The sequence below is a fragment of the Mustela nivalis genome (genome assembly GCF_964662115.1).
Source record: "Mustela nivalis genome assembly, chromosome: 1".
In the NCBI taxonomy this organism is placed as follows: Eukaryota; Metazoa; Chordata; class Mammalia; order Carnivora; family Mustelidae; genus Mustela; species Mustela nivalis.
The window spans coordinates 211,388,006-211,676,363 of record NC_139020.1 but is presented as its reverse complement, the minus strand read 5'-3'; the positions used below and the strand labels follow the sequence as shown (position 1 = coordinate 211,676,363).

Genomic DNA, 288,358 nt, shown 5'->3' with positions numbered 1-288,358 from the left:
CAGCTAAGTGCATTCATGTGCACCTTTACATATCGTCTATAATTACTTATCATCTATAATCGGTACATATAGGTTACCTATTTACATTTATAATATAATATATTCATAGTCACATCATCCATAATTGTATATTCTCTGTAATTAGCACATATTATTTATGTTATCTATCTATGTCTACAACATAAATGTATTTATATCCAGTGGCATTTGGTACATTCCCAGGGTTGTTTGGCCATCACCACTATAAGTCCAGAACATTCCATCCCCACAAAGGAAAGCCCAACCCCTCTAGTGGTCACCTCTAGCCCCCCCAGCCCCTCGCACCCACCTCTGACCCCTTCCCGTCCATGGAGGAGCCTGTTCTGGGCGTGTCACACACATGGAACTGCACCCCGTGTGGCCTTCTCTGTCTGGTTCCCTCTCTGAGCATCGTGGGCTCAGAGTCCATCCACGGGGCAACATGTGTGGGCACCTCACTCCCTTGATGGCCCCTTTGGATTTTTTTCAGAGGGAGAGTGTTGGCTCCCTCTTCACTGTTGTACCTAGGGCTCGTGTCTCACTCTCCTCACCCAGTTTCTGTCCTGGTGGCCACAGAGAGGGGTGAACAGTGGGCACTCAGAAAATGTCCATCCAAGCATTGCCAAATTCCAGATTAAAGGTAAAAAACCCCTGCTTTTCTACACTCACACTCTCAATCAAATGTGTGGGGTTTCCCCTACACCCAGACAATTTGGTTATTCTTCCCTCTCAGCTGGGTGTCCTACAGTTCAGTCCACTTCTGACACTACCCACTTGGAGATGGCATCAGACCCCACAGGTTAGGGGTTGGTTCAGACCAGACTGTCTGCACATCAGGTGCCAATCTCAAGTCCAGCCTTCCAGGACTTCTCACTGACCTGCTGCAAAGTGTAGGCTCCCACAACCCCCTCCCTGGCTGGCACAAACCCCTAGAACTCAGGAAATCCATTTACTTAGATAAACAGTTTATTATAAAAGGGCGTATCAGGGCACGAGAATTCCTGTCCCTTTCAAGGTCCTTCTAGCAGGACTAAGAGTCCAGTTGACACAAGACAGACCAATAAGGAGAAAAATCAAATTTAAGAATCAAATTGACACGAGACAGATGAATGGGAGAAAAATCAAATTTAATTTTGTAGGTACAGGGAATCCACACAGACATTGAAACCCAAAGACAGTCAGGCAAAAGGAGACATACATGTCATTCCGAACTAAGGAGAAGGGGGCAAGGGTCTGGGACGTAAAAGGGAGGGAATGGACGTCACAGGAAGATGAAGAAGATTAAATGTCTGGTACACAAATGTTTGCTGGGCCACTGGGGATCCGTGGGTCACAGAGGATTTGATTGAACGGGCCTCGCTAAGTTCCTCTCTGTCGGCCACACCTTCTTCGTAGCCTCTCGTAGGTATCTGGGGCGACAGTGGCTCTCCTCCCAGAGTGGGTCCTCTGTCTGAATTCTTTTTAGTTATTTGTTGGGGAGGTAGAGTTTTTCCTGAATCTGCTGGGTTTTGATTGCTTTTTAATTTTTTTAGATTATATATTTTTGTCAGAGATACGAAGAGAGAAAGAGAGAGAGAGAGAGAGAGAGCACCAGCAGGGGGGAGCAGCAGGCAGAGGGAGAAGCAGGCTTCCCGCTGAGCAAGGAGCCCAATATGGGACTCAATCCCAGGACCCCGGAATCATGACCTGAGCCGAAGGCAGACCCTTCACTGACGGGGCCACCTAGGCATCCGGGGTTTTTATTGCTTTTTAACTCAAAACGGTCTTCATGCTAAATTGGCCCATTTTGGAGCAGCCTGCTTTGGGACTGTCACCAACTTAAAAAATCACAGGCATGGGGGCAGTGTGGACCTCTCTCCTTGGTATATATGTCCACAGGTACGCCGGTCCCATGGAGCGCGCAGGGGCAGAAAGTATTCTCACCAACCGGTCGGATGGGACGTTCTTGGTGCGGCAGAGGGTGAAGGACACCGCAGAATTCGCCATCAGCATTAAGTAACTAACTCCTCCTTCCCTGACCCCCTATGACCCGGGTGCTGCAGGAGCCTGGCAGGAAGGAAATGTACAGTTTTGACAACCATCTGTTACTGAGCCCCACAGTGTCCTGGGTGATCGCATCCATCTTACTCCTTTTCCTTGACTGACAGCCCACGAGAAAGAGCTGTGCCTCCCAGACAGGCTCCAAAAGGCGTTTAGCACATTCGAGCAAGAGGCAGAATTGCCAGGTGGACCAGTGCTAGCCGACCCCTTTGCCCATGTCTGTCTGTGGTGTGCAGCGTCTCACTCATGGTGACTCGTTCCCTGGTTGGTTTTGTAATTTTGTCTTGTGATGTCCAGTGGGGATTTCCCAGTGGGAATCTTGTGCTGCTTGGGTCTCCAGAGATTTTGAATTTGTTTCTGTTGATCACCAACAGGTTATTTTTTTTTCCAGGTTAAACATTTTAGGCTAATTCCTTAGTTTCCCGGACTGTGCAGGTAGTTTAAGTTCAAACCCCAAACCTACACGAGGGCCGGCGTGAGGTTCTGAATTTCAAGGGCAACATTTCCATTTGGGGTCTGAGACAGACAAGCTTTCTTATGGTCCCCCAGGCATCGGGTGGTTTTTCTAGAAGATGTAGTATTCACTGGTCCAGGCTTATGGGGTGTGGGTGGGTCTCAGTGCTAACCTCCATCCCCCTGGACCCAGTACCTCATCCCATGTTTCTATGGGATCATCAAAACATAAGCTACTTAGTTAACAAGATCAGCAAACCCCATAGGGTAGCAGTTCACTCAGCAAGCTCAGTTTTAATTTCAACCTCATTTTTGGCCTCTGGCGATTTCCCTTTACTTTTTTGAGAGCTCAGTGCTTTTTTTCCCCCTCATCATTTCTAGTTTTCTGTGGTCAGATTTTTTTTTTGGGGGGGGGGTGGTTATCTAGTTTTCCGTTGACAGAAGTAAATATCGCTTCCATGTCTTCACTAGTCTGTGGCCCGGCATGTTGGTGGAAATGAGTCTCTGTTCCCATCCTGCAGATTCTAGGTCCTCCGACTTGGGGGAAGCACAGATCTCATCCTCTCTATTCTAGACCATGGCTTTCTTTGCAAGATCTTTGTGACTTCTCAACAACCCTGTGAGTCAGGGAAGGAGATAAATAGAGACAGGGGAAGAAGTGAAGACTCCTCCCAGGGAAGGGATCCTGCTGGGGAAGCAGGAGGCATTTTCTTCAGTCTTTGGGTTTCAGTGGTTGTTCCCTCCTTGAAGTTGTCAAGATTGTTTCTTCCATGGTTGGGGCTGTGTAGCCTGGGGGGGCGCTGAACCTGGGCATGGGATGAGCTTGAGTCCCCAGCCTCAGAGCCCTGTGACCCCCTGTTCCTCTCTCTCACTGCTTCCAGGTATAACGTTGAGGTCAAGCATATTAAAATCATGACAGCGGAAGGACTGTACAGGATTACAGAGAAGAAGGCTTTCCGGGGGCTTACGGTAAGGGCCAATCTACCCCAACCTCGGTGTCCTAGAATCTAGGAGGAGAATCTAGCCCTCCCTGAAGCTCCGTCTCGGGACCCCATTTATTGCACAATCTTTTTTGTCCTCCAAACTTGATTCTGAAAAATCTTCCCCTCATTTTTTTATGTCTGAAAAATTTCCAAAAAGTTATTAGAACAGTGAAATGAACATCTGTGAATCCTTCACTTAACTAATAGTTATTATTCTGCCTCTTTTGTGCCCTGTCAATCCCTACCCCTGCACATTTATTTAGCCCTATATAAGAATAAGTTGCAAGCATCTACACCCTTCACCCAAAAATACTCTAGCATGAATATCTGGAGAGCCAAGACATTCTTGTACCTCACTACAGTATCATTATTACACTCAGGAAGTTGAGCATTGAGGCAAAATTCTTATGTATTATACAGTCTATTTTCCAAACTCTTGATTGTCCCAAGTATCCCTTTTATAGCTCTTTTGTCATTCAGAAGATAATCAAGAATCACACATTGCATTTAGTTTTTATCTTCTTAGTTTCTTTTCATTTGTAGTACTTTGCCAGTCTTTTAAAATCTCTCTCTCTCTCTCTCTCTTGCTTTCTCTTTTTGTCTTTCATGATACTGGCATTTTTTGGAGTCAAAACTCTAAACCATGAGACATTTTGTTTTGTCTTAGCTGCGAGGCTCTACTGCACCCCCCCCCCCCCCAGGGCACTGAATTCCGGATCTGACCATTTCCAGATGTGAAACCCTGGCCAAGTAATTTGTCTTCTCTGGGACTTGGTTTCTCCATGTATAAAATGGGAGAATCATGAATGTATTCGTCTTTCATGATTATTAGGAGATTTTGATGATGTGTGATTGTACACTGACCAGCACATAGCAGGTACTCAGGAAACAGAATTTCTTAATATTAGAATAATTAATTGTAAAAATAAGTCTCTTGGCACCTACAGTAGGGGCTGATTTTGGTGAGCTGGTTATCAAGCAAGTTGATTATTTGGTAAGTTTATTATGAAGTGATCTGTTTATTAAGTGATCTCCTCCCCTGAGAATGGTCCTGATTACCCAGGAAGGGAATAAACTTCCTGTCATGGGGAGTAGTTAAGGAGTCACTTACCAGGGGTGCCAGAAGAGAAAGCATCGGTCCCTCTGTCCTTCCAGGAGCTGGTGGAGTTTTATCAGCAGAATTCCCTAAAGGACTGCTTCAAGTCACTGGATACCACCCTGCAGTTCCCCTTCAAGGAGCCTGAGAAGAGAGCCATCAGCAGACCACCAGGTAGAGGTCTCAGGCTGGGGGCCTGTGCGCCAGCTCCTTCTTACTGTAGAGGGCAAGTTTGGGGATGCCATGGATATTCCAGTGGGCATACAGAGGTCATATCTGGTAAACAGTGGGAGCTTCTTCTCATACTAGTCTGTCCCTTTGCTCTTGAGTGGTTTCCATGTTCATTTGCTTGGATGGGAGGTGGGACAGAGGTTACTTTTGTATTGGGGAAGATGAGGACACTAGGTACCAGAAGGGTCCTCATCTGCACCTTTTAAGCCTGTATTTTTATATCAATATCAAGGATTATTAGTATCTATAACATTATCTCACAAAAAGGCAAGACCTTTAGTGCACTCTTCTCTTCTCCATTGCATCTCTCCCCCATAGTTTCATGGACATTATCTGGGATATTGGATACAGTTTTCTATGAATTAAAATAAATATGACATGTTTTAAGAATTATTTCTTAACAACTGCATTTAACTTCTCAAATATAGTATCAAGGATTATTCAGACTCCATCTATATTTCTTGTTTTCCATATTTTCCTTTAATTTTTAAAATTCCTTTTCCTGATTCAAATGTCATTTTGCTAGGGTGCATCCTGAAGTATGTTTTTCAGAAAAGTCACATGGGTGGTATAGTTTCTGGATTCTCATATATCCAAAAAAATTTTTAAACAGAGATTTAAAAATTAATTATTATTAAAACATTAAATTTTTGAAAAAGCAACACCAGCATAACATTAGGACTCCAGCCCTCATCAGAGAATCCTCATCACCCAATGGGGTAAATGTTTGTGTCTGTCCGCACATTACTTATATGCTCTGGTGTATTTATGGACCTTAGCATACTTGGAGAAATACTATAAATTATTTTTCCATTCTACAATGTTGTTTAATATTTTACTATGAAAAGTTATCTGTGTCTTTCCCCCTTATATATCTTTCTTTTATTCCCTTTCTTTTTTGACCTTTGGTCCTCTTCAGGATAATTAACATTAATCACCTTGAATGAATTTCTTCATATCTTCCCTTTATTCCTTTCACTATAAATATATAGAAACCATTTATAAAAATTCACAAATGGCATTATTTTCTAAACCTGGATACTGGTTGGGCTAGAAGGATGATGCGGAAGTACAGTTGTGTTCCCTCAGATCACAGGGCACCCAATACTCTTCATGAAGAAGTATTGAGGGACCCTTTGTCCTGGTGTTACTCTCCTGAGAGCATTGCCTTCCTCCAGCTGTCCCCAGGTGGTGGGCAGATGTCTGCTCCAGGCCTTTTACCCACCTCTGCTCTCCCCTACACAGCAGGGAGCACCAAGTATTTTGGGACAGCCAAAGCACGCTATGACTTCTGTGCTCGGGACCGATCAGAGCTATCCCTCAAGGAGGGTGACATCATCAAGATCCTTAACAAGAAGGGACAACAAGGCTGGTGGCGAGGGGAGGTCTATGGCCGGGTAAGTTGGAGCAAAGCTTGGCAGCCTGAGGAAAGGGCATGGAATGACCTGTCTGTTTGTCCTATAGCCTGGAATTATGGAATAGAGCAGGTGGGGAGTGGCCCCATAGGTCTTCCCTGCTCAGAGGAGAGGAAAGGAGATAGAGATTTCATTCATTTCCATAACTTGTATTTATTTACTGAGCACCTACTATGTGCTGGGCATTTCCTGGGTGCAGAGGATTCAAAAATGAGTGTGGTACAGTCACTGTCCTCGTGAAACTCAGAATCTAATGAAGATGATAAACATGTAACAAAACAGGTATAATACTAAGTGGTCGGGATTGAGATGGGGAATCATGGGGAAGGGTAGGAGCAGGACAGGAGGACTTCTGAGAACCTAAGGTGATCACTGAGGGGTGAGTAGTTAACCAGGCAAGAAGGTCATAGAGAGGGTGGAAGAAAGTATTCTAGGCAGAGACACCAGCATGTGCAAAGGCCCTGGGGTGAGAGAGTGATTAGCATGTTGGGGGGATGCAAAGGGAGGGATTTTTGTCTGTCCTGTTCACAGCAGTGTTAACAGTGGTTGGAAGGCACATTAATAGGTGCTCAATAAATATTTAATGCATGAAGAGACATATAACTGGAAATGACCACTTTGCCTTTTGTGCTTTTTTGCCTGCCTGCATTTAGACTGTTAGGAGGGACCACATGGTTCCTCAAAAAATTTTTTACCTGGTTCTTATTTTTATCTCATGAAGACAGAGAGTCTTTATTTTATCAATGAATGAGTTCCTAGTCTCTAGAATACTGCCTCACTTGTAATGGTTTCTCAAAAATATTTGTTGAATGAAGGTAAGGACACTGGTTAGGAGCTTACATTCTACTGGGAGAAACATATGTGAAAAAACAGTCCAGATAATTGCTTAGGTGAAGAGTTTTGTTGAGACTTGTGAGGGTAAGTTCAGTGTGCTGTGGAAGACAGTTGGGTTTCTCAAGTGTTTCTCAACAGCTGAATTCTCAGCTATAATGAACTCGTCCATCCGTCCATCCATCCATCCATCCATCCATCCTCTTAAGAAGTATTTATTAAGCATCTCCCATGTGCCAGGAATTTTTCTAGACTCTTGGGTATCTAATGGATAAAACAGACATCAATCCTTGCCCCTGAGGAGCTCATGTTGTAATGGGGGTTACATAAGTTACATAAGTTACATAAGTAACATAATCAATAAGATACTGACAAGTGCTACAGAGAAAAATAAAGCAGGGATAAGAAGTGTTGGGGCGAGTGCAATTTTAAACAGGGTGGTCAGGAAGGTCTCACTAATAAGGTGACATGTGATAGAGAATTCTGGAAGGTATGGGCGGGTGTATCAGCCATGTGTACCTCTGGGAGATGTCCTTTCTGGGGTAGAAGTTGTGGCAGGTGCAAAGATGGCAGGTGCAAAGGCCCTGAGGTATGAGAGAACCTTTCTGTTGAGGAACAGTGGGGAATGTGCAGAGGCTGCCCTGACCACTTCCTCTTCTCTTTCCAGGTTGGCTGGTTCCCCTCCAACTACGTGGAGGAGGATTATTCTGAATACTGCTGAACTTTGGCACACTGGCGGAGAGATGAGAACGTCCAGGCTCTGAGCCCAGGATGAGCACGCAGCAGGGCCAGGGGGGCTGTGACAGGTCCCAGCGGCCCGAGAATCCAGGATGGACTGTGGAGGGCCCGTGTCCAGCTGGCAGGGCTGCTCCTGGGATGATGCCATGCCCTGGTTAATTTATAACACACTGGTTTTCTCTTGGGGCCCCTCAAGAAGGTGGAGCTCAAGGCAACAGCTTTTAATAAAATGATGAAAGGAATGACTGCTGTCATCCAGGAAGACCTGGATGGGAAAGGGTGGGAAAGGACATGGGGGCACGGATGAAAGCCCCCTTCCCAATCCTCACCTTCCAGCTTTATCATCTTGCTTTGCCATTTAAGATAAGACCCCAAGAAGGAAATGGGACCCCCACAAGACAGGAAAGAATTTTACACTCACAGATTCCAGATCACAAAAATGTAGCTTTCCTATATTTTTTCTTTGCTAGAACTTAGCTACCCTCCAATTCTACTAAGAGGTAGAGACTTCCCTTTAGTTTCCCCCAAGATCAGGTTTAAATCTCAAGGGCTTGGCATTGGGGTATTGGGGGGATAGCTGGTACTTGGTGGTACCACCTTATCACATTATCACACTGCCACCTGCAGAGACGTCATGGTTTCTACTTCACCTCTGGTTCCTCTGTGTCTCCCACATCCTTCTTGGCACATGCAAGACATCTGGCTGTTTGTCCTGAAATGCTGAGTGGAACAACTCTACCTTTTGGTTTACCTGCAACAGTCCTGGCTGTTCAACCCTGGTGTAGTTACTAATCATGATCCTTTTCATTCTCCAAAGTGTACTGGTGGGTGATAAATTATATGGTCACTGTCTTAGGTTGGGATTCTCCAGAAGCAGAGCCTGAGACAAGGATTTGAATGTGCAAAATTAATCTGGAAGGTGATTCCAAGAAGTAGCCAGAAGGGGAGGGAGAGGGGAGAAGGGGAAAGGAAGGAGCCAGTAAAGGGAGCACTGATGAGCAGGTGACAACTGCAGGCAACAGGGGCTCATTCTTGGGAACCCCTGGAAATCCACCTAGAACATTCCTTGCAGTTGAAGTCCAAGGGAGCTGCAGTACGTGTTCACCAACTTCCATCAGTCATTACTTGAGAATTGCTTGTATCTGGTGGCTGGAGAACCACAGGCATTTCTGAAACCGGGGACCTGTTGCATATTGTCAGTGGGTGCCTGGGGTTGCTGACAGGTTCTGCTGCATTATCTCTAAGTACAGAGGAACTGGATGCATACCCCTTTGCAGCCATCCCTACCCAATGGATATTGCCCTATGCAGGGCGTGGGGAGCCTTTGCAGAATTTGCTATATCCTAGGGTCCCTAGGGCTCCAGGAAACCTTTTTCTGATCAATTCTCTTCTACATACATGACTAGATTTTTTTCTTTTTACTTAATAGATTTATTTTTTTTTTTAAATGTGGCCCAATATACACAGCATAAGACGCACCATCCTCACCAGTTTCACGTGAATGGACCAGTAAGTAGTGTGACGTATATAGGTTGTGCAACATCTCCAGAATTTTTCATCTTGCAAAACAGACACCCTGTCCCCATTAAGCAACAGCTCCTCATCTCCTCCTCCCTTCAGCCCCTGGCACCCAGTATGGGCATATTTTTATTGGGAATTCTTTGGGGCTTAGATTTTTGCAGCTCAAAAGCCAATATGCAAAATCCCTGAAAGGTGTTTGAAGTTCAAAAGCCAAAAAGCTGTTCCTTCCTGTAACTCTCCTGCAGGTTGTAGAAATAACCCATTGGAGGCAGAAAGTTGATAGCCAGGTCTAGGGAAGGGCCATGGGCTATATGTTACTTTGGGGGAAAAGAGTTAGTATTTCTCAATATTACCCGCCCCCCCACAAACACTAATAGCTGAGGCAGCCCCATGTCAAGCATGTGCCATGGTAACACTGTCCAACACCATCTCACAACCAGCATCATGGGCGGAAGAGCATCATGGCCACAGCTCCGGGAAGATCCTAAGTTCAGCTTTGCTCCCGTAAGATTAGATGTAATGTTCTGGGAAAGTGACATCCCCTCTCTGAACTAGAGAAAGATGAGAAATTCCCCACCCCAGGGTGCAGAGTTGTCTGGGAATTAAGTGCAAAGTCACCCTCTTAACCATCGCTCTAGCGGCTGGCGGGAACCTGGTGGTTCTGCCCTCAGCCCAAGGACGCCAGGGCCCAGACAGCACCTGCACACACCAGGCCAGGCGCACACCCTGGACTCCCGTATTTCCCATCTTTGAAGCTGGAGGGGTGTGTTGGAGTCACAGAGGTCAGAGATTACAAGGAGGCCTCTGCCCTCCCCCAGAACTCCCCCGAGTCATGCCATGAATTTACCGAAGGCCTAAGGAGGCTACCCGGCTGTCTAATTCAATGGTGCTGCTGAGATGGAGGTCATGGACTTGTTCTTGAAGGTCCTGAGCATCACAGTCCTCCGGCCCCCGGCTGAACTTTGACCCCAGCCATGTCTTGGGCTCTCACCCCAGACTTGGGCGTCTTTAGGGTGCAAGCTGTCATCAGTCGCCTTAGGCTAAGTGTCGCTGCTGCCACTTGCTTCTCTCCAATCTCAGGTTCATACAAACTCCTTCCTGGATTAGCTTTAGCTGTGCCGAAGAAGTTTCTGGAAGGAGAAGACACTGCAGGAGTCGCACTGTTTGAGACATGCCAGGCTCATGGCAGAACCAAAGGAGAGACGACAGGACAGCTCTGTGACTCTCCAAGTTTCTTCCAGAGAATGGCACACCACTTCCTCTTGCGTTTCGGTGGCTAAAGCAGGACGAATGGCTAAGAGTAACATCAACAGGGCAGGAATGTTTAATTCTCAAACAGAGAGAGCTGTGACTACTTGGAACAAAGCCAGAGTCCACGGGAGAGAACATGGTATCGTTCAGCGCTGATTCATTCACTCGTGTTTGCGATAAGCACTTGATAATATCAGCTGTTACGGGCTGACCTGCCTCCCTTCCAAATTCATGGGTTGAAGTCCTAATCGGGACCACAGAATGTGACTGCATTTGGAGATCAAGTCTTTCTAGTGGTGATTATATTAAAATAAGGTTGGGGGGGGCCCTAATCTGATGTGACTGGTGTCCTTACAAGTATGGGGACATTCACCGATCATCTGTGAACCAAGGAGAGCAGCCTCAGGAAGAACCAACCCAACCGACATTTGGTCTTGGACCTCTGGCCTCCGTGAGATAGTAAGTGTTGTGTAAGCTGCCCGGTGTGTGGCAGCCTGCAAACTCGTCCACCGGCCTCGTGCCATGTGAACCAATCAACTAGGTGATCATGACCTGCAGCAATGAGCTTCAGGTTAAGGGAAGCAAGGGGCTATGGGGAAAGAGACATACCTAACCAGGGTTGGGTTGAGATGACCAGGGAGGGCTTCTTGGAGGAGGAAACATCAGGTGGTACCTACCTGATCAATGAGCTAGAGTATTTAAGAAACAAGCAGGGACTTTATTTTTTTAGGAGGAGGTGGAAGTGAGGGTGTACTTTGTGGGTTCTGGGGACTGCAAGGGGTTTCGTTTTCTTAGAAATGCATGCACACATGCGTGTGTGTATGTACGCGTACGTGCACGCGCGCGCACACACACACACACATACACACACACACACCCTGTATTAGCTTGCTTGTACTGCGGTAACAAAGGACCACAGATTGGTGGCTTCAACAACAGACATTTACTGTCTCCATTCTGGAGCAGAAGCCCAACATCGAGGGGCTGGCAAGGCTGTGCTCAGTCTGGAGAAGCCAGAGAAGGATCTGTTCCCGGTGCCTCCCCGAGCTTCCGGTGGTTCCTCAGCCCGTGCCACAGTCCAGCATTCACATGCTGTCCTCCCTGTGTGCGTGTCTGTACACACGTCTCTTTCTTGTCAGGACTTTCGTCCTGGATGAAGGGCCCACCCTACTTCCAGTGTGACCTCAGTTTAAGTCATTTTGTCCACCAAGACCCTATTTCCAAATAAGATCGCATTCCGAGGCACTGGAGACTTTCAACATGTGTATTTTGGGGGGACGCGATTCAACCCATAACACATACATCATGTGTATGCGACGGCGGTCACAAAGAAATGCCCCACAACAGGACAGACGTGCACACAGATGGTCAGGAAGAAGCACGGACCCCAAATACACACAAATGGCCCAAGGTGCCCCCGCAGAACCTGGCACGTGGACATGGCACACGAGGTATTTGCCCAAGTGCAGGCAGGCAGCGCTGGAGACACACAGACATAGGAACACTCCCCGTGTTGCCAAAGACCAACAGACCCGGGACCCAAACACTCCTCCTGCAAAGTCATCCAGAACAGACGGAGGAGTGAACAGAAACACACAGGTACAGAAACACCAACGCCGTCTTTCCACAGGCCACCCCACGCGTGTGGGCACCCGTGTGCGCAAACGAAGCTGGTCCGCACAGGCGCGGAGACCCGTACCGGCGACTCCGCCAGGCACAGGGACACACCCAGGACGCCTACAAGGCTCCCTCCCCGCACAGCAGGGAGTCCGGGAAGTGGACAGTCCCACACACACCCTCACACCCACCCGCTCACGAACGCCCCGTGCTGGGAACTCATCAGCTCGGATGAAGACATCCGCACGTGGGGAAGCTGGTGGAGGCCGGCTTCCAACCAGCAGACGGGCAGCCCCTGAACGAGACTGAAACCTTTCTGGAAGGCGAAGACCAAACCCGGGACATGGCCGCGGCAGATGGCCCCAAGTTTAAGCCAAGCTTGCCCTCTGGTGGACGGTAGCAGTAGTGCGCCAACCCCCTCTGGTCCCCCCTCGGGTCCTGGCTGGGGGAAGAGCAGGAGAGAGCAGAGAAAGGAGTGTGTGGGGGGGGGGAGCTTGTGCGTTTCCGTGCACATGTGCGTATGTCTGTGTGTGTATCTCTGTGTGTCTGTGTGTGTGCCTGTCTGTGTATCTCTGTATGCGTTTGTGTAGTGTGTGTATGTGCACGAGTGTGCGTATGTGTCTCTCTGTGTAGCATGTATGTCCATCTGTGTGCATGTGCATATGCGTATATGTATGTTTGTGTGTGCATGCGTGTGTCTGTGTATCTCTGTATGTGTTTGTGTGTGTATGTGCACAAGTGCACGTATGTGTGTCTCTGTGTGTGCACGTGTCTCTGTTTGCCTGCATGTATGTCCATGTGTGTTTCTGTGCATACGTTTGTGTGTGCATTCATGTTTCTGTGTGTGTATCACTGTGTGTGTGTGTGTGTGTGTGTATCTCTGTATGTGTTTGTGTGGAATGTGTGTATGTGCACGAGTGTGCGTATGTGTGTCTCTCTGTGTGTGCATGTATGTCCATGTGTGTGTGCATATGCATACATGTATGTTTATGCGTGCATGTGTGTGTCCCTGTGTATCTCTGTGTGTGCCTATGTATCTCTGTATGTTTGTGTGTATGTGCATGAGTGCACATATGTGTCTCTCCGTGTGTGCACGTGTCTCTGTGTGCCTGCATGTATGTCCAGGTGTGTGCATATGCACATGTATGTTTGCATGTGCATGTGTGTGTCTCTGTGTGTATCTCTGTGTGTCTGTGTGTGTGCCTGTCTGTGTATCAATGTATGTGTTTGTGAGTGTGTGTATGAGCATGAATGCTCATATGTGTGTCTCTGTGTGTGCTTGTGTCTCTGTATGTCTGCATGTATGCCCATGTGTGTGTCTGTGCATATGTGTATATGTATGTTTGCATGTGCACGTGTGTGTCTCTGTGTGTATCTCTGTGTGTGTCTGTGTGTTTGGGGTGTTTGTATGTGTGTGTGTGCTTGTTCACAAGCCTGACTTTATGAGCCCAGGTTTGGGCACCAGAAAGGGCTCCTGGTGCTTTTTTTTTTTTTTTTAAAGATTTTATTTATTTATTTATTTGACCGAGAGAAATCACAAGTAGATGGAGAGGCAGGCAGAGAGAGAGAGGGAAGCAGGCTCCCTGCCGAGCAGAGAGCCCGATGCGGGACTTGATCCCAGGACCCTGAGATCATAACCTGAGCTGAAGGCAGCAGCTTAACCCACTGAGCCACCCAGGCACCCCGGGCTCCTGGTGCTTTTGACTTTGCAGCCAACCAGCATCATCACACAACCCTATGACACCCTTAGTCATTCACCCGAAACCACAGGGAAGGACCCATGTAGAGGTCCCACGCAGGTCTTAGTCTCAGGGTCTTCCTGGATACAAGCACTCCCAGCTTCCAGGCTGGGACAGGGCAAGCAGGAGAAGCAGAGTTGGGTTCTGGGGTCTTGGAGAGAATAAGTTCATGTTTATACTGTTAGAAGGTGGTGAAACATATTGAGGGCAGAGCCTTTTACTGCGGTCAGAAGGCCCTTCCCATTTCTGTCACCCCTTCCAGAGGTTTGCACTTGAGCTGTTGAGTCAGTACCTTGTATCTTCTGGAGGAGAAATGTTTAATCTAAAGGAATAGCTCTCTAATGGTGGAAGTTCAGTGAAGTCAGGCACGGGGCAGATTTCCTTTTTTCTTTTTAAAACTAGTTGGTTGAGGGCGGCTGGGTGGGTCAGTGGGTTAAGCCTCTGCCTTCAGCTCAGGTCATGATCCCAGAGTCCTGGGATGGAGCTCAGGGGGGAGCCTGCTTCCCCCTCTCTCTCTGCCTGTCTCTCTGTCTCCTCCTGATCTGTCTCTGTCAAATAAATAAATAAAATCTTTAAAACTGATTTGTTGAGGTATGACCAATACCTAAAGAGCTGTACATGTTGAACATATATGTCACAATGACTTCGGGGACACTGTATTTACCTGTGACTTCATCACCCGTGTCAAGGACATTAACGTATCTCTCACTTCCCAGGGTTTCTTCCTGCAGCAGATTTTCATGGAGTGTCCCATATTACGTGGGGACTCTTTACTCGAAGTCGGCCTTTCCTCAGGGGCCCAGAAAGCCGAGTTTCCCTGGTGTTGGAGGTTGGGGTCCCAGGTCACCGAAGATCCACACCCCACTGTGTCCTCAGGTGCCCGTCGGAGGGTATGTGCTGCCCTCTAGTAGCTGACTTGGCTTCAGCACGCAGAGGTCCCCGAAGACCAGGCTGCAAGTCAGCCTGAAGGGTTTGAGCTTCAGGCTGCAGGAGATGGGGGTGGGGGAGGGGGCACGGAGTCAGGGGCTTTAATCAGTGGATGCTGGCAGAGCACGTGCCAATTTCCACGGTATGAATACACCTGGCGTGTCTGATCCCAAATCCTTGCATTATCACCCCCTCGCCCCCACAGTGGTCCCCATTCCTGATCCACTCGGGGAAAAGCCCCGGTAGACATCAGACAGGCCAGGCGTCAGGCTGGGTCTCTAGGACGGCCCACAGAGCCCTATGGGATCTGAATCTTCCCCCTTCCACCCGGGCCACAGTGGCCTCCGAAAGCAGGAAGGGGGGGTGGAGAAAAAAGCTGAGCCAAGATGTGGGCTCAGTTTAAGTTTGGAGGTCAGCTCTGTGGGGGGAAATAATGCTGAGTAGCGCCCCCCAGTGTCTTGATGGGGGCGGGGGTTGTTCTTGACTGGGTGGCCAGGGCAAGGCCTCCCTCCCGTCTGTGCTGAGGCCGGAATTCACGGAGAGAGCGCATCATGGAAAGTGGGAGGGAATATGTATTTTGGGCAGAGGAAGCAGGCAGGCGCAAAGACTCTCAGAAGCCCGTTGAGTCGGTCAGCCTTGCATTTTCTGGAAGAGAAATGCTTTTTTTTTTTTTTTTCATTCGTCTTCTTCTTCTTTTTTTTTAATGTTCAACTAGCCGATATGCGGTACATCGTCAGTTTTTGATGTAGTGTCTAACGATTCAGTAGTTGCGTATAACACCCAGTGCTCATCACACCACATGTCCTCCGTAACACCCATCACCGGGTTACCCCATGCCCCCAACCCCTTACCGGCTCTGGAAACCTTCAATTTGTTTCCCAGAGTCCAGGGTCTGTCATTCATGGTTTGTCTCCCGCTCTGACTTCTTCCCATTCAGTTTTCCCTCCCTTCCCCTGTGGTCCTCTGGGCTATTCTTTATGCTCCACATACGAATGAAAACATATGATAATTGTCTTTCTCCGCTTGACTCGTTTCACTTAGCATAATCCCCTCCAGTTTCATCCACGTCGATGCAAAAGATGGGTATTCATCCTTTCTGATGGCTGCGTAATATTCCTTTGTATATGAACCACATCTTCTTTATGCATTCATCTGTTGAAGGACACCCCAGCTCCTCCCACAGTTTGGCTATTGTGGACATGGCTGCTATGAACACTGGGGTGCATGTCCCCTTCCTTTAACTACATCTATATTTTGGGGGCAAATACCTAGAGAAGTGCTTTTATCCAAAGGAATGACTAATAGTGGAGTTTCAGGCAATGAAGTCAGGCATGGGACAGGTTTCTCTCTCTCTCTCTTTCAACATCACTCTATTGAGGTCTGAAGAATGAGCTTGGTGAGATCAAGAATTTTTTTTTAAATCATAAAAATTAGAATCCCTTCCAAGAGCTTCCTTTGGTAGCCCCCAGTGGCCTGCCAGAAGTCTTTCTGAAAATTAGAAAAAGGTGCCCCCACCTGGGAAGATGCAGACCCACTCCCAGGGTGTCCAACAGGCACCTTTGCACAGACGCAACTGTACAGAATCACTGGCGTCCGGCGAGGGAAAAACAACAACAACCCTTTCACCAGTTTTCTTCCGCCATCAATTCTGACATTCTTGGAGATTCACTTCCTTCAAATTCTGTCCCCTGTTTGCCTGGGCTCTGGGACCCTGCATTTGGGCAAGAAATATAATGGCTCATTATAACCCTCTCAAAACTTCTGCCCTTCCATATCCTCTTTTGGGCGAGGCCCAAACGGGGCAGGATCCGAATGAGGTCCAGGGTGGGTAACAGCACTTCCAGGTGTTGCTTCTGCCCCTTGGGGGATACCAGGCCCACAGGTGTCCGTGTGAGCAAGCAGGTCTGATATTTGCTTTTCCATCCTCGCATGTCAAGGGGGGTGGAAAAGCAAATCCTGCGTTGCCACCAGGGTTGCCAACAGAGCACCCAAGCTCTAGTTGTTGAGGAGGAGGGATTCCCAAGAAATGTTTCTGATCAGTTCAAAGAGAAACTTGCCCGTTTGGTGGTTTTATGGTTGATTTTTAAAAGGAAGTAAGATTTAGATTGTTTTCCAGCTGGATAGGCCAAATGTATTCATCGCTGTGACATGGGATCGGCTCTCTATGAAAACAAATGTAAGGGACCTCACTTCCCTGGAGAAACTCAAGACGCATGTCCTTCTGTTGCTTTATATAGCATAGAATAATAAAGTTCCTTTCTATGGATACACAACAAAATCATTTCGTGGAATGCTGGGTACCTTTTATACTGCAATCAGTCTTAACTCTATCAAGCGGTGATTTATGTAGAATAAAGTGCTTCCTTTCACAGTGTAAAATCTGATGAGTTTTAAAAGCCTCTGCTGCAAGCAAGATACAGAACATTTTCATCATCTCCCCAAATTTCCTTGAGCCCCCTGTTTCCCTCTCTCTCTCCACTCCTGGCTCTAGGCAACCACGGATTTGCCCCCCTCCCACCCACCAACTAGAATTTTCTAGAACTTTCTTTTCTGTGGTCTTAATTTTATCTTTTTTTTTTTTTTATAGTTTCAAGCTTTTTTTTTTAAGATTTATTTATTTATTTGAGAGAGAGAGAGAGAACATGAGAGGAGAGAGGTCAGTAGGGAGTCTGCTGAGCAGGGAGCCCGATGTGGGACTTGATCCCAGGACTCCAGGATCACAACCTGAGCTGAAGGCAGTCCCCTAACCAACTGAGCCACCCAGACGCCCCAGTAGTTTCAAGGTTTTTTAAAAAAAAATTAATTAAAATTTTTAAAAGACTTACTTATTTATTTATTTGACAGAAAGAGATCACAAGTAGGCAGAGAGGCAGGCATAGAGAGAGAGGGAAGCAGGCTCCTTGCTAAGCAGAGAGCCTGATGCGGGGCTCGATCCCAGGACCCCAAGATTCCATTTACTAGCACCAAGAACGATAAGATACCTGGGAATAAACCTAACCAAAGAGGTAAAGGATCTGTACTCAAGGAACTACAGAACACTCATGAAAGAAATTGAAAAAGACACTAAAAGATGGAAGGCCATTGCATGCTTTTGGATCGGAAGAATAAACATTGTTAAAATGTCTATACTGCCTAGAGCAATCTATACTTTTAATGCCATTCTGACCAAAATTCCACTGGTATTCTTCAAAGAGCTGGAGCAAACAATCCAAAAATTGGTATGGAATCAGAAGAGACCCCGAATCGCTAAGGAAATGTTGAAAAACAAAAATAAAACTGGGGGCATCACGTTACCTGATTTCAAGCTTTACTACAAAGCTGTGATCACCAAGACAGCATGGTACTGGCATAAAAACAGATATATAGACCAGTGGAACAGAGTAGAGAGCCCAGATATGGACCCTCAACTCTATGGTCAATTAATCTTCGAAAAAAACAGGAAAAAATGTACAGTGGAAAAAAGATAGTTTCTTCAATAAATGGTGCTGGGAAAACTGGGCAGCTATATGTAGAAGAATGAAACTCAACCATTCTCTTACACTGTACACAAAGATAAACTCAAAATGGATAAAAGACCTCAACGTGAGACAGGAATCCATCAGAATCCTAGAGGAGAACATAGGCAGTAATCTCTTCGATATCAGCCACAGCAACTTCTTTCAAGATATGTCTCCAAAGGCAAAGGAAACAAAAGCGAAAATAAACTTTTGGGACTTCATCAAAATCAAAAACTTCTGCACAGCAAAGGAAACAGTCAAGAAAACAAAGAGGCAACCTACAGAATGGGAGGAGATATTTGCAAATGACAGTACAGACAAAAGGTTGATATCCAGGATCTATAATGAACTCAAACTCAACACACACAAAACAGACAATCATATCAAAAAATGGGCAGAAGATATGAACAGACACTTCTCCAATGAAGACATACAAATGGCTATCAGACACATGAAAAAATGTTCATCATCACTAGCCCTCAGGGAGATTCAAATTAAAACCACATTGAGATATCACCTTACACCAGTTAGTATGGCCAAAATTAACAAGACAGGAAACAACATGTGTTGGAGGGGATGTGGAGAAAGGGGAACCCTCTTCCACTGTTGGTGGGAATGCAAGTTGGTGCAGCCTCTTTGGAGAACAGTGTGGAGATTCATCAATAAATTAAAAATAGATCTTCCTTATGACCCTGCCATTGCACTACTGTGTATTTACTCCAAAGATACAGATGTCGTGAAAAGAAGGGCCATCTGTACCCCAATGTTTACAGCAGCAATGGCCACGGTCGCCAAACTGTGGAAAGAACCAAGATGCCCTTCAACGGACGAATGGATAAGGAAAATGTGGTCCATATACACTATGGAGTATTATACCTTCATCAGAAAGGATGAATACCCAACTTTTGTAGCAACATGGACATGACTGGAAGAGATTGTGCTGAATGAAATAAGTCAAGCAGAGAGAGTCAATTATCATTTGATTTCACTTATTTGTGGAGCATAACAAATAGCATGGAGGACATGGGGAGTTAGAGAGGAGAAGGGAGCTGGGGGAAATTGGAAGGGGAGGTGAACCATGAGAGACTATGGACTCTGAAAAACAGTCTGAGGGGTTTGAAATGGTGGAGGGGTGGGAGGTTGGGTTACCAGGTGGTGGGTACTATAGAGGGCACGGATTGCATGGAGCACTGGGTGTGGTGAAAACATAATAAATACTGTTTGGGTTTTTTTTTTTTCCATTGGGCAGTCTTTCCTGCTTTGTGGAAGATTAGTTGACTATAGAGTTGAGGGTCCATTTCTGGGCTCTCTATTCTGTTACATTGATCTATGTGTCTGTTTTTGTGTCAGTACCACACTCTCTTGATGATGACAGCTTTGTAATAGAGCTTGAAGTCTGGAATTGTGATGCCACCAACTTTGGCTTTCTTTTTCAACATTCCTCTGGCTATTTGGGGTCTTTCTGGTTCCATACAAATTGTAAGATTATTTGTTCCATTTCTGTGAAAAAAAAGTTGATGGTATTTTGATAGGGATTGCATTAAATGTGTAGATCAGTCTAGGTAGCATAGACATTTTAACAATATTTGTTCTTCCAATCCATGAGCATGGAACGTTTTCCATTTCTTCGTGTCTTCCTCAATTTCTTTCATGAGTGTTCTATAGTTTTCTGAGTACAGATTCTTTGCCTTTTTGGTTAGGTTTATTCCTAGGTATCTTGTGGTTTTGAGTGCAATTGTAAATGGGATCGACTCCTTAATTTTTTTCTTCTGTCTTGCTGTTAGTGTATAGAAATGTAACTGACTTCTATGCATTGATTTTATATCCTGACACTTTACTGAATTCCTGTATGAGTTCTTGCAGTTTTGGAGTGGAGTCTTTTGGGTTTTCCACATAAAGTATCACATTATCTGTAAAGTGTGGGAGTTTGACTTCTTCTTTGACAATTTGAATGCCTTTTATTTCTTTTTGTTGTCTGATTGCTGAGCCTAGGACTTCTAGTTCTATGTTGAATAGCAGTGGTGATAATGGACATCCCTGCTGTGCTCCTGACCTTAGCAGAAAAGCTCTCAGTTTTTTCCCATTGAGAATGATATTCGCAGTGGGTTTTTCATAGATGGCTTCGATGATATTGAAGCAAGCACCCTCTATCCCTCCACTGCGAAGAGTTTTGATGAAGAAAGGATGCCGTACTTTGTCAAATGCTTTTTCAGCATCTATCAAGAGGATCATATGGTTCTTGTTTTTTCTTTTATTAATGTATTGTATCATATTGATTGATTTGCGAATGTTGAACCAACCTTGCAGCCCAGGGATAAATCTCACTTGGTCGTGGTGAATAATCCTTTTAATGTATTGTTGGATCTTATTGGCTAGTATTTTGGTGAGAATTTTCGTGTCTGTATTCATCAATAATATTGATCTGTAATTCTCCTTTATAATGGGGTCTTTGTCTGGTTTGGGGATAAAGGTGATGCTGGCCTCATAAAATGAGTTAAGAAGTTTTCCTTCCATTTCTTTTCTTTGGAACAGTTTCAGGAGAATAGGAATTAATTCTTTAAATGTTTGGTAGAATTCCCCTAGGAAGCCATCTGGCACTGGGCTCTTGCTTTTTGGGAGATTTTTGATGATTGCTTCAATTTCCTTGCTGGTTATTGGTCTGTTCAGATTGTCTATTTCTTCCTGTTTCCATTTATAAGTTTTCCGGAATGCACCCACAGTTTATAAGCTTCCTGGAATGTATCTATTTCTTCCAGATTGCATAATTTGTTGGTATATATTTGCTGATAAGAATTTTTAACAATTGTTTCTGTTTCCTTGGTATTAGTCCTGATCTATCCCTTTTCATTCATGATTTTATTAATTTGGATCCTTTCTCTTTTCTTTTGGGTAAGTCTGACCAGAGGTTTATTGATCTTATTAATTCTTTCAAAGAACCAGATTCTGGTTTCATTTATCTGTTCTACTGCTCTTATGGCTTCTATTTCATTGAGTTCTGCTCTAATCTTTATAACTTCTCTTCTCCTCCTTGTTTTAGGCCTTATTTGCTGTTATTTCTCCAACTCCTTTAGGTGTAGGTTTAGCTTGTGTATTTGAGACAGAGTTCTCTAAGTTTTGGGGATAGACTTGTATTACTATGTACATCCCTCTTAGGACCATCTTTGCTCTAACCCAAAGGTTTTGAACAGTTGTGTTTTCATTTTCATTAGTTTGCATGAATTTTTAAAATTCTTCTTTAATTTCCTGGTTGACCCATTCATTCTTTAGCAGGATGCTCCCCAGCCTCCAAGTGTTTGAGTTTCTTCCAAATTTCCTCTTGTGATTGAGTTCAAGTTTCCAAGAATTGAGGTCTGAAAATATGCAGGGAACATTCTCAGTCTTGTGGTACCAGTTGAGACTTGGTTTGTGACCCAGTATATGATCTATTCTGGAGAATGCTCCATATGCACTCGAGAATAATGTGTGTTCTTTTGCTTTAGGATGGAGTGTTCTGTATATAACTATGAAGTGCATCTGGTCCAGTGTGTCATTCAAAGCCCTTGTTTCTTTATTGGCCTTCTGCTTAGATGATCTGTCCATGCTGTGAGTGGAGTGTTGAAGTCCCCTACTATCATGGTATTATTGTCAATATATTTCTTTAATTTGGTTATTAATTGGTTGATGTAATTGGCTGCTTCCCAGTTAGGCACATAAATATTTATAATTGTTAGATCTTCTTGTTAGATACACCCTTTAAGTGTGATATAGTGTCCCTCTTCATCCCTTACTGCAGTCTTGGTTTTAAATCTGTCTGATATGAGGATTGCTACCCTAGCTTTCTTTTGAAGTCCATTAACATGATAAATGGTTTCCCACTCTCTCACTTTCAGTATGGAGGTGTCTTTAGGTCTAAAATGAGTGTCTTGTAGACAGCATATGGATGGGTCTTGCTTTTTTTTTTTTTTAAGATTTTATTTATTTATTTGACAGGCAGATCACAAGTAGGCAGAGAGGCAGGCAGAGAGAGAGAGAGGAAAGGAAGCAGGCTCCCTGCTGAGCAGAGAGCCTGATGTGGTGCTCCATCCCAGGACCCTGAGATCATGACCTGAGCTGAAGGCAGAGGCTTAACCCACTGAGCCACCTAGGCGCCCCCCTCCCCCCCCTTTTTTTTAATCCAAACTGATGCTCTGTGTCTTTTGATTGGGGCATTTACATTCAGAGTAACTATTGAAAAACATGAATTTAGTGCTATTGAATATTAGTGCTATTTAGTGCTTGTAAAATTCCTGTTTCTGCAGATTGTGTCTGTTTCTTTCTGGTCTATGTTACTCTTGGGTTCTGTCTTCCCTTACAGGATCCCCCTTAATATTTCTCACAGGGATGGCTTAGTGGTCACATATTCTTCCAGTTTCTGTCTGTCCTGGAAGCTCTTTGTCTCTCCTTCCATTCTGAATGACAGCCTTGTTGGTTCAAGTATTCTTGGCTGCATGTTCTTCTCATTTATTACCCTGAATATATCATGCCAACCCTTTCTGGACAGCCAGATCTCTGTGGATAGGTCTTCTCTAAGTCTAATGTTCCCACCCCTTTAGGTTAAGAACCTCTTGTGTCTGGCTGCTTTCAGGATTTTCTCTTTATCTCTGAAATTCACCAGCTTCACTATTAAATGTTGGGGTGTTGATCTATTTTTATTGACTTTGGGGGGTCCTCTCTATCCCCTGGACTTGAAGGCCTCTTTCCTTCCTCAGATGAGGAAAGTCCTCAGTTATTATTTCCTCAACTATACCTTCTCTCTCTCTCTTCTCCTTGGGGATTCCAATAATTCCAATACGATTTCATTTTATGGCAGCATTGATTTCTTGAAGCCTCCATACTTGTTTTTCTCTCTTTTCCTCAGCTTCCTTCCTTTCCATCCACTTGTCATTTTCTGCATCACGTTCTCTTTTTTCTCCCTCATTTACTCCAGCTGTTAGAGCATTGAATTTAAGAATGGGGGGCGTGCTGGGTGGCTCAGTCATTAAGTGTCTTCCTTCAGCTCAGATCATGATCTGGGAGTCAGAGTCCCAGGATGGAGCCCTACATCAGGCTCTCTGCTCAGTGGGGAGCCTGCTTCTCCTCTCCCACTCCCCCTGCTTGTGTTCCCTCTCACGCTGTGTCTCTCTCTGTCAAATAAATAAATGAAATCTTAAAAAAAAAAGAAAGGGAAAATTTTAAACGGAAATATAAACACATCATGAGAAAAAAACCCCTTGAATTCTATATATTCTTTTACCCGAGCCCTGGAGTTTGCAGTCCTGTGTGCTCTATAAACTTGGCGTTCCCCTCTTGTTTCAAGGGGTCTTCTGGGTGGGGTCTGCTGTGCCAATTCTCAGGGGTCTTCCCCCTGCAGGCCTTCCACCTCTCTAGAGGATGAAAACAAAAATGGCTGCACCACAATCTCGAGCCCCACAATCCCCTCTCTTCAGCAAAGCCTCAGGCACAAGCGTCTTCACTTTTGTGTACCAAACTCTCCACTCTCCTGCGGTGCACTGGCAGCAAGCCTCTTGGGGGAAGGCAGAGGGTCCCTGTCCTTTGTACTACACCCACACTGTGAGTGGTTGCCTGGTCACATGAGCTCCTGTGCTGTCCCTCCTAGGGAAAGGCAGAGGTCTGCTGCTCTCCTGTCCTTTTCAGGGCCCTGCAAGAGAGCGACCACGCATCATGCTGTGGTCTGTGGTTTATGGCAAACTGAGCTGAGAACCCCCTCCCAGGCTTACTGACCCTAACTGGTTTCGCACTGCAATGCTTGGGAGCTCAGCCCGCTGAGGCATCTCCATTCTTTCTGTGACCCCGGTAATCCTGGGACCACACTGTCCCACCAAGGATTTTGCTTGGTTTCACCCCCCGAACACTTTTCAGGTAGGGATGTCACTCACTGGAGCAGATTTCTAAAGGTTCTGGTTTTGTACTCTGGGGCTATATCACTTTCTGGTAGCTGCTTTATGGAGGCTCCCTCCCACCACCAATTATCTTCTGATATATACCCTCAGATTCATGTCTCCACACCTCCTCGCTTGCAAAAAGTGGTCACTTTTTTATTTGTAGAATTTTAGCAATTCTTTTCTTACATCTCAGGATGAATTCATAGGCGCTCAGAATGATTTGATAGTTCTCTATCTAAATTTAGGGAACCAGATGAAGAGAGGTCCCCTACTCTTCTGCCATCTTGCTTCAGTATTTTCCAGAATTTCCTGTTGTTGGACTGTGTGATGGTTAATTTTATATGTCTGCTTGGCTGGAGGCTGGTGATCAGTTGGTATAGCCAAACCCAAGTCCAGATGCTTCTGTGAAGGTATTTTAAAGATGTGATTAACATGGACATCAGTGACCTTTAAGAGAAGCTGATGACTCTCCATAATGTGGATGGGTATCATTTAATCAGTTGCAGACCTTATGAACAAAAAGTGAGGTTTCCGAAGGAAGAAAGAATTCTGCTTCCAGACTGGAACATAGAAATCTGGAGTTTCTTGAATTTCCAGCCTTTGGACTCAAGATGGCAGCATCAACTCTTACCTGGGTCCCCAGCCTGCTGGCTTAACTTATAGATCTTGGACTTGACAGCTCCCACAATCAGGAAAGCCAATTCCTTGGGATCCCTCTCCTGTTGCTTCTCTGGAGAATTCTCTCTGGAGAATTCTAAAACAGAATTCTTCTAGTATTTACTCTTGTGTGTCCTTTATGTCTGGCTTCTTTCCCTCAGCATAAAGTCTTTGAGATTCATCCATACCATGAGGCATGAAGGTCCTAGTAGGTCTTGCCTTTATCATGGAGACATAGCACCTGTCCCTGAATGTCTGAACTCTGCCCAGCATTCGGCAGCTGCGGACATTTGTGTGTGAGTCCTTTTATGGATGTACGCTTCTATTTCTCTTGGACAAACACTCTAGGGTCCAGTGATCCTGCTTCAGGGTATACAGCCATATGAAACCAAACCTGGATATCAAAAAGATAATCTGCACCTCCATGTCCATTTCAGGGTTGCTCACAACAGCCTGGACATGGAAACAATGTAAGTGTCCACCAATGGATGAATGGATAAAGAACATGTCACACACACACACACACACACACACACACACGCATACACTCACACACACATACACACTGGAATATTATTTAGCTACAAGAAAGAAGAAAATCCTGTCATTTGTAATAATATGGGTGGACCTTGAGGGCATTAAGTGACGGAAATCTGACAGAGAAAGACTAATGCTGCATGGTGTCATTTATATGTGAAATCTAAGAGAAGGGGAATGTGTAGAAACAGAATAGGATGGCCACTACCAGGAGTAAGGGTGTGGGGGAAATGGGGAGATATTGGCCAAAGAGTGCACACTTGCAGTTAGGAGAGGAGGGAGTTCTGGGGATCTAGTGCACAGTAGGGTGGTCATAGGTAACAGTACTGTATTATATACTTGGAAGTTGCAAAGATGCTAGATCTTAAATGTTCTCATCAGAAACAAAATTTGACAATTATGTGACATGATAGAGGTATTAGCTTATGCTCTGGTGACCATCAGATTGCAATAGATAAACGTATTAAATCAACACATCGTACACCTTAAACTTAAGAAGATAGGGAATTATTTCCATTCTAGTTGGCAAGGAGTCATGATTCCCAGCCAACTGCATATCTAGCCTTTCCCTAAGATATCCTACGATCCAGCTGCTGAAGGCTTAGTGGCTGCCATCAGAAATAGTCCCTGGATCTTGTCTGAGGTTTCCAGCCAGCATTGATTCTGTTGGTCAGTGCCCTACTTAGACCAGGAATCCTATCCTTCCAATATCACTTTGTGGGAGCACTGACAGCACAGACTCTGTCTCCGGTTCTCCATCTGGCTCCAGCCTGTGCGTTGACCTTCCTGGGGACTGTGTGTTCCAAGCGGCATGGTGGCTAATGTATGCTCTGACTGGGAAGTGGGAAGGCTTGTTTTGATCTTCCCTTAAGGGATGCACAGAAGCCCTCACTTTTGACAACCAGTAGAGATTCTTTGGCTCATAGACGGCCCCACTTTAGGCAACTACCCTGTGACCTCACCACCATGCCCTTCACTCCATAAAGCTGGGGATTATGTCTGGACTGGGTGGAGAGTCACTGTTGGGAATGGCTGTGGACTCCGTGGATAGTCTCTTCCCAATCTCCCCGTCCGAAAGTTACCCTGAACACAACTTTCGGTAAGAGCTACAGAGAGGCTTGCTTTGTTTTCCCATCCTTTTTTCTTTTTTAAAAAGGTTTTATTTATTTCTTTGACAAGCAGAGATCACAAGTAGGCAGAGAGGCCTGCAGAGAGAGAGAAGGGGAAGCAGGCTCCTCGCGGAGCAGAGAGCCTGATGCGGGGCTCGATCCCAGGACCCTGAGATCATGACCTGAGCCGAAAGCAGAGGCTTTAACCCGCTGAACCACCCAGGCGCTCCCATTTTTCCATCTTAAAGTGATTTCTTAATAGCACAGAGGACCACAGGGGAAGGGAGGGAAAACGGAGTGGGAAGAAATAAGAGAGGGAGACAAGCCATGAGAGGCTCTGGACTCTGGGAAACAATCCAAGGATTTGAGAAAAAGGATATACGTGGGGGAATGGAATAATTTGGTGATGGGCAAAAAGGAGAGCACATGACGTGATGAGCCCTGGGTGTTATACGCAACTAACGAGTAGGTCAACACTACGTCAAAACTAGTGATGTGCTCTATGTTGGCTAACAGAACACAATAAAAAAAGTAAATGGAAAAGCCCCTTGTTGGCCTGGAAGATACATTACTGTCTCTCCTCCACTTTCTGGCACACCTGTTTAGAAAAACTGTTAATATAATTAGCCCTTGGTCGGGGTCTGGGAGCTTGGGCCCTGCCTTGTGGATTCTTGTGTCCCGGGTTTGCTGGGCAGGTGTTTAGCAGAGGCAGGGTGAAGGAAGCCGGGTGGGACAGAGAAAAAGAACTCAACGAGGAGGTGATCTCAGATGCAATTAGCCTCAGCCTGATCCCATGGGGGAACTGAGCCTACTACCACCATGAGTTGATCTCACCACGGCGCTGGCCTCTTGCAGCTCTGGGTTAGTAACCTCTGGAGCTAGTAACCTCTTGGGTTACTAGCTGGGCTGGGTCTGAGGGTTTGTGCAGGCTCTGGGGAAGGGGAAGCTGTGAGCTCTTATCAGGCAATGCTCACAGCAGCTGGGTGATGGGTCCGCCACCTGCTAAAGGGTGACTGTAGGGTATCAACAGCATCCATTATGGGGCCCTCAGTTGGTAGAGGATGACTATGGTTCAGGGGGGAAGGGGAGAAGTGAGGCCAGCAGGGGAGACCAGTGTAAGACTAGGCAGGGTCTTGAGTGCCATATTAATGAGACTGAAGTTCATTTTGAGGAAAATGGGGAGCCATGGGAGGATTTAGAGTGCAGGAGGAACGTGGTCAAGTTGCGTGGGGCTGTCCAGAGTAGCCCTGCCAAATACCTCTTGGCCTCCTCCAGGCTGATTTCTTCAAACTTGAGTGTCCCTTATTTTCCCCTTTGCTGAGAAAGACACAAGGGGTCAGGCTTACCAAGCCACGTGGCTAGCAAACCCATTTCCTCTATTCCGTCCTTCCTCTTCTCCCTCTAGGCCTGCCCTCTGACCGGCAGGATCTCTGAAGTGCAGATTTTATAGCCTTGGCGAACTGTTTGGGGTTTAATAAAGGGTAACAGGCATCTCCTGATCCTCCACCCCTGACCAGGACCCCAGACCCATGTTTAGGTAGGATTATGAGGCTCCCCCAATACCTCCGTACCAAGGTGTCCACATCCACATCCCTGGAACCTGTGAATGTGTGACCTTACATGGTAAACGGGGCTTCGCAGATTGATTAAGTTAAGGATCTTAAGATGAAGAAATTCTGGATTATTTGAGTGAGTCTAATGTAATCATGGGTATTGTTTTTAAAAGGGAGGGAAGAGGGTCAGAGAGGAGGGAGACAGGGAGATTGAAGGAGAGAGGGAGGGAGACAGGAAGATGCTACACAACTGGCGATGAAGACAGACAAGGGGGCCCCCGGGAGCTGGAAAGGACAAGGAATGCGGGTCCCCTGGAGCCTCCAGAAGGCACACAGCTCTGTTGACGTCTGGACTTCAGTCCCCCAAGACTCACTTGGGACTCTGACTTCTGGATCTATAGTGTAATGGATTTGTGTTATTTTAAATGGCTGTTTGTGGTATTTTGTGGTGGGGGGGGGCAGGAAAGTCACATGTCCTCCTCCCATGGCCATCCCCATTCTGCATGCCGGCTATTCCTTCTGTCTCAGACTCCCCCCTCACCAAACTTTTCCCCATTTCTGCTTGCCCTGCTTCCTAAACTCCCTTCTATCTCCACAGCCCTTGCCCTAGATCAGACCACCATGCTTTTCTCTCCCTCAGGATGCAGCCCGACCCTTCTCCATGGCTCCCACTTGGGCCAGGGCACAGCTGTTGTAAAACCCAGGATGACCCTCACTCTCTTGCTGAAATCCCCTCTGGTGCCCTGAAGATCAAGTCCAAACTCACGCACATTAGACCGTTCTGCATGAAATGATCTTTGTTGGCTTTTCCAGTTTAGTCATTGCTGGTACCAGGCCTTCTGTGAGTAACCAGGACAACTTAGCATAGCAAAAGAATAACGTAATGACAATGAATATTATCAAGCATTTAATCTGTGTCAGGCAGGATTTTGTGTTTTTTATTACATTAAACCTCAATCCCTATGAAGCTGGTGTTGTCTTCATTTTGGTGATGGGGAAAATGGCTTCTAGGTAGACCAGTTGTCTCTTGCTACCTATTCTACCACTCCAAAACTGAGTAGTCAAAAACTCCAGTTTTAGAACCAGTTTTTATTTTCCTACAGTTTCTGAGGGTCAGGAATCTAGAGGTGGCTCAGTTGGGTGGTTCTGGATCAAGTCCCCCAACACACACACCCCATGAAGTCACAGTCAAGCCATCGACCATAGACCTCAGTTCCTCCTCATGTGGGCTTCTCCACAGTGCTTCAGAGTGTCCTTACAACATGGTTGTGGGTTCTCTCCGGTGAATGATCCCAGAAGGAGAGGGCAAGCAGGAAGTCACAGTGACCCTCCAAACCTTAGATGTCACAGATGGCCCAGTGTCATACTCTCCTTTTCCTGTTCCCCAAGTCTAGCACACCCTCAAGTAGAGGAGGATTAGGTCCCTCTTCCTGAAGGGAAGAGTACCAAGGAATTTGTGGATGAAGTTAAAACCACTACATTTATTTGTCTGCCTTTAGTGTCCACACCTTGGATGCACAAAACAAAGATTATGGAAGAAAGTGAAAATCCCAGAAGTTGCCCCAGTTGGCAACATTACCCCACATTATGGAATCCCCTCCACAGTGATGCTCTGGGACATGGCCTGTTGGTACCCTTATTCTCCAGATGAAGAAACTGAGGCCCAGAGAGGCAAATCACTTTCCAAGGTCACTTTGAGAATATCTTGCAAAATCAGGATCTGATCCTAGGTCTGATTCCATCTCCTGTGGCCATAAGAGCCAACCTCAGAGCTTTTCCTGCATCCCAGACTCTATACTAGGCACACCATATATGTCCCCTCCTCAGAGGTTCACATCAGCCCCATGAAGTAGACCTGTTATTATTGGACCCAATTTACAAATGGGAATGCGGAGACACAGAGAGATTAAGAACTTGCCAGGACCACACATGACTGGGAAGTGGAGGAGATGGGATAGAAACCTCTTGTGATCTGGTTCTAAAGTCTGTGTATCCTCCAGTGCTTCTCCTTAACACAAGACAGCTTTTGTTTATCCTCTTTCTTGGTGGAATTTGCTATGTTTTTGTGCTGACTCTTAACTGCAACCTCACCATGTAGGGTCCCTTGATGCACACAGTGGGGGACCACTGATGAATCTTCTTCAATGATCATAACTGCAAGGTGGGTATTTTGTTTTGCACAGAGCAAAAGGGAGGGTGTAGAAACACTTGGGGACTTTTCTTCCCAAGAAGTTGGGGCTAATCTTTGTGTCTCATTTTTAGCTTGTGGCAGATGCTTTTGGTGCCTATACACACCTGTGACCCTCAACCCCTTGGGACACACTAGACTGATATCTATCAGCTGCTGCATTTTGTTATCAACAGGTTTACACTCGGGTTATGCCCATTCTCCCTGCTTGGAGGCTAGGCCCAAGGTGCTGTGGGTTGATGTGAACCTCAATGCATGATGGGCAGTAGCTGGGGGATAGATACCCCAGCTCCCTTGCCCGTCTGCTGGGGTAACTGAAGATTTCTCTGAGCTGCCTTTCAGAGTTGCCCAGGGAGATTGAGCTCTAGTGCAACTTCCTAGATGGCATGGCCCCCTGGGACCCTTTACCATCCCCATCTCACTGCCTACCCCTCTGAGGTCACCTTCCTGATAAACGACTTTCACTAGAATCCTGTTCTCAGCATCTGCTCCTGGAAATGCTGGCCAAGGCATTACTAGACCTTCATGTGTGTGAGATTGTGCATGCAGGTGTGTTAGGCCTGGGAATGTGGTGGAGTGTTGCTGTGCTGTAGTCAGATGTAGGACAGCTGAAGGCAGATGGGATATTTCAAGTGCTAGACCTTGGAGCCAGAGGTTCCTGGATTCAAATCTTGACTCCAAGTAACCTTGGACAAGTCCTAGCCCCTCTCCATGCCTCAGTTTCCTTTTTAACTTTATTATTATTATTTTTTGTAAAATAGGTGGGGGTCAGAATCCTTACTTGATGATATTGGTGTGATGTGATGAAATTAAATTTTATTGGCAATGTGTCTAGCACAGCACCTGGTCCATGATGGCTGTGGTGGTTATTTGTGTGGGGTGTTCTGGAAGGAGACCTTTGAGTGGGATTTGCTTCATTATAGACAAATTATAGTAGTTTATTTATAGTTGGGGGCAATGAAAGATAGTCAAGAGGTGGGTGCTGCTGGGGAAAGAGAAGCAAGAATGGAGGGAAGGAGAGTGATTGGAGAGAGAGAGAACACAGTGACACATCAGCCAAACCAATTTTTCTTCACCATGGTGGAAAGAAAAAATTAGGGGTTTGCCATGCTGTCCTCATCCAGCAGCAATTCAGCAAAAAGTGCTGTCTTGCTCTGGTGGCATTGAGCAATTCTGACTCCACCTCTCCCTTCTTCCCACACGTTCTGTTTACTGAAAATCTCAAGACCATAGAAGAGGTTCCCTCTTCGAATGAGAGAAACACGGCACCATGGGGAGCTCCAGCTTGCTCCTCTTCTGGGGTAAGTGTGGGGCTGAATGGTGATGGGAGGGTTGAGGGAAGCCTGGACTGGATGTATACTCAAGGGAAGAGGGAAGGCCATGGGGTGTCCAGCCAGAGACCCCAATTCTAGGTTGGACACTGCCAACACCTTCACTGTGGGGCCCTTGACAAAAATCACAGAGCACAGGGAATTCCCTTTGTCAGGGCAGACTTTCTTTATAGTCATTGATTTGACATGTATTTCCTGAGCACCTACTATGTGCCAGGTCCCTTTGTAGGCATGGAGGGGAGAGCAGTGGTAAACAAGCAATTCTTGCTTGGCTGACATCCTCATGGGAGGGACAGGCAGAAAAGAAGCCACTGGCCATAACAGTAACCACCCACCTAGCAACATTTTAAGTTCCTCAAATAACTTCACAAAATGCCTCCAAATACTGGGTGACTAGTAGCCCCATTTTACAAAGGAGGAAACTGAGGCAAAAGAGATTAGATGACTTGCCCAAGACTACTTAGCTCACAAGGGGTAGAGCCAGAAATCTGGCTCCAGAGTCGTATGCTTCATTGTTCATTACTAGGCTATGCTGTCCCAAATAATAACTACACAAAAGCATTTCAGGCAGTGGGAGTGCCACAAAAGAAGAGAGTAACTGGGAGTTATGTTGAACGGGGAAGTCAGAGAAGACCTCTTGGAGGGGGTGATATTTGTGCTGAGGCCTGAGCCATGAGATGGAGCCTTCCTGTCTGTTGTGTTATTTCCCTTTCTTCAGGTGTCAGTTTGTACTGGTCTTATTTATGGCCTATGTTGTGGTTTTCATCATGTCTTTCAAGTTTTGGTCACTGTCCAAATCTATGAATGAGAGAGATGAGCACTGGGTGTTAAGCACAACTAATGAATCACTGATCACTACATCAAAAATTAATGATGTACTATATGTTGGCTAACTGAACATAATGATAAAAAAATCTATGAATGAGGGACAATGTTTTGAACAACAAATGTGGGCTTCCTTAGCTGTGGTCCAGTGCATCTTTTTCTGAAGGAGAAAACATGGGTGCAAAGAGATTAAATAAGTCTTCCAAGGCCATGCAGTCAATAATTAGCAAAGCCAGATTTTTAAATCCAAGCATTTGGGCTCCAGAGTTGGTATGCTTAAAAACAGTGCTCTATTCCCTCTACAATGATGAAGTAGGGATGCCTAGGTGGCTCATTTGGTGGTGCATCTGCCTTTGGCTCAAGTCATGATCCCAGAGTCTTGGGATCAAGTCCCGCATTGGGCTCCTGCTTGGCAGGGAGTCTGCTTCCCTCTGCCTGCCGTTCCCCCCACCTGTGCTCTTTTCCTTATTTGTTCTCTCTCTGATAAATAAGTACATAAAACTTTAAAAAAATCTAAAATGATGAAGGAGCAAAACAATTTTGGTGATAATGAATGGGGATGTCAGGAGTTTGGGTCTGTGGGACTTGTTGACTGGCAGGGATCCTTAGAAGGAGCAGGTAACTCGTGGACTGCAAATGCAGGAATGCCAAGTTGTTGCTTTGTGGTGTCAGCGCTTGTATTAGCTACTAGTGCCCCTTACTCTGCCCTGGACTTAATCATCAGAGTAGTGATGACGACACTGAGGGTAGGGATTGTGGGAGGGGGAGAAGATGGGGTGGTGGAGGTCAGATGGTGGGAATGGTGGAGGTGGGGGTGGTCATGGGGGTAGTGTGGGTGGTGATGGGCTTGAAGGTGGGGATGGTACTCAAGAGAAGGGTGGGGGTGGGGCAAAGATGGGTGTGTTGGGGGTAAGGGTCACAGAGGTGGTAATAGCAAAGAAGAACTAAATGCTGGTAGGCTACACTGCCTTTTGGACACTTTTTTCATCTCTCCCTAAGAATCAAGCTTTGCCCTCTTGAGGAAGATGTCATTTCTCTTGAGAATACATGTTTTAGTGTCTGTTTTTGAAAACCAGCTGGAACTTTTTTTGTAAAAGAAAGTTAAGATAATACAAACAAAATGAAAAACATAAAGTGCAGAAACGCAGGAATGGCTGCTGTATTATGTGACATACTGTATGTCTGTCACTCTGTTGGATCTCTCGTCTACATTCATTAAACCTACTTATATGAGGTCATTCCAGGAGCACTTTTTTCAGCTTGAGCATATTACTTCTTGATGGTTCACAGTGTTTTTCTTTTCTTTCCCCGTAGGGTATTGTGGTCTATTCTTCTGGGTCGTTTTCCCATTGGAATCAATGGCAGTTGGTAAGCTGGTCAAAGAAAATCCATATAGTCAATGTGCGGGAAGATGCTTTTGGGGGAGGAGACCCTTCTGTCCCAGGAGGCTGAGCTGCAGCTGAACACTTGCTGGGAGATACTTAGTGACAGAGCAAGGGATAAGTAACATCCAGGTCTCCTGGTTCCTTGTCCAAGCACTTACCTATGTGCCGTGGATTCACTGTGTGACCTCGGATGAGTCACACGAAACCTCTCTTGATGGTCACTCTCCTCAACCGTGAAATACAATTAACACAGGTTCCCATCCCAGGGACATTGTGAAGCTTCAGTCGAAAGAGGTAACTTTGTTAACTACTTGGTACATGTGATAAGAGCTTCGTAAATGGTACTAGGAATAGGGATGGAATTTACTCAAACTACAACTCAATGTGAAAAAAAAAACGCATTTAAAAAATGTTATTAATTGTTCTCATCTTCTACATAAGCTGCTGCTGGATGGAGAAGAAAAACACTGCCAGTTCTTCATGTTCTCAGTGTCTCTGTTTCCTGGCTCACCCTTATTTGGGAAATTCAGTCTGTGTTGTGCAAAGAGTTAATCTTTCGAATTTCTTACTCTACTCTTGGTCCTCCCAAGATGGTGGCTGTGTGTTGGTGTAGGGGCAACTTATGGGATCTTGTGGCTGTCAAGGGTGGACTGTGGATAGGATGTTTTGTCCATTGGTAGAGCATGACCCCACCTTGCTTGTCTGGTAGTCCTCTCAGAAGCTCTCTAACCTCCAGGGGTCCATGCAGGAGCTTCTACTTTCCATGTTCAGGCTATAGGAACCCAGAAGATTTTTTTTGACCACCTACTAGCTACCTCCTTCTGTAGATTCTAATCCTTGGCTCTCATACCGTGTTGGATGTGACAGCAGCAGAAAGCAAACTTCTCTTTTAGACTGGGAAACTCCACCTGATTTTTGCTGGGAGAAGTCAGCCCCTAGCCTTGATACCCCAATTCATCCATTCCTACCCAGAAGTTACTGAGGTGATGTGGCAGAGGAGTAGGGCTTCTGGTGGGTCCCTCTCATCTCTCTTTATTAGCTTCCCACAATTTTTCTCTTCCCCTGTGAAAGGTATTTATTTCTCTTACACCATGGCTTAATGAAAGCTCTACTTTCTAGTCCTTCAAGCCTGGCTACCCCAAAATCTTATTTATTGAGATATGACTGACATATAACATCGTGTAAGTTTAATGTGTGTACGTGTTGATATGATACACATGTTGGGGTCCGTTATCAAAGGATCGAGACTGATACAAAGCGAAGGTCAAGCAAAGCTTTATTTCATGCCAGTATCAAGAATCAAACCGACCAGCCGGGGCCGTCTCTTAGTCATGTTAGGTCACATGTGGGTGGCCAATTGAATTACAATTTACCTTATAGTAGCTGTTTGAACTAGCCTATCACTCTGGTCAGAATTTGCGCCCAAGTTTAACACCCAAAAGGCAGGTTTTACATTTTTTTGATGGTTAGGGAGATAGTATGTGTGCTTTACTGATTGGATGTCTCTACCTGGCCTGACTCGTCCTTGCATTCTGGGCTCTGTTATCTCCATCTGACCTGACCCATCCTTGTATTTGGGCTCTGTTATCAGGGACTGGTCAACCATATTTTACTGGTTTCCCAGATTTGTTTTTAAGTAAGTTCCTCTGGGGAGGGGGCAGGGTCAGTTTAAGTTTTACTGCACGAACAACAAAATGGCTGTGTAGCCGAGATGGAGTCGCTCTGGCTAAGTAGGTCCTTACACACACATATATTGAGAAAGATTATCACCATAGTGTTCACGAACATCTTCATTACCTTACATAACTACCATCTTTTTTTTTTTCTTTTCCTGGAATAAGGATATATAAGATCTACTTGTAGCAACTTCCAAGTACATGATGCGGTATTGTTCACCAGAGTAATTATGTTGTACATTAGATCCCTAAACTTGTTCATCTTATAAGGCTTTGCTTTCAAGGCTACTGTTTTGCTGGCAACCCAAATCCAGTTTGGTAATTAAAACTTGAATGTTACCGTTTCGCTTTCATGTGTGTCACTGCTAAGACATCCTAAAATCTCCTGAATGAGAGTAAACCTTTCAGCAGAATGTGTTGGGGAAGGGAGTTCACACCCATATAAGTGGAAAAGAAAATCCTATCACTCTATTTCCAAAAAGATCACCTTGATAAAAAAAAAAATCAGTCATTATCATTGATTCCAGAAAGCCCTTGGCCAGTGAGGAAGTCATCGTGTGACTCTCCACAGCTCTGGGACCAAGCTGAGGCCTGACACTATGCAGGCAAGTTAGGTAGATCAATCAATCAATCAATCAATCAATCAATAAATAAATAAATAAAAGACTCTATGCCTCACATAGAGAGTGTGAGAGATGTTATAGTCAAGGCACATACTTGAAATTTGTAAGTGGAAATTCCAAAGACTTAACATTTGAGAAAACTAAGCACTATTGGAATTAAAGATTGGAATTAAAAATGGAATTGGGATGTTAACTTTGTGATAGTTCACTAAAGTACATATAAAATATTTGTGCTTGTCTCTCTATACCATACTTTATAAAATACTATGAAAATGCATATACACTTTGATACAGCAATTCCTAATCCAGAAATTTATTCCAAAGAGATGTTTGTATAAAGTACAGACATACCTCACCATACACTCAAGGATGTGTTCCTTATACTATTCTGGTAACAACTTGGAATAAAATATGTTTGTTTACATGAGGGGAGTAGTTGGATAAAACGTTGTGTTTGTTAGAGTAACCCTAGCTACTATAACAAACCCAAAACTGTTCGTGGCTTACTAAAAATAAATTTAATTTTTGTTTGGTTTAGAGTCCAATGCAAATATTTCTGGCCAGTCAGAGCTTTTCCTCTGAATGGTAATTTGGAGACCCAGATGCCTTCTATCTGGGTAGAGATATCTGGGTGGCTCAGCCATGCTAGCGTCTCAGAGTCTTCTTCAGACTGTGGCAGGAGGGAAGAGAAACAGTGGAGAAGGCATACCCACTTTCTAAAAACAGAGGTCTGGCGGTGAGGCACGGGGTATTTGCTTGGGGTCATAGGACCATACCTGGACACAAGGTGAGCTGGGAAATGCAGTCCGTGGTGGGTAAGCTGCCTGCTACTGACAGTTGCATACCGTGGAACTTTGGCTTCCAAGCCAGTCCCTGGCACAGTTAATGCCCATGGGCATAGTGGAAACTACATAGCTGTTCAAAAGCATGAGCTGGGTCTGTATGCACTGACTCGGAAAGTTGCCCCAAACATATCCTCCCCTTAACTTTTTATTATAGAAATATTTAAACATTCAAAAGTAGGGGAAACAGGACAACAGACTCCCATGTACCCATCACCCAGCTTCCACGCTTGACAAATTTTGCTGCTCTTGGTTTGCAAGACCTATTCTGATGTGAAAAAACAAGAGGACAACAGAGTTGTCCTTTCCAGGATGATGGACCTGCTCTGAATCTACAATAGCCACTAGCCGCAAGCGGCTACTGAACGCTTGAAATAAAGCCAATAGGACCAAATAATGGGATGTTTTGTTTTATTTAATTTCATAGATTTATTTATTTTTTAAAGATTTTTTTTTGTCCTTCTAGGTTACTCTTGGAGGTTTTTTTTTTTTTTAATGATTATTATGTTATGTTAGTCACCATGCAGTACATCACTAGTTTTTGATGTAGTGTTCCAGGATTCATTATTTATGTTTAACACCCAGTACTCATTAGAACACGTGCCCTCCTTAATTTCAGAAAGTGAGAGAGAGCACGTGTGTGCACTCTTGAGCAGGCGGAGGGGCAGAGAGAGTGGGAGAAGCAGACTGCCTGGTCCCAGGACCCCAAGATCACGACCTGAGCTGAAGGTAGATGCTTCACCAACTGAGCCACCCAGGCACCCCAGTTTTCAGAGATTTAAAAGCAATCAGCTGTATATGATTAGTAGCTACTGTTTTGGAGAGCACAGTAGATTGTATATTGCGTGATCTCACTTGCGTTAAGAAAATTGTGTGAATTTATAAATTTATTCCTATTTAATAATACACTTGCATGACTGAGTCTATGAATAGGATTTAGCCTGGAGGGAATTCACTCTAAGCTTTTGACAGTGGTTGCCTCTGGGTGTAAAGATGGGGGACTAAGAGATCTTCACTTTGAATTTTATATACTTCTGCATTGTTTGTTTGAATTTTTTTTTATAAGCAATCATTACCTTTTTTTTAAAAAAGACACAAACCAAAAAAATTTTTTTTTCATCAAAATAAGAATGAACATCTGCTTTTGGTCATTTTCTGTAGACGCAGAGCTGATAGGATTGTTGTGTGAGTAATTCATCAAGGGAGGACTCGCAGGAGACTGAGGGGAGCAGGATAGGGAGGAGAGAGAGAAAGTACCTTCCTGGAAGGTGTTTTAGGAGAGTTTTAGCCACACAGCGTGGTCTCACAAGGAGCCTGGAGTGTGCAATGCATCCCAGAGGTTCACCTGCTCAGGGGGAAGGCAGAGACTATGCTGTAACTCACCTGTACCTGTTCCACCAGTGTTTGCCTGGGAGATCCGCATGCCATGCCAGTAAATCAGATGGGGGGTGGTGGGTGCCAAGAATGGCCGCTCTCCCACCCCTTCTTACCGGGCAAGGACTCATGAACTGGTGTAGGACGAGTCCCCAGGAGGAGACTGGGTTTTCCCCTTCGCATACCCGCTCCTGCTTTCGTAACTTGCTGCTGTAATCACTGGCACTCGGGGAAATACGGAGACTGGCTGGCTCACGGCCACGTTCAAAAGGATCTGATGGCTTCTCCTTGCTCTGCTGTGGGGCTGGTGGCAGCTGCGGAGCACGTGTTCTGGGAACAGGCCTCCCAGACTGAAGGCAATTAGACCTTGGGCGAGCACCTTCGGCTCTCGGTGTTGTCGTCTGATTAATGGGTATTGCAGTAACCCTCCCCCCGACCTAATGGGTTAGTTGTGAGGATTTGACTCCATGTGCTCTTGTTAAGAGATGGGCTCTGGAGTCATAGTTCCTGGGTTCAAATCTTGGTTCCAGTCCTCACATATTTCAGTAAATTCCCTAAAACTTCAGTTTCTACGAAAATGAGAGTCAGACAGGTTAATTAATCCAACTGGTAGTGCTTCAAGTGGTACCTGGAACATAGCAGGTGCACCACTGTGTCAGTGCTCCCTTTTCTCAGAGAAACCGAAATTATCTGGTTCATACTGGCTGGGCCAAAGGCGTAGTGAGTAGACACAGTCAGGACAGTGACCAGGCCCCCCGGACACCCTGCCAGCCTTCACCCATTCTGCTTTAAATTCTCTTGCATTCTGACTGATGGCGTGACCTCGGGAAATCTGTGGAAACACTCTTGGACCTCTGTTTTCATATCTGTAAAATGGAGTCCTTGTGTTTACCTTGAGGTAGGGTGACCAACCTCCTGGCTTGTCTTTTACCGGGAGGGGAATGCCCAGGACTCTGGCCTTCCAGTGCTAACACCAGGGAAGTCCTGGGAAAACTGGGGTTACTAGGTCCACCCATCTGGAAGCACTATTGTAGGGCCCTGCAGACAAAGCACGGAAGGAGCCTGGAGCTTGGGAGGCACCAGTGAAACGGAAGCTCTAGTTCTAACTTCAAAAGTCCTTTTGCCCTTTGGAGTCTGTTTATGCTTGGGTCAATTAGGTGATCATCCATTAAGTTGTTTGACTCATAACTGAGGAGCATGTGTCTGTCTCAGGGGGATTGTTGAAGGGGTTTCCTGGCTTCTTGCCCTTGCAGTGGCCACCAGAGGGCACCAGGGAGCACCCAAGTCAAGTTCCACCTCCTCTGCCCACAACCCTCCAGGACTCCCACCACCCTCAGCTCAAAGCCCAAATCCTCTTGGAGACCTCTAAGGCCCTACACGACCTGCTCCATCCCCTCCATGCCCTGCCCTCCTCCCTCTCTTCGCCTTGCTCTCTTTGTTCTGACCACACACCCCTCCTTGCTGTTCCTCTAATACCTCAGGTCCAGTCCTGCCCCAGGGCCTTTGCATGAGCTATGTCCTCTGCTTGGGATGCTCTTGCCCTACATATACACTTGGCTCTCTCCCTCATCTTCTTTATGTTTCAGCTCATGAGTCATCTCAGTGACTACCCTATTTTCGACATCGTATCCCTTACCCTCAACTCTCCAGGTTATTAGCTCTGTGAAGATGGGGAATTTTGTGTGTCTTGTTCCACTTCTGAATCCACAGTGCCTAGAATAGTGTCTAATGTATAGAAGGTGTTTGTATTTATCAGAGTTATCCAGAGAAGCAGAACCAACAGGAAGGATACATATAGATTAAAAAATTTGTCATAAGGAATTGGTTCGTGCAATTCGGGAGGCTGGCAAGTCCTAAGATCTTTGCAGTGACATGCAAAGTTCTTGAGACCAGAAAGAATGGGGGGAACTGAGCAAAGGTGAGCATGGCTGGTGGGACAAGGTAGGAGATGAGCTGAGAGGTTGGTCGGTGCCAAGTCACACAGACCTGGCTTGAGATTCTGGTTTGGGGTGGGTTTGAGTTGTGAGCGATTGAGCCAGAGGAAGAGGGTGATGGGAAACTTAGATGAAAGGCAGGAAGTTTGCAAAGAACAGCATTGCCTCTGCAGATGAAAGAGGAAACTGTTAGTGAGAAGAGATACAACTAAGATGTCCTGCAGGGAAAGGAAACAAGGCATGTTGTAAGAAGGTTTTGCAGCATTCTATGAAGTGCTTTCTTACTCTATCAGTCGACGCTGGCGCCTTACCGTTCACTCCTCTTTCTTTCACATCCCACACCCAGTCCATTGGCAAATACTGTTAGCGTCACCTTCGGAAGAAACCCCAAATCTTGTGTCTCCCACAGCTCCCAGCAGGATTGCAGCCTCCATCCCGGCTTACCTGGATGGGAGCAGGTGTCTCCTGCCTGGTCATCCTGCCCCTCTACAGTTCATCTCCCAGCCAGGGGCCACAGGACCCTGTTAAAAGCCCAGTCCAGCTCTGTCCTGTCTGGGCTCAGACACCTCATGGCTCCCACCACTCTCTGTAGAAAGCCGAGGCGTGCCAGCACTCTAGCAGATCTAACATGATTTGTCTGTGTCCAGGCCTCCCATTTCCCCCTTCCCACTGTGTTCTAGCCACATCGACCTCCTTGTCACGCCACCAAACTCTTGGCTTGGTCTTGCCCCTTCATGCTGTTTCCTCTGCTCTAGGTTCCTTCACAGCTCACTCACCTCCCTCTGATCTTTGTTCTAATAATAGCATCTCAGCAAGGTCTTCATTATTGAGCACCGGCTGTGTACTGGGCACTGTTGTATGCACTCAGCACACAGCAGTGAATGACAGACACAAATCCTTGACTTCTAGGAGCTCAAAGTCCATCAGGACAACAGACTTAATCAATCACAGAAGTTGTTTTTTTTCTTTTTTAAACAAAGAATTGTTTTAGAAATTGTCTGAAAATTAATTTCATTTCCAGCCAGATTTACCTCTTCCTGGAGAGCAGTAGTAAAAATCACTCACTCCAATGAGTGGAGATGCCACTCACAAGCTGTGTGTCCTTGGACAAGTTACTTAACCTCACGGAGCCTCAGTTGTCCACATCTGTGTAATGGGAATTGTATGAGTACACATACTAAGGCTGCTCTCGCCAATAAACAAACTTGGTAGCGTCACACAACAAAAACATTACCTTGCGGGTCTGGAGATCAGAAGTCCAAAGTGGGTCCCATTGGGCTAAAATCAAGGTCCCTGCAGGGCTGCGTTCTTTTCTAGAGGTTCTGCAGGATAATCTGTCTTTTTGCCTTTTCCAGCCTCTAGAGGCCTCCTGGATTCCTTGCCTTGTGTCCCTCCTCCTCCACTTTCAAAGCTGGCAATGACTGGCCAGGTCGTTCTCACGTTGTGTCCCTTTGCCTCTGCTGGCTTCGCCTTCTGTTTATAAGGACCTTTGTGATTACTTTGGCCCCACCTGGTTAATCCAGAATAATCTCTTCATCTTGGGATCAGCTGATCGCCAATCTTTTTTTAAAAAAATGTTTATTTTTAAAATTTCTTTTCAGTGTTCCAGAATTCATTGTTTATGCACCACACCCAGTGCTCCATGCAATACGTGCCCTCCTCAGTACCCACCACCTGGCTTACCCATTCCCCCACCCAATAAAACCCCTCAGCTTGTTTCTCAGAGTCCACAGTCTCTCATGGTTGGTCTCCCCCTCTGGTTTCCCCCAACTCCCTTCTCCTCTCCATCTCCCCATGTCCTCCATGTTATTTCCTTATGCTCCACAAGCAAGTGAAACCATATGATAACTGACTCTCTCTGCTTGACTTATTTCATTCAGCATAATCTCCTTCAGTCCCGTCCATGTTGCTACAAAAGTTGGGTATTCATCCTTTCTGATGGAGGCACAATACTCCATAGTGTATATGGACCACATCTTCCTTAACCATTTGTCCGTTCAAGGGCATGTTGGTTCTTTCCGCAGTTTGGCGACTGTGGCTGCTGCTGCTGTGAACATTGGGGTGCAAATGGCCAGCTCATTGCCAATCTTAATTCCATCTGAAACCTTAGTGCTCCTTTGCCACGTACCATACCATATTCGTAGGTTCCGGGGATTAGGATGTGGTCATCTACCAAGGGGCTATTATTCTGATGACCACAGGAATGATAATATCAAATAAGTCTCTTCCTAGGCACCTAGAAGCCTGCCTCCATGTCTGGCTTTGTCTTTCCAGAGCTCACAGTGTGGCGGGAGAAATGATCATTAAAAAGCTAATCATGGGGCACCTGCGAGGCTCAGTGGGTTGGGCCTCTGCCTTCAGCTCAGGTCATGATCTCAGGGTCCTGGGATCGAGCCCCGCGTTGGGCTCTCTGCTCTGTGGGGGAGCCTGCTTCCTCTTTTCTCTTTCTGCCTGCCTCTCTGCCTACTTGTGATCTGTCTGTCAAATAAACAAAACAATAACAAAAAAATCTAATCGTATAAATAATAGAGCAACTGTAATTATGGTAGGTGTCATAGAGGAAGAGCTCAGGAAACCTTGGGAGCGTCAAGGGAGGTGTTTTGGAGGAAATGACAGTTAAGCAAGACCTAAGGAGTGAATAGGAATGGGTCAGGCAAAGCAGAGGTCAAGGGAATAGCATATGCCAGGGCCCTGAGGTGGAAAATCTGGAAATGGAACTACCATGAGATGAGAGGCTTAAAGATGTGGTTGGGTCTTGTCACTGGGGCCTCATGAGTCCTGTTAAGTGGTTTGGGTTTTAATTCTGAGTGTGACACTGTAGGCAGTATAGTGTAGGAGCACTGTAGGCAGGGGTGGGGGTAGATGATCAAATTTGTATTCAGAGATGACTACTATGTGGAGAAAAGATTGGAGGGGATAATGGAGGATTTAAGGATGTAGAATCCAGAGGAAGGTCTTTGGGGATGGAGAAAAGCAGGTAGATGCCAAATGCTACTTGTTTATTGGCTAGAGCAGCCTTAGTATGTATACTCATACAATTCCCATTACACAGATGTGGACAACTGAGGCTTGGCGAGGTTAAGTAACTTGTCCAAGGACACATAGCCAGTGAGTGGCATCTCCACTCATTGGAGTGAGTGATTTTTACTACTGCTCTCCAGGAAGAGGTAAATCTGGCTGGAAATGAAATTAATTTTCAGACAATTTCTAAAACAATTCTTTGTTAAAAAAAAACACACACACACACACACAACTTCTGTGATTGATTAAGTCTGTTGTCCTGATGGACTTTGAGCTCCTGGAAGGCAAGGATTTGTGTCTGTCATTCACTGCTGTGTGCTGAGTGCATACAACAGTGCCCAGTACACAGCCGGTGCTCAATAATGAAGACCTTGCTGAGATGCTATTATTAGAACAAAGACCAGAGGGAGGTGAGTGAGCTGTGAAGGTACCTAGAGCAGAGGAAACAGCATGAAGGGGCAAGACCATGCCAAGAGGTTTGGTGGCATGACAAGGAGGTCGGTGTGGTTAGAACACAGTGGGAAGGGGGAAATGGGAGGCCTGGACACAGACAAATCATGTTAGATCTGCTAGAGTGCTGGCACGCCTTGGCTTTCTACAGAGAGGGGATGTCAGTCATATCAGATTAAGGAACATCCTACTCCAGAAGGATCTCATCCTTGCTGAGGTCTTAACTACATTTACAAAGACCCTACTTCCAAATAAAGTTGCATTCTCAGGGGCCAGGGTTTAGGGAGTCAGCATATTTGGGGGTGGGGCACAGTTCAGCCCAGAATAGTCCTCTTCATGCTCTCATGCTGCCTCCCCCTTGAAGCCCACCCTGGAGCTCTAATCTGACCTGTTCCTTCTGTACTGTCCAGATGTGAATGAGTGTCTGGATACCACCACGTGCCCAGCCTACGCAACCTGCACCAACACTTTGGATAGTTACTACTGCACTTGCAAACGAGGTTTTCTGTCCAGCAATGGACTGACGCAGTTCAGGGGCCCAGGAGTGACGTGCAAAGGTAAGTACACACCCCCTCAAAACCCGCCAGCATGTTATATGGGAATCAGGTGGAAGCTGGCTGGGTAGTGGATGTGGATGTAGGTACATTTTCCCCAAACATTTTTTTCTCCCCATCTCCCTCCCTTAACCTTCTTTTCTTTCTTAAATTTTTAAAATTTAAATTTAATTATCCAACACACAGTACATCATTGTTCTCTTTCTTTTTCTATGACAATGATTCCTGCTCACTCAACGTTCCAACAATTCAGAGCTAGCTTTAGGATGAAAATGAAAGTAAAAACCGTGTTGTTTGTCAATATCCAGAAATAACCACTGATTTCCTTTTGGGTAACCTCCTTTTGGTTGTCTTTCCATGCAGAAAACAAGACTCTCTAACATTCACTGAGTGCCGGGTCCCCTGTGAAGGGCTTTCTATGCATTTTTACATTAAACTGAGTTCAGGCATCTCTACCATGATGATCTCTACCATACAGAGGAGGAAACTGCTTGGGGTATTGGAATGACTCATTCACAGTCGTGCGGTTGAACTGACCTCCAGACCCATCTTTCCGACTCTAACAGCAATTTCTGAATCATATCACCTAGTTGTGAGGTGTTGGGGAAACATATTTACCCTCTGTAAGCCTCAATGTTTCCCTCTGTAAAATGGGTTTATAAGACTACCCACCTTGAAGGATAGTTGGGAAAATTAAATGCAGTCATGTGTATACAGTGTGCTAGGTACAGTACAGAGGTACTACCAATGTAAATAGCATAAATTGAAATAGTCCCCAGAATGAGCAAAGTTCTTTGTTTGCATTTTTATGTTTAGATCACAGTTCTTCCCTTGACAGTCAAGATCTGACTGTGTCTCTGAATAAGACCAGGGGTTGGCAAACTTTTTTGTGCAAGGGGCCAAAGAGTAAATGTTTTGGAGGTTGCAAGCCGAATGATCTCTCATGACTACTTAATGCTCCAGTTGTAGTGAGAAAGCAGCCATAGGCGATACACGAATGAATGGGTGTGGTTTTGTTCCAACAAAACTTTATTTATACAAACAGGTGGTGGTAGACTGATTTGACCCATGAGCTGTACTTCGCTGGGCTCTGAAAAAGAGAATTCATTTCTATTGTTGTAGTACCCAGAGAGTTCCCAAATCTTTCTTTACCTTTGGGTTACAGTTCGTGGGTTATTTGGTAAGCTTCAATAGTCCTGATGGGCCCTGGTTTCAAAATTTGGGTTGAAACCAACATTCTCCGTCTAGAAAATTATGACTACTACGGCAAGGATTTCATCTCCTTTATGTCTCTGACCCTCCTATAGGGCCTGATTTCTTGTGAATATCCAATAGATACTTGTTGAATGAAGGAACATGTTACCTCCTTCTTTATGTCAACTACAAATTTAGTCAGCCTTAATTGGTTGTTTCTAATGTTTTACTGCGTTAGATAAAGGCGTGATAAACATTCCTGTGGTCTGATCTTGATGTATAGGGGCAGCTCCAGATTTCTGTCTAGGAGAGGCACAGTTTTCTGGGAGGGGCTGTAAGAGACTTGCCTTGAAGTTGTATTTGCACGACAAGTATATAGCAAGGGTTTAGGATGACTTGGCAGATCTGGGCTGAAGAAAACTTGTGCTGGACTACATCATGATACCATAACTGGACAATTTTATGGGTCCTCAAATGAGTAAATTGTTCTATATGGCTTTGAAAATTATTCTTTTTTTAAAGAAAAGACTTTTTTATTTATTTGTCAAAAAAGTGTGTGTGTGTGAGAGAGAGAGAGAGAGAGAATACACATAAGCAGGAGGAGTGGCAACCAGACACAGAAATAGGCTCCCCACTGAGCAGAAAGTCTGATGTGGGACTGGATCCCAAGACTCTGAGATCCTGACCTGAGCCAAAGGCAGCCACGTAACTGACTGAGCCACCCAGGTGCCCTAAATTGTTATTTTACAATCTACTGCTGGGTAGCAGAACACCTGCAAATTTAGTACATGAAAATAAGGGCAACCATTTATTTTGTTCATGAATGTCTCTGTCATCTGGGTTGAGTTTGGTGAGTGTGGCTTGTCTCTGTTCCATGCAGTGTCAGTTGAGTTGGCTCCAGTGGGGGCTAGAGGATCCACTTTAAAGAGAGCACACTCCCACGGCTGGTAGCTGGTGCTGGCCTCCAGCTGGCTGCTTCACCAGGGCTGTGGGCTGGGGATCCTGGTTCTTCACCATGTGAGCTGCTTTTTTCATGGCTGCTTGGGCTTCCTCCCAGTATGGTGGTCAAGTTCCAAGAGAAGAAAGAGGGAATGCATGGTGTCTTTATGACTTAGAATCACTACCCTCACAATCACAGCATGCTTAGATCCAAGGGGAGGGAATAGAGACCCCATTGCTTTCTGGAAGGAATACAAATTCATATGGAATGAAGGGCATATGGCATGGAAGACATAATTTCTGCCATTTTTGAAAATACAATCTGCTACACAAGATGAGGCAAATTTGTAACTCTAACTCTTTCTGTGTCCAGATATAGATGAATGTTCTCAAAGCTCCTCAAAATGTGGTCCCCACTCAGTCTGCAGAAACCTTCTGGGGAGGTACAAGTGCAGCTGTTTCCCCGGTTTCTCTTCTCCCACTGGAAATGACTGGATCCCAGGATATCCAGGTCATTTCTCCTGCGCAGGTAATGCTCTTGGGCATGGGTCTTTGGTGAACAGTGATCACTTGAGTTGGAGACATGCATCTCTCACATTAGACACACCATCTTCATTCTGCCCACTCTCCTTTACTGCTCCTCAGACATCAATGAGTGCCTCTCCAGTGGCATCAGCCCGGAGCATGCAGAGTGTGTCAACTCCTTGGGAAGCTATGATTGCAGCTGCCAGAGTGGATTCCTCTCTCACAACTCCACCTGTGAATGTATAGAGAACCTGTTGTGCTCTAGATGCCCTCCTCCCCAAACCTCCATATTAAATCAGTCATCATATCTTGGGGAATTTACCTGTTAAATATGTCTTAAATCTCTCCATTCTTCCCTGTCCTCGTTCTGGGATTCCCTGATATTTTACCAGCCGCCTCACTGGGCTTTCTCTTCCTCCAGTCTTGTCCTTCAAATCCATCCTCCAACTGTAGCCAGAATGTTCTCACAAGATGCAAGGGCTCTGTCTTCCTGAATGTGGTGCAGTACTACTATTGTCCATGCTCATTTGGAGGGAGGGTGACCCCGTCAAGCAAGGCACGGAGTGATCAAGCCCTTATCACATCCCCTTGGCGTGGACTGATAGATGTTTGAAGTCCTCTCTGATTTTTCTGATCCACTTGTAGCAGTTAGCTATAGCTGAGTAACAAATCACCCTGAAATTCAGTGACTAGAGACTAACACCATGTATTTGACTTTCTATTCTGTGCATTGGAAGTTTAGGTTGGACTCTGCCCGTCAGTTCCTTGGGTCTCTGTTGGGCTTTTTATGTATCTGTGGTCAGCTGAGGGTCAGTTTGCTTATCTCAGCTAGGCTGCCTTGCATGCCAGGGGAATGATCTGGGATGTTCCATCTTTCTTCTACTTTGTCTCTCATTCTTGTTAGGTGAGTCTAGTGCTTGTTCATATGGAGGAAGCAAGGATCCCAAAGAATGAGCAGAAGCAAAGAACTTCTCTAGAAGTCTACATATAGAACTGGCACCAAATCACTTCTGCTGCATTCTTTTGGCCAGCGGAAGTCAAAGGCCAGCTAGATTCAAGGAGTGGGGACACAAGCTCCACATCTTAAAGAGGAGTGGCAATAAGTCACATTGCACGGCACCATCTGCGTCTCATGGTGTAGCCATGGGGAGAGTAAAGAAGGACGGCCATGTCTATGGTCATTACTCTTGGGAGCTATTTACCACTCTCCTCTTACATACATTGGGCCAGGATTTATTCTCACGGCCATGCCTAACTGCAAGGGAGAAGAGGGGGCAGGGGAGAACATGCACGGCAAGTGTGTTTTCAGACTCCTGTTCTCATTTCTTTATTCACTTTGACTTGGGTTTTCATTTCCACTGATCAGATGTGGATGAATGTGCTGATCCCGGAATTTGCCCAGAGCATGCAACTTGCCACAACAGTCCTGGAAGCTACTCTTGTGTCTGCAACCTGGGGTTTGAATCTAGCAGTGGCAACAGGAACATCCAGGGCCCAGGAGAGACATGTGAAGGTAGGTGGGAGAGATCTGTTGGGGAACAAGATCCAAGTCCATTGGCCAAGACAGGCCTGGTAGGGAAAAGGTCTGCAAGAGTCTGGGCTGAGCTCAAAGCTCTCCTCTGCTAAGCTGAAGCCAATAATCACTCCTTCCTTCCTTCCTTCATTCATTTACTCTTTCACTCATCAGCAAATACTTCAGGAGCACCTTCTGTATGCTGAGCACTATTCTAGGGATGGTGGATACAGCAGTGACCAGCAGAGGCAAAATTATTTGCTCTCCTGGAACTCATCATCCAGCGTTGGGAGAGATAAATAGCAATAGAAATCATGAACATAGAGTATGCCAGGAATAGTTTAAGGAGATAAAGAAGACAGGAAAGTGGACAGGGAGTGCTGAGGATGGGGGTCTACATCGAATAAGGTGGTAAGGAACGGCTATGCTGAGAAGTTGATATTTGAGGAAAAATGTGAGGGTGTGAGGGACTGAGATATTGGGTATCTGGGGAAAGGTGTTCCAGGAGGAGGAAACAGCAGGTACGGAAGCCAGGAGTCAGAATCCTAGCCAAGGTGTTGTGCTTTTCCACTCATGTGCTCGCTGTCTTCCCAACAACCTGATGGTATCAGTATATTTTATACCCATTTTACAGATGAGGAAACTGAACCTCCATTGTGCTGGAACAGCTTTCCCACAGTCAAATAGATAGGAAGCAGGGGAGTCCGGATCTGAATGCTGCCAAGTGTGACTGCACACCCTGTGCTCTAACCATGATGCTATTCTGCCTTCATGTGAGGCTGCCACCTCCAGCAACCCAGGGAGGGGGCTTGTCTAGGGCCGGCATCGACTTAACCCCCAAGTTCCCAGACTCTGACTCATGACAGCCTGGGAAGCGGTCCTCTAACAAGTCCAGAACCAGACAGAGCCTGATTTTAAATCCTGGGTGTGCCTTTCACAGGCTATGCAGTAACCGTGAAGCCTCAGTTTCCTTATCTGGAAAACGGAAATAATGTTGGTGTGCACCTCACGGGGGCTGCCGGAAGCATTTTCTGAGCAGGTGCATGTAGGATCTCCCTCGGCACCTGTCACAAAAATCTCAACATGTCACCAGTTAATTTTTTATTTTATTTAGCAAATATTTAGCTCAGACTTGTTATCCTCCGGGCTCTTTTCTGAGGCTTTCCCAGACATCACCTTATTTAATGCTCCAAACAACCCAGTGAAATGAGTACTGTCCCTGTCCCCATTTGACAGATGATGGTGCTGAGATGCACAGAGGTGAATTATCTTGTCCACGCATTAGTCAGCTCTGGGTCTGACTAAATGCCGCCGATGGGGGGCGCCTGGGTGGCTCAGTGGGTTGAGCTGCTGCCTTCGGCTCAGGTCATGATCTCGGGGTCCTGGGATCGAGTCCCGCATCGGGCTCTCTACTCAGCGGGGAGCCTGCTTCCTCCTCTCTCTGCCTGCCTCTCTGCCTGCTTGTGATCTCTCTCTGTCAAATAAATAAATAAAATCTTAAAAAGAAAAAAATGCCGCCGATGGGGCAGTTTCAACAACTGAGATTTCTTTTCTCTCTCTTCTGGAGGCTGGAAGTCTGAGATCATGGTCAGTCAGAGAGGGCTTTCTTCCTGGCTTCTGGATGACCGCCTTCATGCTGCGTCCTCAGTGAGCTCTGGTGTCTCTTCCTCTTCTTTGAAGGGCATCGATCCCATCTTAAGATCTCCTCTTAACCTCATCATCTTGCAAAGGCCCCATGTCCAAACACCACAGAGTGTTAGGGCATTAACATATGAATTTGATGTGCAGAGTGGTGAATAATTCAGTGCACAGCTCCCAGTAACACACAGACTGTAGGGACAGAGCCAGGCTTCGAGCCCAGGCTGTCTGCACCCTCCACCCCTCCACTCAGACACTTCTTAATCATTGTTATTGATAACATAGTGATTCCTTGAAAAGGAATTGAGATTTATGAAAGAAAGAGAGGCCAGTGAGTTCCAGGCTGAGGGAGCAGAGAATAAGCCTTCATGAACCTACAGGTAACCAGTGAATCTGAGTCAGGAATTACGAGGGGATTAGACAAGCAAGAGAAGCTTGGTGAGGTTCGGTGGGACCAGGCTCTTGGGGTCTCCTGTGTTCTGAGGGGGTGTTTGGATTTTTATCCCATGCCGCAGAGAGCTTCGTCAGGAGGCTGTGTGAGTCACAGACCTGCTTCTTTGCCCTTCCTTTCAGCAGAGTTTGGGAAGGCGTGAGCAGAGCCCAGGAGCTTCACTGGCTCGGGTCCGGGTGGGGTTGTGCTCTGCCAGGCCCTAGGCATCCTTCATCCTCTTGACGTAGACTGGTTTTCTGCCTAGATGTGGACGAATGCGCCAGGAACTCAACTCTTTGCGGCCTGGATTCCATCTGTATCAACACCCTGGGAAAATACAATTGCTCCTGCCTGCCTGGGTTCTTTTCACCTGCTGTTTGGACCCCTGAGAATGTGGAGGATTTCAGATGTGTAGGTAATGCTCCCAGGCATGCCGGGAAAACTTTCCACCGATAGCAAACCACCCTGAAAAGTATGGCTTACAAACAAGGGTCTGTGCTTGCTCGTGATCCTGTGGACTGAAAAATGGTCTTTCTGCATCCCTAGGATGGAGGCCAGGTCCAAAATGGACTCCCTTACGTGGCTAGTAGTTGGTGCTGGTGTCTGGCTGGGAGCTCAGCTGGGCCCCTGAGTTTCCCTCGTGGGCCCATCCTCGTGGATTCTTGGGCTTCCTCAGAGCATGGCAGCTGGTTTCCCAGAAGGGAAGCTGCAAGGGGAAGGAAGCAGAAACTGGGATCTTGTAAGACCTGGGCTTGGAAGTCCCAGAATGTTGCTTCTGCCACGTTCTCCTGGCCAACGTCCTGGGGCCAGGCTAGATGCCAAGGAAGGGGAAATTAACTCCCCATCTCTCTGGGGGAACAAGGCCTGCACACAGGAAACAGTGACACCGATGGTGGTCGTCTTTGGAGGATCTACTCTACTAAGGAACATGTCTTATGTTCTTTGAGCTTCCCCCCTTCCCAGGGCAATAATGTGCTTCTTTTCATTAAAAATGTTCTTGTTTTCATTCACTGATCTTCAGCAGCTGCAGACATTAATAGAGGGAGAGCAACAGAGAGGCAAATCTGAGAGGGACCGTAGAGAGAAACTGGTACAGCATTCCAGGCTGCTAGGCATCTTCTCAGGACCCCTTGACACTCAGACTATCACTGCTCCTAATTGTTTTACCTACTCAGTAGTTTTCACTGTGCATGAAGGAAGGGTTCCTCAGCCAAAACAGTTTTGAAAACCACACAGCTAGTCCAGCGCCATATGCAAAATGTAAATTTCACTTGTGCTATTTTTTAAGGGCTATTTCTGGTGATGAGGACAATGATGATGATGTTCAGTTAGCCAACATATAGCACATCATTAGTTTTTGACGTAGTGTTCAATGATTGATTAGTTGCATATGGAGTTGCTGCGGGCACTGTTTCCTTCTCTGGGATCATGACCTGAACCGAAGGCAGACACTTAACCAACTGAGCCACCCAGGGGCCCCCCATATGTGCTATTTCTGATGAGTGTTCACCTAGCAGACACTTACATGTGTCTGTCAGTGGGGAGATCCCTATTAAAAGAAGGGCACTCTTTGGTTAGAGATATTTTCTGTGACATCAAGAGGAAAACCATTTCCCTGGACTTTCTACCTCTGGGTCGTTCTCCTGTCCTTTGAGATCTCCAAATGAGTCTACTCATATCATAAGGACTTCTCCCAATGCTCCATGGTAATGCCCAGTATAACACACCATGTACTTGCACAGGTTGTTTTGTGAATTGACAGAGGAATATGAAAACTGTTGTCCTTACCTTCCTCCTGCTTATTTATTCCTGGGACATTCTATTGCATATATCTCTATGGCTCAGAAACTCCCAGAGGGAGAGGTAACCTCACAGTGCCACAGTGACCTGGCGAGACGCTATATGGTAGGCCAGGATTCCTCAATTCTGGTGCTACTAACGTTTTGGGCTAGATAGTTCTTTGTGGTGGGAGGCGGTCCTGGGAAGTGCAGGATGTTTGGAAGTATCTGTGGCTTCTACCTACCACATCACCCCCTACCCCCAGCCCAGTCACAACAACCAAAGATATCTCCAGACAATGCCCAATGTCCCCTAGCAGGGGTAGAGGGGACACACTGCCCTCAGCTGAGAATCACCAGCTTAACACTAACAGAAATTTCTTACTCTCATTACTACCCAATATAGACATACCTGGCCAGTGGTCAGCTTTTCTCCACACCATTTCCTTGCATCTGTTGGTTCTCATATCACTTTTGGCTTTGGAATCTCTGTTTCAGCCAGTGGTGGGAAAGAGAGGAAGCACACATGCTTTGCAACCACCTTGGCCCAGAAGTGACAAATGTCATATCTGCTCTTATTCTAAACATGAAAACTGGTCACATGGCCCCACCTAGACGCAGAGGGTTCTGGGAAATGTAGTGCCTGCTTGGGCTACCATTTTTTAGGGATAAATCTATGCATTGGAAGTATGGCTTTTGTAGGATCACTAGCCAACTCTGCCTCATGCCCATTCTCTATGCTATAGATGTTGATGAGTGCCTCCATATGTGCCCTTCCAATGCAACGTGCACCAACACGCCTGGGAGCTACTTTTGCACCTGCTCTCCTGGCTTTGCACCAAGTAATGGAAAGCTGAGCTTCACAGAACAAGGAGTCCATTGTAGAGGTGAGAAGAGGATTTGCTGAACATCCCTGGAAAGAAGTATCTCCTGGTTCTTCTGGGTTGTTTGATATTCTCAAGTTCTTTGCAGATATTGATGAATGCTCCCAAGGTCCATCACCATGTGGCCCCAATTCTGTCTGCACCAATGCCTTGGGCTCCTACAGCTGTAGCTGCATTGGAGGCTTTCAACCCAATCCTGAAGGCTCCTTGAACTTCAGCTGCAAAAGTAATCATCTCTTTGTATCTCTTGGCAATGGAATATGTCTTGGTTTGGCTGCGAAATCCTTAACCTACTCAAACTCTGGATCTTTCTCTTACCTTTACCTCATCTACAATTCTCTCTTTTCCAAGGTATTCATTCACTCATTGATTAATTTACTCATTCAATAAATTATTCTTGGAACATCTATTAGTCAAACAGCCCCTGCACTAGTCATTGATGATTCAGTCCTGGATGTGATGGACATGATATTTGCCTTCATGTAGTTTATAGTCTAGGGAAAGAAGTAGAGAGTTCACACATTATTATTTAATAAGAACAATGAGTGTGACTCCCTAAAAAAATCATAGTATGATTCATAATGAGTAATGAGATTTGATATACTCTGGGCAAGTAACATTTAAATTGAAGTTTGATGGAAGGGTATGAATTATCTAGATGAAGAGTGGAGAGCTCAGTGTGACGGTTATGGCATGTGCAAAGGCCCTGAGGCTAACATAGAGTCAGGACCAGGGGAAATGGCATTAGGTGCACCTGAGGACATGGGCAGAAGTCAGATCCTGCAGGAACTGGTGAGCCACGTGAGGAATTTCGGAGATTTTTTTTTCCTCCTGAAAACAATAGGGAAGTGAATGGTTTAAATTTTTTGAAATTGTGCATGACTTGGTACATTAAAAATAGAGGCATCTTACCTGGAGGCAATGAAGTATAATAGTAAAAGGAATACATTCAAGGTCCTCGCCAACATGAAAGCTAGAATATCATCAGTGCCATTGTGTTTTCCACATGCTCCTTCCCCCATTAGAGCTCCCTTAGTCCTCCCAGAAGGGACTACTTGGAAATTTGTGTTTATAATTCCCCTACTTGAAAAAAAATGCCTCCCATGTATGTACTTCTCAACAATATGTCCCTTAGTTTTGTTTGCTTTGCAGTATTATAAAAAATGGCCTCATGCACTGGGTGGTCTTTGCCAACCTGCTCTTTCCACTCAGTCTCCTGCTTTTCAGTGTCCCTGATGTTTCAATGTGTGGCTGTCATATAATCTGGTAATGGATGGATTTGAAGCAGAGGATCATTAAATCAGACTTGTATTTTAATCATAGCGTGCTGTGGTTGAGTTTTAACTTGTTTGCTTTTGTTTTCTTCCTAGGGATCCCCTTCAAGTGTAAAGAAGATGTGATACCCAACAATCAACAAGTCCAGCTCTGCCAAGTGGGAGCAGCAGTGGAGCCTGAACATGTAAGTATTTTTAAGGTTCCTAGCTCTTGAGTTTCCTAAAAGAACTTCTAGAAGTTCCTAGGAGGTACCTAGAAGCCACTCAGGTGGGATGTTGTTTCTCAGTTTTAACAAAGGCCAAAATAATGGTGACCTAAATTGTATAACAGTTTATTTCTTTCCTTGTAAACAATCTGAGTGTCAGCTGTGGAGAGTTGATGGGATGGCTCCTTAAATGCTCTGCCATCATCAATACAAGCCTCCCACTCTGTGGCCCAAGATGGCTGCCCCAGCCCCTGCCATCACATCTGCATTCCAGCTGGTGGGCAGGCATAGTTCTTCTCTTTAACAGTATAACCCAGTATCACTTCTGTTTATATCTGGCTTCAAGGAAAGCTGAGAAGGGAGGACATTGGCCTATCTAAAACTTGGGAGTTCCTTCACTAAAAGAAGAAAGGATGTTGGAGTCTCATTACCAGTGAGGGTACTGGTGCTGTGTGGTTAAGATGTCAGGGGGGTGATGCACAGCCCCTGGGCCAGGCAAAGAGGAATTTGGATGTCCTGATTCTCCAACAAAGTTGTTTCAGAAACTCGAGCCTCCACGAGCATTTTAAGGAATTGATGTCACAATTTTCAAGACGAGCTTGTAAATTAGCTTGGGAACTCCCATGCACTTGGGACCATTGCTGTTGTTTTTTGAAAAGAGTGTGGTGAGATGCACCTAAAACGTCACCATTCTAACACTTTATTTTTTATTTAAAAAAAATTTTATGTGTTCATCTAGCCAGCATAGAGTACATCATAAATTTTGTTGCAGTGCAATTAATATACTACAATGGTGTGCAATCATCACTTCTAGCCCTCAAACATTTTCATCCCCTCAAAGGAAACTGTATCCCTAACAACATTGTCCTCCAGTGCCCCCTGGAGGAACTGGCCCCTGGTAGACACGGATATGCTCTCTGTGTCCATCCATTGTTCTATTCTGCATATTTCATACAAATGTAATCATACAGTACATGGTTTTTGGTGTGTGCATGGCTTCTCTCACTGAGTATGATTTTTCCAAGGCTCATCCACATTGTAGCAGGTGTCAATGCTTTATTCCTCTTTGTGGCTGAATCATAATCGATTTGGACCACTGGATTTTTTTTTTTCCATACATTCTCCCATCTTTGACCCCCCCCCCAAGTAGTTTTGCTGTTTCTTTGCATTTGTTTCTTTTATTCTTATTCATTGAAGAGAAAGCTTCCGTGGCTCCAATTCTGCTCAAATGGTGAGTTTCTGTTTTCCTGAGAATTCTAGAGCCTCCTGACACCTTAGGAGTTTAGGACCACCCTTATGGTGGACTGGGTGGCCAGTGGGTGCTTCGCATGCTGGGGCATCGACGGGTCAGTGCTCACTCGTGCTCTTCCTCTGGGGCCCAGGGTTCCTTCTGCACATTAATGAATGCCGCCTTCAGTGTTCTGGACGATGCCTGCGAAAACAGGACAGCCGAGGTCTCTCTGAAGGTAACAAGAAAGTCTTCGTAATCAGGTTTGAGCTTCAGACATCTTAGGGGACACATGGGGTACAGAAAGTCCTCTTTATAATTAATGGGCCAAGTTATCCTGTAATTTATTACAGTTATAAGGTTTTAAAATGTAGCATGCAGTCAGGTTGCCCTTCTCTGTCCAGTTTTATTACGTAAATGGATCTGTGTAATCACCACCACCATCAGAATATGGAGCAGTTCCTTCAGTTCCTTTTCCTTCCCAAACTCTCCCTGGGGCTTCCCCTGCCCTTTCTTTTTTTTTTTTTTTTTTAGATTTTATTTTTATTTATTTATTTGACAGAGAGAGAGACACACACACAGCAAGAGAGGGAATGCACGCAGGCGGAGTGGGAGAGGGAGAAGCAGGTTTCCTGCTGAGCAGGAAGCCCAAAGCGGCTAGATCCTAGGACCCTGGGATCATGACCTGAGCAGGAGACAGCCACTGAGTCACCCAGGCACCCCAGGGGCTTCCCCTTTATTGTCAGATCCTTCCTCCACCACCAGCCCCAGTAAATCTCTGTCATGAGAGTCTTGTCTATATAAATGGAATTGTATATAAATGGAATCATACGGAGTGTGGCCCCTTCCTCCCTCTTTCTTTCTTACTTTCTTTCTTTCTGTCTCTCTCCCTCCCTCTTTCTTTCTTTCTTTTTTTCTTTATTTATTTGGGGAGGGAGAGAGAAAGAGAGAGAGAGAGCATGAGCAGGGGAGAGAACCAGAAGGAGAGGAAGAAGCGGAGGGAGAGGGAGAAGCGGAGGGAGAGGGAGAAGCGGAGGGAGAGGGAGAAGCAGGCTCCCCACTGAGCAGGGAGGCCCCGGTGAGGCTTGATTCCAGGCCCCTGGACCATGACCTGAGCTGAAGGCAGGCGTCTCATTTTCCGAACCACCCAGGTGCCCCAGGATGTGGCTTCTATCACTCAGCATAATGCCTTTGAGGTTCATCAAGGTTTTGATCAATAGTTCCAATTCTTTTTTTTTCCCAATTCTTATTTTTGTATAACTGTTTGTGACATCATCTATAGTCACAGCATTGTGTAACCACCACCTCCATCCTTCCAAAAGGAAGCTCGTACCCCCAAACTAGCTGGTCCTCATCCCTCCCTCCCCCAGCCCCTGGCAACCACCAGTCTGGTTCTGACTTGGTAGACGTACCTATTCTGGGTATGTTGTAAAAAAGGAGTCCTACAAGATGTGGTCTTTTGTGTCTGGCTTCTAACTCTAAGTGTACCATTTTCAAGGTTCATGCCCAGTGAAGCACACATGGGTGCTTCATTTCTTTTTATGGCCAACTACTAGCCTGCTTTTTGGAGGTACCATGGTTTATCCATTCATCTGGGAAGGACATCTGAGCTGTTTCCACGAGACCAACATCTCCTCTTTCCCCTGACCCCACCTCAGCTTTGGGCAATAATCAGGAGAGCAGCTGTAAACATTCACACACAGTTTGCATGTCTGTGTGTCTGTCCGGTGGAGGCAGTGTGTGTCCCTGATTTTTCATTTCTCCGGGGTAAATACCTAGAGATGGGATTACTTGGCCATTACAATGGTAGGTTTTAAAACCTAGTTTTTTTTTAAGACTTCAGGTTGGACTCAAAGCTGTTGTTAGTTTATCAATAAATTTGGTTGGTTTTGTACCAAAATCAGAATAATACTTGCATTTGTAATTTGATTTTAAATTTTAAATAATAATAAACTATTTAAATTAATTAATAATAAATTATTGATTTATTGGTAAAACATATTTATTCATCAAGTGTACATTCATTCATAGGGTTTTCAGATTAAATTTCCATAGATGAATCATTTTTTACAAATTTACTTAGGTTCCCTCCATTTTATTTATTTTTTAAAGATCTTATTTATTTATTTGACAGAGAGAGATCACAAGAAGGCAGAGAGGCAGGCAGAGGGAGAGGGGGAAGCAGGCTCCCCACTGAGCAGAGAGCCCAATGTGGGGCTCAATCCCAGGACCCTGGGATCATGACCTGAGCTGAAGACAGAGGCTTTAACCCACTGAGCCACCCAGGTGCCCCTGTTCCCTTCATTTTATACTATGCTTACGAATAGTCTTATTTCCCTCCAAATTTCAAATACCTAATGAGAAAGATTTACTAACCTAAAAGGCAAAGTTATATGCTTTCATATATCCAGTGTATCAAATACATAAATACATAAATCAAATGTATAAATGTACTAATTCAGATTTTTTAAATGTTCAAAACCATTTATCAACAGCTGTGTTCTCTTACAGTGTTCATATTGAATACACATTTATCACACATCTAATCGCTTTGGGCAGTGAAATCATGTGGTTAATCAGTTAGCTTCTCTAACGTGTTGAATTGTTCCAAACCCTTTCAAAACCGTTTTCCAGGGGCACCTGGGTGGCTCAGTGGATTAAGCCTCTGTCTTCAGCTCAGGTCATGATCTCAGGGTCCTGGGATTGAATCCCCCATTGGGCTCTCTGCTTGGCAGGGAGCCTGCTTCCTTCTCTGTCTCTCTGCCTGCCTCTCCATCTGCTTGTGATCTTTGTCTGTCAAATAAATAAATAAAACCTTAAAAAAAAAAAGTTTTCCAGAATGCCAAAGATCACAAAACTTTCTAAAGTGAACACAAGAGTGTTAACCCCGTGGAGTCTAAGTTTGCCTACCGATTTTTTTTTTTTTTTTTACCTCCCCAAGGAAATAAAACAGCGTTCCCAGCTAAGAATAGATCTCACATTTCAAAGGGAGTTTAATGAGGTTTCCTCAGCCACAGAATTGAGGACCGCATTTTTTTTTAAACGGATTCAACGCCCACAAGAACTTTTTATTTATAAGATTTTAAAAAATATTTTATTATCATATAATGTATTATTAGCCCCAGGAGTACAGGTCTGTGAATCTCCAGGTTTACACAATTCACAGCGCTCACGATAGCACATACCCTCCCCAAGGTCCATTGAGGACCACATTTTTGCAGGATGATTCTACCTGAGATTTTTCTCTGCGTTGGTGGGGAGGATCCTTACACTCATGCCTTGCAACTGGGATACGGTTACAGAACTCAGCGCGTCCTGTTTCTCCAGAAAGAACAACTCTCAAGTTGTACCATCATCCAGTTTTTACTGAAGTTCTTTTCATGTTTTTAAAAAAGATTTATTTATTAATTTTAGAGATTGTGTGAGAGAGAGAGAGAGAGAGGGAGAAAGAGAGGGGGATGGTCAAGGGAGACAGACAGAGAGAATCTCAAGCAGACTCCCTACTGAGTGTGGAGCCCAGTGCAGGGGTGGACCCCACGACCCTGAGATTGTGACCTGAGCCGATATCAAGAGTTGGATCCTTAACTGACAGAGCCACCCAGATGCCCCTCTTTTCATGTTTTTATTGTCCAGTTTGGATAGATAGAAATTGGTATTCCTACCAGGATTTCAGCTAATTTCCTTCCCATCTGTCTGGAGTCAATTAATTTCTTCTTTGTATATATTAAGTCATGAGTCCTTTTCATATTTTTGTTTTGTTGGGGCCAGAGTCACATTGTAGAAGTCCACTTACTGACAATCAGTAAACGGAATCGTATCAACATGAATATTAATATTGTTATTGCTATTCCTTCCTTTATTCCTCCCTAGACATAATCAATGGAGGAATATTGATCATAGACATAATCGATGGAGGACCATCCAGTGGTTAACATTTGGATGTGTATCTTTCCATATCCTTCCACTCTGTGAATGCCACACACACACACACACACACACACACACTGAAGCCATTCAGTGAACACCTACTAGAAGGATTCAGCCTCTGATACCAGCCTGCCAAGGTTCAAGTCTTAGTTCTGCCACCTCCTAGATGTGTGTCCTGTCTCCCCATCCAAAAATGGACACAATAGTCTCTACTTCACAGATATCTTCCTAATATTAACATGTGTAAGACACAATACCTGACTTATAGTATTGATTACTTTTTATGTCTATGTGCCAGAAACAATAATATCATACGTATAACCATTTTAATGAAAGTACTTTTTTCTCAGTGAAATGAGATTCTATATACATTATATATATAATTTTTATGTATATATGTATATATATACAATGTATTTCAGTGTATGTATATATATATACAATGTATTTCAGTATATATATACACACATACTATATATACAATGTGTATATGTGTATATATACAATGTGTATATATACAATGTGTGTGTATATGTGTGTATACACACACACACACAATTTTTAAGCATTTCTGGAATTTCCAGGAGGAGAAATCGCTGGGTCAGAGCTATGTGCACGTGATGTTATTCCAGGTGCTCATTTAAAGGCCACGCCAGGACACCCAGGTGGCTCAGTCGGTTGAGCATCTGCCTTCAGCTCAGGTCATGATCCCGGAGTCCTGGGATCAAGTCCCATGCTGGGCTCCCTGCTCAGTGGGGAGCCTTTTTCTCCCTCATTTCCTGCTGCTCCCCCTGCTGTGTTCCCTCTCTAGCTGTCTCTCTCCCTGTCAAATAAATAAATAAGATCTTAAAAAAAAAAAACAAACATAAAGGCTACACCACTTTGCATCCCAAGGAGGCCTTTGGGATCAGGAAAAAGAAGCTGAGTAGATGCCTTTTTAATTCTTCATTGGTCTAGACTGTCACACACTCTCTTGAGGAGAGAGAGAAGGGAAAGAGAGAGGCCAGAGAGAGGGAAAGAGGGAGAGGGAGGAAGAGAGAAAGGCAGGAGAGAGTGGAAGGGAGAGAGAGGACGGGGGAGGGAGAGGGAACAGCCGCTGTTCCAGGGGTCTGGGCAGAGGGAGAGCGCGCACAGCATGCAAACACCTTTCCTTGCAGAATACAGCTGAGAGCCTTTCCTCTGTGCTCAAGCAAACGTCCACATGGTCCAACTTCACCAAAGAAGAGACCTCTGCTCTGGCCACTGTGGTCCTGGAGAGTGTGAAAAGCAGCACGCTGGCAGCTTTCCTGAACCCCTCGGCCAATGTCAGTCAGACTGTTCGGGCTGAACACCTAGGTAACAGGGCAAGGTTCCCCCCTGGGCGCTGGCTTGGAGTGGGGGGCCCTGGGCGATGCAATTCTCCACCACTTTCCCATATCCCATTTCCCCAGTGGTTTCAAACCTCTGAAGTCACAGAAGAGCCAGTCCAAGGATATGAACAACATCTCCCATTTACGGAGTGGCTGACACTGAGTTGAGATTGTAGCCAGATAGGGTTTGGAGGGTGTTCTCTGTTCGACAACCGTCTGAGTCCCACAGTAAATGCAGCCAGTAGATGAGATGGGGAAAGTGCTATGGCCGGGCTAAGTTGGCTCAAGGGAGTCAGGCGTGGGAGGGACCTTGCTAGCTTGCAGGGGGAGGGAACCATGGAGAGGCCAGGAACAGTGGAGAGGCCAGCGTGGCCAAAGTGAAGTAGAGAATCACAGAGCCTGCAGAAGGGGTCAGAAACGGAGGGGAGAGGTGCATTTCGCAGACTAATGTAGGGACTCAGGATATCTTCTGAAGGAAGATTGGAGGCAGGGCACAGAATTGGAGAGTCTGAAAACAGGCATGGCATGATCTGGCTTATATTTTAAAAGGACACCTCCGGTTTCCTCACCTGTTTTGTTTTCATGAAGACCCCGTAGTTATGGTCGTGCCACAGGTGAGGGAGCTGTGGCTCAGAGGGGAATTTAAGTCACTGTTCCGTCTGGCGCAGCTGGCGAGTGGAAGAGCCCTGGTCCAGTCTGCTGGGTTTGCCCCAGCCCCTTCCTCTTCCCTTTGGTTTCAGAAAACTTGTCTACATGCAGAGTAGCTAGAAGGTCGTGACCGTTGCTTGCCATCACTGTTGACTTCAACCCCATCTTTCCCTGATGCACCCCTCCCTGGAGTGAGATCTCGCTCCCACAGCTCCCGCTGGGATTCTTAGTTGTCTGGGGCTCTCATCCTCCTGTCACTCCTCGGGGACGGGGACTCAAGACGTCCCAGTGATGAACCGGCCTTTTTATTCGTTATTTGCAATGAGGTATACATAACTTTTTTGGACAGAAATCAAATCCAGGACTCCCGTTCTGAGTGATCTCAGGCAAAGTCTCCCTATCTCCTTTTATCTACTTTTAAAGATTTTTACTTACTTATTTGTCAGAGAGAGAGGTTGGGGGGAGAGAGAGGGAGCACACGCGCAAGCAGAGGGAACAGCAGGCCGAGGGAGAAGCAGGCTCCCCACTGAGCAGGGAGCCCAATGCTGGGTTTGATCCCAGGATGCTGGGATCGTGACCTGAGCTGAAGGCAAATGCTTCACCGCAATTTCCTTTCACTTCACGTTCCTTTCACTTCAATTTCCTTTTAGAAATTGAAAGCAAAATTATCAAGGAAGGATGCACTGAAGAGAACATGACTTTTCACTTGAAAGCCAAAGGGGACGAGATGGAGATTGCATGTTCCATCATCGAAGAGACTGACTCCACAGGTACTGACTTGGACCGAGAATCAAGGCGGGTGGGTGTGGTGTAGTCCGTCGGCACACATCCGTCAGCCAACTGGCAGGTGCCCAGACTGGTGAAGGGCTCAGTGAGGTGAGGGCCCTGTCCTCAGGGAGTTTTCCATCAGCTGAGGAAGTCAGATGTTAAATAAATAGATCCCCTCACAATAATGGGGCGCCAAGACCTTCACTGTCCAGTTAAGCAGCCCCTTTTGTCAGCCAGCACTTGAAATGTGGCCAGGCTGTGAGCGTCAAACTACACACCAGATTCCAAAGGCTTGATACAAAACAAAACGAAGGATAGAAAAATCTCATTCGTATTTTTTATATTGCTTATATGTTGAAATGATCATTATTTGCATGTATTGAGTTACTATATCGTTAAAATTAATTTTTACTTCTTTCTGGCTTTTCTAAAAATTGTAGCTACTAGAAAACTTTAAATTACCTGGGCGATTCATGTTGTATAGCCGACGGACAGTGCCGGTCTGTATCAGGGATTGGCAAACTTGTCCTGTAGAGGGTGGGTTGGTAGATTTTTTTAGGTATTGAGGGTAATACAGTCCCTCAAGGTGCAAAGGTGTTCATGCATGGATGGGCGTGGCCATGTTGTAGCCACATTTTTACTTACACAAGAGAGGCAATGGCCAGATTAGCCTGTGGACTGCTGTTGGCCACTCCCTTACCCATCTGCAGTCTGGAGGGCTCAGGGAGCAGGCCTGGGACATCCCTGAAGACCACCAATGTTGAAAGGGGAAGCCTACCTAAGAGAGGAAGCCAGAATAACCATAAAAGTTGGAGGCAAACTTGTTTCCACAGCTCAGTTTGACTGTCTCTTAAAAATACAAATTTAAATTTATTTTTAAATGTAGCCAACATTTCTCCAGGTGAGAGCAGCTCGGGATTTTTTTTTTTAATGGTTCCCATGAGGGTCACCAATCTTGAAGTCCACTGGTTGTGCTGGGGTTGCCATCCTCAGAGAGGGCGAGTGGGGTACAGAGTGCGTGGGATATTAAAGTGTGTGTGTGTGTGTGTTGCATCATCTATAATCACTACTGAGCAAATGATTTTTTTTTTTTTTTTTTTTGCCTTTGTGGGAATCACAGGGCCCACTGGGGTGGCTTTTGTCTCCTTTTTGGGCATGGAGTCTTTTTTAGACGAGAGCTTCTTCCAAGACCCTCAGACCCCTTTGGCCAACTTCCAGAGCAAGTTGAAGATGAAGATGAATTCTCGCATTGTACAGGGCATCATGACTGGGGAGAAGAAAGATGGCTTCTCTGACCCAGTCATTTACATGCTGGAGAACATTGAGGTTTGTGAAGAGGTTCCTGCTGAACCCCCATCTACCTATGGAGAATGTCCCATCCCCCAGTGGGCTCAACTTTCTTTTCTGATAGGGACCCATGAAGGCGGCAAGCTCCTACAGTTTCTTGCAACTCAAGCCGACCCCCCAAATCTACCTCCCGAGGAGAGGGCTTCCCTATTTCTATGTGTTATTCTTCCATCCATCATTGTGCAAGATTGGGCTCAGATTAAGTGATGTTCACGCAGGAACATTTAGAGGAGCGTTATTCACATGAGCTATGACCCAGTCAGTGCTAGAAGCAGAGCTGATATCTGAGAACTTTCCCTCCCTCCTTGCACACAGAGATACTTTGTTTCCCTCCCAAACACACACCTGCATCTTCTTGCCCCAAATTACTCTTGAATCCTTTTGAAAGAGCATCTCAGGTGACCAGAGCCTTTCCATTTTCAGCCGAAGCAGGAATTTGAGAGACCTATCTGTGTTTCCTGGGACACCAACTTGGAGGGTGGTAGGTGGATGTCCTCTGGCTGTGTGGTCCTTGAAGCTTCCAAGACACATACTGTCTGCAGCTGTAATCGAATGATGAACCTGGCCATCATCATGGCTTCTGGGGAGCTCACGGTCAGTACTGATTCTCTGTCTTCTGGCTCCCCAAACCCAAGGGGAAAATATTGAGTAAATATCCATTGTGCATCTCTCATGGCTTTGGATGTTGTGGGAGTCAAGAGTGACAGATGGGGTGTGCAATAGCTCTGCCCTTGGGGAATTCAGGGCCTGGCTGGGAAGCTGTGACATGCACTTATAAAATGAGAAGTAATCCTAAGCAGATGCTGGGACAATTATAATCACAGATCCCATTTACAGAGCGCCTACTGTGTTGGACCCTTTATTTTAAGTTAAGTGTTTTCAAGTCCTTTTACAGGTTGGGGGTTGAGGCTCCATAGCCCCCCTGCTTAGGAAACTCGAGACAAGCCTCGAACCCGGCTAAGTCTAGCTCCAGATGTCTCTTTCCACAAAACCATGTATATGGTACGAGAAGTAGTGCTATGGGAATTCAGAAGTGTGTTGGTGAGAGCCAGCAAGTAGTCAGGGAGGGAATGGGATGTGAAGTGAGCCTTGGTGAGTGGGTAGATTCAGTGGAAAGACATAGAGAACATGCAGTGCATTTCCTGCACAGCTGTGAGCACTTCAAGTATTTTCATTGAATCCTCCTGCAACAACCCTAAAGGGTTACTGTTTGCATCCTCTTTTAACTGATGAGGAAACAGAGGCACGGAGCAGTTAAGTGTCTTGCCCAAGCTCATAAAACTAGGAACTGGCAGAACTGTAGTCTGTTCTCTTAGCCACCACATCGCAAAATCATAAGAGAGTAGCTGGTGAGATATTGACTTGTCACAGAAGGAACTCAAAAATTTAAGATTAATTGTGAATAGGGGAAGGACTCCGCTTGCCATTTCCACTCCCAGAAGTTGGGGCATCTCCGAACGCCTGTGTAGCATCTTGGATCAGGGCAGGAAACAGTAACCACTCTAGGTATTTCGAGCAGGGAATGGGATGCTCACAAAATCATGAGAAGGGATGGAGGAATTGAGGTCAGGGCCTGCCAGTTGGGGGTTGGCTTCAAGATCACCCTTCTGCAGCTGCAATCCAGAGGTCAGAAATTGCTCCTGTCAGATCACTCCATATCCGTGCAATCAAAGAAGGGACAGCTGGAATGTGGAGCCCAGCCATCACTTCTCCCTGCAGAAAGAAAGCTGGTATCTGCCTCCATTCTGCCTTCCAAAACTTCTGTGCATACCTCTCATTGGAGAACCTAAATGACATCCAGGACCCTAGCCCCAGAAGATTCTGAGAAATGTAGTTTATAGGCATCCTGCTCTCCTACGACATGAGGTGGGGCACAGGACAGGGGAGGGGGAGGCAAGGGGATGGGTGCTGATGGATTTCAAAGCATGATGATAGACAATATCTGGTTCACTCTGAGTGTCAAAGGGAGAAAAGTTCCCTGAGCTCTTTCTGCCCCAGTCAGGAGTCTGGATAATTCTTTTTTTTTCTGCCTGGAGGAATGTCAGTCCCTCTCTGAGTACTGTATCTCCTTCCTGACAGATGGAGTTCTCCTTGTACCTCATTAGCCACGTGGGGATAATCATCTCCCTGGTGTGTCTCGTCTTTGCCATCGCCACCTTCCTACTGTGCCGTGCCATTCGCAACCACAACACCTACCTCCACCTGCACCTCTGCATCTGCCTCTTCTTGGCCAAGACTCTCTTCATCACCGGTGTAGACAAGACTGACAACCAGGTCTCACATCCCTTAGACTGTGTCCTCACTCAGCCTCACCATGTCCACATCTGCCCCTGCTCATCCACCCAACAACCTCTATGCTAGTTCCCACCTCAGGACCTTTGTATGTGCTATGCCCTCCTTTGATGATACTTGTTCCCAGCTCTTCACCTGGTGGACTCCTTCCTGTGATAGGTTTCAGTTTAAAATCATTTCCATGGTCATCTTATATACTGTGGTGGTCCCCCCATTACCGTTTAAACCATCGGTTCTTATTTTTGAGGATTCCGCCCCCTAGAGGACACTCGGTGATATCTAGAAACAGTATTGGTAGGGGAGTTGCTGGCACCCAATGGAGACTAAGTATGCTGCCAAGCACCTTACAAGACACAGAACAGTTCCCAAGACAGAAAATAACCTGACAATAATGTTACAAATATCAACAATGTTACAGCTGAGAAACTCTATCCCTTATCAGTCTATTTTGCTTTCTTTCTGAGCATTTATTTGAAATCATTATGATTATTAGTTGTTTTACTTGTTGTGCATCTATACCCCTGAACTAGACAATGAGCAAGAACTTTGGCCAATCTACTCCCTATAACTATAACAGGAACATGGTAGCCTCTCAGGATTTTTACAGAAGGAGCACTAGTGACATTTTTCCTGAAGTGATCTTTCTTTATGTTTCTTTATGTGGAATCAACTCTCATTGTGGAATGTTTAGCTTCCCAGACCTCAATGCTAGTAGTACATGTCACTCCCACCATTTGACCAGGAGTGAGCAAACGCTTTCTGCAAAGAAGCAGATATAAATATTTTTGGCTTTGCAGATCCTAGGGTCTCTGTTGTAACCACTTAACTTTGCTGTTTTAGTGAAAACGGCCATAGAAAATATAGAAATAGATGTGACCATGTGCCCACGAGATATTAGACAGCCAGTCCAATGGCTATGCTTTCCTCACCCCCACACTCAATATCTTCATACATCCTCTGAGGTAGGGTGATCAACTATCCCTTCTCAAAACTCTCCCAGTTTTAACACTGAAAGTCGCATGTCCTGGGAAAAACTAGTCCCAGGCAAACCAGGACAATGGGTCCCCCAACCAAAGGGATGATAGCACCTGCAGGGAAGAATATCTCTATAAAGGTTTGTGGAAGAATGGGCTGTGATTGGGGAACTCCAATCAAAGTGTACCCCCACTGTTGTCTGGATCTGCTTCTTGGGTGGTGGGGGAGGGCGAAATGATCCTGAATGTGCATGCTTCTCCTCTCCAGATGGGCTGTGCCATCATTGCAGGCTTCCTGCACTACCTTTTTCTGGCCTGCTTCTTCTGGATGCTAGTGGAGGCTGTGATGCTCTTCCTTATGGTCAGGAACCTGAAAGTGGTGAATTACTTCAGCTCTCGTAACATCAAGATATGGTACCTCTGTGCCTTTGGCTATGGGCTCCCAGTGGTGGTGGTGGCTGTCTCTGCCAGTGTGCAACCACAAGGTTATGGGATGCATAATCGGTAAGTGATCTCCTTCTCTCTCCCTGAGGAGCCTACTGCTATGGTTCATGGTGATATTTACAGGAACACCAAGAAGAGCTATAACAGTCGTGGTAATTGAGTCTACCATTTATTGAGCTCTTTATGTTTTGTCAGTCTCAGGCCTGCCATGTACAGTAGCACAGGTTATACACTACACAAATCTAGGAGTCCTATTTGCATTATAACAAAGATAAATGGTGGTGGTATAAACAATGAACTTTAAAATCACGGTTTCTGGAGCCAGCCTGCTTGGGTTTGAATCCTTGCTCTACCACCTTTTAGCTGTGCTACCTTGGGCAAGTCATTTAACCTCTTTCATACCATTTCCATTTCCTCATCCATACAATAGGGGCTGACAGCAATGCCTACATCATAGTGTTGTGAAGGTTAAATGAGATATTATCTGCAAAACATTTAGAACAGTGTCTGGCACGGTGTAAAGCATTATACATGCCATCACCATCATCATCATCATCATCATCATCACAATGGTCCGTTTTAAAGCAGGGTTTGTTTATCACATGGTTCATATGAAAGGATTTTAGGTAGTGTGTTGGGGGTATCATTTATTTATTTTTATGATATTTGCTTATTTTTTATTATGTTTTGTTAGTCACCAAACAGTAACGCATTAGTTTTTGATGTCATGTTCCATGATTCATTGTTTGCATACATCCACCCAGTGCTCCGTGCAATACATACCCTCCTTAATACACATCACCCCCCAAGATCATCAAGCCCCAAGATGGCTTGCCCATCTCCCCCAACCCCTTTCCCTCTAAAACCCTGTTTGTTTCCCGTAGTCTATGGTCTTTCATGGTTCTTCTCCCCATCTGATTCCCCTCCCCCCTTTATTTTGGTGAGGGAACTGAATATCCAGGTTTCCCCCTTGCCTACTACTAATGGTTTATATTTCAGATGAGGTCATGAGATAAGATGGGATGGAAAGGAATCCATAGTTAGTGGGGACTCACCAAACCTAAATCCTGCAAGCTTTACAAATATGTATTACCTCTGGTACTTCTCAACCGAAATCTTATGTGCGAGGACTGAGTCTCCATTGTGTACAGTGTGAAGAGTGTCCCCTGGATTTTTGCAGTGTACAACCTGTGCACCTGGTAGTACCTAAAGTAACCGATTAATGAATGGTAGTAGCTTCAGAGGAAATGAGGCTCAGCACAGTTAGCTAGGAAGCTAGGAAGTGTCCAAACTGAATTCGGATTTGACTTATCAGGAGATGGAAGTGACAATGTAAGGCCACCATGATGAAGTGTCCGATGTTGGTGTTGGTAATAGAAGCACTGACAGACAAGGGAAGGATGATAATACATGGGAGTTGGAAAGTTCATGCAAGGCTTCCTGAAGGAGGTGGTATTTGGATGAGTCTTGAAAGCTCCACTGAAATGTACACAGGCAAAGAGGAAAGGGGGTGCAACAGAGATGAAGGCAATAGCTTCCCAAGGGAGAGCTCAAGGTGTGTTTGGAGAATGGATGGATTGGGCTGAGAGAAGGGGAAACTGGGGGAGGGGCATGGAATTTGGAAAATACCTTCCAGGTGGTAAGAACCACAGAAAGTTTTGGAAGAGAGGAGTACTGACAAGGATTTGAGGTGACCTTCAGAAGAAGCACTAGGCATGGGGAAGAGAAGGAGAAACACAGTGCATTTCTGAGCAGGTGTGGTTGCAGGTAATGGCTCCAGCCCAGTGGGCACCTCTGGGAAACTATGTAGGGCATGCACCTCTGATACCTCACCCAGGGGGCATACTTGTTGACCAGCTCCCTCCCAGCAGCCATTGGTTGAGGGCTGCTCCCAGATAGCTAATTCTCAGAGCTTTCAATCTGATGCCTCCAGCCAGAGATGCAGAAACTGATAAGGAAGTTGGCCGGTATTTACTGAAGTAAATTTACTGAAAGAACAGGGACAGCATCTTCTGTGCATTTTACACCTTTTTATTACTACTACTTGGAGACTCATGTTCCAGGGAGAGAATGCCTGGTTGGCCAAACTTGATTATTTTCCTTCTCTTGTGTAGAGAGGGGGGCACACTTTTGCTAAAGGAATATTGGGGTGCTGTTCCTGAACACGGTGGAATGGTTGTGAAATGGTGAAAACAACAAATTACCAGAGACATGCTGCAAAGAGGCACTGAATTCTCTCTTCCTTCTCTCTCTCCATTCCCCACCCCCCGACCTTCCCTCCATTACTTTTAAGAAATAATCATAGAATGTCTCATCCATGCCAGGACTTGCACTCAGGGCTGGGTATTCAGAGATGAACAAAAGTCCAAAGTCCAGGGGCTCCTGGGCGGCTCAGTGGGTTAAGACTCTGCTTTCGGCTTAGGGTCCTGGGATGGAGCCCTGCATTGGGTTCTCTGCTCAGCAGGGAGCCTGCTTCCCCACCCCTTTCTCTGCCTGCCTACTTGTGATCACTCTCTCTCTCTCTCTTCTCTCTCTCTGTGTCAAATAAATAAACAAAATCTTTAAAAAAGAAAAGAAAGAAACCAGCAAGCCCTGCCAGAGATGGACCAGGAATAGTGATGGTCAGAAGTGGCTTTTCAAAGGAGATGACATCTGAGCTGAGATTTGAAGGAGCAGGTGTACCAGTGAAGAGGTCTGAATAGGGCGGAAGAGGTTACACAAAGATTATGAATTGAAGATGAGCTCTACTCGTGGCACCTAGTGAATACTTCAGGGATATTTACCCAGGAGGAAAGTCTGAAAGAAGACTTGCTGTGTCCCAAAGAAAACTGAACTGTAACCTGCCACGTCATGAGAATTTTCATCTCAGGGCCATCTCTCTATACTCTCCTCCATTAGTGCATTTGCTGGGGTAGGAGTAACTGTAGGGTCAAGACTGAGACAAGCACTGACTGCTCTTTCTTTCCATAGCTGCTGGCTGAATACAGACCAAGGGTTCATCTGGAGTTTCCTGGGGCCAGTCTGTGCCATCATCATGGTAAGAAAATCGCTTGACACCGTATCTTTTGGTGCAGGAATAAGGAGACCCAGAGATCAGGGAGTGCTAGTGGAATTTGCATAACTGAGGTCACTTATTTTTCTCAAACATTCTCCCTTCTGATCCCTGGTTCTTGAGATTTCCAAATTAGAGTGTAATTTCTTTGACTTGCGATTTTTTTTTTCTCTGCCAACATGCAAATCCCCTGGAGGGGATAGATCCTTAGATAATCTTATCTGTCCTTTGTGTTTCGGTGAGAATGAGTCTGTTGATGCCTTCTGAGGTTAGACATTGAATGAGAAAAAAAAAAGGGAGAAAGAAATTAAGAGTATTTGATGATCAGGGAGGAGAAGAAAACTGAGGGTTGAAAGCAAAGGAAAGCCTAGAGCTGTTTTTTCCCCCCAGCTTTATTGTGGTGTAACTGACAAATAAAAATTGTATATATTTAAGATGTGAAACTTGATGTTTTGACTTATATATATATACATCATGAAATAATCACAATCAAGCTAATGAACATATCTATCACCTCACATAGTTACTGTTTTTCTTTCTTTTTTTTTTGTGGTAAGATCGCTTAAGATCTGTCCTTTTGTCATTTTTCTTTTTCTTTATTATTATTATTATTATTTTATTTTATTTTTATTATGTTATCTTAGTCATCATACAATATGTCATTAATTTTTGATATAGTATTCCAAGATTTATTGTTTATGTATAACACCCAGTGCTCCATGCAATGCGTGACCTCCTTAACACCCATCATGAAGCCAACCCACCCTCCACCCCCGCCCTTCTAAAACCTTCAGTTTGTTTTTCAGAGTCCACAGTCTCTCATGGCTCGTCTTCCCCTCTGATTTCCCCCACTTCATTTTTCCCTTCCTTCTCCTAATGCCCTTTATGTTATTCCTTACGTTCCATAAGTAAGTGAAACCATATGATAATTGACTTTCTCTGCTTGATTTATTTCACTCAGCATAATCTCCTCCAGTCCCATTCATGTTGATACAAAAGTTGGGTATTCATCCTTTATTATGGCTCAGTTATATTCCATTGTGTATATGGACCATATCTTTATACATTCATCTGTTGAAGGGCATCTCAGCTATTTCTATAGTTTGGCTATTGTGGACATTGTTGCTATGAACACTGGGATGCTAAGATCTGCCCTTTTAGTAAATTTCAAGTACACAATACACTATAGTTAACTGTAGTCACCACACTATATATAAGATTTCTAGAACTTATTCACCTTGTGTAACTGTGGACCAACATCTTCCCCTGTCCACTCCCCAGCCCTAGCACCCACTGTTCTACTCTCTGGGAACCTAGGGGTGTTATCCACCATCTTCTTGCCTTCTTACCTCCAACCCAGATACAGCAGTCCTACAAGTTGATGTTTCTTCTGACTCTCACTCATGGTGGCTTTTTTCCTTGTGTCACTTATAATTGTTCATTGTGAGCTCCTATCCCACTGATCTAAATCTTGGGAATTCTTGAGACTGTATTCCTCCAGATGGGTTTTGCTCTGACTTCTGTAAGACCTGGGGGGTGGGGTGGGGTGGGTACGTATTAGTTTCCTAGGTCTACCATAACAAAGCATCACAAACAAAGTGGCTTAGAACAACAGAATTGTATTGTCTCACAGCTCTGGAGGCCAGAAGTATAAAATCAAGAGGTCATCAGGGCCATGTCCTCTCTGAAGGCTCAAGGGAAGGATCCATTCCAGTTTTCTATGCAAGAAGACTGGTAACCTCAGGAGTTTCTTGGCTTGTAGAAGTTGGTCCTCTCTCTGTGCTTGACTGTATCTGTGTCCAAATTTCCCTGTGTTATAAGGTCATGTGGGACTAGGGCCCAACCTATGACTCATTTTAATTTGTTCACCTCTGGTAAAGACCCTAACCCCAAATAAGATCACGTTCTGAGGTCTTGGGGGTTAGGTCTTCAACAATTCAACTGAGGCAGGGCACCAATCTTGATTCTCACTTTCCATATGCATACAGTGAAACTTAGTGGTGATCACCCAGATGAGAACCAGCAAAGGCTATTTATTGCTATAGTGAGGGAGTCAGTCACCATCACTTGCACTTTGCAGAGATTCAAAAGCAGGCAGAGGAGTGGGAAAGTTTTATAGGGATAAAAAAGGGAAGGCTTCAGGTGTGCCCCGAGCAGAGGCTGTAGGCTTTGGGACCCTAAAGCCAAGCTAACTCAAAGCAGGGCATCTTCTGTGAATGCTTAGGGGAGCATTTTGGCTTTCTCCTTTTGGTTCTAAATTGGAAGTGAGGGCATAAATTAGGGAGGCTGTCAGTTACCAATTAAGAGCTGGTTGTTTAGGGTCAACTGCTTCCTGGAGTGTTTACTGCAGACTATGAGTCTTTCGCAGGGAGGTGGTCTGGCCATTGTCCATTTGTATACCCAATCTCTTAGTCCTTTCTGCTTGACTTTGTAGATCAATTCCATCCTCCTGACTTGGACGCTATGTGTCCTGAGGCAGAAGCTTTCCAGTGTCAATGCTGAAGTCTCAACACTCAAAGACACCAGGTACAGAACCTCCTTTCTTTTCTCTCCTTTTCCAATCTCCCTCATCTTCCCCCACAAACATTCACTGAGTACCTTTCATGTGCCTGGTCCTGTGCACAGGACAGAAGAGCACAGCATCTAGATTTGAGGTCTCAAATGCCAGGTCTGCCACTTGTAAGCGGTGTGACCTTAGGCAAGTTACATAACCTCTCTAAAACTGTCTCCTTATCTGTACACTAGGGATGCTAACATTGCCCACTTCATCTGGCTTATGAAACAGTAACACAATTACCAAGAAGAGGGTTTCCTATGTTGAAACTATTAATATATTTTCTAACTCATCTACTGTGCACAATGATATGTGCATATTTGCAAAAACAGAATCTTGCCATCTACTTTATATTTGTAATGATTTTTCTTTCTCTTAATTATGTCATGAATATTTTTCAATTTAACTAGACATTCTTTGACAGTATCTTTTTTTTGGTAAAACATTTCATTGTAAGAATGCAGCACAGCTTACTTAAATCTTGCCTTATTCATGGAACATTCATGTTGTTTCTGATTTCTTGGGGCGAGTTGGGGGTATTATAAACAATGCAGTTTTGAACACCCTTGTAGATAGATCCTTTTCCACGTCGGTGGTTGTTGGATCATAACAGTAGGCATAAAACTGCCTCAGTCAGATGGCGGGCTGGATCGTCACACTTTCAATATTGCAAATTGTTTTCCAGAAAATTTGTTTCCATTTGCAAGAGTGCTTGTTTACCTACAGCTTTGCCAACACCAGAATGTATCATTTTTGTTGAGACTTTTTGCTGATTTAATAGGTGAAAAAGTCTATCATATTATGTTAGTTTTGTATATGTTATTTTATCTTACAGATGTGGGACATTTTCATACTTTTATAGGCCATTTGTGTTTCTTAACTTCATCACTCAACTAATCTTTTTTTTAAAAGAAAGATTTTATTTATTTATTTGAGAGAGAGGGCACAAAGCAGTGGGGAGAGGGGCTGAGGGGGAGGGAGAAGCAGTTTCCCTGAGCAGGGAGTCTGATGAGAGAGGCTCCATCTCAGCACCCTAAGATCATGACCTGAGCCAAAGGCAGCCACTTAACTGATTGAGCCACCCAGGCGCCCCTCAACTAATCTTCATCTTAAGAACCTACCAAAGTCAGACATTGTCTAGGTTTTATTGTCAGGAACCATATGATGTCCTTTGCTTATTTTCCTATCAGTATCTAATCCCTCATCTATCTTAAATAATCTTTAAGAAAAACTTTTGGAAAAACATTTTTAGAAAAAAATTTTTAGAAAATAATTTTTTCAAAAAGTTGATGCAAAAATTATAAAACAAAGTTAATACATGCAATGCTAAGAAAAATCAAGCAGTGAAAAGGGGAACACATGGAAAGCAATTCCTTCTCTCTTCTCTGACCCCCAGTTCCCCAGATCTTTCCCACCTTAAGCAACCATTATCACATGAATTGGGCTTCCTTCCAGGATATTCTATACACACTCTCCTTCTATTACATAAATAATTAGATACTATACATATTCTGAGCTTCGGGATTTTTCCACATAATAGGTATCTGATTTCATATGAATACTTATGGCTAAAAACAACTAACAAAAATGTTTTTGTGTCAGACACTACTGTAAGCACTCTTAGCATTTTGTTATCTCATTTAATCTATAGAATAAGTAATATCACCCTGTAGGAATTGCATTATTGTCCCTATATCAATTTGAGGAAACTGAGGCAGTTTCCACAGGTACCCAGAGCCGGTACCTTTACCCCTATAGTATATGGTCATTCTCATCTCATTTTAAAAAATGATTTTAAGGGGCAACTTGGTCTGGCTCAATCAGTAGAGCAGGCAGCTCTTGATCTCAGGGCTGTGAATTAGACCCCCATGTGGGTGTAGAGATTACTTAAAAATAAAATCTTCAAAAAATGTTTTTATTGGAGCACCTGGGTGGCTCAGTGGGTTAAAGCCTTTGCCTTCAGCTCGGGTCATGATCCTAGGGTCCTGGGATCAAGACCTGCATCAGGCTCTCTGCTTGGTGGGGAGCCTGCCTCCCCTCTCCTTCTGCCTGCCTCTCTGCCTACTTGTGATCTCTCTCTCTGTGTCAAATAAATAAATAAAATTGTAAAAGTGTTTTTATTATTTGCTTTTATTTATTTTTTTTGAAAGCAAGAGTACTGAAAATCAGTTCTTAAGGCACATTTATCTCCACTTTGGCGTTCCACTGCATCTGTGAATTGGCTTAGGTTTCAGTCTCTATAGATGTGCCTAATTCTGAACATTTCCTATAAATGGAATCATATACTCCGTGTCCTTCTGTGACTGGCTTCTCTCACTGACATAATGTCTTCCGAGTTCATCCGCATTATAGCTGATATCAGAATTTCATTCCCTCTTAAGGCTGCGTAATATCCCAGGGTATGGATGGGCCGAATATTGTTTATCTCCTCTCAAGTAGATGGATCCTGGGGTTGTTTTAGTTGGGGAAGGGGATGGGGAAACGAATCCTTCATAGGTGTAGGGTTTCTTTTTGGGGTGATAAAAATGTCTTAGAAGTGGCTGGGGATGATGTTTGCCCAGCATCGGGAGCATGCTAAGTGCCACTGAATTGCGCACTTTGAGTGGATAAAATGGTGAGTTTTATATTATGCAAGTTTTTCTTCAATTAGAAAAAAGCGTCCTTGTATTTCATCCTACGACATCACCGTTCATTTAGCATGTGCTCAGTTCTTGATCTTTGAGCATTTTCATCACTATCAACACCATTACATTAAATATATGTGTCCACACGTCCTTGTGGCATGTGTATCTGTAGGCCAACTGCCTTTTAAGTGCCAGTGGGGCTCAATTTCCCTGATTCTAGGCTTGGAGACGCCACTGCACCTTTATTTCCACCCGGGTGGTGGGTGAGTGGTGGGGGCACAGTTCCTGAGGACAACAGCCACTGCCCAGAGCTTTACTGTCTCCAAATCTTCTCCCCTAGGTTACTGACACTCAAGGCCTTTGCCCAGCTCTTCATCTTGGGGTGCTCCTGGGTGTTAGGCCTCTTCCAGATTGGACCCATGGCGAGTATCATGGCCTACCTCTTCACTATCATCAACAGCCTGCAGGGGGCCTTCATCTTCATCATTCACTGTCTGCTCAACCGCCAGGTGCACAGCATTTGCCCTTCCCAGCCCCAGTCTTCGGGGGAACATGCCTGTGTCCGCTCACATCCCTGCATCTGGGAATAATTCATCTTCTTGTGATGTGTTTTTCCCTCCAGGTACGGGAAGAATACAGGAGATTGATTACCAAGAAGATCAAACCCAGCTCTGAGACCCAGAGCTCAGGGATATTACTGTCTTCTATTCCCTCCACTTCTAAAACGGTGAGAGACAGTGTGTTTTATGTGGGTTCTGTTCAGATGGAAACACTGCTTCTTAGCAACACCAGATGCCACTGCGCACTAAGATTCAGTGGTTTAATTAAATAAGAAATTCTTCTTCTTCTCCTTCTTTTTTTCCTGCAAGAATAGAAGCTCAGAGTTAGCTGTTGCTGCAATTGGTTCTGTGAGCTAAATGTGTCCATGTATATTAGCACATTTGCTAAAGTGTTGTGTTCAAGAGTTGGGGTTCGGGAGCCAGGCTTCCTGGGCTAAATCCCAGCTTTGCCCCTTAGTATGAGCTAAACAAGTGTGAGCTAAACAAGATAGAATCATGACTCACTCAGATAGAATGTGAGCATACATTAAATATTTTATTCTACTCATTAATCAGTGAGGGAGTGAGGTGAATGTTAACCTGGCTCAAAAGAGAATGTGCAGAACAGATACATATATTATGTAATATATACAATATATTGTGTAACATGTATCATAGATATCTTATATATTGCATACATTATATACAAATCATGTAATGTTCTATATATGATATATAGTATATATTATATATGTATTATGTAATATATACACATGTCTATACTTTGCATTCTTTTCTGAGCCAGTTAAAACATCTGCCAGGTTCTCTTGTTGATAATTTTATATATAGATAGATAGATAGATATAGATATATAGATATTAGAATTATATATATATAATTATAAAGTTATATAATTAGTACATAATTATATATAATACATAAAATTTCATATTATGTATTTAACATGAATTAAATATATATTAACATATGAATTACATGAATTATACTAAACATATTTAGTTTCACAGACATTGAAACAAATGTGCAAATGGAGGCAAAACATTTTTTTCCACCACATTCCACATAATTTTGCATTGCTATCATCTCTATTCAAAATTTACAGAGTTGTATTTAAATTCAGTTAGCCAAGCTATAGTACATAATTAGGTTTGATATAATGTTTAACAGATTCATTAGTTGAGAATAACACCCAGTACTCATCATACTTAAATTAAAAAAAAATAAATGAATGAACAAAAATTAAATAAATAAAATTTGCAGAGTTGTAAAACTTTGCTCTACACAATGGCTCCTCTATCCCTGATTAGGATTTTTTATACTTTCACTGATTTATTCCAAACACAAGTAACTAAGATTCAGTGGTTTAATTAAATAGGAAATTCTTCTCCTTCTTTTTTTCCTGCAAGAATAGAAGCTCAGAGTTAGCTGTTGCTGCTATTGGTTCTGTTGCTCAGGAATGTTGTAAAGGATGTAGGTTTTCCCTACTTTTCAGTTTTCATGGTTGCGAGATGGCTGCCATAGCTCCTGACATCACAACCATGTTGAAGGCAAGAGGGATGGTGCAGAAGTGGTGAAGCTTTCTCCCTTTCCCAGGAAACAAAAGCTTTCCCAGAAACCCCTCAGTGGATTTCCTATTCACTTAGTTTTTCAGAACTGTATCATGTGATGACACATTGTTACAAAGGAATTTGACAAACAAGTATTTGGCTTTTTTGCTTCTAGAGTGGATGCTATCCTCAGTGAAGAAGTTGAGAACAGCTTTCACGTTTGCCATTAGTGCCTGTGGCACTACAGACAAACACACTGCTCACTAGAGACCATCACTGTTAACATTTTAGTGTTTATCTTTCTGGTGTTTGTTGATGTATTTCTCTCTCTGTATTTATAAGATCCATGGAATCTCATTTGTAATAATCCTGTTGGTTCTAATTCTGATTTCTCTCTTACAGGGATAAAGTTCTTTCTTACTTTCAAATATGCCATGAAGCAACATTTGAGGAAAGCAGGTGCCTACAGGAGCCTACTCTGAAAGGCACAGCTTAAGGCACAGAAGCAGGATCTTCCAGCCCCAGAATGCTCTGGAAAACAAGAACTTTTGTCCCAGATGATCAGTTCATCTTCCGTGTTCTGCTCTTTGAGTTTCTAGAATTTTGTGGAAGTAACAGATCCCACTGCAATGGCAATACCAAGCTTACCTGGCTGCCATTTTGGTTTCTCCTAAGTTTGTTGGTGCATGGCCACAAGCATGCCTTTCCAGCACCTCTCGTGAGCCTGACACAGAGCAGCCCTCAATAAGTGATTTGTCGTATGACTGACTGACTTACTCTTTGACAAAGTCTCCTCTTGCTTTTAAAGAAATGGTCAGTAAAATAGTAATGATGGCCCTAGGGGATGAATAAAAATAAAAAATGGACTTTTTTTGTGCAAACACTTAAAAAAAAAAGTTATGTGGGGGACGCCTGGATGGCTCAGTTGGTTATGCGGCTGCCTCTGGCTCAGGTCATGATCCCGGGGTCCTGGGATCAAGTCACGCATTGGGCTCCTTGCTCAGCAGGGAGCCTTCTTCTCTCTCTGCCTCTGCCTGCCACTCTGCTTGCTTGTGCTCTCTCTCTCTCTCTGACAAATTAAAAATAATAATAATGAAAAAACAGTTATGTGGGTGAGTAGGAGTGCTGGATGGAGCAGAATCCCAGCATTTCATGGAGACTGGCAATGCTTGACGACTACACCCTTTGGAAAGTGTTTTGGTTTCCTGGGACCTTTCAGGGAAACAACATCTCTTCCTTCCAGAAACTCTCTTAGGACTTGGCTAAGGTTCACACTGCTCACAAAGTTATCACCATCCCACCTAGCCCTCCATCCTGCATGAAATCTTGATTGCCAGGGAGAGTAGAGGGAGATGAAACTTTAAAATAAAGATATCCTCTGTGCTTGCTTCGGCAGCACATACACTAAAATTGGAACAATAAAATGCATATATCTTCCCTTCTGTCTTTCTACTTAAAGTGTGGTCCATGGACCAGAAGTATCAGCATCACCTTGTTAGGAAAGTAGGATCTCAGGCCCCACCCTATAATGGCTGAACCAGAACTTGAATTTTTATGAGAGCCCCAGGAGATGTGTGCTGTACACAGGAATGAATGTTCTAGAATCCTCTGGAATATTCTTCTGTGTGTCATGCTGGTAGCAGAGCTTGTCTTTATTTTGGTGTTTTGTTTTGTTTTTGTGACATAATTTTTAATTTTTTTAAATTAATTTAATTTTTTAAATTTTAATTTAATTTAATTTTTTAAAAAATATTTTTTCTGGTCTGCTATGGTCACAAAGGATCTCTTATCATTCCTATGACTGTGACAGAATAAGAAGAATACAATTAATATAGTTTGTGGGAGCCTTCTGAGTTCTTGCTCAGTTCTTGCTGTATCCTGTAGAGATTATACTTTATCTCTGCCCAGTATATTGTCACATTAAACAAAATCTCTCTATGTGATTTTGCTCCAGAAGTTCATATTCTGGCAGAAGAGGTCTAACAGAGAGAAGTTCAATTCAGATTTCCCTTTGGCCAACTTCTTCCTCCTTCCTCCGTCAGGTCCAGTTACCCTCACCAAGGTAGGACAGACCCAGCCTATTCACTGTCCAACCACACAGCCCAAGGTGATCACAAGTATTACAACCAATCATGTCTTTCAAATAGAGGATTGGCCGATCATTGAAGTGCAATTTTAGAAGGATAGAATGGTGTCCAAAATATAAAGCACAGTCTTGCTAGGACAGCTCAACTTAGTGGAATACTTGCTCCACCTGTTATCACATTCTAGAGAGAATTAAAGTCTAAAATGTATCCTCCTGCTGGTTAAAATCCAAATACCTTGGCATGCAAAAGAATTAAAAGTCAATAAAGTCTCTCGCTTCCTTGTGTTAAAATTAAAAAAAGAAACTGAGGAACAAAATTTATCTTGCCTTTCTTATTTGAGTCAGAACTTGTCATTAACCCAGTGAGCCACCCAGGTGACCCCAGAGCTCATGTTTAAAACCAGAAAGGAAAATATCTTCTTGACTTTTGGACTTTGCATCTGCCATTCCCTCCTCCTAGGATACCTTTCCTCAAAATCCAACTGATTTTTACCTTTTCTTGATTATCAGTCATCACTTCCACCAGGGAGCATTCCTTGAATCTCCTGAAGTAGCATTAGATGTCCCTGTGTGTGTCCCTAGGGCTTCATGCTTTCTAACCCTGCATTATAACTTCTCTTTTTCTTAGGCATCTCCAGTGTAGACTGTGAGCTCTACAAGTACAGGGAATTGTATCTAGGGGATTCTCCATAAATACATTGAATGAATTAGTAAATGAAAGATTACTCTCCATTTTGAGGATGAGGAAACTGAGGCTCAGAGAGGTTAGGTAACTTTCCCAGCATCACACAGCCATCGGTGACTGAGCTAGGCTGTGGGTTCTTGACCACAGACCTCCTCTTCCAGACCCTGTGCCTCTCTTTCTCCGTTTCTTCCTTTCACCCCAGGAATTCTTAGTTTGGGGATACAGAAGAAAGAAAAAACATTTACTATGGGTCAGCTTACCACCTAAGATGGATTCAGTTAGCTCAGTAATGATCCTGGGTTAGACAGTTGGAGGACAGCATTACACTTGATTGATGGAGGCTCAGTCTGTTATTTGTGGCAGCCACAGCCTGAGAGGGAAGCTGACCCACGAGTTCACTTATGATAGCTTGGTTCTCAGTGTTTTGCTTGTGCAGAGAGTTCAATATGAAGCCACAGTTCTAAGGAATGGTGACAAAAGATGGCATGGCTCCTACCCATCACAAGTTGTGGTAGATTGATTGCATCGGTGGCCTCAAGAAGGGACTTCCAACTCTCTACACCCCTTCCCTGACACTTTGTGACCTCTTATTGCTCTTACTCAGGCTTGGCCTTGAGACATGCTTTGGTCAGTAGAATGACTCAAAGACAGAGGGTTTCACAATTGGGTGTGCATGTCTTCTTGCCCCTTACAAGGTTAGTTTTACTTGCCCTCGCATCCTTGCCTCCACCCTGAGACCCTACCCAGCTACCTTGCCGGAGTGGTGTGAGAAACATGGGGGACAGCCATGTCACCGCATTGTACCAGCTGAGGCTGTCCTCCATCAGCAACCTGTTGGACCTATAGCTGGCCGCAGTCAGGTGAGCAAGCCCAGCTAGTGTGGCCCCGCTGCCCAGCCCAGCCAACTCAGAGACCCAGGAGCAGCAATCAAGTATCCCTGTTTTAAGGCAGTGAGCTTCAAGAGTGATTTACTCAGAAGTATTCTTTGCGGTGGTTACTAACTGATAGAGTAACCAATGGATTATCAACATCTTGTATTTAATTGCAACAATTTGGTACATATGAAAAGAAGGACTGGGGTTTTCATTTTCTCTTAGCTATCAGGATCTATAAATTTGTAATGCTTAAACTTCTTCCTGATAGAAGACTTACACAAAGGCTTGTCTTTATGATGATGTTACCTGTGGGTCAAAAATACAGTGGCCTTAAGGAACCATATAATTATATCTATATCTCTTTCTATATATATTTAAGGGGACATGTGCTCTCATTTTTAATTTGTTTTTTATTTTTTTAGAGAGAGAGAAAGTAGGGGGATGGGCAGAGAAAGACAGAGAATCTTAAGCAAGCTCCACACTCACCACAGAGCCTGACTTGGGGCTCAATCTCACGACCCTGAGATCATGACTTGAACTGAAACCAAGAGTCAGATGATTTTTTTTTAAGATTTTATTTATTTATTTGACAGACAGAGATCACAAGTAGGTAGAAAGGTAGGCAGAGAGAGGGGGGGGAAGCAGGCTCCCCACTGAGCAGAGAGCCCAATGTGGGGCTTGATCTCAGGACCCCGAGATCATGACCTGAGCCGAAGGCAGAGGCTTAACCCACTGAGTCACCCAGATGCCCCAGGAACTCTATATTTCTAAGGTAAGTAAAGGCTGTAGCCTCCACAACAAGAATTTTTCTTACTCTAAACATCAAGCTACCTTCGGTATGGTCCTTTCCCCTGCCACCTCCAGTGCCTCTACTAGAGGGAGAAAAGGGACTCAAAATAAACACTCCATCATTCTCCAATCCTATAAATATAAAGATCCATTCAATCAAGGAATATTTCTTGACCACCTACAATGTGCTTTCCCCAGAACATTATAATAATTGAAAGAATGTTGAAAAATTGAAATTAAGGAGATTAGAACTGAAAACATTTCAAGTTTAAATATCTTATTTTTTCCCCAAACCAGAATTTATTAAAGTTTTACTTTCTTGGTTTTGATGGCAGTAAACTCAATAATATTTTCAAAATCGAGTTCTAGAAAAAAATTCAGTCTTAAAAAGTACATTAATGGATAATTTAGATAAATGGATAAATTAATGGATAAAATGGATAAATTGTCCATATACACTATGGAGTATTATGCCTCCATCAGAAAGGATGAATACCCAACTTTTGTAGCAACATGGATGGGACTGGAAGAGATTATGCTGAGTGAAATCAGTCAAGCAGAGAGAGTCAATTATCATATGGTTTCACTCATTTGTGGAGCATAAGGAATAACACAGAGAACATTGGGAGAAGGAAAGAAAAGTGAATTGGGGGAAATTGGAGGGGGAGAGAAGCATTAGAGACCAGACTCTGAGAAACAAACTGAGGGTTTGGAGGGGAGGGGTGGGGGGATGGGAGAGCCTGGTGGTGGGTATTAAGGAGGGCACGTATTGCTTGGAGCACTGGGAGTGATGCATAAACAATGAATCTTGGAACACTGAAAAAATAAAATTAAATTTAAAAAATAATTTAAAAACTGAACAGTACATTAAAAAAATATATGTAAGGGTACACATTTTTTTTTTTTTTTTTTGCCACGGGGACAAAATGATGACCTGGCATAGTACCAGGTATTTCGGATGTTTGGTTTATCATGCACCTTCTTGCATTGAATTGACATAGTATTTATCTTGATTACTCAAGGGATTGCCTCTTTTTCTATTGTGTCTGAAGTGGGCGCTTTCTTCTCCCTACCCTTGTGCTGGCCCTGATCATGACCTTTTGGGGGCAGATTTTACACTAGTTCTTCAGGAAGTAGGACAATCTCCTTGGCACCTTTGCCTAAAATTAGTAACACTGTGTTAGTTGCACCTGCTTTACATGTAAAGCGAAAACTAGAGTGTGACAATGACGGATGTCTCATGTCACCTGAGAATGACCTAGAGCAGGTATACCTATACTATTCTGAGATCTGTATTATTATAATTTTTTTTTTTTTTGCTCTTGTCAGATGAACATTTTTTTCAACTTCTCAAACCTTTTGAAACTTGTTCTGTTTTCATGGCTGCATGGTGGTCTGTGGTATACATGTGTTATAATGTATTTAATCTGAGTTATGTCATCTCCAACTTTTCAGTGTAAACAATGCTGTAAGGGACACTGTGAGCTAAATTTCAAACACTCTACAATTTAAATGCTTTTGAGACCAGTGATAGGTTGTGAATGGGGAGAAGCTTGTATGTCTTGTTTAATGTCTGGTTGCAGAAACACGTAACTCTACCAAAGCTGTCAAAACTTTCTAAACTTCAAATTACTCAAGAGTAATGTGTACTCAAGAGAAGCTTTCCATTATCGGTTCTGAGTCATCTGGTCACCTCCTTGTCTTAACTTTCCATTCCATTGTGTCTAAAGCTATCAACCTTTTATTTGTAATACTCAGCATGTTGAATTATAATCAGATGTTCTTGTGTTTTGTCTTCATTTGTCTCTGTATGCCTATGACCAGCAGAAGACTGGGCTCACACATGGAATCTATAACGTTTGTGGAATGAATGCATCAAGAAAGTGTTGTGCCAGTCTGCTGCACAGTAATAGGACAGGGTTCTGATATTCTTCCCTCTGAAGGACATGTTCTCCTGGTTTTCCAAATCATCTCCTGCTCTTGCCCAGCGACTGAAACAGGGTCCTTTTCCATTTCCAAGCACAACTCCATGATAATTCCATTACAAATACTACTATTTCCAAAATGATAATGGGTAGTTAGGGCAGTTTCCCTAAAGGCAGAGCCTGAGACAGGGATTTTGGTGCTCATGATTTATTGAGGGAATGTTCTGAGCAAAGAGAAGGTAAGGGAGGCAGGATGTGGTAGGAGAAGGATGTGGGTTCAGCCAGATCCCACGGTGAGCTCTGGATTGTACCTCAGTGTCTGCCCCCCTTTGAGGCGGGTTTCATACCCGTGTCAGTCAGTTACGACACGGTGCTGCCCTCGTAGTATGGGGGAGGTGTGTTGCAGCTCCTATTCAGCTGAGGCCAATCTGCTGAAGGGACAGCTGGACCGAAAAGAGCTTTAACAGCAGACATCAACAATATTGACTACTTCTCCCCATTCCCAGGACCATTAAATATGAAAAAGAATGTTGTGTTAATCACTTAGATACTGCTTACCTGCTCATTGTAATGAGATTTTGAACTGCATTTTAAAAAGTTTGTTTCAAATGATGCTTCTTAGACATTAGGATAAGAATTTCCTCTTGACGATCTTAGGGATTATTTACCATTATTATTTGGCTTTATTGAGTCTAGAATGTAATGGTGTTTGTATTTCCAAATATACTTTTAATCAACTACTTTCATCTTTTAAAAAGAAAATTAAAAGCTTCAGAAGGAGACATTTCTAATGCTTACCCTGGGAGGGGAACGTCTTTTTTTTTGAAATCCTATAATGTACAACGCACGAGAGGACTTACCACTTTTCTCCCTGAATGTTACATCCCTTTAAAATCGGTATTAATCTTTGTAATGTCTCATTTCTATGCCCTTACTTCATGAATAATTCCTAAGTTTGATGAAATTATCCACTGTGTGTGATTTGAAACCTTCAAGCTGCATCTGTCTTTGCTACAAGTGTGGGCTTACTCAATTTACAAATCTAGTTTTTGACCATAGGATCTCAGATGGTGTTTCTTCTTCTTTCTTACTTCTCAGGAAACCCCTTTCTCAGGAATTTGTGAGTGCTGATGAAGTAGACTCCGGTCTCTGCTCTGAATGTGTTTCTCCTATCTTGACTTTGATCTTTGTCCAAGTTCCTCATAGGCTTTCCCCAAGCATCTGTTCCACCCAGCACAGTGATCCTTACCCATGGCCAGGTCCAGTCCACAGAATGCCGAGGCTCCTCCTGACTTGTGCTGTAGGCAATAGGTTCTGTCTCCAGTGTGGAACTGCCATTGTGTCCTGGTCCCCAGAGCTGCTGTACTTGGGCACAGAGTCACTTCTGACTCCCAAATGTGGTACCATCTCTCATCTATCCCTTCACTTAAGGGACCTCCATGTAGCCACACAGGTCTGCTTGCTGGACACACAAACTCTCTCTACCTTTTTGTCTTCTCTCTTTTTTCCCCCCATGGTTTCTTCCCAAAACTTCCATGAATATCAACTCATGCAGGTAGGTGTTTTAGAAGCATTGTAAGGGTACATCCTGATTGTTTGCCAAAAGCATCTAAACTCTACCTCTTGCCCAGCCAAAACACCCAGCAACAAGTAGATAAGAAAACTCAGGAGTTTTGGAGATGTTAAAGAATTTGCACAAAGTCATTTATCTATCTTATGAATATTTATTAAGTCTCTACTGTCCAGAAACTGGGGCTGGGTTACAAAGAAAGACACACACACTGTCTTTCCTTTCATGGGACTTACATTCTAATGTTAGGGGGAGACTCAATAAACAAGAAAGTGAAATATTTGAAATCTTTATTTTTGCTTTTGTCACAGTGGACATCTTTTCAGTGCATCAAACTTTTGAGATTTATTTTTTTAACTTGTTGTTTTTCTGAGTGGGCTGGCTGCCTTCTGTTGACTCCTTCCAATGCATCAAGTTGTCTGTCTGGAATGCTGACATCTTTGGAGTATAACAGTAAACTTCCTTGGCCTCTGGCTTCCTGTTGGTTTTAGCCAATGGGAAACACCAACAGGATATCAGAAAAAAGGAGGAGAATGAGGTGAAAGTATTTGCTCTGTCAGCTCCTTTCCTGTAGGTCACCACAGGCTGTCTGCCCCTTGAATGAAGACCACAGCTCCATGAGCTAGTACACCAACCCTTAACAATTACAGTTTCTTACGCCTAGTCCATGATGAAATTTTCTCAAGAGCATCACATGTAATTCTGAGACCTCCTCAGCTTATCCTGTGATTTTATTTCTACATAAAATGCAAAAAAATTTAGAAAGCTTCAGTTATAAAATTTGGGGTATTGATATTTATATATTTTTTGCATGAATCACAACACCTCCTCCTCTCCCACACATTGTGATCACTACATGATCACCGTAAAGATAAAACAAAAGGCCAAAGTTGTCTGGATTTCACAGAAAATAAGTTCCGACAAAATCCACTGGGTAAGGAATATGAGTTTGCCGACATCCAAGCAGGTCAACCATGCACCTGTTTAAACTTGAATGAGACCAGTAGTTTCTTTATTTCTTTATATGTTATTGAGATTAAAATCATAGAACATAAAATTCACCATTTCAACCACTTTAAAAGTGTATAGTTCGAAGGATCTTAGAACAGTGAGAACAATGGGGCACGTGGGTAGTTCAGTTGGTTGAGCGTCTGGCTTTTGATTTTGGCTCCGGAGGTTAGAGGCACTGATGTGTCACACGGTCAAAAATCCAATCCTTTCTTTTGACTCCAAAAACTTAACTATTAACAACCTATTGTTGATTGGAGGCTATACCGATAAAATAAACAATTACTACATATTTTGTATATTATATACATCATAGACTGCATTCTTATTTGTAGTAAAGTGAGCTAGAGAAAAGAAAATGTTAAGAAAATCATAAGGAAAATACATTTACAGTACTGGACAGTATATCTATCTATCTAGATAGATAGATAGATATCCATGTGCAAGTCGACCTGTATGTTCCAAGGGCAAGGTTCAGTTGATTTCCAGAGAACCAGATGCTGACTTGTACTGTTTTAGTATTAAGTCTAGACTGCTGTTCTGATAGGGCATAAATACTGGGCTCTGCTTGGTTCTTGCATCCTGTTTCTACAGGGTAGAACGCTTTCACTATATTTTCCATTTCCAGTCGATGCTTCTATGGAACACCGCCATTTCAAAGTGTGGGAAGTTTGCTAAGAAACAACGGTTTCTTTGTCTTTTTAGAGAGAGGAAGAGCTGGGGGTGGTGGGGGAGGAGCAGAGGCAGAGAGAGAATCTCAAGAAACCTGTGCTCAGTGTGGAGCCAGTGGCGGGGCTCATCTCAGGACCCTGAGATCATGACATGGGCCAAAATCAAGAGTCAGCCACTCAGTCCACTGATCCACCCAGGTGCCCTATAGAAGCAACTGTCTTTAAATGAAAGCAAAAAGACGCACCTGGCTGGCTTAGTTGGCAGAGCAGGAGACTCTTAGCCTCAGGGACCTGAGTTTGAGTTCCATGTTGGGCCTGGAGCCTACTGTAAAAAAAAATAAATAACTTTTAAAAAATAGGGGTCTCTGGGTGGCTCAGTCACTTGAGCGTTGGACTCTTGGTATCTGCTCAGGTTATAATCTCAGGGTTATGAAATCGAGCCCTGCATTAGCTCTGCACTCAGTGTGGCATCTGCTGGAGATTCTCTTCTTCTTCTCCTGCCCCTCCCCCACTCATGCTCTCTCTCGCTCGCTCTCTCTCTCTCTCCAATAAATAAATAAAATCTTTAAAACTAAAAAAAAAAAAAAAAAAAAAGCAATGGTTAAATGACAAGCAAAAGAGGAAGTGGTGTTTGTGTTTTGTGTTTCCTTCTTTTCTTGAAACGTGGTTTCCTCTTGCATGACAGTTGATAAGAAAGGCTTGGCTTCTGGTTAGAATGGGTAGAGCCAGTGTAAGTGCCAGGGTGTGTTTTGCCTGGCAGCTTGGTGAAAAGCAGCTGGCTCAGCCAAAGGAGTTAAATGAAGAGGGTTTAACAAAGAGACTATTTATACAGGTGTGGGGAGGCAAAAAAAAAAAAAAAAATTGGGGTTCAAGGCAAATTGAACCCAATTCTAGTGTGTGAGTGAAGTTTTTACCTCACCCTAAATGAGACACCAACATCAGCTGGGTGCTCTCCAATTCAACTCCATCGTGATACCGTCTACCTGGAACTAGCATAGTGTCAGATTCCATAAGAAAAAGGCTCAGTCCCACAAAACTGCCCCTGCCCCACCTCTAAAGCCAGAAAAGCTGGGTGGTCACAATTTCCCCTTGGAGTTTTATTAATTTGCTAAGGTGGCTCACAGAACTCAGAGAAACCTCTTACTTACTAGATTACTGGTTTGTTATGAAAGGATATAACTCAGGAGCAGCCAGATAGAAGAGACGTACAGGCTCAAGTGTGGGGAAGGGGCTCAGGAAGTCGGGAGGGCACTGAAAGTTCCAACCCTCCATTTCTCGTTGGTTCCCCCTGGCAACCAATCCCCATCCTTAGGTGTTTTCCAAAAGTTAACATAAACCCAGCTGTGATGAAAAGGGGCTCGTTACCCATTTCATTGTCTTGTGATACTACTGTCCTCCAATGTCACAAGAGACCACATATTGTAACAAAAGATGCTCCCATTGCCCTTAGTGCTAGGAAATTCCAAGGGTTTTAGGAGCTCTGTGCCAGAAGCAGGATGAACGCCAAATATATATTTCTTATTATACATCACAATATCACAGCAGAGCTAAGGGAAACCAAGAAAGGATGGGGAAAGGGGAGGGAGGGAGTAGCAATAGGGATCACTCTTATCAGTCTTTGTCTTAAAGGGGCAAGAGGATGGAACAAGTATGGGAATCTGGGATGCCTTAACCCGTGACAGAAGAATCTAACCATTGCCCAAATGTGCAGGCACTGCAGGGAAGGAGGAGCTTGGGAAATGAATATCCCCATCTCTCTCTCCTCCAGCTTTACACCTTCCTTCCACAGCTACCACTGGTCAAAAAAGGGTGGAAGCGAGAGCGCAAGGGAAGCCTGATAATGCAGTCCATATAGGACAGCCTCCCAGTGCACAGAGCAGAGTGGAGAAGGATGGAAAACAGATTCTTTCACCATAACCCAAAATGAATTGTTACAAGCTAGGAAAGTTTGAAAAGCAACCATACCCTACTGAACTGTTCCTTAGATTGGGCATTTGCTTTCTTGGATTTTCAAACCCTAACCCTAACTGACCGGGCTTCTGTTATGGTGACAGTGACAGTCTCCTGCTCCATCAAGGAGAGATGAGCAAGTAGGAGTTAAAGAAGAAGATCACCAATGGATTGTTCCTTCTGATGGTTTCTGCTTTTGTTCTTTCTCAGCTTGTTCATTGTCTCAGGGACCACTCTACTGTTTATCTGTGTCTCTCTCTGAGGTTTTGCGTTCATATCTCCAAGAGAGAAACCAGCTGAATGGATTGGCCAGTCAGCATCCAATACGGAGAAGTACTCTAAGGTAGACTTCTCTGCCTGGGCCACCTCATTGTTGGTGCCGAATGGACCAACCCATGGTCCCATCAACTGTGGTTAGGAGGGGAAGTCCCATGGTACCATGCTTGACAACACATGTGTAAAAATTTTCTTTCAGTCCACTTTGTGATGGGTATCAGTTCACCTTAGTTGTGTAACAAACCACCCCCAAAATTCATTTCTTTAAAATAACAACTATATTATTTTGTTCATGATTTTGCAGGTCGGTTTTACTTTCCTTCTGGTCTAGTCTAGCCCTGCTGGTCTCTGATGAGCTCATCCATGCATTTGCGGTTAGTTGGTGGGTTAGCTGGTTGCCAGATGGTCTAGCATATTCTCACTGCTCATCTGGAAGGTTGACAACCAGAGTGGTGGATTGTTGATTAGGGAGATTTAGCTCTCTCCCACATGGTCTCTCATCCTCCAGTAGACCCACTTGGGTTCATCCACATTGTGATCTTGAGGTTTCAAGTGCAGCAAGAGAGGGCAAGCCCCGATGTGCAAGAACCTTTCAAATCTCTGTTTCCATCCTGTTAGCTGCTGATCCAGTGGCCAAAGCCAGCCACATAGTCAAGTCTACAGTCAGCACAGAAGGACAACACAACAAGATGGGGGAGTTCTCTCATCTGTTTGGGCAAATATTCTGTCATTTGTAGAAAATGGGCTGTGAGCGCATGAAATGCTTAAAATTTCAGGGATTTCCCATGGATTCAGGAATTTCAGTTTAACATTCAGACAGTTTTAACTTCAGCTCAGCTGACAGTGATAGGCTTACACCATCTTTCATTTATCATTCAAAGAAACATTTTGAGTACACCTGGAACGAATATTTTGAGTCTCACATGGAAGGACTAACTGCCTGCATACCATGTCTAAGTGATTATTTGAATATTTCATTGCACTGACTCTAATTCATTTATAAGATAAGTGGGACACCAAAAAAGGAAAATATTTGTGTTAGGGATAATAAAGCTATGCCTCATGAATGCAACAAAACTAAGATAAGGAGCAAATCACTAGGTGCGTGTTTGGACTTGCTAAACTAGGGTTTTGTTGGAGGGGGTTGCCGTGTTTGTGCTGGCTCTTACAAAGATTCTTCTAATATGAACAAGAAGAAAATTTCAGGACACCATGCTAATGGGACCAACCAAGAATTTCATCAGCCACGTAGATGAGTGTAATTATGTTGGGTGACCCTATCTCTAAGTCCAAGAATACGGATATGTTGTTTTCCCAAAACGGTAAGCTGAGAAGTGATACCTTAATAGGGAACCAGGTCTATCCATAGAGACAGTAGTGCAGTGGGATACACTCTCCCACAGTCTGGCCTTCAACTCTCTAAGAATTTCACCCACTAAAGGAACCTACTCAACGTCGGATCCATTTTCTTGATGTAGACAGAAGTTGGCGCCACTCTCCATTACATGATTTTCTGCACTGAACATTGTCAAGATTTCCAAATTCATTCTTTGAGGCACTTTAATATGATCCATTCTAATGTAACACACTATTTAAGTTGCCCAAGTGAAAAGAGAACTAAGGGGCTTTGCATTTTGCCAACTGCCCAGTCAACGCCCTCAGCCTTCTCAGGCACTCACGAAGCTCCTTAAGAAAGTGGAGCTCAAGATAAGAAGTGATGTACTTCCTTCTTCGTTAGCTTAAGAAGCTACTGGACTGGGTAAGAAACAAGACATTTTCATCTTGTGGGTAAGAGCTGGTTAGGTCTTTCAAGAGAAAACAGAAAATGTTTCATGTGTGTTCTTGGGTCTAGAAAAACATCTGGTACTGTAAAAGTGTTCAAGGGGATCCTGTTATATGCCTTTTTGCTTTGTTTCTGAGAGGGGCTGTATGGGCATCATTTTCCAGCTTCTGCTTGGGCAATGTGTGTATTATGTGGTGCAGAACATACTGAAATGCTTTGGGATTCTTGACAGAGATGATGAGTTGTGTATTAAGGAACTTAATGTGAATCAAAGTACGGGCAGACCTTGTTTTACTATATTTTGCTTTATTGTACTTCACAGAAATGGCATTTCTTTTTCTTTTTTCTTTTCTTTTTTTTTATAAATTGAAGATTGGCATCAAGCAAATCTACTGGCACTATTTGTCTGAAACCATTGGCTCACTTCCTGTCTCTGTGTCACCTTTGGGTTATTGTGATATTTCACATTTTTCATTATTATTATGTTGTTTGGTGATTTGTGATTAGGGATATGACTCTCTGAAAGCTCAGATAGTGGTTAGCATTTTTCACTCATGAAGCAACTTTTCATTAGAGGAAGTACCTTTTGTTGAAACTTGATGCTATTGCATACTTGATAGATCACAGTGTAATGTAAACATATTTTTTATACGCACTGAGAAACCAAAACATGTATCTGACTTGCCACCGTGAGGGAGTTTGGATCCAATCCTGCAATATCTCTGAGATATGTCTGTGATAAAGTTTCAAGAAACAGAGTCTGAAGCAAACATAGTATAGAACCAATTTGTGGTTAAAAATGAAGAAAATAAGACCTAGAAAGATGAATAGGTTTATCCAGGTTGCATGGTGAATTGACAAGCTTGTCACACATCACATGCCTCACCTCCATGAGAAACACATCAGCCCAACTAAATGCATTCATTGTATTATTATTGTATGTTTTATTTATGGCCAAAGTGACCTAATGTACATGTCAGTGTTCCTCCAGCTGCTGTGACCCACTAGTGGGGAGCAGAGTCATGAAACCAACTTGATGAGTAATAACCAGTATTTTAAAATAAATTTAAGATGCAATCATCATACAATGTCAAATGCAGCAGATTGATTTGTGAAACTTGGTTGAGTTCTGTCTCTGTCTGATGGAATACATGGATCTCAGTCAAAAATCTCTCCACGTCAGCATTGCTAGAAATGTAAAGAAAGCCAGACGCAGAAAGACAAATGCTGTATGATCTCACTTACATGTGGAGCTCCAGTACTCACGTTCATGGAAGCAGAAGGTAGAATGGTGGTTGCCAGGGGTTAGGGAGAATGGGAAGTGATGGTCAAAGGGTACAAAACTTTAATTACTCAAGATAAATAAGTTCTGGAGATGTACAATTCTACGTGGCGCCCATAGCTAATAATACTGTAATTGTCTACTTTAAATTCGCTGAGAGGATAGATCTTATGTTAAATATTCTTACTGCATGCACGCACACAACTAACCACAGAGGGGCAGGAGGAAACTTTGGGAGGTGATAGATATCTTTATGGCCGTGATGGTGGTGATGGTTTCATGAGTGTGTACTTATGTCCAAATTCATTGAGTTGTACACATTAAACATGGACAGCTTTTTACCTGCCAATCATACCTCAGTAAAGTTATTTTAAAAAGTGAAAAGACCAAATCAGCATTGCTAGAGGTCTTGGCAGTTCTGGAAAACATTATCACCTCTTCCATGTAAAACACTTATTTTAGTTAAACCAGTTTCCAAAGAGGCCTCCAAAAAGATTCATCCTCATCTACATCCAAAACTAATGTTGGGGGCGCCTGGGTGGCTCAGTGGGTTAAAGCCTCTGCCTTTAGCTCAGGTCATGATATCAGGGTCCTGGGATCGAGCCCCGCATCGGGCTCTCTGCTCAGCAGGGAGCACTCCTTCTCCTCTCTCTCTGCTGCTTCTCTGCCAACTTGTGACCTCTGTCTGTCAAATAAATAAAAATCTTAAAAAAAACCCCAAAAAACTAATGATGTACTGTACGGTGACTAATATAATAATAATAATAAAAAGAATCATCCTCATCTAGACACAATTTTGATTTTGGGTTTTTTATTTTTTAAAGATTTTATTTATTTATTTGACAGAGAGAGTTCACAAGCAGGCAGAGAGGCAGGCAGAGAGAAAGGAGGAAGCAGGCTCCCTGCTGAGCAGAGAGCCCAATTTGGAACTCGATCCCAGGACCCTGAGATCATGACCCGAGCCAAAGGCAGCGGCTTAACCCACTGAGCCACCCAGGTGCCCCTTGATTTTGCTTTTGTAAAAATTTTTAAAGTTATCTCTAAACCCAAAGTGGGGCTTTATCTCACTACCCTGAGATCATGACTCACATACTCTACCTACTGAGCCTGCCAGGAGCCCCAGACACAATTTCTTTACAGTGTATTCTGTAGTAGGTTTTTGGAAGGGAAGAGAACTAAGAATGAAACAGGGAAATGGATGTTGAGAGAAGGGAGTGGACCCAGGAAGTGATCAAGTATCAGTCCTCAAAGATGCTTACGTACAGAATTTGACTTACAATTAGGTGGTATTGTCCATTGCTGTAAGCAATGTGGCCCACTGGTTCTGCATTTGGGGAAAAAGTAGAATTGAGTATCTCTAGATAGAGCTCAGGGTTTTCAGTTCCCCACCGTCTTCCTTGCTTCCCCAAAATGGCCCCACTTATTCTTATTACATGTTTTGCACTTAAGAGGTATTAGGGCTTGGGATCTTGGTGCAAGGGTTATACGGAGGCTTTGGACTCAGCCTGAATTTTCTAAGTCTTAGCTTTCCTTTTTGCTAGCAGCATCGGCTGGAGCAAGTGACAGAATCTCTTTAGGTGTCGACTTTGTCATTTGTAAAGTGGGAAGATGTTATTCGATCTACATTATAAGGTGGTTGTGAGCTTTCAGTGAAACAATAGTGTCGGAGCACTTAGTAAGGGACTGGACCTACCATAGCAGTTCCATGAATGTTTTTAGGAAGTGAGAACAGAAGGCTTAGAGAAGGATCTGTAGCAAAATTTGATTTACATGCTAGACGCCAATACCTAATATGTGACTAGGCTGTTCAGGCCAACAGAGGTAAGAGTTTTTTTTATGGGATAGGCCTTCTCAGGCCACTACTTTGTTTTGGGGGGAGCTTCACAGGACCCTGTTAATTCTCATCACCACTTGATAGTGGGTCAGTCAGTCCTTAATACACAAAGTCATGGCTATAACCAGAGTCAGGAAAGAGGCATGGGAGACCTCCATCACTACCACCATGACCACCAACATCTTCACCACCACCATGACCACCATAAGCACTACCATCATCAACATTATGATGTTATTATCACAGGCACCACCATCACTACTATCACTGTCATCACCAAAACCACTCCCTCCACTGGCCCCACTACCCTTTATAGTACTTACACCATTACTGGCATCACCATCATTGCCATCACTTCCACCTTCACCAACACCATCACATCCATCACCACTACCATCATCATACCCTGTCCCCATGACAGTTAACTTTATTCAGCACTTGTCACATGCCAGGCAGGTGCCACGAGGTCGTCTTCACTGCACCAGCACCAACGTTATTAGAAGATATATGCTCTTTCTTTCTTCCTTTTTTTTTTTTAAGATTTTATTTATTTATTTTAAATTTTTTTTTAAATTTATTTGACAGACAGAGATCACAGGTAGGCAGAGAGGCAGGCAGAGAGAGAGGAAGGAAAGCAGGTTCCCTGCTGAGCAGAGAGCCCGATGCGGGGCTCGATCCCAGGACTCTGGGATCATGACCTGAGCTAAAGGCAGAGGCTTTAACCCACTGAGCCACCCAGGCGCCCCTATTTATTTATTTATTTGACAGAGAGAGAGAGAGAAGGAGAGAGAGAGAGAGAGACCACAAGTAGGCAGAGGGACAGGCAGACAGAGAGGGGGAAGCAGGCTCTCCACTGAGCAGAGAGCCCGATGCGGGGCTCGATCCCAGGACCTGGGATCATGACCTGAACCAAAGGCAGAGGCTTAAGCTATTGAGCCACCCAGGCGCCCTGGTATATGCTCTTTCTTAGCGCCATTTTGCAGAATGAGAAAACAGGCCCAGAGACAAAGTCCCCACCTTAGAGTGACTGAACTGGTAGCTGCCGATTTGCAATCCAAACTTGGGTTTTCCTGGGCACTGAGTCTCATATAACTGCTTATAGCCAATAGCTAACTGTGGGTGAAGGGTTGCAAGAATCGCCCCACAGGCGGACCCCTAAGGATTCCAAACTCAGAGATCAAAGCAGAACCTACACATCAAAGTGGGGGCATGGAGAAAGGAAGGACCTGCCAAGAGAATTCATTTTTCATCCATTTAGTTTCCTCTTCTCTGAAACTACCTTATTGCTGTTATTATTTTCTTATTGCTAAAGTCACATATAACATATAGAGCTAGTTAAATAAAAAGAAATTTGAGGGGCACCTGGGTGGCTCAGTTGGTTAAATGGCTGCCTTCAGCTCAGGTCATGATCCTGAGGTCCTGAGGTCCTGGGATCAAGCGAGCCCTGCATTGGGCTCTCTGCTCAGCGGGGAGCCTGCTTTTCCCTCTCCCTCTGCCCACCTCTCTGCCTGATTGTGACCTCTATCTCTGTGTCAAATAAATTTTTTTAAAAACCTTAAAAAACTAAATTTGAATCACTCACAATGCCATTCTTCTATTAACATTTACAGAATCTCCTCTAAACGTCAGATCACGTATTTTGCTCTATTACCTGCCTTTATCCTAACGCTAGATTACAGTTACCTCCCATGTTATGTTAGTAGCCTCCTACAGCATGTTTTTCATTTATAATATGTGATTACTGGCGTTACACATCTTTAAATGTGGCCTTTCTTACATTTTATTCAAGACAGCATTTTACCTTTACATGCTCCCACTTACATTTTATGAAACTATCCAGATGCTTCCGTTATATCTTCCCCATTGGTGCCTTCACTGGCACCACATTTGATGGTTTAACAGATTTGAGGGCATGTAGTCTTTGCTAATGTGCACTAGAGGTCTTTTTTTTTTTTTTTTTTAATTTTTATTTTTATTTTTATTTATTTTTTATTTTTTTTATTTTTTTTTATTTTTTTTTGCACTAGAGGTCTTATCCTAAATCTTAATTGCTCCTGGCATTACCTGAGGACAGTGCTTTTTGCATTTCAAAATGATAGCCACAGAGCAAACACTAACAACTTAAAGCCTTCTTTGAAAGGCTCTTTTTCAGTGATGGGCCTCACTGCCATTGTTTTCTCTGGGAGGGGACTTGGGTTTTGAACATGAACTACCTTCACTTCAAAATTCAAATGGCATCCAAATGTGAGATGTGAAGTCTCCTTGCTCCTGCTTCCCAGCAGCTCAGTTTTGAAAGGCAACAGGTGGCTTCCAGGAATATTTCATGCAAATGCAAAATCGTAATATGGATATATGTGCGTATGCCTTTATATGTTTGTGCTTAGGTGTGTATGACATACATAACATAACTGTATAGAGAACAGCCAAACCCACATAATTGTATAGAGAACAGCTCGCATTTGTGCATAGTTTCCCTGCTGTGTAAATGTATTATAAATATATGTATGCATATTTCTGATTGTGTATAATGTGCTAATGTCTTCTTTATTAACTCCCCGTCTTACACAAATGCTAGCACACATACTTCTGCCCCTTGGTATCTATCTATCTACTGAATGAACAATATATCTTAGGATAATCTCCTCTTTTTTATTATAGGACTTCTCAAACATACACAGATGTAGTGACAATGGCATCAGGAACCCCATAGACCCTCCACTCAGTTTTAGCAACCATCAACACCTGTCCAAACTTGGATCAAATGTGTTCCCACTTGCTCCCCAAACCATTCCCTCACTCCAATTATTTTGACATAAATTCTGCATAGTGTACGATTTTGCCTGCAAAATTTTAGTGTCTATCTCCAAAATACCAGGACTCTGTTTGTAGCCATTTTATCATACCTACAGCTTCCTCTGGAGCAACCATCTGAGTGGACAGATAAGGAAACGGAAGTTGAATTATCATGTTCACGAGAATAAACAACCATTTCTTTTTCTTTTTTTTAAGATTTTATTTATTTATTTGGCAGACAGAGATCCCAAGTAGGCAGAGAGGCAGGCAGAGAGAGAGAGAGAGAGGAAGGGAAGAAAGCTCCCTGCTGAGCAGAGAGCCCGATGTGGGGCTCAATCCCAGGACCCTGAGATCATGACCCGAGCCAAAGGCAGAGGCTTAACCCACTGAGCCACCCAGGCGCCCCTGGACAACCATTTCTTTAACGTTGTCATGATGCCAGGCTTCAAACGTTTAAAAAAATTATGTTTGATTTGGGATCCAGTAAGACACTGCAGTTGCAACCAACCAACTGTATTTCTGTGTCTTTTTAAATCTAGGTCTCCCCTATGTTTTTCACCCCTTACGTTTTTTGAGGAGGGTGAAGAAATTGGATAGTTTGTCCTGTGGAATTCTTCACAGTCCAAATCTTGGCGGTTGCGATCGACAGGAAGTTTAAATTCCAGCAGGATATTTGTTCTGTTAGGGTACGGAGTCGACCACCCCTCAGTTAGACAGAGAACACTCTCGATAAAGCAAGTCACACAGTGAGGTTTATTTCCAGCTAGCTGGGGTCCAAGTATCCGCCCGGTGCTGCGGGTTTCAACAAGGACCCTGAGCACTCAAAGCCAAGGGTTTATATAGCATTTTCAAGGCACTTCTCCATGGCTACATACATATCTTGTGCCCCACTTTGACAGTTTTTAACTTTTGCCACCCCAGCATCACCCTGGCGCCATCCTGGCGGTTAAGTGAGATTTAGGTTTAGAAGAAATTTAACTTTATTTACATTTCCTTCTGTAAGGTTATATGGTGGGGAGGGTGACCTTAGGCCTTGAGGAATTGAGCCACTTGTCTCTGGAAATTGGGCCATTGAAGAGATAGCCTTTTTGTTGTAAATCACCAGGACATTTGCAAACCAAGGGAGACTCCTGTCTTGCAGGATTGTGATCTCTGCAAGTTAATTATTTGTTTTTCTTTAACATCTGGTCCCTGTGGCCTAACGGCCCTGGTGGTATATGATTAAGTTGTTTCTTAGGTTTTAGCTACTTTCTCTTATCTCAAGTTACGTGTGCCATGTGGGCTGGTTAGGGATGCTCTGTAAAATGGCTTCCCAGCCTTCAGGATGGCCATTGTTTTGCTAACCCACTCTTACGGTGCAAGGTGCCAGCTTTTGCTTTGCCAAGATGGCTGTACTTATGTCAGGGCTAGACTCGAGGTGGGTACAGCCTTGTTTTTCTTGGCCTTCACACTTGGAGCTGGTTTCTGGGACTTGTTTTTAAGTCCCGTGGGGGAAGGGGAGCAGGGACAGTAAAATAGGTCCTTACAGTTCCTGTGGCTGGGTTGCAAGCTTCTTTCCTAGAATCTACTCTCCTTCGATCCTCCTCTCCTGGAGGTAACTCCCCAGAAGTGGGTCAAAAGATCGGCCGAATTAAAGGGTTTTGAGAAGCGTTAGCCACCTGGCCTCCAAAGTCTCTGTGACCCAACGAAATTGACTTTCATGGGGCTTCTTCATTCCAGACATCCTTGCCACGTCCTGCTTGAGAGAGCTTCTCAGATTGGTGCCCTGATATCTCAGTGCTATGGGAAGCAGGTGCCTGCCCCTGCTCTCAGGTAAGTGCCCATGAGCCCAGCATCCTAGTTTGGATTGCTCCCCCCCCCCCCCAGTTTGGGCACTCTGTGCTGAAGTGATTGTGTGCACCAGTCCTATTAGAAACTCTCACGCTGAGTCTCTTAATTGGTCTCCCCAAGCAGAGCTGAGACAAAGACTTGGGTGTATGTAGTTTATTTGGGAAGGGATCCCAGGAGGCCCAAGGAAGGGAGTGGAGGTTGCCAGACCAGGAGGAGACAAGAGCCGATGAGGGGTGTGTTAATGAAGAGTTACTCTGTGGGTAAGTGGCACTCAGGCCTGTTGGGGCACCTCTAAGAGAGAATGCCTTATGTGCTTTAGCAAGGCTGGGAGGCGGGGTTATTTACCCTGGGTCCTCATCCCTTGCTGCTGGATAGCTACTCTCGCATAACTCCCAAATATTTTGGGCTTGCCCTCCACAGTCTGCAGAAAATGCCCTCTGACAGAAAGATAGCTATTTGCATGCGTGGGAACCCCCTCTGGGGAAGTCGAAAGGGGATACTTGAAGGACCTGCTACACTGGTCAGACTACCTAGAGGGGCCATGTTTGGAGTATTACAGTTTAGTGGTTAAATAACCCGGATCCACCCACCGTTCTACTCTGGGATTTTGGTTCTTCAAAGCAATACACAAACACCACAAGAGGACTCAAATACAGTTTAAGGCAGGTTTGGGAAGGAGATCTTATTAGCAAGCATGTGATGTCCAGTACTCTGTGTCAGGGATGGGCAAACTTTTTCTATAAAAGGAGAGATAATTACTGTTGTCAGCACTGTGGGTATTTGGTCTCTCCCTAAACTCACCGACTCTGTCTGCACTGCCATGTAACAGCAGCCCCAGGCCTTCTCAGACTGATGGGCATCTCTGTGTTCCAGTAAAACTCGATTTATACACATAGGAATTTGAGTTTCATATCATTTTCACGTACCATGACATTTTGATTGTTTTTAGCCATGTAAAAACTGAAAACCATTCTTAACTCACAGGCCATATAAAAACTAGTCCTGGTCTGCGTTTGGCCTGAGGGCAATGGTTTCCTGACCCTTGCCCCATAGGAATCAAATATTTCTTTTTGCGAAGAGAGCATTCGCAGGGAAAGTACTGATATTTGAGCATTTTTTGACTTAAAGACATGGCCATGTCCTGTGATTCAGCCCAATACCATGAGTCCTTTAAGGTGATGAGTACCCATAATACGGAGCCTAGTAAATATTACAGAGGACGTAGGAAAAGCAGGTGTTGACCTGTTCAGGGGACTTGTCCTGTTCTGCGATAATCCAAACGAGCCATAGGCAGATTTCTTACTCCTCCTCGTTCCATGTGATTCGAATCCAAATTACCTCGATTTTACTTGTCATACTTAAGCCACTTGGGGGCTGGTGTTAGCTATGAAAGTAGATGCCTCCAGAGAGAGAGAGCGCGCGCAAGCATGCATGAGTCATGGCAGGTGGGTAGGGATAGAGGGGAAAGGAAAAGGAGAGAGAACCTGAAGCCCATCCCGTGGTGAGCGGGGAGCTCTAGTGGGGCTCCATCTCACAACCAGGAGATCATGATTGGAGCCCAAACCAAGAGCCCAATGTTCAACCGACAGTGCCACCTAAGCACCACCCTAGATGCCTCCCAAGCACCCCAGCACAACCTGCTTGCAATGAAAGGGATGCAGGAAAATCCGTCTTTCAAGTGCCTGGTTATTTGCCACCTATGGACCTTGAGGAAGTGATATTAGGAAGTGTGTAGGGAAGTTTTCCGTAGGTCTGATTTCATCCCAGACTTTAATATAAAGCTTTATCTAAAAACGTGGGAGACATTTTTAGATCATTCTACAAAATGGACCATGCCCCAAACAGGCTCATCCTTTCCAAATTCGCCGCGGTTTTGGACTCCAGGATTTTTATGGTCTGTGCTATTCAGATCCCCTCTTACTCCAGAAAAAACATGGGTTTTTAGCAGTCAGACCTGTCCTGTGCAGGACGACAGCCACCAACCACCTGTGGCTCCTGAGCACTCCAAATTAGGCCAGCCACCGTGGAGATCAGCGGCACATGCAAAATTCCTACTTGGTTTCAAAGACTATCTTACACACAGAAGGGATCGTAAAATATTTTATGAATAATTTGTCAGATATTTAATGCGGGTTGAAAGGATCCCCTCTTGGCTCTATCGGGTTAACCGTAGTGAACCTAATTCCCCCTGTTTTTCTTTGCCTTTAAAAAAAAATGTGGCTACCAGAAATTTTAAAAGGACCCATGTGGCTTGTACTTTGTCGCCATCGGACAGGGTGGGGTAGAGGTCTGGACAGGGCCAGAAAGACCACGGCATAGGAAGGAGGCTGGCACTTGACCTTTTGGTACTAGATTTGGAGAAAAGGAGCTTTCTGAGCCCCTGGTTTTTCAGAAATTGGGACACACAGCTTGTGATACTGTGATTTATAATAAGAAATACATATTTAGGCTTTGTCCCCACCCCCAACCCGCACACAGCTCTTAGAACCCTTGGATTTCCCGTTTCCCAAGGAGAGAGTGATAAAGGTGTCTTCTGTTATGGTCATGAGGCGATTTGAGAAACTCACCGCTGGTCAGGGGTTAGGGGCGGGGCTGGGAGAGGAGCCAATCCTGTATTTGAAGGCTGGACCTTTCCGGAGGAGCTGGAGACCGAATTCCGGGCCCAGGGCCAAAGATCTAATCAACCCTGGGGGTGCGCGAGGTAGCCTGCTGAGGCCGGGGAAGGCTGGTCTGCTGGGGTCGGTGAAGCTGGAGGCCTGGGGAGAGTGGCCACCTCTAGAGGGAGGGCATGGAGGTTCTGCGCCCTCCCCAGCGCCTGGCCCCGCCCCTCACCCGCCTCAGGTGTTCCCACATGATACCTTTTCCTAATAAACCAGCAATCTGGTAACCGAACTGTTTCCCTGGAGTCCTGAGTTGCTCTAGCAAAGTAATGCAACTCAAGGAGGTGGTGATAACCTAGGCTTTCCATGGCTTCTAAAGTTGGAAGTAGGCTCGTGGGAGGGAGCCCGTAACCTGTGCGACCTGATACTGTCTCCAGGTAGATGGGGTTGGAATGGAGTTAAATTGTAGGACACCCAGCTGGTGTCAGGGCACTGATTGTTGGTGTGAAGAACACCTCTCCTGGAGTCCCCCTCCCCCCATCCCAGCTTGAAATTGGGTGCAGACCCTCTTACAGCTGCAGCCAGATGGCCCCGGCATGCTTCAGCAGTAGATGCCCCCTGGGACTCGGGTGTTTGTAGCCTGCTTGGAAGGACCTGTGGTGAAGTTAGCTCACGTGTGCCCCGGCAGTGGGAGACGAAACCCCTAACCCCCTGGGCTTCGGCCAAGCTGAACTGTCCTCTTCTCGCTGTGCCAGGTCTCAGCATCCTGCTGGCTTTGTCAGGATCAGATACCAAGAATTCTGGAGGTGAGTTTACTTACAACCAAATGCCAGGGAAAGGAAATTAGGATCTGGCAACCTGCTGGGGAGGAGGGGTGGGGAAGAGGCCCTTTCCAAGGGAGATTACATGAATCTCTTCCGCCTTCTTCTACCTTTTCTTTGCAGCTCCCAAGCACTGCTTGCCCTTCTCCATCATCGCCGCCATTTATGTAGCCTTTGCACCAGGCTCCATGCCAAGCAAATTCTGCACGTATCCCATTCAGTCCTGGCATTCCTGCAGAGAAGGTCTGGACAGTATTCTCACTTGACCAGCAGTGCTCTAGGGAGGTAGCTGGCTCAAGGTTGCACAGCTGGTGGATGGTGGATTCTGTCCTTTCTTTCCCAGAGCCTGTGTTAAGTCATGGCAGGAGATACTTTTATTTTTACCCCACGTCTTGGGTTGGGTGTCCCCCAGAAGCACACCCTGAGAAAAGGACCTGAGAGCAACTCATTTATCTGGGAAGTGATCCTGGGAAGTTCCAGATGAGAGTAGGAAATACCTGGGAAGGTGAGGAGCCCTAAGGGTCCATTGTCAAGCAGTTGAGGGGGGGAGGGGACATAGTAAAGAGCATGCCCTCCAGCACCCCGGCAAGAGGGCAAGAGTCCCCACCTTGAGCAAGGAAGCTGTTATTTTCTTATTTATCTTTTTAAACTTCCGGTAAAATATACATAACCTAAAATTCACCATTGTAATCATTTCTCCGTGCACAGCCTCAAACATGTTCACACTGCTGTATAACCATCCCCACCATCCGGAACATGTTTCAAACTCTTGCCAGACTGACATTATTCCCCCCAAGAAGCAGCCGTCCCCCATTCCCCTCCCACCAGTACGTTCCTCTTTAGGAATCTGACTCCTCTAGCAGCTTCCTGTAAGTGGCATCAAACAGTAATTCTCCTTTTGCGACTGCTTTATTTGTACACCTTAATGTCTTCAGAGTTCACCCGTGTGGTGGCAGGTGTTGGAGTTTCCTTCTTTCTTAAAGCTGACTAATACTCCCGTGTATGGAGGGACCACATTGTGTTTATTCATCTGTCAATGGACACTGGGGGTGTTCCTACCTTTGGGCTACTGTGAATAATGCTACCATGAAGATGGGTGTGCAAATATCTCTTCAAAACCCTGCTTTCAGTTCTTCGGGCTATATACCCAAAAGTGGTATATGGTATTTCTAATAAAAAAAGAAAATTGTTAAGACGTGCCAGGCTGCTTTCCACAATATGTGCACCATTTTACATGCCTACCAGCCACGCACAGGGTTACAGTTCCTCCACGTCTTGCCAATACTTGTTTTCTTTTTTTTTTTTCCTGATAATAAAAAGCCCCACCTAATCCGTCATTGATTGAGGGAACTGCTCCACTGCTAGCACACCATGTGGTGAGCACAGAGAACTCTGGTGGCCAGAGAAAGCCCTCAGGGAAAGACACACAGGTGCTGACAGCTGGAAGTTCTACCGTTGAGCAGAAGTGGTGTCGGTGGCAGAGGCTCGATGTGGGTGGGGCAGGCACACAAGCATGTGTCTGGCAGTGGGAGGGGTGCATGGTAGAGGCCAACAGAGCCTGTACCTAAATGAGCTCTCTTCCTAAAAGAGCACTTTTCTGACTACAGCATCTGGGACATCGTATGTACTCAAGGAATGTTTCTTGAATGAATGAGTAAATTAATGAAAGAATCCTGTGTTCCCTGCAGCTTTCTGTCCCATGTGCCCTGAAAATTCCAGCTGTTTCAACAGCACCCACTGTGCTTGTAATGATGGATTTCAGTCTCTGTCTGGGAGGAGCCACATCAAGCCCCACGAGAAATGTGAAGGTAGAGACTCCTGAGATCTGGAATGGGGTCGGGGGCATGTGTGGGGTACTAGTGAGGCAAAGATGCAATTGTACTACGAGACAGAACATATCAGAGCTGTCTCAGTGCCCTTAGAGAAGTCCCTATTCCTTGTGTCCCCCTCGCTCTCCCTGAAGCTTGTTTGATGTCTTTAGAGGAAGGTAGAGCTCCCAGGACCCTTGAAGTTTCAAGCATTGATTTTGTTGGTCTATCTGAGAATCCCACAAGAGTGCGGACCATGTCTGTTTTGTTCATTACTGTAAGCCAAAGACAGAGAATATGTCACATAACAGAGGCCCAATAAAAAAGTGTTGTCCAAGAGAAGAAATTAGTAACTTACTATCTTGACAGACATCTTCCGTGATCTGACCCCAACTTAGATCTTGACACAATATCTTCTATGATTTGGTCTCAACTACTCGTCCAAGAGAACAAACGAATAACTTACTATTTTCACACTCAGTATCTTCCATGATCTGACCCCGACTCTATTGCAGTTTCCCTTAGCACTACTCCCCTCTACTCCAGCCAAAATCCTTTCTCATTTCCACAAATTCTAAAGGTCCATTTGACTGCCAAGGAGAAAAACCACTCCAGAATATTTGATTGGTGGAATTGTGTAAAATCAGAAGGCAAAGCAGACCATGGTAAATGACTTAGGATTTATTTTCTTTGATCGTGGCAAAATATAGATAACATAAAATTTACCAGTTTAACCATTTTTGTGTGCAGCCCAGTGGCATCAAGCACACTCACACTGCTGTGTAGTCATCCCCAACATCTGTCTCCAGAACTTTCCCCAAACTGAGACTTCTGTCCCCTTGAAGCACTGACTGCCTGTCCCCTACCCCACTTCTGGCTCCCACCATCTACTCTGTCTGTGGACGTGACTCCTCTAGGGACCTCCTATAAGTGGAATCATACAATATTGGATGTATCTATTTTTGAAACTTTTTAAAAGAGTTTAGGAAATTCTCTATTACCCCTTCACCAAATGCCCCAAAGGTTCATCAACAACATGGCCACACTACAATGATGAAAGCTAGGGAACTGATATTTATATAAGGATGTTAAACAAAAACAGACTTTTTTCCCAGTTTTATTTTTTTCCCCAATGCTCCCCCCTTTTTTTTCTGCTTCAAGAATTATTTCAGGGTCCCATTTAGTTGCCATGCTCCTGAGTCAGCAATCTGTCTTTTCTGGTCCTCTGTGAGACACCAGACATGCCCTTTTGCACTTTGCTTTTTTCACTTAACAGTACATCCCAGAAATTATTCCAAATCACCCAGAAACCTTCCCTTACTCTTCAATGTAGCTGTGTGGGTGAAGCATAGTTTATTCAACCTTCTCTTGCATGGGGACAATTTACTTGAATCCCTGGGCTTTTTCCAGTTTTGTGGGAGATGTGTCTTTAGAGTAGAGTCCTAGTGCTGTGAATCGTTTTAAGACTGATGATTCATGAACTTGTACTCCTGACGCAAATAATACATTATATGTTAATAAAAAAAAAGAAAAAACAAGCTGAAGTAGAGTCCTGAGGGTGAGGTGCGTTAGTTAAAAGGTAAATCCATATGTAGCTTGCTTAGCTATCCCAAATTTAATTCTAGAAAATTTGTACCAATTGGCATTCTCACCGGCAATGCATAAAAGCACCTGTCTCCCCACAGCCTTCCTGGCAAAACATGTTGTCAGAACTCCAGTCTACTTGGTGGGAAATGGTATGTCAGTAGATTTTTTGTGATTTACTCTAAATGATGAAAAAATTTTCTTATTAACATATAATGTATTATTTGCTCCAAGGGTAAAGTTCTGTGAATCATCAGGCTTTCACATTTTACAGCATTCACCATAGCACATATCCTCCCCAATGTCCATTAGCAAGCCACCTTATCCCTACCCCCCACCCCTCAACAACCCTTAGGTTGTTTCATGAGATTAAGAGTCTATTGGAGTGCCTGGGTGGCTTAGTGGGTTAAGCCTCTGCCTCTGCTCAGGTCATGATCTCAGGATCCTGGGATGGAGCCCTGCATCAGGCTCTCTGCTCGGCAGGGAGCCTGCTTCCCCCTCCCTCCCCCCTTCCCGCACATGCCTCTCTGCCTACTTGTGATCTCTCTCTCTCTCTCTCTCTGTCAAATAAACAAATAAAATCTTTTTAAAAAGGAGTCTTTTATGGTTTGTCTCCTTCCCAATCCCATCTTGTTTTGTTTTTTCCCTCCCTACCCACCAGGACTCCCCACCCTGCCTCTCAAATTCCTCATATCAGAGAAAGCATATGATAATTGTCTTTTACTGATTGATTTATTTTGCTTAGCATAATACCCTCTAGTTCCACCCACATCATTGCAAATGGCAAGATTTTGTTTCTTTTGATGGCGCATAGTATTCCATTGTGTGTGTGTGTGTGTGTGTGTGTGTGTGTGTGTGTGTGTAATATCTTCTTTATCCATTCATCTATTGATGGACATCTAGGCTCTTTCCATAGTTTGGCTATTGTGGACATTGCTGTATAAACATGCGGGTGCACGTGCCCCTTTGGTGATCCAAAAGGGATCTTTGGTGTATCTTTAGGGTGAATACCCAGTAGTGCAAGTACTAGTGTAGCTCTATTTTTGACTTTTTGAGGAACCTCCATACTGTTTTCCAGAGTGGCTGCACCAGCTTGCATTCCCACCAACAGTATAGAAGGGTTCCCTTTCTCTGCATCGTCACCAACATCTGTCATTTCTTGACTTGTTAATTTTAGCCATTCTGATTGGTATGAGGTGGTATCTCATTGTGGTTTTGATTTGTATTTCCCTGATGGTGAGTGATATGGAGCATTTTTTCATGTGTCTGTTGGCCATTTGGATGTCTTCTTTGCCAAAATGTCTGTTTATGTCTTCTGCCCATTTCTTTTTTGGATTATTTGTTCTTTGGGTGTTGAGTTTGATAAGTTCTTTATAGATTTTGGATACTAGCCCTTTATCTGATATGTCATTTGCAAATATCTTCTCCCATTCTGTCCATTGTCTTTTGGTTTTGTTGACTATTTCCTTTGCTGTGCAAGCTTTTGATCTTGATGAAGTCCCAGTAATTCATTTTTTTCCCCTTGCTTCCCTTGCCTTTGGCGATATTTCTAGGAGGAAGTGGCTGTGGCTGAAGTCAAAGAGGTTGCTGCCTGTGTTCTTTGATGGATTCCTATATCACATTGAAGTCTTTTGTCCATTTTGAGTCTATTTTTGTGTGTGGTATAAGGATATAGTCCAGTTCCATTCTTCTGCATGTGGCTGTCTAATTTTCCCAACACCATTTGTTGAAGAGACTGTCTTTTTTCCATTGGACAGTCTTTCCTGCTTTGTTGAAGATTAGTTGTCCATGGAGTTGAGGGTCTATTTCTGGGCTCTTTATTCTGTTCCATTGATCTATGTGTCTATTTTTATTCCAGTACCATTCCGTCTTGGTGATGACAGATTTGTAATAGAGCTTGAAGTCTGGGATTGTGATGCCAGCTTTGGCATCTTTTTCAACATTCCTCTGGCTATTTGGGGTCTTTTCTCATTCCATATAAATTTTAGGATTATTTGTTCCATTTCTTTGAGAAAAATCAATGGTATTTTGATAAGGGTTGCATTACATGTATAGATCACTCTAGGTAGCTTAGACATTTTCACAATATTTGTTCTTCCAATCTTCCAATCCAAGAGCATGGAATGTTTTTCCATTTCTTTGTTTCTTCCTCAATTTCTTTCATGAGTACTTTTCTGAGTACAGATTCTTTGCCTCTTTGGTTAGGTTTATTCCTAGGTATCTTATGGTTTTGGGTGCAATTGTAAATGGGATCAACTCCTTAATTTCTCTTTCTTCTGTCTTGCTGTTGGTGTACAGAAATGCAGCTAATTCCTGTGCATTGATTTTATATCCTGACACTTTACTGAATTCCTGTATGAGTTCTAGCAGTTTTGGAGTAGAGTCTTTTGGGTTTTCCACATAAAGCATCATATCATCTGCAAAGAGTGATAGTTTGACTTCTTGTTTGCTGATTCAGATACTTTTTTTTTCTTTTTGTTGCTGAGACTAGGACTTCTAATACTATGTTGAATAGCAGTGGTGATAGTCGACATCACTGCTGTGTTCCTGACCTTAGGGGAAAAGTTCTCAGTTTCAATAACTAAGAGGCATTAGGTGTCCAAGATACACAATATAAGCAAAATACACACAAGCACTTAATATGTAAGAGGTTTTCATTTGGTCATTCATTGGTGATTACCATTCTGGCACATATAACCCTCTACCCGAAACATACCCAGAGCTTGATATAACCCACAGACTAACAGGCAAATTGCAACTATTGGTTCAATGCACTTACTTGTCCTGAGTCCTCCCAACAGAGAGAATATGTGTGAGTCATTGGCTCAGGGCAACTTCTGTCTGTGGGTCCCTTTGCTTGAACCTCAACTCTGGTCCACCAGATAGATGTGGCAGATAGATGCAGAACACATGAATATTGCATGTGCCTTTGTTCCAAAGTCCCACTTACTTGGACAGTGGGATCCTCTTGCCTCTCTTGCTCTACCTCTTTTCCTTGCTACTTGCTGTGTGTGGTTTTTTTAAATTTGCTGTGTGTTTTAAATTGATTAAACAAATCTTGTGATCCGAGTATTGAAAGAACCACTTGTCCTTCATTCAGTGGTTTGACATATCACCATCATCATACTCTAAAGCTCCATATGTACTTGGGTCTGTTTCTGGACTTTGAGTCTATTTCCCTGGACTCTTTGTCAATTCATGTGCCAGCATTCATTTTATTGAGGCTTTAAAGTGTGTTTCAGTGTCTCATTAGACAGGTCCCCACTGCAGAGTTTTTCTGGCTATACTTACATGATTGTATCCACTGTCTTACTCCTTAAAGTCTAGCTAGATGTTTTTCAGTAGGATTGTATTGTATTTATACATCAACTGGAGGAGAACTATCACCTTTATGATATGGAGTCATCTTCTCCAAGAATGCTTATGAATGAGGGTGGGTACTGGAGACTCCATGTGCAAGGGAAGATAGTATAGTTTGATGAGAATGAAAAATGATGTTTTTCTCTTGATTTGCAGATATTGATGAGTGTACAGCTGGGCTGGCAAAGTGCAAGAAGGAATCATACTGCGGAAATGAAATTGGAAGTTACTACTGTAGCTGTTTCTCATATCATATCTTCAACTGGCTGGCTAGATTCTTCAAGTCAGATCAAGAAGCGTGTTATGGTAAGGATTTCCAAGTACTTTCCACCATGAAAAAGGAGTGGGGGAGGGTAGACATTGAGAACTCCATTGATTTCAGGCCAGAGTAAGACAACAGAGATTTGTCCTGGCCCTTGTTCTGTATCCTACTCTGGTCCCTGGTAATCATTTCCCAGAAGGCACCACCCAAGCCTCCAGCACCAATCAACGACCTTATGCAGCTGCCTTGCAAGAGTATGTCTCCTGTCTGGGTCTCTTTCTTGAGCTTCCAAAATGACATCTCAGATTTTCTGCTGGACTTCCCTACTTGTTTCTTCCTCTCTCACTTTAAATTCAATTTCTACATCTATTTATCTGTCTATATACTAAACCCTATGAGTTCACACTGATACCTCAGATTCCCATCCAACATCAGGGCTCCTTCTAGCCTTCCCTCTGTCCTTGTTTGTCGCTGCTTCTGCCATGCTGAAAACATGGCTCCCAATGACCACAGCATGTTTACCTATTTGCTCATTCCTAGTATAATTCCATGTTTTGAGTTCAATAGATTGGACTTAATTTCTGCCTCTAACACTTATCAACTAACTTTTGGATAATAACTTAACTTTTATATGCCTCACCTGTAATTGGGAATAATAACAGCATCAACTGTATGAGTTATGTATTACTACATAACAGTTACCCCAATGGTAGTGGCTTAAAACAACGATATTGTCTCACAGTCTCTGTAGGCCAGGAATCTAGGTATAACTTCCCTGTGTCCTCTGTTCCAGGATTTCTCACAGCTAAAGTCAAAATATTGGGTAGGGATGCATTCTCATCTGAAGGCTCATCTAGGGACAGATCTCCTTCCAAGTTCACTCACGTGGTTGATGGCAGGATTTAGTTCTTTCAAAGCCAGTGGACTGAAGGCCTCAGTTTCTTCCTGGTAGTTGGAGAGAGACCACCCTCAGTTTGTAGATATCAGCCTCTCCAGTTTGCTTTGTTGTAGCAAGCACATGAGAATAGCCAGAAAAAGAGTGTGAAAAAAGTAGAAGTTGTAGTCTTTTATAACCCAGTCTCAGCAGTGATGTCCTAACACTTTTGCTGTGTTCTGTTCATTAGCAGTGAGTCAGTGGGTCTAGTCGGGGGGAGGGGGGGTTCCAAGGAACAGTAATTGTTGAGTCACTTCAGAAACCTACTTACCTTACGTTCTGGGTGGAATAGAATCTCCCCAAATTCACATCCATCTGGAACCTGGGAATATGATCTTATTTGGAAAGAAAGTCTTTGCAGATCTAATAAAATCAATCCAACATGACTGGGGTCCTTATAAGAAGGAGGAAGTGGGTTGTGGGGACACACACACATACCGAGGGACATGCAAGGGCAGACACAGAGGCTGGGGTTCTGGTACCACCAGCCAAGGGACACCAAAGATTGCTTGCAGCCACCAGAAGCTAGGAGATGCAAAGAAGGATCTTCCTTAGAGGCTTCCCAAGGGAGTATGGCCCTGCCAATAATCTTGATTTTGGACTTTTAGCCTCCAGAACCATGAGGAAATACATTTCTATTGTTTTAAATTCTCCTCGTTTGTGGAACTTTTTAAAAGCAGACTTGGGAAACTAATACACCTCACCTATCCATTTTGACTTTTTAAAAAGATTTTTATTTATTTATTTGACAGAGAGAGAGAGAGATCACAAGTAGGCAGAGAGGCAGGCAGAGAGGGGGGGGGGAGCAGTCTCCTTGCTGAGCAGAGAGCCCAATGCAGGGCTTTATCCCAGGACCCTGAGATCATGACCTGAGCCAAAGGCAGAGTCTTAAACCACTGAGCCACCCAGGCACTTCCATTTTGATTATTAAGGTGTGTAAAACATTCAGTGCAGTGCTAGCTACTTAGGAAGGCTCAATAAATATTAGCTATCAAGCTACATAAGCCTGTTCTAGAACCTTCTGTGTTTCTTTGCATGAGATAGCGTGTATTAAGACACTTTATATGCCATGTGTGTAGACAACTACAGGTGTTATTACTGCTTCTGTATTATTAACCAAGTGAACACCCATTCCTTCAGGAAGCCTCCTCTGTACCCTCCACATTCTAAGGCTTCTCTGTGGGCTCCCAAGGTATCTTGTCATATATATTAAGAAGATGTTGGACCCTTGTAATCACTTAATCATTTATTTGTCATTATTTAACTAGTGACTCTCCCACCAGACTGCAAACTCCACAAGAGACACCCTTTGTTTCTTAGTCAACTTTCTTCCATAAGGTTTAGTATTGTTCCTGGCTTTTAGTAGGTATGCCGTAAATACTATTGACTTAGTCATTGAACTGGTGGCCCTGCCCTAATCACCTTTTAAATCTCTACTTTAGAAGACATTTGGGACTTCTTGGAGGGGACTTGGGCAATGATGGGAAGCATCAGGGAAAGACCCAACTCAAGAGTGATTGAAAAGGGATGTGGGCCAGGTGTGTTAACCTTCCACATACCACTCAATGGCTACTTTTTTTCCGCAGAGCGCTCCAGTGAGGAGACACCATTCTTAGAGAACAGTCAGGTGAGTGAAGTGAAGCTTGGGTCTGGGAGGCAGCTGGCCAGTCTTGCCATATTATTCTCCTGCTCAAATAACTACCATGGCTCCCTCTGCCTTTTAGGACACACTAGCTCCCATGCAGGAATGATTTGTCCTTTCTCCCAGGGGACATCTGGCAATGTCTGCAGATGTTTTTTGGTTGTCACAACTCAAGTGCTACTGGGCATCAAGTGGGTAGAGACCAAGGATGCTGCTAAATAGTTATGCCCGGAGACAGCCTCCTGCATTATCTGGTTTCAGATGTCAATAGGCATGAGAAACCATGGGGAAGGTTTTTAGTGCCTCAGCTATTGTTCAAAGACCGGCATCAGAAATACAGAGCTTCATTCCACCCCTGTCACCACTTCCCCTCCCCTGTCTTCTTCTGGAAGGTGCTCTTCATGGGTTCCAGACACCTCATCCTTCAGGCCTTCATGTTCCCATATACACAATGGAGTGAATGACACGCCCTTCACAGGGCTGTGTGTGGTCAATGAGAAGATATCTATCAGGCTGAGAGTGTAGAGCCTATACCTTAATCAATGTTACTGCCTTCTGGACTCACCCAACTACAGAAGATATTCCTGCTTTCTCAAGTTTCAGGAAGAGCCTACCTAATTAGCTTTATTTCCTTGAAAGGAAATTCCAAAGCACAAAAGAAACCCGGAGAACATTGCAAAAATAGTTACCCAAATATTTCAAAAAATGGAAGAGATCATATGGACTGAGGATTTAGCTTCTCCAGGGAAGCATGAGAATACTACTCTTGGTATAGGTAAGAAACATAGAACATTTTCCTTATGACCAAAACATTTTAGGAGGCTGACATTTTGTTAGACCTTGTGTTTATGTTTCTATGACATGGAGAATTCATTCAAGGGGTTCTTTCCAAATGCAGACCTGCTCCCAGGTGACTTTTCCTGGAAAACTTTTAAATGTTTAGCCTCTCTTGCTTAAAAACTTAAGTCACCCCATCACCAGGTACTCCAGTATACATTTTTTAAAGTTTTTTGATCTTTAAATATTATATGTCCACCTGGTTGCAGCTCTGGGTAGCATGGCCATCCCCTATCTTCCCCTGGGTTGCTGTGGCCAGTGGATGCTGTTTAGACCATTTTGACCATCTCATCCCATCAGCCAGAGATGTGGAAGGGAATGCCATCTAGTCTACCTTGCATGCAGAAAAGGAAATCATCAGTAGGGGGCCTTTCAAAGAAGAGAGTTCTTCAACAAATTTCTTTTGCATGAGAAGCGAGCAAAGCAGAACTAACTTCCTTAATGTTTCCAGTCTATGAAATCAAGAGGTGCAATGAGACAAGTGAGAAGACTTTTCTAGAAGCTGGAAATAACACTATGGATATCGACTGTACTGATGCTTTCAAAGGAACTATAGAAGGTACTGTGTTTAAGATGAATTCTCCTGACCTCCAAATCCTAGGCACTATTGTCTCATTTCTAGGTGATTAGGCCAACTTACAAAGCCTTCAAGGCAGGGGGGACTCTACATGGTGACCACTAACCAGGCAATTTGGGGAACACAGTTGTGGGTCTTTTGTGACAGGCTGAAGTTCAAACAGTGATCCCTTGGCATGCTTCCTTAAAAGGAGGAACAGGCTGTTGCATGCTCTGTTTCCATGTGATGGTCTGAAAAGGAAGCACTTGAAAGCAACAGATCCTTGTTGCCTTAAACACTCTTTCCCTTGAGAAATGTTTCATGATCACCCTATTTAAAATAGTCCCTAGCTTTCCTCTGTCCTGTGAGTTGGCAATCTTTTTCTGTGAAAGGACCAGATAGTAATTTTTTTCTCAAGTTCTTATTTAAATTCCAGTTAGTTAACATACAGTGTAATACTGGTTTCAGGTATAGAATTTAGTGATTCATCACTTACATACAACACCAAGTGCTCATTACAAGTGCCCTCCTTAATACCCATCACTCATTTAACCCATCCCTCTACCCACTACCCCTCCAGGAACCCTCAGTTTGTTCTCTACAGTTAAGCGTCTGTTTTATGGTTTGCCCCTCTTTTTTCTTTTTTCCCCCATGGTCATCTGTTTTGTTTCTTGAATTCCACATGTGAGTGAAATCATATGATTTTGCATAATACACTCTAGCTTCACCATGTCATTGCAAAATGCAAGATTTTATTCTTTTTTATGGCTAAGTAATATTCCATCATATGGATATAGATATAGATATATCTCCCACAGCTTCCATCTTTATCCACTCAACAGTTGATGAACACTGGGCTCTTCCCATAGTTTGGCTAATGTTGATAATGCTGCTATAAACTTCGGGGTGCATGTAGCCCTTGAAATCCATATTTTTATATCTTTTGGGTAAATACATAGTAGTACAATTACTGGGCCATAGGGTAGCTCTATTTTTAACTTTTTGAGGAATCTCCATACTGTTTTCCACAGTGGCTGCATGAGTTTTCATTCCCACCAACAGTATAAGGGGGTTCCTTTTCCTCCACATCCTTGTGAACATCTGTTGTTTCCTGTGTTGTTAATTTTGGCCATTCTGACAGGTGTCAGGTGGTATCTCATCATGGTTTTGATCTGTATTTCCCTGATGCTGAGTGATGTTGAACATCTTTTATGTGTCTGTTAGTCATCTGTGTATCTTCTTTGGAAAAAAGGTCTATTCATGTCTTCTGCCCATTTTTCAACTAGATTATTTGTTTTCTGGATAAGTTTCTTTCATAAGTTCTTTATAAAACTAATCCTTTATCAAATATGTCATTTGAAAATACCTTCTCCCATTCCAAAGGTTGCCTTTTAGTTTTGTTGATTGTTTTCTTCACTGTGCAGAAGCTTTTAATTTTGATGGGGTCCCAATAGTTCATTTTTGCTTTTGTTTTCCTTGCTTGCTTGGGCCAGATGATCGTTGTTGTGACTACTCAACTCTGACATTCCAGTGGGAAACAGCCATAGATGATATGTAAATGAAAGGGCATAGCTGTGTGCCTTATGTACAAAAACAGGTGGTAGGCTGGATTTGATTCTCAGGCCATAGCTTGCCATCCCTGCCTTATTCCACTATCTCATTTAAATTTCTGCACAGCACGTACACTATGCAATTTTTCTTAAGGTGTTTGTGGTCTATCTCTCCCACTATAATATCAGCTCTCTGATGGCAAGAACTCGGCCTATTTTCTTCACTGTTGTTTTGCAATGTCTGGAACACCGTCAGGCACATGCTAGATGCTCAATAAATATTTCTTGAAAGAGTGAATAAATATTGGGGCACCTGGGTGGCTCAGTGGTTTAAAACCTCTGCCTTCACTCAGGTCAGGATCCCAGGGTCCTGGGATCAAGCCGGGCATCGGACTTTCTGTTCAGCAGGGAGCCTTCTTCCCTCCTCTCTCTCTGCCTGCCTCTCTTCCTACTTGTGATCTCTGTCTGTCAAATAAATAAATAAAAATCTTTTAAAAAAGAGTGAATAAATACAATAATGAAAGAGTGCATGAAAAATATTTCAAAGAGAAAGACCTGGTTCTCTGGAGAGAGTGAAATACCTGCTCTATTTTCTCCAGAAAAGTCCCAGCTACGGAGTAATCTTCACTCCTGATGGTGAGCTGTCAGATGGACAAGGGGGAGGGAAAAGAGCTACAAATGAGTTGGTGTTTAAAATGGAGTAATAATAATAGAGGTGGAAAGTAGCTTTGACTAAAACTGGGGGTGGTGGTTCACAAGCAATTGCAGTTTAAGAAATATTACATTGTGCGACAGAGCATCATATGCGAATTTACCTTCTGTGAATTAAATTATTCTTGCATAAAAAGGGGAGGGAAGGAGGATGGGAGAGGGAGAAACAGAGAAAGATGGAGGGAAGGAGAATGAGAGAATGAATTAAAAGAATGTGTCATCCTGCATACCATCTGCCTTTGGCTCAGGTCATGATCCCAGGGTCTTGGGATCGAGTCCAGCACCCAGCTCTCTGCTCAACAGGAAACCTGCTTCTCCCTCTCCCTACTCCCTCTGCTTGTGTTCCCTCTCTCACTGTGTCTCTGTCTGTCAAATAAATAAATATAAATCTTTTAAAAAATAATAAATTAGATACCCTAGAGTGGGCTTGAAATAGAAGATGGGAATATGTGATCTCCTCACTCCCACCTAAGTTCTACCTGCTCTTTTGAGGACAAATATCTTGCCTCACGGCTCTGATTTTGATGTCTAAGGGCTTATATATATTTTTACAATACACTAATGGATATTTTGCACACATATCTCTTATAAGGTGTATTATAATATGTATTACATATACAAAATATCATACCCCAAACCATACACAAGGTATTGAAGGGACAACATAAAGGATTCCCAAGGGTGATTTTGACCATACCTAATGTTTACCTTATGACTCTTAACAAGACACTGATTTCCCATAATATGGATGCCCTCTAAAGTGATTTCTCTCCTGTTTTCTCAGATAGAAGTGCAGTTGCACTTGTCACTTATCAGTCTCTTCGGGATATGCCAAATGGGTCCTTTTTTAATGATGGAAGAGGGACACAGGAAGTGAAACTGAACTCTCGTGTTGTGAGTGGCACCATTAGTACGAAGAAAAAAGTATATCTGTCTGAACCTGTGTTCCTGACCTTCCAACACGTTCAGGTGAGCAAAATCCAGAGCTGGTTCTCCGTACATTACCTTAAAGAGGTGTGTTACGGTCCTGCCAAGAAACCGAATCCAACTCTGCTCGTTCGGAGTTAACAGAACCAACAAGAAATGTTGAGGCACCCAAAGATTGGCACAAGGGGAAGCTATTATCATGTTTTAAAGCCAAATAGGCAATGGAGGGATGAGCATTGTTGAGCCCAGTGAGAGCTGGAGAAATGCAGGAGGGTTGCTCTGCTGGAGATAGCGATATCCTGAAGCACAAGAAGCATCTAGAAGAAATGCCTGACTTCCCCCTCCTCTCATCTAAGGAATTCTCACCTGCTCCTCTCATTGGTTGTCCCAATGACAAGGAGCTTGGGTAAAGCAGTTCATATGGGTCAATCCCTGGGACTCTGAGATGACCAGAGAAGGACAGGATAAAGGAAGAATAAAGCCCACAGCAGGCATGGTCATATAAAACTCTTCCCCACAAGTGTTCTAGATAATGGGATTTTCCCATTCCAGTTTCCAATGCAATACATCCATAACTAACCGGTAAAATTGAGATAGTAAAACCAGAAAAAGCCCTACTTTCAGGCTATTCTCTTTCAGCCTGGTGGTACAAGAACAAAACATTTCTGTGTCTACTGGAATGGATCAGAAGAGGGGGGCATCTGGTCAACAAAGGGCTGCCATCATGTGAGGAGCAACAGTTCACATACCGAATGCAAGTGCTTCCACCTCTCCAGCTTTGCTGTCCTCATGGCTCTTGTTTCCGAGGTACCAAGATTCATGGTCCCCTCCTGGTATCTGACTGTATCCCAGAAACTGTGAGATTGTCCTCTCCCTGTCTTAGAAAAGAATTCTGATATAAGGAGGCAAGTGGGAGTAGTTTACTTGAGAGGTAATTCCAGGAAGCACAAATAAGGAGCTGGGAAATGAAACAAGAAAAAAACAGAAGCCAAGGCAGATAGCATTATCACGCCGCTCATCACTTTGGGCATCTGGAACCTCATTCCCTCTAGAGTACTCTGGGAGTTAGTGTAGGAGATGCAGTTGAGTCATCCTAACTGAACTGCAAGAGAGATAGGCTATCTATACACAACCTCCTCTCAGGCATTGGTTGAAAGCTGCATCTGGGGTGGGGCCATTAATTCTGGCAGAATTCTGTCCATGGGCATGGGCAGAGTAAGCTCAAGCTAGCAGAGAAAGCCCTCAAACACTAGGAAGTTGGGTTTTCAGCCCCTATAGTGGCTGGGTCTGGGGTCTAAGAGGATCAGAAATCAAGCATCCGTTACTCTGCAAGAGACAGTTACAATGGGTCAGACAGGAAAGAAGGCAACTGATTGTCACCAATGAAAAAGTATAGGTCCTTGAACTTCCCAGGTCCCAACCACATCTAGGATAAGCCAGATTGAAAGAAATTTACCTAACTTCTTATTCTACTTCTTTTAAGCTCTCAATTATTGAACATTCACTCTATGACAACCATTGTATTACACATTTAAATGCATGGCGTTTTCTTCATTCAACAAATTTGCATATGAATGCCTACTATATGCCAGATGTTGTTCTAGGCATTGAGGATACAGCAAAGAACAAAACAGTTAAAGAAATTCCAACCTTCATGGAAATGACTTTGGAGAGCTATGTTGTCCAATAGGATCACCAGCCACATATGGCTGTTGGGCACTTGAAATGTGGCTAGTGTGTCTTGAGAATGAAATTTTAAATTTTATTTAATTTTAATTTATTTAAATTAAGAAGCAGTATGAAATATATTTCCATCAACTACAAGTTCACTGGTAGGGCTTCATTTCACTTTTATCGTTGAAAATAAAAGTATCTGAATTCAGATGTGTTATAAGCCTAAAATATACCCTGGATATCAAAGGCTTAATTATGGAAAAAAGTATCAAATATCTCATTAATAATTATTTTACATTGATTGTAATTTGAACTGATTGCATTGTTGTTATATGACTCTATTCAATACATTGGACTGATAATATTTTAAATAAATACTATTAAATTAATTTGACCTGATTCTTTTCACATTTTTAAAGATATGGCTACTAGCAAATTTAAAATTCCACATATGACTCACATTTTCCTTTTGGGCAGCACCAGGCTAGTGGTTTTGGTTTTTCAATAGCTTTGTGTGGTGAATGTTATTAGTGTACCCATTTTGAAGATAAGAACATCAAATCTTGGAGAGGTTAAGTCAAGCTGTTTAAAGGACTGAACTGGGGAGCCCATCAGACTCCCCATCAGAAATATAACTGCAGAATTGGAAACTGTAATTGATTCTTAACTTGGTGGCTCATAGGTGGATCCTGTGCTGACTGTGATTACCTATGTGGGGCTGAGCTTCTCCATGCTGTGCCTCCTCCTGGCAGCCCTCACCTTCCTCCTGTGCCGACCCATCCAGAGCACCAGCACTTCCCTCCACCTGCAGCTCTCCATCTGCCTCTTCCTGGCCCACCTTCTCTTCCTTACAGGGATTGATCAAACTGAGCCTAAGGTAGGTGATTTAACCAAATCACTTTGTTGTCATCATCAAATCTAGCCATCTTGTCTTGAGGAAGGATGGGGGAAGGCAAGAGTCAGCAGCAATGGTAACAACATGGATGGAACTAGAGGGAATTATGCTGACATAATGAGTCCATCAGAGAAAGATAAATACCATATGATTTCACTCATATGCAGAATTTAAGATATAAAACAGATGAGTAGGGGAAGGGAAAGAAAAATAAGATAAAAACAGAGAGGGAGACAAACCATAAGTGACTTTCTAATATTTATTTTATTTTTTATTTTTTTAAGTCATCACATTTTTAGTATGTTCGGTTAGCTACCATATAGTACGTCATTAGTTTTTGATGTAGCATTCGATAATGTAGCTGTGTATAACACCCAGTGCCCATCACAACATGTGCCCTCCCCCCACTCTCTTCCCCTCTGAAACCCTCAAGTTTGTTTCCTGGAATCCATAGCCTTTCATGGTTTATCTCCCTCTCTGATTTGCCCCCTTCAGTTTTCCCTCCCTTCCCTTATGGTCTTCCATGCTATCCTTATGTTCCACATATGAGTGAAACCATATGATAATTGTCTTTCTCTGCTTGATTTATTTCACTTAACATAATCTCCAGTTTCATCCATGTTAGTATGAATGGTGGGTATTCATCCTTTCTGGTGGCTGAGTAATATTTCATTATATAGATGAGACTGACACGTTACGTACTGCGCTAACGAGGCAGCTAATTTCATTGTATATATGGACTACATCTTCTTTATCTATTCATCTGTTGAAGGGCAGTTTGGCTGTTGTCGACATTGCTGTTGTGGACATTGCTGCTATGAACATTGTGGTACATATGGCCCTTCTTTTCACTACATCTGTATCTTTGGGGTAAATACCTAGTAGTGCAATTGCCAGGTTGTAGGGTAGCTCTATTTTTAATTTTTTGAGGAACCCCTACACTGTTTTCCAAAGTGGCTGCACCAACTTGCATTCCCACCAACAGTGTAAGAGGGTTCCCCTTTCTCCACATCCTCTCCAACACTTGTTGTTTCCTGCCTTGTTAAACTTTGCCATTCTAACTGGTGTAAGATGGTATCTCAATATTTTTTAAATTATTTTTATTAACATATAATGTATTATTCTTGATGTGGTTTTGATTTGAATTTCCTTGATGGCTAATGATGATGAACATTTTTTCATGTGTCTGCTGGCCATTTGTATGTCTTCATTGGGGAAGTGTCTGTTCATGTCTCTTGCCCATTTTTTATTATATTATTATTTTTTAAATTTAAGATTTTTTCATAACTATATTCTTTTTTTAAATTTCTTTTCAGCATAACATTATTCATTGTTTTTGCACCACACCCAGTCCTCCATGCAATAAGTGCGCTCCTTAATACCCACCACCTGGCTCCCCTAACCTCCCACCCCCCGCCCCTTCAAAACCCTCAGGTTGTTTTTCAGAGTCCATAGTCTCTCATGGTTCACCTCCCCTTCCAACTTCCCTCAACTCCCTTCTCCTCTCCATCTCCCCATGTCCTCCATGTTATTTGTTATGCTCCACACATAAGTGAAACCATATGATAATTGACTCTCTCTGCTTGACTGATTTCACTCAGCATAATCTCTTCCAGTCCCGTCCATGTTGCTACAAAAGTTGGGTATTCATCCTTTCTGATGGAGGCATAATACTCCATAGTGTATATGGACCACATCTTCCTTATCCATTCTTCCATTGAAGGGCATCTTGGTTCTTTCCACAGTTTGGCAAGCGTGGCCATTGATGCTATAAATTTGGGTTACAGATGGCTCTTCTTTTCACGCCATCTGTATCTTTTAGGTGAATACCTAGGAGTGTAATTGCAAGGTTATAGGGAAGTTCTATTTTTAATTTCTTGAGGAATATCCACACTCTTCTCTAAAGAGTCTGCACCACCTTGCATTCCCACCAATAGTGTAATACTCATTCTTCTCAAGTGCACATGGAACCTTCTCCAGAATAGACCACATACTGGGTCACAAATCAGGACTGAACCGATACCAAAAGACTGAGATGTTTCCCTACATATTCTCAGATCACAATGCTTTGAAACTGGAGCTCAATCACAAGGAAGAGTTTGGAAGGAACTCAAACACCTGGAAGCTAAGGACCACCTTGCTTAAGAATGCTTGGATCAACCAGGAGATCAAAGAAGAACTGAAACAATTCATGGAAACCAATGAGAATGAAGACACTTCAGTACAAAACCTATGGGATACAGCAAAGGCGGTCCTAAGGGGGAAATACATAGCCATCTAAGCCTCCCTCAAAAAAGTTGAAAAGTCCAGAATACACCAGCTGTCTCTACACCTTAAAGAACTGGAGAATCAACAACAAATCAAACCAACTCCACACATAAGAAGGTAAATAATCAAGATTAGAGCAGAGATCAATGAGGCAGAAACTAGAGATACAGTAGAACGTATCAATGAAACTAGAAGCTGGTTTTTTGAAAAAATCAATAAGATCAATAGACCATTGGCCACACTAATCCAAAAGAAAAGAGAGAAAGCTCAAATTAATAAAATTATATATGAAAAGGGAGAGATCACAACTAACACCAAGGAAGTAGAAACAATCATCAGAAGTTATTATCAACAGTTATATGCCAATAAGTTAAGCAACCTAGATGAAATGGATGCATTCCTGAAAAACTATAAACTCCCAAAATTGAACCAGGAAGAAACTGACAACCTGAATAGACTAATGTCTAGTAATGAGATTGAAGCAGTGATCAAAAACCTCCCAAAAAACAAGAGCCCAGGACCTGACAGATTCCCTGGGGAATTCTACCAAACTTTCAAAGAAGAAATAACACCTATTCTCCTGAAGCTGTTTCAAAAAATTGAAGCAGAAGGAAAACTTCCAGACTCTTTTTATTATATTATTTTTTAAAACTTTGTTTTATTTTTTCAGTGTTCCAAGATTCATTGTTTATGCACCACACCCAGTGCTCCATGCCCTCCTTAATACCCATAACCAGGCTCACCTAACCCCCAGTTCCCCTCCCCTCCAAAACCATCTGTTTCTCAGAGTCCACCATCTCTCATGGTTCATCTCCCCCTCCAATTTCCCCCAATTCACTTTTCCTTCCCTTCTCCTAATGTCCTCCATGTTATTCCTTATGTTCCACAAGTAAGTGAAACCACTTGATAATTGACTCTCTGCTTGACTGATTTCACTCAGCATAATCTCTTCCAGTCCTGTCCATGTTGCTACAAAAGTTGGGTATTCATCCTTTCTGATGGAGGCATAATATTCCATTGTATATATAGACCATATCTTCTTTATCCATTCGTCCATTGAAGGGCATCTTGGTTCTTTCCACAATTTGGCAACCGTGGCCATTGCTGCTATGAACATTAGGGTACAGATGGCCCTTCTTTTCACTACATCTGTATCTTTGGGGTAAATACCCAGTAGTGCAATTGCAGGGTCATAGGGAAACTCTATTTAAAATTTCTTAAGGGGGCGCCTGGGTGGCTCAGTGGGTTAAAGCCTCTGCTTTCGGCTCAGGTCATGATCCCAGGGTCCTGGGATCGAGCCCCACATCGGGCTCTCTGCTCAGCGGGGAGCCTGCTTCCTTCTCTCTCTCCCTGCCTCTCTGCCTACTTGTGATCTCTGTCTGTCAAATAAATAAATAAAAATCTTTAAAATTTCTTAAGGAATCTCCACACTGTTTTCCAAAGTGGCTACACCAACTTGCATTCCCACTGACAGTGTAAGAGGGTTCCCCTTTCTCCACATCCTCTCCAACACACTTAATTTTGGCCATTCTAACTGGTGTGAGGTGGTATCTCAATGTGGTTTTGATTTGAATCTCCCTGAGGGCTAATGATGATGGACATTTTTTCATGTGTCTGTTAGCCATTTGTATGTCTTCTTTGGAGAAGTATCTGTTCATGTCTTCTGCCCATTTTTTGACATGACTATCTGTTTTTTGGGTGTTGAGTTTGAGAAGTTCTTCATAGACCTCGAATATTAGCCCTTCGTCTATTGTGTCATTTGTGAATATCTTCTCCATTCCATGGGTTGCCTCTTTGTTTTGTTGACTGTTTTCTTTGCTCTGCAGAAGCTTTTGATCTTGATGAAGTCCCAAAAGTTCATTTTCCCTTTTGTTTCCCTCGCCTTTGGAAACGTGTCTTGAAAGAAGTTGCTGTGGCCGATGTCAAAGAGGTTCTGCCTATGTTCTTCTCTAGGATTTGAAGGGTTCCTGTCTCACATTAAGGTCTTGCATCCATTTTGAGTTTATCTTTGTGTATGGTGTAAGAGTATGGTCCAGTTTTATTCTTCTATATGTAGCTGTCCAATTTTCCCAGCACCATTTATTGAAGAGACTGTCTTTTTCCATTGGATATTTTTCCCTGATTTGTCAAAGATTAGTTGACTATAGAGTTGAGGGTTCATTTCTGGATTCCCTATTCTGTTCCATCAGTCTATGTGTCTGTGTTTGTGCCAATACCATACTGTCTTGTTGATTACAGCTTTGTTTTAAAGATTTTTTAATTTATTTTGAGAGAGAGAGTGATTGAGAAAGAGAGAGCAAGCAGGGAGAGGGGCAGAGAGGGAGAGAGAGAATCCCAAGCAGACTCCCTGCTGAGTATGGAGCCTGACTTGGGGCTTGATCCCATAATCCTGAGTTCATGACCTGAGCCCAAACCAAGAGTTGGTTGCTCAACCAACTGAGTTACATTGTGTCCCAAGAGATTCTTAACTATAGAAAACAAACTGAAGGTTACTAGAGGGGATGTGGGTGGGGTGATGGGGTAATTGTGTGATGGGCTTTAAGAAAGGCACTTGATGTAATGAGCACTGGGTGTTATATGCAACTGATGAATCACTGAATTCTACCCCTGAAACTAAAATACATTATGTATTAACTAAATTAGATTTAAATTTAAATTTTTTTTGTATGTGTAAGAGAATGGTCTGGTTTCATTCTTCTATATATAGCCATCTAACTTCTCCAGCTTTGTTTTTCTTTTTCAACATTTCCTTGGAGATTCAGGGTCTTTTCTGGTTCCATACAAATTTTAGGATAGTTTGTTCCAGCATTTTGAAAAATGCCTTTGGTATTTTGATTGAGATGGTGTTGAAAGTATAGATTACTCTGGGCAGCATGGACATTTTAATGATGTTTATTTTTCTGATCCATAAACATGGAATGTTTTTCCATCTTAAAATTTTTATTATGTTATGTTAGTCCCATAAAGAATTAGAGTCAGCAGTGATGGTGTTAGGGGGAAAAGCAAGTTTCCATTTCATCTCTCCTTCATCTGTAACTCTGAATAAAATTTGTACTTTTTGAGAAACCATTTAGCAAGCTGACTGAGAGTCAGACTGTGGCATTAGGTAAGGTAAAAACAGTTTCTGTAACATATAAACTCTAAAATGTCATTGACTGGGATATCTGGGTGGCTCAGTGGGTCAAAACCTCTGCCTTCGGCTCAGGTCATGATCTCAGGGTCCTGGGATCAAGCCCCACATGGGGCTCTCTGCTCAGCAGGGGCCCTGCTTCCCCCTCTCTCTATGCCTGCCTCTCTACCTCCTTGTGATCTCTGTCTTTCAAATAAATAAATAAAATCTTTTAAAAAAATAAGATGTCATTGACTAAGCACAAGAGTGGTTAATTTCCCCCTTCTGTATCAGTAGACGGTGGGCAAACAGGTTTGAAGGGTGTCTATACTCCAACCTCAGGCTGATGGAAGCTCTTGTCTTGTATGTACAGCTTGTGAGGTCATCAAAGAGTCCTTTCTATTTTTGCCAACTGACAAGAGAAAAGAACCCGGCAAAGTTCCATGAGGGCTGTCTTAAAAAATAGTGCGCATCACATCCCTTCATGTTCTCCTGGCTATAAATCCGTGAAGCGGTCCCACCTGACGGCAAGGGGGACAGGGAGATGTAGTCTCTGCCTGGGAAGTTCCATCCTAGTGGCAAGGCTATAGTCTGGAATCAAGGGTGGAGGAAGTTTTGAATTCTGGGTGGACAGTGGCTTTGCTACACTAATGATGTTAGCTTTTGTCTCCATTATGATCACAGTCATCATCATATCAGGATGAATTGGAACTAGATATTTTCCAAAGATCCTTTTAGCCCTAAAAGACTATGATCTCACAGCCAGAAGGTTATGAAAGCACTATTCCCCCCCCCCCACCCCAGCCCCCAGCCCCCCAGGAGGCTGTACATTGCTATGGTTAAGAGTAAGTATAGTGTCTGGAGACAGTTTGGGTTTGAAATCCATTTTTATTTTTTGCCAGCTATGTGATCTTGGATGACAGTCTACCTTTTGGGACCCAGTTTCCTCATTAGGAAATGGACAGTATTGGCAGAGGACAGTGTTGATGCTGATTCTGGCCTACCCTCTGTTTCTGCTTAAAAAAAAAAAAAAAAAACTGTTTTGTAAAACAGTCTGTTTCTGTTGTTCTTGTTGTCATTATTGTTGTTGTTGTTTTACTGGAACCGCAGCCACCAATGTCTGAGAGCTGACTGTCCCAGCTCAAGCAGAGAGCAAGTTCTCTCTTCCTCCACATAAATATTTTTTAGACCCTCAAAAGGATTGATGATGTCCACCCTCAGTATCCTGACTCAAATGCTAATTCATAATTCCTGAAAAACCCTCAGAGACACACCAAGAAATGATGTTTTAAATGTTACCTGGGCATTCCTTAGCTTAGTCCAGTTGACACATAAAATTAAGCATCAAGGGAATCCAAAGGGCAAGGGCCATGGACTATTCATCCACCAGCACTGGTCTGTCATGGATCTGAGGACTATTCCCAGAACATTCATTCCTCTGCATTACTGGACTGCTCCATACATAGGGTAAGCATGGGACCAGTGAAAGCTCCCCAAAACTGTGTTGTCCCTCCCAGCAAAATGTCACAAGGTGTTAGAATTGAAGATGCAGGCCAATATCCAGGAAATGCTGAGTGCTAAGGACATGATCAGGTACAGACCACATTCTTAACTCTTGTCTCCCCTCCAGGTGCTGTGCTCTATCATCGCTGGGGTGCTGCACTACCTCTATCTGGCCTCTTTCACCTGGATGCTCCTTGAAGGGCTGCATCTCTTCCTCACCGTTAGGAATCTCAAGGTGGCCAACTACACTAGCACAGGCAAATTCAAGAAGAAGTTCATGTACCCTTCAGGTTATGGGATTCCAGCTCTCATTGTGGCTGTGTCTGCAATAGTAGGACCCCAAAACTATGGCTCACATACTCGGTAAGCATGCTCTGTGCCTTTCTGGTGGAAATGGTGTCCATGACTGATGCATGATCAGAAATCAAAAACATTTCAGTCCTTTTCCTGTTGTGAATTATACTTCACAAAACCAGTCCCGTTTTATTTTTATTTTTATTTATTTTTATTGTATACCAGTCCTGTTTTAAGCCAGAATTCTATTTTGTCCTTAGAAATTCCTAGAGCAATGATTCTCAGCATCTTTGGGGTTGGATCCTTTTGAGACTTTTGGTGAAATCCAGGGCCCAGTTTCCCAAATAGGGAAGTACCTTTCAGACAAATGTACTTATGATACAATTTTGAATACAACTTCAGGACATTAGGGACCAAAAAAATACGCTCAGGAAATTCAGGGATGGAAAAGCTCACCTGTGGCCTCTGTGTTCCGGAAGATTCTGAAAGGGTATCCTGAAGAGCTTGAGATTCATCCCAAAATATAGAAAGTAACAACAATGACAACAAATCTTGAAGGACTGGGATGCATCAGAAATAGTGCATATATTATGTCTCAATCTCCCCCTGATCCTGTGGAGTCAGCACTGTTAATTACCTCATACACAGGACATCTGGGTCTTAGTGCATCTAAGAAACTTTCCTAAGGTGTCAGCTAAAAACAGAATTAGTCAGAATTCCTCACTAAAGGAATTGCTGCCGCACTAAAGAAGTTTGCAAAGCCCTGCAAAGTTAGTTGAGGACGTTAGTATTTTGACAGTGGGGCTTTGGTTAGAGAGTAGGCACACATGTGCAAAAACAACATGATGAAAGTGTCTCTCTTGAAGAAGAAATGATGTCCTTTCTCCAGTCTGAACCCTATGTCCCGCCAGAACAATTCTGGAGATCTCATGGTAGCGTATATCAGTGGTTGGCAAACTATCTATAAAGGGCCATGTGGTAACTGTTTTTGTCTCTGTGTCCATATGGTGTTTGTGGCAATTACTCAATATTGCCTTTGTTGTGGGAGTGCAGCCAATTCATAGACCATATATAAATGAATTGATGTGGCTATGTTTCAATAAAGCTTTATTTACAAAAACAAGGAGTGGACTGGGTTTAGACTGTGTTAGTAACACCTGGAATAGAACTTAAATGTGGGAACTTTTCTGCTCACTGAATGTGGGCAATTGCTTGTCACATTTCCTAGTTTTATGCTGCCAGGTCTTTGTTCAGAGTAATCTATACTATCTTTGCCAACATAGGGCATGGCTTAATAAAAAGTATTTGATCAACAGAGTACTTGGTACATGGAAAATACTTAGTGTTGGTAGGTTTTCTTGCTGTAGTTAAAGTACTGCTTTTATTCTCTTTCTGATAACAATCATTATTTTGGGGTATAATTTATTGAGCCTTACCTGTTTGCCAAGAACCACACTCAAAAACTATGTACACATTATCTCATTTGATGTTTCCTACAAGATCTATATGAGGAAAACTGAAAAAACCTCATGAAAGAAATCAAAGAAGATTCAAATACATGGAGGGATAGTCCATGTTCATGGATAGGAAGATTCAATATTGTCAAGAAGTCAGTTCTTCCCAACTTGATCTATAGATTCAATGCATTTCCAATCATAATCCCAAAAAATTATTTTTTAGATAATGATAAACTGATTCTAATATTTATATAGAGAAGAAAAAGATCCTGAATAGCTAACACAATATTGAAAGAGAGGAACAAAGTCAGAGGACTGACCCTACCTGACTTCAAGACTTGGCATATAGCCACTGTAATCATTTAATCTTTTCAATACTTCTGTTTGCCCTCACTTTACACTTGAGGGAATTGAGGCTTAGATTATATAGCTTGTGTCAGATGAGGACCCATGTCTGATTACATCTAAAGTCTAGGTTCTGAACTAAATGGTTCTCTGTACTGGTTGGATCTTGCTACAGGAGTCTGAATTCAAGTTCTCTTCCTTCTGAGAAATAGGCAGCTCATGCATACTCCTCTCTCAACAGCTGCTGGCTCAAGCTGGATAAAGGGTTCATCTGGAGTTTCATGGGACCAGTGGCATTCATTATCTTGGTGAGTAACTAGTGATAGTTATTTATGGGTCTGCCTGCCCTGAATTGGCCAAGCATGGAGTGTGTGTTTTTTTCCATGAAAATGGAAATGAAGTGAAGGTAAGAAAATACAGTCTAATATGATTAACTCCTCTTCCTTGAAATACTGTCATCATGTCTTTCCTTTGCTCCCTTATAGATTACTTGTTGCTTTGATATAACTCTGCTGGGTATTCCAAAAATCCCATATTTTTTCATTCAACATTTAGCAAGTATCTCCTCTGTACAGAGTGCCACGTTCTCCTGTTTGCCAACAACTTCCTGATCACATCCATTGCCCTGGTATAGATATGAATAGTAATCTTTCACTTTCAAGGTGTCTTGATTTGAATGATATATTATATAGACATCCTAGTCAAGCACCAAGTGTCACAGGTCATATACACACAATGTGCTGTATAAAAGACCAGAGCATATGTGCATAGCATGCTATGAAGCCTGTATCTTTTGGGAAAAGATATTTAGGTCCACCTCAAATTGGGTTGCATGATATGGCCTCAAAATAAAATTCCAAGTCAATATTTTATTCTGTGCCCACAGATAAACTTGGTGTTGTACTTCCAAATTTTGTGGATTTTGAGAAGCAAACTTTCCTCCCTCAATAAAGAAATTTCTACCATTCAGGACACCAGGTAAGAAGGTCCCAGATCAGTGGTATCCACAGATTTTCCTACAGGACTACATTCTTTCTGCCTGGGGGGAAAAAAAAACCCTATACCCTATACATGAAAAAACATTTCATGGTTGGATATCCATGGTATTGCATAAAGTGTGTATGAGGTGCAACTTCTAGAAGTGAAAACTATAATTTTCAGGTAGCTTAGTGTACTCCTTGATCTCTTTATTCAACAAATATTCATTGGGTGGCATTTGTGTAGCAAATACTTTGTATAGCATAATCTTCATATGAAATTCATGCCAAGAGTATTGACATTATCCTCCCTCCTCCACCCCATGAGTCCACCCACTCCTGGGTACTCCATTATCCTTGGTTGTAGGCACTCAGTTCTTACTGTGTTGATCTAAATGATTAAAAATAATGGTAAGAACAACTAACATTAATCTACCAACATCCTTTCCTTTTTATTCTGTTATGTTAGTCACCATAAAATACATCATTAGTTTTTGATGCCCTGGTCCAAGAATCACTGTTTATGTACAACACCCAGGGCTCCATGCAATATGTGCCCTCCTTAATACCCTGGCAGTAGGTATTAAGGAGGGCACATATTGCATGGATCAATATTCTTTCACTGAATACTCATAACTCCAATCTATGTGGTGGGCACAACTACCATCCCCCCCGTTGATAAGAGAAGCAAGTGCTTATTTTTCCCAAGAGTGGGCAAAAACCTTACATTGGTGATGAATCATGTGGACAAAACTTAAAGGAATATCTTTACAATTTCAGACCCTGGCTTTGATCTCATCTACTTATCAGACCAACCTAACATCTCTTTGCCTCAGTGTTTTCAGCTCACCCTTCTTGGCATTTCTTCATTCCTCTACACATGTTGAATGAATGCAGGATCTCTCTCTCTCTCTCTCTCTCTCTCACACACACACACAGACACACACATACATTCATACATGTCATCTCTCCTAGACAACTGCCACGAGCAACCCCATTCTGTTTTATAAAACACAACTTTCATTTGAAGAAACACAACAGCATGTTTTATTCTAAAGTCATGATATCATCATCAACACATTTTAAATACAAATTTCTAGAAGGCACTTCCACACATCTCCCAATAGAACCAGGTAAAAGACTTGCAGATAAGTCACTTCCAAGAATAGGAGAAAGCATTATTCTCAGAAACATCCATTGAAAATATGGGTTCTGCCTCATCTTTGAGTCATATGACTTTGACTACGTCACTTACGCACATGTTTAAATCAGGTAATATGTGCAGAGCATTTAGCACAGCGCCCAACACAGAGTGATGAGTGATACTTATTACTGCTCTTGTTCCTTTTCAGACTCATGACATTTAAAGCCATTGCTCAGCTATTTACCCTGGGCTGTTCTTGGGGCCTTGGCTTTTTTATGATTGAAGAGGTTGGGAAGGTGATTGGATCAGTCGTTGCATACACATTCACCATCATCAATGTCCTGCAGGGCGTTTTGCTCTTTGTGGTATACTGTCTCCTTAATCGCCAGGTAAGGCTAATTATTTTGTCTCTCACCAGTCAACTCCCTAAGTCTTATTGAATGGTCATTCACATTCTTACCCTTCTCTGACCTTTCATATTTGTATTTAGGGTTGCCTTCATTCTGAAAGGAGGCTTTAAATGATGACTTGGTATGCTATATGCTCTGAGTTAGCATTGGCCTAACCTTCACATTCCAACATATATCTTAAGAGAGTGCTTCTGTCAGTGGAGATGACATATCAATATACCATAGACTGCGGGACTTGGGCAACAGAAATTTCTCTAATAATTCTAGAGGATGGACATCTGAGTTCGGGGCACCTATGCAGTTGAGTTCTGGTGAGATCTCTTCTTTTTTGCAGGTGGCCACAATTTTGACCCTTAAATGGGAGAGAGAAAGAGAGAGAGCTTTTCTGTCTCTTCTTATCAGAACACTAATCCTATTGGACACTATCCTTCTTATCAGGACACTAATCCTATTGGATGATCCTATTCAGGGCTCTACCCTTATGACCTCATTAAATGTTAATCCTTTCTAGAAAGGATCATCATATCTTCAAATACAGTCATACTGGGAATTTAGGGCTTTAACATGCAAATTTTGGGGCGTCTGGTTGGCTCAGTGGGTTAAGCCTCTGCCTTCGGCTCAGGTCATGATCTCAGGGTCCTGGGATCGAGCCCTGCATCAGGCTCTCTGCTTGGCAGAGAGCCTGCTTCCCCATCTTCCTCTGCCTGCCTCTCTGCCTACTTGTGATCTCTCTCTCTGTGTCAAATAAATAAATAAATAAATAAATTTTTAAAATGTGAATTTTGAGGAGACATAGTTCAGTCCATAGCAGAGCATGTATCAGTCAGCATAAGGGAGGTAATGCTGCAGTGACTTATAGCCACCACCCCCTAATTTCAGTGGTTTTAACAATAAAGATTATTTCTTGCTCATGCTACATAGCTGTTAGGGTCCGTAATCAAAGGAGCGAGACCGATACAAGGCGAAGGTCAAGCAAAGCTTTATTTTGCATCAAGCATCGGGGGAATCAAACTGACTGGTCAGGGCCGTCTCTTGCAAAGAGGCGACCCCTCCCAGCCTCACAGACTAACTTTTATAGAGGTAGTTTAGCCGGGCTATACACAGGTGGCCAATGAGATTGCAATACACAGAGAAAACTGCCCAGTCATGCTAAGTCTGCCACACACAGAAAAAAACTGCTAGGTAACACACGGGTGGCCAATTGAATTTCAATTTACCCTAGTAGATATATGTGCGCCGCACTGATGGGATGCCTTCACCTGGCCTGACCCACCCTTGTATCTAGGCTTTGCAAGTAAGTTCCTCTGGGAAGGGAGGGGTCAATCTAAGTTCACTACATAAAAACAAAATGACTCCCTCTGGCCAACCAGACGCTTACAATAGCCATGGCTTGATCTACAATGTCTTTACTCTGGGATGCAGGTTGAAGGGCAGCCCTTATTTAGAACATTGGTATTCTCATGGCAAAGGGAAAGGAAATCTTGGCAAAGTGTAGCTTAATTAGCTCTCTTTCACTGGGTGGAGGAAGTTCCTTGACCATGTCTGAGTTCACCAGAAAGAGGATACATAACCCTCTTATAGGGAAGTGCCCTTTAGGGAAGGATACTGGAATATTTGGCATAATATGCCAAAAACAAAGGGACTGTACCTCCCATGTCACGTTATCCACTGAGTAGGTGGCTGTGTGAGCTTGGCCAGTCTTCTTATCCTCTCTGAAGTTCAATCTTCTCACTTCTGTACATGACAACACCTGCATCACAGGGCTGAGATTAAAAGAGATATTGCAATATGAATCTCCAAGCATAGTCCTTGGCACACATTAAATTTTTGTGAGGGTCATCATTATATTTTTTTTATCCACTTATAATATTGGAAACAGTTCTCTCCTTTTGCTATTGAACAGAACTACCAGCGATTTTGATGCTGGTGTCAAAAAGACCATCGTAACACTTCATTAATTTCTCTTTCATCTTCTAGTGGCTTCTTAATGCTTGGTACTCCTCATGCCCAGAAATGAAGTACAACTTAAGTGCTTTGGTGAAATAATGTTGAATATTAAATATTTAAATATCTTTTTAAAACATTTTAAGCAAGTTTCAGGAAGGAATCCATGCAATCACAGGGAGTGGTTCAGCATGTGGTTAGTGTCTCGGCTCTGATGTGAGAATGATGCAGTGCTGAGTGCTGGCTGTATGACCTTGAACAAGTCCACACTCCCAGCAGTGTCAGCTTCTTTACCTTTCATTGGGAGTACGAGAAGATCCTTTGTCATTTGATTTATGTAAGGATGAATTGATATATTGTGGATAATAAAGTGTATTGAAGGTTGCCATTGTTCAATAAATGGTGACCTATGTCATAATCACCACCATGACCACCATCACCTGCATTGTTTTTGTCATCATTGACCATCATCACTTCCATGATTATCGCCATCATCTTCACCATCCTCCTCCTCCTCATTGTCAGGATCATCACCACCCCCACCACTCTGTAGACTCTATAGAAACTTTGTGATGCCTGACATTTAGTAAATACCTTTTCTACAATGAGGAAGTTGAATTTTAGAATGAGCCAAGGAGAGGATGTCCAAGACTATACAGGAAAACAATGAGGGGGTAGTCATGGGGCCCCACAAATGGGGCTTGGCATGTATATCTTTAGCATCCTCTTCAGGGTCCTTTCTTCCCTAAGCTAGCTCCTGATGTGACACAAACCTTTGTATTCCTCAGGTACGAATGGAATACAGGAAGTGGTTTAGTGGGATCTGGAAAGGGGTTGAAACTGAAAGTACTGAGGTGACACGCTCTACAACCCAAACCAAAATGGTAAGACCAGCTTCTCTGCAATGTCGTATACTGGCTGAACCTAACCTTGATCTGAAAGAAAAGAGAAATTACATTACTTCCTCCATTATGCTGGTGGTTTCTAGTTTTTGAGAACAAAACTGGTAGAACTCTGTTCTTTTGTCTTTTCTTTTTCTGTTCCTTCCCTTCCCTCTCTTTCCTTTCTCTCCCTTTCCTCCTCCTTCCTCCCTTCCTTCCTTTCTCTCCCGCTCTCTCCATACTTTCCACAAATATCCAAATGACTTTCATCAAAAATTTAAATTTATTTAACAATGCTCATTTAACAAATATTTACTGAGAATCCAGTATGCCAGATGCTGTTTTAGTTGCTGGAGAAACAGCAGAAGATACACTGACAAAAATCCTTGCCCTCACAGAACTGATGTTCTGATGGGGGTGGCTGAGAATAAGCCCCCAAACATGAATTATGCACTATTTTACAAAGTGATGTGGGCTGTGGAAAAATACAGAGCAGTGAAGAGAAATCAGGACTCATGAGGTGGGGGAGTTTGGTTTCCAGTCAGGTGGCCACAGTGACAGTCTTTTACTGTCTATCACCACCTTCTATTTAATTCTCTGTATGTTGTGCCTCTCTGTGTGATATTTCTCTTACTCTGAAAAATATGACAGTGTTTACCTTTGGTCAGTATCTGCCCCCATGTAAGATTCAGAGCTGTGGTTATTATCATTTTCCTTCTACCTAGAGCAAGGCCTGGCCCACAAAAGATGCTCACTTAACTTGTTGAGTGTCTAAGGTCCTTGTTTATTGATGAGGACACAGACTGGGAAAGTCCACATGATTGGCCTGAAACTACTCAGCTGGGTACAGGGGTTCAGACTCAAGTCTGTTTTCCTCTGAAAGTTGACAATATCCCTTGATTGTCACCAGAGTTGTTTGTCACTCCAGATCATCAAAAACTTTTGGGACCAGTTTCCTGGGACATGTGCTTTCAGACCAAGGACAATTCTGTTTACAGGCTGCTGACCGTGTCCTAGGAGTATATGCCACTGGTTCGCTCCTCGGCTATAATCACCAGTAGTCAAAGAATATGTCAATCTAAACTGTGAAAAGGAACTGCCCCAACACATGCAGTCTCCAAAAACATGTCGCATAGTGGAATCCATTGCATGGGTTCTGGGGTTCACCAGATTTGAGTTTGAATCTTGGTTCTTTCAGGTTCCAGCTGGTAGATCTTGGGCAAATAGCTTAAACCCCCTGCACCTCAATCTGCTCATCATTGAAATGTCATATTGAGGAAAAAAACAATGTACATGAAAGCACTTTGCTCTACTCTGAACCATGTCAACATTACTTGTATGAGCACCACATTATCAAGAGTCAACTATATAGAAGGCCTCAAACAGTAATACTATCCCCTTATCTTTGGACAATGCTTTACTTCTAAAAAGCACATACTCAGTTCTTTCCACAGTTTGGCGACCGTGGCCACTGCTGCTATAAACATTGGGGTACAGATGGCCCTTCTTTTCACTACCTCTGTATCTTTGGGGTAAATACCCAGGAGTGCAATGGCAGGGTCATAGGGAAGTTCTATTTTTAATTTCTTGAGGAATCTCCACACTGTTCTCCAAAGAGGCTGCACCAACCTGCATTCCCACCAACAGTGTAAGAGGGTTCCCCTTTCTCCACATCCTCTCCAACACATGTTGTTTCCTGTCTTGCTAATTTTGGCCATTCTAACTGGTGTAAGGTGATATCTCTGCCCTTCAACGGACAAATGGATAAGGAAGATGTGGTTCATATACACTATGGAGTATTATGCCTCCATCAGAAAGGACAAATACCCAACTTTTGTAGCAACATGGACGGGCCTGGAAGAGATTATGCTGAGTCAAATCAGTCAAGCAGAGAGAGTCAATTATCATATGGTTTCACTTCTTTGTGGAGCATAACAAATAGCATGGAGGACATGGGGAGTTAGGAGAAGGGAATTGGGGGAAACTGGAAGGGGAGGTGAACCATGAGAGACTATGGACTCTGAAAAACAATCTGAGGGTTTTGAAGGGGTGGGGAGTGGGAGGTCAGGGTACTAGGTGGTGGGTATTAGAGAGGGCACGGATTGCATGGAGCACTGGGTGTGGTGCAAAAACAATGAATACTGTTATGCTGAAAATAAAAAATAAATTAAAAAAAAAAAAGCACATACTCAGGGGGGCGCCTGGGTGGCTCAGTGGGTTAAAGCCTCTGCCTTTGGCTCAGGTCATGATCTCAGGGTCCTGGGATCAAGCCCCACATCGGGCTCTCTGCTCAGTGGGGAGCCTCCTCCCCCCACCACCCTGCTCTCTCTCTGCCTGCCTCTCTGCCTACTTGTGATCTCTGTCTGTCAAATACATAAATAAAATCTTTTAAAAAAAATTTAAAAAGTACATACTTAGGCCGCCTAGGTGGCTCAGCTTGTGAAGCATCCCACTCCTGGTTTGTTTCTGCTCAGGTCATGATCTCAGGGTTGTGAGACTGAGCCGTGCATTGGATTCCATGCTGAGTATGGAATTTGCTTGAGATTTTCTCTCTATGCCTCTCTCTCTTCCTCTCCCCTAACTCGCTCTCACACTCTCTCTAAAAGATTAAGTACATAAATATTTTAAAAAGGAGATATTCAACCTTACATTCCTCACTGATCCTCTATAGCATTTAGTGATAAATGCTATCACTATAATAACTATAAATGTTTGCGAGAAGAGCAGATAAATAAAAAGACTATCATAGGTGGTGTTTGGAGGAGGAAAGGCTGTAAAGTCAGATATGAGGACCTCTTTACTGAGCTTTGGACCTTAGAGACATTCTGGCTTGTCATTTCCTGAGGTGTTAATTTCTCTTCAGCTTGTTCTACATATTATCTCCCCAAATAGGAGGAACCAGCGATGTCATCAGAAGTCTTCCGCAGAAGAGGCGTTCCTTCTGTGCAACCACGGCCTCAGACTCCTGTCTCTTTATCTTGGTTAAGAACAGAAAACTGAGCTGCTTCCGGACAGCGCCCCCTGTGGTCACATGTGGATCGGACAAATGACACCATTGGCATCTTCATCCTGAAAGCAGTTGAGGCTTTCCTCTATTTTGGCTTCTAGCTCCATAGAAAAAAAGTGGTCAGGGGGAGACCTCTGAGTCCCATACCCAGTATTGTTTATCACACGCCATTAAATGTGCAAGGAATAATTTTTAATAATGAAGACAATAAAGAGATTTTCTTCTTCCAGCTCTTGCTTCCTTGCCAGGATTTATTGGCCAACATCTAAATTCACCTGGCAGTTTTCTCTCTCTGGGCATTCAGTTGCATTTTATGCTCCTGAAGATTTTGCAAACCCGACATTTTCAGAATTCAATAATTCCCATATGAATAAATATAAAGAAGGGGGTTGCCTTCTTGTGTTGCAAAATTCCACCACCATCCCACTTAGGAGTGCCTTGTCAACAGGCGTGTCTTGTGCGCAGAGACCAGCACTGTCTCCTTTGCTTGATGATTTTCAAACCTACTCATTTATTGGGTTAGTTTTGTTTTCTTAGTGTCATCCAATGTATTTTGGTGGAAATACTTCCAAACCAATAGCATGAGGGTCACAGCAGTTGTTTGTCCTTATATGTTTTCTTTTTTTTAATTGTATAGTTATATGTATATTTTTAACATCTTTATTTTTTTTCATTGTTCCAAGATTCATTGTTTTCACACCACACCCAGTGTCCCATGCAATACGTGCCCTCCTTAACATCAAACACCAGGCTCACCCATTCCCTCACCCCTGCCCCTCCAAAACCCTCAATATTTCTAATTTCTTTTTCATACTAATTGGATTCTAGAAGTGTTTTTCAGCACTGGAATTAATAGATGCATGGCTAACTTTGTTACCAGAGGTGTTTCAAAAACAATTTTACATGATTATGACAGGAAAGATAAAAAATAGAAGTAAAGGGTTCCCATGATTCATTTGAAGAGATTTTGTGTGCAGTTTTTAGGTGGTGGACCCAAGACTGTGTCCCTTTTTCTGCTTAATCAGTTCAAGTGCCTCTTCTACATGGCAGCAATGCAAACAAAGTATATGATTCACTCCACTTGCTGGCCTTAAAATTATGTGACTCCTCTTGAACAGTTAAAATTTCAGGAGATTCACATGGTTTCAAAAGGTGTACATGAATAAGACTTCCTGGGCTGTTGAAAAATCCCCACAAGTGTTGTTGCTGCTTTTGTGTCCAAGACAGTTGCAAGAAGAGGATAAACCAGACAGATGTTCAAGGTACTGTGGGTTTGAACCTCTCTATTCAATATTTTTCCTCTCTCCCAACATGAAGTCTGCTTTCTTTCTCTTTTCTGCCTCTCTCACCCCTTTGCTTTAAGAACTAGCTTCCACATCCTTCAAGAGCTTCTTCTTCTTCTAGCTCGCAGAAATCCATCTCCCTTACTGGCTTTATTACCATCCATGTGACTTGACTTAACTGTTGCATACATGATGTGTGTGCTTGTAAGTCAAGCCTGCTTGGATCCTAAACTTCTGGAAGGCCAGGATGATCAATGTTTTAATGATAAATTAGAAAGGTCATAAGTGAAATGTCCCTTGCTTCCATTTAGAGCACCACTTTTGAAGCTCTGCTCTATTAACACTTTGGGCTGGGTAATTCGTGGTGGTGGGCAGCGATCCTGTGCTTTGCAGGATGTCGAGCCGCATCCCTGGCCTCTCCCAGCTGGACGCCTGTCACCACCCCACCCCACACACCCATTGCAACAATCAAAAATGTCTCCAGACATTGCCACTTGAGAACGTTGAGCATTACTGGTCTAGGTGTTAGTTCATAGTGAACAGGCAACTGCTGAAGAATTTCTTTCTGGTCAACCAGCTGTTCCAGGAAATGAATAATCAGCCAGAAATCAGAATGTAGTTGCTTGGTGCCTAGTCTGTACTCAGAGTGGCGGTGTATATGAGGAACACCTCTTCTGTTGTCTGCCCAGCTTTTCTTTTCTGGGAACTGCTCACCCCACTGAGGCAGAGGCCATTCACCAAAAACCCACTTCTGCTTCTAGGCAACATGCACTTTTGCTTAGAAGAGCCCATGCTTGGGTTAGTGCCCCCAGAGGAATGGAAAGAAAACTAAGGGTCTCCAAGCTGGGAACGCTTAATATTTTCTTTTATTGGATCACAGAATGGAACAGGCCTACTTCTGCCTCAGGAGTGGTAGCGAACTTATGTATTCTCTGAGTTTTCTCTATCCCTAGTGTCTCCATGACATTAGTCTCTCTCCACACACTGCACTGTCTGTCTTCACACAGCACCTTGGCAAGGAAGCTATCCCTGGATCTCTTTCACCTTTCCTACTTTATCATCCTGGACAGTACTCAGCACTGTTGCACAGATATTTACTTATTATTCAGATTACTTCTGTGTTACTCCACTGGAATGTCCATACCACATGGACAGGGGTTTTTGTCTGTTTCATTCACCATGTATCCTCAATGTTTAAAATAATATCCAGCACATAGTAAGCACTCAATAAATATTCTTCTTTTATGATGAACTTGCTGATTGGTCCTTCCTGTTACTGGTTTAGTTCTTACACTCTCTGCTACTGTCTGTCTTGGTCATCGTTTCTCATCTCCACACCTCCTTATATTTATGCTATATTTATATGTACACACAGATATACACTCGGTAGAAAAGACAAAAGGCCCCCCACTATGTCTACAATCAGAAGATGGCATTGTTAGTGTGTCAGCTTTCCTCCATGATACCTTTGCCTTTGGTGAAGAAGGCACACCCTCCCCAACCCCGCCACGTGCCACATAACTTTGTCCCTACTGGCCATCACTGCTTGCAACAGCGTGGCCACCCAGGAGGGGTCAATTCATTCACATGTCCTCCAACCCGTCAAATTTTCTCTCTTAAGCATTTGAATTAAGAGACCAGAATGGACTTGGCAGCTATTCAAGTAGTAATAATATTTGAACTCCTAGAGAAAAGGTCATTTAAGGGTACTTGTCAGGGAACAGTAAGGCGGACCTTATTCAAGGGGGGAACACTGAGATGGGTGTAAGGACCAGTGCAATAGGGTCTTGGTGTCAGGAAGGAGATTGGACTCAATTCTGACTCCAACAGTGACAACTGGAGATTTATATCCAAGGAGCAGGGTGGGTGTTAGGTATGTAAATCATCAAGAGAAAACATCAGGGCCAATAGACTCCTTAATGAAGGCAAGCCAGTGTAGTAAAATAATGGATCGTGTTTGGATACCAAGGAAGGGGGGTTTTTGCTAAATTGATTTAGCAGGATTCTTGCTCAAACTGGATTCTACAAGGACAGAGAACACCTAAGGTTGAACCTAGTCCAGCAGAGTCCAAGGAGAGTGTCTTTGTCAGAGGTCCCATTGAGATGGCCATAAAAGGACCCTGTTCACCAGTTAGAGAAAGTCAGCCTACAGACGGAAGAGGACAGACTGAACCAAGTTGTCAGAAAAAGGAACAATAATTATGTGATTCTTAGCACAGAGGTTAATGGCTAGAGCTGAGGGTCAGAGGGACCCAAGTGGAGAATCCCAGTTCCCCAGCCTTGGGCACATGGCTCAACCTTCCCTAACCCCTTCCTCCTGCCACAATGTATGAAATCTCAAGGTTCTTGCTGCTTCTCTTCAAATGGCACAGTTGCTCCCTCAATATTGATGTGAATCCCAAATTTACTGTCTAGGAAATAGACAAGATGTGTAATCTCTATCCTAATGTATGACATTGACTTCATTTAGCTTATTAGGAGAATCAGCCATTCTCCACCCTGAAGCGGATGCTCGAGGCAGGGTGTCTCTAATAGGGATCTGAGCTGGTGGGCAGGTGAAGTCAGTCAGGGGCAGTTCCAAGAAGTGAGCCCTTAAAGGCTAAGGAAGTAAGAAACAAGACAGCTGGTATTTCTCTGTCTGCTTGCAACAGACAGGGTCAGGGTCAAGGATACGAAAATCTACTTCAAAGTAATTTCTGCATGGCAGAAATACCATGAAAACTAGGAAGAAAGGCAGTTCTCAACCTCAGAGGTCAAATCCTAAAAGTCTAGAGCATAGAACTGAAGTGTTCCTATTTTACTATTATATGTTCTCTCATTCCCTCACTAGACTTATAATATTTCATATCTATTTATGTGGCTTTGATTCAACTTATTTTTTTCTCCCCCTTCCAACAAGCTTTACTAAGGTATGATTGACAAATAAAATTGTATATATTGAAGGTGTACAACGTGACGTTTTGATATATGCACACACGGTGAAATAAGCACCACGGTCAAACTCATGAGCACATCCAGCCCTCCCACAGTTACCATTTATTTTGGATGAGAACGCAGAAGATGCACTGTCAGCATATCTCAGGTATACAAGCCTATATCCCCCATGTCATACACCCGATCCCCCGAATTCACTCATCTTACACAACTGAAAGTTCACATCCCCTGACCAGGATTTCCCCATTTCTCCCCTCCCTGCCCCCAGTTCCCTGAAATCCCCATTCTACCCCCTGCTGCTCTGTACTTGTCTTTCTTAGCTTCCACATAGAAGTGAGATCATGCTACATGTGTCCTTCTGTGTCTGGTTCATTTCCCTTGGTATCCTATCCTCCAGAATGATCCATGGTGTTGCAAATGACAACATGTCTTTCCATAAAAGGCTGGATAATATATGTGCCTCTATATTTCCAGCCCATCTTCTTTATCCATTCATACTTTGATAGGCACTGAGGTCATTTCCATACCTGGCTATTGTAAAGAATGCTGCAATGAACATGGAAATGCAGATAGATTTTATTGTGTGTGTGTTTAGTTTTTTGTTTTTTTTTTAATATAATTTTTTATTTTTTATAAACATATATTTTTATCCCCAGGGGTACAGGTCTGTGAATCACCAGGTTTACACACTTCACAGCACTCACCAAAACACATACCCTCCCCAATGTCCATAATACCACCCCCTTCTCCCAAACCCCCTCCCCCCAGCAACCCTCAGTTTGTTTTGTGAGATTAAGAGTCACTTATGGTTTGTCTCCCTCCCAATCCCATCTTCTTTCATTTATTCTTCTCGTACCCACTTAAGCCCCCATGTTGCATCACCACTTCCTCATATCAGGGAGATCATATGATAGTTGTCTTTCTCTGCTTGACTTATTTCGCTAAGCATGATACGCTCTAGTTCCATCCATGCTGTCGTAAATGGCAAGATTTCATTTCTTTTGATGGCTGCATAGTATTCCATTGTGTATATATACCACATCTTCTTGATCCATTCATCTATTGATGGACATCTAGGTTCTTTCCATAGTTTGGCTATTGTGGACATTGCTGCTATAAACATTCGAGTACACGTGCCCCTTTGGATCACTACGTTTGTATCTTTAGGGTAAATACCCAATAGTGCAATTGCTGGGTCATAGGGCAGTTCTATTTTCAACATTTTGAGGAACCTCCATGCTGTTTTCCAGAGTGGTTGCACCAGCTTGCATCCCCACCAACAGTGTAGGAGGGTTCCCCTTTCTCCGCATCCTCGCCAGCATCTGTCATTTCCTGACTTGTTTATTTTAGCCATTCTGACTGGTGTGAGGTGATATCGCATTGTGGTTTTGATTTGTATTTCCCTGATGCTGAGTGATATGGAGCACTTTTTCATGTGTCTGTTGGCCATCTGGATGTCTTCTTTGTGTAAATGTCTGTTCATGTCCTCTGCCCATTTCTTGATTGGATTATTTGTTCTTTGGGTGTTGAGTTTGCTAAGTTCTTTATAGATTCTGGACACTAGTCCTTTATCTGATATGTTGTTTGCAAATATCTTCTCCCATTCTGTCAGTTGTCTTTTGATTTTGTTAACTGTTTCCTTTGCTGTGCAAAAGCTTTTGATCTTGATGAAATCCCAATAGTTCATTTTTGCCCTTGCTTCCCTTGCCTTTGGCGTTGTTCCTAGGAAGATGTTGCTGCGGCTGAGGTCGAAGAGGTTGCTGCCTGTGTTCTCCTCAAGGATTTTGATGGATTCCTTTCGCACATTGAGGTCCTTCATCCATTTTGAGTCTATTTTTGTGTGTGGTGTAAGGAAATGGTCCAATTTCATTTTTCTGCATGTGGCTGTCCAATTTTCCCAGCACCATTTATTGAAGAGGCTGTCTTTTTTCCATTGGACATTCTTTCCTGCTTTGTCGAAGATTAGTTGACCATAGAGTTGAGAGTCTATTTCTGGGCTCTCTATTCTGTTCCATTGATCTACGGGTCTGTTTTTGTGCCAGTACCATGCTGTCTTGATGATGACAGCTTTGTAATAGAGCTTGAAGTCCGGGATTGTGATGCCACCAACGTTGGCTTTCTTTTTCAATATTCCTTTAGCTATTCGAGGTCTTTTCTGGTTCCATATAAATTTTAGAATTATTTGTTCCATTTCTTTGAAAAAGATGGATGGTACTTTGATAGGAATTGCATTAAATGTGTAGATTGCTTCAGGTAACATAGACATTTTCACAATATTTATTCTTCCAATCCAGGAGCATGGAACATTTTTCCATTTCTTTGTGTCTTCCTCAATTTCTTTCATGAGTACTTTATAGTTTTCTGAGTATAGATTCTGTGTCTCTTTGGTTAGGTTTATTCCTAAACTGCTAGAACTTATACAGGAATTCAGTAAAGTGTCAGGATATAAAATCAATGCACAGAAATCAGTTGCATTTCTCTACACCAACAGCAAGACAGAAGAAAGGGAAATTAAGGAGTGTTTAGTTTTATTTATTGATTTATTTATCTGTTTATTTTTATTTTTCATTATGTTTGGCTATCTACCCTATAGTACAACATTAGTTTTTTTATGTGGTGTTCAACGATTTATTAGTTGTGTATAACACCCAGTGCTCATCACACCACGTGCCCTCCTTAATACCCACCACCCAGCTACCCTATTCCCTTACCCCCTTCCCTCTGAAACCCTCAGTTTCTTTCCTGGAGCCCAGAGTCTCTCATGGTTTGTCTCCCTCTCTGATTTCCCCCCGTTCAGTTTTCCCTCCCTTTGCCTATGCAGATGTGTTTTAAAATGTTGCTAAGCATACAGCATTAGCAGGTTGGTCGCTGGCTTGGCTAATTAGTGCCCCAAAGTCAGCGATGTCCTACTTCTTGGTTTTTATTTCAGGATCTGACCTGTGACTAAGTGACCAGAGAATTCTTCAGTGAGCATGGTGTGGATACCGATGGCTTAAGAGGCTTGTATTCGTGATGCTGCCTTTAATTAGACTTTGACTTGATGCATGGAGATTACACCAACAGATTGTGGTCCTCTTGAAACCACCAAGACTCCTTGAGAAATAGGATATAAGACTCTACTGTTCCTTCTCTGTTATCAGTCATCAGTTAGAAGCTGGGGGAGCTATGGCCAAGAAGACAAACTTTCTTCTGTGTGGTGAGTATTCAACATCTTATTTTCTTTGGTTCTAGAACAGCTATAGTATTCAGTTGAGCTGGTAGAAGGCTGGCCTGAGGGGCATTTCCTGAAAGGGGCAAGTCCAGATTTCTAAGTGTGTGTTCACACAGACATAGCCAACATCGCAATGCTTTATATTTGTTTTCACTTATAATGCCTAATGTCCTTGGAAGTAAAAGCAACATTGAAAGTAGTGGTTTTCAACTGAGGGGCAGTTTGGTGTCCCCAGAGGAGACCCTTAGTAATGTTTGCAGACAGTTTTGGTAGTTGTGACTGGGCGCAAGGGTGTGCCTGGAATTGAGTGAGTGGAGGCCAGGGGTGCCATCCCACACGCTCCAGTGCAAGGGCCAGCCTTTGTGAGAGGAATTATTCGGGCTAAAATGGCAATAGTGGGGCGCATGGGTGACTCACTTGGTGAAGTGACTCACTTGGTGAAGTGACTGCCTTAGGCTCAGGTCATGACCCTGGAGTTCCAGGATCAAGTTCCACAGCAAGCTCCCTGCTCAGCAGGGAGTCTGCTTCTCCCTCTGACCTTCCCCCTTTCTCTCTCTCTCTCTCTCTCTCTCATAAATAAATAAATAAATAATATATTAAAATGCCATAGTGCCAAGACTGAGCAACCCTACCTAAAGGAAGGCATAAGTATTTTTTTAAATTTTTAATGGCATGAATTAAAACGACAACAACAACAACAATGCACCGAACTGGGGAGGGGGAGACCCTCATGGGGAGATTCACTGGCAGCAAACTCAAAATCTCCATGAAATTTTTGACCATTGATGTTGATTTTTTTCTTAAGTTCCAGGATGCAGTATCTCCCTTCTCTGGACTTGTCAGTATGTACATATGAACATCTGAACCTGACAGAGGATTATGGAACTTGGGGAGAGTTTGGGGCCAGCCCATAAGGCTCTTCAGGGAATCCTGAGTCACGTAGTAGAGTCTAAAGAGAATTGACTTCTCTGTGTCCTGTTGACAGAATCTGTTCCAATTGGGCAGTGAGGGAATCTTACCACACATGTTCTCTCCTCTCTCTGTGGCACAAAACAGGACACTTTCTGGTCCCTGGGACTGTTGGTGCAGTAACTATAGTGTTAATAAAAAGGGGGAGATTTCACAAACCAAGGTTGTGAAAAGTGCTTAATGAAAACAGCGAGTGGTCGTGTAGTCTAGTGAGGGGTCAGGCTTTGTTGTTTCCCCGTTGTGTTATCTTGGGCAAGTTCCTGAGTCACTATGACCCTCAGATTCCTGTGCTGTAAAATGGGGCTCTGAAGAGGTTCTGCTTCTTGAGAGTGTCAGGGGGGGATCCATGAGCTGGTTGTACCTGGAAGGTGCCTATCAGAGGTTAACATTTACTCAACACTGGGTATCACTGTTGGTGATATTGCTTCCCTGTTCACCCACTCTGCTGTAGCTTTCAGCATAAATGCCACTACTACACTATTTTTAAAAAACCTTATTACGATAGGGAAGCTGGGGGTGCCTGGGTGGCTCAGTGGGTTAAAGCCTCTGCCTTCGGCTCAGGTCTTGATCCCAGGATCCTGGGATTAAGCCTTGAATCGGGCTCTCTGCTCAGTGGGGAGCCTGCTTCATCCTCTCTCTCCCTCTCTCTCTCTCTGCCTACCTCTCTGCCTACTTGTGATCTCTGTCTGTCAAGTAAATAAATAAATAAATAATCTTTAAGGATAGAGCACCTGGATGGCTCAGTCATTAGGCATCTGCCTTTAGCTTGGGTTGTAATCCCAGGGTCCTGGGAATCAAGCCCCACATTGGGCTCCCTGCTCAGCGGGAAGCCTGCTTCTCCCTCTCCCACTCTCCCTGCTTGTATTCCCTCTCTCTCTCTCTGTCTCTCTCAAATAAATAAATAAAATCTTTAAAAAAATAAAACAAAACCTTATTAGGACATAATTGGCACATAACATTGTGTAAGGTTGAGGCATACCCCATGTTCATTCAGTACATTTACATATGGCAGTACGATCTCCACCTTAGCTTTTGCTAACATCTCATGGCATCATATAAGTACCATTTCTTGTTTCTCATGGGAACCAATGAGATCTAGTCTGTCAGCCACTTTGAGGTTTATCCTATGGTTCTGTTGTCTATCCTCACTATGCTGTGCATTCAATCTCCAGGACTTACCTCTCTACTAGTTCCAAGTTAGTGCCCTTAAACATCCCACCAGATCCGCCCCTGTGCCCCCAGCCCCTGGTAACCACCATCCTACTGTATGTTTTCATGAGGTCAGCTTCAGAACCATGATTGAATTGGATGGGTGTGAGACAGGCTTCAACAGAGAAGTTGAATTTGGGAACCCACACAGTCAAAGATTCAGAAGAGGACAAGTTGATTCTTCAGCCTCCACAGAGCATCACCCTCACTGAGGGGTCCACATGTTCCACCTTCCCCCCTATGCTCTCTTATTTTTTTCTCCTCTTTCCTCTTCCCCTGGTGAAATCTAAGCCAGAGTTTCAGGGCAACATGAGCAGGGAAGAAAGTGCCAGGGAGTGGTAAGTCTGCTCAGTTCCATTGGAGTAAAGCACTTTGGCTATGAGAGAACCACACCTATCACTGATACCTGGGTCCAGCTGCCTCTTGGGAACACTGAGCTGGCCCCCACCTGCTGGGTTGTAGGGAAGGGACTGTTCCCCTTATACTGACTGTGGAGTTAATATTGGTTCACAACCCTCCCTTTTGGGAGGTTCTTGGGCGTCCTCCGAAGCCAGCCCCATTACTTCAGGGTAGAGAGACTGAAGGAGGAGACTGGCCAGTCCACGTTGGGAGGTGGCAGTTTCAATAAGCAAAGGGAACTTACATAGGGGGTTTGTCTTGCAACAGCAAGACAAATGGACCCCCACATCCATCCACCAAATCTTGTAAGTCTACATATAGAGAGAGGGGCCTTAACAGGGCTCAGTCATGCATACACCACATCACTATCCAAGGAGATGTCCTTAGAGCAGCCTCTGAAAGCAGGAAAGGCAAGGAGAACCCACTTTCCAAGGATGGGGAGGGGGCCAGGAGCCTCTGAGTATCCAGCTCATAGGTCAGTTGGCGGTCATGTCTTTTTGATGAACTTCCTCGGCACTTGGGTTGGCAGACCTGGGAAATAGGAACACTCTCTGAGTCTAACAGTTTCATCAGAACAACCAGAATGACTCATACAAGAAAGATAAGGTGGAGTTTTCACTGCTAGGGCAATCAAGCTCTTTGCTTAAAAAGCAGAACTTCAGGGCACCTGGGTGGCTCAGTGGGTTAAAACCTCTGCCTTTGGCTCAGGTCATGATTCCAGGGTCCTGGGATCGAGCCCCACATTGGGCTCCCTGCTCAGCAAAGAGCCTGTTTCCCCTCTCTCTGCCTGCCTCTCTGCCTATTTGTGACCTCTCTCCTCTCTCTCTCTGTCAAATAAATAAAAAATATCTTGAAAAAAAAAAAAAGCAGAACTTCGCCTTCAAAATAATCAGGCAGTCACCCTGGCTAAAATTCATGAATATCACCAAAAAGGCAGGATTTCTGTATTGATGGGGCTGGTGGTGATGGTGGTGATGCATATGATATTTTTCTCAAAAGGTGAATACTCTCACAGCTTCTATTCTCCAATATCATTTTATATTCCCTGAAAGGAGAAGATAAGTCGCTATGTAAGTAACCCATATTTACTCTAGGAAAAGTTAGAAAAAAGTAAGAAAATGCCCAGGAGCAAAATTGAAAACTACCTAGAAATGATCACTCTTCACGTCCCCACACCTTTTCTCTCCAGTATTTATGAGTAGTAAACATTTATTTTGTGTTGGTCTTTTTAATTTTTTTTTTAATATAATTTTTTATTTTTTCTAAACATATATTTTTATCCCCAGGGGTACTTAGCGAAATAAGTCAAGCAGAGAAAGACAACTATCATATGATCTCCCTGATATGAGGAAGTGGTGATGCAACATGGTCTTTTTATTTTTTAAGAATTATTTATTCATTTACTTGACAGAAAGAGATCACAAGCAGGCAGAGAGGCAGGCAGAGAGAGAGAGGGGAAAGCAGGCTCCCTGCCGAGCAGAGAGTGCGATGCGGGGCTCGATCCCAAGACCCTGAGATCATGACCTGAGCCACCCATGAGTCTCTGTGTTGGTCTTTTTAAATTGGCCTCCAGCCACAGCATCTTAAACCTGATATAACTGTTGAGCAGCTTCCAAACAAGAGACCATTTTCTTAAGTTTGCGAGCATTTGTCAGCGTTGTAAAATTGATTAAAACCCTTAATGAAATGTATCCACATATTGTTAGGAAAGAGGGAACTGAATCTATTTAAATGAATAAAACATTCTGCCTGGTATGAGTGGGGTATATGTTATATGGTAGGTGATAATGATAAATTTACCTCTATTTAACATGCTGCCCTTCGTTATAGTCAAGACAATAAGTTCTGTATTGTAAATCAAGTACTAGCCCTGGAAGAAACAGGTGGGTGGCCAGGAGTATTCAGAAGGATTTAAGGAAGATTCCTGAAATGTTAATTTCTTCCTTTTATTTTTCTTAGGGCTTTCCTGCTTGGTCCTTGTTGTGAGGACATACAATGGTATGTTGGCACTTGAAACCAAAAGTAAGCTCTTATTATTATTTTTTATTGTTATCTTAGTCACCATACAGTACATCATTAGTTTTTGATACAGTGTTCCAAGATTCATTGCTTAATACCCAGTGCTCCATGCAATACGTGCCCTCCTTAAATCGGTATATTTGGATGGGAATACCCAGTGCATCAGGGCACAGTCCTTCAGGATGTGGTCTTTCCCCATGGCCTCAACAACAAATGCAAAATCAACCATCATTTCTAAAAGCTCTGCGACTCTTGGTTAATTAGGATGGGCTACATTGATTGCAATTTTGTAGGTCCAGAGTGGCCAATACTGACCCTTTTGTGCAGTTCCATTGATATTATTCCACAATTTCTATACTGTGTTCATATGAAAGACTCTGCCCAGATTCATACAAGGATGGAATGAGAAGACAGTTTTCCATTTTGCCTGACATTTTCTTTTTTTTTTAATTTTTAAAAATCAATATTATTAAAGATACAACAGCCATAATTTTATCCGTGTCAAAAGATTGCCAGTTAGATATGAACAGAAACATACACATAATAATGATCTTCCTATGATGTAATTGAAATACAGTAAACATTTTAATAACATTTACGCAATCTCTTAGGAGTCCAGAATAGCCCTTTTGATCATTTGATAATCTTAGCACTTTAATATTGTAATTACAGCATGTCAGCACTCCATTTAAATTGTAACTATCAAAGCTCAGAGGAAACTGATCCTTGTGTATCTGTAATTTCCTACCATATAATTTTAAAGCTTAAGCTATTTTTCTGTTATCATTTCAGTCATAGAAGCATACTTGGAAGTCTAGGGACTTGTAGTTTTCATGCTTCAAAGGCTATTAAAAAATTTTTTTATGTTCAGTTTGCCAGCATATCATTAGTTTTTGATGTAGCATTTCATGATTCATTAGTTGCATGTAACACCCAGTGCGCATCACAACACATGCCCTCCATATACCCATCACCTGGTTACCCCATCCCTCCCCTTCTGTAACCCTCAGTTTGTTTCTCAGAGTCCAGAGTCTCTCATGGTTTGTCTCCCTCTCTGATTTCCTCCCAGTTTTCCCTCCTTCCCCTATGGTCTTCTGCGTTATCGTTCATATTCCACATATGAGTGAAACCATATGATAATTGTCTTTCTCTGCTTGGCTTATTTCATTTAGCATAATCCCCTCCAGTTTCATCCATGTTGATGCAAATGATAGGTATTCATCCTTTCTGATGGCTGAGTAATATTTCTTTGTATATATGAACCACATCTTCTTTACCCATTCATCTGTTGAAGGACACCTCAGCTCCTTCCACAGTTTGGCTGTTGTGGACATTGCTTCTGTAAACATTGGGCTTCCTTCTTTTCACTACATCTGTATCTTCGGAGTAAATACCTAGTAGTGCAATAGCTGGGTTACAGGATAGCTCTATTTTTAACTTCTTGAGGAACATCCATGTTGTTTTCCAGAGTGGCTGCACCAACTTGCATTCCCACTAACAGTGTAAGATGTTTTCCCTTTTTCCACAACTTCTCCAGCAATTGTTGTTTCCTGTTTTGTTAAAGTTTTTTAATATTTTATTTTTTTATGAACATATAATGTATTATTAGCCCCAGGGGCACAGGTTTGTGAATCACCAGGTTTACACATTTCACAGCACTCACCATATCATGCACCCTCCCCAATGTCCATAACCCCACCACCCTCTCCCTACCTGCCCCCCGCCACCCTCAGTTTGTTTTGTGACATAAAGAATCTCTTATGCTTTGTATCCCTCCCGATCCCATCTTGTTTCATTTATTCTTTCCTACACCCTAAGAACCCCACATTGCCTCTCAACTTCCTCATATCAGGGAGATCATATGATAATTGTCTTTCTCTGATAGACTTATTTCGCTAAGCATAATACCCTCTAGTTCCATCCATGTTGTCACAAATGGCAAGATTTGTTTTGTTAATTTTTACCATTTTGACTGGTGTGTGGTGGTATCTCATTGTGGTTTTGATTTGTATTTCCATGATGTCTAGTGATGTTGAACATTTTTTCATGTGTCCATTAGCCATTTGTATGTCTTCTTTGGAGAAATGTCTGTTCATGTCTTCTGCCCAGTTTTTGACTGGATTCTCTGGGTCTTTTTGGGTGTTGAGTTTGAGTTCTTTCTAGATCTTGGATACCAGCACTTTATCTGTAATGTCATTTGCAAATATCTTCTCCCATTCTGTGGGTTGCCTCTTAGTGTTGTTGACTGTTCCTTTTGCTGTATAGAAGTTTTTATCATGATGATGTCTCAAAAGTTCCTTTCCCTGGTATTTGGAGACAAGGGGTTTTTTTGTTTTGTTTTGTTTTTAAAGAATTTATTTATTTGACAGAGAAAGATCACAAGTAGGCAGAGAGGCAGGCAGAGAGAGAGAGAGAGGAGGAAGCAGGCTCTGCCGAGCAGAGAGCCCGATGTGGGACTCGATCCCAGAACTCTGAGATCATGACCTGAGCCGAAGGCAGTGGCTTAACCCACCGAGCCACCCAGGAGCCCTGGAGACATGTTTTGAAAGAATACATAAATAGAGGACCTACATACATTTGCATACTCCGTGTATGATATATGGTATAATAATTTCATATATGCACTGTATATGTATAGATAGATGTATAGACAAACACATAATTTTTTTTCTAAACTACTTGAGAAGAAGCTACATACACCATAATCCTGCACTCCTTAATACTTCAGTATGCATATTCTAAGACAATGGGCATGCTCTCAAATAATCACAGACCAATTAACAAAATCGATGCAACTGTCCCATTAGTTATGGGGCAGGTACTTAGCCTAATCTTTGGCTACATTGTTCCATTCTCACTTTAAAGATGAGGACAAGGAGGCTTGGAAATATTTCAGAAATCAACTGAGGTCCCAGCTATGTCAATGGTACAGCCATAAGGGCACTTCATTCCCCCATAGTGCAAAGGTTAATGGGAAGGGACAAACAATTTCAATGTATTAATGTCATCACCTTAGTTTGAGCTGCAAACACTTATTGGTAGGGGCCAAAACAGGAGAATGTGGAATTTGGACAGAATAATGTCTCCTAATTAAACATGGCACGACATTTTTCTTTAGTTGCCTTTTTATTTTGGACATTTAAATCTATAGAACTATTGTAATGATAGTAAAAATGATCACCCTATACTTTTCACCTGGATTCATCAACTGCTAACATACAGCTACATTTCCTTCTGGTTTCCTAGCTACCTCTCTAAACACTAAGTATTTATTAGCAAAAATAATTTTATATATATATTTTTTTTCACTGATTATATATATATTATATATATATATATATATAATATATATATTATTTATATATAATCAGTGAAAAATAATTAAAAGGAAACCTCACTAACATGGAGTCTGGAGGTTCAACAGGAGTTCTCCTGCCCTGCCACTTGCGGTCAATTACAAACCCAACAAGAAGAGACGGACCTTGTGAGCCAATACGAGTCCACTCAACCAGTAGGAGGAAGAAAGTCTCCTCTAACCTGCTCTCCTCCTTCACCTCCCCCCAGCAGACTAACCACTGAGAGGTAGTCACAGCCCAGCCAATGAAAGACAGCCACAGCTCAACCAATGGGAGACAGTCACAGCTCAGCCAATGAGAAGCCACTGTACTTCAAACTCCCTGTTTAGTCCAGTGGACTTTTTGCGTAGAATAGCCCTGCCCTACTTCCTCTTTCCTCTCTCAAACAGAAGTCTCCTTTGTTTGGTGGGCAGGGGATTTGCCTTTGCCCTGAGGGCTGCCTTGTGTTTCCCACTTCGCAATTCTCTTCCATCCCAAATAGACCCATTTTTCCCAAGAAAAAACTGGCTCTTTTACTTTTCAGGTTAACATACCTATATACAATATAGATATATCTTCAACTTAGTTTTGTGTCACATTGAGATTATGTAATGGTTCATGTACATATCTGTGTGTATTTATTTTTCACTAATCCATTGGAAAATAAATTGCGGATATCTTGCCCCTAAATCCCTTAGCATCTATTTACTAAGAATATGGACATACTCTTACATAACACAGGGTCAATTTAGGAAATTTGTCATTGATACAATTCTATAATTTAAGCCTATTGTCAAAATTTTTTCAGTTGTTCCAGTAATACATTTTTTTTTTCAAGTTTGGGATTTATTCTTCAATCACATAGGCATTATATTTAGTTACTATGTTTCTTTCATCTCCTCTAGTCTAGGACAATTGCTTTCAGCCTTTCTTCTTCTTTCATGACGTTGACATTTTTGTTGAGGCAAGGTAGTTAGATTACAGCATGTGCACCAGTTGCATTTGTCTGAGATTTCCCCATCATTAGGTCTGGTTATGCGTGTGGGGCAGGGAAATGGCACATATGCTGTTCTGTCTTTCTTTGTGTATGATATTGGAAGTAGCGCATGACAGAGATTTTTTTTTAATTTTTTATTTTTTATAAACATATATTTTTATCCCCAGGGGTACAGGTCTGTGAATCGCCAGGTTTACACACTTCACAGCACTCACCAAAGCACATACCCTCCCCAATGTCCATAATCCCACCCCCCTTCTCCCAACCCCCCTCCCCCCAGCAACCCTCAGTTTGTTTTGTGAGATTAAGAGTCACTTATGGTTTGTCTCCCTCCCAATCCCATCTTGTTTCATTGATTCTTCTCCTACCCACTTAAGCCCCCATGTTGCATCACCACTTCCTCATATCAGGGAGATCATATGATAGTTGTCTTTCTCTGCTTGACTTATTTCGCTAAGCATGATACACTCTAGTTCCATCCATGTTGTGGCAAATGGCAAGATTTCATTTCTTTTGATGGCTGCATAGTATTCCATTGTGTATATATACCACATCTTCCTTATCCATTCATCTGTTGATGGACATCTAGGTTCTTTCCACAGTTTGGCTATTGTGGACATTGCTGCTATAAACATTCGGGTGCACGTGCCCCTTTGGATCACTACGTTTGTATCTTTAGGGTAAATACCCAGTAGTGCAATTGCTGGGTCATAGGGCAGTTCTATTTTCAACATTTTGAGGAACCTCCATGCTGTTTTCCAGAGTGGTTGCACCAGCTTGCATTCCCACCAACAGTGTAGGAGGGTTCCCCTTTCTCCGCATCCTCGCCAGCATCTGTCATTTCCTGACTTATTGATTTTAGCTATTCTGACTGGTGTGAGGTGATATCTCATTGTGGTTTTGATTTGTATTTCCCTGATGCTGAGTGATATGGAGCACTTTTTCATGTGTCTGTTGGCCATCTGGATGTCTTCTTTGCAGAAATGTCTGTTCATGTCCTCTGCCCATTTCTTGATTGGATTACTTGTTCTTTGGGTGTTGAGTTTGCTAAGTTCTTTATAGATTTTGGACACTAGTCCTTTATCTGATATGTCGTTTGCAAATATCTTCTCCCATTCTGAATGCGAAAAGAATCCATCAAAATCCTTGAGGAGAACACAGGCAGCAACCTCTTCGACCTCAGCCGCAGCAACATCTTCCTAGGAACATCGCCAAAGGCAAGGGAAGCAAGGGCAAAAATGAACTATTGGGATTTCATCAAGATCAAAAGCTTTTGCACAGCAAAGGAAACAGTTAACAAAATCAAAAGACAACTGACAGGACAGAGATGGTTTTAAGTTGTTCGTCTAATATATCAACAACAGAATTACACTGATTTAACTAGCTTATTACCTAAATCCTGGTGATGGGCATTAAGGAGGGCACGTATTGCGTGAAGCACTGGTTGTGGTGCATAAACAATGAATCTTGGAACACTGAAAAAATAAGATTAAATTTTTTAAAAACCCAAGAAACTTTTAAAGTGCATCGGGGAAGAGTCCTAGAGGAAAGAATTATTTTTAACTCACGAGTGAGTCAAGTCATTTGTTGACATTTTAAGAGACAGGACTTCAAGTGGGGATTAGATTGATTAAATATTGAATCAAATAGAGAATGCACAGTCTTGCCTTCTGCTCTCTCTCTTTCTCTCTACAGATCCATGCACAAGCCATCCCTGCCCTGCTAAATCTTACTGTGTCTCCAAGGAACAAAAATACTTCTGTTATTGCATAGATGGATACGCTTCGAACACAGGAGAAAGAAATTTCAAAGACCGGAACGTCGTTTGCAGAGGTGATTCTGGGCTTGTAGAAAGAGTGGTATTACTGCAAGAGTATGTAAATCTTGGAAGGAAAGCTGGCCATAGGATTCTGAGGGGAAAGGCTTCAGTGTCCTGCCTGAAGGTCATGTCCCTTTACTCTGTAGCATCATTCATGTGAGAGTAAGAATTTGAGGTCCAGGTGAAATTGACTTGTGTTCCATCTCAACTCTAACTAAGCAGCTGTGCGACTTTTGGGGCAGTTGCTTGAATCCTCCATCTCAAGTGTATAGCCTGTAAAATAGGAATAATCATCCTACCTTCTGCAGATCAGAGAACTTAGGTCAGAGGAATATGTGTTTGTTTAAAGGAGTCAATCCCAAAGTTAATGAAATGCCCGGTTTAAAAAATAAGTCCTCCTATGCATCCAATGTCATGCTAGGCATTTTTCTTATTTAAACCACACTCCAACTCCCCATGACATGGACGTCTCTCTTTCTCTTTTTTTAAGATTTTATTTATTTATTTGACAGAGATCACAAGTAGGCAGAGAGGCAGGCAGAGAGAGAGAGGAAGGGAAGCAGGACCCTGGGATCATGATCTGAGCGAAAGCAGAGGCTTTAACCCACTGAGCCACCCAGGCACCCTCTCTTTTAAGATGGAAGTTAGCAAACTTTTTCTGTACAGGGCTGTCTAGTAAATATTTCAGGCTTTGCAGGCCATATGGTCTCTGCTGCAACTATTCAGCCCTGTCTTTGTAATGTAACTGTAGCCACAGACATAAATGAATGGATGTGGCTGTGTACCAATAAAATTTTATTTACAAAAACAGGCAGTGGGCCAGCCCAGGGCCACAGTTTGCAACCTTGGCCTAAGTAATGAGAATACTTGCTATCCCCCCTACTCCCCAGTACTTATAGTAGGATATAGTCATATTGTGACTTTGGGGTAAATACCCAGAAGTGCAATTGATGGGTCATAGAGTAGCTCTATTTTTAACTTCTTGAGGAACCTTTATATTGTTTCCCAGAGTGGTTGTACCAACCTGCATTCCTACTAACAGTGTAAGAGGTTTCCCTTTTCTCCACATCATTGCCAACATTTGTTGTTTTCTTAACTTGTTAATTTTAGCCATTCTGACTGGTATGAGGTGGTACCTCATTGTGGTTTTATTTGTATTTCCCTGATGGCAAGGGGTATGGAGCATGTTTTCATCTGTCTGTTGACCATTTGTATGTCTCCTTCAGAGAAATGGCTGTTTATGTCTTCTGCCCATTTCTTGACTGGACTATTTGTTTTTTTGGATGTTGAGTTTCTTAAGTTCCTTACAGATCTTAGATACAAATCCTTTATCTGATCTGATGTCATTTGCAAATATCTTTTCCCATTCCATAGGTTGCCTTTTAGTTTTGTTGACTGTTTCTTTGCCATGCAGGACCTTTTATCTTGATGAAGTCCTGAAAGTTCATTTTTCCTTTGGTCCCCTTGCCTTTGGAGACATCTCTAGCAAGAAGTTGTTGTGGTTGAGGCCAAAAACATTGATACCTATGTTCTCCTCCAGGATTTTGATGGATTCTTCTTTTTTAAAAAATTATTTATTTATTGACAGAGAGTTCACAAGTAGGTAGAGAGGCAGGCAGAGAGAGATGGGGAAACAGGCTCCCTGCTGAGCAGAGAGGCCAATGTGGGCCTCGATCCCAGGACCCTGGGATCATGACCTGAGCAGAAGGCAGAGGCTTAACCCACTGAGCCACCCAGGCACCCCCTCTTTTTTTTAAAGAATCATTTATTTATTTGAGAAATCACAAGTAGGTAGAAAGGCAGGCAGAGGGAGATGGATTTTGATGGATTCTTATCTCACATTTAGGTTTTTCATCCATTTTTTTTAACTTTTTATTTTTTATAAACATATATTTTTATCCCCAGGGGTACAGGTCTGTGAATCACCAGGTTTACACACTTCACAGCACTCACCAAAGCACATACCCTCCCCAATGTCCATAATCCCACCCCCTTCTCCCAAACCCCCTCCCCCCAGTTGAGTTTATCTTTGATATATGGTGTAAGAGAATGGTTCAGTTTCATTCTGAATGTGGCTGTCCATTTTTCCCAACACCATTTGTTGAAGAGACTATCCTTTTTCCATTGGATATTCTTTCCTGCTTTGCTAAAGATTTGTTGACCATAGAGTTGAGGGTCCATTTCTGGGGTCTTTATTCTGTGCCATCAATCTGTGTCTGTTTTTGTGTCAGTACCATACTGTATTGATGATTACATCTTTGTAACATAATTTGAAGTCGGTATGGTGATGCCACCTGCTTTGGTTTTCTTTTTCAACATTCCTCTGGCTATTCAGAGCCTTTTCTGGTTCCACACAAATTTTAGGATTCTTTGTTCCAGCTCTGTGAAAAATGTCAATGGTATTTTGATAGGAATTGCATTGAATATTTATAATATTTTGGGTACCATAGACATTTTAACAATATTTATTCTTCCATTCTATCAGCATGCAATGTCTTCCCATTGCTTTGTGTTTTTTTCAATTTCTTTAATAAGTGTTCCATGGTTTTTAGAGTACAGAACCTTTACCTCTTTGGTTAGGATTATTCCTAGATATCTTATGGTATTCGGTGCAATTGTAAATGGGATTGATTCTCTTTTAAAGATTTTATTTACTCACTTGTCAGAGAGAGAGCATAAGCAGGGGAGCAAGAGGCAGAGGGAGAAGTAAACTCCCCACTGGGCAGGGAGCCTGATCCGGGACTCAGTCCCAGGTCTCTGGAATCATGACCTGACATGAAGGCAGAAACTTAACCAACTGAGCCACCCATGCATCCCAATGGGATTGAGTCTTTAATTTCTTTTTCGTCTGTCTCATTGTTAGTGTATAGAAGTGCTACTAATTTCTGTGCATTTATTTTGTATCCTGCCACATTCCTGAATCACTCTGTGAGTTCTAGCAATTTGGGGATGGGGTCTTTTGGGTTTTCCATATAGAGTATCATATCATCTGTGAAGAGTGAGACTTTGAGTTCTTCTTTGCCCATTTGAATGCTTTTTATTTCTTTTTGTTGTCTGATTGCTGAGGCTGGGACTTCTGGTACTATGTTGAACAACAGTGGTGCGAGTGAACATCCTTGTCATATTACCCAGCCTTAAGGGAAAGGCTCTCAGTGTTTCCTCACTGAGAATGATATTCACTGTGGGCTTTTCAAAGATGGCTTTTATGACATTGAGTTATGTTTCCTCCATCCCTACACTGTGGAGAGTTTCAATTGAGAAAGGATGCTGTATTCCGTCAAATGCTTTTTCTGCATCAATTGAGAGAATCATATGAATTTTGTCCTTTCTTTTATTAATGAGATGTATCATGTTGATTGATTTGCAAATGCTGAACCATGTTTGCATTCCAGTAATAAATCCCACTTGGTCTTGGTGATTCATCCTTTAAATATACTATGGAATCCTATTGGCTAATATCTTGGTGAGTATTTTTGGCATTCATGTTCATCAGGGATATTGGTCTGTAATTCTCCTTTGTCTTTGTCTAGCTTGGGGCTCAGAGTAATGCTGACTTCATAGAAAGAGTTTGGAAGTTTTCCTTCCATTTCTATTTTTTGAAACAGCTTCCAAAGAGTAGGTATTAGTTCTTCTTTAAATGTTTGGTAGACTACATCAAAAACCAATGATTTATTTTTTTTAATTTTTTAAATTTATTTTCAGTGTAGCAGTATTCATTGTTTTTGCACCAAACCTAGTGCTCCATGCAATCCATGCCCTCTCCAATACCCACCACCTGGTTACCCCAACCTCCCACACCCCACCCGTTCAAAACCCTCAGATTATTTTTCAGAGTCCATAGTCTCCCATGGTTCACCTCCCTTTCCAATTTCTCTCAACTCCCTTCTCCTCTCTAACTCCCCTTGTCCCTCGTGCTATTTGTTATGCTCCACAAATAAGTGAAACCATATGATAATTGACTCTCTCTGCTTGACTTATTTCACTCAGCATAATCTTCCAGTCCCATCCATGTTGCTACAAAAGTTGGGTATTCATTCTTTCTGATGGAGGCATAATACTCCATAGTGTATATGGACCACATCTTCCTTATCCTTTCGTCCTTTGAAGGGCATCTTGGTTCTTTCCACGGTTTGGCAACCGTGGCCATTGCTGCTATAAACGTTGGGGTACAGATGGCCCTTCTTTTCACTACATCTGTATCTTTGGGGTAAATACCCAGGAGTGCAATGGCAGGGTCATAGGGAAGCTCTATTTTTAATTTCTTGAGGAATCTCCACACTGTTCTCCAAAGAGGCTGCACCAACTTGCATTCCCACCAACAGTTTAAGAGGGTTCCCCTTTCTCCACATCCCCTCCAACACATGTTGTTTCCTGTCTTGCTAATTTTGGCCTTTCTAACCGGTGTAAGGTGGTATCTCAATGTGGTTTTAATTTGAATCTCCCTGAGGGCTAGTGATGATGAACATTTTTTCATGTGTCTGATAGCCATTTGTATGTCTTCATTGGAGAAGTGTCTGTTCATATCTTCTGCCCATTTTTTGATATGATTGTCTGTTTTGTGTGTGTTTTGAGTTTGAGGAGTTCTTTTTTTTTTTTAATTTTTATTTTTTATAAACATATATTTTTATCCCCAGGGGTACAGGTCTGTGAATCACCAGGTTTACACACTTCACAGCACTCACCAAAGCACATACCCTCCCCAATGTCCATAATCCCACCCTCTTCTCCCAAACCCCCTCCCCCCAGCAACCCTCAGTTTGTTTTGTGAGATTAAGAGTCACTTATGGTTTGTCTCCCTCCCAATCCCATCTTGTTTCATTTATTCTTCTCCTACCCACTTAAGCCTCCATGTTGCATCACGTATAGATCCTGGATATCAACCTTTTGTCTGTCCTGTCATTTGCAAATATCTTCTCCCATTCCATGGGTTGCCTCTTTGTTTTCTTGACTGTTTCCTTTGCTGTGCAGAAGCTTTTGATTTTGATGAAGTCCCAAAAGTTCATTTTCATTTTGTTTCCTTTGCCTTTGGAGACTTATCTTGAAAGAAGTTGCTGTGGCTGATATCGAAGAGGTTACTGCCTATATTCTCCTCTAGGATTCTGATGGATTCCTGTCTCACGTTGAGGTCTTTAATCCATTTTGAGTTTATCTTTGTGTATGGGGTAAGAGAATGGTCGAGTTTCATTCTTCTACATATAGCTGCCCAGTTTTCCCAGCACCATTTATTGAAGAGGCTGTCTTTTTTCCACTGTATATTTTTTCCTGTTTTGTCGAAGATTATTTGCCCATAGAGTTGAGGGTCCATATCTGGGCTCTCTACTCTGTTCTATTGGTCTATGTGTCTGTTTTTATGCCAGTACCATGCTGTCTTGGTGATCACAGCTTTGTAGTAAAGCTTGAAATCAGGTAACGTGATGCCCCCAGTTTTATTTTTGTTTTTCAACATTTCCTTAGAGATTCGGGGTGTCTTCTGATTCCATACAAATTTTTGGATGATTTGCTCCAGCTCTTTGAAAAATACCAGTGGAATTTTGATCAGAATGGCATTAAAAGTATAGATTGCTCTAGGCAGTATAGACATCTTAACAATGTTTATTCTTCTGATCCAAGAGCATGGAATGGTCTTCAATCTTTTTGTGTCTTCTTCAATTTCTTTCATGAGTGTTCTGTAGTTCCTTGATTACAGATCCTTTACCTCTTTGGTTAGGTTTATTCCCAGGTATCTTATGGTTCTTGGTGCTAGAGTAAATGGAATCAATTCTCTAATTTCTCTTTCTGTATTTTCATTGTTAGTGTATAAGAAAACCACTGATTTCTGTACATTGACTTTGTATCCTGCCACGTTGCTGAATTGTTGTATTTTATGGTGACTAACATAACACAGTAAAAAAATTAAAAATTAAAAAATGTTTGGTAGAATTCTCTTGAGAAGCCATCTGGCCCTGGATTCTTGTTTGTTGGATGATCTTTAATTACTGCTTCAGTTTCTTTGATGGTTATGGGTCTGTTCAGATTTTCTATTTCTTCTTGCTTCAGTTTTTTTTTAAATGATTGATTGACTGATTGATTGATTTGACAGACATAGATCACAAGTAGGCAGAGAGGCAGGCAGAAAGAGAGAAAGGAAGGGAAGCAGGCTCCCTGCTGAGCAGAGATCCCAGGACCCTAGGATCATGACCTGACCAAAAGGCAGAGGCTTTATCCCACTGAGCCACCCAGGTACCCCTGTTTCCGTTTTATAAGTTTCCAGGAATGCATCCATTTCTTTCTGATTGCCTAATTGGGACAGAATTGCTCAGAATTGCTCATAATACATTCTTAAAATTGTTTGTATTTCCTGGTACTGGTCATGATCTCTCCTCTTTCATTCATGATTTTACTAATTTGGGTCCTTTCTCTTGTCTTTTGGATAAGTCTGGCAAGGGGTTTATTCATCTTATTTATTAATTCTTTCAAAGAACAAGCTGCTGGTTTCATTGATCTATTGTTTTGGTTTCTGCTTCATTGATTTCTGTTCTTATCTTTATTATTTCTCCTCTCCTACTTGGTTTAGGCTTTATTTGCTGTTCTTTCTCCAGCTCCTTTAGGTGTAAGGTTAACGTGTATATTTGAAACTTTTCTCCAAAATTTTGAGAACTTTTCAAGAAAGACTTTTACTGCTATGTACTTCCTTCTTATGACTGCATTTGTTATATCCCAAAGGTTTTGAAAAGTTGTCTTTTCATTTTCATTTGTTTCCATGAATTTTTAAAATTCTTTAATTTTCTGGTCGACCCATTCATTTTTCAGGATGCTATTTAACTTCCAAGTATTTGAGTTCCTTAGAAATTTCCCATTGTTGTTGAGTTCAAGTTTCAAAACTGTGACCTGAAAATATGCAAGTAATAATCCCAATCTTTTGGTAATGGTTGAGACCTAATTTGTGACCCAGTATGTGATCTATTCTGAAGAAAGCTCCATATGTACTCGAGAAGAATTTGTATTCTTTGTTTTAAGATGGAAAACTCTTTATATATCTCTGAAGTCCATCTAGCCAGTGTGTCCTTGAAAGCTCTTATTTCTTTTTTTTTTATTTTATTTTTTTCAGTGTTCCAAGATTCACTGTTTATGCACCACACCCAGTGCTCCATGCAATATGTGCCCTCCTTAATACCCACCACCAGGCTCACCTATCCCCTCAACCTCCTCCCTTCCAAAACCCCCAGTTTGTTTCTCAGAGTCCACAGTCTCTCATGGTTCATCTCCTCCTCTGGTTTCCCCCAATTCACTTTTTCTTTCCTTCTCCTAATGTCCTCCTTGTTATTCCTTATGCTCCACAAGTAAGTGAAATCATATGATAATTGACTTTTTCTGCTTGACTTATTTCACTCAGCATAATCTCCTCCAGTTCTGTCCATGTTGATAGAAAAGTTGGGTATTCATCCTTTCTGAAGGAGGCATAATATTCCATTGGATATATAAACCATATCTTTTTTATTTATTCTGAAGGGCATCTTGGCTCTTGCCACAGTTTGGCGATTGAAGCCATTGCTGCTATGAACATTGGGGTACAGATGGCCCTTCTTTTCACTACATCTGTATTTTTGGGGTAAATACTCAGTAGTGCAGTTGCAGGGTCATAGGGTAGCTCTATTTTTAATTTCTTAAGGAATCTACACACTGTTTTCCAAACTGACTGCAGCAACTTGCATTCCCACCAACAGTGTAAGAGTGTTCCCTTTTCTCCACATCATCTCCAACACTTGTTGTTTCTTGTCTTGTTTCCTTTTTTTAAAGATTTTTATTTAATTATTTGACATTGCTGTGAGGGGGTTTTGAAGTACCCTATTCTTTTTGTACTGATATCAATGTATTTCTTTAATTTGGTTATTAATTGGTTGATATAATTGGCTGCTCCCAATTTAGGGGCATAAATATTTACAATTGTAAATAGGTCTTCTTGTTGTATAGACACATTAACTATGGTATAAAGTCCCTCTTTATCCCTTACTACAGTCTTGGTTTAAAATCTACTTTGATATGAGGATTGCTAACTCAGCTTTCTTTTGAAATCTGTTAGCATTATAAATGGTTTTCCACTTCCTCACTTTCAGTCTGGAGGTGTCTTTAGGTCTAAAATGAGTCCCTTGTAGACAGCATGTGGATGGGTCTTGCTTTTTTTTTTTTAAGATTTTATTTATTTATTTGATAGACAGAGAGAGATCACAAGTAGGCAGAGAAGCAGGCAGAGAGAGAGGGGGAAGCAGGCTCCCCGCTGAGCAGAGAGCCCGATGTGGGGCTCGATCCCAGGACCCTGAGATCATGACCTGAGCTGAAGGCAGAGGCTTAAACCACTAAGCCACCCAGGCGCCCCAGTCTTGCTTTTTTTTATCCAATCTGATAATTCATGTCTTTTGATTGGAGCATATAGCCCATTTATTTTCAGAGAGACTACTGAAAGATATGAACATAGTACCATTGTATTACCTATAAGTGCCTGTTTCTGTAAATTGTCTCTGTTTCTTTCTATGTCACTCCTGGGCTATCTCTTTGCTTACAGGATCCCCTTAATATTTCTTACTGGGCTAGCCCAGTAGTCACATATTCATTTAATCTGTCTGTCCTGGAAGCTCTTTATCTCTCCTTCCATTCTGAATGAAAGCCTTTCTGGATAAAGTATTCTTGGCTGAATATTCATCTCATTTAGCACCCTGAATATATTATGCCAGCTCTTTCTGGCCTGCCAGGTTTCTGTGGATAATTCCTTTTTTTTTTTTTTAAGTTATGTTGTTAGTCACATATACATCAATGGTTTTTGATGTAGTGTTTCATGATTCATTCTTTGCATATAAAACCCAGTGCTCAATGCACTACTGTGTATTTACCCCAAAGTTAAAGATGTAATAAAAAGAAGGGTCATATGCACCCCAAGGCTCATAGCAGCAATGTCCACAACAGCCAGACTGTGGAAGGAGCTGAGATGCCCTTCAACAGATGAATGGATAAAAATGTATTCCATATATACAATGAAATATTACTCAGCTATCAGAAAGGATGAATACCTAACATTTGCATCAACATGGATGTATCTGGAGGAGATTATGCTAAGTAAAATAAGTCAAACAGAGAAAGACAATTATCTGTGGATAGTTCTGATGTTAAGTCTGACATTCCTCCCTCTAAAAATAAGGAGCTTCTTGTCTCGAGCTACTCTCAGGATTCTCTCTTTTTCTCTAAAATGTGAAAGCTTCACCATTATATGTTGGGGTGTTGAACTATTTTTATTGATTTCAGGAGACATTGTATCTTTCTCTTGGACATGAATGCTTGTTTCCGTCCCCAGATTATGGAAGTTCTCAGTGATGATTTGCTCAAATATACTTTCTGGCCCCTCTATCTCTCCACCCTCAGGCACCCCAATAATTCTGACATTGGCTGGCTTCATGGCCTCATTAATTTCTCAAAGCCTTTCTTCATGGGCTGTTAGCTGTCTTTCTCTCTTTTCCTCAACTTCCTTCCTTTCCATCACCCTGTCTTCTAGATCACTTACTCTCTTCTGCCTCATTCACCCTGGCTGTTTGAGCATCCAATTTAGGCTGCATCTCCAGTATAGCATTTTTTTAATTAATTTTTTATTTTTTATAAACATATATTTTTATCCCCAGGGGTACAGGTCTGTGAATCACCAGGTTTACACACTTCACAGCACTCACCCAAGCACATACCCTCCCCAGTGTCCATAATCCCACCCCCTTCTCCCATTTTAAAGTTTGGCATGATTAGATCTCATTTCTGTGCTAAGAGATTCTCTGCTGTCTTTTAATGTTTTCACAAGCCCAGCTATTAGCTTTATAATTGCTATCCTGAATCCATCACTGATATCTTACTTATATTCATATCAGTTAGGTCTGTGGCAGAGAACATTGCTTCTGGTTCTTTCTTTTGTTTTGAGTTCCTCCTTCTAGTCATTTTGTACAGAGAAGAATGGGTGAACAAGTGAACAGAATAAAAAAATATCAATCACCAGCCAAGCAAAATACACAGTAGACAAATCCAAAGTGGTCAAAAAACAAAATAGACAAGCAAACAAAAACAAGAGAAAGCAAAATAAAAAGAGAAAAAAAGGGGGAGGAAGAGATTAGTCTCACAGGGTGAATAAAGAATTGTGATCCACTTGTTCCTGGGTGAATTTTGGTCTTTATGTTCAAAGACACTAAATCCCAAAATTGCAAAGAAAGCAAAACTTGTATATATAAAAAATTAAAATTATATAGAGTACAAAAAGGCCAAAAATGAAGTGAATCTCTATAAAATATAGATGTAAAAAATAAAAGTTAAAAAATGAATTAAAAATATAGAGTTGGTAAAATAAGAAACTAGTTGAAATGGGAAAAAAAGAAAACAAAAAAAAAAACAGAAAATTTTAGATGTAAAAATAAATGGATTATGAGAAAATCCTCAAGTTCTATATAATATTTTCTCCAAGCACTGGAGTTTTACAATATTGTGGGATCCCTAAGCTAGTTGAGCACCTGTTCCTCTAGTTTGTCTTCTGGGGGAGGGGCCTGCTGTGCTGCTTCTCAGGTGTCTTTTTCTGGGCTGAGTCGTCCCTCCCTTTGCCAGGGGACTGGTCTCAATGTAAGCTGGTCCTCTGTGCGGGTTTGTTCCCTCAGAGTTTTCCACACCTCTTTAGAGGATCAGAATAAAAATGTTAGAGAGGAGAAGGGAGTTGGGGGAAATTGGAAGGAGAGGTGAACCATGAGAGACTATGGACTCTGAAAAACAATCTGAGGGGTTTGAAGTGGCGGGGGGTGGGAGGTTGAGGGAACCAGGTGGTGGGTATTAGAGAGGGCACAGATTGCATGGAGCACTGGGTGTGGTACAAAAATAATGAATACTGTTATGCTGAAAATAAATAAAAAATAAATTTAAAAAGAAAAAGAATAAAAATAGCCATGGCCCAATCTCTAGCCCCAGAGCTGAAAGATCAAAGCCCACCTCCCAACTTCAGTAAACCCTCCTGGACAAACAGTTTTCACTTTTGTGTGTGTTAAACTCTGTAACTCCTGTGGTAGGTATCCATGGCAGTCTCCTAGGGGGATTCTGAGGGACTTGCATTACTGCCCTTTTTGTACCATGGGGCTGAGAGAGGTTGCAGGCTTATGCATGTACCCATTCCACCACTCCCAGGGGGATGGCTGACTGTCACCCTACTGTCATTTCTGAGGCCGCACCCAAGAGCTGTTGCTTGGTCATGGGCATACCTGTTTAACTCCTCTCAAGGGATGGCAGGCAGTGCACATGTTCCACTCTTTTTAAAGGTGCTCAGGTGGAGAGCAGTCACCCCATTAGCCTGGTTCTTGGTTTATGGCGACCTGAGTTAAGATTCCCCTCCTGGGCTCCCCAGCTATAACCAGTTTCCCCATTCCAATGCTTGGGCACTCTCCCAGTTCAAGCACCCCGGTTAGTTTTGTGACTCCTGGGATCCCGAGACCACATTTACTCACCTGGAATTCTGCCCATTTCATCCCCTGAGTCCCTTTCAGACAGGGATGTCTTTCACTGGAGCAGATTTCTAAGGGTTCTGATTTTGCCCCCCAAGGCTCTATCACTTTCCAATAATCAGCTTATGGAGGCTCACTCCCCCTTCCGTTTATCTCTGATATCCCCCCTCCGATTTGTGTCTCCATACCTCCTACTTTGCAAAAAAGCAAGGAGAAAAAAGTTTTCTACCTGTAGAGTTCCAGATATATGTCCTTACATCTCAGGCTGAATTCATGGCTATTCAGAATGGTTTGATAGTTATTTAGCTAAATTCAAGGGACCAGATGAAACAAGGTCCCCTACTCTTCCACAACCTTGCCTCCTACCCCTCAGTGATTGTTTTTCTATTTGTAGAGTTGCAGTGATTCTTTTCTTAGATCTCAGATTTCATTCACAGTTGTTCAAAAGGATGTGATAGATAACCAGTTGAATTCAAGGACCAGATGAAACACAGGTCTCCTATTCTTTCCCCATCTTCCCTCTGACTGAAACTTTTATTTTACAAGCCCTGTTAAGGGCTAAGCTACAACCTTCCCAACTACTTAAAAACCAAAGTAGAATTGGAGACCCATTTTTTATTTGGGGAATTATGGGATCCTCCAAGATTATGGAGACAAATCTCTCCTAATTAAAGTAGACATGGCATTGTTTTCTGTGATGAATCTATGATGTTAACCCAACTTACCTATTTTCTGTCCTAGAAATCGACATTGTGAACTGCTCTAATTTCAGTAGTGATGCAACGTTTCAGAACTGTCAGAAGCAGGTAAGGTTCATCACTTCATGGGTTTGCACAAGTGTACAGAAGACCGTCCTCAGAATAGAGTGGGTGATGTAGGGAGGGATAGCTCACCATAGTGTGCATATGTATTCAATATATATTGTCATGAAACAAGTGACCCCCAAACTTAGTGACTTAAACAACATTTACCGTGTCTCAATTCCTATGAGTCAGAAATCCAGGGAGTGCTTTGCTGGACATGTTGCCATGGGATATCTAACAAGGCTGTTAGATAGGTGTGAGAAGGTGTGAGAATGGAGAGTAAGCAAGCAGAAACCTCATCGTGCTGACAGGAAAGGAAAACAATGGAGCTGCTTTGGTAAATGGCCTGGCAACTCCTCAAACAGCTAAACATAGATTTATTGTATTCCCAGTAATTCTACTGCTAGGTATATAACCAAGAAAATTGAAAATACATGTCAACACAAAAACTTGTACACCAGTGTTCACAGTGGCATTATTCACAAGAGCCAGAAAGTGGAAATGACTGACATGCCCGTGAACTCCTAAGTAGACAAAAGAAATGTGGTCCATCCATACAAAGAGCTCCTCCTCCACCATAAAAATGAATGAAGCATTGACACATGCTACAACACGGGTGGACCTTGAAAACACTATGCTCAGTGAAAGAAGCCAGACAAAAAATGTCACATAGAGCGTGATTCCTTTTATATGAACTGTCCAGATAGGCAAATCCTGAGACACAGAAAGTAGACTAGGGGTTGCCCTGGACTAGGATTGGGGGTGATGGCTCAAGAATGCAGATTTTAAGGGAGAGTGTTGAAAATGCTCTAAACTTTATTGTGGTTGAGGTGATGGTTGTACAAATCTGTGAATATACTAAAAGCCATTGAATTATATACTTTAAATGGATGAGTCTTATGGGTGAATTATATCTCAATGGAATTGTTAAAGAAAAAAATGTTTGTTGAGGGGTGCCTGGGTGGCTCAGTGGGTTAAAGCCTCTGCCTTCAGCTCAGGTCATGATCCCAGGGTCCTGGGATCAAGCCCCACCTGGAGCTCTCTGCTCAGCAGGGAGCCTGCTTCCCTTCCTCTCTCTCTCTGCCTGCCTCTGCCTACTTGTGATTTCTGTCTGTCAAATAAATAAATAAAATCTTTAAGAAAAAAAAAAAAGGTTAGCTGAATTGGCCAGTGTGCATAGTTGGTCTCCCAATATAATTAATCAAAGACTTTTAGTACCTACAGACCATATATTCTGAGCTCCTTTGTTTTTAATTAGGGACCCTGAGGCCCAGAGAGATTTAAGTGACTTTTTCAAGGTCACAGGTCTTGTTGATGCCAAAACTGTTTTAGCAACCAGTTTTAAAGTATGTTTGGCAAAGCAGAGGATCATAGAGAAAGAGAGGAAAAATAAAACAAGAAGAAATCAGAGAGGCAGACAAACCATAAGAGACTCTCAACCATAGGAAACAAACTGAAGGCTGCTTGAGGGGAGGGGAGGGGAGTATATGGGGTAACTGGGTGATGTTCACTAAGGAGGGCATGTGATGTAGTGAACACTGGATATTATATAAGACTGAAGAATCACAGACCTCTACCTCTGGGGGGGGGGGGGAAATAACAGTACATTATTGAATTTCAATACACAATTGAATTTAAATTTTAAAAATTAGGGAAAAAATGATATATGAAATTGGGGCTCATCTATCAAAACTACTAGACAACCAGCCCAAACTGATTAAAGGAAAAATAACAAATCCTTCTTTGCTTCTTTTCTCTTAGTTAAATTCGAGCAGTTCTATGGACAACAGCAGAGAGATCTGCACCAGTTTTGCAAAGCTGTCCCGCGGCTGTGGAGAGAGAAGAACTACTCTGTCCCTACAGGTCTGAGCTTCTTTTCCTTTGGCTCCAGGTGCAGGTGGATGCCTTCTCCACCACCACCTCCCTTTTAAGTAGACTTGTATGGTGTGTATACAATGAATCTTGGGACACTGAAAAAATAAAATAAAATTGAATCAGAAAAAAAAAAAAAGTAAACTAAAATGCACCAATAAAGTCTAAGAGAAGGAAAATGGTTTTATTAGGGAGTAAGTATTAAACCAGCATGCTTTTGCTTTTACAGTGCCAGATCCTGGGCTCAGGGCTATTGGTAGATTTATCTGGCGTCTTTCAGAGCAGTTTTAGATTCACAGCAATGTTGAGCAGAAATAGACAGTTCCCTATATTCTCGCCCCCTTCATATGCACAGCCTGCCCTGGCATCTGGCACCAGATGGTGCTTTTCTGAACCTACAATGTCATGTCAATGTCACCCCAAGGCCAGAGTTGTTGACATTAGGCGTCATACTTCATGCTGCCCATTCTGTGAGTTTTATCAAATGTATAATGACAGGTGTCCACCATTATAGTATCAAACAGAATAGTTTTGCTGCCCTAAAACTGCTCTAAAAAACTCATCTCTATGAGTTTTTATTAAGGAGGGCATGTGCTGTGATGAGCACTGGGTGTTACATGCAATTAATGAGTTATTGAACACTACATCAAAAACTAATGAGGTAGTATATGTTGGCTAACTGAACATAATAAAAAATGTATTTTAATAACAATTTTATATATCCAAGGAGTACATGATGATATTTTGATATACATATATGTAATGAAATGATTACTACAGTCAAGCTAATTAGCATATCCATTTCCTCACATTTACCTTTGTGTGTGTATGGTGAGCATTCCTGAAAGCTCTTAGCAAATGTACAGTATATTATATAGTATTCTTTTTTAAAAGATTTTATTTATTTATTTTTGGTCAGAGAGAGAGAGAACAAGCAGGGGGAGTGGCAGGCATTGGGAGAAGGAGGCTCCTCACTGAGCAAGGAGCCTGATGCAGGACTCTTAATCCCAGGACACTGGGATCATGACCTGAGCCAAAGGCAGATGTCTAACCAACTGAGCCAACCAGGCATCCCTATTATATAGTATTTTTAACTAAAGCCATCATACTGTACATGAGAGGTTGAGACTCATCCTATATAAATGCAACTTTAGAATCTTTGACCAATGCAGATGGATACTTAACCAAATCAAAACCAAACACTACTATAATACTGGAAAGTATTGAAAGACATACTAAGGAGCTGAGTCTACTGAGACTTATCTTCTCAGGATATGACACATGTGAAGATTCTCAGGATTGGGCTCAACCAGCATTTGCCAATTCAGGAAATCTCATTTCACACAGTTCCTTTGGAGTCTGTGCATACAAGGTTGTGGGATGTTCCCAGGAAAAATTTAAGGTCCTTTGGACCTCTGTCAATGAGAGTACATACCTCCTCTTTTGGGCTTCTTGTCAATTTTAATTTTAATTTTGAATTTATCACATGGCAAAATGTTGTGGAAAGGCAATGAAAACCAAAGTCTTCTCCCAACATAGAAAAATGCACCAATAAAGTCTAAGAGAAGGAAAATGGTTTTATTAGGGAGTAAGTATTAAACCAGCATGCTTTTGCTTTTACAGTGCCAGATCCTGGGCTCAGGGCTATTGGTAGATTTATCTGGCCCAAACACAAGCTTGAATTTGTTCAATTAAAGGATGTTGGTCTTGCAAAGCCTCCCATTCATCTAACAAGCCTTGTTTCTAACAGGACATCGGAAACTCTTACCATTTTCTCACAAACCTCACTTCCCAAATAACCCCTGGAAATCAAAAACAGAAAGCAAGGCTAGTGACAACCTACCTGCAGAGTATAGAAGCGGCCGTCCTTGCCGCTGCGTCCAGAAATCCAAAGGAAACACAGGAGGAGGAAGGGCCTTTTATGGGTAAGGAATCACAAGGATGGTAAGCACAGCTCCCCTTCCCTGGTGCCAGGCTCTGTTCTACCGAGTTTGTGTATCACCTCACAAAATCCTCCTAGTAGTGCTGGGGTAAGTGGGTTACTTCTATCTTATAATAAGGGGGCTGAGCCCCAGAAAATGTGCCTGAGTTCCTGGCATCCTAAATGGTGTAAGAGTCCAGAGTCAGATTCTGCACCCAAGTCTGAGTCCACAGTCTTCTCTCAACCAGTACACAGTCAGTGTGCACTGCCTGGTGTAATTTTGCATTTCATGGATTGGTTTTTTTCCTACATGGACCCACCATCAAAAGTTTGCAGGTAGCCGATTTCATAAAGTACTGACAGAGGAAATGAATAGGGTGTGGTTTTCATTTTGGATTGGACATACCTCTCTATTTCTTATAAACATTCACAGAATTACAGATCAGCAAGTAGAAGAAAGTATACACTTTAATCCTGTATACCTATAATCCTGCAGATTCAGAGAAACCTACTCTAGGTTAGCGTATTATTTAGTGATTGCTGCATAACAAGTGATCACATATATTATTCATAGCTTCCTATATATATTCATAGTATACCTATAATCCTGCGGATTCAGAGAAACCTACTCTAGGTTAGCGTATTATTAAGTGATTGTGGCATAACAAGCGATCACATCTATAATTCATTGCTTCCATGGGTCAGGAGTCAGGGCATGGCTTAGCTGAAAACTCTGCTTGGGCGGGTCTTCCAAGACTGCAGTGAAGGTGTTGGCTAGGGCAGGAGTCTCATCTAAAGGCTTGAACAAGGGAGAATTTATTTCCAAGCTCACACGGTTATTGACAGGATTCAGTTCAGTTCTATTGCTGATTTGGAAACGGTTCTTTCTCTCCTACCTTCCTTCCTGGCCTGTGAGGCAGTGCTGGGTTGAAGAGCAAACAGTAATACCTCACATCCACTTGGAGGGCTATTAACAAAAACCAGAAAATAACAAGCATTGGTGAGGATAGAGAGAAAATGGAGACCTTATGCACAGCTGGTGGGAATGTAAAATGGTACAACGATGTGGAATTTCTTGGTGGTTCCTCAAAAAATTAAACATAGAATTACTATATGAATCAGCAATTCCACGTCTGGGTGTGTACCCCCAAAGAACTGAAAGCAGAAACTCAAAGAGATATTCATATATCCGTGTTCACAGCAGCTTTATTCACAGTAGCTAACAGGTGGATGCAACTCACGTGACCATTCATAGATGACTAGATAAAATGTGGTGTATCCAGACAACATAGTTATTATTCAGTCTTAGAGGAAGGGCATTCTAACACCCGCTACAACAGGAATGACCCATGAGAACGTTATGCTCAGTGAAATAAGCCAGACACAAAAGAACAGATTCTCTATTATCCCACTCATAGGAAGTCCCTAGAGGAGTCCCATCCATGGAGACAAGAAGCAGATGGTCAGAGCCAGGGGTGGGTGAAAGCATGAGGAGTTCATGTTTCAATCTGGGAAGATGAAAAAGTTCTAGAAAGGGATGGTGAGGGTGTGATTGTGCTTAACACCACTGAACTGTATGCCTAACCACAGTTAAAATGGTAAAATTTATGTTATGTGTATTTTATTCCAATAATGATAAAGAAAAAACAGTGAAGGTGCCTGATTAATTCCTAGTTCACTTTTTGATTTTGGCTAAGTGCCCATAGTTTGGCCATTTCTTTTCCACACTAATCAAGAGTTATCAGTTCAGGAGTGTGTGGGCTTTTCTTTTTGGTGTCCAGGGCAGAGGATTATCACATTGGAGCAGGAGGGCAAGTGAATGTTGTTGTTGACCAAACATTCTCTGTTTTTTAGCCATCAACACACAAAGGGTTGAGAACTGCAGTCTGAAGACACTCAGTTTGAAGGCAGAAAAGCAGACCATGGATATCCACTGCAGCACCACTGAGAAAGAAATCTTGGGAGGTACTCTATATGGTGGCCCTAGAACTTAGACTATCAGTCCAAGAATTTTCCCAATGGAATTCCGTGTTGCTCCAATAAAACAGTTCATAGAAGCCTTTTATTGTTACTTGAGTAAGTTCCATGAATGACACTGATAAAGCCAGAGTCTGGGAAATTCACATTGGATTCTTACAGCCAGAAAAAAGAAAAAGAAAAGAATCCTATTTTGTTTACCTTAGATGTGTTGGAGCAGGATTGGAGTTGAGATTTTTTAATGGCTTCCCCTGTCTTTTCCGTGCTTAAATCACCTCCACCCTCTGCAATGCTTTAGGCTGGTTTCCTTGAACCAGCAACCATTTCCCTTGCAAATGGACAATGAGTGGCTCCCCATTTCCTGGAGGAAACCAATCAGCCTTTCAGCTCTTTCTCTCTTTTTAAAGTTTCTGAATATTTGTGTTTATTTTTATTCATTTATATTTTTTTGCTTTAAGTTTTAAATTTTTAAAAGATTTTTACTTGAGATATAATTGACATATAACATTAGTTTCTGGTGCATGACATACTGATTTCATATTTGTCTAGCTCATTTTAAAAACTGTGCAAAGTCTAAATTTAATCACCTTTAAGATTTTTCCTTTACTGTTTTTCATGTGACCCTTCCCTCCTGCAAACTTAACCTGCTAATAGTCTTTTTCTTCCTCTTTCACTTCCTTGCTCTCCCTTTCATCTCTTGCCTTCTTCTCCCCTTCTCTCTTTCCTTTGTTCTTCCCCCCTTTCTGCTTCCAGCCCATTTTCTTTCCCTTCCCTTTTCTCCCTTTCTTCCTTCTCTAAATCCACCCATTCATCCACCCATTCATCCATACATCCATACAATCTACCATCTTTCCTTTCACCCACCCATCCATTCATCCTTCTATCCATGCAAGCATGCATGCATGCGTCCATCCATCCGTCCATCCATCCATCCATTCTTCCATCCATCTACTCACTCACTCACCCATCGATTAAACGGCCTGCCTTCTTTCCCCTCTTCCTTGATTCCTTCCATCAATCATTGATTTGCATTGGAATTTGGGGGGAATATAATAATGACTTCACATTTTCCTAGCTCCAACCTAAAGTTGGTTATTAAATATCTGTAATCTTTTCCTTAACTGTAAAATGCCAAAGAAAACATTCCCTAGCAAAAGTGGTAGTCATGAAGAAATTTCTATTTAAAATTTAAAATCTGTTAAAAAGAAAATGATTATGACTTATGTGAATGACTCAGCACATTGTCCCACAGTAAAGGCTCAATAAATGAGAACTAAAATCATTTTTTCCAATGATCTGTGAAAGTTAAGACAGATTACATTGCCCCCAAATGGCCATCCCTGAAACTAGGTGGGGTTTTCTTCTTCATCCCAGATATTGTCGCATTTATATCTTATGCTTCTATTGGTTCCATCATCGGTGAGAGTTTTACATCTGAGGAAAATCCAAGGACAAAGGAAAAATTGCATAATTTCTACCTGAACTCCAAGGTAGTGAGTGGTACAGTGGGATCCAGAAAGAACATCTCACTCCCCGTGTCGGTTAATTTCACATTTCAGCATGAAAAGGTATGTGAGAACCAGGTAACTCTACTACATGTGCAGGGATTTCATAATTAAATGGGAATGTTTCCATGCTGATGAATTCACAGGTTGAAAGTCTGTAAAAATGAAATCGAATCTCACTCATCTGGGAGACGTGGTGTTGGAAAGTCCAAAATAAACCAAGGGTGTGATATGGCTTCCTGAGAAACTGGGGTATCCCTGAACTGTATTGAGGAGATGACTTCAGAATCAGCCTCTCAACTCTCCCCCAAGACTCTGGACATGTCTGACTTGTCAAACCGGTCCAAATAAAACTGGTCAGGGTTTAAGAAGGCACCAATCCAGACCAGCATGTGAGATGAGTGGTAGTCCTTAGGGTTTTTGGAGTGCTTCCTAATGGCTGTAACGAGGCACATACCAGGCACATTCCAATAGAAAAGTTTTTAAGGTTTTAGAACTTTGCCAAAATTAAAATTGATTTGTCTTCTTCAAAGGGGTTGTTTGCTGTGTAAACAATTACCCCAGAACTTGGCAACTTAAAGTGATATGAATGTATTATCTCACTTTGTTTCTTTAGGTCAGGAATCTGGGTGTAGCTTTGTTGGATGGCTCTAGCTCAAGGTTTCTCAAAAGTTTTCTGTCAAGATGGTGGCTGGATGTTGTCACCAGCAGACTTCACTGAGGCTAAAGGGTTAGTTTTAAAGGTAGATCCACCCTGTGGCTGGTGGCAAGAGGCTTGTTTTTTTTTTTTTTTTTTTTTTTTTTTGCCACGTGGGGCTCTCTGAGAGCTGCTTCACTGTTCTCATGGCATGGCAGTTGGCTTCCATGAGTCCTCCAAGAGAGACTACTCCCAAGGAAGTGGAGTTAGACTTGACATTTTGAAGGGAGTGCCAAATAATTGATGGACATTTCTTAAACCAGTACACGGAGAGTTGCTGCTGAACAAACTGGGTTCAAGTCCCCGCTCCCTTCCCACTCACTAGTTAGGCAAATTACCCAGCCTTCTGTGCTGAGCACGGTCCAGATGCTGAGGCTCTGCTACTGGTAATAGTAATGTGCCTTCTTGTTGTGTGGGATAAATGAGTCCACATGTATAAAGCCCTTAAAATAGTGCCTCACATCAACAAATGGTGCTGAGAAAATTGTATATCTGTGTGCTAAAGAGCAAATTGACTCTTATACCATACATAACATGAACACAAGATGGATCAAAGACATAAATGTAAGACCTAGAACTATCAAACTTCTAGAAGAAAACATAGTTGAAAAGCTTCATTACTTAAATTTGGCAAGAATTTCTCAGCTACGACACCAAAAGAACAAGCAACAAAAGTAGAAATAGACAAACTAAAAACTTATGTGCATCAAAGGACACAGTCAATGGAGTGAAAAGCTAACCCACGGAATGGGAGAAAATACCTGCTAAAGGATTAGTACCCAGAATACATAAAGAAGGTCTACAAGTCAACAATAGCAACAAAATACCACAATTTAAAAGAGAGAGAGAGATAGAGAAAGGATCTGAACACATTTCTCAAAAGATGATATACACATGTTCAAGAAGCATATGCAAAGATGCTGGAAGTCACTAACTATTAGGTAAATGTAAATCAAAACCGCAATAACATATCACTTCATATCCATTAGTATGGCTACTATAAAAACAAAACAAAATAAGATAAAGAGGGAGAGAAATTGGAACCATTGTGAACTGTTGGTAGGAATATTAAATGGTGCATCCACTATGGAAGATAGTATGGTTGTTCCTCAAATGCTTGAACCTAGTATTACTGTATGAAATAATATCGAATAGTGTTTAGCTTTTTTAAAAAAATGAGCACTGGGTGTTATATGTAAGTGATAAATAACTAAATTCTACACCTGAAATCAATTTTACCATATACATTAAATAATTAGAATTTAAATAAAAACTTGAAAAATAAAGAAATACAATTTTGATATATGTTACAACAGGGATAAACCTTGAGGACATTTTGTTAAGTGAAATACACCAAACACAGAAAGAAAAATATTGTAATCTTCCATTTTGTATAAGGTCCCCAGAGTATTCAGATTCATAGAAACAGAAAATCGAAGAATGTTTGCCAGGAGTTGCAGAGAGAGAAATGGGAGTTATTTTTTTAATGGGCAGTGTTTCCGTTTTACAAAATAAAAAAAAGTCGTGGACAGGACACCTGGGTGGCTCATTTGATTAAGTGTCAGCCTTCTGCTCAGGTCATGATCTCAGGGTTCTGGGATCAAGTCCTACATTGGGCTCCTTGCTCAGTTTGGAGCCTGTTCTCCTTCTGCTTGTGCTCTCTCTCTCTCTCTCTCTCTCTGACAATTTTTAAAGAAAGTTCTGGAGATGGGTTGCACAAAAATGTGAATTTATTTAACATTATGGTGCTGTCCACTCAAAAATGGCTAGGGTGAGAAATTTTTATATTATGCAATTTTTACCATAATAAAACCTTTATTTAAAAATCTGACACATAGGGGTGCCTGCGTGGCTCAGTGGGTTAAAGCCTCTGCCTATGGCTCAGGTCATGATCTCAGGGTCCGGGGATCAATCCCCACATCAGGCTGTCTGCTCAGTAGGGAGCCTGCTTCCTCCTCTCTCATTCTGCCTGCCTCTCTGCCTACTTGTGATCTGTCTGTCAAATAAATAAGTAAAATCTTTAAAAAAAAAAAATCTGACACATTGTAAGAATTCCAAAGCATTAGATACCATTACTTTCTAGGCTCAGCCTTTGTTGATTTTTTTTAAATGCAATTACATGGGAATTTCAGAACACAGGAAGTGGTGAGCACTCAGAATATTTTTTACTGCCTTTTATTCCCTGTCAAAGGAAATATTTAAAACCTCTAAATATCAAATAAGCAATATTCAGACACCATTTCCCCCTTTTCCCAGCTCTTGGCTGAACACAGGATTTTTTTTTTTTTTTACAAACAGCCTTAAACCTGGATTAAGGAAAGAAACAGGTTTTTGTCTCCTTCATATAATCAAACTTTGGGCATGATTGAGTGGCCATGTGAAAGCATTCTGACCCATTTATACCTCCCACTGGGGCCCATTATACCTAAGTTGTTCACTTGTAGCAGCTTCAATGAGCAAGTCCTTTTCTGTGTCAAATCACAGAACAGTGAACCAACACTTTTGTGCATGTACTGTATTTTGGGGTATGCCCCAGCGCATGCATCTGGGACAGTAACAGAACCTACACCATAAGCTGCTGTGGAGGTTAATCGAGTTATTCCATGCTGAGTCTAGAGATTGGTGCCTACATGTGTAGATATCTGTCAGTGTTGTCTCTGTTGGTGACAAGGACAATTTCAAGGGAGAAAAGAACCACTAGTTAGGAATTCAACAGATATTTTCTCTTCTTCAGGAAATCACATTGCCTTGACATCAAAAATGATCTCCTTTTTCTCTCCTCTCCTCATTTACCTTACAAATGAGAGAGACAGTAGGTAGGATGGTTAAGACTTAGAGCTCTGAAGTCAGAACTCCAGGACTGGAATCCCATCTCAATTATCACCAGATTCCAACTGTCAGTTTCCCCGTGTGTAAAAAGAATATATGAATACCTACCTTACAAGGATTTTGTAACAAGTAAATGAGATAATAGACACAAAATGCCTAATATATTTTGAAATATGAACAACAATCAGTAAATGTTAGTTATTCTATGACTGGGCTAAGGTAATGTTGTTATTCTCCAGATGAAGAGAGAAAATGAGCACTCCATCTGTGTCTACTGGCAAGGGTCGTCTTGGTCTAATGAAGGCTGTCAAGTCATTTCTTCAGATGAAAATCAAACTCTTTGCAGCTGCAACCACCTCTCCAGCTTTGCCATCCTTGTGGCAACTGCCAAATTAAAGGTAATCTCTACTTTTGTAAATAAACTTACCTTTCATTGAAGTGGAACATTATCAAGTTCTAGTAAAAAGAAGATTGAATGCATTCTGACATTGAATGGAGAGCAGTTTTAAAGCAAGCCCTCTATTCATGAAAGGCTGTCAACATTTTCAGTGGAAATCACTAGAATGTTCACCTGGAAGTGTTAGCCATTAAGTGCTTCTCACAGTTTCCTGTTCCTAAGAACCATAGGGTGGGGTGTTTATTTATAATGCAGATTCTTGGCTCCATTTCCAAGAAATTTGGATTCTGAAAACCCGGTGTGGGGTCAGGGGCCTGAATTTTACAAGGGGATTCATTCCCTAGACAAATATTCCTTGAGCATCTAGGACCACTAAGTGTGTGGAAGATACCCCATGCTTCTGTGAATGGGGACATAGTAAGTAATGAACCTCAGAATAAATGAATTGTATTGTATGTTACAAACTTCTCTCTCTGATATGGGGAAGTGACAATAGGGACAACTCTGTGCTCCCTCAACACAGAGGGAAAGAATGTCAAACATCTCCTGAATAGCTCTTTACCTTTACATTGATCATACATTGAACTAATATTTGGAACCTATTGGGTTAAAGAAAAGGTACTAGAGTTCCTGGGTGGCTCAGTAGGTTAAGCAACTGCCTTTGGCTCAGGTCATGATCCTGGAGCCCCAGGATTGAGTCCCAAGTTGGGCTCCCTGCTCAGCAGGGAGTCTGCTTCTCCCTCTGACCCTCGCCCCTCTCATGCTCTCTCAATCTCTCTCTCAAATAAATAAATAAAATCTCTTGAAAAAAAGGAAACATAGTAGTAAATTATTTTATGTCTCCTTTTACATTTTTAATGGAGCTACCAGAATATGTAAAATTACCTCATAGGATATATGTTTTTTGAAAAAAACCACTTTATTGAGATTTCCTTGATATGTAAAAATTGTATATATTTAAGGTGAACAATGTGATGTTTTAGTATATGTGTATGCATTATGACAAGATCTTCATGGTCACGATACATAACTTACCCATCACCTCTATATAGGTGTCCTGTCATGTGTGTCTGTGATGAGAAGGTTTAAGATCTACCTTCTTAGCAAATTTCAAGTACACAATACAGCATTGTTATCTGTTGATACCATGCTGTGCATTGGATCCCCAGAACTCAGTGAGCTTTCATAACTGAAGCTTGATGCCACTTGGCCACAACTCCTCATTTTCCCCTACTCCCAGCCTCTGGCAACCGACATTCTACTCTCTGCTTCTGTGAATTAGACTATTTTGGAGTCTGCATATATGTGAGATCATACAATATTGGTTTTCCTGTGTCTGGCTTGCTTCATTTGGCCTGATGTTGTCAGGATTCTTCCACGTTGTCGCAAATAGCAGGATTACCTTCTTTATTAATGCTGAGTAATACTCCACTCTAGTAATGTAATGCATATACCTCAGTGTCTTTACTCATCCATCCATCAATGGGTGAGACATATCTCAACCATATCTCATAGGTTGATTCCATATCTTGGCTATTGTGAATGATGCAACTGTGATATTTCTATGGGCCATGCCAGTTTGGTGGTTTCAGTTTTCCAACAGTCCTGTGTGAAAATGCTCTTAATGCCTCTATTAACTTGCCAGGACTGTGATGACAAAGTTTCACAGTCTGGGTGGCTTAAACAACAGAAACTTATTTTATTACAGATCTAGAATCTGGAAGTCCAAATTCAAGATACTGGCAGGATTGTTTTTTTCCTGAGGCATCTCTCCTTGGCTTCCATCACCCTGTGTCTTCACAGGTCCTCCCTCTCTACCTGTCTGTTTCCAAATTTCTTATAAGGGCACCAGTCTTACTGGATCAGGGCCCACCCTAATGACATCATGTAACTCAGTTAACCCTGTCTCCAAATACAGTCAGATTCAGAGGTCCTTGGGATCAGTACTTTTACATATTAATTTGTGGGTGGGGAACACAATTCAGCCTGTAATACTACCTCCATTTTAAATATGGGGACACCAGATCTCAGAGAGCTAAAGTCATTTGTTTGAGGGACAGACCTGGGACACCGATCAGGCACATTACAACATAACTGGAAACTCTAATGGATTTCTTCTTTTGCGGCTCATAGGTGGATCCTGTACTGACCATGATCACATATGTGGGGTTGAGCCTCTCTCTGCTGTGCCTCTTCCTGGCAGCCCTCACCTTCCTCCTGTGCCGAACCATCCAGAACATCAGCACCTCCCTCCACCTGCAACTCTCCATCTGCCTCTTCCTGGCTCACCTGCTCTTCCTCACTGGCATTGAGCGGACAAAGTCCAAGGTAGGAGAATTAGCTGAGACTCACTTTTCTGTGAACATTTCCAGTGGTTTGCTGCTATGCTCTTGAAGCCCAAGGAAGGGTAGCTAGATGTAGGAAAAGGGAAGGAAGGTCCAAAAATTTGGATGGACAGTTCAACCGCCATTGCCAATGGCTGCTCACCTTAGTGCTATCAATAGTTGGTCACTGGGAATGAATATTAGAAGGGAGCTCCCTGGCTATGAAATGGTAAAAGTCGGGGTGCCTGGGTGGTTCAGTCAGTTGAGTGTTCAACTCTTGGTTTTGGCTCAAGGCATGACCTCAGCGTCATGAAATTGAGCCCCGCATCACTCTCACTCCGTGGGGAGTCTGCTTCCCCTCTTCTGCTTCCTCTGTCCCTCTCCCCTTTCTCTCAAATAAATATATAAATCTCTTTAAAAAACGCCTGGGTGGCTCAGTTGGTTGAGCCTTCAGCTCAGGTCATGATCCCAGCATCCTGGGATTGAGTCCCACATTGGGCTCTTTGCTCAGTGGGGAGCTTGCTTCTCCCTCTGCCTCTGCCTGCTACTCTGTCTGCCTGTGCTCACTCTCTCTCTCTCTCTGACAAATAAATAAATAAAATCTTTTTAAAAAAAATAAATGGTGAAAGTTGCATATCAAAATTAATTTATTTTAACTTGGCAAACCTAAAGCATGAGTAGAGGAAGTGACTTGCCTAATATCGTATAATAGGTTTTATGAGGTTTTAGTTAAGAACCTGACTGTCCTTCACTTAATTCAGGGCACACAGGTCTAGATCTGCACTTTGTAGCAGAACCTCCTATTAAGATAAAAAATATTCTATATATGAACTCTTCAATATGGGAGTGACTGGCCATATGTGGCTATTAAGCACTTGACTTTGGCTAGTGTAACTGAGGAACTGACTCTTCAATTCTGTTTTAATTTTTTTAAAGATTTTATTTATTTATTTGACAGAGAGAGACACAGTGAGAGAGGGAACACAATCTGGGGGAATGGGAGAGAGAGAAGCAGGCTTCCCACCAAGCAGAGAGCCTGACACGGGGCTCAATCCCAGGACCCTGGGATCATGACCTGAGCCAAAAGCAGACACTTAATGACTGAGTCACCCCGGCACCCCTTAAATTCTGTTTAATTTTAATGAATTTAAATGCAGATAGTCCCATGAGTGTCTCCTAGCCATAAGGTAGACTGTGCAGATCTGTAGATATCAAGCTTATTCAGCAAAGAAGGACACTGAAGTGTTTATTTTGTGAATATTTGTGAAAATATAGTTCCTCTAAAGCCATTGGGTCACCTTTCAGTACTTTGCTAAATGAAAATGTTGAACATAGGATACTCAGCTCTCTCCGATAGTATTTTATGCATGAGTGAGATGAATCTAAGCCAAAGGTCAAAAAAATTGTTTCCCAGACCTAACCGTCAGCAGTTCCTTTCTGTTGAGTCTGCTTGTGGCTTTTTTTTTTTTTTTCTTGTGGCTTTTAATTAAAAAAGAGTTGCCAGTATCTGGGTACTTACCTCAAAGAAGGAGCGCTGGGTGTTATATGCAAACAATGATTCATGGAACACTACATCAAAAACTAATGAGGTACTGTATGGTGACTAATGTAACAATACAAAATTTTTTTTAAACTTAACAATGTTTTAGGGCGCCTGGGTGGCTCAGTGGGTTAAGCCGCTGCCTTTGGCTCAGGTCATGATCTCAGGGTCCTGGGATCGAGTCCCGCATTGGGCTCTCTGCTCAGCAGGGAGCCTGCTTCCTCCTCTCTCTCTCTGCCTGCCTCTCTGCCTACTTGTGATCTCTCTCTGTCAAATAAATAAATAAAATCTTTAAAAAAAAAAACAAAACAATGTTTTAAAAACTTTTGTATCAACCTGGACAGGACTGGAGGAGATTATGCTGAGTGAAATAAGTCAAGCAGAGAAAGTCAATTATCATATGGTTTCACTTACTTGTGGAGCATAAAGAATAACATGGAGGACACTAGGAGAAGGAAAGGAAAAGTGAAGTGGGGGAAATCGGAGGGGGAGATGAACCATGAGAGACTGTGGACTTTGAGAAACAAACTGAGGGTTTTGGAGGGGAGGGAGGTGGGGGGTTGGGTAATCCTGGTGGTGGGTATTAAGGAGGGCACATATTGCATGGAGCACTGGGTGTGGTGCATACACAATGAATCTTGGAACACTGAAAAAATAAAATTAAATTTAAAAAAAAAGACACTTCTCTAAAGAAGACATACAAATGGCTATCAGACACATGAAAAAATGTTCATCATCACTAGCCATCAGGGAGATTCAAATTAAGACTACATTGAGATATCACCTTACACCAGTTAGAATGGCCAAAATTAGCAAGACAGGAAACAACATGTGTTGGAAGGGATGTGGAGAAAGGGGAACCCTCTTACACTGTTGGTGGGAATGCAAGTTGGTGCAGCCTCTTTGGAGAACAGTGTGGAGATTCCTCAAGAAATTAAAAATAGAGCTTCCCTATGACCCTGCCATTGCACTACTGGGTATTTACCCCAAAGATACAGATGTAGTTAAAAGAAAGGCCATCTGTACCCCCAATGTTTATAGCAGCAATGGCCATGGTCACCAAACTGTGGAAAGAACCAAGATGCCCTTCAACGGATGAATGGATAAGGAAGATGTGGTCCATATACACTATGGAGTATTATGCCTCCATCAGAAAGGATGAGTACCCAACTTTTGTAGCAACATGGACGGGACTGGAAGAGATTATGCTGAGTGAAATAAGGCAAGCAGAGAGAGTCAATTATCATATGGTTTCACTTATTTGTGGAGCATAACAAATAGCATGGAGGACATGGGGAGATAGAGAGGAGAAGGGAGTTGAGGGAAGTTGGAAGGGGAGGTGAACCATGAGAGACTATGGACTCTGAAAAACAATCTGAGGGTTTTGAAGGGGCTGGGGGTGAGAGGTCAGGGTACCAGGTGGTGGGTATTATAGAGGGCACAGATTTCATGGAGAACTGGGTATGGTGCAAAAATGATGAATACTGTTATGCTGAAAATAAAAAATAAATTTAAAAATTTTTTTTAATTTTTTAAGATAATTAAAGAAAAAGAATTTGAAAATAAGTTCTGAAAGAGACATTTGCCCAACCATGTTCATGGTACCATTGTTCACAATAGCCAAAGGTAAAAACAACCTGTGTGTCTTGACAGACGGCAGGTACAAGAAGTGCTGTATATACATAGGTTGGAATATTATTCAGCCTTAAAAAGGGAAGGACATACTGACACTTGCTACAACCTGAATGGACCTTGGGGACATTGTGCTTAATGAAATAAACCAGTCACAAAAGGACACATCCTATCTGATTCCACTCACAGAGGATCCCTGAAAGACTTACACATATTCCCAAAGACAGAGGGTCGACGGTGGGAACCTGGGGTGGGGGAGGGTCGGAAGGTCAGTGTTTCAAGGGGACAGATTTCAGTTTTGCAAAATGAAGAGTTCTGGAGATGGATGGTGGGGACGGCTGCACAACAGGGTGAACGTACTTAACACTCACAGGCATTGAACTAGACCACGAACCATGCACTCATAAATGGTAAGATGGTAACTTTTGTGTCATGTACTGTGTATTTTCCCACAGTTTTTTTTTTCTTTTTAACTGTCCACATTTGAAAACTGAGAGATTTTGCTTAACAATCCTGATTTCCAGGTGTGTGTGTGCATATGTTTTAAAGAAAGGAAACACTGGCAATATTAGGCTCACATTCTTTGATTATGGTGATGATGATGATGATGATGATGATGATGATGATAGTCACCATGCAGTACATCTTTGGTTTTTGTTTTTTTTGTTTTTTTTGTTTTGTTTTTTTTTTTACATCTTTGGTTTTTGATGTGATGTTCCAAGTTCATTGTTTACATATAACAACCAGTGCTCCGTGCAATACGTGCCCTATTACTCAGCCATCAGAAATGATGAATACCCAACTTTTGCATCAACCTGGGCTCACATTCTTGAATGGAAACCATTGCTGGAGCTGAAAACAACTGCTGCTTTTCAGAAGGGTCATGTGGCACACTTCCAACCACTACCTCTTCCCTAACACTTGCCTGCTTGACAGATACATGCTCCCTGCCTGGCCCTCCACAGCTATTTGAGTTTACCGCCATGAGTCAACCCAGAGAAGTACAGGAACTCAACCCAAGCATCTTGCTCTGCACGACTGTGTTCCATTGACCTTGTATCCCCTTTGCTCCAAGGAATGGTGAACATTGTTCTCTGTGTACCCCTAAGGTTCTCCCAACTTCTGTCTCCCCTCCAGGTGCTGTGCTCCATCATCGCTGGGGTGCTACACTACCTCTACCTGGCCTCCTTCACCTGGATGCTCCTTGAAGGGCTGCAGCTTTTCCTAACTGTCAAGAACCTCAAGGTGGCCAACTACATCAGTGCAGGAAAATTCAAGAGGAGGTTCATATATCCTTTTGGCTACGGGATCCCAGCTGTGATTGTAGCTGTGTCTGCAGGGCTTGGACACACCAGTTATGGAACAGAAACTCAGTAAGCACAGTGTCTTTGTTATGAGGAAGTAACAATACAAATATGAACTCAATGTATTAAACATCTACTACCTGTGCTATTGAAGGCTCTGTGGGCCCCCCAGGAAACAAAGCAGACAATAAGCAAATAGACATGCAATATGATGTTGGGCTGTGATAGCTACCACCACAGAAAGCAAAGTAGAGAAATGAGAATATATGTGAGGTGATATTTGAAATAGTGTGGTCAGAGGGACCCCTAAGAGGTAAACTTCCTATGACATATGTTACTTGATTTTTGAAAAGTCTTACTGTGTTTATTTCCCAGTGCTGTTTGAACAAATTAGCTCAAACTTGGTGGCTTAAAACCACGCAATCTTGTTATCTTAGAGTTCTGTAGGTCAGAAGTCTATCATGGGTCTCACTGAGCTAAAAACAAGATATCAGCATGTACATTCCATCTTGGGCCTGGAGGGGCATTTCCAGCCTTCAGGGACCACCCATATTCCTCAGCTCATGTCCCCCTTCCTCTGTCTTCAGAGCTGGCAACATTGCGCCTCTCTGACCTTTGGATCTCCTTCTGACTCTCTTCTGTCTCTCCTTTCCACTTCGAAGAACACATGTGATTCCATGGGATCCACTCAAGTAATCCAGGGTAATCTATCTCCCCATTCCAAGATACTTACACTCAATTATATCTGCAAAGTCCCTTTTGCTTTGTAAAGTAGCAATTCACAAATTCTGGGCCTTGGGACTTGGACACCTTTGGAGTGGAGAGAAGCTCAAGTTATTCTATCACACCTATAAATTTATCTTCTTTCATAATCTAACTTGCAAAATTATTTTTAGGAACAAGTGGGCAATTGTGGGTTTAGGGTGGACATAATTTTGGAAAAGAAATAACGTACAAAAAAGTGTCCTTTGAACTAAGCAGTAAACAACATACTTTTGAAATACAACTTGAGGAAAGGGTACCGTCCTTTATGAATGAAAATCCGAGTTGAAACTAAATATTTTTGTTACTAAAAGCCAAATCTCTGTTTATTCTGCTATTGGTCTATTCCAGCAGTTCTTAGGTAGGGGTGATTTTTGTCCCTCACAAGGGACTTTCAGCAGTGTCTGGAGACCTTTTCTGTTGTCACAACTTGAGGGAGAGAGGTGGCCAGAGATGCTACTGAATGTTTTGTGGTGCACAGGGGGTTAACCCATGTTGACCATGGGCCCCAAATGTCAGTAGTACCAAGACAGAGGAATTCTGGTCTATTCAAAGCTACCGCTCTGGGTCTGTAATTGAATTCTGATAGTGGAAGGATGGGGCAGCATTCACTGGGTCCTCGATGCTTAACTGAATGAATGGTCTGGGCCACTATACCCAGAATATAAGTTTTCCATGAATGTTAATCATTGTTAATTTTTCTACATGTTATGGTTGTCATGGTCATATTATTATTTCGCCCTGACCCAGTTCCTGTGCCCATTTTTCTCCCTATGTTTCAGTTTAGGGAAAGATTTTTTTTTAAGATCTTATTTATTTATTTGACACTGAGAGAGAGAGAAAGAGAGAGAGAACACGGAGGGGGAGCTGCAGGCAGAGGGAGAGGGAGAAGCAGACTCCCCACTGAGCAGAGAGCCCAGGACTAGAGGGCTGAGCAGGACTAGAGCCCAAGACCCTGAGATCATGACCTGAGCCAAAGGCAGCTGCCTAACTGACTGAGCCACCCAGGTGCCCAGGAAAGATGTTTTTTTTAAATGCAGACTAAAAACCTAATGATGTTACTATAGGGTGACTAACGTAACATAATGAAATAAATTTTTTTTTCTTAAAATTTTTATTTTTATTATTAATCTTATTATGTTACGTTAGTCACCCTACAGTACATCACTAGTTTTTGATGTACTGTTCCAAGATTTATTGTTTACATATAACATCCCAGTGCTCTATGCAATACGTGCCATCCTTCATAATTTTTTTAACTTTTAAAAACTTTAAAAATTAGGGGCGCCTGGGTGGCTCAGTGGGTTAAGCCTCTGCTTTCGGCTCGGGTCATGATCCCAGGGTTCTGGGATCGAGCCCCGCATCGGGCTCTTTGTTCAGCAGGAGCCTGCTTTCCTTCCTCTCTCTCTGCCTGCCTCTCTGCCTACTTGTGATCTCTGTCTGTCAAGTAAATAAAAAAAAAAAAAAAAAAAAACTTTAAAAATTAAAAAAATAAAAATAAATAAATGCATTTGTTTCTTTTTATGAAGATCTGGAAAGTTGTTTGTTCTGTTTTTCAGCTGCTGGCTCAACTTCCATGGAAGATTTATTTGGAGCTTCATGGGACCTGTTTTTGTTATTATTTTGGTAGGTGTATAATTTTTGTTGTCACTTTGGATATAGAAAATACCGTGTTTTGTGATTTGACAAAGGAATCATTGGATAGAGACCTATTTAAATTTTCTTTAGAGTCTTTAGACTTAGAACAGAACATACTAAGAGACTATGTATGGACCCTTCTCTTTGTGGAAAGAGTCACATCTGAGCTGAGATGAAGACATCACATGTTGCCTCAGCGGAATCACTGATAATTTGGCTTTCTAAAAAACTATGTGGTCACTGTCAATCAGCTTTTTAAAAATTATAATAAAATCATTTAACATGAGCTGTATCCTCTTAGTAAAATTTTAGGGGTTCAATGCAGTATTGTCAAACATGGACATGATGGCGTCATACAGCAGAGTTCTAGAGCATAATCAGCTTGCATGACTGGAACATTATACCTCCTGAATCATAATTCCTTATATCCCTTTTCCAGCCCCAGACCCCAACACCACCATCCTACTCTCTGTTTCTATGAGTTTGACTATTTGGACACCTCGTGTAAGTGAAGTCATGCCGTATTAGTCCTTCTGTGACTGGCTTATTTCACCTACCATCATGTCCTAAAGGTTCATCCGTGTGGCCACATAGTGTAAGGTCTTCTTCTTTTTTAGGGCCGAGCAATATTCCACTGTGTCTGTCCATCTATTTACACAATGAGCTATTGCTATCAAATCTACTCTACCCATTCTCTTAATGGATACTTAGGTTGTTTAAGCATCTTGGCTTTTGTGAATAATGTCGCATGGAGTATGGGAGTATGGATATCTCTTCAAGATTTAAACTTCAATTCCTTTTTTATTATCTAAATTCAGTTAGCCAACATATAGTCCATTATTAGTTTCAGATGTAGTGTTCAATGATTCATCATTGCATATAACACCCAGTGCTCATCCCAACACAAACTCAATTCTTTAGGATAGATATCCAGAAGTGGGATTGCTGGATCACAAGTCAGTTATATTTTAAATACTTTGAAGAAGCTCCATACTGTTGTCTACAGCAGCTGTACCAACTTACATTCCCACCAACAGGTGTGCAAGTGTCCCAATTTCCTCACATGTTCACCAACACTAGTTATCTTTTTCATTACAAATAACTTAAAATTCACAAGAACTTGCAAAAATAGTTCAAAGAGTTCCAAGTAGCCTTCACTCAGCTTTACTCAAAGATAATATTTTACATAATCATGGTAAAATACCAAAACCAGAAAAATGACATTGGTACAGTCACATCAACTAGACTACAAGCCTCAATCAGATTTCCTCTCTGAATTAATAGAATGTGTTTTTGCAAATACAATTTGACCATCAATCTTGGGTGTTTTTTAATGATTGTGTAAAACATTTAGTGATCCTAAAATTTTGTTATGAAAAGGTCATGCCAATAGGGGGAGGGGGAAGCAAACCTTGGAAAAGGTAAGCACCAAAATGGAAATAGTGCTTATCTCTGCATATGAGTTTCTTCACCAGAATTTCAGGTAAGTTCTGTCTGTTTTTCTGCATTTTCCTAATTTTGGATAATGAACATATATTGCTTCTCTGAAAAAATGGAGGCTAGGGGCACCTGGGTGGCTCAGTGGGCTAAGCCTCTGCCTTCGGCTCAGGTTATGATCTCAGGGTCCTGGGATCGAGCCCCATATCGGGCTCTCTGCTCAGCAGGGAGCCTGCTTCCTCCTGTCTCTCTCTGCCTGCCTCTCTACCTGCTGGTGATCTCTACCTGTCAAATAAATAAATAAAATCTTTTTTTTTAAAAAAAAAGAAGACTAATTTTTTAAAAAATCAAGGCATATGCAACTAATGGACTGTTGAACACAACATCAAAAACTAATGATGTACTATATGTTGGCTAACAACATAATCATAGAAAATAATCGAGGCATATATCCAGAGAGTTTCAGAAATCCTGAACATATTTTAGAAGTTTCAAGAATGAATTCCTTTTTTAAATCTCATTTTTTTATTTTATTATCAGATATTAGCCTACTTTAAACTCTGCCCTTCATGTCATTTCCACAGATCAATTTTTCCTTCTATCTGACCACCCTATGCATTTTAAAAAACCAGCTTAGCTCCCTCAATAATGAATTATCCAGGATGCACAACACAAGGTAGGTGGGCACAGCGCCAGAAAATGCAAAAGAGGTTTGGGTTTCTTTTCCCCCTCCAGAATATTTCACTGTGTAAAGTGGGGGCAGTGATTCTAAAATGAGGGGTAATTTTCTGGAGACATTTTTGGTTGTCGCAAGATGGGGTGGAGGGTGAAGAGGGGAAGGCTGCTACTGGCATCTAGATGTTAGCCACCTGGGATGCCATGACATCCTATGACATCCTATGACGCACCTGACAGCTCCCCACATACACATATATACACACAAAGGTGACCTACCCAAATGTCAGTAGTGGTGAAGTTAAGAAACCCTGAATTAAGAGAATAATGTCTTTGCAGTTTCCCTTATATTTATAATTTGGGGGAATGTATATGGTCCAGGCAAAAAGCAAAGTTTATCCAGCACATGAATCTCTAATAGGGTTGTATTTCTACAAGAAGTCCTTTTCAGTACTTAATGTTGTGAATTATAGGTTGTAATTAATATTATTGTATTAACTTGTTTTATGCACGGTGTTATTTAGGTACATAATAAGAACACTAGATCAGGAGGTAGCTGCCATTGAAAAGATAATTTGTTAGACTCACAGACCCTGAGAGGAAAGGCATGCTGTGCCACAAGAAGGGGATTTTCTGGGGAAACACCGGAGTTGGCTAGCAGGCGGGGGACAGGGGAAATTGTAGGCAAGTGCCTTTATTGTGGTGTCTGTGGGAAAGAGGTATAGCAGGGTAAACAGGCTTAGGATCGACTAGTTTGAAAAATTCCAGTAAGAGACTCTTTTAAAATTTATTTTATTTAAATTCAATTAGTTAACATATAGTGTAGCATTAATTTTCAATGTAGAGTTGTTATTCATCCATTGCATGACTTAATGTTTACTAAGTGCCCATTATATCAAGTACCTCCTTAATGCCCATCACCCAGTTACCCCATCCCCCCACCCACCTCCCCTCCAGCAACCCTCAGTTTGTTTCCTAGAGCTAAGAATCTCACGGTTTGTCTCCCTCTCTGATGTCATCTTATTCTATTTTTCCCATTCTTCCCCTATGATCCTCTGTTTTGTTTCTTAAATTCCACATATGAGTGAAACCATATAATAATTGTCTTTCTCTGATTGACTTATTTCACTCAGCATAATTCCCTCCAGTTCCATCCACATCCATGTAAATGGTAAGATTTCATCTTTTTTGATGGCTGGGTAATATTCCATTGTGTGTGTGTGTGTATATACATATATACCATCTCTTCTTTATCCATTCATCTGTCAATGGACATCTTGGCTCTCTAGATAGTTGAGTTATTGTGGATATTGCTACTATAAACATTGGGGTGCGGGTCCCCCTTCAGATCATGGTGTTTTTTTTTCTTTTGGGTAAATACCTAGTATTGCAATTGCTGGGTTGTAGGGTAGCTGTATTTTTAACTTCTTGAGGAACCTCCATACTGCTTCCCATAGTGGCTGTACCAGCTCGCATTCCCACCAACAGTGTAAGAGGGTTCCCCTTTCTCCACATCTTCACCAACATTGCTGTTTCCTGCTTTGTTAATTTTAGCCATTCTGACTGGTATGAGGTGGTATCTCATTGTGGTTTTGACTTGTATTACCCTGATGCCGAGTAATGTGGAGTAATTTTTCATGTGTCTGTTGGCCATTTGTATGTCATCTTTGGAGAAGTATCTATTCATGTCTTCTGCCCATTTCTTTTCCAGATTCTTTGTTTTTGGGGTGTTGAGATTGATAAGTACTTTATAAATCTTAGATACTAACCCTTTATCTGGTAATACATTTGCAAATATCTTTTCCCATTCTATAGGTTGTTTTGGTTTTGTTGACTATTTCCTTTACTATGCAAAAGCTTTTATCTTGATGTAGTCCCAATAGTTCATTTTTGCTTTTGTTTCCCTTGCCTTTGGAGACATGTCTAGCAAGAACTTGCTGTGGCCAAGATTGAAAAGGTTGCTGCCTATGTTCTCCTCTAAGATTTTGATGGATTCCTGTCTCAAATTTAGGTCTTCCATCCATTTTGAGTCTATTTTTGTGTGTGGTGTAAGGAAATGGTCCAGTTTCATTCTTCTGCACATGGCTGTCCAATTGTCCCAACACCATTTGTTGAACAGACTGTCTTTTTGCCATTGGATGTTCTTTCCTGCTTTGTCAAAGATCAGTTGACCATAGAATTGAGGGTCCATTTCTGGGTTCTCTATTTTCTTCCATTGATCTATGTGTCTGTTTTTGTGCCAGTACCACACTGTCTTGATGATGACAGATTTGTAGTAAGAGCTTGAAGTCTGGAATTGTGATCCCACCATCTTTGGTTTTCTTTTTCAACATTCCTCTGGCTGTTTGGGTTTTTTTCTTGTTCCCTATAAATTTGAGAGACTCTTGACTATAGGAAAATACACTGAGGGTTGTGGAAGGGAGGTGGTTGTGGGGATAGGGTAACTGGGTGATGGGCACTAAGAAGGGCACTTGATGTAATAAGCGCTGGGTGTTGTATGCAACTGATGAATCACTGAACTCTATCTCTGAAACTAATAATACACTCTATGTTAATTAAATTTAAATAAAATTTTTTAAAAAGAAAAGAAAAATGCCAGTGTGTTTCTGGGCATAGGGACTTTCCCCAGTTGTCTGGTACCTGGCCCTGGGGTGATTAAGGCAGATGAATAGTGGCCTGGAATGTAAGAGACCCATAAAGGAGGTGGTTGAGGGTGTGAGCTTTGGGTTGGTTGGTTTGCATTTGAAAGGTGCACTCTAAGAATTGGCTAACCCCAGGAGGGGCAGGCCCTGGGTGGGGGGGGGGGGTCCGGCAAGGTTCCAGTTGTCACACCAACAGACTACAGAAAATAAAAAACATAGTTAATACACTTATGGTATATAATTCTAATAAATGCCATTATGTTACTATTATGAATACTGGAACATATGCTATTTCATTATACCAAACAAAAATGTATACTTTTTGCATATTTGTAATGTATTACTTTCTATCAATAATTACATGTGATATTTAACACTTCACAATATATTATACTAGCATTACATACCAGTCAGTCTCTATAACACTCCTGCCAGGGGTAATCATGTTGAACAGGCTGACATTCTAAGTCCTGAAGCCCTGAAGCAAGAGTAAAACCATCCCAGTATGTGAGAGAAACCATTGCCGTGAGCCATGGAGCTGAGATGAATAACATCATGCTGTGTATTGGTTTTGGCAGGATGCTGGCATTCAAAGCCATTGCTCAGCTTTTCATTTTGGGCTGTTCTTGGGGCCTTGGCTTCTTTCTGGTGGAAGGAGTACTGGACCCCATCAGGTCAGTAATGGCCTATTCCTTCACCATCATCAATGTCCTACAGGGCGTCTACATCTACCTGGTCTACTGCCTTCTCAATCACAAGGTAAACCAATCTGCCCTCCACATATTCCACTGTCTCTGCGTTTCCCACGTTCTACTGCTACTTTCTGTCTCTTGGACTTCTCCATTGCTTGGGTAGTGGTTGTGTATGTGTGTTTGGGGGGTGGAAGGGTGAGGGAGGTGGGGCTCTTTCTTCCACATCTTAAATTTTGTCCCAGGGACCACCTTTCCAGGATTTCTGTCTCTTGCTTCCAGTCATTTGAACCTGCATTGAAGTAACAGAAACTGGGTAGAGCCATACAAGGCCCACAATCAGACGTTAAGAATCTGACAATGAGGAAAAAAAAAAAAATGGAGAAAACACAGTAAATGCTGAGAAATCGTCGTATAGGACTTTACAAAAAATCCCTATGCTACAAAAACAATTCTGGGTTATTACATTTAAATACTGAGTTTGTAATTGTAAACGTGGGCTAATTCTTAGAATGACAAAAGAATCAAATGTTGACTTTGAAGGGGCATGATGTTATGCGTTATGGTGTGGGAGCTATAATAGAATGATTTTTATGTGATGCTCAACTTTTATAAACTGCAATTTCACACAAATAGTTTGGAATTTGTTAATTTTACAAGGACCTCTGAATCTTTTGATGGCTTAATCATTTTCTTGGGTGTGCCTATCTTGTCGTGATTCTTTTTAGAGTTTCACTTTTTTAAATTATCTGGTCCAATTTGCAAGATTTTTGTCTATTGTAAGGGTTGGTAAACTTTTCTTAAAGTATCAGGAAATATTTTTGGCTTTGCAGGCTGTAAGATTTCTGTTGTATCTATTCACCTGTGCTCTGGTACCATGAAAGTGCCCATAGACAGTATGTCAATGAATGGGCAAGGCAAAACTTTATTTACACAAATAAGTAATGGACTATATTGGGCCTGGGGGCGTAGGTTGCTGGCCCCTGGTCTATTGTGTTTTGAAAATTCTCCAACATCACAGTCACTGATTTCATGAGCTTACGGATTTTTAAATTTTTTTATTATGTTATATTAGTAACCATAAAGTACATCATTAGTTTTTTAAAATTTATTTATTTTTATTTATTTTCAGCATAACAGTATTCATTATTTTTGCACCACACCCAGTGCTCCATGCAATCCGTGCCCTCTATAATACCCACCACCTGGTTCCACTCCCACTCCCCCGACACTTCAAACCCCTCAGATTGTTTTTCAGAGTCCATAGTCTCTCATGGTTCACCTCCCCTTCCAATTTCCTCCAACTCCCTTCTCCTCTCTAACTCCCCATGTCCTCCATGCTATTTGTCATGCTTCACAAATAAGTGAAATCATATGAAAATTGACTCTTTCTGCTTGACTGATTTCACTCAGCATAATCTCTTCCAGTCCCGTCCATGTTGCTACAAAAGTTGGGTATTCATCCTTTCTCATGGAGGCATAATACTCCATAATGTATATGGACCACATCATTAGTTTTTGATGTAGTGTTCCAAGATTCATTGTTTGCATATAACACCCAGTGCTCCATGCAATACTTGCCCTCCTTAATAACTATCTCTGGGCTAACCCATCCTCCCACCCCCACCCCCTCTAAACCCCTCAGTCCATAGCCTCTCATGGTTTGTCTTCCCCTCCGACTCCCCCCACTTCACTTTTCCCTTCCTTCTCCTCCATGCTATTCCTTATGTTCCACAAATAAGTGAAACCATATGATCATTGTCTTTCTCTGCTTGACTTATTTCATTTTTACAAGATTTTCAATTTCACTTTGCAATCATTGCCATTGGGACTTACTAATTGGCTGTTTTACTGGCTGGTAGAATGATGGGTATGAAAAAATACAGTAAGTACTACATGTAATGCTATTAAACACGTGATGGATATTAAGGTCACATGTTGTGATGAGCACTGGGTGTTACACGCAACTGATGAGTCATTGAACACTACATCAAGAACTGATGATGGCCTATATGTTGGCTAACTGAACATAGTAAAAAAATAAAAATAAAGGTCACTTTCAGCAAAAAAAAAAAAATTATCTTTAAGTCATCTCTACACTCAGTGTGGGGCTCAAATTTATAACCCTGAGACCAAGAGTCACATGTTCCACAGACTGAGCCAGCCAGGTGCCCCACATGTATGCAATTAATGTTCAATCATTAAATTTATATGGTAGCTAGTTAACAAAATGAAGTAAATTTTTCTCAATCATTTCATTGCAACTTAAATTTAAAATACAATAAAACGTTTAATACAATTGAACCCTTTAGAAACCAGGAAAAATAAGACAGCAGCAAAAGTACACAAATATAGGGGTGCCTGGGTGGCTCAGTGGGTTAAAGCCTCTGCTTTCGGCTCAGGTCATGATCTCAGGTCACGGTCCTGGGATCGAGCCCCACGGGGGGTTCTCCTCTCAGCAGGGAGCCTGCTTCCCCTCTCTCTGCCTGCCTCTCTGCCTACTTGTGATCTCTCTCTCTCTCTCTCTGTCAAATAAATAAATAAAATCTTTTTTAAAAAGTACACAAATACAACAGTTATAATACTTACCAAACTTCAATGCATTTTAAAATACCAGCACCAGATGTTTACTTATGTTTCCTAGTACCACTAGATTTGGCCATCACTTTCAGAGAGCTACAGGAATACTGCACTATACTTATAATGATCACTGCCTAGGATTGATTACATTAATTTTATAAGACCCCAAAGATAAAGAATACTGTCTCCTACCGGCCAGCTTTACTTTTTTTTTATTTCAGTATAATTAATAGTGTTATATTAGTTTCAGGTGTGCAATATAATGAGTCAACATTTCCATGCGTTATTCAGTGCTCATCATGATAAGTGCACTCTTTTTTTTTTAAGATTTTATTTATTTATTTGACAGAGGTCACAAGTAGGCAAGAGAGGCAGGCAGGGAGAGAGAGGAGGAAGCAGGCTCTCGGCGGAGCAGAGAGCCCAATGCGGGGCTCGATCCCAGGACCCCGAGATCATGACCTGAGCTGAAGGCAGAGGCTTTAACCCACTGAGCCACACAGATGCCCTGATAAGTCCACTCTTAATCCCCCTCACCTATTTCACCTATCCCCTACCCACCTCCCCTCTGGCAACCACCGGTTTGTTCTCTGTAGTTAACCATCTGTTTCTTTGTTTGTCTCTTTTTTCCTTTTTGTTTGTTCATTTGTTTTGTTTCTTGTAGTCCATATATGAGTGAAATCATATGGTATTTGTCTTTCTCTGACTTATTTCACTTAGCATTATAACGTCTAGGTCCATCCATATTGTTGCAAATGGCAAGATTTCGTTTTTTATGATTGAGTAATATTCCACATAAAATTCATTTTTTATGATTTTTTATGGTTGAGTAATATTCCACAGACTCACAGATACACACACTCCCCTTCTTCTTTGTCCATTCATCTATCATTGGACACTTGGGCAGCTTCCATATCTCTCCTACCAGTCAACTTTAAAGGATAATCTAATGATGGGTTTTTGATGAGAACAGGACCCAGCATCACCTTCCAAGTTGATTCAAACTCAAACTCTTTTTTTTAATCACTGCATTTTATTTCTTCAGTGTTCCAAGATTCATTGTTTATGCACCACACCCCGTGCTCCATGCAATACATGCCCTCCTTAATACCCACCACCAGGCTCACCTAACCCCCCACCTCCCTCCCCTCCAAAACCCTCAGTTTGTTTCTCAGAGTCCACAGTCTCTCATGGTTCATCTCCCCCTCCGACTTCCCCCAATTCACTCTTCCTTTCCTTCTCTTAATGTCCTCCATGTTGTATTGATCAATGGGACCTTATAAATATATGATTTTTACCTACAATTTTGCTTTCCCCTAAATAGCTTAGTCTCCATTTTTTTGTTTGTTCAGCTTCATGTAATCTAATGTCCTGTCATGTTATATTTTTTTAATTTTTACTTTATATATTTTAATTTAAATATACAACTATCATATGATCTCCCTGATATGAGGAAGTGGTGATGCAACATGGAGGCTTAAGTGGGTAGAAGAAGAAAAAATGAAACAAGATGGGATTGGGAGGGAGACTAAACATAAGTGACTCTTAATCTCACAAAACAAACTGAGGGTTGCTGGGGGGAGGGGGTTTGGGAGAAGGGGGTGGGATTATGGACATTGGGGAGGGTATGTGCTTTGGTGAGTGCTGTGAAGTGTGTAAACCTGGTGATTCACAGACCTGTACCCCTGGGGATAAAAATATATGTTTATAAAAAATAAAAAGTTAAAGTGCAAACCTAAAAAAAAATATATATATATATATATATATATATAAATATTTTATATCTTCAAAAATTTTATATTTATCTCTAAAAATTTAAATATAGGGTCACCTGAGTGGCTCAGTTGGTTGGGTGACTGCCTTTGGCTCAGGTCATGATCCTGGAGTCCTGGGATCGAGTCCTGCATTGGGCTCCCTGCTCAGCGAGGAGTCTGCTTCTCCGTCTGACCTTTTCCCCTCTCATGGTCTCTCTCTCTCTCTCTCATTCTCTCTCTCTCAAATAAATAAATAAAATCTTTTTTTAAAAATTAAATATAAATGTGTTTATATGTATATATAAGTATACATATAAATATAAAATCTGGTCTGCTCACTTTTTAGAAATATGCAATACCTTCCAGTACATTGTAATGAGCAAGATCATATTATAATTATATCACACGTTATAGTTACTTGAGTATTCTAGAGGTTTTATATCTAGAGTATTCTAGAGTTTTTATATCTCAGGAGGCAAGGGAAGAATTCTCAGTTGTTCTCTCTAAGACGTCTAATCCATATCCCATAGGTCTTTCTTCTTTTAGAGAACCCCCCTTAGTATTTCTTGCAGGGCCAGCTTAGTGGTTCCATATTCTTTCAGTTTTTGCCAGTCTTAGAAGTTCTTTATCCTCAAAGAGTTCATCATTATTATTATATATTTTTAAATACAATAAAGGGGCGCCTGGGTGGCTCAGTGGGTTAAAGCCTCTGCCTTTGGCTCAGGTCATGACCCCAGGGTCCTGGGATCGAACCCCACCTTGGGCTCTCTGCTCAGTGGGGAGCCTGCTTCCTCCCCCACCCCGCCTATCTCTCTGCCTGCTTGTGATCTCTGTCAAATAAATAAATAAATATGATCTCCCTGATATGAGGAAGTGGTGATGCAACATGGAGGCTTAAGTGGGTAGGAGAAGAATAAATGAAACAAGATGGGATTGGGAGGGAGACAAACCATAAGTGACTCTTAATCTCACAAAACAAACTGAGGGTTGCTGGGGGGAGGGGGTTTGGGAGAAGAGGGTGGGATTATGGACATTGGGGAGGGTATGTGCTTTGGTGAGTGCTGTGAAGTGTGTATACCTGGTGATTCACAGACCTGTACCCCTGGGGATAAAAATATATGTTTATAAAAAATAAAAAGTTAAAAAAAAAATACTTAAAACTTTCATGCCTTATCAAACTACAATTGTATCTTTTCCCTCTGTATGATCCTTATATGTGTTGCACAAAGTCACTCCAGGGACAAAACTAACCCCTAGTGACATGCTGGATGAGCATCAAAGCTAACATTCGGCAATTAGGGACATCTGACTGGGAACCAGACTTGAGTGCTCTGCTTGTTAGGGGGGCATTGTGAGGGACTTCTGTCACAAGTGCCCTCATCATAAAGAGACCCCTCGAATTTCTCTTCATTGTTTGCATTGCATGCTCATGAGGTCTCATTCTGAATAACAGCCATTTAGATACGTTCCTTTTTTAAATTTTTTTTAAATTTTATTTATTTTACAAGTAGGTAGGGGGGCAGGCAGAGAAAGAAAGAGAGAGAGAAAGAGAAAGAAGGAAGGCTGCCTGCGGAGCAGAGAGCCCGATGCAGGACTCGATCCTAGAACCCTGAGGTCATGACCTGAGCTGAAGGCAGCAAACATCCTCAAAAGAGATAGGAACTGCAATGAACATTGGTGTACAAGTATCCATCTAAATCCCTATGTTCAAGTCTTTCAGATGTAGCTAGGGGTGGAATTTCTGGGTCCTCTGGTATTTCTGTCTGCGTGTTAAAGGAACCACAGTGGTTTTCCACAATGGAGCACCATTTTCCATTCCCATCAGCAATGTACAGAGGTTCCAACTTCTCCACATCCTCACCAGCACTAGTTATCATTTAAAAAGCCATATGGCCATCCTAGTAGATATAAAGTGGTATCCCATACAATGGACTACTATCCAGCCATAAAAAGGAATGAAGTTTTGATACATTCTACAGCAAGGATAAGTCTTGAAAACATGATGCTAAATAAAATGAGCCAAAGATAATGGGCAAATTTTGTGTGATTCCACTTACATGAACTATCTACAATAGGTAAATTCACAGGGACAGAATATAGACTAGACGTTAGTAATGGCTGGGGAGTGGAGATGGGAAGGTGCTGCTTGATGGCTATCAGAGTGATAAGAAAGTTTTCAAAAATGGATGGCAGTGATGGTTCCACAATGTCCTGAATATAATTGACACCACTGAACTGTATACCCAAAAAATGGATACTGTGGCAAATTTATGTTATATATGCTCCATCACAATGAAAATTGTAAAATAAAAAAAAATGTTAACGATATAAATGCAATTCATAAAACATTAATGGGAGGGTCTCTATGGCCAATGAGTGAGGTTGCAAGTCACTTGAAAAACTGGCAGGGGAAGGGAGGAAGGAATTCACGCCTTCCAGAGCCCATTTTATGGCATTCATGCCTTGTTCATACTCTCTGAAATGAGGTCCATTTCTGTGTGCTTGCACGTTAGGTACGAGAAGAATACAGACGCTGGTTCAAGAAGATGAGGAAAAGGACAGAAACTGGCAACTATGACTTTTTTGGCACAGTCACCCAGACCAAAACGGTAAGATTTCCTCTTCTCTCATTTCATGCTTCTCCCCATGTCTGACCTTTCTTGATTTCATCATTTGAGATACCTGATCCTTGCTTTTCAAAGAGGGAGCAGTCTTCAAAAATGAGGATCTTCAGCCAAGGGTGGAATCTTTCTGGATTTATTTGTACAAGATTCTACTGGCATATTTCACATTAATTTGAGCGGTGGGGGGGGGCGGGAGAGCAGGCTCTCTGATGAGCAAGGAGTCCAATGCAGGGCTCGATCCCAGGACCCTGGGATCATGACCTGAGTTGAAGTCAGTCACTTAACCATCTGAGCCACCCAGGTGCCCCCAGATACAGGAAAGTTTTAATAATTTTACAATGAATATCCTTCTATACACTACCTATAGTCTACAATTAACATTTTCATGCAGTAGCATTATCTCATCTCTGCCCATTTATCCATCCCCAGTCACTACCTTACGCTTTCTTATTTTTTATATGATTGCATTTTTTTAAATTTTTTCAATTTATTTATTTTCAGAAAAACAGTATTCATTATTTTTTCACCACACCCAGTGCTCCATGCAATCCGTGCTCTCTATAATAACCACCACCTGGTACCCCAACCTCCCACACCCCCGCCACTTCAAACCCCTCAGATTGTTTTTCAGAGTCCATAGTCTCTCATGGTTCACCTCCCCTTCCAACTTCCCTCAACTCCCTTCTCCTCTCTATCTCTCCATGTCCTCCATGCTATTTGTTATGCTCCACAAAGAAGTGAAACCATATGATAATTGACTCTCTCTGCTTGACTTATTTCACTCAGCATAATCTCTTCCAGTCCCGTCCATGTTGCTACAAAAGTTGGGTATTCATCCTTTCTGATGGAGGCATAATACTCCATAGTGTATATGGACCACATCTTCCTTATCCATTCATCCGCTGAAGGGCATCTTGGTTCTTTCCATAGTTTGGCGACCGTGGCCATTGCTGCTATAAACATTGGGGTACAGATGGCCCTTCTTTTCACGACATCTGTATCTTTGGGGTAAATACCCAGGAGTGCGATTGCAGGGTCATAGGGAAGTTCTAGTTTTAATTTCTTGAGGAATCTCCACACTGTATATGATTGCATTTTCATCATTCAGTCTGTAGCTTTCAGAAACCCAGATCTGTTGCTTTTGTTCTTCGAGGTGAATCATCCATGAACACTTCAATCCACTGGCAATTTTCTTTCGGTCTCTTATAGCCACACACACTGTGCTGAGTCCTGGGGAGTCAAAGGTTCCCCGAAGATTAAAATCTCCAAATGAAATGAGTTAATGCTAGTAAAGCATTTGGAATAATGCTGGAAGATAAGAAGAGCCATGTCAGTATTTGTTAGAGAAAAGCATAAAAGAATAGTGCAATCCCCACAGTGGAGGTCATGGGCATTGAATGTGTGGGTTCCCGTCAGTATTTCCACCCACAGCTTTCTCTCAGAAATCTGGGGACACTCAGATTCTGAAACCCATGGTCTGAAGTTTGTTTCTACATGATGTTCAGCTTTCTTTTTTTGTCCCAGAGCCTTCAAAGCTAAGCCAGGCATTTCTTCCTCTTTGCTGCTTCAGACCTTGAAAAAGGTCTGTGGAAACTGAACAAGTAGCTTGATCGAAGGGTGTAAATCAGAGGCTCAGAATTCGTGTATCATAATATAACAATAATCTGAGAATGGTGTGGTTTAGTGGAAAGAGCAAAACATAGGGCAAGCATGATACAGAGAAAGGGAGAAATAGAGCATGCAGAGATTCAGTTAGGAGTAAGAAATGAAGGCATCTCATCAACCACTAGAAGCTGTTGAAGGTGGACCCATTCTAGTTGCAACCCAGCAACCTTCTCTTTATCTGACCATGAGCAGGTGTTTTCAGCTCTGTGGTCCTCAGCTCCTTCTGTCCATTGAGGATGCTAAAGCCGTGTGATTCTTCAACAAATATGCACTGACAACCTGGTCTGTGCCGGTCACTGTCTAAGCACTGAGAGCACAATGGTACAGAACAGAGCTGCTCTCGCCTTCAGAGAATTCAGTGAGCAAAAAGATGGAAACTGACTCATCACCACATGGGCAATGACTCATAGGGTTCTCTTTTTAGCAGATTACTTGAAACCTCCAGTACATCATCTTTTGATGCAATCGTCTATATGGCTCTTTGATTTTAATCCGGAAACTACCTACCCACCTGTTCTTTTACTTATAATTGACACGTCATTAATGCGTTTTCTTTCCCTTCTGTCAATTTCCCAAATGGAGGTGGAGAACACAGTGGACTTCCCTGGGAAAAGCAGCAACATATCTTCATAGCATAACGCAACCCCTGCTCCAGACTCATTACCGGCTTTCCTGAGAGTGAAAAGGACGATCGGGAATAAAGCAACCTATTAAAAGGTGTTTGGGTTAACTCTTACAGCATCCCCTGGACATGTGAATGGAAGTCGTGTTTTAACTCTATAGCATGGTTTGGGGAGCTTCCTTCAAAATCTTGACTCCTGTTTTCATACTTGGTAGATACATACCCGGGTTGCTGTGGAAGCAAGCTGTTCTATCTCTCTCTCTTCCTTCCTTCACCTCTTCCTTACTTCCTCCTCTTTCCTCTCCCCCTCTCCCCCTCTTCCCTCCCTTCCTCCATCTTTCATTTTACATTGGGGCACGGCTACCATCTGTCACCATACAACATTAGTAAAATATCAATGACTATATGCCCTGTGCTATACCTTTCATCCCTCTAACTTTCCTAACTGGAAGCCTCGCACTCACCCTACCCATTTGCCTATCTCCCTCATACCCTCCCTACTGGCAACCCTCAGTTTGTTCTCTGTCCTTATAGGTCTGATTCTGGTTTTTGTTTGTTTATTCATTTGTTTTGTTTTTTTTTTTAAGATTCCACATATAAATGAAATCATGTGGTATTTGTCTTTATCTGTCTCTCTTATTTCACTTAGCATAATATCCTCAAGTTCCATCCATGTTGTCACAAATGGCAAGATCTCACCCTTTTATGGCTGAATTATATTCCATTGTATATAGAGACCACATCTTCTTTATCCATTCATCTACTGATGGACACTTGGGTTTCTTCCATATATTGGCTATTGTAAATAATGCTGCAATAAACATAGGGGTGCATATATCTTTTCAAATTAGTGTTTTGGTTTTCTTTGGGTAAATACCCAGTAGCAGAATTACTGAATCATATGGTATTTCTTTTTTCAATTTTTTGAAGGACTTCCATACTGTTTTCCATGGTGGTTGCACCAATTTACATTCCTACTAACAGTGCCCGTTTCTCCATGTCTTCACCAACACTTGTTATTTCTTGTCTTTTTTATTCTAGCCATTCTAACTGGTGTGAGGCAATATCTCATTATGGTTTTGATTTGCATTTCCCTGTTGATGAGTGATGTTGAACCTATTTTCATGTGTCTCTTGGCCATCTGTATATCCTCTCTGGAAAAATGTCTATTCAGATTCCATACCCTTTTTTTAATCAGATTGTTTTTTTGGTGTTGAGTTGTGTAAGTTTTTTATATATTTTGGATACTAACCCCTTAATAAATATATCATTTGCAAATATCATCTTCTTTTTTTTTTTTTTTTGCTTTTTAATATAATTTTTTATTTTTTATAAACATATATTTTTATTCCCAGGGGTACAGGTCTGTGAATCACCAGGTTTACACACTTCACAGCACTCACCAAAACACATACCCTCCCCAATGTCCATAATACCACCCCCTTCTCCCAAACCCCCTCCCCCCAGCAACCCTCAGTTTGTTTTGTGAGATTAAGAGTCACTTATGGTTTGTCTCCCTCCCAATCCCATCTTCTTTCATTTATTCTTCTCGTACCCACTTAAGCCCCCATGTTGCATCACCACTTCCTCATATCAGGGAGATCATATGATAGTTGTCTTTCTCCGCTTGACTTATTTCGCTAAGCATGATATGCTCTAGTTCCATCCATGTTGTCGCAAATGGCAAGATTTCATTTCTTTTGATGGCTGCATAGTATTCCATTGTGTATATATACCACATCTTCTTGATCCATTCATCTGTTGATGGACATCTAGGTTCTTTCCATAGTTTGGCTATTGTGGACATATTCAATAGGTTTCCTTTTCATTTTGTTGATGATTTTCTTTGCTGTGCATAAGTTTTTATTCTGATGAAGTCCTGAGAGTTTATTTTTGCTTTGATGTCCCTTGCTTCAAGAGACAGATCTAGTAAGCAGTTGCTACAGCCAGTGTCAGAGAAATTACTGCCTGTGTTCTTGTCTAAGATTTTATGTTTTCAGATCTTACATTCAGGTCTTTAAGCAAAAACACCCGAAGGCAAACAGACCAAGACTAGAATGTCAGCAGCATGAGTAACCCTTGTCTGTGGATCAGGGAACATCTGGGAATGAAGGGTACAGTCCTCTCCCCTGGCTCACACATGGATCACCCTCCCCCACCTCCAACACTCTCCAGTATTGACCCAGTGGGTTTCTCCACCTCCAGCCAATGCTAATCATGCTGCAAATGCAAACTGTTTTCCTTAAAGATACAAACAAATGCACTAAAGAAATGACCATTCCCAGGGTACCATTCCCAGGGCACCTCTGTCAGTTAAGCATCTGCCTTCAGCTCAGGTTATGATCTTAGGGGTCCTGGGATCCAGCCCTGTGGGCTCCCTGCCCAGCAGGGAGTCTGCTTCTCCCTCTCCTGTCCTCCTGCACCGCCCCCCCTCCTGGCTTGTGTTCTCGCTCTCTGTCAAATGAATAAATTTTAAAAATCTTAAAAAAAAAAAAAAAGATAGGACCATTCCCTTCTCAACTTCAGTTACACTGATTAGTGCTTAATGCCTAGGGAAAAATGAAACTCTTTTTCCTCACATGCACAGTCTGGCTCACTTTGTCAGCTTCTCCACACTGCATTGGGAGGTAGTTCCTCCCAGGGCCATCCCAAGATTGAAGGTGGTGCAGAAGCTATGTCTTTAACGAGGAAGGAGTGAGCAAAGGAGAGACTTCCTCTCTCCTATCTCTGGGAAGATAGGAGGCTGTCTATGAGACACTCCCCAGGGTGACCTGAGACTCAGGGAGCAAAGCAAGGGAGTGGGAATCCTTAGACAATATATGTGCTGGTTCGGATAATCTAGAGAACTCAGCATCGGGGCAGTGAGTATCCCAAGAGAGAGAGTATGGCCAGCAACAACATCATTAGAGTCAAGAGCCCCCTGGGGGGTTTTCTTGGTGCTCTTTTTGCCTCCTTCTTCATGTGCCCCACTCTCATAGCACTTAACTTCCTGATCACTGAGCCTGTTATCCAAAATTCCTCTTCCTTCCAAAAGCTGCCCCAGCCTGTAGCTGTTGCAGACCCGTTCCCCCAGAGGGAGAGCAAGAATCCGTATTTGTCACCTGGCATCACCTGTTGTTAATTGTGATTAACATCAGGTGATTATTTAACTGGTCTCAGCCTGGATGTACATTGGAATCAGCTGGACAGTTAACCACACTGATAACTGTGTCCAGTCCTAGCCCTTCTCATCTGCTGATGCAGGATACAGCCTGGTCTGCAGGAATTTTACAAATCCCCAGGAATCTACAGAACAGCCAAGGATGAGAAACTACGTCTCTAGCTGCTTGGGAGGCTGTGGTCCTGGACCCTGACTTGTGGGAAACACACCTGGGATGCTTTTAACGCCGTGGGTATTTGGACATGTTCCAGACCAAGTGTATCACAATGGCTGTGGGAGGGGCCAGGAAAACAGAATTTATTTTCTAAGAACTCCACATTTTTTGACAGTAAGGCGAAGGGCTCTTTTTCTCATGTTTTTTCAGGCTTTGGAACACATTAGAATTACCTGGTAATATTGGAAAGGACTAGATCCCAGGCAGGATTATTGGCATCTCTGTACATTACACAAAGGGGATAAGGAGTATTTCAAACAGTACTTTAAAAGTTACCTAGGTGACTTAAATATGCAGCTAATTGTGCCAGTCACCGCATGAAGGTTGAAGAAACGTGAGTTCGTGGCAATCAGTGAAGAAAGAACTAATTACATTGCTCTCTGCGTCGCCTCGTATGGGGAGCTATTTAAGTGAACTTGGGGATGAAGAGCAAACTAGCATTTACCTGTATAGAAGGCATGAGGAATTCAAGAATGTGGAACAAGGTGATTTGGTTTTAAATTCTTTTTTTTAAGATTTTATTTATTGGGGCACCTGGGTGGCTCAGTGGGTAAAAGCCTCTGCCTTCGGCTCGGGTCATGATCCCAGGGTCCTGGGATCCAGCCCTCCATCGCGCGCTCTGCTCAGCAGGGAGCCTGCTTCCTCCTCTCTCTCTCAATCTGCCTGCCTCTCTAACTACTTGTGATCTCTCTGTCAAATAAATAAAATATTTTTAAAAAGATTTTATTTATTTATTTGACAGACAGAGATCACAAGCAGGCAGAGAGGCAGGCAGAGAGAGAGGAGGAAGCAGGCTCCCCGCCCAGCAGGGAGCCCAATGCGGGGCTCTATCCCAGGACCCTGAGATCATAACCTGAACTGAAGGCAGAGGCTTTAACCCACTGAGCCACCCAGGAGCCCCTATCTGTAGATTTTTTTTAAGTGGTAACACGTACATAGATAACCAACATATAGAACTTCTTTGGTGAATCTTCACCCTCACTACATTTTTCTGGACAGCCGCACATGGATACTGTCTAGAATATTCCTTATTCTTTTGGCCCAGACAGCTTTGTTGAGCCTGGCATCAACATGCACATCTGGAGGTCCCATCTCTTTCATGGCAAATTTCCAGATCTCTCTGAGTGCTCAAGAGGCACACTTCTCGAAACCCACTCCATGCATGGGCTTGTGAATGTTGGTGGTGTACTCTCGGGTCACTACCTCGCTCATGGCAGAACGGCCCTTCTTCTTACCACCCTTCTTTGTGAGAGCCACTCTGCTGGGCCCGGGTTGGGAAGAAACCCCTTCGTTTTTCAGCTTCACTCCCTGAAATTTAGCCTACATCTGGAAACCAGTCAGGAATAATTTAAATGCATGGGAGGGAAAAACCCAACAGAAATTAACGTAAAAGATGAGCCTGGGTGTTACATGCAACTGAATTCTTGAACACTACATCTGAAACTAATGATGTACTTTATGTTGGCTGATTGAATTTAAATTAAAAAATAAATAATTTACTCCTCCAAAAAATAAATAAAATAAAATTAACTTAAGATAAAATGATTTAATAGAAAATAAAAATAGCAAAGATTCAATGAGGGTAGAACTCAGCTATGTTGATGGAACTTGAATAGATGATGTCCAGACATAGATACTTGCAGAATACAAATGAGGGGTCTTGTCCTGCCCACTCCCATGCCCACCTCTACTATGCTGTCCTCCAAGGTGGTCTCAAACCCAGGCAGCCACTCCTACACTGTGACCTCACTCAGCTCCACCTCCCAGAATGCCAGGTCTGGCAGGTAAGAGCCCTGGATACTGGGTTCCACCTCATGCTCCATAAAGGGCTCTGTGCCTGGATCCTGCTGGACCAGAGTGAGAATGTCCTACCCCAAGACACTGAGAATCTGGAATATGCAGATTAACTCACACTGAAGAGTCAGACCTGTCCCTGTTCTGGGGTGGAATCAGCCTCCACCAAACCTGCTGGCTCTGGGAGGGAGTTTTCCACTGTTAAATCCAGTGCCTATTGTAGGAGGCACGGAGTACAGCTGTCTGAGGCATAGCTGTCCACTTCCACTCACTCTTTAACCTTTTGTTTTTCAGTCTTTGACCCTCTGAAATCAGGCTTCCTTCCCCATCTCTGCTAAAACTATCTGAGGGTTTTGAAGGGGCAGTGGGGGTGGGGGGCAGTGGGAGGTTGGGGGAGCCAGGTGGTGGGTATTAAGGAGGGCACGGATTGCATGGAGCACTGGATGTGGTGCATAAACAGTGATTTCTGTTACACTGAAAAGAAATAAATAAAAAAAACTACTCTACCAAAAGTTTAAAAAGTCCAGAAAACGCCAGAATCTTCCAGAATCACATTACTTCTTTTCCTTCCTGACCCTAGTGAGACAGTCTCCCCCTCTGACTTCTGTGATGTGACACCTTTATTCTATCAATTATTTGTTCACCATAAATGATTATAATGTTTACTGGATACATTGTTTATAAGTGAAATGAATTGTCTATTGAATAATTTCAATGTGTCCTGTGCTGTGGGGTGGACAATTTTCATTCGGGGCGAAGGCAGGGAGCCTGCTAACAAGGATTCTTTCTTTTTTTTCTTTTTTTTATTTCTTTTTTCTTTTTTATTTAAATTCAATTAGCCAGGATATCATACATCATTGGGTTTTGATAGAATGTTCAATGATTCATCAGTTCAGTATAACACCTATTGCTCATCACACCACATGCCCTCCCCTTAATACCCATCACCCAATTACCCCATCTCCCTACCCTCCTCCTTTTCTACAACCCTCAGTTTTGTTTCCTGGTGTCAAGAGTCTCATGTGGTCGTCTCCCTCTGATTTCTTCACATTCAGTTTTCCCCCAACCCCTACTGTCCTCGGCATTATTCCTTATGTGCCACATATAAATGAAACCGTATAATCTCTGTTTCTCTGACTTATTCCACATGAAATCCAATCTCTTACCCACAAAACCACCACTCTACTCTTTCACAACCTTGTCTCTCAAGAGTTTAATGAAGTACCATTTTGATGTAACAAAGCACAGTGGTATAGAGCAAGAAACAAGATTGACATCGTGACGGGAAGTGAAACTGGGGGCTGTCTCGCAGTGAAGCGCCCTACTGGATCCTTCCCCCACACAACCTTTTCCAACGTTTCCTCTAGTTGTCAGAACGTTTCTCTTGGCTTCTGGCTCTCTCCACCTCCCTGGCAAGCCTGTCTGCCCTCAAGGCCTTAGCCAGTCTCTCTCTTGATTTTTTCACTTTCCAAGTCTGCCTCCGGATATCTCCAGGTGTTACTTGCTGTCTGCAGATGGGTGGTGGGAGATGGAGACCCGCTCCTGGGACCATCCCTGCCCAAAATGGTACCATGCTGGGCCCAGGGCCACTAGGTAGAGACCCTCCATCCGCACTGCCTAGTGCAATGACTTGTGAGGTACTTATGAAGTCCAAAGTACTTAAAAGTTCTCCTTCACTGCTGTGGGCTTGGAGTCCCTGCAGTCTGCTGTATGCAGAGATTTGCTGGGGCTTCTCCAAGGTCCTGTCCCATTGATTATACCTGACCTCATTGCCAGGATGAGAAGTTATGCTTGTGACTGGCCTTTTAAAAATGCAACTGGTCAGCCTTGTAGGAGGTGCAGTTCTTTCATGATGTCTTTTCTTGGCCTTGGTTAAATGGACTTGTCTTTTCTTCTCTATGGACTGGAGCATCATGTTTCTTTTGAGCTTGCTCTTTGAAAAAAAAAAAAAAAAGAAGTATGATATGTGAATAAAATGAGAGATGAGGACCACCAGCCACAAAGAACGTTCTCCACTCATTTGGATTTTCCACCCTCCTCTCTCCACGGGGAAATATGGGCATCGCAATCATCTAGGGAGTTGCTAAAACGTAGGTTTCTGGACCTTAAGCCAAGTAGGTGTGGGGTGGGGCCAGGAATCTACATTCCCAAGGGTTCCCAGGTGGTGCTGATGCTGCGGGTGCGGGTGCCACACACTGACAATTAGTTCTGGGACACCATCAAGCAGACATAAGTCAAGGACAGAAAGTTTGAGGTCATTACCCAGTGCCAACTCCAGACCCTTTCTCCTCCACCATGTTCCCTAGAGGATGTTTCCCTCTTCCCACTCGTGTCAGTGTCAGCCACACACATGCTGGTACCCCCTGACCCACCGTTATTTGGGCACAAGGATCATAGATTTCTTTGCATCCCAAGACTTCAAGTTTTCAGTTTATTATGCTTTAAGACACCCTACCTCCTGGCATTCTCAGCTTTCGTGCCTCATCTTCAGTGGTATTATGTCCCTCCCAACCCTGAGATACTCAATTTCTTTGACTTGCACACCGAAATCCCATATTCACTCAACTATCTTCCTGTTCATAAATAAGTAACTCAAAAACACCATAGTCCCATCACACAGTTCCACTTTTTTTTTTTTATACAAATATCTCTATTGTAAACCACTTTTCAAGGCTTTGGTGCAAAACATTCTCCCTGATATTCTTCCTTCTCTTCTCCTCCCTGTTAATGTCAGTTCCTCTGACTTAACACAATGATTGATGCTTCTTAGAAATCAGTCCTGCTTTCACATTTGTTCATCCACACCCCTGTATAGGCCATCCTTCCATTTCCTTGATTTCAAATACCATTAGCCCATAGAACTAGAAATGCCCATAGAATCAGCACAGATCTAACTCCAACCCTGATACCCAGTGCCATCCTCCCACTCACCTCTCTGGTGATAATACTGATGACTCCACTCACAGTGACCAGATCCCAAGTTGAACCAACCAATTCCCCAAATAATTCATTTTTATCAAAGTGTCCCCAAACCCGCTGCTAATACAATGTCCTATCTAAACCTGAGTGTCATTACGGCCGCCGGCCACCTCACACTCATAATAATGAGTCCTGAATCCATCTAACAAACTCAACACCCAAAAACAAAACAAAAATCCAGTCAAGAAATGGGAAGAAGACATAAACAGACATTTCTCCAAAAAAGACATACAAATGAACAACAGACACATGAAAAACTGCTCAAAATCACTTGGCATCAGGGAAATAGACATCAAAACCACATGAGATTCCACCTGACACTGTTCAGAATGGCTAATATTAACAACTCAGGAAACAGATGTTGGTGAGGATATAGAGAAAAGGGAACCCTCTAGCACTGTTGGTGGGAATGCAAACTGGTGCAGCCACTCTGGAGAATGGTATGGAGATTTCTCAAAAAGTTAAAAATAGAACTACCCTATGACTCAGCAATTGACTACTAGGTATTTATCCAAAGGATATATCACTTTGGATGAATCACTTAGCCAAAGGATATATCACTATCCAAAGGATAATCACTGTTTAGTGATTCGAAGGGGCACATGCACCCCAATGTTTACAGCAGCAATGTCCACAACAGCCAAACTATGGGAAGAGCCCAGGGGTCCATCAACAGATGAATGGATAAAAATGCTATAATGGAATATTACTCAGCCATCAAAAAGAATGAAATCTTACCATTTGTAACAATGTGGATAGAACTAGAGGGCATTATGCTAAGGAAAATAAGCCAGTCAAGAGAAAGATAAATACCATATGCTCCCACTCATATGTGGGATTTAAGAAACAAAACAGATGAACATGTAGGAATGGAAGGAAAAATAAAATAAGAGAAAAACAGAGAGGGAGGCAAGCCAGAAGAGACTCTTAACTCTAGAAAACTGAACCAAGGGTTGCTGGAGGGGAGGTGGGGGTGGGGTAATGGCGTGATGGGCATTAAGGAGGGCACTTGATGTAATGAGCACTGGGTGTTACACACAACTGATGAATCTCTGAATTCTACCCCTGAAACTAATAATATACTATATATTAACTAAATTGAATTTAAATACAAATTTTAAAAATCAAATAAATAATAAGACTCTCAACTTCTGAATAATTCTTGAGCACATTTCAGTTTCCCCACAAAACACCATTTCTCCAGTGATCTTTCTGATCCAGCCATCAGAATTACATTTCCTGTGTTAATTTTTTTCAATGTTCACTAGTACATGTATTATCTCTCTCATATAGTTTTTCTTTTTTTTTTAAGATTTTACTTATTTATTGAGAGGAAAACATGAGAGAGAGACAAACCAGGGGAAGGGAAAGGGAGAAGCAGGCTCCCGGCTGAGCAGGAAGCCCAATTCAGAGCTCAATCCCAGGACCCTTAGATCATGACCTGAGCAGAGGGCAGACGCTCAAATAAGCCACCCAGGTGCCCCTCATATTGCTTTTCTATAAATGGATATTCAGTGAAGAGATGATTAATGTAAACCTTAATGTTTTATACCAGTATCCACTTGTTTTGCCTTAGAAGGCACTAAGTTATATTTACTGAAAGAAATTAAGAATGCCAGGAGGTAGGGTGTCTTCCTTCTCTTCTCCTAAAAAAAAAAAAAAACTTTCTAGATTTTTCAAATAAATTCACTCAACCACTATTATACAGCAAGATCATCTCTATGGTGCCAGACTGCACTAAATGATCACTGCCTAAGATTTTTTTTTAATCCTTTCTCCCTAGAATTCACTGTAGCATTCCCTTTATCCACAGTTTCAGTTAACCAAGGTCAACTGTGGTCTGAGGTCCAGATGGAATGGTTAGGAGTGTACCCTAACCCTACATCATAGTGCCTATGTCATTCACCTGACTCCATCTCATCACGTAGGCATTTTGTTATCTCACATCATCATGAGAAGAAGGAGGATTACAGTAAAATATTTCAAGAGAGACTACATTCACATAAATTATTATAATATATGGTTATACTTAATTCTACTTTATTATTGTTGTTAACTTCTTGCTGTGCCCGATTTCTAAATTAAACTTTATCGTAAGTATGTATGTATAGGGAAAAAATATATAGGATATACATAGGGTTAACTACTATCCATGGTTTCAGGTATCCACTGAGGGTCTTAGAACATGTCACCATGAGGGATATGGGAGGAGTACCATAGAAGATTCTAATCATAATAAGCTGTTTAAAAATGCAAACTTAATCAGTGTGCCTTTCTTTTTAAACCAACCATTTCTATCTTTTTTTTTTTTAAGGGAAGCCATAAATCCCGTATCATTCCAGTTGTCCTGACATAATTTATTTCTTTTTTTTAATTGTTTTATTTTTTCAGAGTTCCAAGATTCATTATTTATGCACCACACCCAGTGCTCCATGCAGTACATGCCCCTCCTTAATACCCACCACCAGGCTCACCCATCCCCCCCTCCATCCCTCCAAAACCCTCAGTTTGTTTCTCAGAGTCCACAGTCTCTCCTGGTTCATCTCCCCCTCTGATTTTTCCCAACTCACTTCTCCCCTCCATCTCCCAGTGTCCTCTGTGTTATTCCTTATGCTCCACAAGTAAGTGAAACCGTATGATAATTGACTCTCCCTGCTTGACTTATTTCACTCAGCATAATCTCCTCCAGTCCCATCCGTGTTGATACAAAAGTTGGGTATTCATCCTTACATAATTTTTTTTAAGTTTTATTCATTTATTTCGGGGAGAGAGAGGCAGACTCCCCACTGAATATACAGGGAGCCCGACATGGGGTTTAACCCTAGGACCCTGGGATCATGACCTGAGCCAAAGGCAGGAGTTTAACCAACTGAGCCACCCAGGTGCCCCTCCTACCATAATTATTAATAATGACGCTTTCAATACTCAAGAGGTCCTAGTTTGGATGGAAAACTACTTGATCCTCCCATTTCTAAAACACCTATTACATGCCAAGTTGTGCACTAAAACCCATGATCCAGAATTTAACTTAACAAATTACTGCCCCTGTTTATTTTAATCTTGGTGAGACAAAAGACTTAATACAAAGAGTAATGAACGTCTAATATCATGCCGGGTATAATTAATGGCTGTGACAAACAGTAAGGTTGACAGAGAGAGGAAGAAGGAGGAATGGAGGAAGATAGCAGGGAGGGATGACGGAACAAAGAAATTAATTACAATTATTGATGATGAAGAGATTAGGGGAGGACTAAGAACTGAATTAAAAAAAAAAAAAAAAAAGACCAAGAACATTGCAAATTAAGGAATTTTCCAGAGAGGGGAATGATTTAAACAGTGCAGGACCACAGGCTACATCCATGTCCTGGTGATATTGTTGGTTGAAACAAAACCACAAAACAAAAATATCTAGCCTATTAGCCCAAAAAACCTTCACATGCCAAATAGTACAATACCTTAAACATCACTTCAAAAAACATGAACACCTAAGAAGCAGCTTTCAGTAAGATCTCTCCTCATTTTTAAATCTCGGGTCTTCTCACTTAAAAGAAGTTTCACATAAGGCTAAGTATACTAAAGGGCCCTGGTTCCATCAGTATGCACTCCACACTCACCCAAGCAGGCTGGTTGGAAGAACGCGTGGATGCAGGTCCTTCCATGGCTGCACTCCTGATGCGAGAGCTGGTGGCTTGCTGGAAAGTGTGAGATTTCTGCTTCTGACTCCCCTTTTATGGAGGAAGGGAGAGGATAACCCAATCAGCCGATAATCTCCGATAATCCGGCAGAAATACCCTGTCTTAAATCAATGGGATTCGAACGTTCCTAAATCTTTATACAAAGACCCAAAAATTGGGGCACCTGGCTGGCTCAGGGTTGTGAATTTGAACTCCACATTGGGTTGCCTCTTTGGCTGTAGAGATGACTTAAATAAACAAACTTTTTTAAAAACACAAATATGTGGAGATTTTGACACTGTCAGATACTGTTGTAGATGAAAACGTTGAATACATTTGTAGGTGAGCTATATTGGGGTTTTTTTAAAGATTTTATTTATTATTTATTTGACAGAGAGAAAGAGAGCACAAGCAGGGGAGTGGCAAGCAAAGGGAGAGGCGAAGCAGGCTCCCCACTGAGCAGGGAACCTGACAGGGGACCCCTGAGATCATAACATGAGCTAAAGACACTTCACAAATGAGCCACCCAGGTGCCCATCTTTTATTATTCTATTGTTCCCTCAATAAACTTATCAGTTGCAGTCATATACAAATCTCCATGTAGTTAATGAGGGGCTCCTGGTGGCTCAGTCCATTAAGCATCTCACTCTTGATTTCAGCTCAGTCTTGATCTTAGGGTGGGGAGTTCAAGCCCCATCTTGTGCTCCACGCTGGGTGTGGAGCCTACTTAATGCACCCTTTTCTTAACGTAGTCTAATGCAACTACTTTTACCACCTTCCCCAAATGTGAATACATTCAAACACTTCCAACTACATTTATAACTTTTCTGCTTTACTCTTCTCACGCATTTCAATTCTACATGTTATTTTAATCTCTAAGAGAGATTTCTAGAATTGCCTCATAAAAAAAAAAAAATTCAGGGGTTGGGGGGTAGGGATAGGGTGGCTGGGTTATGGACATGGGGGAGGGTATGTGCTATGGTGAGTGCTGTGAAATGTAGAAGCCTGATGATTCAATGGGGCAAATAATACATTATATGTTAATATAAAAAGCAAAAAAAATTCATTTGTAATTGTAAATTTTTCCTTTCCTTCTCTTCATTCCTTCCGGAATTCCTGATTTTTTTTTTTTTGCTTAAGCCAAAAAAGGAATTTATTTCATATAGCTAAACAGCCCAGGGATAGAACTCCTCTCAAACCAGCGTGATTCATGGTTCAGTGTTTTCAGGTCATTTTCAGGCCCTGCACTTAATGGGGTAGCTCTATTCTCAGACTTTGAGATGGATCACAGAAACTTGAAAGTCTCTTTTTTTACATTTTTTTTTAATTATGTAATGTTAGTCACCAGACAGGACATCATTAGTTTTTGAGGTAGTGTTCCATGATTCATTGTTTGCATTTAACACCCAGTGCTCCATGCAATACGTGACCTCCTTAATACCCTCACCGGGCTCACCCATCCCCCCACCTCCTCCACTCTAAAACCCTCAGTTTGATTCCCAGAGTCCATAGTTTCTCATGGTTTGTCTCTCCCTCTGATTTTCCACCTTCATTTTTCCCTTCCTTCTCCTAATGTCCTCCATGCTATTCCCTATGTTCCACAAATAAGTGGAGCCATATAATTATCTTTCTCTGCCTGACTTATTTCATTCAGCATAATCTCCACCATTTCCATCCATGTTGATGCAAGTATTGGGTATTCATCCTTTCTGATGGCTGAGTAATATTCCATTGTATATATGAACCACATCTTCTTTATGCATTCATCTGTTGAAGGGCATCTCAGGTCCTTCCACCATTTGGCTATTGTTGACATTGCTGCTACAAACATTGGGATGCATATGGCCCTTCTTTTCATTACAGCTGTATCTTCGGGTAAATACCCAACAGTATAATTGCAGGGTCATACAGAAGCTCTATTTTTAACTTTTTGATGAGCCTCCACACTGTATTCCAAAGTGGCTGCACCAAACTTGTATTCCCACCAACAGTCTTGCATTCCTGATTTTCAATCTGAGAGTCTATTTCTTTAGTTCTTAGTTCTTTAATTCTTCGGTTGAAGAACTAGTCTAGTATTTGTTTTCTAAATCAAATCTGCTTACAATGAAATGTTTCATTTTAAGTTGTTCTTATTGTGGGCAATATTGTTGTTGGTATAGAATTCTGGTTTTGATATGACATTTCTTCTAACATTTTAAAAATTGCACTCAGTTAATACCAAACTTATTTAATATTTGCTTTAATACCACTAGTTAACCTTTTTCTTATTTATCTGGCCTCTGCATTCTCCAAAATCTGTCACCTTAACTTTGGTTTTTTAGACAATGGTGTATCTCCCTATTGTCTCCTGTGTCCTGACTTTGTTTAGGGGGTGGTGATTTAATTACATCTGTGGGTTGGTGTCTTTCATCAATGTTGAACAGATTGTGTATTTTTACTTCAGACATCATTCTTCCCCATGACCTCACAGCTGTTCTTTTTTATTATTTTTTATTCAAATTAAATTTAATTAACATACACTGCAGTATTCGTTTCAAAGGTAGAATTTAGTGATTCATCAGTTGCATACAACACCCAGCTCTCATTACATCAGGTGTCCTCCTTAATGCCCATCACCCAATTACCCCATCCATCCACCCACCTTCCCTCCAGCAGCCCTCAGTTTGTTTCCTAGAGTTAAGAATCTCTTACAGTTTGCCTCCCTCTCTGTTTTTATCTTATTCTAGTTTTCCTTCTTTTCCCCCATGTTCATCTGTTTTTTTTCTTAAATTCTGCATATGAGTGAAATCACATGGTAATTGTCTTTCTCTGACTGCCTTATTTCATCTCAGCTCCTCTTTTGATCTCACTTTTCTTTTAACCCTGTCCTGAGTTTACTAGTAGTGTTCACCCTATAGTTTTGTTAGGATATTTGCTCTTGAATTGTCTTCTGGCTTAGGAACTCAGCCCTTTGGAATCAGTCCCTTCTTAAATACTTTAATTTTTATTTTGGTTCTACCATAAATGTAATGCATAACTTTATAAAGATAGCAGAGAAGGGCATCTGGGTGGCTCAGTTGGTTAAGCATCTGCTTTCAGCTCAGGTCATGATCCCAGGCTCGTGGGAAGGAGCCCCGCATAGGGCTCCTGGCTCAATGGAGAGTTTGCTTCTTCCTCTGCGCCTGGGCCCCACTGTGCTCTCTCTCTCTCTCTCTCTCTCTCTCTCTCTCTCTCAAATAGTTAAATAAAATCTTTTAATAAATAAATAAAAAGATAGCAGAGGAGTTTCACAATGAAGAGAAATGTTTTCCTTCTTTTTTTATTAACATCTTAATTTTATTTTATTTTTTTCAGTGTTCCAAGATTCATTGTTCATGCACTACACCCAGTGCTCCATGAAATACATGCCCTCTTTAATACTCACCACCAGGCTCACCCATCCTCCCACTCTCCTCCCTTCCAAAACTCTCAGTTTGTTTCTCGGAGTCTACAGTCTCTCATGATTCATCTCCTCCTCCAATTTCCCTCAATTCACTTTTCTTTCCTTCTCCTAATGTCCTCCATATTATTCCTTACGCTCCACAAGTAAGTGAAACCATATGATAATTGACTCTCTCTGCCTGACTTATTTCACTCAGCATAATCTCCTCCAGTCCCATCCATGTTGATGCAAAAGTTGGGTATTCAGGGGCGCCTGGGTGGCTCAGTTGGTTGGGCGACTGCCTTCAGTTCAGGTCATGATCCTGGAGTCCCAGGATTGAATCCTGCATCAGGCTCCCTGTTCAGCAGGGAGTCTGCTTCTCCCGCTGACCTCTCATTCTCTCTCTCTCTCTAAAAGATAAATAAAATCTTTTTTTAAAAAAGTTGGGTCTTCATCCTTTCTGATGGCTGAGTGATATTCCATTGTATATATGGACCACATCTTCTTTATCCATTCATCTGTTGAAGGGCATCTTGGCTCTTTCCACAGTTTGGTGAGAGGGAAATAAGCAGGGGAAGGGGCAGAGGGAGAAGCACTCACTCTCTCTCACTCTCAAGTAAATAAATAAAATCTTAAAATAAAATAAAATAAAATTCACCAGTAAGACAGAGGGAGTGGACAATCTGGGTGAGAGAAGAAACTGACATCACACACATCTGGTAAAGTGCATCAAGCCAACTTATGTAAAGAATTCTGTGAAATAAAAAATAAAACTGGGTGAGCCTGGGTGTGGGTATTAAGGAGGGCACCTATTGCATGGAGCACTGAGTGTGATGCATAAACAATGAATCTTGGAACACTGAAAAAAAGAAAAGAAAAATCAATCAATCAATCAATCAATCTAAAAACCCACTAGAAAAGAGGCTCAAAATTCTAAAATAGGGACACCATAAAAAAGCTTAAACAAGTCAAGCAGAGAAAGACAACTATCATATGATCTCCCTGATATGAGGAAGTGGTGATGCAACATGGAGGCTTAAGTGGGTAGGAGAAGAATAAATGAAACAAGATGGGATTGGGAGGGAGACAAACCATAAGTGACTCTTAATCTCACAAAACAAACTGAGGGTTGCTGGGGGGAGGGGGTTTGGGAGAAGGGGGTGGGATTATGGACATTGGGGAGGGTATGTGCTTTGGTGAGTGCTGTGAAGTGTGTAAGCCTGGTGATTCACAGACCTGTACCCCTGGGGATAAAAATATATGTTTATAAAAAATAAAAAGTTTAAAAAAAAAAAAAAAAAGCTTAAACAAATACTCAGTTAACATGTAAAAAAAAAATTAACTTCTTTTGTTTCAGGGAAATGCTAGGAAAAGTCAAAATGAGATACTATAACACAGACATTAGCTGAAATGAAGGGAAAGCAGTCAGATCATTCTTGCATGGCCAGTGAGAATCTAAATGCATAGAACCAGCATCTGGTAGATGTAACACAAACCAGGGAACTCAACCTGGCAACAAGAATTCGCAAAACTACAAAGATTAAGAATGGATCTCGCAAATGTTATGGGGAACCACATACCCACGGGAACAGCCCAAGACAGCGAGCCCCTGGGTCCTTACAGAGTGACGAGTGGGATCCTGGAGCCCAACACCCAGACCCCTTGACTTCCAGGAGCTGTGGCGCCAGCTGGTTGTCAGAATCACTGCAGCAGCCAGGTGGTCTCTCCCAGGGTTGGCTGGGGAGGGTGACTTGACCGGCAACTTCCCCGCACCCCCACCCCCACAGTCTCTGCTTTGAGCCTTCCCTGGAGGCCAAGGATTCAGCTTTCCTCCCTCTGACCCAGAGATGGCAGAGTCTCCACGTGCACGTGATCACCTCCAGCTGCCCTGGAACAGGTAGTCCCTGCGCAGCTCATGCTCAGCAACTGGATCCTGGTGGTCACCAGTTCTTTGCCCAGGCCTGGTGGCTCCGTCCCTTCAGGCCAATGCATGTGGGGAATCAATATTGGAGAAGTATCCCTCTCAGCCCAGAAAGCAGAGCACATGTGCATCCCTCTTGCAGATGAGGAAGGGAGAGGCTTCCCAGAGCCACCGGTCCCAACTCCCTGTGGGCATCCTCAGCCAACCTGTCTGGGGGACTGGTCCCTCTTGCTTCAGTACTTTGGTCCTCAATCCTCTCTCTGGCTGCCACCAGCTGCCCACCCTCAAGTCAGAGGATGCACCCACTGGAGGCTGAGGTCCTGGCCCAGCTCCAGGCTCAGACCTCTGCTTCTCTCCTGGAGTCTGGGGCCCAGAACCTGCTGTGTGGCCCATCGCAGACCACCCTCCCATGCCTGCAGGCAATTATTCCAAGGGAAGTGTCCCCAAGTGCCGACCCCTCTGTCAAGAATGGCACATGCCATTCAGAAATGGTGGACACCTGCTTCTTCTAGGGCTGGTCTATATGACCCTATGTCACCCACACTTAGGAACCCCACAAATGGAGAGGCTGGGGGCTTTCACCCAAACCTTTGCTCTGCTAACAGATGCCCTTGTGAGACAAAAGAGACAACCTAGAGTTTGGGGGGAAAATATTGCAAATCTCATTTATCACAAAGGACTAATACATAGAATAGAGAAAATCTCCTAATAGCTCTCAGGGGCGGGGGAGGGAGACCCAGAGGGAAAATAGAGGAAAAACTTCAACAGACATTGCATCAGGAAAAGCAGTTGAAAAGCTGAGGGACATCACTCTACCAGAAGGCAATGCAAATGAAATCCACTCTGAGATACAAGAACCCAGCTCTTAGGGTGGCTGCAATGAATGTTGTGACCCTAAAGAGGACTGGGGGAGATACGGCAGTTGGAACTGTGGCCCATTCCTTGTGGGAATGCAAAATGGGACAACCACTCAAGGAAAATGATATGTCATTACTTCTGAAAAAAACAAGACCCAGTTCTATGATACAGCTGCAATAAATGTATTTTAGATATAGACATAAACAGGTCAAATTATGAAACAAAGTATGCCATACTAATACTAGTCCAAAGAAAGCTTCAAAAGCTCCATCAACAAAAGAGAAAGTGTATTTAAGAGTGTGATGTATCCACACGGTAGAATGCTACTTGATGAGATAAAGTTTTAAGTACCTACAACAAGAATAAATCTCAAAATAATGCTGGGTAAGAGAAGCTATATAAAAACAGTATAGGGGCGCCTGGGTGGCTCAGAGGGTTAAAGCCTCTGCTTTCGGCTCAGGTCATGATGCCAGGGTCCTGAAATCAAGCCCCGCAACAGGCTCTTTGCTTGGCAGGGAGCCTGCTTCCCCACCTTCTCTCTCTGCCTGCCTCTCTGCCTGCCTCTCTGCCTACTTGTGATCTCTGTCTTTAAATCTTTAAAAAAATATATATATATACTCTGCAATTCCATTTGTAAAAAAAAACTCTAGAAAATGCAAACTAATTTATGGTGACCGAAAGTGGGTCAGTGACTCCTTGGAGAGGATGGGGAATGGAGTGACAAACAAGCAGAAGGAAACTTTTGCATAAGTTTCTATCTTAAGATTGGTTTTCATGGGGCACCGGGTGCCTTCAGCTCAGGTCATGATCAAACCTGCATCGGGCTCTGCTCAGCAGGGATCCTGTTTCCCTTCTTCTCTCTCTGCCTGCTTCTCTGCCTACTTGCAATCTCTGTCTGTCAAATAAATAAAATCTTAAAAAAAAAAAAGATTGGGATGGAATTGGGAGGGAGACAAACCATAAGTGACTCTGAATCTCACAAAACAAACTGAGGGTTGCTGGGGGGAGGGGGTTTGGGAGAAGGGGGTGGGATTATGGACATTGGGGAGGGTATGTGCTTTGGTGAGTGCTGTGAAGTGTGTAAACCTGGTGATTCACAGACCTGTACCCCTGGGGATAAAAATATATGTTTATAAAAAAAATAAAAAATTTAAAAAAAAAGATTGGTTTTTGTTGTGCAGACATATACATAAGTCAAAACTCATCAAATTTTAGACTTCAAATGTGTAAATTCATTGAATGTCAATTTTACCTCAATAAAACTGTTAAAAGATTTTTTTTAAGTTGAATCTTGCCTCATGGCTGGATATTTATCCAAAAGAAATTAAAATAAGCACCACTCCCCCAAAATATTGAGTGCTTACTAATAAAATAGCCAGACCCTGGTCAATAGTAATCATCTTAATAAAGCTCAAAATTAACAAATATTTTATAAATACTGTTAAATCTTATTATCCCCATCACCATTCAAAGCAGTAACTCATATTTTCAAGAATCTGGTGGTTTTCCAGAGATTGTCTGGCCCAACCACCATCCCAGCACACACACACACACACACACACCCTACAACAGTGAGGAGACCACTGTTTAGGGGTCACACAGCAGTGTGCTTTGGGGGCTGTCTTTGTCCTCCAAGCACCATGGGTTCAAGTCCCAGCTGTACCACTTTTGGGAAGTGTGACCATTTTTAAGTTATTTTCCTTTTTGAGTCTTGTTTATTTCTTATATATAAACATCATGATAGTCCCTACATCTCCAAAGCCATGGTGAGGACAACAAAATAACATTCACTTAGCAGGTAAAACGGTCAACAAGTGCTCATTATTCCTAGTAAATTATCAATTCAACAAGGAGATCTCCACTCCACAAAGCAGGGCCTTCCGTACAAGTCTGTGGGAGAAAACCCTAACCCAGCTAGTCATGGGATCTGAAGAAGCTGGACAGGTGCTTAGCCTTGAATGTAAGGCTTTAATAGTCACACCATAAATTGGTGCTCTGGGGAAATGGAGGGGATGAAGGACCACTAGGATCACTCCAGAAACCCCCTGTGTGGTCATCACTTTGGCCTGAGCTCAGCTCTGCTGAGCACTTTGGCCAAAGCCATTCGCACCTCCCAGTTCCTCAGACTGTAGATAAGAGGGTTGAGCGTGGGGGTGACCAGACTGTAGAATAGGGACACCACGTTGTTCTGGTGTGGGCTGTAGTAGGCAACTGGCACCATGTACATGAACACAGCTGCGCCATAGACGAGTCCCACTACTGTCATGTGCGAGGAGCAGGTGGTGGAGGCCTTGTTCCAGGCCTCCTCTGAGCGCATGCGCATAACGGCCCCCAAGACGTGGCCGTAGGAGATGGCTATGAGGGAAAGGGGAAGCACAAGGATCAGCACCCCCGAGGTGGACAGCGCCAACTCGTAGGCAGAAGTGTCTTCACAGGAGAGCTTCAACAGGGCTGGCACCTCGCAGAAGAAGTGATCCACGATGCAGTAGGCACAGTAGGGGAAGTGCAGAGTGACGGAGGTCTGGTTGGAGGCGTTGAGCACCCCTGCCAACCAGGAGGAGCCCACCATGAGCAGACACACCTGGCACCTCATGAGCACAGGATACTGCAGAGGGTGACACACAGCAACATAGCGGTCGTAGGACGTGAAGGCCAACAAGATGCCCTCAGCCACGCCCATCAGGGTCAGAAAGAATATTTGAGCTGTGCAACCCCCAAAGGAGATGGAACCTTCTCCCTGCAGGAAGTGGGATGCCATCTTGGGGATGGTGACCAGGGGGAAGACAATATCAAACAGAGAGAGCTGGCTGAGCAGAAAGTACATGGGTGTGTGGAGCCTGGAGTCCAGGCGGGTCAGGAAGAGCAGAATGGTGTTGCCCAGGAGGCCCAAGGTAAACGTGGCAGCCATCAAAGAGGAGAGCAGCTGATGTGACCCTGAGTGACTGAAAAGGCCCACCAGAATGAAGTCAGAGGTCACCAATTGATTCACATTCCCCATGTTTTACACAACATGATTTCGCTGCAGGAAGGAGACCAAACGCAAGAAGGAAAGAGACCAATTGCAAGTGAGCTTTGACCCACATGCCAACGGCCATCACTTGGTAGTGGCCACCTGGAGAAGTATTATGAGGTCACAGCTAGAATCAGCAGTTGGAAATGCCATGGTCCATTAGTGATATCTGTCACAGGCATTGAATGGGAGAGCAGTAGCTTGCATCCCCAAATGAGACACACACCACTGAAGAGCTACCCACCAACTCTTGAGGTCCAAACTTTGGAGTCCCAGTCAAAGACAGTAACTTAGCTCCAGTAGAATATTTCAGTACCTCTCCTAATGGTCCTGGGTCGAAAGCAGGGATGAAAGTCCAAAAAGGCTGGGAGGTGAACTAGAGCAAAATGGAGATGAAGCAATAAATCAAGGAAGAAAACAGAGAAGGGCCTAGGTCCAAGCACCTGGATGAGAATCTCAAGGAAAGAGAAAGCAATTATGAGCCTGCCCTGGGTCATAGTGAGGGTATGAATCTAGGAAGTGTGAGCCATAGAGGGTGGCTATTGGTGACAGCAGGTTGGGGATGAAGAGGCCTGGGGTTAGGTGGGGGGACAAAAGTCATCACCAATCTCAGTGATTATTGGTGACTTTGTTCCATTGGGTGAAGAATAGTGACCTGTGAGCAGCCAGACTCAATTTCAAGTAAGGTACCAAGCCTAGAAGACTACCTCTAATAAATATTGCCTGGGTGAATGAGGATGTTAAGAAAGATGACCATGGGCCAGAGGGAGCGACACACTTAAATTTGGGAATTCTTAATTCTCTTGGCACCTTCCAAGTTCCCTGGGAAATCCAGTTTACCCTGGAATACCATGCACCATCCACAACTCCAACAGTGGACAATGTAAGACCAAGAATTCCCAATGGCTGGTGGTTAGAGAAGCCAAAAGACTGGCCATTTAAGGGCAAGTGGATTCTACTGAGGGCCCCACTGGAGCTCTTTGTCCTAAGATTGCCGTCCTCACTCAGAAGACCTTCAAGTCTGTTTGATTATCCACATCCTGATTTTCCTATCACATCTTAGCTCCCAACATACCATTCGGCCATGCATTCAATAAAATTAGTCACAAGCTGGTCTGGGCGTAAGACATTCAGAGGTGAATCACCCTAGGCAAGGTCCCTACTCCCTGTATCCCACACTCTCCATCAGGATATTGATGACAAATGAGGAGATACATGGACAAGATCTTTGTGACAGAGGGAGAGTGCAGTGGGGGAAGTGAATAGGATGTCCTGTAGGAAATGGCTGGGGACACCACTGCACATAGTCAGAGAAGCTCTTGGGACCGATGACCCATGTCCTCAGTATCTGAAGAGCTTCTGTGAGAGGGATGCACTAGAATCAACTGCCTCATGCTACTGGGAAGTGAATGCTAGTGAGGCCAGCTGGGTGGTTCACCCTAACAAAGAACTTTCTAACCGTGAAATTCAATGAAAAATGAAATGGGCTGCCTCATTGGCAGCATTTTCTAAAGTCAGTCAATGGTGTTAGGAAATAAGAGACTAGTCCTGTGGTTATAGGAGTTAGAGTTTGAGAGGGAAAGCAGCATTGATCAAATCATTTCAGAATAATCTACTCAGAAATATAAGAGACACATGCACAATGTTGAAGGTACCCAAGGGACAGAATGAGATCAGAAAGGGCTTCAGAGAGGAGGAGGCATTGGAGCTGGGTTTTGAAGATCAAGTAGGAGTTTTACAGGCAGCAAGAAGAAGGAAAGTTGTTCCAGGCTGAAGAAATAGAGCACATGTGATTTGTGATTAAGAGAGTGTTCCCCCACACACACAAGAAAAAAATAATAAAATAAAAATAAACAAAATTTAAAAAAATAAAATAAGAGAGTATTCCCAGGGGTCAGATTAAAATGAGCTTGGATCCCAGCTCAACTACTTTGTAGCAGCTTGACCTTGTGTAGCTACTTAACTTCAGTTTCTTCATCCATAAAGCGGGTGGCAGAAATATATGTCAAGGCATAGTTGTGAAGATTAAAAAAGATGAATGTAGAGGCACCTGGGTGGTTCGGCCAGATGAGCATCTAGCTCTTGGTTTCAACTCAGGTCATGATCTCAGGGTCCTGGGATGGGGCCTGGCATCAGGCTCAGCACTCAGCACAGGGTCTTCTTGAGATTGTCTCTCTCCCTCTTCCTCTGCCCCTCCTCCCACTTGGGCTCGCTCACTCTCTCAAATAAATAAATATTTTTTTAACATGGACAGGACTGGAAGAGATTATGGTGAGTGAAATAAGTCAAGAAGAAAGTCAATTATCAGATGGTTTCACTTATTTGTGGAGCATAACAAATAGCATGGAGGACAAGGGGTGTTAGAGAGGAGAAGGGAGTTGAGGGAAATGGGAAGGGGAGGAGAATCATGAGAGACTATGGACCCTGAAAAACAATCTGAAGGGTTTGAAGGGGTTGGGGATAGGAGGTTGGGGAAGCCAGGTGGTGGGTATTAAGGAGGGCAGGTATTGCGTGGAGCACTGAGTGTGGTGCAAAAACGATGAATTCTGCTACGCTAAAAAGAAATTTTTTTTAAAAAAGGATGAATGTTAAGAGCTGACATGTAGCAAATGCTCAGTGAATTGTAAATTATTATATATAATAAATATAATTCATATAATTATATAATTAATTATGCACAATATCTATAAGTTATAGAATTATTACTAATTCTCTAGATAGGAAAGGCATTAGAGATCGCTGGCTGAGGGGTGCTTAGCACAGTGCCAGGCACATAAAACATTCCTGTTGGTGTTTGTTGCTGTTGTTGTTATTCAACATGGTGACCCCTTCCATGGCCAAGCCTGACCCTGTCCAGCTCTGTCATCTCTCTAGTGCTGCTCTGTGATACCCTCATCCGTGCTGTGTAGAAACCCACCTGCTTTTTTTCTGGCCTCTAAGATCCGTCAGCAGAGTCTTTAAAACTCCACTCATCCTCAGCTCTGTTGTCTCACTAGTGGGTTTTTCCACTGTGGCATTATTTGAGGACGGATAATTTTTTGTCATGGACAACTGTCCTTCACATTGTATAAAGCTTAGCAATACCTCCGGCTTCAACCCACTAGATGCCCGCTAACCACCACCCCTCATCAGGGAAACCAAAACCGGCTCCACATGTGGCCAGGTGTGCCTAGTGAAGTGGAATCGCCCCCAGCAGAGAACCTCTGGCTTAGAGATAGGACAACTGCAAACTGCACAGGTTTTACTCAATTCATCTACCAGACGTATATTCTTAAATTGGATTGAGCTCAGACCCGGCATTAATCCTGGGAGTATCTTACTATTCCTATGTCTCCATACAGGAAAAAAAAAAAATAATATCTCTTGCAATTTCCTGCCATCTTATAGACAACCAATGCCCCCCAAACACCAATATCCCCATCAGTGAAATAGTTTTGGCCACAGGCTCCTGTCAAGAGCTATTTAAGTGTCCAAATAAACCTGGTCTTCCTCTGTCCACTCACACATCCTCACCATGAAGAAGCTGACACCAGCTGAGTTCTAACTGTGTAGAAGACATCTGACTAAGTGTTACATGCTTAACACTTTAATGTCCAACTCCTGGAGATGGGTGGTGGAGATAGTCACACAACAATGGGAATATACTTAATGCCATGAACAGTACACGTAAAAGTAGTAAAAATTGTAAATTTTGTTCTATATATTTTATCACAATAAAAAAAATCTAGGGGTAGGCATTATTTATCTGTATTTTTTGGATGATAAGACATAGACAGGTTCAGAGAAGTGTAGTGACTTGTCCAGCACCACCCAGCAAAGAAGTAACAGCCATAATTTGAACAAAATAGGAATCTGATTCCCAAGTCCCTGTTTTTCCCTTGACATTCGACACACACCTCCCCCACAACTGTAATAGACATTTGAGGATTTGTTGCACATGTTCACATACTCAGTCCTATATGCCCCCAAATTCACCTTTCCTTCCAGGGCACCCAGGTGTACCCCCTGTTATACAAACACCTGGGTTTGGGGGTCTGGGTTGAACAGAAGCCCCTCTGGCAAGTTTCCAACATGGGATTTTACCACTTCCTTTCCCGTTGCCCTCAGTAATGCCAAATTTGGGACCGGGGCGGGGGGGTTGCCTTTGCTGTTGCCGAGTAACCAGGGAAAAGACACTGGCATTATTCACTTCCTGTCACCCATACAAATTTCATATTTCTCCACCATGACCAGGCGTGATCTGGGCCCTTGGTTACCTAACTAATCAGAAGACGGTCTGCAGGACACGGTCACTTATATTGTTTCATTAATCCTCGTCTCCAATCACACCAGCTCAAGGATCCACAGCAGAGCTTACTTGGGAAATAGTTGCCAAGTGAATATATTCTGTTAAGTAAGGGGAGCGATATTTTGGTTGGAACTAGTGTTGTTGGCAAACGGGCTGAGGAAGGGTATGTGACTTAACCTAAACCCACACAGCTACTGAGAAGCTAGGCTAGGATTTGGAAACAACACATCCCCAGATGCTGTCTCTCTCTTGTAGTCAGTGCTCAACTTCTGGGTCCAGGAGGTCAGAACTGAGAACTCCTCTGAGGGGATCACAGCTGTGGATGGCCAGTCCTCAGGAGGGAAGCTGAAGGTGCCCCGATCCCTGCCTGATAGGTTGTTCTGATACCAGCCCCATGACCATCCTCAAGTGCCCAGGTATAGCTGCTTCCAAACGCTTTTAGGGAAGGTCAACATGAGATGACCTTCAACAAGGATGACCTTCTATCTAGAGGCCTGGCCATCGTGGGTTCACAGCAGTGAAGACAGACAAGGAAAGAATAAGCATCCAGTTTAAAACAAGACAACTGCCTGGAGGCTGGCAAATGTCAAAAGAGGTGGACAAGAATTCGTCCTTCCATTCAATACCTGTCCACCTACCTTGTCCACGGGAAACAACACCAGCAGGTCTTCAGATTCATCCTGCCACTAATGTCTAATCTCTAAATCATGCCTGGACCCCTAATATCCCCCACGAGTTCTTGTCCCCACTCCACAGCGTCTGTGGGTAGAGGGAAGGAGCTTTCTCAACACCCCTCATTCTAGGATCATCCCTAATAAAAACCTCTCTGGATTCCAGCATCAAGGGTTTAACCACTGCTGCCTCTGTCTATGCAGGGATACATGTCATCATCTGGGGATGGGGGCTCCAGGGAGACCTGTTGCACAAGAAACCCCTCTGAGTCTCCCTTTCTTCAAGGGAGAAAATTAGTTGCAATGGGAGCCTAGAGCCCCTGGTATTTTGTCTCTGGATCTTGTGGGAAAACATTTACTTGTCTCTCGACGACAGGAAGGGTGAGCAGCACTGATGAAAATAAATGAATGTGCCAGATGTCCAAGTCTTTTTGTTTGGATCTAATTAGGAGGAGGAGAGGAGGGAATCCGTTGCTACACATGGATCCCTTGCTCAAAAAAATAAAATGTCCAGGAAATTTCTTCTGAGTTAAATAATGAATAATGAAGCAGGGATGGTGATAAAACAGGAGGCAGCTTCCCTAAGTTGTGATATTTCTTCCTCTAGATTCCATTCTTTAGGGGCCTCCAAAACTTGGAAGATGCAAAGGTCCAAAGGTAGATGGTCTAGTGCCTGTGAACATGTTATGTGTCACAACCAGATCAGTCTCACAGTATCACCAGTATCACAGGGGAGAGGGCAAAGAACAGAGAGCCAGGCTACCCTAAGCGGGAATGCCCACCGCAGGAAATCACAGGCAAGCCTCCCAAGGCTGAGTGAATTACCAAGAGCGTTGTTGAAACCAAAGCTGAGTCAGGCAGGTGGCAACCCAGTGAAGCCGGAATGGAAGTAGGAATAGTGACATATGTTAAGGACTTGATATGTAGTGGGCAACTACCACCAAATTCCTTGAGCCACACCACCACACTCTACTCCCAAGCCCATAACAGACATTGATAATTGGTCTCATGGCTTTCTACCTCTGAGCCCGGGTGGAACTTCTCAACTCAGCTCACCATACAGCTGGACCTTACAAATTGAGTTTGACATTCACCATGACATCTTTTCAAGCAGATTCTAGACCAGGACTCAAAGCAATTGTGACAGTCTGCATGGAGATAAGAAGATTGCACCAGAAAGTTATTCAACACACTGCTTCCTTCATTGAGAAAGTCTTGCTCTGGAAGAAATGTCAGCTGAACTAAAGTTCAGGTGATATTGTTAATTTATAGTCTGTTTTAAGGTCCTTTTTTCCTCAAAGACCAATACCAGTTCATGGAGTACACTTGGAGTAACACTGCCATAGGCCATGAGTTCCTTTGCAGCAAGGTTCCTGCTATTATTCATTTCTGTATCACTGGTACCCAAAGCACATGGACACGTGGATGTTTATTGAACAGGAAAGTCTGGAGCAGAGAGGATTTGGGAAAAAGAAATCAAGATATGGAGTAGTAGAGAGTGGGTCTTGAATCCTCAGCATCTCACATGGATGGATGGATGGATGGATGGATGGATGGATGGATGGATGGATGGAACAAGCCATGCTTAAAGTTATTTACATCTGAGCCATGTTGTTCTAAAGAACAGAGGAAGGGGGAAAGATGGCAAAGAAATCGTTATCACTCTAGACATGTGCCTCAAACATTAATCCTTTGCACACCACCTTCTTTTTTGCCATCTCCATGTGCCATCTTGTTTTAACAGGTGTCTCCTGTGTAACATTACTTATCCATTCCTGAGAATGAGATGAACATAAAACTGTCACCTGGGACTCTACTTTCCATTATCATAAATGGGAAATGTCATATTTTACATCAACCACAAACTTTCAGTTCCCTGAACTGTAGCTAAAAACCCCTTGTGTTAGGATATTAAATACTTGAAACATTGCTTCCTGTTGACTGCAACATGAACCTATTTGTTTACAGCTGTTTGGTATGAAGTCATGTTTCTCTATCGCTTCCTCTTCCAAGATTTCTTTCACTCCCTCAATTCCCTGAAGACTCACTATAGGACACTGACCTTCGTTTTTGCCAAAATATAGAAAGTGCAGGGGAAGCAAGTTCAGCACAAGCATACAACAGCAGAGAATGACTCACATTGAGGAAGATGTCCTGATAACCTCTCTTAGCATTGGCAATACATGAGATGCACATTCTCCCCGGTTATCAGTTGGCACACTTTCTCTATACGTTGTTTTCTTCGAAATCTTGCATTTCACTTGATGTAAATATAAACTTCCCCTGTGTAACCATAAGCCAGAAAACATTATACTGAGAGATGCATACTTTTTTTTAATTTATTTTTTATTTTCAGCATAACAGTATTCCTTATTTTTGCACCACACCCAGTGCTCCATGCAATCCGTGCCCTCTATAATACCCACCACCTGTACCCTGACCTCCCACCCCCCACCCCTTCAAAACCCTCAGATTGTTTTTCAGAGTCCATAGTCTCTCATGGTTCACCTCCCCTTCCAACTTCCCCCAACTCCCTTCTCCTCTCTAACTCCCCATGTCCTCCATGATATTTGTTATGCTCCACAAATAAGTGAAACCATATAATTGACTCTCTCTGCTTGACTGATTTCACTCAGCATTATCTCTTCCAGTCCCGTCCATGTTGCTATAAAAGTTGGGTATTCATCCTTTCTGATGGAGGCATAATACTCCATAGTGTATATGGACCACATCTTCCTTATCCATTCATCCATTGAAGGGCATCTTGGTTCTTTCCACAGTTTGGTGACCATGGCTATTGCTGTTATAAACATTGGGGTACAGATGGCCCTTCTTTTATGAAGTTTGGGCATTAACATTTGCATTCTGCTGGGTAAAGATTAAGCAAGTGGTCTGATAGATATTACACAGAACATTCCTGTATTTTTCTTGAATCAACTCACTTTACATTGTTTTTTGAATTGACTTAATTTCCTCTTTTTTGCTGATAAGCCATCATCACCTTTTGTCTTTGGAGAACAAAAGGCTAAAATTATGGAAATAGCTATAAACTAATAATAAAACAGCAAGTCTTTTCTCGGTTTTTCTAACTTTTTACTCAAAAAATTTTAAACCTACAGAAAAGTGGAAGGAACGTCCATATACCCTTCACTGATTGTTACTCTTCAGTCACATTGCTTTATCTCTTTATATGCACATAAACACACAAACACACACTTCTTTATTGAGATGGAGTTCACAAAAAGTTAACCATTTTGAAGGGTGCAATTTGGTGGAGTTTAGTACATTCACAGTATCATATACCCATCACCTCGATCTAGTTCTCAAACATTTTTGTCCTCCCAAGGAGACTCCCTGTTCAGGAAGCAGTTGCTCCCATCATCCCAGGCTCTAGCAACCACCAATCTGCGGTCTGTACCCACAAGTTTTACCTATTTCATATAAATAGAATCCTATAATATGTGATCTTTTGTGTCTGAATTCCTTTACTTAGCATGACGTTTTAGAGGTCCACTCATGTTGTAGCATGGTTATGGGCTGAATTCCCTTAAAATTCATATGTTGACATTCTAATGCCCCAACATGACTGTCGTTAGAGATAGGGTCCTTCAAGGAGTAATTAAGTTGAAATGATGTCATTAGGGTTGACCCTAATCCAATATGACTGGGGTCCTTATGCTCAGAGGAGATTAGCCACAACTTCAACAAAATGGTGGACAGGGAAGACCCAGACTTCCTTTCCGGCATGGACACACTGATTCAACAGCAAGGATTGGTTCCCTTTGTGCAAAATTCAGAGACTAGTTGAAGGGCTCCTGCACTACAGTCAAGCGTGAGACCAGCTGCCTTAAAGCCAATAGGAAAGTAGATGGCACTTTCTTCCCATCATGCCTCCCGCATGACAGCAACACACAATCTGGAGGAAGCCCCCAGCTCCTGCTTTGTCCCTGAGAAGGGAAGGAGAGAACTGGACTGTGGTCCTAAGTTCTAAAGTCCTGAGGAGCTGCCTGAGTTTCTGCACTAGGTTTCTGTCTTGCCTGAGTCTGATCACTGATGGAAAAGTGCTTCAGATTGGGAGCCCCTGAGAACAAAGGTGATGATTTGGAAAGCATGCTCTCACTGGCCACAGAGCAAGTGGGGCAAAAAGCCCAAACCCTGGTTTCCTCTGGAGAGAAAGAATTAGAGCATTCATCCAACATTCGGGGTAGCTATCCAAAGGACTGGCTTCTGTGAGAGAGTCTTTTTTGGGGAATCAACCAGACCAAAAAAAAAAAGAAAAAGAAAAAGAAAAGAAAAAACAAAACAAACAAACAAACAAAAAAAAAAGATAAAGAAAAATAAAAAATTATATTAAAAAAAAATTCAAAAAAAAAAAAAAAGATAAGCACAAGCAATAACAACAAAATAAAACCAAACAAAAACTACCATTAAGGAAGTCCCAAGGAAACAGCTCTGCCAGATCACCCTCAATAGAAAACCAAAGTATCAATGAGACTAACTCATGCCGACAGAGCTTCCAATCGTCTTTTTACCCAATAAACCAAACAACAGCTCACACAAGGGACAGAGACCACAACAGTCGTACTGAAAATGAAAGCACTTTGGAGAACGGGCTGAGGGAAGAAGAAATCGAAAAAGAAACTCTTAGTAACATTAGAGCTGTAACTGCCTAGAACTCAGAGGTATAAATAAAAAGACAGTATCTGTGAGGCAAGAAAAAGATTTTCCTTTAAAGAACAAAAAATTACTAGAATTTTTTTTAATGATAGGAGAAATGAAAAATAATAGGATTAAAATATAAAATGTAAGAAGACATCACAAAACTACAAAAGGCACACAGAAAAATAGTGGAGAAATGGTAAATAAATCAGAGAATCCATTTCAGATAGCCCAACATCAAAACAATAGGCATTTCAGGGGCACCTGGGTGGCTCAGTGGGTTAAGCCTCTGCCTTTGGCTCAGGTCATGATCTCAGGATCCTGGGATCGAGCCCCACATCAGGCTCTCTGCTCGGTGGGGAGCCTGCTTCCTCCTCTCTCTCTGCCTGCCTCTCTGCCTACTTGTGATCTCTGTCAAATAAGTAAATAAATCTTGTTTTAAAATGGGCATTTCATTTATCATATGGTTTCTCTTGTAGAGCATAAGGAATAACACGGAGGACATGGGGAGAAGGAGAGAAGTGAGTTGGGGGAAATCGGAGGGGGAGATGAATCTTGAGAGACTCTGGACTCTGAGAAACAAACTGAAGGTTTTGGAGGGGAGAGGGGTAGGGGATGGGTGAGCCTGGTGGTGGTATTAAAGAGGGCACGGATTGCATAGAGCACTAGATGTGGTACATAAACAATGAATATTGGAACACCGAAAAAATAAAACTAAATTTAAAGAATTTTAAAATGTAATAAATAAATAAAATAGGCATTTCAGAAGTATGGAAACATGGAGCAAGAAAATTTCCCTGAACGAAAGTTGTGAATTTCAAGATTGAAAATTGCTCATCAGAATAAACAAAAAGGAAGTACCCTATATGCTCTCAGAGAGAGAAAACAGGTTTCCTACAAAAGTCAAGGATGAGAATGGCCTTGAACTTCTCTTTTTTTTTTTTAAGTTTTTTGTTGTTTTTGTTGTAAAGGTTTTACTTATTTGGGAGAGAGAGAGCGCATGCACACAAGCAGGGGGACGGGCAGGCAGAGGGAGAGAGTGAAGCAGGCTTCCCGCTGAGCAGGGAGCCCAGTGTGGGGCTCAATCCCAGGACTTCAGAATTATAACCTGAGCCGAAGGCAGACACTTAACTGACGGAGCTGCCCAGGTGCCCGCCCCTCTAGGGTGGCCTTGAACTTTTCAACAGGAACACTGTTATGCTAGAATGCAATGCAGTGATCTTTTAAAATGCTCTGGGAAAATTAATTGCAACCTAGAATTCTATAGCTGGTCAAACAACCGTGTAAGTATAAGAATAAAATAGCATTTTTTTTTAGACCTGAAGAGTTTTTCTTCCAATCTGTCTCCTCTGCACTTACTCAGGGAGCATGCGTGCCACCTAAATAAGCATCAACCTAAAGAGAAGAAAGAGACGATTCAACCTGAGAGAGAATCTCTAGAGTGATGGTGAGGGGGAGATCCTGGCTCGGCCAGAAGCAAGTCAACCTCCAAAAGAGGTTTCTTCGAGATTAAACTGGTAGAACATTTTAGGTGTTTGAAAGTTTTGAGAGGCTATTTACATAAATGTGAAAGTTTAAGATTAAAAAAAAAAAAAAAAAAAAAAAAACCTCCAAAACAGAAAAAGATTGTTTCTTACCAACATTCCTGGCCAAAAGTCACCTGCTGATACAGCAACACCTGCATAGAAGCCTGTGTGAGGACACACAGATAGTGGGACTGGCTCCGTCATACCTGGAGAGGCTACCTCACCAAAACCACACAGTGTCGTGCACTTAACCCACAAAGATGATGTCAAATATCCAGGTGCTTGGTCTGCAGGCTGGGAAAATGGGCCCCGGACCTTCATAGAGCTATGCATCCAGTTTGCACAAGACACAGGTGAAGGACACATCTCTGCTGGTTCCTTCCCTACCTTGCTCTGAAGTCCGCTGAGCTAGAGACACACACCCATAGCTCTCCTTGTCTCGCAGTGACTCCTGATAAACCTTCCTGGAATGACACATTCCTAGAATGTGTCATAATTGGGGAGCCCACCAGCTCCTTCTCCATCCAAGCCATGGTGACATAACTAACCATCAAGGGATGGAGGTTCTGGGGGAAGGTATTACATCAAAAGCTTCTTCTGCTTCTCCTTCCTATGGAAGAGAATGGCAGTGGAATCAGGTGCCCTGCATCTCAAATTTGTCCCAGGAGAGCATGAGAAAACAATGAACTTCAGCTCTTAATGGACCACAGGAATGGTGAAGGGAACACTGCGTGGTTAACCGAGAGGTGCTGGGCAGGGCCATCCAAACACCACTAAGTATTCCAAGTAGAAGGATGAGCAAAGGAGTCTGTTTTAAGATATTGGTTTACTATGATCTGAGCAGGTGAGGCCAACAGGTTAGGAGAGCACTACCATTGAAAAGTCAGCTTGTTACAGCTCCCAAGAGGAGGGATTGCGGGATGCTCTTGGGAGCGCCTCAGAGAGACTGCAGGGTCAGGCAGGAGACAGAAGGAGCGAGGGGGAGATGTGGGCGATGCAGAGCATCCAGGTTTAGGACTGGTTCGTTTGAATAAGTTCAGTGGTCTCTGGGACACAGGGGCTGTCCCTTATTGTCTGGGGTCAGCAGAGGGAGACGGTGCAAAGTGTGAAAGCCCCACAGAGGAAGAGGTAGGGAGTCTGGGCTCTGGATTCGTTGGTTTGGCCGTGAAAGGTGCATTGAACACGCATTGAACAGTGAGGTGTGTACTATCTCTAGGAATCAGCTGGCCCTGGTGGGAGGCGGGGTGGGGCAGAGATGTCAAAGCATCAAAAATATAGATAAAAAAGGCGTGATCAATACAACGTTCCTATTTGTTCTCCAGGGTTTATGGCAAGGCTTCTCAGGTAATCAGCGATGCTCGGCACTGAACACACGGTACACTCACCCACGAGCTTTTTAAAAACGTGATGCTCAGGCCACACTGCGGGTCAAGTGAGTCAGCATTGCTGGGGAGTCGGACCTCCGAGCTGAAGAATGAACACAGCTGCTGATGTGTCCCTGCAAAAGTGGCATTTCGCCATGTGAAAAACACCCCCAGTTCAACAACATGATCCTCTCTTAGGGAGGGAGGTCCACAGAGGGCTACAGTGAGTTTGTTGTTTTCATTGCTTATGTTGGATGCTAAGTACACACAAGCACTTGAGATTGTGTGTATGTGGGTGTGTGTGTGCGCGCCTGTGTGTGTGTGTGATTCTCTCTGTGTGTGTGCATGTACAGTCAATCCCCATTATTCGCAGAGTCCATATTTGAGAATTCACCTACTTAAATTTATTTGGAATCACAAACTCAGTACTGCTGGGACTCTCGTGGTCATTTCCAGACACGCACAGAGTTGCCTACATGCTCCTTCCCAGCTGAGAGCCAACAAGACAACACTCTGCCTTCTTGTTGTGTTCTCATACCATAAGCAAGTGTCCTTTTCATGACCTGTTTAGTGCCCCGGGTTTCACAGTTTTGTCCTTTCTGCCTGTGGTTTCACTGTTTAAATTGGCCAGAAGCCTTGTGCCACACTGCTGCCTAGGTTTCCCACACACAAGATGACTTTGGGGTGCCTTGCCGAGAAAATGTGCGTGCTAGACAAGCCTCATTCAGGTGTGAGGTGTAGCAACCTAGGTTGTGAGTTCAGTGTTAGTAAGATCAATGATATATATTAACTGTGTCTCTAAACAGAATCACAGAGTTATGTCTTGAATGGTTGAAGAAAATGTTATAACACGTTCAACTTTGTAAACCATACCAACGGCAGTAAAGAAACTCGACCACTGATTACCTGAGCAGTCTTGCCATAAACCCCGGAAGACAAATAGGAGAACTGTATGAGTCATGTCTTTTATTCAGTATTTTTCCAGCTTTATGGAGATGAAACTGACATGCAACATTGTGTTAGGTCAAGGTGTACAATGGTAGATACTCTGACATACTGCAAATTAATTACCACCAGATGTTTCCCATCTCATAATCACTATTTTTGTGGTGAGAAATTTGGAGATCGACTCTCTTAGAAGCTTTGAACTATATATACAGTATTGTCAACTATAGTCACTTCTGTACATTAAATCACCAGAACTTACTCATTTGATTCTCCAGAACTTACTCATAACTGGAAGTTTGTACCCTTTGACCAACACCTCATTGGTAACCACCGTTCTACTCTCTGTTTCTGCAAATTCAGCTTTGTTAGAGTCCATATATAAGTGAGATCACAGGGTTTGTCTTTCCCTGTCTTACTCATTTAGAAAAATGTCCTCAAGTGTCATCTGTGTTGCACAAATGGCGGGAGTGCCTTCTTTCTCATGGCTGGATAACATTTCTATATCTGTACAGTGAGAAGTCTTTCATCTCCCAGATGTCCACAGGGTTCCAGACAATGCTTCTCAAAGTGAAATCGGCCACCCACGTGGGAGCTCATTAGGAATCCAGATTCTCTGCAGGGCTCTGGACCTGCTCAATCAGAACCTCTGGGCAAGACTAGAACTCTGTGTTTTAGCAAGCCCTCCTAGAGATTCTTCTTCTTTTTTCAAAGATTTTATTTATTTATTTGATAGAGATCGCAAGTAGGCAGAGAGGCAGGTGGGGGTGGGGAGTGGTGGCGGGGAGGCAGGCTCCCTGCTGAGCAGAGAGTCCAATGCGGGGCTCCACCCCAGGACCCTGAGATCATGACCTGAGCCGAAGGCAGAGGCTCAACCTACTGAGCCACCCAGGTGCCCCTGTTTTTCCATCTTAAAGTGACTTCTTCATAGGGATCCAAGTCTGGGGTGCAGCCAGAACACAGGGATTCTTTTTTAAGTTCCTCCCGTAAGCCTAAGCTGTAGCCAAGGGTACGAATCCCTGAACAAGTGAGCCAAGGACTTAGCAGTCCAAGAAGCTGGTGGTCTTGGGCGCCCTCCCTTGGCAGGAAGCTGTACAACTGGACGCGGCGACCACAGACGCAGGTGGAAGAAGGCACCGCCCAGGCAGGTTTCAGATATGCCCAGTGCACAGATCTGCAGTCTGGGGCCGGGGGAGCCCTTTCAAGAGAAATGCCTAATTCCTAATTTCTAATTCTAAATCCCTAATTCCACTGCAGAGCTGGGGTTGAGATGTTTCCACTTACTGGTTGCTCACACACACAACAAAGTTCACAGTATCTGCAGTTTTGTATAAATCTTCACAAAGCAAGATGTACCAGCCACTGACCTAAACACTTCTCAGATAACTCGTCCATCCCTCTAGCTGCCCCTTGAAGCCAGTACTATTATTACCTCTAGCTAACAGGGAAGCTGAGGCACAGAGAGATTCAACATTTACCTCACTGTAAAAGTGGGAGCAGAGATCTGGGTTCAAAACCTGCTCTTGTGTCATCCCAGCTGTGTGACATCGGGCAGATTAATTCACCTCTCTGAGCCTTTATTTCCCCCATCAGAAGAAATGAACATAATACCCTCAAGATCCAGTGAGAATTTACGTGACCCCCAACCCGAATTATCATCAACCATCCCTCTCACTTGCCATGATGATTCTGTAAAAGGGGAAAAGTGTTTATTTTTTTCCTAAATGGCTGTAACCTAAATTCACCAAAATACTCTTCCAGGAGGTCAAGGGTCCATCCTTGAAGATGTGTTGAACGAGGGGGAATAATAGAAAGTGCCTCCCCTTCTGCACGCAGCCGCATCACTAGTGATACCAAAGTCTGGGCTCTGAACAGTATCTATTCAATTCTTTATGTAACAGTCTGTCTGAACTAAACATGTTTTCCTTACATGATGATGCTTCAAACTCTATCAGAACCCCACACTCATTACAATAGCTATAGCTAAAAAGAAAAAAAGGGGGCACCTGAGTGGCTCAGACAGTTAAGCATCTGCCTTCCGTTCAGGCTCAGCTCATGATCTCAGGGTCCTGGGATCAAGCCCCATTGTCAGGCTTCCTGCTCAGGGAGAGTCTGCGTCTCTCTCCTCACTCCTGCTCTTTCTCTCTCTCTAATAAAAAATAAAATCTTTAAAAATAAATAAATAAAAAGAAAAAATGGGGAGGCAAAACAAGTGTTAAGAATGCGGAGGAACTAGAAACTTCTATCTTGCTAATGGGAGTGTCAAATGGTGCAACCACTATGGAGAAGAACGTGATGGTCTCTCAAAATATTCCCATATTTTTAAGATTTTTATTTATTTATTTGAGAAAGAGAGATCACAAATAGGCAGAGAGGCAGGCGGGGGGGGGGGGGGGCAGGCTCCCTGCTGAGCAGAGAGCCCAATGCAGGGCTCGATCCCAGGACTCTGGGATCATGACCTGAGCCGAAGGCAGAGGCGCCCATCTCAAAGAAAGATGGTGAGAGCCAGGGGCTGGGGGAGGAGATGGGATTTGGTGTTTCATGGGGACAGAATTCATTTCTTGCACCCACATCATGCAAAAGGGGGTGTATTTGAGAGGAAGGAATTGTCTCAACTAAGAACAGCAAGCTCCACGGCAGATCGGGAGGATTGCCTCAAAATCCACTTCTAGGGGCACCTGAGTGGCTCAGTGGGGTTAAGCCTCTGCCTTCGGCTCAGGTCATGATCCCTGGGTCCTGGGATCGAGCCCCACATCAGGGTTCCTGCTCAGCAGGGAGCCTGCTTCCCTTCCTTTCTCTCTGCCTTCCTCTGTCTCTGCCTGCCTTTCTGCCCTCTGTCAAATAAATAAACAAAATCTTTTTTAAAAAATCCAGTTCTTGAAAGACGTTGCTGTGGCTGATATCGAAGAGGTCACTGCCTATGTTCTTTCAAGATATGTCTCCAAAGGCAAAGGAAACAAAAGCAAAGATGAACTTTTGGGACTTTATCAAGATCAAAAGCTTCTGCACAGCAAAGGAAACAGTCAACCAAACAAAGAGGCAACCCACGGAATGGGAGAAGATATTTGCAAATGGCAGTACAGACAAAAGGCTGATATCCAGGATCTATAAAGAACTCCTCAAACTCAACACACACAAAACAATCATATAAAAAATGGGCAGAAGATATGAACAGACACTTCTCCAATGAAGACATACAAATGGTATCAGACACATGAAAAAATGTTCATCATCACTAGCCCTCAGGGAGATTCAAATTAAAACCACATTGAGATACCACCTTACACCAGTTAGAATGGCCAAAATTAGCAAGACAGGAAACAACATGTGTTGGAGAGGATGTGGAGAAAGGGGAACCCTCTTACACTGTTGGTGGGAATGCAAGTTGGTGCAGCCACTTTGGAGAACAGTGTGGAGATTCCTCAAGAAATTAAAAATAGAGCTTCCCTATGACCCTGCCATTGCACTCCTGGGTATTTACCCCAAGGATACAGATGCCGTGAAAAGAAGGGCCATCTGTACCCCAATGTTTATAGCAGCAATGGCCACGGTCGCCAAACTGTGGAAAGAACCAAGATGCCCTTCAACGGACAAATGGATAAGGAAGATGTGGTCCATATACACTATGGAGTATTATGCCTCCATCAGAAAGGATGAGTACCCAACTTTTGTAGCAACATGGACGGGACTGGAAGAGATTATGCTGAATGAAATAAGTCAAGCAGAGAGAGTCAATTATCATATGGTTTCACTTATTTGTGGAGCATAGCAAATAGCATGGAGGACATGGGGAGTTAGAGAGGAGAAGGGAGTTGGGGGAAATTGGAAGGGGAGGTGAACCATGAGAGACTATGGACTCTGAAAAACAACCTGAGGTTTTTGAAGGGGTGAGTGGTGGGAGGTTGGGGAACCAGGGGGTGGGCATTAGAGAGGGCATGGATTGCATGGAGCACTGGGTGTGGTGCAAAAACAATGAATACTGTTACATTGAAAAAAATAAATTAATTTAAAAAAATCCACTTCTAGTGGTGTTAAGTATCACCTGTTAGTTAAAACAAATAAATTAAATGTGTGCGTGCCCATGTGTGTATGTGTGTGTGTGTGTGTGTGTGTGGCGATAGAAATTGCCAGGATTAGTGCAGAATAGGTCACAGGAATATGGAAGTAAGAAGGCTTCATTTCCCAGTTGTGTCCAGATTTAATCCCGGCCAGAGTTTTTAACCAATTTTGTGTGCAATCTCATACACGTTTTTTGAAATGTTCACTTACTCAGCTATTAATGACAGGCCGTGAACTTCCCCTCACCCCTCTTTATTGAGACATAATTGACATTTAACACTGTGTGAGTTTAAGGTGTGCAGTGTGTTGATTTGATGCACCTGTATATTGTAAACCGATTAGCACTGAAAATAGAATTACCAAAAAAAAAAAAAGAAAATAGAATTACCAGGGGCACCTGGGTGGCTCAGTCTGTTAAACGTCTGCCTTTGGCTCACGTTATGATCCCCGGGTCCTGGAATCGAGCCCTGAGTTGGGCTCAGCAGGGAGCCTGCTTCTCCCTCTGCCCTTCTCCCGGCCCGTGCTCTTTCTCTCAAATAAATAAATAAAATATTTTTTAAAAATAGAATTATCATATAATCTGGCAATGCCAATTCTGGATATAAACCCAAGAGAATTGGAAGCAGGGACTTGGAGAGGTATTTGCACAACCAAGTTCACAGCAGCATTATTCACAATAGCTGAAATATGGAAGCAATCCGAGTGTCCCTCAACAGATGAGTGGGTAAGCAAAATGTTGTGTATGCATGCAATGGAATATTATTTAGCCTTAAAAAGGTTCTGCCTTGTCCCCTTTATCTTACTGAAAGCTCCTTTTTGGATCCCGCAGAGACCCCTGCCCAACCAAAAGGAAGCAGAAGAAATCCCTACCAGGAAGGCAGACATCCCCCTTCATGGCCATCACCATGTGGTAGAGAGAAGGAAGAGAAATCAGGGAAGGCTTTCAAGAGGAGGTGATGTCTTGCCGAGATCAGAAGAGACAAATGGGGCCGGGAGACTGGTTCCTGGTATCAGGCAGAGCAGGGTCAAAGAACAGTAGAGGGATGTCTGTGTCTCTCCTTACCTCACCGCCCACCCCAGACAGGCTTCTGTTTCCTTTAGGAAACCAGAAAAGCCACACCAGCTACGCGACCAGCTTCTGATTAATATTCTAACGGTTAGTATTTTAAATTTATTTTAAGACTAAATTCTAAGGAGGGCTGTGACTAGCTCTCCCTTACCGTGCTATAAAGAGCTTCCAAGGGAAGCAGCAAGAGAAGGATTCTTGGGTCTTACTGGGCTCTGGGTCAGGGAGCTGGATCAGAGATCTCTCCTCCGGCACCCTCTAGCCTCCTCTTTGGGGGAATCCAGAACAGGTGAGTATTCTGGGAGCTTTCTGGGGCAGGGAGGAGCTCATCCTCATCTCCTCCCTTGCATTGTGAAATCTTCTGAAGGCAGCAGCAGGCAAGGTGATGTCATAGACCACTGACCAGGCCCCTCTCCCTGCCTCTGCCTGCCCCTGGTCAGCCTGAGCCTTTTCTCCTCACACCCCTGCACTCCAGAGGGTAGGATCAGCCTCTCCAAGCAGCTGACCAGCTTCCCTGCAGCCATGGAAGCCAATCAGTCCAGCTGCAGGAAGCCCCAGCCTTCCCCAGAGGCCTCCAGGCCTGGCGTGAACCCCAACTCAATCCTGGCGAAGAAGACCCCGCAGCAGGAGCCCCCCAGCATGGTGGGTGACAGGTTGCCCCCAAGGACCGGCGCGGTGGTCATTGACATGGGCACGGGTACCTGTAAGATGGGCTTCGCAGGGCAGGCCCGGCCCACCTACACCGTGACCACCGTCGTGGGCTACCAGCCCAAGAAGCCGGCCACCAATGAGCAGCAGGTGCTGGAGACGTTCATCGGCGAGGCCGCCCGCAGGCGCCCAGAGCTGACCCTGGTGCAGCCCGTGCGGAACGGCATCGTGGTGGACTGGGACGCGGCCGAGCTCATCTGGCGCCACCTGCTGGAGCACGACCTCCGCGTGGCACCCCAGGACCACCCGCTGCTGTTCTCCGACCCGCCCTTCAGCCCCACCACCAACCGCGAGAAGCTGGTGGAGGTGGCCTTCGAGTCGCTCTGCTCCCCTGCCATGTACGTGGCTTCCCAGTCGGTGCTGTCCGCCTATGCGCACGGGAGGATCAGCGCGCTGGTGGTGGACACCGGCCATGGGGTCACCTGCACGGTGCCCGTCTTTCAGGGCTACAACCTGCCCCACGCCACCGAGCGCCTGGACCTGGCAGGCACGCACCTGACCGCCTTTCTGGCGGAGATGCTGCTCAGCTCGGGCTTGCCGCTGGGCCAGCAGGACCTGGACACGGTGGAGAACATCAAACACCGCTACTGCTACGTGGCCCCCGACTTCCTCAAGGAGCAGGCCCGGCCGGAGCAGGAGTACCAGCAGACCCTGCAGCTGCCCGACGGGCGGACCGTCACGCTGGGCAAGGAGCTGTTCCAGTGCCCCGAGCTGCTATTCAGCCCCCCCGAGATGCCGGGGCTGGTGCCCGTGGGTATCCCCGCCATGGCCAAGCAGAGCCTTCACAAGGTGCCCCTGGAGGTGCGGGCCGACGTGGCCCAGAACGTGCTGCTCTGCGGGGGCTCCTCACTCTTCCAGGGGTTCGAGGGCCGCTTCCGGGCCGAGCTGCTGCGCAGTCAGCCCCCGGAGGCCCACGTGGTGGTGGCGGCGCAGCCCACCAGAAACTTCTCGGTATGGATCGGGGGCTCCATCCTGGCTTCGCTGCGCGCCTTCCAGTCCTGCTGGGTCCTGCGGGAGCAGTATGAGGAGCAAGGGCCCCACATCGTGTACCGCAAATGCTACTGACTCCAGGCGGCGGAGTTGCGGGTGGGGAGGTGGGGGGGGGGGCAGTAAAGCTTCCCATACCCGGCCAACTCCCTTCTGCCTTACTGCAGGGCCCCAGCCTGGTCCACTCCTGACCCACCCAGACTCTCCTTGGGTTCTGACCTCACCGAGTTCCACCTCCGAGACATCCTGGTTCTGTCCTGCCCTAACTCATCTGCCATGATCCAACCCCAGAGACACCCAGCTCTGACTCCCAAAACCCACCTTCCTTGTGATCAACTCACAACACACCACCTTGTCCTAACCCTATCAAACCCACCTCCCCTGATCCCTCCCCAAAAGCACTCTTAGGCTGGGACCACTTGCCAAGGCTATCCCCAGGACCTCCCTAGTTTCTCATGCCCTAATCTCACCCCAATGATCTATTCCTTTTATATAAATCTCCCCTCAAGTTTTCCCTGGGCTCTAAGCCCAGAATTCAGTCCCTATGTCATGCAAGGACCCCCAACCCATCTCCATGACCTGTTCCTCCCCCAAGGAACCTGTACAAAGTGTTCTAACCTCCATAAATGTCCCAACCCCTAAGACTTCCCCCATTTCTAATCCCCCAAACATACCCCCAAGAGCCACTTGCCAAGATACCCCTAGTTCAAGCACCTCAAATCCACCCTGCAGTGGTTTTCCCTGCCTGGTTATCCAAAGTTCTCCTATACCCTGATATTCTGAGCATCCCCCCAACAAGTGTCAAAACTCCATACCCACCACAAAGACCATGTTCTGACCCTCAAGGGTGTCTCCTACAATGACTCCCTAAAGGATTCTCCAGTGTCCAAAGCCCATTCTCCAAATTCCACCCACCCCCCTAACTCTGCCCTCCCTGCATGATTTGTTCTCCCAGATTCATTCCTTCCATCCCACACCCACGGCCCTACCCATACCCCCCCCCCAAAGAACAGCATGTTCTGAATCCCCAGACCCTCAGGACAGCACCACTGCTCTCAGCTCACCTCCTTGCTCTATGTCTCCCACATGGCCTGCCTTACAATGTACCTCTTACTCCCTTTCCTCATCCCTTCAAGTCCTCCTAGGAAGGTTCCGGTCCCCAGCACCATCCCATGATCACCCCACTAATGCCCCAGGCCCTCTCCTGTGTCCTGAACCCCCCCCAACTCCCTCCCCAAAGCCACTCTCCTAGTATGGCCCCATGATGGACACCCAGGACATTCTACTCCAGGTTTTTCGGACTCTCCAGAAACCAGCCCCCCAGGGCGCCATCCCATTAGTTGAGACACCAACAGCCAGCAACATTCTTGAGGAATGCCCAGCCTACAATGACCCTGGGGCAGATACCCCAGGGGGCTCCTCTTGCCCCCCACACAGGTCCCCAGGGACCAACTGTCCCAGACTGTCCTCCCACAGAGGGTGGGCATTCTCCCCACAAGTCATCCCGGGTCCTCTGTCCTCCCTGCAACCTTGTCCTTGGCTACCCCGAGCCCCTGCAGGAGGCAGGACGCTTTGCCTTCATACCGTCCAGCACAACCTAAAGAATGTCAGGAATCGGGGCGCCTGGGTGGCGCAGTGGGTTAAGCCTCTTCCTTCAGCTCGGGTCATGATCTCAGGGTCCTGGGATCGAGCCTCGCATCAGGCCCCCTGCTCAGCGGGGAGCCTGCTCCCCCTTCTCTCTCCCTGTCAAATAAATAAACAAAATATTAAAAAAAAAAAAAAAAAAAAAAGAATGTCAGGAATCCCAGCCTGCAGCCTGGACCCATCTTCCCAGCTTACCTATAAAATAAGCACAAGCTACCAGAGCTCATCCACGTCCACACTGGGTCCTCATCTCCCTCAGTCCAAGGAAGCATTCATTCGTCCATCCAATCACTCCATATTTACTGAGCTTCTCTGTCTCTTTCTCCCCAAATCTCTCTGACTCTATTTTTGGTTTTTATTTGCTCCCTTGGATACCTCTTTCTCTCCCTGTCTCTTTCCCCTCTCTCATTCCCTCCCCCCTCAGTCTGACTCACCTGTCAGCACTCTTCTTGTGCAGGAATTTTCAGGAGTGGACGCTCATTTCTTTGTGGAGCACTGAGACCACCCACCCCCCTCTCCACCCCTGCATCTGCCGTCAGACAATGATGAGGGCCTCAATGAATGAGGGCCCTGGTTAGCCCCACCCACCATGTCCCACAAGGGACTGGGGTCTAGGCAGGGGCTCCGGTCCCATTCCTGGCCCATGAGTGGTCCTCAGCTGGGGGGACAGCCCCCTAGTCAGGCCAGGATCTCCAGATCACAAACACTGGATGTTGGGCCCCTTGCCTCACCTCCTCACCAGGCAGGCCCCCAGGAGGTTACAGGTAATGAGGAGAAACTCCTCGTTCGTCCCACAAGGGGGCACCACCTCCAAGCTCCCGGCACTGCAAATGGCGTCACCTTTAGAACCACAAAGATAGCAGCAAACCGCTCCTCCCCACACCTCAGGAGGGACCCACCCCACACAGCGGTGCAGGGCATTGCCAGCCACACTCTAGAAGGGATGTGGGACAGGCTGGGTCTCTGATGCTACAGGAAGTGAGGAGGATGCAGAACCCCCACCACTTCTGGGCAGCTGGGTGGACTCTCATTGAGATCAGACGGAGCTCCCCCAACTCCCAACCTTCCCTGTTGCAGAAATTTTCTCTAGAGCCCTTGTGACACGTGCCCCTCCCTTTTGCACACTCCCAGGGATAGGAAGCACATTACCTCAAGCCTGCTGTTCGAAATCTCACCTCCTCCCTGGAATGGGAGGTAAACCTCTGCATTCTCTGACTGCCACCACCCCCCAGTGGAGGGCTGAGAGCACCAGAGACCCTGATCCTCCCTGTGCCCACACACATCCCTGGAGTCTGCTCTTCCGTGTGGATCAGGGGCCCCATCCTGGCACAGACTGTGTGCATTCCTGTCCTGGGTCCCATGACAGCCATACAGGCAGCTGGGGCTCTGTATCATGCACGGCAAGAGTAGGGTTTAAGGAGATATGTGTGTACCCAGGTGACATGAGGTGAGCCTGTGATGGTTAATTTTGTGTGTCAGCTTGGCTAGGCCATGGTACCCAGATGTTTGACTAAACACCGTTCTAAATGTTGCTGTGAAAGGTATTTTTAAAAGATTTATTTATTTGAGAGAGGGGTGGGAGAGAGAATCTCAAGTAGATTCCACACTGAACTTGAAGCCTGATGCAGGGTTCTGTTCCACAACCCTGACATCATGACCTGAACCAGATCAAGAGTAGGTTGCTTAGCTGACTGAACCACTCAGGCACCCCAGTAGAGGTATTTTTTTAGATGAGATTAAGATTTAAATCAATAGACTTTGAGTAAAACATTACCCCCTATAGTGTGGGTGGGCTTCATCTAATCAGTTGAAGGCCTTAAGAGAACAAAAACTAAGTTCCCCTCAAGAAAGAAGGAATTTTGCCAGCAGACTACCTCCGGGTTCAAACTGCAACTCTTCCTGGGTCCCCAACCTTCCAGCCGACTCTACAGATTTTGTGTCAGCCTCCACAATCCCATGGCTCACCCCTTAAAATAAACCTGTCTTTCACTATATATGCATCTTCTTGGTTGTGTTTCTCTGGAGAATCCTAAGAGATATGCCAAGCCCCCTTCCTTCCTCAGGACTTTTGTACTTGCTATTCCCTGAACTCAGAGTGCTCCTTCTCACTTCTCAGCTTATCAAAGGTAGCCCCTTTCTCAGCATGACACGGAGCCCAGGATCCATAAAGGGAATGATGAAGGCAGTTGACTTCATGTAAACATCAAAAAAAGAAAAATCTGCAAAGTAAAAATCACCCTAAACAAAGTTAAGACAAATGATAATTTTTTAGAAAAGCAAATAATACATAATTTTTAAATGACAAATGGAGAAAACTACAACTCATAACATTAGGGAGCATGTCCACAATATGTAAAGAGCTCTTGGAAAGAATCAATACGAAAAATACTACAACAGTTAGCAAAGGATATGAACCTTAAGTTCACAGAGAAAGAAAGACAAGGGGTTCTTTGACCCAAGAGAATATACGCAGTCTCATAAGGGAAATGAATATGATAATTATACTGTGATATCATTTTTAACCCATCAGATTGGTAAAGATCAAAAAGCTTCATAACACCCATACTGGCAAGGCTGTGGGGAAACTGGCCTTCTCTTACCTTGATGATGAGGAAGGAAGCTAGCACAACCCCAGCGTAGGACAAGTCTCAGTAACTACTTAAATGACAAGTGCCCACACCTTCTGGCCCAGCTATAGCACTACCAAGAATTTCTCCTTCAGATACAATCACTTGTGTGCAAAATGACGTAAATGCCTTTATCCCTCGTGCACTGCAGCACTTAAAGGTGGCAACACGTAGGAAACAGCATTCTGTGTTTCTGATGTTGTGTGACCATCCAGAACAGGTCAAATAAATCACCCTTGAACATAGAGGAATACTGCACAACTGACAAAAAGGAAGCCCGGCAAGCTGTGTTCACCGACATGAGGGGATTACTAATACGTATTTTGAGAGAAAAGAGGGCCCACAAGGCTATGTTACGACCATTTGTGGAAAAGAAGAAAACAGAAATAAGTGAGTATGTGGAGATTTGCTTGAAAGTACTCAGAACATCTGTGAAGATTTCACGAGAAAACGGAGCGGTGGTTGCTTCTAGAAAAGACTTTCTCAACGTCCCATTCTAAGGGGCAATCACTTTCAGAGGTTTTTTCCTAACTGTCCCCCACGAAAGGTCAACTGTGTATCTGTATTTCTATGTGTATCTGTGTCTTACACATGAAAACACATTTTCCCCCACACACCTGCAACTAATTTTCACCCCCTTGGGGACAATGTCACCTCCACTGAGGGTTAATGCTCGTGGGAGGGTAACCTGGACATCAAGACCAGAGGGGGACTTCCCACTGCCCACCTTTTAGAAGTAAGAATTTTGAATCATGCGATTATGTTCTTTTAAATATGAATTTTTTTCCTTTAAATTCCTCTGACATCCACTCAGGCAACACCAGCAATGATCATCTGCTTTGTTTGCTCCTTGTTCATTGATGGCATCACGTGCTGGGACCGGGAGCTCCAGGCCCCACGTGTGTCGCGCACCCAGCATTCAATCGAGTCCCGGAGATGTCTGTTGAATGACTCAATGAATGAGCCAGGATTTCAGCGGAGCTTACGGGAATCTTACGTAGGGACCCCTCCCTCTTATTCTCTGGCATCAGAGTCAGACCGACGTCACTTCCACTCATGCTTCCCCCCATGCTATGTGACCACAGACAAGTGACCAGACATTTCTGAGCCTCACTCAACACACCTATAAAGTGACGGTGAGAGCTGTGCTCACTTCAGGGGGGAGCTTTATAAGGATTAAGCAGGATGCAGTGCTCTAGGGAGTATGGAAGGTCACCTCTGAAACTGCCGTTGTCTTAGGGCTGTTTCACGTTTACTGTAGGCATTAATGTATCATTAGAATGTTCTACAGTGAGAACACCCCCATAAAAACAATTCCTTAAAACCATTTCGAGTAATGCTTCGAATGAACTTAACATGCTCAGGACACAGTAGGGGCCAAATAGATGTCTGCTATTTCAACTAGAGCGTGCCAAAGATAGACCCCAAGTCTGCCAGCCAGCCAGCCAGCTGGCCACTGAGGACCCGGAGACCCTCTTCCAAGGGTCTGAGCAAAAGCAGGATCCACCCAGTCACTGCCAGGGCCTCACTCCAGATCCAGACCCTCTGTTCTTTGGGGGACCCAGAGGAGAACATATTTGGAGGAGGTGGGGTCAGCCCACCAGGCAAGGCACAGACGGGGTGGGATTAGGGGGAGACAGACAAGGGACACAGTCCCAAAGGACAACATCAGTGCTTGTTGGTGTTTTAAAATGTGACAGCTTGGTTCATCAGGGGATTGCTTTGCATGAATTTTTATTCTTATTTAATATTGCATCGAGGGGTGCCTGGGTGGCTCAATCGGTTAAGCATCTGACTCTTGGATTCGACTCAGGTCATGATCTCAAGGTCAAGGGATCGAGCCCCATGGCAGGCACCAAGCTCAGCATGGAGTCTGGTTGAGATTCCCCCATCTCCCTCTGCCCCTCCCCCTGCTTGTGCGCTCTCTCTCTCTCTCTCTCTCTGAAATAAAATAAATAAAATATCTGTTAAAAATTGCACTGATTTCAGGGACTGGGGGAGGGAAGAATGGGGAGTGTCTTAGGGGTATCGTTCATTTTGGGGTGATGGAATGTTCTGGAACAAGATAGTGGCAATGGTTGCACAGCCTTGAGAATGTACTAACTACCACTGATCTCTACATTTCCAAAAGATGAACCTTAGGGTAAGGGAGATGATCTCGATGGAAAACACTGCTTTGAACGATGATTTACATGATAAGTCCTAGGGATCTAGCACACAGCACCGTGAATGCAGAGAGCAATACTGCATCATAATCATCATGCTTACTGAGAGACTAGAAAACCATCAAAAAGAAATGATAATTATGGAACCAAAGGGAGATGTTGATTAGAGCTACAAAGGCAATCATATTACAATATATAAATGTATCATATGTGGTATGCCTTAAATTTACACAATATTATATGTCGGTTAAAATAAGAAGCATAAAATAAAATAAAATATAAAATAAGAAGCATTATGTACTTTGATTACTGAGAATGCGGGTGCCCCCTTACATTTTGCTCAGAGGAATGCCTCCCTTACCATGCCCTAATCTTAGCCTTGGAGACACCACGGAGATGGCGAGGGGTTGAGACTGCCTGTTTTCTTGTGTGAGGCTGGCCCAGGAAGGAGAGACCGGAAGGTTGGTCTCCTCAAGACCACGGCCACAGAGCCTGCTTCCCACGGAAACCAGGAAATCACCCACACCGCTGCCCCCACCCACCGTGGGGCACCTGCAGCTGCTGGGCCCACCGTCACCCTGGCACAGAAGAATTACAGCCAGTCCTGGGGGAGGGATAGTGTAATTCTCCAATAGACGGGGATGTCTGGCTTGAGCAGAACATTTTCAAACACACTTACCCCTATATCCTCACCCTCAGCTGTCACCTGGGGCATCCTGAAACTTGGCACGTATAGACGGGGCTGCCAGATGTGAGGAAGGGTTCAAGATAAGGTGCTTATTGATTCCCCCAAAATGCAACTGATGCCTGGCTAAGCAAGCCCCTGGGCAGTGAGTGGAAAAGATGGAGCTGGCCCGGTTGGTTGACAGTCACCCCAAAGGGAGCTCATCTCACCTCCTGGGCCTTGCTCCCCACCTCCTTGCCCCCAGCCCATGCCTCCCACGTAGGCCAGGTTGCTACTTCCTCCTCCCTCCCTTCCTCTACTTTCCCCTTCAAATCTGTTCCCCTACCTCGATCCTCAGGAATCTCTTCTACCAGAAACAAATCTAAGCCATGACCCTCTCACGCTCAATATCCTTTGCTGGTTCCCCATAGCCCTGGAGCTAAAGAATTTTCCTAGAGCCCCACTGACAACTGGACCAAAGCCCTATTAAACCCTCAGGGCTCCTCACTACACTCCCCAGTGCATTTCATTGTTGCGTGCCTCGGCACTTCCCCACCCACCTCAGGGCCTTTGCATGAACTGCCCCCTCCACCCAGAACATTTTCTTTCCTCCTCTTTCCTTAGTTGATGCCTATACCTGCTTCATATCTCAGCTCTGGGAAACCCTGTGTGACCACCCACTGGGTCAGGCCCACCAGTACCAGGCTTCAGTCCAACCTAACATTTATCAGGCTTATACATTCTATCTGCATGTGTGACCCGACCCATCTTGGTCTCTCTCAGAAGACTATGATTCCAGGAAATAACTGGAACTGGCATGCAGTAGGTTCTCAACCAACACTTACCTTTTGGTGGTTTCAGAACTTTCTGCCCAGCAGAAGAGACAGACAATAAACGCAAACAGAAACAAGAATTTCAGATTGTGAAAAACACTCTGAAGAAAATGCAACAGGGCAATAGGACTGGTGATCACAGAGGATCTGAGAAGATGAGGCAAGAGCATTCCAGGCAGCGGGAACCACAAGGGCAAAGGGTGGGAGGCAGGACAAGCTTGGTATGTTTGAAGAACACAGTGAGAAAGTGAAGAGGAGAGGGGAGGAGGGGCGAGCGGGGAGAGGACGGGGCACATGGTGAGGGCCTTATAGGCTGTGACAATATTGAACTTTACCCAAGTTTTATGATCTTAGAAAACAGAGAAGGTAATTCTCCAGAAAAAAAAAAAGAAAGAAAGAAAGAAAAGAAAACAGAGAAGGTTAGGGAATCCCCCCACCCTTTGTGTTCCAGGAAACTGATTACTGCAAGGAACACCCTCCCGTATGACTTTGATTATTAGATTCCCAGATGCTCCCTGTGATTTTTTTTTTTAATATCTCAACTTGGCTGGGCCACAGGCTATCCAGATATGGCCAAATATTATTCTGGTTGTGTCTGTGAGGGTGAGGGTGTTTGGGGACGAGATCAACATTTAAATCAGTAGACTGAGTAAAACAGATTGCCCTCCTGAAAGTGGGTGGGCCTCATCCAATCAGTTGAGGGTCTGAATAGAACAAAACCATGACACTCCTCAGAATAAGAGAGAGTTCTACCTTCCTGATAGCCTCAGACTGGCTTAATGGCTTTGTTTTAGCCTTTGGACTTGAACTAAGACCCAGCGCCTCCTGGATCTCAAGCCTGCGGATTCACCCAGCAGATCTCAAGTCTTGACAGCCAGTGTAATCACATGAACTAATTCCTTATAATAAAGATATATACCATGTTATAGATATATCTCTAGATAGGCAGACAGATATAACTGTTAGTCTATAGATCTATCTAGATAGTTATCTGTAGCCTGGCATACAGATATTTACCTATAGCTACTTAGAGATCTCTAATAGGTAAAATATATATGTGTGTGTACACACACATACACACAGAGACATTAAAGACATATAATGTATAAAGATACATGTAAATTTCTATAGATCTAGATCTATCTCTATAGATCTATAGATAGGCATATTATATAAATATTAAATAGATTACAGATATATAGAGAGATAGACACAAGGAGAGATAGAAGAATGGAACCACAGACAGACACAGACATACATCCATCATCATGTTACATCCTATTGTTCCTGTCTCTCTGGAGAACCCCAGTGCACATTTCCTTGTTTACCTAGGACAAGGACAGACCGAGACCCTCCAAATTCCTGCTTTGCCTCAGAAGTGATCAGCCAAAGTGCTTGTCCCCTCTGATCCATCACATGGTTAATGCTTGTTAACCAAACTTCCGTTCAGCCCCTTTCCTTCTCCCCAGAGCCCTGAACTTAGGTGGTCTCTGCCCAAGCCAGCAGACAGCCCCTTCAAAGCCCCAACCCCCTGGGGACACCCTCTGGTCCGCTCTCCCATCAGGCTGGCTTTGCATCCCACCTCCCCACACCTGGCTCTTGCTGGCCTTGTTCACTCCTCTCTATAAAAGAAAACAAAGCGCCTAAGTCTTGAGAGGCTTGCAGACCTCGTGGTCTGAGCACTCACTCCTTTTCCTCTCCCTTGTCCTTTGAGTAAAGGCTCTCCCGCCCAAACCCAGATTTGTGTTTCATTGACAGCTGCAGGAAAGGCCTTGGGTTTTCTGTCTGGGAGCCATAGGGGGCCATGGGAGGACTGAGAGCTGGGGCAGGACCCATCAGGGCCACCTGAGGAGGTGTGAGCTAGTGGCCAAGTTGGGACGTCAGCAGATTCAAGCTGCATTTTAGGGGATGAGTGGGCAGAGCATGAGTGAGACGCAGGTCTGTGGAGGTCCCAAAACCTCCAGCACCATAAATTTGAAGAGTTTGTGGCTGTAACAGCCAAAAAAGGTGGCTCAGCGTGCAGAGGAGTAGAGTAAGCCAGGGACGGAAGGTGCAGAGTGAGGGTTCCCAGGAAGGTTGTTCATCAGGAAGGCTTAGAAACGCAGAGCATCAGACTGGGGAAACTGAGGCACAGGGCCATGCAGCGACCCATCAGAGGCCAACCAGCACCCACCCATAGTAGAGCCGGGATTCGAACCCAGGTTCCCTGCCTCCCAGCCCCAAATGGTCCCACGGCTCTCCCTGTTTGCTGTGGAACTGGGATTCGATTGACCCCTGGGTTTGAACAGGGGGACAAAAGTGAGGGCATTCTCCGTGGGGGGACAGAGAAGGTAAACGTGCAGAGGCTGGAGCAGGGAAAGTAAGGTGCAGGAAGTGGATAACAAAAGCAGCTAGCACAGAGCAGGCCCTGCGTACCTGCCAGACGCTGCTCTAACCACTGTCAGGTTTTACCTCCTTCACTCCTGCCCCTGAGGTGAGAACTCTCATCTCCATTCTACGGAAGGGGAAAATGAGCCCAGAGAGGCAACCCGAGGCCTCAGAAGCAGTGCAGAGCCCTCTCCCCTCTGTCTGGGGACCCAGGCTGGGAGGGGGGCTGTTCCTAGCCTTTGCCCCCATCACAACCCCCACCCAGGCCCAAGACAGGAAGACAGTGGCCAGGACAGCCCTGCTAGAGGGCGGGGGAGGAGCCAGGCCAAACCACGGACAGGATTTCTCAGAATTTACAGTAGAGGGAAGGGAGGGGGGGCTGGGGGAGCCCCCCAGGACCCACAGCAGCGGGGAGAGAGGGGGCTACGGGGGCTCACACCTGCGGCGTTAGGGGAGGGGGCCTCCCTGTCGCCCCTCCTCCCACATCTCTGAGCTCTCAGCCCACCCCACCCTCTGCCACATGTGGGGAGACTTGAAGGGACTCCTGCACACCCAGCCTCTAGCCCAAGTGTGCACACGTGTGCTACCCTCAGGTCCCGAGCGCACACGTGCACCGTGGGGCTGGAGCGTGTGAACGGGAGTCATCCCAGCCGGGCAGGGCCAGGCATTTCACTCTGGTCACCGGCGCACCCCACAAGGCTGGAGCGGCCCGCTTGCCTCCCCCCAGCTCCCCGAGGGCCACGTGTCCAGGCTGGGGTCCGTTGGGGGCCCCTCCTCCTAGAACCCCTCTGCATGCTGCACAGGTCCCTGATCTCTCTCTCTCTCTCTCTCTCTGCCCTCGCAGATGCCTGGGTGTCCTCCGTCCTGCGCCCTCCAGGCACGGCAGGCTCGCTGGTACCATCTTAAATTGAGGTGATACTCACACCACATAAAATTCACCATTTTACAGTGACCAACTCGGTGGCATCTGGTGCATTCACAGGGTTGCGCGAACACCGCCTAAGATGGTCATGGCCCCAAAGGAAACGCCGTACCAAGCACCTAGCCTCCACCAGCTCTCCACTCCCCGCCCCTCCCAGCCACCAACTGCCCTCTGTCTCTGCAGATTTGCTCATTCCGGATATTTCGTATAAAGGGAATCACACAACGTGTGGCCTTTGGAGACTGGCTCTTCTCACTCCTGTTTTCCAGAACGCAGTTCAGATACCCGCCCAGGGAGCTTTCCCGGCCACCCCCTCAAGCCCCTGACTGCCCCCGCCCCCTGCTCCCAGCTCCCAGCCCTCAGCAGCGTCTGACATACCCGTATGTCTCCTTCATACTCATTCACTCAGAGTTTGTCCAACACCTTCTCAAAAGGGCAGGCGCCCCGAAGGGCCAGGAATTAGTTTCATTCTCTGGAAAGTCCTGAGTGAATGAATGAATGGATGAATGACCCAAATGACAGTCTCCTTCTTCCTTGTCTCCTCCTGCTCCACAGCATGACCCCAGCTTCCTTATCCAACCCCAGTTCAGTTAGACAGGATTTATCACCCACCCCGTCCCAAATACCAGGGATCCTGCAGTGAACACAATGAGAGAGACTCCCCATCCTCAGGATCCCCAGGCTGCCTTTGTCCTCCAGGAAGGCCATCACACCTGGTGACACAGGATTTTACTGCCACTAGGAGACTCAACTGTTCCTTACTGATTTATTTATTCATTCAACAAATATGCACCTTGAGCACCTGCCTTGTGTAGGGTCAGTGTGAATAACCAGAGAATATTAGAGCAAGTGTTCAGGGAAAGCTTTTCCTGAGAAAGGAGCATTTGAGCAAAGACCTGAAGATGGGAGGGGAGAGTTATTCAAAGACACAGGGAAAAGCATTAGAGCAGAGGGAACAGTGAGTGCTAAGATCTGAGGCAGAAAGGGACCTCATGGAAGAGAAAGCTAGCTGGGATGCTGGCGCAGTGATAAGCAGTGATGAGGGGTGAAATGGCCCTTTCTCCACCACATGCATGACATTAGGCAAGGTGTGTAACTGCTCCAAGCCTCAGTTTCCCCATACGCTAATGAGGATAATAATAATGAAGGCTTTTGCAGAGACAAATTCAAGGTGGCCAGGAAATGAGCCCACTTGTTCTGGGTGACAGACCCCTGGGATTATGGTCATGGTGGGGCAGGTGCAAACCTCTACCTCCTTCTCACCTCCTGGCCTTGCCCTGCCTTCCTCCCCACTGTCGCCAGTCAGAGCCACCTAATCTCTGATTATCCCCAGATCTTCTGGTTTACCCGAACACACCCCTCCACCTCAGCTACTTTTGGTCGCTTCCTCGCTGACCTCCCCCATCTCAGCGGCCCTTCGCCTTTCCGGTGGCCCCCGCATGCACCCGACTGCCTGTCCTCTCACGTATATCCAAAATGGTGACAATGGAAGGCGGCACGATTCCTCCTCACGCAGCAGCTTTACCTGCCTGCCCCTCAGGTCTCAGAGAGGGTCAGAAACAGGGATGGGATGAACACCTTGGTTCCAAGGGAAGGCGGCCCGTGACTGCCCGTGGGGCGATAAACCGCACTGTGGCCGGTCACCCCCTTTCTCAGACAGTGAGCCAGCTCCCCTGTGCTTATGCGGTGGGCTTATTTATTTTCTCTCAGCCTCACACGCCACAGGATGGAGTGGGGTGGGAGGAGGAACAGTTACAGCAGAAATATACTCAGAAACTCCCCAGCACCCCCATCTCATCAGAAAAAGCCGCGACCCACAGTATCTGCACGAGCTGCCCCCTCACCTCCCATCCTTACCTCCTCCCTCTCTCCCCCTTGCTCACTCTTGCTTCACCCGCACAGGCTCCTTCTGTGTTTCTCTAACTCACAAGGCACAGTCCTGCCCCAGGGCCTTTGCATGGACTGTTCTCGCCCACTTAGGCAGAGCTCTTCCTCCATTACATGCATGGCTCCTTTAAACCTCTGCTCAAATGTCACCTTCTGGGCAAGAGAAGAGACACCTCCCTGTTTCAATTATTATAACCCATCCGCTGCCCCATCGCCTAAGCCCTCCGCCTCTTTTTTCTCCATGGTACTTACCACCAAGGATTCTACTTTTCTTGTTTATTTGTCTCCCCAGCTAGGTTGCTAGCACCATGGAGGCAGGAACCGCATTGTTTTGTTCACTGCTCTTTCCTGTGCCTTGAGCATCACATATGATCAATAAACATTTGCTAAGTGAGTAAATCAATTTTTTTTTAAGATTTTATTTATTTGACAGAGAGAAACCACAAGTAGACGGAGAGGCAGGCAGAGAGAGAGAGAGAGGGAAGCAGGCTCCCTGCTGAGCAGAGAGCCCGATGCGGGACTCAATCCCAGGACCCCGAGATCATGACCTGAGCTGAAGGCAGCGGCTTAACCCACTGAGCCACCCAGGCGCCCGAAAATCAATTTTTTTTTAAGTAGATTCCACACCAAGCGTGGAGACCCACATGAGGCTTGAACTCACAACCCCGAGATCAAGACCTGAGCTGAGATCAACAGTTGGGCACTTAACCGACTGAGCTACCCAGGCACCCCGAGTAAATTAATTTATGGTTGAGCCAGAAATTTGGCCCAAAACCCCTGGTGACCAAAACAAAAACTGAAACAGGATTAGTTACAGTTTCTATGTGGATAAACAATCCGGTTCCTGAGGAAGGCCCTGTGCCAAGCCACAGAGGTACTTCCTCTCACTTAGTCTCCATAAGAAGCCTCTGTGGGGTGAGCATATTTGGAATCCCCACTGACAGATAATCAGGGGAAGCCTGATGATATGCAAGAGACCACCCAGCTGGGACAGGACGCTGCCCAGCCCCCAAACCCATCTGCTCACCCCTGTGCCACCTTCTCCCAAACTGGTCTAAGAATCACCCAGGTGCTGATTATAAAATACATATTCCAAAGCCTCTCTCCGGGAAAGTCTGATGCGGGGGGTGGTTTATAACTAAACAAGCACCTCTAGGTGATTCTGCTGAGCGAGCAAGTTTGAATAATGGCACTTTGTGCAACTTTGCAATAGTTGCTTAAAGTTTGAATAATGGCAAGTTTGAATAATGGCAATTTGTGCACTTTGTGCAAAGAATGAGAGAAAGACAGAAAGGGGCTGGTCTAAATACTTCCATGCGAAAAACAAAACTGGAAAACATGTATAGGAACATTTAAGAGACTATGTCTATGCCCTTGAGACATGGAAGGACTCTTCAACAAGACAAAGCAATGTACGAACCATCCAAAAACATCAATAAATTTGGAGACATCCCATTTCCCAGTTTTGGTTGAAATACAACACATCATTGATAAAATGAAAAAAAAACAAGTCAGGTGAAAAGCCTGTGATGTTCATAGGTGATCTGTGATCTGGAATATGTGAAGAGCTCTGAGGAATTAGTAAGAAAGGTAAATGTCCTGACAGAACAGACAATTCACAGAAGAGGAAATCCAAGAGGCCAACCGATTTTAGCAAAGACATTCAACAGAGGAACGAAAGTTAAACCTTTGTACACCCTCCAAATAGGCAAAAATCAAACTGCCCATCAAAACCAAGTATTGGGAGCACCTGGGAGGCTCAGTGGGTTAAAGTCTCTGCCTTCAGCTCAGGTCATGATCCCAGGGTTCTGGGATCGAGCCCCGCATCGGGCTCTCTACTCGGTGGGGAGCCTGCTTCCTCCTCTCTCTCTCTGCCCACCTCTCCGCCTACTTGTGATCTCTGTCTGTCAAATAAATAAATAAAATGTTAAAAAAAAAAAAAAACAAGTGTTGGCAGAACGAAAACTTCTTTTACAGGCAAGGGATTGTAAATTGGCAATGTCACTCTGCAGAGAATTTTGGCAATAGCAAGGTTGAGGACAAGCATCCCTAGGACCCACTGTTCTACTCCCGGGGATATACCATCAGCAAACTATGGCCAACGGGCCACATCTGGGCACACCTGTTTTGGGAAGTAAAGTTTTATTAGAACGCAGCTACACCCACTCATTTACATATTGTCTATGGCTGTTTTCACGCTACAAAGACAGAGCAGAGTAGACACCACAGTGGCTGTCTGACCCACAAACCGAAAAGTATTTACTCTCTGGTCTCATACAGGAAAATTCACCAACCTCCGTTCCGGATCGATGGTTCTCAAACTTTAATGTGCATGTGGGTGTCCTGGGGATTGCATTAAAAGGCAGGTTTTGATTCAGCTGTTCTGGGTGGAAGCTGAGAGTCTGCATTTCCAGCAAGCTCTCAGTTCAAGCTGGGCTGCTGGCCCGTGGGCCATGATTTGAGTAGAAAGGATCCAGGTGACACAGAGGTCAGCCATGATGTGTCTGTGACTCCTTGACAGACAAGACAGAGAAACGTGTCCTTATCATCGTCTTCAGCTCCTTTGAGCTCTGCCTCCAGCAATCAACAAAAAAGCAAGCAGAAACTTTCACTCAATGTGTATTGCACACACTCTACGTGGGTCAGACACGCCTGGAGCAGGAAGGGAATTTCATGCATTCACAGCCAAAAAGATCCCCCTAGCCTTCAAGGATGAGTAAAAGAGGAAACATATGCAGCCGTACAATGTCCTAAAATTTGGCCCCCAAGTCAACCATGATTACAATAGACATAAACTGAGGGGCCCGTGAGCACCCCAGGGTGCGATGTGGCACTAAAGTTCTTATGGCAGCAACTCCCTGGAAGACACGTGGAAGGTTGCCAGCTGCCTACTGCCTCTCAGAGGTCAGAGGCCACATCTGTGGTCCCAGAGCTTAGCACAGGAGAGTCCTCAACATGACTTGGGGGAATGCTCTGGATGTTCGTGCATGTTTCCCCTTGCAGACTCTTCAGTCTAGAGCACCATTTCTGTCATCCAGTTTCTGTGTGACACAGGGTAGGAGCTGAAAAATATATTTGTTGAAAAAAATATGTGTTTGACGAATGAAGAAATGTTTCATATTCAGTTCCAAAGTTATCATATATAAATAGCATTGACAAAAAAATAAAAAGAGCCAGACCAGGGAAGGGAAGGGAAATAATTTTAAAGAAGGAGAGGATATTTCCCCTGAAGAGAGCTCTACTCAGGCTGGGAACATAAGAGCTTTCTAAAGAGGAAAAAAAGGGAGGGGAGTTAACATTTGTTGAACACTTGCTGTGTATAAAGCGCTATGCACACAATACGTGAGATTTAATCTTCTCAAGCTCTCTGGGGGTGTGTGGTGGTCTCTCTTTTGGAGAGGAGGAAACAGATAAAACCACGATGCCAGCTACCTCCGAGCAGAAGGAGGGAAGCAAGAGGGGGTTCTGAGTGGCCCCCCGTGGCAAGAATAAGAGCCGATGGAAATGTGCGGGAAGCAGGGGTTTCGACTCTAGCAAAGGAGGGGTGATGCGTGTTAGAGGAACTCTATCCCTCGAGGTCTCCATCCCTAGAGGTATCCAAGAAGACTGGATGAGGACCCACCAAGAGACTCTGCGGTTCCCTTCTGATGTGGGAAGTCGATGATTTGCTTGAAGCAGACTCACCTCTGGGCTTTTCCAACTGGGACTGGAAGGTTAAAGAGGGCCTGAGTGACCCAAAGATGGCCAGCCCCTGCCCCCGTGTCCATAGGACACGAGTGAGGTTGTCCCAGACACCTCAGACTCCAACTAGGTGGCACTATCAAGAGCAAGCACCAAGCCACCCACATCTCCCAGCAGTGGGCTGCTACACGGCCACCCAACCTCCGTCTGCCCTCTCCCTTAAGCATTTTTAATATCCCTCTGGTCAGAGCCAGAGCTTCCTTAAAGGCCTTTGTGCAAATTAGCCAGAGCTGTATGGCACGTTTGTGTTGGAGGTTAGCTCCTATGCACACCGAGTCTCCACCCTCCCAGCTAGGGGCACCGGCTGGGGAGAAACAGACCAGAACCTCTTCCTCCAGGAAGCCCTCCTTCCGCCTCCCCAGGACACTCTTGGGAGACAAGAGTCTCTGAGCCAAAGCCAAAGGCCTGTGCCCAGGGGCAGTGATGGCCAAGACTCCCCTGGTTACAGCTGTGACCAGCAAGATGGGGGGCCCAGCCGGGCCCTTGTGCTTGGCTCCCACTGGAAGACCCAGTGCTCAGAAGGTGTTGGGGGCGGAGGGGATGACCTTGCCCAGTCCCAGTCTGGAACTGGAACCAAGGAGTGAGCAGGTAGAGAGGGGCTGAGCAGTGAAGTGTGGGTTCCCTGCGCTGCCCAGTAGAAACAGTGCTCCTGGCTGGTACATGTGTGTGTCTGAGATAAACCCAGGGTCACCAAGAACGGTCCAGCCCCTGAGGCTGCCGGTGGGCGGCGGGAGGGGGGGGGGGTGCCTGAGGCCCAGTGACCCAGCTGGCCAGGGGCAGCCAGAGCTGAGAGACTACGTCAGCCCAGAGGAGTGCTCCTCCTCACCCGGCTCTCCCCACAGAGTTGGGGGCTTTTTATCCAGAATCTAATAAAAACCGTGATTTTCTTTTTTTTCTAAAAAAGTGGTGCCTGAGTGAGAAACTGTGGAGTGGGGGGTCTTTGATGAGCTCGGGGTCTCCAGGGTCCCGGGGAGAGCTTCCCTACAGTGGTCCCTTCTGTCCTCAGAAGGGGCTGAGAGGCCCTTGGGGGCAGCCAGGGAGAGAGAAGAAATGGACTCCCACCCCCACCCTACTCCCGACATGGCTGACCTGTTCCAGTGGTTCCAGACCCCGACCCAAGACACAGAGGAAACCATCTGACCTGGGGGAGACCGACTCCCAAACTAGCCGGGAGAGCCCCAGACACCCTGACGCATTGCCTCCTCCTTCGGCAGGACCCTTAGCACGTCTCTCCCCAAACCCCGACTCCTGCCTCCAGCACAGGAACTGCCGAGCCACGAGTGTGTCTTAGGCTGAGCCCAGAGAGAGGGTCCAAAGATCGCGAGTGTGGGTGGGGGGAGGGGCAGGTAAATTGTGAAAGTAAGTGGGTGAGGGAATGAATGAACGGAAGGACAGGGGAGCACGGGAGTGAGCGAGTCAATGAATGAATGAAGACAGGAAGGACAGACGGCTGGAAGTCAAGGAGGGAGGGAGGAGGCGGAGGAGGTGGAGGAAAGGGAGAGAGAGAGGGCAGGAGGGAAAAGGGACTCCCCCAAACACATATTTCAGGCAGGATGGCAACCAAGCTATGATCCAAGATGAAAGCCCTTCCCCTCCTCCCAGAGGGACACTGAGCCGTGGACTGGACCCCCTCCAAGGCCCTGGCCCAGCCTGGGAGCTGATTCAGGGGCAAGCCATCTTCCCCAGACACACCCATGGTTGGTCCCAACACCCCTTTGCAGGCCTGGCCCTGCCCAGGGGAAGCCCTCAGAGGGGGGCCCGGCCACCCCCCCAGCCTGGAGGTCCTCTGCCCAAGGCTTGGGACTTGATGCGCAGTTTGTGGGGCAGGGAGGGCTGAGGAAGGCCCTCAGGATCGCTCCCTGGGACAGGATAGGCCATCCCAGGAGGCAGCTGCCTGGGATCGGCCGTGGGGGTGAGCAGCACATCGGAGGGCCCAGGGGCTTGGTAGCCAGAGGCCATGGGGGACCACAGCCCCCAGAAGGGCCTGAGCTCCGGTCTGGTCCCCCCATGCTCATCCAGGAGATGACAGCTGAACAAGGTAGCTGGGAGGGCAGCCTGCAAGGCCATGTCCATTCTCTTGGGGGTGTGGGGAGCAGGGTCCTGGGGGCACCTGGGGGAAGAGGCCAGACCAGTCCACTTGTGAGCCACCAGGCAGCCCCGGCATCCTGGAACCCCAGTGTCCAAAGCGCATGGCCTCAAAAGGCAGCCATGGGAGCCAGGGAGGGAGGGCAGTGGCTCAGCCCTCGAACCCAGCTCGCCAGTCCAGGGGGGCTCCCACAGCAGCGCCTGCAGGGGCAGGGTCCGGGAACCCGCAATGGAGGGCAGAAGGCCAAAGCGATGCCTGAGCGCCCACAGCTCAGCCCTGAGCAGAGCGTTCTCCTCCAGCAGCGCGGCCAGCCTGCTCTCGAGGGCCGCGTCATTGAGACGCCTCTTCTCCCGGGACCTCTTGGCCGCTTCGTTGTTCTTCCTCCGCTTCTCCCAGTAAACCGTGTCCTTCTTCTCTTCCGGCATGAACTCACGCTGCCGCCGCACGACCGGGCCCCTGCCCCGCAGGGTCTTGCTGCGACCCTGAGATACAACTGGAAGGCCTGAGAGACCCACGTCCATGGCCGCCTGAGGGTCCTAGGGAACAGGAGAGCGGTCTCGGACAGGAGGCAGGAAGCTGACCTGGATGACTGTCCCCCTAATTTATCCTGAGACCCCACGCCACTGCTGGGGGAGGGCACAGTAGAGTGGGAACCCAGGTGGAGGTGGGGATGGAGGCCGAGAGGGAGGTGGTGGAAAGGGAAGCTGGTGGGATGATTTGGTGCCTGAGGGAGCAGCAGTGGAGGCTGCCAGAGATGCCACGTGGCTGGAAAAGGTTTAGGAGCAGACCACAGTCTATGCAGAGCTAGTAGGGCACCCCATTCTCAGGAATATGCAAGCTCCTTCCCCCAGGGTTCTTACCGCTGAGAAAGTCAGCTGACAAGACAAGGGTTCAATTCAGCCTGAGTTCCACGGTAAGATCCTTGAAGATTCAAAGGGAGATAGAAAGAAGGCTAAACCTAGAAAGAAAGAAAGTGTGTCCATGGAGTTAAACTGAGCCAAGTTGGGGTCAGAAAATAAGCCACTATTCATCTGAACTGTGCTGAGGTTATGTCCCAAGATCTCCTCGACATGTGGCCACAATTTTGCACCTGCCCATTCATCCGTCCACCTACCCATGCATCCAGAAGGTGATCTGTTCACCTGTCCACACACTCAACTGTCCATTTGTTCATCCCTCTACCCACCTATTTAACCAACTCGCCATCCATCCATTTATCCACTCAACGACCCATCCGCCATCTTGTTTGTCCATCCATCCACTCAGTCAAACATCCACCTGTCCCCCATCCAATTACAGAATCATCTACACATCTACCGTCCACATGCTCATCCACCTAACTGTCCAGTCACTGTAGGTTCATTTTGAAAAATAATATTTTGCCTACAGGTAGCAAATAAAAAGTAGACAAACTGGGATCCATAAAAAAAAAAATCTTAAATTTTGTGGATCAAAAGATACTGCCCATAAGGTAAAAAGATAACCCACAGAATGGGAGAAGATATTTGCAAATCATATGTCTGGTAAGGGATTAATATCCCAGAACACACAGAGAACTCCTACAACTCAGCAAAAAAAAAAAAAAAAAAAAAAAACACCTCAATTCTAAAATTGTCACAGAGCTGGAATAGGTCCATAAGCAGACAGGATCCTCAACATCACTTATCATTATGGAAATGCAAATCAAAACTACAATGAGATACCACCTCACATCCATTCGGATGATTACCATCAAAACAAGACAGAAAATAGCAGATGTTGGCCAGGAAGTGATAAAATCAGAACCCTCGTGCACTGCTGGTAGAAATGTAAAACAGCACAGCCATTGTGGAAAACAGTACAGTGGTTCCCCCCAAAAAAACAAAAATAGAATTACCCTATAATCTAGGAATTCCACACTTGGGTATTGCAGGAATACCCAAGAGAATTGAAAGCAGGATCTCAAGGAAGTATTTGTCCAGCTCTGTTCATAGCAGAATTATCCATGATAGCCAAGAGATGGAAGCAACCCAAGTGTCCATTGACTGATGAATAAATAAGCAAAATAGGATCCATCCATACAATGGACCATGATTCTGCCTTAAAAAGGAAGGCCATTCTGACACCTGCTACAAGGTGGATAGACCTTGAGGACATGGGCTCAGTGAAATAAGCCAGACACAAAAAGACAAATGTTGTAGGGTGACATTCAGAAGAGGTACTTGGAGTAGTCGAGATCATAGAGACAGAAAGGAGAACGGCACATGCCGGGGGCTGAGGGGAGAGGAAAATGGGGAGCTATGATTCAAGGGGTACAGAGTTTCCAGCTTACAAGTGTATGGGGAATGGATAGTAGTGAGGGTTGCACAACAATGGAAATGCACTTAAAATCCCTGAACTGTATATGCCAGCCAGCCTTTCACAGGTCCATTCATTCATCTCTATATTCATCCATGGGTCCATCCATCCACCCAAACATCAACGAGCAGTCCATGAGAACTTGCCATGTACCTAGTTCTGAAGAACCAGAACGTGAAAAGCAGTGGTGGGAAAAAAAAAAAAAAGAGTCAGAATCACGAGACTCCGAGCTCCTGGGATTGGGAGCTAGAAAAGACGCCTTGGGTCCCAGGGATACCCCAAGAATGGGGGAGCACCTCCTTCGCCTCTCAGCTCAGTTTCTCATACTGGTTTTCCTGAAAATTCTAACCCAGTGTAGGCTCTATCAACCTCCTGAGTTCCCTGAACCTAGGATGTCCTCACCTTTCATGATCCTGATACGAAACAGGTGGAGAGAAAAAAAGAAACCCCAGAGCAATCAGGGGATTCTGCCTGAGGAGCCATGATAGGCTCCAAGAAAGAGTAGACATTGAGAACATGGCACCCTATGACTAACCTTCATGAGGGCATGTACACATGTCTTTGTCTACCACTGTATCTCTGGTGCCGAGCATTGTACTTATAGACAATAAGTAGTAAATAAACATGGTTGAATGAATGAATGAATGAATGGACAGATGAATAAAAAGAGGACTTTGGGGCCACTGGGTGGCTCAGTGGGTTAAGCCTCTGCCTTCGGCTCAGGTCATGGTTTCAGGGTCCTGGGATCGAGCCCCGCAACGGGCTCCCTGCTCAGCAGGAAGCCTGCTTCCCCCTCTCTCTCTGCCTGTCTCTCTGCCTACTTGTGATCTCTGTATGTCAAATAAATAAATAAAATGTTAAAAAAAAGAAGAAGAAAAAGAAAACAGGACTTTGTTCACAGATAGAAAATATTTGACCCTCCTAAAATAAGACAAAATCAGAGAAGGAGACAAACCATAAGAGATTCTTGATCATAGGAAACAAGCTGAGGGTTGCTGGAGGGGAGGTGGGTGGGGGATGGAGTAACTGGGTGATGGGCATTAAGGAAGGTACTTGAGGTAATGTGCACTGGCTGTTACATGCAACTGATGAATCACCTCTACCTCAGAAAGAAAGAAAGAAAGAAAGAGAGAGAGAGAGAGAGAGAGAGAGAAAGAAAGAAAGAAGAAAAGGGGAAGGAGGAAGGAAGAAAGGGAGGAAAGAAGGAGGGGGAGGAAGGAAGGGAATGAATATTCGGCTGTCTGTTTAATTGCCAGTTGAAAACTGTGAAACCTATCCCATTTCCCCTTTTGCTCTGGCCACCGAGAAACGTAGCGCTCAGTTTTAAGATAAACTGTAATAGCCTTCTTTGTCTTCTCCAGTGTTATTATTTGAATTTAGTCTTTTGCTCTGTGCTAACAGTGCCTGGGCTTAGTGTCTGTGGCTGCATAAGATCATTCAGATCACATATAAAAGAGAACTGAGGCATAAACCATCAAAAATCAAAATTCCGGGGCACCTGGGTGACTCAGTGGGTTAAGCCTCTGTCTTCAGCTCGGGTCATGATCCCAGGGTCCTGGGATCGAGCCCCACATCGGGTTCTCTGCTCGGCGGGGAGCCTGCTTCCTCCTCTCTCTCCTCTCTCTCTCTGCCTGCTTGTGATCTCTCTTTCAATAAAAAAAAAAAAAAATCAAAATTCCTCAGAACTCTGACCATGATTCTAAGTCCACATTTCCCAAAGTATGTTGTGAGGAACCCCAGTGCCAAGGGTTCTCTGCCAAAAGAACAAAGAAAAATACGATGCATGTGAGAAATACTGCATATTTTATTCCCGCTGTAAGAGCAATTAAAGGCTCTGAGAAGTCCTGCAAAAAAAACAAAACCCACGTATTTACCCTTGTTTGATTTAAAGGTTCTCAAATTTTTTTACCCACAAAATATTTATTTCACATAATACCTTGGGATGCATGTTTATTCACTCATTCGTACAACAGAGTGCCAGGTCTTACAATGGCTACTAGAGCAATAGAGGAAAATCAAGCAACCCCCTGACTTCACAAAGCCCATAGTCTCTTGGTAAATGTGAGTGAGATGATAATGGAAAATACAGGCTCAGAGAGGGTCTGTTATCTGCCTAAGTCACACAATAATTAAGTGGCAGAACAAGGATTTGAACCCAATCTAATGTGTGGGTCCATTCTGTTTACAGCTCTGAGGGATTGCTATGTCTGGCAATCCTGGCTGGGCTTGGAGAAAAAGGCCTTGTGGGGTTCTGCAGTCACTGAGTAGCCAAGAAGTCCTAGTCACTAGAGGGACTCCTGTGCCTGTGCCTGAACCCTCTCTGAGAAATCCTGGTTCCTGGGGGGACTCCAGCACCAAGACCTAAGACCCCCTCTGAAGCCCAACAGGCATCTGGGACCACCTGCCTACCTGCTTGTGCTTGCTGCAGTGGGGGACAGCCCCACACTGGCCCATCTCCCATGGGCTAGAGAAGCATCTGCCATGTGTGGACCCTGGTCCACAGGAGTCAGGTGGGGAGCAGCCCTGGGTTCGCACCTGGCTACTACTCACACCTGGGCTTTGTTCTTGGCAGCCAGAGGAACTAACACAACCTTGTTCAGGAGGCCAAGTTCACTGACCCCTTCCAGACATCTTAGGCCACCACACCTTCTGGCAGGAACGTATCATCCTGCTGACGGAGAAGAAAACCAAGGCTCAGGAGCTTACACAGCTGGCCTGAGGATACTCAGCAATATCACCCACAAGCCTGGCATTCCCTCCCAACCTTTCCTCCCAGCAAGGTGAGGGCCACCACCGACTCCAGCCCCAGAGCCACTACTGACACCCCCCGGCATCCTCCTCTCCTGGCCCCATTCATGCGCCACCCCCACCAATTCCCCACCCACATGTGCATGCTTCCTCTCCATGCTCTCCACAGCCCTGGCTACTGGCCAAGCATTTCCTAGCCCACCTGCCCCCCCACACTCACCTCCTGGTCTCTCCAAACCCACCAACAGCCCAGAGGACTCTTTTCAAAACCCTGCTTATCCTCAGCTTGGAAATCTCTGGGGTGTGCTTAAGAAAGTGTCAGCATCTTGAATTCTTAAAAACAGTGCTCCACGTGCACCTGGGTTCACCCCCTTCTCCACCCTGGGGCCAGGGAGTAAGCAGAGGAAGACGATGCATGAAAGTTTTTTGGAATGAACTGATGAATGTATGAGTGAGTATCTGAAGAAATTAATGAGTAAAATGCAAGTGAATGAATGAGTAAGCAGATGAAGTAATGCTCGAGGGTCAGGGGCCCTGAGAGGGGTACAGTAACCCTGATCAAATCCTCTCTACCTGCTAAAGGGCTGGGCCTGGGCCTTCCACTGCCCAGAAAGCTCATCTGAGCCCCAACCAAGACAAAACCTTAGACAGGCTCTCACTCAGAGTGCCTTGTCCCACCCATCACAGCATCCTCCTGCTGCCCACCTGGCCCTGTCCAGGGGACCCCAGATGGTGTCCTGACCACCGTTCCAACTTCAAGGATGTTGGCAAGAGCCCAAGAGTTGATGTGCATTGTGGAGCACATCCCAGGGCCCTGGGGCCAGCATCCAAAGGCACCATCCTGGCTCAGGGAGAGAGGGTAGAAGAGAAGGGGCCAAATGAGCTAGAAAGGGAGGGGACAAAGCACAGGGGTCCTCTAAGACTAAGCCAAAACCAGCAGATGGCCAAAGAAGGCAGCAAGGGCTGGCGGTCAGGTAGAGGAGGGGAGGGGGGCTCTTGCGCCAAGCCAATCAAGTAGACAGGGGCTAGTCTCACTGTGCAGCTCCCTTCCTGAGTCCCCCCTCCCTGTGGCTTGGCCTGAGCCCCCCCTAACCACGACCCCCCACCTCCACAGGAACCCAAATGGAGATGGGGCAGTAGATAGCTCAGTCGCCTGAATTTATTTAGAGAAGAGGCAGCGAGGGCTGGGCTGGGTCTTCCTGTGGTCGCCGAGGAAGCACTTAATGGAAAGCAGTAAGTCAGGGGCACTCCTATGCAAAAGCCCGCAGCAGCGGCAAATAAGGAAACAGGAAAATGGTCTCCCCCAGAGACGGCCCTGGCCAGTTCCACACCAGCCCCATCAGCCTCCACAGCCTCTCTGACCGATGGCCATCAAAGCTCTACTTGGTTTTCTGGAGTGACGGGGAGCTCATTCACTGTAAGTCAAGGCACTGCCGGGCTGCATGAACTCTCACGAATGAGGTTTTCCTGGAATGGAGCTAATACCCACCTTCAGCAGACCTTTCCTTCTTAGAATTCATCCCCTCTGTTCATGAAAAACTCCTCCCTTTGGCCCCTAAATGCGCTGAGAAGTTGATGGGTTGATGCTCACATCCCCCCAGCCCCTACTCCAGTCTGCTTTCCTCAAAGGAAAGCAGCTATGTCTGTTCAGTACCTACTATGTGCCAGACACAAACAGTGCCCCACTTTGCACTTATCAGCACTCAGAGAACAAAGTCTGGTCATCACCCTCATTTGACAGATGAAAAAACAGAGAGTCTGAGAAGTCAAGAGACTGACCTGAGTCAGCATGGCCAAGAATGCAAGTACAGTGGGCTCTGGAGCTCACAACTTTCTAACACACCAGGTTAAACCTTCCCCGCTTTCCCCACTCCTTCCACCAAAGACACAGTTTTGAGCTCATTTAGTACCTCTGACCAGTGTCCACAGAAGAAAAAAAGGATCCAGAGAACCACACAGCAAACAATGGGACAGGGCTGAGATGAGCACCCAGGCTGCTGGGATGATGCAATGGATGGACCGAGTTAAGACCTTAAGCTTGCTTGAACTGGGTGCAAATCCTCCTTCCTAGTTAAGTGTGTTTGGGCACATCAATTCACCTCTATGAGCTCCCAGTGCCTCCTCTAAAATGAAAACAATAGTAGTACCTACTTCATTGGTTGTGTAAAGAACAAGTGAGATCCTGAGTGTTAAAAGCCAGTACATAATAATAGTAAACAAGCCACATGGCTACTTTTTATTCGATGGTTGTGGTGGTGGTTTTGTATTAGAGCCCTCTTCCACTAGGGCTTCTGCTGAGGTGCTCCCATCATTATTTATGTTGAAAATACCTGTGAGAACCCTCGGAGACCACTCAACACACTGATCAGTTTACAGATAACAAAAGTGGACTTCCTTCCTTTCAACATGGCGGACCAAGTACACAGTGAGACCTTCCCACTCCTCCTCATGCACTTAGAAATGACAGGAAAATACTAACTTGAATGAGGGAAAAAAGAAGTGCCCTATGACAAGGGTATGCCCACCCATGTAGGTACAGGGCCCCTAATATTTGAGATCAAAAGCACACATTCTTAAGAGACTCTGACCAATGAGAAATAACCCAAAGAGATGAGGAATTCATGAAGTTCCCACAAAGTCTCCAACTGGGAGAATTTACATCAGAGGAAATAGAGATCATTGGCACAATCTGAAAGGAGTTTTGCAATGAATAGATTGAGGGACTCAAAAAGATAAAGGATGGGGGGCACCTGATGGACTCAGTGTGTTGAACCTCTGCTTTCGGCTCAGGTCATGATCTCAGGGTCCTGGGATCAAGCCCCGCATCGGGCTCTCTGCTCAGCGGGGAGCCTGCTTCCTCCTCTCTCTCTGCCTGCCTCTCTGCCAACTTGTGGTCTCTCTGTCAATTAAATAAATAAAATCTTTTTTTTAAAAAAAGGATGGAATAATAGCCATAAAACAAGAGGAGGGGTTATGAAACAAAATTAGATTTTTTTTAAAGAACCAGTCAGAACTCAGATATGAAAAATATAGTTGTTAGAAAACATAAGAAATGAGTTGTCTACCAGAAGGAGAAACCAAGACCAAGAACTGGTAATGGGGATTTTATCGGCAGTGATGGACCCAGAACATGGAGCCCAGATTTTAGAAGACCAGAACTAAAGTCAAACTCAGGAGCTGACCCTTGGGGCCATTTGTAAAAACCCTCTTCAAATGTGTCCTGTGATTCCTCCCTCTCCCCACCTTGTTTTTTTTTTTTTCCTTTTTCCCCTGTATTTTAATGTCACTGCTGAGCTGGACTACATAGTTTCTCCCTAACAAAGAACAGAGCTTTCCTCCCCTGACTTCAGGTGGGACAATAAGCATGGAGAACTGGCCAGCGTTCTCCCCCAAAATTAGAATTAAACAGAATCTAAATGTTAAGGAAAAGAGCTGACTGAGTAAAACTGAGAGAAATCGCCAATACTGGCCATGGGATGCTGGACAGATGGCTTAACGTCTCTGCGCCTCAGGTTCCTTGACTATAAAATGGGCTCAAGGGCCCATGTCACATGCAGATGTTCTGAGAATTAAATCGAAAGTTGTACATACAAGACACCTGGCATATCCAGGGGATCTCACAAGGAACATCTCCCTGGAGCTCAGCAACACTTTTTTTTAGCCCATAGAAACCCCACATGAGGACAAAGCTCCAGTCACTTGAGCCACAAACAGAGGAGAGAAACTTAAAACTTTGAAAGGACAAAAAAAAAGGTGAGAAAAAAAGATGAATCAAAGGAGAGAGGGTAGGCTGACTTACAAATCCCCCACCTACGTGGTCAGAGGGCAGCCCACAAGCTTTCCCTTTGCTCTGTGCTATGAGGGGAACTAAAAATGACCACAAACTCTCCAGTGGGTGTAAGGCTTCTTAATACTCACAGGCAAGAGATGACATTTGTGTGGTCAATGCACATCTGGAAAAAGTGTTCACCCCCTTCCCTGACAAGAGAAATACTCATTTGTTTTCATCTACACAATGAGATACAAATTTTTTTCTGGCTGAAATAGGCAAAGATTTAAAAATAATAAAACCTAATGCTAGCAAGGATGCAGTGAGATGGGTACTTGTGTATCTAGAGGGTGAAGGTGTAAACTGCTTCCTGGAAAAGCAATTAAGCAAAATGAAACAAAGTTAGACTCACACCTTGTTTGAGGAATGACAATAACACACTTCTCTCCCACCCGGATCATTGTTCCAGCCATCTCGTTAATCTGGCCTCAGGAGCCCCCGTGCCCCTCCTCAAACACACCATTCCAGCCTCTTTTGTTTCCTGAAGAGATGTTCTCTCACCTCCACATGCTGTCCCTTCTGTCTTGAAGATTCTTCCTCTTCTCTCACCTTCCCCAACCAAATTTTACTCATTCTTCAGGACTGGGTGTAAATGTTACCTCCTACAGCAAGCCCACCAAACTGACCCCTCTCAGCTAGGCCAGGAGCCTCTTCTGGGCTTCCAGCATCCTGTGGGTTTCCTCCATCAACTCAGTGATCACTCTGTATCTGTGTCCCCTCATCCACAGATCTCCAAAATAGGTACTTGATAAACAACAGGAATGAAATATTTGAAGAAGAGGGTGTGCTCTGTGCGGTCCCAGAAGGTTGAGCCAGGACCACAGATTAGGGGACAGAGAGGCAGGTTGTAGTAAGGGTCTGACATTTTCTAGAGCTGCTTAGGTGGCTTAGTTGGTTAGGTGTCCAACTCAGGTCATGATCTTGGGGCCATGAGATTAGCTCCACCTCAGTCTCCAGGCTGAGCATGGAACCTGCTTAGGATTCTCTCTCTCTCTCTCTCTCTCTGCCCCATCGCCCCTACTTGTGAGCTCTTTTGTTCTCTTTCTCTCTCTCTCTCTCTCTCTCTCTCAGAATACTAATACTAATACTAATGAATTTCCTAGGAATTCCAGCTCACTAACCCAGCAGAAACCACCTCATGAAGTAATAAGCTGCCCATCACAGGAGGTGTGCAAGAAGGTGGTTGGAAACCACTTCTCTTGCTCTGACTTCTCCACTCCTCTCTGTCCAGATTCAGGGGGCCCGGGATGAAGAAGTTGCCCTTCTCCCCCAAGCTGTTCTATGTGGCTTTCTTCTGACTCCGAAGACTGCCCAGTGAGGTCTGTGGACCCACAGAGGCTGTTCCCACGGAGCTGGTACAGCCCAGCCCATTCCTCAGAAAGGCCGCAGAGTCCCAAGAGGCTACACTCTCACGGGGCTGGGGGAGCTTGATGGAGGCTTCGGGCCCTCTCACTCTGAGAAAACCCCTGCCTCATAAAAGCCCCAGTGAAACCGACCTCTAAAACCGAGAACCCTCTGTGGGAACTCAGATTTCAAGGGGAAAATGCAAGGCACTCTGGGACTGCGGCAGGCCCTGCCCCCTCCCCGGGGCCCATGGAGAGGAAGCCGTTGGTACCTCTGTGCCCAACCCGCAAGCCCAGCTAGAGTCCCAGATCCCGGTTCAGACTGATAGGCAGAAAGGGGGTGCGGCAGGCCACAGGTTGTCCACCGTCCCGGCTGTGATAATGACACACTGCATGACCTTAGACAGGGGTCAGATGCTCTCCCATCTTCAAATAGGTACAAGATTGGAGCCTGGGTCGGTAAGGAGCCCAGGTACATGCTTAGTCCCAAAACACAGCAGGTGTTTTGTTCTTGAATTCCCTGAGCTAATGGAAATTGACCTCCTGAAACTGACCAGGAACAAAATTCATCTCCAGGAACCTTAAGTCCTCAGCTCCCGGCCACGAACACCCCTCAGGCTCCACCTCCCCCTCTGTCCAGCCCACACCAGGACAACCCCCAAATGAGAAGAGCCTCAGATCCTTGGGAGCCCCGGCAGACTGGGGCCCAACTGCCTGGGGGACATTCGAGGCCCCCTAACCAGCCTGGGGGTAGTGTCACCAGGTAGGAGTAAGGGCATCTGGCACCAACCACCACCCATGCCAAGGAAAACAGTTCAGAGGAGTCCCCTATCCAGCCAAGTCCAGGACCCAGCCAGGCCCTATTCCCACTCAGGCCTTGGGTCTCTCTTCCAGGGACCTAAGTCCCCAAAGCATCTCCTCTCTGCACTCCCAACACTCCAGACACGGTCCAGCTTCTGGCTTTTGCACAGGCTGTTCCCACCCCCTGGAATGCTGTTCCTCCTGATACTCACGTATGATCGGTCCCTCCCTCACCATCTCCAGGTCTCTCCTTGGCAAGGTCTGTCCTGACCCGGAGGCTGAATCCCCACCCACACACACAACCCTCCATTGTCTCTCCTGACCCTGCTTAGTGTTTCATTCAGGACACGTACCACCCCCTTACTTTTTAGAGACTGACTGATTGGTTTGCTGGACGCTGTCTCTGCTACCAGAATGCTAGCCCCTGAGGGCAGGGACAGCCGCTCTCCGCGTCCCCCGTGCCTAGAGCAGTACCTGACACACAGTGGGTGCTTAATAACTATTCGTTGAGTGAACGAATGAAGAAATGTATGTGAACAATGTCAATTCTCACAACTTCCCTGGAAGGCAGGTTCGCCCCCTTTTGCCACAGAGGCTCAGGGAGGTCCCACAGCTGACCACCCAGCTGGCCACAGGTGGGCTTACAACCCGGGCAGCTGGGCCCAGAGTCCGCCCTCTGAAGACCTGAGATACAGCCAGGTCTTAAAGGCACCTGGACATCAGGACACAGCTCACGGCTCCAGATTCCGCGCCCAGGGAGCCTCGGGCTTCTTTCCGTGAAATAGGCCCAGGGCACTGAGAGAAAGAGCTTCCGGCTGTGGGACCCCTGCCCTCCACCCCAGGGGTGGCTGTCCCTCCTCCGTCCCCCGGAAATGCACTTAAAGAAACATCCCACTTTCCCTGCCCCGACCCCACTCCTGGAATATACCACGGTTCCTGGAGCAAGGCAGGGCCTGGACCCTGTGATTTCTTTGGGGACCTGAAACCTCCAGTGGCCTCGCCCAAACCTCTTCTGGGTTCTCAGCTCCGCCTGTGCCAAGCACTTTACAGACATTATCTACCAGAAGGATCTTTTCACCACATAGATTATGCCACGTTCCCGCCCCAAACCCTCAGCAGATCAAGACCATGCTCCTTTGCCCAACTCATGGAGCCTCCCCACCCCGCACAGTTCCCACAGGGCTGGTCCCCTCTGTGCTCCAACCCCTGGGACTCACCACAGGGCCCTTGTACCTACAGACCTGCTGCTTGGACCACTCTTCCTCCCCTCCCCTGGGTTCCTCATTCTCATCCTCTGATTTCAACTCCTCTGAGAAGCCCTCCAGAACTCCCCAGGTGCCCCTACTCTGCACTTACTGAACATCAGGTGTTTCCACTTCTGAGCATTTATTAACCAAGAAATTTTACATTCACTCATGTAACTCAGTGACTCACATCTCTCTTTCTCCAGTGAGGCCAAGACCTGTGTTTCTCCTCCCCAATATAGTTCCACGCCAGGGCCTGGCACGTAGTAGATGCTCAATAAATGTTTGAATGAATGATTGTTTTGGATCTCATATCACCTGCAGTCTCCCATTCTACAGGTGAGGAAACTGAGGCTAGCTCCCAACTCCTGTTCTGCACTGCCTGTCCCCAACGTCCCCCAACCAGCCTCCTACCCCACCTTCAGCCCTAGGGCACTGGTTCGGATGTTTGTTAATGTTTGGGGACACACTCAGTTGTCATGGCAAGGGGAGCAGATTACTGGCATCTAGTGGGTAAAGCCCAGGGATGCTGCCCACACATCCAGTGCCTGGGACAAAGGATTACCCAGTGTGCGGGGGAGAAACCCTGCTTTAGGAGAAGTGCCCACATCCTAGCCCGATTGATAAAGACCAGCTAGGCCTGGTCCCAGGGGGCCCTGTAATCAGAATCAGTGGGTGTGGTGACACGAGATCCCATGATAGATTTCACCTGGATCCAGCTGCCCCTGTTTCAGCTATTTTAAAAAAAAAAAAAAAAAGACACCATCAAAAGACACTAACCACAAAGCAAAAAGGTGACCAACAGAATGGAAAAAAATATCAGCAAATCATAGATCTCATAAGGGATTGATATCCAGAATATATAAAAAATACCTACAGCTCAGCAATAGCGACCAAAAAAATAAACAAACCAACAAACGAACGAACACCTTAATTAAAATTGAGTGAAAAGCTTGAACAGACAATTCTCCAAAGATAATCAGCCGATAAGCCAGTGACAAGAGGTTCAATATCACTCATCACTCGGGAGGACAACTGGCCCTCGGACAGTGCGGGTTTGGACTATACAGGCCCCCTCACACACAGGTTCCTTCATAAACACCATCTAGGACAGTCAGTGCATTTTCTCTTCCTCGTGATTTCCTTAACAACACTGCCTTCTCTCTGGCTGATCTCACTGTCAGAAAACAGCCCATGATCCATGTAAACACACAAAATAGTCTTTCATCGACTGTTCACGTCCTCATGAAGGCTGCCAGTCAACAGCAGGCTGGTCGTAGGTTTTGGAGAGCCAAAGGTGATGTGCAGATTTTTGACTTGCAGGGGTTTGTGCCCCCAGTCCCCGTGTTCAAGAATCAACAGTACAATGAGATACAGCCTCACACACATGAGGACACTACTATCAAAAAAAAGGAAAAACAAAATAAAAGCAAAAACAAAACAAAGCCAGAAAATCAACAATGCTGGCAAGCATGTGGTGAAACTGGAATCTTCACACACTGTTGGCAGAAATATAAAATGGCACAGCCCTTCACTATGGAAAACAGGATGGGGATTCCTCAAAAACTTCAAAATGAAACTACCATATGATCCAGCAGTTCCATTTGTGGGTCTACACAAGTCCCTGAAAGCAGGGACTCAAAGAGGTGTGGGCACACCCATGTTCACAGCAGAATGATTCACAGCAGCTACAGCATGGAAGCAGCCACAGCATCCATCAGGACATGAACAGATCAACACAATGTGCTCCGTCTATACAACGGAACATTCAGCCTAAAAAGGAGGGTCGTTCTGACACCTGCTACGACACAGATGGGCCTTGAGGACCTTTTGCTCAGTGAAATAAGCCAGTCACAAAAAGACAAATGCTGTATAAACCCGCTGATATGAGGTCCCCAATGTGGAGACATGGACAGAAGGTAGATGGTGGACACCATGGGTTGGGGGGTTGGGGGAACTGGGAGTTAGGATTTAAGGGGGACAGAGATTCAGTTTGGAAAGGTGAGAAAGTTCTGGAGACAGATGCTGGTGACAGTCACACAACATTATGGCTGTATTTAATACCCCTGGGCTGTATACCTAAACATGGTTAGGATGGCAAATTTTATGTTATGTATATTTTACCAAAGTGGAAAAAAGAAAACACTGTGCAAGTGGCCCTGTCTGAAGCATGGGCTGGCATGCCTGCAGAACCCAAGACACGTCCAGGCCGCCAGGGCCCCCGCCTCCCATGGGGTAAAAGCCCAAGTCCTTCCCAAAACTCAAAAGATCCTACACAACCTGCCCCATTCCCTCCCTGCCCTCCTGCCTTCCTGTCGCCCTGCTCTTCACTCCACTTGGGCCACAAGGGCCTCCTTATTCTTCCTCCAACACACCTGACCCAGTCTTACCCCAGGGCCTTTGCACAGGGTGTGCTCTCCCATTTCAATATCTGCATGGCCGATCCCCTCGGTCAATGCCCATCAGCCTCTATGAAGGACAGAGTTTTTGCAGCCACCCAACCCCTCCACATCAGACTTGAAGTTTGGGGAGCAAGGCCTGACATAGACAGTGGGTAGTCTCTGAGACACTGGGGTATCTCCCCTGCTCTTCCCATCTGAGCATGGCCCAGAGGCCCCCAGGCACCTGCTGCCACCAGATGGTGGGCACAAAGCAATTGTTCGATAAACACATGAGTAAAAGTGCATTCTGGAGGGACAGAGAAGAGAAAGAGATACAGACAGAAACAGAAAAGGCAGGAAGGGCAGACAGGGAAAGAGAGAGAGAGGCCAGCAGAGGGAGAGAGAGAGAGAGAGAGAGAGAGCAGATTGCCCCTAACCCATGAACGGCAGCCCCCCCCCCCACGACAGACCCCAGCGGACAACAGCCAGAGGTCTGTAACCACCACTGTCTGCAGCAAATGCTCACTCCCATCCTCAGGGCCCCTGGGACCTCGCAGCACTTACACTGGATCCCAGCAACCCCCAAATCTTTACCTCCAGTTCACCCCACAATAGTCAGGCCCCACAACACACAGACCTGAGGACAAACACGCAAGGTCTGCGCAGCTGCTGGACCCATCTAACCACCACATCCCGGAACACTGTGGGACCCCCCTCCCGGGACAAACCCAGCCCTCCCCTACAGACAGACCCCTAGACGACCACACCACAGCAGACCCGCCCAGGTCCCCATGCACCCTATTCTGAGACCTCAGCCTTCCATCCAGTGCCCCCCACACACACACACCCCAGTGAGTGTAGTCACCCAGAACGACTGGCACTATCAAGGCCATTTGGGGGTTCCAGAAAGCCTGAGCTTTTCACCCCTAAGTGCTGACCAGGCAACAGCAGCTGCCCTCAGCCTCCTGATGTAGGGGATGGGGCCAGGTACGGGCGCAACAGCCAAAGAAGGAGCAGAGAGGAGGGCGGAAGCCAGGAGAGAAGGCAGCAGAGCTGGCACAGTGAAGGTGGGCTTTGCAGGCAGTGGGCCGCAGAGAGAAGGCAGTTGCTGGAGGGCCCCCCAAAATAGATGCAGGCATTGGGGGCCGAAGCCAGATGCTCCCACCCACCGCTGTGTGAGACTGACCCTGGCCGCCACCCCGCTACGCAGCCCTTCCTGTCCCATCCCCAGGGCCACACCGGGTCTCCCTCAGGGCAGGGGGGGTCCGAGGAGACAGAGCCCAAGAGGGGAGAGGACAGGCCCTTCCGAGTCAGACAGAGATCTGTTCTCCCTCGCCCAACCCGGAGCGGAGCTTGGATGAGGCCACAGAGATGTGACAGAGACAAAGAGACACACAGGTAGGGAGACACACAGAGAGAATCCCAAAGAGAACCAGAGACCCTGAGACATGGGGAGAGACACGCAGAGAGAGCTGGGGCAGGAAAGCTGGAGGGAGCAGAAAAGACTCAGAGACCGCGTGAGAGCTACAGGGACACGGGAGACAGGTGGGGGAGGGGTGGATGTCTGGGCGAGGGTCCCCGAGGGTCCCCTGGAGCCCTGGCTGTCGGGCAGCCCAGGCGGGCCTCTACCTGCACACGGGGCTCACTTCCCAGATCGCTGTTTCCCCAGTAAGTCCTGCGTGAGCCACGAGCCCTGCGTGAGCCACGAGCCGCCACACGTCAGCTGCGCGGGGCCTCCAGACGCCTCCGCGGTGGAGGGAGTCACCAGCGCTTCCGTAGAAGCGACACCCCGGCCCCCAGTCTGTAGTTCGTGGCTTTCCCTGCAGAGCTGTCCCCCCCACACACACACACACCTGATGTCTGCCCGGGGAGCAGGTGCTGTGGGCTGGCTCCAACTCAGGGGGGTCACTGGGGTGCAAACAGCCCCAGCAGGAGGTTTTAAAGGGAGGCGGACCTGCTGGCCTCACCACTGGGGTTCCAGCAAGGCGCGGGGGTGGGGTGGGGGGTCTGGATGGCCAAAGCTGGAACATCTCCTTCCATCCCACTAAAGCCCTTCCGGAAAGATCAGAGGAGCCAAAGGAAGGGTCCCTTTCTCCCCTTCCCGGTGAGGATGCTCTCCTGCTCAGACGCCTTCTGTAGCTCCTCGTTGCCTTTCAGGTTTTCTAATTCCTTGCCCTGGACATACCCTCTCTCCCCAGTCTACCCAGCAGAGGAAACAAGCCCAGAGCACTTTGGAATGTGCCCACAGGGGAAAGTGAGGCCCAGTGCTTAACTGCAATATGAGTTTTCTGAGTGGACATCAGGAAATGAGGATGGAAGGTATTCCAGGCAGAGGGAACAGCACATGCAAAGGCTTGGAGGTCAGAACCGCAAGGATGTGCTCAGGCGGATCCTGCGAGAGATGGTCATTGCTGCTTGGAGGAGAGCCCTCGCACTTGGTCCCTGGACGTGAACAGCCTGCAGGGGCAGGATGGGGGGCTGGAGGTGAGGAGGAGCCTGAGGCACGCCTCAGGGGCTGTGCCCCCCCGCCCCCACCGGCATCCCACCCCTTCCCCGCGCGGGATTTGAGGAAGATTGACGCGGAGTTGGGATTGAGCAGGTCTTGATTTGGGGACAGCGGCACCTGGTGGTCACGGCGTGGAACTGCGCCCTCCTTCGTGGGTTCATTCTGCGGACGTGCTGCAAGCCCATTCCCGGGGTATCTGACACCCAGATGGGGTCATCTTTTAACTCCCCCTTCCCGTAGAATAAACTCACCTTCAGCAAGAATCATGAAGTGAAAAAATTATAATAGCCACAAAATAAATACGGATGGTGAAAATTGGCAAGTAAGTGAAAATTTGGTGTCCAGTAGAAAAATACTTTACATAAAAAGTGGCCAGTAACTAAGTGAATTTTAACAAAACAGCAGACAGTAGTTTGGGAAGCCACTAAGTCGTGTCCCTGAAGTACCATTTTACTTTCTTGATTCATTCATTAGCGTTAAAACAAACAACAATTAAAAAAAATAAGTTTTCTACACTTTACCTTAGAATTTTGTCAATTATACCTCAATAAAGCTGAAAAATTAAACAAGTAAGAAAACTAAATTTCCCTTTCTAAGACCTCACTCAAACTCAGCACTATAGTTCATGTACGAAATAATATTTACACTTACTTGCCAATGAAAAATATTGTGTCTCATGTTTTAATAAATATGAATAAAATCTCCAAGTGGTCACAGAATAATACAAAATTATTATTATTATTATTATTATTATTAATTATTATGTGCTGCCTGCGTGATTACTAAGTGCTCTGCACTGTTCTAATCACTTTACAAATAATAACCTTTATTCTTCACCCAAACCTGTGAGGCAGGTACTCTCATGACCCCAACTTACAGAGGGGGAAAATGAAACACAGGGGGATCAAGATAATGGCTCAAGGTCACACAACTTTGGAAGGGTTGGACCAAGATACGAGCCTGCAGGGCATGTGTTCTTGAAGTTTGGGCTTTATTGTCCTAGACTGAAGTCAGGAGGAGGGTGGTCAGGGACCACTGCCCCGAGGACATGGGACATGGCCCAGTTAACCAGGAAGAGGAGATGGGGATTTCAGGCAGAGGGAACAGCGCGGGGCGGGGGGGCGGGGTGCAAAGTGGGAGTAAATTCAGTGATTTGGAAGAACAGAGAAGAAGCCTATGGGGCTGGAGCTGAGTGAAGTGGGGACAGCAGGGGCTGAAATAAGGAAGAGAAAGCAGCAGGGGCTGCCTCGCGTAGAGCCTCCGGGACCCACTAAGGCTCTGCCCAAGAAAGGAATGACTCTGGTTTCCTTCTCCAGCGGTGAACCCTCTAGCATCACCCGGAATCAGTCAGGGCCCCTTTGGGTATAAGTGACAGGAGCGAGAGGCTGGATCTCACACAGGATGAGGGGTCCAGACATCCTGGCTCTGCCACCCCAGCTATGTGGCCTCGGGAGAATTGTGTTCCCCTTTCTCTGCTTTGGTTTCCTCATCTCTACAACGGGGATAATAATAGGACTTAACTCAGAGGGTTGCTGGGAGAATTAAATAGGTTAGCACGTATCAAGAGGTTAGAATAAGGATGGCTGTAGTAAGGGTCACATAGCATTATCTTCATCTTCATCTTCACAGTAAAGATGAAAGTCTGATGGCTGCAGATGAGGTTTGATCCAGGTGCTCACATGCTATCCTCAAGACTCTGGTGTCTCCCCTCAGCTATCCCAGGCTGCCTGGGCTTTATGTCCTGATTTCACACAGCAGTTAAAGCTCCATTCCCAGCCCTGAGGTCCACAACATGGTCACTGCCATTTCTCTCATCCTCAAACCACTGTCTAGGGCCAGATTGAGGGTCACTTCTGCCTGACACAAAGAAGGGGAAAAAGGCAGGAGGGGGAGAAACCTGAGGCCCCAGAATCCCCAGCAAGCCTCCTAGCCTCTCATTGGCTCTGAAGGGGTTACATGCCCACCCTTGAGCCAATCGCTGTGGCCAGAAGGATGAGGTAGTGGCTGGAGCTGGGGTTGGAGCCAATCACAGGGGAGAATGGGGGGGCGGGCAGGGGAGGAGGGTGCACGGTCAGAAAAGAAATTCAGGGTCCGAGCTCTACTGCACCTGCCCTGATGGGTTCTGTGCTAGAGTCCTGGAGAGTCTCCCAACTTGACTCAGTTTCCCCACTCTCCTCCTGCCCCCACACTTCACATCAGGCTGATTCCAGAGCAGAGAAGTGGGGGAACCAGACTCACCCTCCCAGGGAGGGGGGCCACTTTGGGGCATTTATTCTCGATACCCCCCAAGGACCCACCCCCTTTCCCGTTTTCCGCCCTCATCCTTCCTGCCCCAGGGGAACAATGAGGCAACTCACGCAAGACAGAAGCTGAGTTTATTTTGGCGTTGAGAACTTCTGTCCGGGGGTTGTAGGGTCTTCCTTCAGTAGCCAGAGGAAGGGGGTTTGTCAGAATAAGGAACATGCCCTCAGCCCCAGAGGGACGAGAAAACACCAGGACGGGACCAGTCTACGCAGTCTGTGTGAGTCTAAGAGGACCCATCTTCTCCGGGTCTTCCTCCACCCACACCCCCCCTCCCCCAGGCAGAGAGGACAGAAGAGGGGATGCGAAGGTTAGTTTCGTGCCCACTTGGCTAGGCTAAAGGACTGGGCCATCCCAACGCTAACCTAAGAGCTGCTGCGAAGGCATTTTGTAAATGTGGTTCCCATTTTCAGTCCCTTGACTTTAAGCGAAGCAGGTTCCCTTCGCTATGTGAGTGGGCCTCGTCTAATCAGTTGAAGGCCTTAGGAACCAAAACTGGTTTCCCTGAGAAGGAGGAACTCTGCCTGGAGACTGCAGCATGAGCTCCTGCGGGAGTTTCCAGCCTGCCCTGCACCTGTCAGACATGCCAGTCCCCACAGTTGCTTCAGCCAACTGCTCAAAATAAATCTTGTTTTATATATATATATGTGTGTGTATATATATATATATGAATATGTACGTATATATGTATACACACACACACACACACACACACACACACACACACACACACAGGCTATTGGTTCTGCCTCCCTGGAGAGCCCTGGCTGATAGAGAGACCATCTCCCTTACCACTGCCATGCTTGGGAGAGAGGAGCAGTTGACCCCAGCCAACCTGAAGGCCCTGGGCATCAAGGGGAGGCAGGGAAGTTAGAGCTGGGCCATGAAGGTCTCCAGCCCCAGGCAGGCAGAAGCTCAGACACTCTTGGCCGCCTGTCCAAGCCCCTTGGGCTCCTTGGTCTCGCTGGCCAAGGAGTACCCCTCCACCATCAGGAAGTCTGAGTGACCCCCCCACCTGTGGAGGGCAAGACAGTCAAGTCAGGCCACGGTCCACACCCCCAGAACCCAACCACAGGCAGGGTGTCAGCAAACACAGCCCTTAGGGGGTATGAGTTACTGGGTGACAAAGGGACTCTTAGGTGTGAAAGCACTGGGCGTTGCTTTGTCAACGTAGCAGAAGTACAGCTGTTGACACAGATGGTGGGGTGTTGGCTGGTGAGGACTGGGGAACAGAACTCACCAGTGTCAGGGCAACACCCACGGTGGGGGGCCGGGGGGGCCACTGAGCACTGGACTCAAGGATACACACGGAGGGCTGGGTGTGGGTCTGCCCTGTCCCTTGTCTGGTGGAAGCTCAGCGAGCTTGGCCAGGGGGGAGCTGGGCGATTAAAGAAACAGGCTGTGGATCTCCGTGAACCATGCGGGGTGTCGGAGGCAGACCCCCTGGGTGTTGCGGTGTGCCGGGTGTTTTCCGACTGTGGCTGGTTGGCAGATGCTGGACGAGGGGTGTACTGTCCACCAGGGTATCCCTTTGTTGAACCATTTTGGCATTTGGCTGCCAGACCTCCATGGCGGCCGGCACCTGGGACATGAAAGGGAGCACGTCACGTGACTAGGGACAGCGCAGCGGCCTGTTTGGGGGAGCACAGCGCCTGTTGCCTGAGAGAAGTTGGGGTGCTGACAGCAGTTGGGACACTCGCATGTTGGGTTTTGACCAGCCAGAGGTGGGGAGTCTGCAGGCACTGAGTGTTGGGGTGCTTCAGTATTGGCCTGAGTAACGAGGTATTGGCACCGACTGATGGGAAAGTGGGGTCTGAGATGCTAGAACATTCTCCTCTGCCCCGAGTGTTGGCACCATGTGTTGGACAACAGGATGCTGACTTGTCCGAGTACCGCGGGGTCCACAGATTGGATGCCAGCTCTTGGGGGCCCGAGACCACAGACACTGGCACACCAAGGTTCTGGAAGTGCCCGTAGTTTGGGTGTGTGGGTCTTGGCCCAGCGGAGAGCTGCAGAGTTGAGCATGGACATAAGAACGGATCGGGCACCAGGCACTGGGGAGAGCAGCCTTGGACCTCCCGCCCCAGGTCGGGGGGTGGATTCAGCAAGCCCCTTTCCCCGATGTGTAAACCCAGCAGCTGCCCATGAATGTGAGGGTTTGGGACCTACACCTTTACCTACCCTTCCCACCCAGCCCTCGCCTGCCGTGTAGGGCATCCAGCCATAAAGGAAACCTCACCTATGGTGACTCAAGAAGTCCAAATGCCCCAAAGGCTGGAGAATGGGGGACAGTTCATGCACTCTGGTGCATACCAAGGGACCAGCCCATCTCCACCTCTCCAGGGATGGGGGTTGTGGCTAGGATGGGACACAGGTGCACCTGTGTCAGCACCCAGTGCCTGGGAGAGGCCAGAATGACCTTGGCATTGCCTGGATGACAAGCAGGACACTTGGGACTTCTAGGAGAGTAAATTCTAGATGTTTTCACCACAAATGTTATGGTGGTGATCGTGGAAATCATTCTGCAACATACACGTGTCTCCAAGCTTCCCACTGTATACCTTAAACTTACACAACATTAGAGGTCAGTGATTTCAAAGCTGAGGGGATAAAGAATGGGCACAGATTAAATTCAGGAGGGAATGTAAATGCCTAAGAGTTGCTGGTGGGTTAAATAAACTGAACCATCCATCCAAAAAATATTTGTAATAAAAAAATAAATTGGAGGCACCTGAGTACCTCAGTTGGTTGAACCTCCGACTCCTGATTTCAGATCAGGTCATGATCTCAGGGTCATAGGATCGAGACCCACCTTGGCTCTGTACTCAGTGCAGAGTCTGTCCAGAATTTTGTCTCTCTCTCTCTGCCCCTCCCCCACTCGCTCCCTCACACACTCTTTCTGCCCCCCTCTCTCAAAATAAACAAAGAAATAAAAATGTTTTAAAAATAATAATAATAGGGGCGCCTGGGTGGCTCAGTGGGTTAAGCCGCTGCCTTCGGCTCAGGTCATGATCTCAGGGTCCTGGGATCGAGCCCCACATCGGGCTTTCTGCTCAGCAAGGACCCTGCTTCCTCCTCTCTCTCTGCCTTCCTCTCTGCCTGCTTGTCATCTCTCTCTGTCAAATAAATAAATAAAATTTTTAAAAATTTTATTAAAAAAATAAAATAAAATAAAAATAATAATAATAGAACTGAGGGTTGCCGGGAGGAGGGGGGTAGGGAGAAGGTAGCTGGGTTATGGCCATTGGGGAAGGTATGTGCTATGGTGAGTGCTGTGAAGTGTAAACCTGGCGATTCACAGACCTGTACCCCTGGGACTAATAATACACTATATGTTAATAAAAAAAGTAATTATAATAGAAGTTCCTGGGTGGCTCAGTTGTTAAGCAGCTGAGCCTTCAGCTCGGGTCATGATCCCAGAGTCCTGGGCTCAAGCCCTCCCATCTGGCTCCCTGCTCAGCAGGAAGCCTGCTTCTCCCTCTCCCACTTCCCCTGCTTATGTTCCCTCTCTCACTGTGCCTCTCTCTGTCAAATATATGAATTAAATCTTCAAATAATAATAATAACAATTTCTTACTCCCAGAATCACCTACTTGCCTAGTGTGAAGAACTCCCAGCTAAGCTATTGGGAAGCAGTGCCCGAGTCCCTTTCAGAGAAAGGGATGATAAGATTTCTGGGTACGGCTTTAGCGTTCACTCTGATTGACAAAATGGGATCTTATGATTGATTACCAAGGATGCAACTTAAAAATTCGCTGTGATGTAGCCCAGCGCTTAGCAAGAGACTACCAGTTTCAGGTGCTTTCCTGAACTACGATAGTAAGGGATGGACCACGTTCTGATATTGAAACAGTTTTGTGTCGGGGTAAGGATCTTTTCCAACACCTCTAAGTATTTGCGATAGACTTTTCCCCCTTCAATGTGTCCCCTGCTACAGCTGCTACAGGAATGTTTAATGGTCCCAACGATGACACTGTTAACAATCGTTGGCAGAGGTTACTTTTGATGTTTGCAGAAAAAAAAAAAACTAAATGCACTAGCTTGACACAGTTTATAGCTTGGAACTATTTGAGCATTTGGAAGAATGGGAGAAATATGACTGAGGAATTATTAAGACCAAGTTGAAACTTTTTTAAAAATCCCCTTACGCCATGATTCCCACACTGACACCTGTTTACAACCTAGGTGATCCCTGGAGACGTCTCAAAGGTGTGTGACGTGGCTGTTTTCATCGGCTCTGTTCAAGACACATCCATTCTTCAATCGCTCAGGCCAGGAGCACAGCGGGACCCTCAGCTCCGAGGCAGAATCAACCCACTTTTCTCCTCCTTACTGCCCCCTGGTCCATCCTATCATGGCCTACGTGGACCAGTCCTGGTCCTCTCGGCCACCCTTGCCCCCGCAGTCTGTCCTCCCCGCATCGGCCAGCAGAGGGCGCCCGTGAACGCCAGCGCCAGGTCCGCAGCCCTCCAGGGGCTCCCACTTTTTCAGAGTTAAAAACCCAAATTCTTTTTCCTCCTTCCTTCCTCCCTTCTTCTCTTCCTTTCTTTCTTTCTTTCTTTCTTTCTTTTTTTTTTTTGAAGGACTTTTTTTTCGGATTTTTTGAATTTTGTTCAGTTAGCCACTGTAGAGTACTTCATTGATGTAGTATTCAATGAAAACCCAAATTCTAACCCCTTCCCTGTCTCCCTCTCTCCCCTTCACTCACTCTGCTCCAGCCACATGGACCTCCTCGTTGTTCCTCCAGCTTCCAGGCGCAGCACTGCCCCACGGCCTTTGCACGGGCTGTTCCCATGCCTGGACCCCTGTTCCCCCAGAAATCAGCAGGCTCCCTCCGCCACCTCCTTCATAGCTCCTCAAACATCAACTCCTCAGAAAGGCCTCATCTGGCCCCGGAGCTACATAACCACATCCCTCCTCTGATTCATTCTCTCTCCTTCTTATCTTGCTCTGTGTCAATTCAGGGCCCTGATCGCTATCTCCCACTTATTACTTACTGATTTGGGTAGTGTTTGTCTCTGCCATTATAATGCCAGCCCTAGGAGGGCAGGGGCGGCTCCTCTCTGTGCATCCCAATGTCTCCAACAGACCCCGTTGCCTGGGATCAGACCCCACCTTCACCCCTGCCCTCCAGGTAGGACCTCCAGCAAGTTTCTCATGTCCCGTGGGGATCCTTCCAGTCAATGAGCTCACACAGTACTGGGCTTGCAAAGTGATGGGCACACGTCTACACCAGCTGTCCTGTCTATGCATCAGCATTTACCCAGCGTTTACTGTGTGTGTCCACAGGCAGGCCTGCACCTGGATGCCTACACACCTGTGTGTCTACCTACATGCACACAGAAGTAAATCAAGTCAACCACCACCGGCCAGGCCAAGCCCCATGCAGACCCAGTGCCCAAGGACCCCACTCCAGTCCTGGCATGGGCCCCACCACGCCCCACCTCCACCAGCTCACCTGGTTGGGGAGTGGATCTTTCATCTGAGTTGAGGCTGTCCATCCATCTCTGAAGCGAAAGGTCAGGGGTCAACAAAGCCCCAGCTGAGGGGACCCCCTGTGGCTGCCATGACACCCACAGTCTTTGGAGAACTCTAAGGGATGGCCCTGGGAAGAGGCCCTCTTCTGCTCCACAGAGGACCCCTCACCTCCATCCCAGTGCCTGTGGGCTCAGGCTCCATCTCCCAGCCACCCAGTTCCATCTGGGAGCCCCCACCTCTGAGATGCCCACCTGACCCATGGGGACCACTGTAGAGTCTGAGAAGAGCCAGGAGTCTGAGAGGAGCAGTCCTGGGGGAGGCAAAAGGGACAGTGACTGGTGTGGGGAACAGGGTCTCCCTCACCGAGCCCCTGGTTACTCATATGAATTGGCCGAGGCACCACCATCAGGCAGGCCTTTACCTTCTGGGAGCAGGAGAGTCCGGACAGGGGCTCCTGCCCTCCCATCACAGCACGCCCCTCCCCCAGCGCTGGACAGACGAGACAGTGGACAACGTGGCCCCTCGGGAATCCACTACATGCCCACCTGGTCCTGACCGATGAGCTTTCTCCCATCGATCAGGGGCAGCACAGGCGCGTCCTGCTCTTTCTGGGTGGAGGAATAAGGGAGGGGATGGAACCCCTGCAGCCACCTAGACCCCCTCCTGTGGTGCCCCACTTCTGGGCCTTAGTTTCCCAAGCACAGCTGTGGGTTCCACACACCAGAACCAAGCAACAGGGACTGTGGGAAGCAGGGGGGC

The 288,358-nt window shown here is 44.2% G+C and overlaps 8 protein-coding genes across 21 annotated transcripts in view; 5 read left to right on the top strand and 3 right to left on the bottom strand.

The window, feature by feature from the left end:
* VAV1 (vav guanine nucleotide exchange factor 1) overlaps positions 1–8,047 on the top strand; it is a 48,568-nt gene extending 40,521 nt beyond the window's left edge. The window contains exons 23-27 of one of the 2 annotated variants that reach the window (XM_082734101.1): positions 1,897–2,013; positions 3,393–3,480; positions 4,650–4,764; positions 6,067–6,218; positions 7,735–8,047. In XM_082734101.1, the coding sequence (XP_082590227.1) occupies positions 1,897–2,013; positions 3,393–3,480; positions 4,650–4,764; positions 6,067–6,218; positions 7,735–7,788 (526 nt within the window). In that variant the 3' untranslated portion in view covers positions 7,789–8,047. The remainder of the gene's footprint in view (positions 1–1,896; positions 2,014–3,392; positions 3,481–4,649; positions 4,765–6,066; positions 6,219–7,734) is intronic. The other variant, XM_082734102.1, reaches the window with a different exon arrangement.
* A 23,480-nt stretch (positions 8,048–31,527) lies between these two features.
* Positions 31,528–78,877, top strand: ADGRE1 (adhesion G protein-coupled receptor E1). 4 transcript variants are annotated; one of them, XM_082734071.1, is made up of 21 exons: positions 31,528–31,602; positions 33,772–33,825; positions 44,173–44,319; positions 46,823–46,978; positions 48,341–48,487; positions 50,821–50,970; positions 53,080–53,220; positions 53,306–53,443; positions 54,588–54,676; positions 56,080–56,163; positions 61,010–61,187; positions 62,500–62,619; positions 63,738–63,943; positions 64,388–64,558; positions 66,044–66,238; positions 67,499–67,734; positions 70,645–70,711; positions 73,161–73,252; positions 76,245–76,413; positions 76,527–76,631; positions 78,414–78,877. In XM_082734071.1, the coding sequence occupies exons 1-21, from the start codon at positions 31,572–31,574 to the stop codon at positions 78,417–78,419; spliced, it is 2,682 nt and encodes an 893-aa protein (XP_082590197.1). In that variant the 5' UTR covers positions 31,528–31,571; the 3' UTR covers positions 78,420–78,877. The 4 variants fall into 4 exon arrangements, 2 of the variants coding, with proteins under 2 accessions (XP_082590197.1, XP_082590198.1); XR_014312618.1 differs by lacking the exon at positions 76,245–76,413; XM_082734072.1 differs by lacking the exon at positions 66,044–66,238.
* Positions 78,878–91,403: 12,526 nt separating this feature from the next.
* On the top strand, positions 91,404–139,403 carry LOC309847630 (putative adhesion G protein-coupled receptor E4P). Of its 2 annotated transcripts, XM_082698184.1 has the most exons (17): positions 91,490–91,605; positions 99,258–99,350; positions 102,724–102,774; positions 104,478–104,597; positions 109,698–109,847; positions 112,324–112,364; positions 113,019–113,154; positions 113,668–113,775; positions 116,818–117,002; positions 117,600–117,767; positions 119,317–119,511; positions 126,537–126,772; positions 128,747–128,813; positions 129,392–129,483; positions 130,835–131,015; positions 133,769–133,864; positions 136,754–139,403. In XM_082698184.1, the coding sequence occupies exons 2-17, from the start codon at positions 99,320–99,322 to the stop codon at positions 136,859–136,861; spliced, it is 1,965 nt and encodes a 654-aa protein (XP_082554310.1). In that variant the 5' UTR covers positions 91,490–91,605; positions 99,258–99,319; the 3' UTR covers positions 136,862–139,403. The 2 variants fall into 2 exon arrangements, with proteins under 2 accessions (XP_082554311.1, XP_082554310.1); XM_082698185.1 differs by lacking the exon at positions 102,724–102,774 and having other exon boundaries at positions 91,404–91,605.
* A 4,611-nt stretch (positions 139,404–144,014) lies between these two features.
* Positions 144,015–203,690, top strand: LOC309847648 (adhesion G protein-coupled receptor E3-like). 3 transcript variants are annotated; one of them, XM_082698203.1, is made up of 16 exons: positions 144,015–144,281; positions 148,833–148,871; positions 154,920–155,057; positions 167,268–167,332; positions 169,091–169,192; positions 170,952–171,126; positions 172,977–173,087; positions 174,474–174,667; positions 178,370–178,528; positions 180,661–180,855; positions 185,161–185,396; positions 187,649–187,715; positions 189,749–189,840; positions 193,060–193,240; positions 200,015–200,110; positions 202,373–203,690. In XM_082698203.1, the coding sequence occupies exons 1-16, from the start codon at positions 144,251–144,253 to the stop codon at positions 202,421–202,423; spliced, it is 1,932 nt and encodes a 643-aa protein (XP_082554329.1). In that variant the 5' UTR covers positions 144,015–144,250; the 3' UTR covers positions 202,424–203,690. The 3 variants fall into 3 exon arrangements, with proteins under 3 accessions (XP_082554329.1, XP_082554331.1, XP_082554330.1); XM_082698205.1 differs by lacking the exon at positions 180,661–180,855; XM_082698204.1 differs by lacking the exon at positions 148,833–148,871 and having other exon boundaries at positions 144,227–144,281.
* Positions 203,691–208,785: 5,095 nt separating this feature from the next.
* LOC309856702 (methyl-CpG-binding domain protein 3-like 2B) lies at positions 208,786–242,323 on the bottom strand. 6 transcript variants are annotated; one of them, XM_082718106.1, is made up of 5 exons: positions 242,155–242,323; positions 241,805–241,938; positions 230,521–230,664; positions 214,174–214,284; positions 208,786–209,513 (listed from the first exon to the last, which is right to left on the bottom strand). In XM_082718106.1, exons 3-5 carry the CDS (start codon positions 230,575–230,577, stop codon positions 208,944–208,946), a joined length of 738 nt encoding a protein of 245 aa, XP_082574232.1. In that variant the 5' UTR covers positions 230,578–230,664; positions 241,805–241,938; positions 242,155–242,323; the 3' UTR covers positions 208,786–208,943. The 6 variants fall into 6 exon arrangements, with proteins under 6 accessions (XP_082574232.1, XP_082574233.1, XP_082574231.1 ...); XM_082718107.1 differs by having other exon boundaries at positions 242,210–242,323; XM_082718105.1 differs by lacking the exon at positions 241,805–241,938.
* OR2Z1 (olfactory receptor family 2 subfamily Z member 1) lies at positions 222,469–223,410 on the bottom strand (the record flags this gene model as incomplete). Its single annotated transcript, XM_082693177.1, has 1 exon — positions 222,469–223,410. The coding sequence occupies one exon, from the start codon at positions 223,408–223,410 to the stop codon at positions 222,469–222,471; it is 942 nt and encodes a 313-aa protein (XP_082549303.1).
* A 100-nt stretch (positions 242,324–242,423) lies between the features above and the next one.
* ACTL9 (actin like 9) lies at positions 242,424–243,835 on the top strand. The gene has a single exon (XM_082726541.1). The coding sequence runs from the start codon at positions 242,523–242,525 to the stop codon at positions 243,771–243,773; it is 1,251 nt and encodes a 416-aa protein (XP_082582667.1). The 5' UTR covers positions 242,424–242,522; the 3' UTR covers positions 243,774–243,835.
* A 12,763-nt stretch (positions 243,836–256,598) lies between these two features.
* Positions 256,599–279,224, bottom strand: NFILZ (NFIL3 like basic leucine zipper). Of its 2 annotated transcripts, XR_014315514.1 has the most exons (4): positions 278,944–279,049; positions 263,492–263,589; positions 260,322–263,167; positions 256,599–257,293 (listed from the first exon to the last, which is right to left on the bottom strand). XR_014315514.1 is itself a non-coding variant. In XM_082745267.1 (3 exons), exon 3 carries the CDS (start codon positions 263,150–263,152, stop codon positions 262,292–262,294), a length of 861 nt encoding a protein of 286 aa, XP_082601393.1. In that variant the 5' UTR covers positions 263,153–263,167; positions 263,492–263,589; positions 278,944–279,224; the 3' UTR covers positions 256,599–262,291. The 2 variants fall into 2 exon arrangements, 1 of the variants encoding a protein (XP_082601393.1); XM_082745267.1 differs by having other exon boundaries at positions 256,599–263,167; positions 278,944–279,224.
* Between the last annotated feature and the right edge of the window lie 9,134 nt (positions 279,225–288,358).

Coding starts and splice junctions, on each gene's coding strand:
- ADGRE1 (XM_082734071.1), top strand. CDS start 31,572: ATGGGGAGCTCCAGCTTGCTCCTCTTCTGGG. Junction 53,444..54,587: donor CTTGAACTTCAGCTGCAAAA/GTAATCATCTCT, acceptor TTTTCTTCCTAG/GGATCCCCTTCAAGTGTAAA. Junction 62,620..63,737: donor CGAAGAGACTGACTCCACAG/GTACTGACTTGG, acceptor TGGGAATCACAG/GGCCCACTGGGGTGGCTTTT.
- LOC309847630 (XM_082698184.1), top strand. CDS start 99,320: ATGGGAAGCAGGTGCCTGCCCCTGCTCTCAG. Junction 104,598..109,697: donor GCCCCACGAGAAATGTGAAG/GTAGAGACTCCT, acceptor CTTGATTTGCAG/ATATTGATGAGTGTACAGCT. Junction 117,003..117,599: donor TGACCTTCCAACACGTTCAG/GTGAGCAAAATC, acceptor ATTCTCTTTCAG/CCTGGTGGTACAAGAACAAA.
- LOC309847648 (XM_082698203.1), top strand. CDS start 144,251: ATGGCCAAGAAGACAAACTTTCTTCTGTGTG. Junction 187,716..189,748: donor CTGTTTTTGTTATTATTTTG/GTAGGTGTATAA, acceptor TCATTTCCACAG/ATCAATTTTTCCTTCTATCT. Junction 193,241..200,014: donor ACTGCCTTCTCAATCACAAG/GTAAACCAATCT, acceptor CTTGCACGTTAG/GTACGAGAAGAATACAGACG.
- LOC309856702 (XM_082718106.1), bottom strand. CDS start 230,577: ATGTGCATCTCATGTATTGCCAATGCTAAGAGAGGTTATCAGGACATC. Junction 214,285..230,520: donor ATCAGGACATCTTCCTCAAT/GTGAGTCATTCT, acceptor CCTCCATAAAAG/GGGAGTCAGAAGCAGAAATC. Junction 209,514..214,173: donor CTTCCAACCAGCCTGCTTGG/GTGAGTGTGGAG, acceptor TTTTTTTCAAAG/AGCAAGCTCAAAAGAAACAT.
- NFILZ (XM_082745267.1), bottom strand. CDS start 263,152: ATGGACGTGGGTCTCTCAGGCCTTCCAGTTGTATCTCAGGGTCGCAGC.
- ACTL9 (XM_082726541.1), top strand. CDS start 242,523: ATGGAAGCCAATCAGTCCAGCTGCAGGAAGCCCCAGCCTTCCCCAGAG.